Source organism: Schistocerca serialis, chromosome 7 (assembly GCF_023864345.2).
Source record: "Schistocerca serialis cubense isolate TAMUIC-IGC-003099 chromosome 7, iqSchSeri2.2, whole genome shotgun sequence".
Lineage (NCBI taxonomy): Eukaryota > Metazoa > Arthropoda > Insecta > Orthoptera > Acrididae > Schistocerca > Schistocerca serialis.
The window spans coordinates 223256709-223545066 of NC_064644.1; positions in this window are offsets into that span (position 1 = coordinate 223256709).

Genomic DNA, 288358 nt, shown 5'->3' on the forward strand with positions numbered 1-288358 from the left:
GGCGCGAGCCCTCTATGCCGCTCACATAAAGTGCGAGCCAACTGTCATGGCCGCAGCAGTATAACTTGGTAGGAAGAGCAGTATTAATATGCAGACCTGAAACTAAACAACTCATAGGAAATTCGGAAGCGGCAAGCGCAGAGTACAAGACGTTAATTAGCACATAAAATTTTCGTCTCAGCAAATGGGTTTTGGAATTAACTTCTAATAAGACGTAAGAGTGTCATTCGAAGTATCTAACCGCGAGCCCAAGTGCGTCTAGGGCCGATTATGGGGACGATTTTGTGGCCACTCATGATATAAAATAGTTTGTCCTTCTATGAGTTACCTACCATTAATCTGTGACGATCCCCCAGAGCTATTAAAAACTGCAATAATAATTTTGTCGAGAAACTTTATTAGGCGAATTATAATAGCTCCTGTTCTGACTCCAAACGAATTACTTCTAGCAAATAGCGTCCCACAGATCTACCACAAAATCTGAAAAATTTATAGTCATACATAAAGACTGTTAGTGACACACAGGATAGTGTACCGACGATAATGAAGGTTATGTGAATTGACGCTGATAGTAACAAAGCAACAACAGAAATATTTATAGCCATTTTCTTGTGTTTCCGAAAGAAAGTCCACGATTTTTCCTGTAATTTAATTCTGGTACCGCTGCTAAGATGAGTAAAATAGATATTACTATAAATGGTGTTCAGAAATATCTGCAGTTGTTAAAACTGAACGATGTTCAAAGGCCCGATAAATCGCTGTCAGGCTCTATACCGAATCTATGGTTTACTTTGCTCATTCTTAACAATAAATTATCGTATATCCTTCAAGCGAAATAATGTGCGCAGTGGTTGGAAGAAATCACAACTAACACCAGTCTACTAGAAGGGCAACAGAAATTATCCACAAAACTATCGTCCAGTATACGTGAAATTCATTTGTTGTGGAATTTTATATCACATTGTGACGCCTTGAAAACAACGACCTCTTCTGCGCCAACGGCCGGGTTTCCGAAAACCTTCTTCCTATAAAACCCGACATGCGCTATTCCCACATGACATCCTGAAGGCTGTGGATGAAGGCAGTCAGGCAGGTATGTCTCGATTTTTGAAAAGTATTCGACTCAGTACACAAACACTAATTATGGAAATATCGATTGTGTGGGGTATGAGGCCAAACTTGTGATTAAATTCCCGATTTCTTGGAAGGGAGGATGCAGCATGTTATCTTGATTGAGGTCCATCGACAGATGTAGAATTAACTTCATATGTTTGGGTTTGGGTGTGTGGGTTCTTGCTGCTCATATTGCATATTAATAACTTGCAAAATTGTTCATAGTTACCCCAGACTGCAGTCGTGCCTAAAGATGACAGATTCTGGTTCATGGGTTTTATGCTAGGGAAGTGCGATCAGACTGCAAACGAAAGCACTTTCAAATACTGTTGCAACCCATTCTAGGATCTTGCTCAAGTGTGAGAGTGAGTGCTAACGAGGGATAGTGAACGCATACAACGAAGGGCAGTACTATAATCATAGGTTTCTTTGTCCAGTGGGAGAGAGTTACTGAGATGATAAACATGAACTGGCAGAGTCTTGAAGATGAGGGAAACTATGGAAGCCTATTTACTAAGCTTAACGAAGCGGCTTTAAGATATGAATCTAGGAATATACTACAACTCTCTACAGTACCGCTCCCGTAAGGCTCGCGAGAAACATATTAGACAAATTAAAGTTCATGCAGCGGTATTTTAGCAACCATTCTTCCCGCACACTACAAGTGAATGTAACTAATAAGTTGAACATTTGGAAGTACTCTCTGCCATACATTTCACAGTGGTTTGCGGAGTACTGGCGTAGATTGTATTGTACCACTATCAAATCTTATAAACAACTTTTATTATTGTTACTTGTTTGGGTTGTCACAGGTAATCATTACACACAGCAAGTTTTTCATAGTATTCGTGTGAATAAACACAAGACCAAAATCTTCAACTACTCTATGAAACGTCAAAAACGCAAATTCGGGGACGGGGGCTGAAAGCTATTGCTCAGACGTGGTCTCATCAACACTTCCGTTCCGGAGTAAAGTTTGATAGGAACGTGCGAAGCTATGGGAAACGCTACGTCAGTAGAATTGTGAAACGTAAAACCTCAGTTTCAGCGGTTCTAAATCCTCCACTCATTTATTCAGTGACCATACTGTCACCGAAATGGAAGATAACAAAGAGAAGGCGGAAATGATAATTTCGGTCTTTCGAAATCATTTGGTTGCGGAATTTCGTACCATGATCCCTCTTTCAGTCATCGTACGAACTTGGAAATGGCAGATACTGAGATAACCGATCGCTGAAGAGAAAAAGAAGTACAATCGCTTAGTAGTAGGAAAGCATCAGGACTAGATGAAAATAAATAAATGTCATGCGGCACCACGGCCTGGTGCAGGTGTTTTACTTGGGTTCCACTTCCGCAACTTGAGTGATCAGGACCAGATGAGATACCAATAATATTCTACAAAGATTATGCGAAGTAAGTAGCTCTTTAAAGAGCATTTTATCGTAGATCAGTGGAGCAACGAAGGGTACCTACCGACAAGGTACAGAGAGTAGATCATTTCTGTTTTCAAGAAGCGTTGTAGGACAGAGGCACATAGTTATTAGGCCTAATTCGTTGACGTCAGTCTGTTGTAGAATTGCGGAACATGTTTCATGCTAAAGAATGATGAATTTTTGGGGAACGGAAACCTCATCTATAAAAATCAACGTGGATTCCGCAAACAAAGGTCTTGCAAAACTCAGCTCGCTCTTTTTTTAAAGGACACGACATTCGCAGTTGACTGTAGAAATAACTTATTTCACAGTTATAGTTTCGACCTTTGAACAATTTTCAAGTGGTACTGCAAAAGTTTTCTTTCAGCACATGTCAGACTTTAAAATATTCTGACGCGTATACACATCGTTATCAAAAACAGGCCTTTCGACTGTGATAATCTGTGGCGATCACATGTATACATGTGGAGGACCTTAAAATCTGACGTATGCTGAAGCAAAATGTTTTGCAGTACCACTTGGTAATGGCTCAAAGGTTGAAACTGAAATTGGGAAGTAATCAATTTCTACAGTCAACGGCAAATATGACGTCGTTTAAGAATTACTACAAGGCTGTGAAACCAGACGATAAGAAGTTAATCAGTTCGCTCTGCTCTTCCATGAGTTCTGTAGAGCTATAGATAACGGCGGTTAGGTTGACACCGTGTTCAAAAAAAAAAATGGTTCAAAGGGCTCTGAGCACTATGGGACTTAACTTATAAGGTTATCAGTCCCCTAGAACTTAGAACTACTTAAACCTAACTAACCTAAGGACATCACACACATCCATGCCCGAGGCAGGAATCGAACCTGCAACCGTAGCGGACGCGCGGTTCCAGACTGTAGCGCCTTTAACCGCTTGGCCACCCCGGTCGGCGACACCGTATTCCTTGACTTCAAGAAGCCATCTATCCCCGCCCCGCCCTTTAGTGAAAACAACACCAGCTTACCGAGTAACGGGCCGGATTTGCGACTGGGTTCAAGACTTCCTTGCAGAAGGAGCTCAGCACGTGGGTTTTAATTGAACCAAATCAACAGATATAAAGGTGATTTCCGGAATACCGCAAGGAAGTGGGACAGAAGAGTTACTGTTTACAAAGCATGTAAATGACGTAGTAGAAACTGTCAGAAACTTTTTAAGAGTGTTTGCAGGTAATGCGGTTGTCTACACAAAAGTAGCAACGCTAGAAGACAGTGTTGATTTCCAGAAGGATCTGCAGAGGACTGTTGAATGGTACAGGATCTGGCAGTTGACACTGAGTGTAAACAATTATAACACATTGCTCTTTTATGGGAAAATAAATCACTAAATTCAGTACGAGGCCATTCACTAAAAGGTCATGCTTCCGCTTTACGGAATCACTCCAAACGCAGTCGTTTATGTTGTGCAGTTAATGGCAGCCTGCATAGGGGACAGTGGTGATACATTTGTAAACCCTCGTTGCCACTTTCGTAAGCACTCGTCGCCAGTTTCGTAAAGGCTTCGTCGCTGCTGCTGTGGAGACCGAGTTTGTGAGTTCGTGAAATGGCTCCTGGTGTAGTACACCGCTAAGACAATTTCTCCCTGCCTCTATTACGCAGCTGTGCCCCAGCATAGGAGAACGATGGTTCTACAAAACTCCAACAAATTAGTGACAAAGCCACACAAAAGAGTTAAAAAGGTTTACTTATCTTTGAGATTAGTTGAAGAAGGAAGTTTGCAACACAAATCAAAGAGAAGACCTCAATGGCTAATTGCAAGTAATCGTAGGCCCACTTCACAGTACGTAAAAAAATTCAATTTACTTCTAAGAGTTCAGTAAACGACATTCCCTGTCTACGTCAGCCTTGGCCGATGATCTATAACCAAGTAGGCAAGAGCTGCTCTTCCGTCTTCCGAGTAGGCTTCTACCCTTGTCGTCCGCTCATTGGCAGATTGTTCTCCGACGGCAATTGACCGAGGCGAAGTCGATGTCTTCATCCTCAGCGCCGCCCATGGCAATGGTGGCAGGTGCCTCTTACGCGAGGAAGACATTTTACCAGTTGTAATAAATTATTGTCTCTTATTGATGTATTCACTATAGTTACGAAGTGCTGTAGTCCGTAGCCGGCCATGAATCGGAGAGCATTTCCCACGCTGGCCCGCTAGGTGACGAAACGAACGACTATATGTCGCGCATAGTGGGGGAGGGACTCGGCGCTGGACCGTAGCAACAAGCGTTAGCCTTGTAAATATACATGACGGGAAGTACCACCATCTTGGCGCCAAAGTCACCGATTTTGTCTATTTATATTTAATAATTAAAGTCATTTATGACAACATGAATTCTAGGAGGAGCCTCTGGATGTTTAAAACTATTTATCATAATTTTGCCCCGTTAAAATTCACAACCGTTCGTTAACTAATGGGTATCTTAGTACGTACGAACTTGATCGCAAATCCACGAACTATGACGAAACTAGTTAGAGATACGGACTGCACGCCGAAGTCGGCAGTCGGCGTTGAGAGATCTTCCTGTCTTGTTCGATGGTAGCCATGTTCTCGGTTGTGACACGAGTGTTTCATTAATGATCTAATAGGAATAAAAGTGATATTACGGCATTCTGAATGTTAATTTCGAGTAAATAAATACCCCAAAGTTGATCGACAGCAATTTCAGATAATTAGCTTACACCGACAGAGACATCCAATGCGCCAATGAAGAATCTGCAAGGGAGGACATTTACGAGAGCTGCACCGCGCACAGATAGGAGGAAATCCGACGACACGACCCACCAAGGCGGATCAAGGAAGGTCCGACTTACATTCGCAAATTCCGGGTGGAAATGCTGACCAGTCATACCGCACGTCACATATACCACCCTCTACGGACACGCGGCTAAGCTGAGTAATAACAGCATCAGTTTAGAAGCGGGGGGATCTTGCACACTGGCACCAGCTCGCAACTTTGCGCCTGTGGTGGCTTTGCCCTGGGTGTGTGTGTCTTGTTCGGATGACGCAGCAGATACCGCAGATTCCAATACTCGTGACAGGTGGACGACAAGCTTAGTGTACAGTCCCTCCTTTGTGGTGTACGATCCTTCTTTGTAGTGGTCAGACGTGGTCGACGGAAACCTTGTCGTCGAGTATGACTGCCGTCGTCCTCGCATAGAGTACATCACGCCACTGTCGCATCTGAATGTCCTACAAATGTGGATATTGCGCGATTCGACCAGCTAGACAATGAGCGACATTTCAAACTCATGTCACTTGCTGATAAAGCGGTCCCAGACGAATGCGTGGCGTCTCCTTCACAGTGATCACTCAACATCTCACTGTTTTCACGCCTCTTATACGGGGTGTTCAAAAAGTCTCTCCACAACTCCATATATTTGTCAGCTGCGCATGCCGTATGCCGCAGTGAATATATCAAAATGAATCTCAGCGAAATACAAGTTATTAATTTATTGAATTTTCATTTTTACTTACAAATTTTCACATTAAATGTTGAAAGTGTCCCCCCTGTTGTTGAATACACAATTCAATTCGTCTAATCATGTTTCCAAACACAAGCTGTAACATTTCTTCTGTAACAGAAGCAGTGGAAGTGGATATTGCAGTTTTCAATTGATCGATGGACTTTGGACGGTGTTTAGAGACAGTTGAAGTCAGGTGGTGTTAGGTCAGGCCATCGTGGAGGCAAAATTCCCTGTGAAATTATGCGATCACCAAAAACATCAGCAAGCAGTGACATTGAAACGCGAGCTGTATGCGAGATCCCACCTTCTTGTTGAAAATAACTGTTCAGTATTTCACTTAACACAAGTTCTCGTATGATTGGGTACAGAATATCACTGCAGTATCGTTGTGCGTTTATTGTTCCGTTGAAAAATATGGGACCCACCATCCGACGTCTAGAAATTGCAATCCAAACTCCTATTTTCACAGAATGAAGTGATTCCTCATGAATACACACTGGATTTGCAGTACTCCACATACGAGTATTTTGTGAGTTCCTGTACCCGGAAAAATGAAACCATTCCTCATCAGTGAAAAACGTTTCATTAAGAATATCCCTTCCAGTTCGTTGAACGAAATTTTTGACCATTGACAATAGTGCATTCTCTTTCCACGATTAGTATTTTTCATTTCTTGCATGACTGTCGCTTTGTACGGGAAAAGTTCTAATTCTTTCTTACAGTGTGTGGGCTGTTCCGACACTAACATCGATTTCCTGGGTGAGTTTTCTTACTGACTTGTTCCGACTCATGGACGTTTTATAGGAAATATCGAGTAGTTTATCCTCAGACAAAACTCTAGGAGATTCACTTCCTGGTGCATCTGTCACTGAACCAGTACTTCGAAATTTGTTAGTCAAATCTCGCACAGTATGGCGATGTTGGAGTGTTGCCTCCAGGAAAAATGAATTAAATGTTTGACGAACTGAAACTGTGTATTTACCGCCAGCTTTGAACACTTGTTGGACTAGAAACACACGTTCTTCAATGGTTAGCATTTTAACAGTGACAAAAACGACACAAACGAACAAAGGAACTAAACTTAAACGTTCACGTCAACACGTAACGACGTACACCAATGATACTACTGACGCTGGCTGATATAAACGAAACAGTGGAATGTTGTGAGAGTCCACTTGAAGGGTAGTAACCCAGGCAGGTGAACAATCATACGGCACGTGCGGCCAGGGCCGGCGCAAGGCACGTTCGGAACGTGCGACCGCAAGGGGCGGCACTTTCCGAGGGGCGGCAAGGCGGCAAATCTGCGGCCCATCGCACCTTTTTTATTTTATTTTTTTTTTATTAGGGGAATGAGCGGCTTCGGGAACTGTGGCATGGCGCCTCGACTACCTGCCGGCCGCCCCTATTGAACATGGGGAGGGAGGAGGACTAATTTGTTCCTTGCCACTGTCGCAGCACCGTCGTGTTTACGCCGGAGGATCAGACAGGGAGAAGCAGTCTGGCGCCAGTATACTTATGAGTGGAGCGCTGCCTGCCTATTAACGTGCCGCGCGTTTACTCACAACTAATTTTGCAGAAGACTAAATCTAATTTGGAAATTCGAATGCAATGTTCGATACTGGGGTTTCATGTTTAGCCTGAAGCAATTTTCTAAGCCCTTCAATGGAAGTTTCCGAGTGTTTTATTATTACCGCATTATGGAAAAAAATGGTTGAACATTACTATAGTCAAACATGTCCAACACCTACAATGGCTAGAAGTATTCCGAATGGGTAAATACGCTGCGAGTAATTACAAGGGATAAAGACAGCCGCGCGGGTTAGCCGAGCGGTGTAGGGCGCTGCAGTCATGGACTGTGCGGCTGGTTCCGGCGGAGGTTCGAGTCCTCCCTCGGGTATGGGTATGTGTGTTTGTCCATAGGATAATTTAGGTTCAGTAGTGTGTAAGCTTAGGGACTGATGACCTTAGCAGTTAACTCCCATAAGATTTCATACACATTTGAACATTTTTGGATAAAGACATTGCTAATAAGCCTTGCATAAGTTGGGTTTCGACGTATTTTGAAAATTTTGCTATCCGTTTCTGAATGATAGTCGGACGTTTTGGTATTTGAGCCATGAAACACCTATCCCCGCCCGCATAAACAACAACTAAACTCTGACGGGCACTTTTGTTTGACAATGCTACTCGCACACTAGATGTAAGCACATATTAAAACCTTTGAGACTGGCCACTCAGTGGCCGAAACCTAGGTAGTTCTGAAAAGTAAAAACAAAAATTGCGATTGATTACTGACATTTCCTACCCCGTATACCCTACTAGTCCTTGTAACAACAATAAACACGAACAATACTAATGCACTTTTATGTCCGTTTCACTTGTCACATATTTGCAACTGTAATCATTTACACACACGACGATGGTGAGTACATTTACTAGGTTACATAGATATCTGACCTTACCTTATAGGTGCTTCAGCTTTTTGTGAGGCAGTCTTGCTTTGTGAAGCCCCTCTCTAACTATCCAGTTCGCACGACTCTTGACCGCTAACAGAATAGGCCATTCCCGCTGTAGGCCCTACGCTGGAACTGCATGCAGGTGGCGACCTCTTAATTAGGTCTGGCGTCCAGACTGGCAGCCCATTTGACTATGGTAAACTGCTCCACGTTGCCGGCTATTCGCACGTGCAGTATTGCCAGACCGTCGTGCCGGCACGACTGCTGATCGAGATTGTAACTGACGGCGGCCGTCCAGAATAACGAGCCGGAAATTACATTCCGGCGTGGCGTGCGTTCGCCACGCTGCCTCTGGCGCTTCTCCGGAAACGGCCGACGCTCGACAAGGCAGAACGGGGTGGCTGCTGTCTGCTCCGCGTTTACAGCCGCCTCGTAGCTGATTCACTCATCCACAGACGGACGAGCCTGGGTGACTTCACCGCTCCTGTGGAGATTGTTTTTCTTTCTTTCTCCAAATGCCAGGTCCTGAAGACAAAAATTCCTTGCTTGGTTTCTAGCGTGCACTATACCGCAGCCTGTTTCTGAGGTTGCAACATCCTCCTCAAGCTTAAACCCTAAAGGCACGTTAACAAGCCTTAGGAATTGTATACTGCCGGCAGCATGGCCCAGTGATATAGCCGCACATGGCGCACCAACACTGGACAACCTTACCGACAACTGGCTGACCGGAAATGTTCACAGAAATTCTATTCGGTGCCGGAAGTGTTTTCAAGAGCAACAGTATGGACAGTGGAATGGATGAAACTGAGTTGGTGGAAAAGTGTGGATCTGTGACTTCTGCATCACTCAAGGAAAAAAGTCAGCAAGCGAGAAGGACACCCGACTTGGTGGATAATTTATTAACGATTTTTTAAAAAAATAAATCGCTTTTAATGCCTAGAGCGCTGTTTTCCTATTATAACTAATGCACGATAATTAGTGTCGGTTGCTATCTACAAACATTTTCTAGTCGTTCGACGGTCTAAGGCGATGCAGTCCTGGAGTGAGCGACTGGTCCCGGCGGAGGTTCGAGTCCTCCCTCGGGCATGGGTGTGTGTGTTTGTCCTTAGGATAATTTAGGTTAAGTAGTGTGTAAGCTTAGGGACTAATGACCTTAGCAATTAAGTCCCATAAGATTTCACAAGCATTTTCTGATCGTTCGAAATGGCTTGGTGTTTACAAATGCATGTCATTGCATCACTACAGCTAATGATCCTTTCCAGCGCATATTCAGCGCTTTTTTATATTTTGAACGATCTGAATATGGCTGTAGATATCAACCGAATCTAGTTGTCGTACTTAAATTGTTACCGGAAAACTGCAGTGTAGGCTTCAAAAGTTCATTACTTTAAACTTTTTTTATGTAATAAACTACATTAAGACCGCCGTCTCCTTCGCGACAATGTCAGGCTTCACTTTATGGATAAATTCGTTATTAACTAAGTTTCCGAAATATCAAGTTGTAATCTGTTACATATTTCAGACTGTTGAAATACGGTTTTGAACATCCATATACGAGAAAAGAAATTCGTCAAAGAATGGAAATACTAATACATTAAGAAAGAGTGTATAACAATTAAACCGTTATCATGTTCGATTTCCTGGGCATGATGGTTGCCCATGACCACGATGTAATCCAGGACAGAAAGAAGGTCAACATTTGCCATAATGTCCTCTGTCTTTTTTATTCTATTCCAGGTCTACATTTCAGCTGACAGTGCAGCTATCATCAGTGCGTTGTAAGTCATCATGTAATGACACACATTCCAATTTAACTCAAGCATGTATACGTATTAGCATGGGAATAATCCTTTACATGCCTCTATTACATTGGACTGTCATTATAGTTACTTTCAATCTAAGTGACTACTTATAACGCACTGATGATAACTGCATTTTGAGTTGAAATCTAAATCTGCAGTGCAATAAAAAGCGATTCTGACCTTTCTGTCCTAAATTACAACCAGTTTTTGGCTAATGATGATGCATAACGAAGTTTCAAGTAGTTGCGCTTGTCACTGATTTGTCTCTTTATACCAGACGATGGCAACGAATTGCTGGAAAGACTCGACAAATTCATGAACGTAATTTGACGTAACAATCAAATGTTTATGTTAATATGTTATTGTTGTTCACTATGAATTTCATAACATGGATGCTACACATCTAGGCCAAAGTTAAGAGAAGTGAAAAGTAAAGCGAAAAACGACAGTAATAAAAAAAGGAAAGTTGATAAGTAGCTGCCCGTGAAGACGGAAACACACGTGCTGAAGCTTACAAAATGTTTGAGAAGTCCTTAAACCTCTGTAGAATCTATTATGGCTCATTAATACATGCCTTCAACTATGACGGTAGCAAACAGAATAGGCTCTTTCAGATCCCACAGCTTTGGTCGTGGATGTACGTGTCACATTTACGGAATTCATGGTTCTCCAGTTTGCCCGCTTCTACATTCTAGTAACCACCAAACAAATCGTGTACCTCTGGGTACGTGCGCCATCTTTCGAACGGAAGCGAAATAATATTGTTAAGCTGATCAGATCACGTGACGATACTGCAGCGCTGTCGACGAGAGGAAGAGGAAACAAGGTTGTTGTGAGGGATCACTGTTTACAGACAAGGACATCTACATCTACACGACTACTTTGCAGTTCACACTTAAGTGCCTTGCAGATGGTTCATCGAAACATCTTCAGACTATTTCTCTACCGTTCCAATCTCGAGCAGCCTAGGGGAAGAATGAAGACTTAAAGCATTCCGTATGAGCTCCGATTTCTCTTAATTTTGTATGATAATCATTTCTTCCTATATAGGTTGGCACCGATAAAATATTTTCGCTTTCAGGTGTAGACATGGCCCGACCATACGTAATATTCTGCACTCTTGGTGGTCAACACTGGCAGTACCTCAACCATACCTCGATAACTATCCCGTAACAGCTTGCTTCCTCAACAAATATTGACCGGTTATACCGTGGTATTCCTGTGTTTGAAGTGTTATTGAAGCAATGTAGACAGCAAAGTTGTTGCAGCCACATATTGCAGTAAAATGTGGTCGTAACTTAACATAACTAACGAGAAGTGGACGCTTTGCCAATTAGCTGAATACAAGCACCAGGGAAACCTCGAAGTTAACTTCATTGTAATGATGATATGATTACAGCCAATGAGTTATCAACTTCCTCTATCAGGTATGGGTTATTGTTATTAACATACGTAATTAAAGATATAGTGTTTGGCAGCCATTGCACGGTTCTGTAGATCCATAAACTACTCCACGGGAAAATACCGTAATGCATGAATCACTATAATATTTATAATGTAATTAAATATAATATATAGGGCACGCATATGACAAGGTACGTCGGAAGGTGTTCATCCTCTATTATTTCGTCAACACCCATAAAAAAAAAAGGAAGAGTGTCGCGTTGCTTCAGGTGAAACGAAAATTCTTTCCTTTCAGGCCTGTTACAAATAACGGAGCGGCGGTTTCAGTCTCCACTAGGTTTCGGTGGACTTAGTTTACACACGTTGCGAAAGAATGCTGACCGTGCGTGCATGGGGCGAAGTGGTGGATGTCGTTGGCTGAACTACGCTGTTTTGGGGCATCCTAACTTTCTCGACATGAAACCATCATGAACATGTGTTTGTAGGTTAGGGGGTATTCCAATCAGGGTGTCGTGAAGCGGAGGACGGAGAAAATTTTGTTTGCGGGTGACAAGGTTACGTTTAATCTGTACGTCGAAGAAGTGAAGACGGCAGAAATTAATAGGCTCAGGAGTGGGATTATAATTAGGATGAAACGATTATAATCCTCGCTGAACTGGGGTCTGTTGCCTGGAATGAACAGACGGGTGACCAGAATAGTATATGACTAACAGTCTAACATTTCTTGCTGAAAGAAGACTATTAGTAATAAACATAAGCCTTAATTTGAGTAAGGAATTTGTGGAATACATCTCTAGGTCACAAAATTATGTGGGACTGGACAACGTCCTGTGGAAAAACGTAAGAAGTCGAAGCGCGTGAGATGTGGTTTTAGAGAAAGATACAGATGGACTAATGAGAAATGAGGTTCTCTGGAGAATCTGCGAGCAGGGGAATTTGCGGAACCATTCACTTGAGAAAGGGACCACATATTGGGATATTAGCGAATCGCTTCCATGGTACTAGTGAACGAAAAATGTAAGGAAGACGGTGATTGGAATATATCGTACGAATAATCGATGACATTTGTCGTATTTGCTACTCTGAAATGAAGTTGCTGGTACAGGAGATGAATTTATTACGGCACGCATCAAACCAGCCTGAACGGCGGGGAGAAAAGCTTTACGCGCAAGGGGGACAGTTATTACAAGAACGAAGTGCAACGCAATGGTGTGCTTGAACAGTTCTTTGCGACATGGACAACGAGGCATTAGTAGTGACCGATTAGTAAGCACCCCTTTCTTCCAGTACATGCTCTTAGCATAAAATGAAGATGTCGTGAAGACATTCAGTATATAGCCAGCTTCCTGAAAAGCACAGCCGCACAAAGAATACAACGTGGATTTAGAGGTGAAAATGCTTATAAACACTGACGGCGGAAAGTCGTATACAACGAAACTCTCGGAATATATGTTACCACAAACATCTGGAACAAGTTTGGCAGTTCTCGACTCTTGTATTCTATGTAAATACTGTAGAAGCGAATATGTCCCCATTTACAAAATCATTATGTTTCTGGTTTCAATTTCAATTAAAGTTCCTAACGCTTTACGGTAAGTTTCCCCATACCGCATCTTATATTGAGTTAAGATGTTAAACTCATATCAAATGATCATGGACATCTGTGCTCCGCTAAGGGTAAAAAAATCTCATCAGTCATCATGTTAGTTCCTTACTAAGTTCACAGGGCTAAAAAATTAGTCATCCCTAGAGAAATCATTACAAGCATCATTTAATTCCGTGTAATTTCGCACCTAGATTTGGTAACCGCCTGGATTCGGTTACGAACGGAGTCTACAAGGATGTGCAAGTACGCCACATCCAGATTAAGCCACTCGCAGAGGAGTTGCTCCCGGAATTCCAGCAAATTGCGGGGATGCTGATGTCGGCGTTTTAGCCGCTGTGCAAAAATATTCCACAAATTTTCTTTGGGCTCAAGTCAAGTCGCATGCAGGCCGGTTAAGATGTAATGGGTGGGGGAGTGTTGAGAAAACCATTCACATATTCTTTCAACCAGATGAACTTTGCTGTTGGGTCTTGATGTGCGTGCGTGAGCAATGGCTTCTTGCGAGGTGACAAACACCAAATGTTAGTTTCACGCTGCTCCGGACTCAATGTTTTCTCACTAATACGTTGCGTTGGGCCTTCATTCACGGCACGCTGCAATTCCTGTCGGGCTTGGAAGCGAATTTGACTGAAAAACCGCGAAACAAGTCTCCGGTCCCTCTGAGACACGGTTTTTCTTCGACCACAGTTCTGATGATGTGTTTGTAGACACGTTGAACAGTCTGCCGCGAAACACCAACAAATCTAACTGCACTCTCCCTATGGCCTTGGGCACACCGAATACGATTGTCCTTTCTTACCACTCTGTCAGTTCCGAGCATTTACCGATGTTTACGTACAATATCCGCTTGAAACATAAATTTCTCACTGTCGCTACTGCATACATAAGAGGCACACGGTTGAGCACGTGACTCGCCATGTGTGAAAGTTCAACGATTCATCAGTGCGTGCGCACTGCTTTGATGAATTTGTTGCCCACTGGGCATACCAGTCAAGCAGTGTACATATGTAACATGCTGAAAACGCAAGGTATTTAGGTTTCCACTGCAGAAGTGCCTCTTTTATCCTCGTAATGTTGGAACGTAGGTAACCTGGATGATCGGAAATTCTCATAATCCGGGAACTGAGAAGACAGTAGAACAGCGTAGGTTAAAGAAACACAAAGATGAAATTTTCAAGTAAATATATACATTAAACATTAATTTGCATATATTTCGACTAGATATTGGAAAAAAACACAAGGATTTTAAACACTGAAATAATCAGATTCGTAAGTCGCTTATGTGCAACACGATCAAGTAGACGTTTGGCCAATGTTGCTTCCGTCTGACTTTCCAGATAAACTGTTTTGTTTAGTCCATTTACGTTGTTGCCTCTGTGCGCTTTATAATGCCTTTAAAATGAATGTCAACACATAATCAATACAACCGTTATTCCTTCAGATGAAAAGTCGGCCGTAATTTCGTTAGCAAGAATCATCAGTTTGAAACAAAAGTTTCCCGTTTCCTTACCTAATTCTTCTAAAGTAACATCTAAGAATCTCCAACATCTCATTTAACAAAAAAATATTTCAACAGTTGTCCTTTATCCCTTCAATGAAAAGCATTAAAGTTTTTTCCCATGAACACTACCAACGCCTTTCTTCTTTATGTCATTTTGCACTCACAATGAACTGGCTAATACGCCACTGCACAATTCAGCGTTAACGTATAAAAGGACACCCTGTCGGGATCCATGTACTTCTGAATTTTAATGTAACAGTTATCACCGCCTAGTTCTGTCAGCTATTATCTCCGGAGTTTCAAATACCGTACGCTTACTGCACTTAAAATAATCGATTCAGAATAAGTTTGCTTTCTTTCATCTTCACCTGCCTTTTTTGGTTTCTCGATTGAGTTGGCATTTTTATCAGGGTGGGGAGAAACAATCCAAAAATCTTTTAACGGTGTTGCAGAATAGATTGTGCTGAGAAAAAATTCGATACGTAGCAACGTTCCCAAGTTAATTATCATTGAAATTAATCAATCTGGCTTTTCCTCGCACAAATTCTTGCGGCTCACAATATACAACTACCGCCAGTTGTTGTCACAGCGTAGATGATAGTGGACGAGACTGGTGAGCCTTTGGATCACCGCACGTCCATTTTTCTGTATCGTTCCCTTGTTCGGTGCTAGTAAACCAAACGACGGGGCCCTTAGCGACGCGGTTGTCAGTCGTACAAATTCCCAATCGTTACACTATTCAGTCTCGTCATTTTCCAGAATAATGATGAAATCATGAGGACAACACAAACATAACAGAAACACCCAGTCCTAGGGCGGAGAAAATCTCAGACCCGGCCGGGATCGAAACCGGTATCCCGTGATTCAGAGGCAGCTACGCTAACCACTAGGCCACGTATGAAACGTCCCCTTAGAAAAATTATAAATGACTGTGCTTAAACTGACACACAATATATTTAGCGCAACGCAATCTGACTTTCAATAATCCCTACAAAAGAATGGCCCTGACTAACATTAAACTATACCTTTCACAAATCACTTACCTCACAAAAATCTTCGTTACTCGAAATACAGCGAGCGCCACTGCTGCCAGCTAAATAAAACATTCAAACTACTGAAGGCACTAACGACTGATAGGCATAGTTAGCAAATGAAAGATTTTAATAGAAAACAATCAATGTATTTCCCTTAATAGTCGTAATATATATAGCAGTTCATGACATCCATTCTTACAAATGTACCGTTTCTGATGGACACACCTCCAGATTATCCATTCTCAAAAATCCGCCATCTCACTTCCCCACATCCACCACTGCTGGCGGCTCACCTCCAACTGCGCAACGCTACGCGCTGTTAACAGCCAACTGTCCAACACTACAATGACCAACAACAATGCAAACAAGTCACAGACTGCTCACAGCACAGCCAGTGATTTTCATACAGAGCGCTACGTGGCGTTACCAATAAGAAAACCTAAACAGCCTACTTACACACGAGCTGCGAACGAAACCAAACGAAGAACACGTTCGGCGCCTCCGTTTCTGACGGGCAGCTTGAATTGGCGCCTGCAACAGCCTGACTGTCTAACTTCAAAGCTAATTAACGGAATGTTCGAATTTTTCTCTTAACAGTTGTACCTCAGCACAACCTACCCTGCAACACTCTTACATGCTTTCCAGACTGTTTCTGACCGCCCAGTACATCGTTTTTAGTACTGTTAGCGGCATTTTGTGGCTGGATTCTTTTCCTGACGCCACCATTCCCTCTTTGGAAGAGATCTATTCGCCAAACACGTCTGTGCCTTGGGTGAATCTCATGTTCAAGTGTGATAATGTTTCTACATCTACATACATATTGGAGGTAGTAGGAGCGTAGGCCTAATGCTGTCATCTTCAAATGCCGGTTGTCTAAATTTTCTCAATAGCATTCCCTGAAAAGAACGTCGCCTTCCCTCCTGTATTTCTCATATGAGTTCCCGAAGCACCTCCGTAACGCTTCCTTGTTATTCGAACCTATAACAACTCTAGCAGCCCGCCCCTGAAATCCTTCTATGTCTCAATTTAATTTGATCTGGTATGAATCTCAAACACTCAGGCACTACTTAGAAAAGATCGCAGTAGTGTCTTATATGCGGTCTCCTTCGCGGATGAGCCACACTTCCATAAAATCCTCCCAAAAAATCGACTACGCGCCTTTTCTGCCTGATCTTAACATGCCCATTAAACTACACGTCCCTTTGCACCGTTACGCCCAGATATTTACACATGACTTTGTCAAGCAGGACAGTTCTAATGCTGTATACGAAATTTACAGGTTTGCTTTTCCTACTCATCCGCATTAACTTACTGCTTTTTACATTTAGAGCCAGTTGCCATTTATCCGCTAGAAATTCTGTCGAAGTCGTCTTGTATCATCCTACAATCTCCTATCTTCGACCCCTTCCCGTACACCACAGCATCATAAGCAAACGCAGACAGCTGCTCACACTGTGCACCAGATCGTTTATGGGTATAGAAAATAATAACGGTCATACCTCCCAGGGGCACCCTGACGATACCCTTGTTTCTGGGTTCTCTTACTTAAGAAGTCTTCGACCACTCACATATCTGAGAACATATTCCTAATGCTCCTACCTTTGTCAACAATCAGCAGTAGGATAGTTTGTCAAATGCTTTTTGAAATACGGGAATATGAAAACTGCGTGTTGCCCTCCATCCATAGTTCGCAGTATATCATGAAAGAAAATGACAACCTCAACTTCACACGAGCGATGTTTTCAAAAACCGTGCAGATTCGTGGGCATAAGCTTTTCGGTATCTAGGAAATATTTTATATTCGAACTGAGAATAAGTTGTAGATTTCTGCAGAAAACAGATGTTAAAAATATTGGTTTGTAATTCTTTGGGTCTGTTCTTTCACCCTTATTATAATCAGGAGTCACATATGCTTTTCTCTAGTAGCTTGGAACATTGGCCGGCCGCTGTGGTCGAGTGGTTCTAGGCGCTTCAGTCCGGAACCGCGCGACTGCTACGGTCGCAGGTTCGAATCCTGCCTCGGGCATGGATGTGTGTGATGTCCTTAGGTTAGTTAGGTTTAAGTAGTTCAAAGTTCTAGGGGACTGATGACCACAGCTGTTAAGTCCCATAGTACTCAGAGCCATTTGAACCATCCATTATGTCCATCATACTGGAAGTAAATAAATGAATTTCATTACCTAAGTGAAATGCCAACTACTGCTTATCTGCTCTTTCTAGCAGAATCACTCTTCTAGACTTCCCGACTAATTTATTGAATTTCGTAACCACAGTCGCTATGATGACCTCATGATCACTAAACTCCACCTATACACTCACACCATAGATAAGGCCCGGCCTCTTAGTAGCTACTGAACAAGTTGCAAAGATTTTGGTAATTGTTTGAGTAGCCTGTATCTGATGGTTCAAATGGCTCTGAGACCTATGGGACTTCACATCTATGATCATCAGTCCCCTAGAACGTAGAACTACTTAAACCTAACTAACCTAAGGACATCACATAACACCCAGTCATCACGAAGCAGAGAAAATCCCTGACCCCGCCGGGAATCGAACCCGGGAACCCGGGCGTGGGAAGCGGAAACGCTACCGCACGACCACGAGCTGCGGACGCCTGTATCTGAGCCGGGTCGTGGGTACGAGCCAGCTACCGAGCGAGGTGGCGCAGTGGTTAGACACTGGACTCGCATTCGGGAGGACGACGGTTCAATCCCGCGTCCGGCCATCCTGATTTAGGTTTTCCGTGATTTCCCTAAATCACTCCAGGCAAATGCCGGGATGGTTCCTCTGAAAGGGCACGGCCGACTTCCTTCCCCATTCTTCCCTAATTCGATGAGAACGATGACCACGCTGTCTGGTCTCCTTCCCCAAAACCAACCAACCAACGAGCCAGCTGTTCCATGGTTGGATGTGGGAAACCGCCTAAAAAACACATCCAAGCTAGCCTGCTGCCAACCCCCCCTCCCCCCCCCCCCACCGCCCCACACCCCACCACCACGGTAATCCGTGAGGTTTAGGCGACACGGGGCCGGCTGGTCTTCCCGTGTCGCGAAAAGTAGGAGCTTCAGCGCTCCCGCCTACCAGGCGGATGAACTGGTGATCATGATAAATAAGGGTCGGATAAATGAAGCTGCACCGTACATCAGATTTCGCTTTCGAAACTGAACCGTGTCACATTGCCGATTACAGAAAGTTGTTGCTTTTGCCGGCCGAGGTGTCCGAGCGGTTCTAGGCGCTTCAGTCTGGAGCCACGCAACTGCTACGGACGCAGGTTCGAATCCTGCCTCGGGCATGGATGTGTGTGATGTCCTTAGGTTAGTTAGGTTTAAGTAGTTCTTAGTTCTAGGGCCTAATGACCTCAGATGTTAAGTCCCATGGTGCTCAGATCCATTTGAACCATTTGATTTTTTTTAGCTTTCATCGCGTGCAATCTTTCACTTTCACTGCGAAGTAAGTATAAATGGCACAAAAGCAGAAGAAATCCGATTGCACTGGGGGTTGGCGGTGTGAGTGGAATAACAAGATTTCCTATGTGAAGAAATGGCACACCGGTAGTATGCTAGTGTGCTATTTCTTCACTTCAGCATTCTTCAGTAATAGTTCCTGAAAATGATGAACAGAAATCTAAATGAGAAGATTGGTCTTTATGGGCGGAGGCGTGTGAGGAGGAAATGCTGACGTAATCGGCGATCTGCGCTACCAACAGAAACTGAAACGCTTAGCTTTGACAATACAACAGCTAGGTCACTGGCATCGGCAGAAACGAGGCAATAGGGACAGCGACATTAAATGTTCCGGATAAGTCCGACATAGACGAAACCGATCGACGGATCCATTGGACATCTACTGTTGTGTCATATGCATTACCAATGTTAGCAAAGTAGTTATCGCCAAGCGTGAACGTGCATCGTTTTCCTTTCAGCTCTTGCTCTAAGGGGATAGGCAGGTTGCTAGTTTCTTAATGTACAGAATACCTAATAATAAATCAGTATTTAAATATACAGCTCTAAAATTGGTAGTACATCTACAATGCTTTTATAGGCCGGTAAGTCGATATATTTTCCTTAGATACATCGATACATAAGTACTTTATCTCGTTATATTGGTCTCACGATATTTTAAAAATATCAACAGTAAGACGTGAAACTCTCGAAGTAATTGCGGTCACCGACAGAGAGCGTTGCCTCTGGGAGACAAGCTGTACCCCTGCGTACACAGAGGGAACTTCGGCGACTGGAGGCGAGGCAGCAAATACGGAGATGGGAAGTCTTGTCGGTTGGTAACAGCGCCATTAGTCTAGATTACGGTGCATGGATTTGGACTGCATCCACCATGAATGTTGAACATTGGAACAGATTATCAAGTTCGTGGCGTAAACAAATGCTATGTTAACTTTGGGGATCTTCAAAAGGCAAAGAGAAGTACAACAAGTGTATCGATATTATGTCACACCGGTAGGAAGTGTTTATGTCAGTGAACATAAATGAATAGGCTTACTTACCAACGTGTTTCCGTACAAATGTAATCTATAAGCCAAAGAAATAATGCTCTCGGCTAATAAAAAGTAAAACTGGTAGCAAGACGAGCTGCTCCGAACTTTGGGTTTTATTCACTAGTACATCTCGTTAACGTTAAGACTAGAGACAGATGATACTAGAATTGCCGGGAATCTGATCGATCATAAAGGGAAGGTAAGTATTAAGAAGTCATCTTAACTTTTCCATTGTATACGTTAAAGCCAAAGGAGAATGTCTTTTTGCATAAAAATTATCTTTGACATAAGCCTGTTAATAACAAAAGGTCTTATTGAGCATTCTGAACTACAGTGACAATAAATGTTTTTCTTTTTAGCTTGCTTGCATTTGTTCAAAAACGGTCCAAATGGCTCTGAGCACTATGGGACTTAACATCTGAGATCATCAGTCCCCTAGACTTCGAACTACTTAAACCTAACTAACCTAAGACATCACACACATCGTACCCGAAGCAGGATTCGAACCTGCGACTGTAACAGCAGCGCGGTTCCGGACTGAAGCGCCTAGAACCACTCGGCCACAACGGCCGGCGTTTGCATTTGTGCTTCTAAAAGGTTCCATAAAGTAATTTCATACATTTTTAATTATGAAAAGGTTTTCCTGCTTGTGGAGGTTGGTAGTGTAATGTGATTGCATTTATGTACACGCAATTTGAAGTGTGTTTTATTAGTTCCGTATACAGTCTGCCCAGTCAAATGTTTGTGCACTTTGTAATATATAAAATTAAATTCATTAAGAGTGATGAGCACTAATAGTGATGTGGTAGAGCAAGGTGTTACTGTAGCGCAAAACTATATTCACGAAGGGCTGCTGAGTGTCAACTAAAGTGTTTAAAGTATTTTTTTTTCACAAAAGGTAACTATCCCGTACATTTAGCAATATCCACGGCTACTCCCATGTGGGAAAGAGTGAAAATAATTGTAATTGCAGCGGAAACACGAGTAACGTATGCAGCTACGAATCAAAAGAGATGGGCAGCTGCACAGTTACGTTAAAAAAATTCGGAAATAAAATTTAAAAAAAACTCCTAAGGCAGGTCTTCTGGCAACGGTATTGAAACTGTTCGCGCGGATGGATATAGTAGCCCTACAAGTGAAGCAATTAATGTATATTAATTTGCGAAGATGAAATGGTTGTTTTCACACGTGTTTGTCCGTATTACGTGAATACAATGCCGTTTGTGAAAACTGCAACTCAATGAAGAGGAGGGCGCAAACAGTATGAAAATCACAGGTCATTCAAAGCACGGCGCGGCGTGTAAACGGTTATAGTGACAGAGCGTCAGCGCATACGGACCTGCCTCTGTGGCGAGCCCCGGACCGCAGTACAATGCAGTTAGGCTGGGCACACACACTGCGCCAAGGCCTGCGTGGGGGCGGTGTCGCTGCCAGTCACAGATAAAACGCCATGTCGGCGCCAAATGGTGCGCTCCATGTCACGGGATTTTTACAGCGGCTAATACTTGCTATACAAGAACGTGGTTTGCCTCATCACGAAATTACTGCTCACACATGGTATAATGTGACTAGCGTGAAACACACCTATGTAGCAGGGTCAGGCAACCACCCGCAGGCGATGTGGTAGCGACAAGGTCTTATCTCCTGGTTTTCTTTCAATGTCATGGGTTAATTTTGAGTTCTCTCCACAGCGTCTCATGGATCGTTGGTGTTCTATCCACCTAACAGAGACAGTTTTGTAGATTCTCGCTGAAGATGGTTATAATCTCGCACCGGGGTATATTCTGATGCTTCTCTCCCATAGTGATCAACGCTGAAGGTTCAACCCTTAACCCGCATGTGCAATCGTCACAGCCACCTATACTGCATAGATACAACTAGACACATACTCCACATTTCGTGCGAGACATGCAGTATGGAGAAAACTACTCCAAGTAGCAGACAGTGGTGCCGTTTACCGAGCAAAAAAAGTCATCACTAGACCAAAACGAATTGTAAAATTTAGACAAGATATTTATAATGCTAGTTCCGTCTAGTGTAAATGGAAAGGGAGTGCAGCTGGCAAAAGACGTGAAGAAAATAAATACCGTCCTCATTTTTTATTTTATTTGGCTACCAGTTCCCGTGCCTCATTGGCATCATCTTCAGGCCCCTACAAAGGTAGCTAGATAAGTCATCTAAGGGTCCAAGCTATTATAGGCATCACTAGTTTCAGGTGGCTTCCGTAGAATTATAAAAAAAATCTCTGTACACTTGGACTCTCCACACCTTTAACGTAGTTAGATATGTAGAACTCTACAGGAGTCGGTGGAAATCAATGATGCCTGTAATAGATCAGACGTTTAGGTGACTTGCTACGCTTATAGGGGCCTGAAGACGGAGCCAATGAGGCACCGAAACGGGTAGCCAAATAAAATAATTAATAAAATTACAGCTGTAGATAATTATTTGCTCAAGATTCAAAAAATGGTTCAAATGGCTCTAAGCACTATGCGACAACATCTAAGCTCATCAGTCCCCTAGACTTAGAACTACTTAAACCTGACTAACCTAAGGACATCACACACATCCACGTTCGAGGCAGGACTAGAAGCTGCGACCGTAGCAGCAGCGCGGTTCCGGGCTGAAGCACCTAGAACCGCTCGGGCACAACGGTCGGCCTGTTTCAAAATACCCGTAAACAACAAAAGGAGTGAGGTCCTCCACGTGAGTAAGGGAGGCAGGGGCATATTTAAGGTGCGTTTAAACCTATGCTACTTTACGTGCGCACTAGTCGCATGCAGCCGTTGCACACTCCATATCAGACACGGAGACACCAGCGTCTACTTGCTTGTGGGGCAAGCACAGCCACACGCCAGCTAGCCACAAGGCGGACACGTGTAAACGCACTTCAGCACACAGGGTACGTTTACTCAGAGCACTTTTCTCGGGTACCATTCTTGCAAGAGCGCTACCGACAATGGACTACTGTTATTGCCATCTATTGAGATATCTCACAAAGTTCACGGCACCAGCAGGGCGAACGTGTTTGCGTGAAGAACTTACTTGTGCTTTAGTGCAAGGTGAGTAAATTTTGTTGTTCTAATGTCGAAGCTCTTAGGGAGATTACCTATCAGAACTGAGAAAAGATAAACATATGTCGGTTTACAGATGATTATTCTACGTTAAAAGGTACACTGTTATAGGCTAATCTGAAAGCCAGGAAGTCACAATTCTGATATCAAAACAAATGCAAACATTGTGACGAGGAATATTTGCACTTGTCCCTTGGGGCGCGTTGACGCACTGTTTTGCATAGCCACTCTAACTGGTACTCCAGTCAAAGAAACTTTAGGGCAACACCTGCTGGCAGTGCAATCTTTCTTTCAAAATGGCTCTGAGCACTATGGGACTTAACATCAGTGGTCATCAGTCCCCTAGAACTTAGAACTACTTAAACCTAACTAACCTAAGGACATCACACAACACCCAGTCATCACGAGGCAAAGAAAATCCCTGATTCCGCCGGGAATCGAACCCGGGAACCCAATCTTTCTTTGTTTTATTTTTTTTTTTTAAGTTAAGGCACAGAAGAGTAAAAGGTAGAAACTGCAAAAAGTAAGGCTATTTGAAGCTAACGAATCTCATTCAGATAGAATTAATTCCATACGAATAAAATGTACAAATGTGTATGAATTACTAAGGGTCCAAACTGCTGAGGTCATCGGTCCCTAGCCTTACACACTACTTAAACTAACTTCATGCTAAGAACAACAAACACACCCATGCCCGAGGGAGGACCCGAATCTCCGGCGAGAGGGGCCTCGCTCTATGCGAATAATAGCTGATAAGGGCAAGAAATTTATAAATGAAAGATTAAGGATAAATGTGGATAGGCCTACTTACGGTTTTGTCGTTAGTGTTGAGTCCAAAGAAAGATTTTCAGATGGTAACTCTCCATGCTATCCTGTCTTCTACCAACCTCTTCAGGCGACGTAATTTCCGCTTCCCTTTATGTCGTCTGTCGTAATTTCCTCCTTCCTCTTAATCCTCCCTCATAAACTACTACTTCCGGAGAGTCTGTTAGCAAGCACGCCCGTCTTAAACAGTGTTCACTGCAGTTCTTCTTCCTTTCTCTTATAACCTACAGCAGTCTGATGAAAAGGATGAACACTGCCTTCCTATTTACTACTTCAAACGATACAACCATTCAAAACGAAATCAAGAATGGGTCCAGTGTCCTAGACGGAAAGATAGGCTCACAAAGATTGTGTCACAGAAAACACACTACTTTTTGCATGCATAAACTGCAACTCGGACAACGATGATGAATAGGCCTTTAAGTAATATTCAGACTTCTATGTAGGCCTTATTATGCTAACAGGTGGAATATTGTAATAAATTTTTATCGGCAGTAAAACTGTTGTGTTTTACAGTATTAATTGTGTAAGTTTTTTGAGCATCATACCGCGTCCTAATGTAAGTTGGAGAAACCGCTATGACTTTGTATGATATTCAGAAAACTTTTGTGTCAACTAGCTCTGGCCCTGAAAACTATCTTGTTTATTCATTACTCTGTTCCATAATATGCGTAAATGTGCTCCCACAGGAAAACAAACCTGCCCCATACCGGGCAAGTTCACGCACTCGACTTGAGCATTTCCTAAACTCACATGATCTGATGCAGACTGCATCTTTTCCAATCAGGATGCAGGGAAACAGTAGCACAAACATAGACAATATTTTTATTCATTATTAATTACTAAACGGCCTTTAGACCATGACGCACAAATTCTAACACTAAAAAGTTTATATGCTTAAACAAATTTCTGTATAATTACAAACTATGTAGTAAATCTAATCCAATGGCAATAGAGAGTTCATTAAACCACTTAAGGAACAAAAGTGGCAGGACGTTTATGGAGCTGATAACATAATGACAAATATAATGCTTTCCTTAACACATTTATCATGCTCCTTGAAACTTGCTATCCTTTAGAACGTTGAAAACAGGGTACTGGCTGTAAAAGGCAGCCTGAGTGGCTGACTCGTGTAATAAGGATACCATGTAGAACAAAATGTTAGAAGCAGTCATAATCAAGCTACTGTAGCCCATTGCAAACAGTATTGTAATGTGCTTAAAAATGTTAGTAAGAAAGTTTATGGTACGCAAATAGAAAAGCTAATTCACAGGATAAAATTAAAACCGTATGGTCAGCTGTGACGGAAGTGTCTGGTCAGCAGTACGAGATCGAAGATATAAAGTCAGTTAGTAGTAAAAATATTTCTGTTACGTCAGATATGTACAGAATTTAACAATAATTTTCTGAGCATTGATGCTGAAATAAATAAAAACTTAGTTTCTACAGGGAATAATATAACGCTCTGGAAAAATGTCTTTTCGAGATTGACGTCTGAAGTACCTCTCTGTGATACTGAGAAGAGGGAGATTGAGTTAATATTTAAATCAGTGAAGACTAAGGGCTCTCATGGATATGATGGAGTTCCTAGTAGAATATTAAAGTACTGTGCTGCACATGTTAACCCTGTACTTCACCATACCTGTAATGTTTCCTTTATTAATGATCAGTTTCCTGAACGATTAAATTATGCAGTAGTAAAGCCGCTTTCCAGAAAGGGACAAAGGGATAATGTAGAAAACTTTAGATCTATTTCTACGCCATCAGTATCTGCTAAGTTATTGAAAAGGCTTTGTATGTAAGCATAATTGATCATTTTATTTCACATAATTTGCCATCAAATATACAGTTCCGTTTTAGAAGTCGTTTAACAATTGAAATTGCTATATTCTCTTTTCTCTGTGAGGTATTCGATCGGAAAAACAAATGATTTCGACTGCTAGGTGTCTTTATTGATTTAACTAAGGCATTTGATTGTGTTGATCACAAAATATTGCTACAGAAGTTGGATCATTATGTAATACGTGGAGTAGCTCACAATAGGTTCACATCTTACATTAACAACAGACAACGAAAAGTCATTATCCACAGTGCTGAGAGTGGCTGTGATGTTGGGTCTAAGTGGGGCCTGGTCAAATAAGGGGTGCCCCAGGGATCAGTGCTGGGGCCACTCCTGTTCCTCATTTATATAAATGACATGCCATCTAGTATTACACGTAGTTCTAAAAAATTTCTTTTTGCTGATAACACTACCTTGGTAGTAAAGGACATTGTGGTCAACATTGGTCTGTATCAAATAATGTAGTTCACGACGTAAGTTCATGGACATAAAATTCAAAATAACATGGGAAATAGGGCTATTCTTGGCCAAAACAAGTATCAAATATACGCCATAATTTCAGGTAGAACTTTCTGAGAGTTTACATTTGGAGCACAGCATTCTATGGTTGTGATTCATATTGGGAAAATCGGAAGAGAAAAAAATCGAAGAATGTGAAGCGTGGTGCCGCAGAAGACTGTTGAAAATTATGTGGGCTGATGTGATAATAAATGCGGAGATTCTCTGAAGGATCGGTGAAGGAAGTAACATATGGGAAACACTGACAAGAAGGGGCAAGATGATGAGACGATGGACATGTGTTAAGACTCCCGGTAATAATCGCCACAATACTAAAGGAAGCAGTAAGGGTAAAAGCCGTAGTGGAGAAAGGAAATTAGAATACATCCGACAAACAATAGAGGGCATAGGGTGCTAGTGCTACTCTGAAAGAGCGGGGGAGAGGAATTCTTTGCGGGCCGCTGTGTCTGAAGGACATTTGCATTTAACTGTACAGACATTGTCAAATACAGACACTGCATTAGCCGAATCATTAAGTCTTACCACACATTAAGTGTCCCTCCACTGATGACACTCGTAATAATTCGTTCCAATGGACGAAAGAATATAATGACGAAACTGTTTACTTTTCATGTTACTGGTTCTTGGTTACATAGGACTCCGAGGAAACGACTATTCGGCAGTTTTTTAGCGTCGTTAAGTGTGGAGTGTCAAAATTATAGATCGAGACAAAGTATGAATACAGTAAGCATGTGTCGGTTAGAGTACATCTACATCTACATCCATACTCCGCAAGCCACCTGACTGTGTGTGGCGGAGGGTACCCTGAGTACCTCCATCGGTTCTCCATTCTATTCCAGTCTCGTATTGTTCGTGGAAAGAAGGATTGTCGGTATGCTTCTGTGTGGGCTCTAATCTCTCTGACTTTATCCTCATGGTCTCTTCGCGAGATATACGTAGGAGGGAGCAATATACTGATTGACTCTTCGGTGAAGGTATGTTCTCGAAACTATAACAAAAGCCCGTACCGAGCTACTGAGCGTCTCACCTGCAGAGTCTTCCACTGGAGTTTATCTATCATCTCCGTAATGCTTTCTCGATTACTAAATGATCCTGTAACGAAGCGCGCTGCTCTCCGTTGGATCTTCTCTATCTCTTCTATCAACCCTATCTGGTACGGATCCCACACTGTTGAGCAGTATTCAAGCAGTGGGCGAACAAGCGTACTGTAACCTACTTCCTTTGTTTTCGGAATGCATTTCCTTAGGATTCTTCCAATGAATCTCAGTCTGGCATCTGCTTTACCGACGATCAACTTTATATGATCATTCCATTTTAAATCACTCCTAATGACCGCGCGGGATTAGCCGAGCGGTCTCAGGCGCTGTAGTCATGGACTGTGCGGCTGGTCCCGGCGGAGGTTCGAGTCCTCCCTCGGGCGTGTGTGTGTGTGTTTGTCCTTAGGATAATTTAGGTTAAGTAGTGTGTAAGATTAGGGACTGAAGACCTTAGCATGGTTAGCATTTCTGCCTGGCAAGCAAGAAGAAGAAGTTAAGTCCCATAAGATTTCACGCACATTTGAACATTGAACTCCTAATGCGTACTCCGAGATAATTTATGGAATTAACTGCTTCCAGTTGCTGACCTGCTATTTTGTAGCTAAATGATAAGGGAACTATCTTTCTATGTATTCGCAGCACATTACACTTGTCTACATTGAGATTCAATTGCCCTTCCCTGCACCATGCGTCTATTCGCTGCAGATCCTCCTGCATTTCAGTACAATAGTTAACCAGAGTGGCACAGGCATGCGAAGAATAGCCTATCTTGGGGCGTGGCTAAGGACCAGCAACCCCTACGAGGCGTACTGGTGTGTTACCAAATGAATTTGGCATTTCTCGTTCTTTTCTGTGTGTTATCGTCATTATACTTAACTGTAGACTTTCACGGTTGGAAATATCATGTCCATTATAATTATCCGAGCTGTTATGCCGTGGTCGGTTGATGACTTTTGTCTCAATTCCCAACGTTTCGTCTCCGACTGTGGGAGACATCTTCAAGGAAGTCCGTAGGTCGATGGAAGGTCCATCACACCCACTGGCTCGCTACTGACTGACTGTAGCTAGCCAGTGGGTGTGTTGGACCTTCCATCGACCTACGGACCCCCTTGAAGATGTCTCCCGCAGTCTGAGACGAAACGTTGGGAATTGAGACAAAATTCATCAACCGACCACTGCATACCAGCCCGGATAATTATAATGGACATGTTATCGTCACTGTCTGACGTTTTCCCCATTTTAGATTAGATCTGGAGAGAAAGTCTATCTAGCCTCAGGTTTTTCGTCTTTGACGACATACTTGGAGTGCGCGTGACCGTTCCATTTAGTGTGATGTGGTGCAGATCACTTCAACCCACAGGACCTTAGTCAGACGCAGTGTGATAATTTTTGGTTTTGTAGTCGGTTCAGGGCTTTCTTATGCTTTTTAGGGTTGTATCCGTTTCGAATAATGTTTGTACTTGTTAGGAACTGTGTAAGACTTTTGCCGGTGAGATAAGCGAAATATCTTTAGTCTTACTCTTGTGATCACGTGAAGTTGTTATTTTTTTGTGATCAGTACAGTGCAATCTTTTTTTGCATTTAGGTAAGCATTATTATAACCATTGGGGCAGAGATTTAATTGCGAGGTGTAGGGAAGTTTGATATAGCAGGGAATTTCTGTACTCTGTCATTTCCTGTGCCAGTAAGCTTCTGAGCGTTATTGCACTCTTTCGGTTGTTGATAAAATTCGCTTGTTGGGTTGAGTAAGCCATCACTTGTTGCTGAGTCAATACAGGGAAATTTTATTTACTCGAGTCAGAAACTGTACAAAATTCTATGTCACCGTACAATTTCAAAAGATGCTGTTTCAACAATTTACAATTAAAACAATTTCCAATTAAAACTATTTACACAATTTGCATAACGAACTTATGATCTTCACCCAGAACTGAGCAACTTCATCGCCTTCAGCCTTCATCGCTCCATGACTCTTGACAGCGTCGTCGGTGGTGCAGGTGATACACTGTCTGTTCTCCTCCGCTTTCACATTGTGTCGGCCCGTTTTGGAAAATCACAATTTGACAAAGTTGTCCCCGGATTTACCAGCACCTGATCTCAGCCTGTTCTGTCATCTCCATCTACTTCATGATGTATATCAGATCAAACAATAGTCTGGCAGCAATAAATCTAGTCTATAGGTGTCTGCTTCAACATCTAGAGTGCAGCGGTGCAGTTTCATTCAGTGTTCTTTTCATGAGCAGAAACGTACCATGCAGGGTACCCATAAACCCCTGCAGAGAAACAGAGGGCCATGGCGGAGGTTTTGCTGACTTGAGGATGGGCTCCACCGCTACTGCCAGTGGTTTTAGAATGATGTTATTTCTGGCTGACGCTCTTACCTCAGAGTTGACACAGTGTTTACGCTATGTTAAAAACATGTCTAACCGTAAGCCAAGATATTTAGACGTATAACAATGTTCCAGTTGGGTACCTGTCCAATTAGCTTTTAGTTTTATATTTGCCTGTCTATTTCGGAGGTAGAAGACGAAGACCTGTGTTTTCTGAGGTTTAGGACTCACATTGTGCTTACCATAATACTCATTGTAAATTCTCAATGCTATTGTAAAAATATGTTCAGTCTATTCAAATATCATGCTAGGGTTTCTAAAGCAATATCGTCAGCATATAAGAAGCTTTTGCACGTGTTTGGACTTGGTTTAGACTGATATATTCATTAAAAGGTGCAGGTACAAAATTCTTCCTTGAGGCAAACCATTCTTTTGGCTGTGCAGATTGTTTGAGATACGGTGACTGCATGTTCTGATATTAACAGAATATCAATCACAGGGATCGAACGGTTCAAACTGAGCATTTCATAAATCGTATAAAGATGATATAGGGGTAAAATACGTTGTTAACTTTTGCGGTTGGCTAGTTCTATCCCAGGGTTCAAGATGGCAACTACTTTGCATTTTACCCATACTTTGAGGGATCTCCTTCTCTCGCAAGCAGTTGTTAAATAATTTGATAAGACATTCCATGGTCACTTGTCCAAATTGTTTTATTTGCCCCAACCGTATATCACCCAGGACAGCTACATTATGGTTCTTGCATTTTCGAATGGATTCTTGCAATTCTGCTTCACGAAATTCGTGAGAGGGTTCATTAGTTTCCAGTTCAGTTTGTCGATCTTAGATCCAGGATTACATCTGCCCGTTTCCCCATTCATCAGAAGGTGTGAGTTATTTTCTGAATAGCATCGTTATTCAGCCTACGTAGTATTCTCCTGCCATCTGACTGCTTTTTGTGATGTCCATACTTTATAACATTGCTACGAGAGTGTTTGCTATAGGAAAATGATACACATTTCCTGACCGTTTCTCGTATCTTGTTCTGTAAAGTGTAAGAGATAAGACCAAGTGCGTAACTTATTATCAAATGTGCATATAACAGGAACAATCTTCATACCTTTCTACAGCTACTGATAGAGCTTTTAATAGATTGCATTAGGATAGGGTTAGCAAAATGATTTCACCTATTTAACATTAACTTATTTATAATCGGATTCGGAATTGTTGTATAATCCGACAGTGCTACACGTTTATTTTTTATTATAAATATACGATTCCATACATAATGGCAGATGTATAAACGCAATCAGAGAAAAAGCAACACTTCACAATTTCTACAATTACGCCATACAAAGTAGTGCTGAAAGTTAAAGATGAGTATCGGAAGATGAAAGAAGACGCGCGGAAGATCAAAGAAAACGCAAAGAAGAGAAAACAACAAAATCTAAGAAGAAGAAATTATGAGAGATAACTTGAATTTTCATTATTCTTTACTGAATCAGACTTGATCATTCATCTTGATGGTATGAATGCTGGTTCGCAACAAGAAGTTTGTTTAGTGAGATAAACTGGACAAAGACAGAAAAATATGGAAGTGAGAAAAACTTGCTCCTATTGGAGCCATTCAGAATGCAGTGGATGGGACAGTTCATATAATTATTTGTCGGATATATGTCTAGGCAAACAGTAAATGACTCAAGCTCCAATTGAGCTTGTTCGTTTACTTAATATTTGGTTCTATAGTTGACAGTTACTTGTAATGTTTTTAAATGTATCCTAATTCGATTCATTTAACACTATAATAAATGAAATTGTAAAACTAACCGTATAAAGCATAAAATTAAACATCCTACTAGCCCTATTTTAACACCACTTGATGCGTCTTTTTCACATGATGTTCATGTAAAATGACGTAATGGAAAAAATAGGATAGATATGTATCATATAAAAAATAAGTATCGAAATACCGTATTCTCTTTGCAGTGACTCAAGGACAAATAGATGAAAGTTTCTGATAAAATTCCGTGATTTTAAAAATAAAATCTTATGAATAACAATAAAACTCCCTTAAGTGAATGTCATCCTTAATACACGCAGTTGAAAGCCGTGACCGTTCTTCTATAGGGTAAGAATAATAACCGGTAACAGCCACGATAGAGCGTTATTGTATTTGACTCACGATTGGCTCCAGGCTTGTGCACACCTTCTGGTAGTTTACGTTCGAATGGAAACGAAATGGTTACTCCATTTATATGCAAGTACACTAATACTCGTCTTTTCAACACGTGTTAGTTAACCACTTCATTTGTGTCCAGTCATCATCACATGATCTACTTCTTATTTAAACAGTGAATTCCAATAAAGATTGTGAAAAAACGTAGAAGTATGTAACTACCTGAAGAAGGGCACAAACTCGAAATCGGTCATGTGTTAAATAACATCGCCTTCTATTGTGACTGGCAGCAGTCATTACTCTATATCCTAAAATTCCCTTCAGGTGTCAGAAACTTCACCGTCCTCCTCATTGTGAATGAAGAGTGTAGCCTATCGAGTAAACAACCTAGTTTAAAAAAAATAAAATTGCTGGGTACTTTGAAAGACATCGAAAATGACGGTTCCGTGTTTTGTACGTTATCCACATTTCGTTGAAAATTATATACCGAGATATGTAAACCGAATTAATTTGATTTGCAATGTTCTACACATTTATTTCTACTTAGGATTACCCAAGTACTCTTTTCATTTGTCTTACCGACAATGATTGCTAATAGCTCAAGTAATTATAGTAGTTTTATTTTTCGAGAATTCCATTTGGCTGGGCTGGCAATGTTACAGACAGTCAGCATAGTGAAATGGGCGGGAGTGCACAATTAACGCAAGTTGTAAAAAAAGGTTACTTCAGGTATGAGGGCATTCGCCGATGGCTATTGTGTGTAGGGGTGAGGCTAGGGGGATGCCTGTGGAGAGGCACGGCAAGACGCTGCTGGCGGCAACGCAACTTCCTTGTGTAGGAAGGCAGGAGACGTAGGCAGTTTGACCGTTGCTCCCACATCCCAAAAATTGTGGAAAGAAAAGGTACGTATCTCTGCTGGTGGACACTCACAGGCTTCGTGTAGTGACGGAGAGGGAGCGGGGCGTCAGTCTGTCAATAGAAAGACAAGGCACCTCTATGCGCCACGGTATCTGTGAAAGGAACAGGAAGAGATGGAAAAGCATTTACGACCATACGCTCACGGCAGAAAGGAGTAGGGATTTCATAAAGTAAGACCGTAGATTTCTCGCCTCAAAATACTTATAACTGCGCCCTCGTGGAAAAAGCAGATAGGAATCTTACCAGGTTTGCATAAACCTGCTCAAACAACTTGCTTGTTATAGCTGAGGTCATGTACCCCTACGGGTGCGAAAATATAGGGATTCGTTGGACAAAGTGCTCGGACGCAGTACTTTATGGAAAATTGTTGAGAAGCTCTTCAGCCGGAGTCATGGGAATTTTTATTCTTATCGTGTGGGAGGACGCTCCAGAAAATTTGATTCTTGTTACCGAATAACTGTTAATAGTACAGGGTGTCCGAAAAGACTTTCCCTGATTACATAAATTGATAACTCAGCCTAGATGTAAGATACAAATATGAAACTTGTGTCGAATTGTCTACAACTATCAAAGTTTTTTTCTGTTTTAGGTTCGCAGTACGTAAGTAGTGGATGAGGTTCAGTGCCCAAGAAGCCATGTTAACCAATCAGGAGAAGGCACAGTGTGTCCTGTGGTACCATGAGACACGATCACCAACCACAGTGCAGAGACACTTCCAGACAACAGTTGGAATGAATCCACCTGATGTCAAGAGCATTAAAGCATGGTATGAGAAGTTCAAGAACACAGGATCGGTTGCTGACCTTCCGAGGTCTGGTCGACCAAGAACCTCAGCAGACAGGGTGGAAGCTGTAAGGCAGTCTTTTCTGTGAAGTCCGAAGAAATCGTTGCGCAGAGCCTCACGTGGATTATAGAGGCCTAAAAGAGCTCTCCATGACATTTTAACAAACGTATATTGTTTCGTGCACACAACGTGCAAATCGTTCAAGCCTTGTTGCCCAATGACAGTACACGTCGATATGACTTTGCGGTCGAAATGCTATCACGTATTGAAGACGGTGATGGTTATTTTAGACGAATTGCCTTTTCCGACGAAGCGACCTTTTTTGTCAGTGGAGTAGTGAATCGCCATAATGTGCGCATTTGAGGTTCACAACCCCCTGGCGAGATAAGGAGTGCACCAGAGGCAGTTCAAAGGTGAATGTTTGGTGCACGCTATTGCACGATCGAATTATCGGGCCATTCTTCATCGCTGAGGCTACCATCACATCTGCAGTGTATCTGGACCGTATGCTGTTCCTCAGCTGCTTCAGTATCACCCCGATGTCTTTTTTCAGAAAGACGGTGCACTGCCTCATTGGGGTTTGGACGTCCGTTCCTATCTCGATATGACATTTCATGGGCGATGGATTGGTCGTGATGGGCCCACGGTTTGGCCTCCAAGCTCTCCTGAAATAATCCCATTAGACTTCTTTTTATGGGGTTATGTCAAGGACGAGGTCCACCGAACACGTGTACCAGATCTTGAAACCCTGCGGCAACGGATAACCACAGTCGTTGAATCGATCCCTCCAGTGATGTTGGCTAATTTGTGGACGGAAACTGAATACCGCCTAGATGGGCTACGTGCTACCAAGGGTGCTCATGCGGAAGTTTACTGATGTGTGAAAAAAGCTTTGATAGTTTGTAAACAATTAGACACCAGTTTCATATTTGTATCTTACTTCTAGCCTGAGTTATCAATTTATGTAATCAGGGAAAAACTTTTCGGACATCTTGTATTATTTTCGATTGCTTTGCCGATGAGTGGCGGACGCTACGAGCGAGGATAGGAGGGGCTGAAAAGACACTTCGGTCTCCGCTTGCTCGAGAAACACTACGAATACTGCTCGCAGACTACGGTTTCAGAGGTAGCTCAGCGTGTTTAGTAATAGCGCCGGCTGCCCTCTGTAATTAAAAAAAAATACAACTGAGGGAAGGAATCAATGATGAAGAGCAACCGGGTGTTGTGTGATATCCGCCCAGACCAAATGCTACGTACAAAAATGAACAAAATGAAGAGAGCGAGAAAAAAAGTGGTAGCATCTTTGATTAGTAATCAAAACGTCATCCGTCCCGAGTTCGAACCTTGCTACTGCTTAAATTTTGCATAAAATTGTCAGCAATGGCGGCCAAAGACTTCCTGCATAAGAAGTCACCCTCGTTCTGCCAGGGGCCTTGTAATCGATGGTGGAGGAGCGGACATAGGTTCGGCCGACTCTCTTTTGAGCTTGATGTGGGAAACCATTAAACACGTTATTATATGAATAAAATTCACTAATTTCAAAGCGATTGTTCACTTACTACAATGGTCACAAATAAAATACAGTATACTTTCTTGGTCTACACAACCATCTACACAATCAACCTGTACCCACTCGTTACATTTAGTGCACTGTACCCATTCTTCTTCACAGCATATTGCACAATCTATGCTCTCGTCCGTTGTTAGTCTCCACCAAATTCCAGCTTTTTTTTGTCGCTTCCTATTTGTTGCATAAATATTTGATCTGTTTAGTTGTTTGCTTCTGTTACATGGATCTGACGTGTCTCTATTGAGCGCCTGACCATACTTCAGGTCTCTTTCTGACTTCCTTTTCTCTGCTCTTTGTGTTTTATTTTCGATTAATTTCTTTTTTTCTTCCTCCAACTGCCGGCCGGTGTGGCCGAGCGGTTCTAGGCGCTACAGTCTGGAACCGCGCGACCGCTGCGGTCGCAGGTTCAAATCCTGCCTCGGACATGGGTGTGTGTGATGTCCTTAGGTTAGTTAGGCTTAAGTAGTTCTAAGTTCTAGGTGACTGATGACCTCAAAAATTAAGTCCCATAGTGCTCAGTGCCATTTGAACCATTTGAACCATCTTCCTCCAACTGTTTCTTGTAGAACGAGGACTTACGAACTTCACTCCTGTGTCCGTTTGTTTCTTTCTTGGACTTCGACAATTGAGTGTTTTGCTGCAGGAGAGATTTTCTAAAACTACATTCATGAAATGAGATGATACTGAACTAGAACGACTACGGGTGTTCACAGTTGACAGGGAAGCGATTGGTAGATGAGAGATTCTCTGCCGTTAGACTCTGAAACGTGAAGAGGAAGATTTATTATTATTTTTCCCGTAATGTTCTGAGTGGTCGGTACAGTACGAAGATCAGGCAATAAAAACGACACCGATTTCGTATTGTTTAATACATGATGTCTTGAAAGTTTTACGGGTATAGTAGCCATAAACAATACAATTGAAACAAATATGAAAAATTCAATTACTCACCTCATAAATGTGTACCACAGTCTTTAAACTAACTACTTGCATACTCCTCTCACGCAAACGTCATTAAACGTTTACAAATCACAAATCACAGGCCTAAATACCCGACGTATCGTGACTGGGATCATGGTGAAATTCAATTCACACTTGTGTCTGGTGCCACCTGGTACCCGAAACGAGAAGTAGTTACGATACTATACTTTAAGACGGTCGTTTACTTTATATAGGTACACTTTGATCTTGCAGTAAAAGCTTAACTGGTCTGATTTTTGTGAGAAAAAACGAAAATAACCGTATCTTTCTTCAGGGCAAATTTATTTGCGTATAATCCGGGAGGCCTGTTTTGCATTGGATCTCATGTAGTGAATTTCACGAGCATGTGTTGCAACCATTCACATTTCGTATTTCGACGGCAAGTGGTAGCAGCTGAGCAGGTGCACTTGGCCACGTGGGCCTGATACGGTATCTACACAGCACAGCCTGGTGCTGGTGCTGCCGCTGCTGCGGTGTCCGCCGTCAGCCCCTCGTGGAATTTACAGTAACGGCGCCTCGCTGATTAGGCCGCAGGCAGAAACGGGAGCAGCCGTTTGCGCAATTGCTGCTTACGACAAACGCGCGCGGCACACAGGCCGACCGCTGATCGCCTCTGATTGAGTCTGTCGGCCGGCGCCCCGTGCTAATAGAGGCGCAGTCGTGCGCGTCTCCTCTCATCTCTCTCTCTCTCTCTCTCTCTCTCTCTCTCTCTCTCTCTCTATTTCTCTCTTTCTCTGAGTGTGTGTGTGTGTGTGTGTGTGTGTGTTTTGTATGCGCGGCCGGGTCACGAAGTCAACGACCGCGTCAAGGACAACTAGAAACAGCCTACTGTACTGCCGAACATTGCTAATTATGGCATTCGATCCTTACATCTTGGCTTCGATCTGGGCAAAACTGTAGTCTTTCTGTCAAACTCAACATACATGATGGTTACAATTAAAGTGCAGCTAGCCACGGAGGTGCTGTGTGGGCTGTAAGTATGGTAAGGCAGCGAGACCTGGTAGACATGCCAACGCATTAATGCGGAACCGATTTACGCTGCAGAAAAATAATAGTTCCAGTTTTGGCCACCAGGTGCAAATCTGCCGCTGTACACTGTATGTCGGTATGGCAGCCACGCTATCATTTGACAGGCCATAATGTGAATTAACATCTGTCGATGAGACAGACCGTATGCTGTTAGTGTAACTGTTTTATGTGAACGGCAACAATTATAGTGTTGCACTGAGAGAGAATTGCTTTGAGAGTCTGAGGAGAGGCTCGACGTCAAATGATTTAAACAAGATGATAATGACACGGGGAGCTTGGAGACGAATCTATCCACCTGTAAGAGGAAGACATCGTATCCCGGTGGAAATTATTGACGAGGTTGTTGTTGTTGTAACCCTGGATAGTGGTAGTGCTCCTGCAGTGTTACGAGAATTATTCATCCCATGGTCGACAGTACTGAAAGTTTTGCGGTCTGTTTTATACTGATATCTGCACAAAATCCAGACGATACAGCATCTAAATCCTCATCACCCACAGCAATGTTCCAAATTTGCTCTTCCCTTTCTGGCACGTATCGAAGTTGGTGACATGTGACCAGGCAATTTTCTATACAGTGACGAGGTATATTTTACACTACCAGATGCAGTGAATACACCGAACAGCTGAATCTTGGGTTACTGTTAAACCACGAGCTGTGCACGAAAAGTCGTTGTACCCGCCGCATGTGACTGTATGCTGTGAAATCACTACAGTCGTTAGTATGTTCGTTCTTCTTTGAAGAGATTTATACCCAGAGAGTCTGTACCGTGAAGTATGGACGTTATCGATATCTTCATACGCAGCCTATGCTTCCTGCTTTGGAGGAACACAACTGTATGCAAACCACAGGTAGCTTGCAACATGGGCATGTTGCTCGACCACTGGAAGATCTACTCAATACAATCTTCCGCAAACATCTTACCTCCAGAGGTTTTCCATGTGCAAGGCCTGCAAGATCGCCAGATCTGAATACGTGTTACTTTTGACTCTGGCGATATGGGAAAGGAAGTTTTTACCAGGGACACCTGATTTGAACGTAACCATACAACAACACTTTGCTTATATCCCACCGGAACCACAGCGAGCAACAGTTGTTCACGCCGTTTTACGAATGCCGTACCTCGTCGACGTCTCCGGCGCTCATATTGAATGAATTCTGTAAGCTGCGGTTGGTAATACAATCAACATGTCGCCGTTCTCACTTGTTTGACCTTTTTTGCTCACCTCTCGTTCGTAATTGTATGGAGGAACTTCTGTACGTCAGTCTTATATTCAAAGAGACAGATTTGCAGTTGGTGTCCAAAAATGGAAATAATTTTTCCTGTGTATATCGGTTCCGCATTAGAGCATCAGAACAATTACCAAGCTACGTGGCCGTGCTGTAATTACAGCCCACACTGTATCTCTGTGAGTAGCTGCACGTTAATTACAGCCAACCGGTATCTTCACATACGACTATGCTAATATAAGTTTTTCCACTTAAATGCCTGAAAACTTTCGCGTAATTCTCGTGTGCCTGCTCAACAACGGAGATTATACCGCAGTTGCTAACTACTGTGGTGTCTCACTGCTAGATGGAAGATACCATCTTTTAACCAGAATAATAGGTTAGTCCCGGTCCGAATTACTGACAATCGAAATTACAGAAATGTTTTACAGTGTAAGCTGAGATGATGAAAATACATCACGAATTGCAATTTCTTCTCCGGTATGGGAATCATCTTGAGGCAGGTTCTACAACTGAACTAATGATCGTGAATAAAATGCCAGAAGCATTTGTACTTTTCTTCCTATTTTAAAGTCACGATCGGCTTCTGTTTTTAATAGAAAAAACTGCATCTGATGTTAGCATTTTATTCAGAAGAATTTGAAAGAATCTACAGCATAATTTAAAGCAACTAATGTGATGATATGCAAATAACGAGCAATCAGATTTCACAAATTAAAGTTACAAAGCATATCCAAAAGGTACATTAAACAAGTCTGATATAGCATACTGGACATATACATTAAATTTTCTTTTATTTTCGTTTTTCCCTTCTCTCGTTTCAGTACAGGGTCGGCTTGTCAGTGTTAGTGTGTTTTGACTGGCGCATGCCCTCCCTTTTGTCATCATCCCCCGCGAGACGTAATCTGTGTATCCGATCTGTCTGCATTTAGCGTAGATCTCATGGTTAAGTGTGATACCTCTTCTCTTAGGGTTTCCGTATTGTATATCAACGGCAGGACGTGTATACCAGCCTAGAATATACTCATTTGGGTGAGAGAAACCGCCTAAAAATCACATCCTTCGTCGGTAATTCACGAGGAGGTTTCGGTACGGTTTCCTGTGTTCCGGAACGACGTACATTAGCGTCCCCGGTTGTGCGGGCAGATCTGCATATATGGTATACATTACTGTATGTATTCAAAACTAAAAGTCCGCACTCTACTGGATATTTGTATGTTGTATTAACTGTATCTTCCCATTTATTTGCTACTGTCATCGGTGTTGGCAATGATTTGATCCACATCAGTCAAAGGGGCACAGCGTCTATTCTGAAGCCATTATCAGTATTGTATCAGATGTTGTTGCTGTGACAGTACTAATAATGGTTTAAAGAAGGGACATATTTGCAGTAGAGATTATTCTGTGCACTGTTCTTTTGCAGTGATTGTCACATCTTTTTTAATGTATGATAATACTTTTGGTAATCCTATTCAACGTCAATAAAGTTGCGAAGTGTGTCCAAAGACAAGTCCCCTTTTCAAAAATAGTCTTTAATTCTTTGCTAAATGCGACGTCTGCACTTAAACACACATTTTTCTGAACAGGTATCCAGTGATAGCCTTGAAATCTTTTAGTCTAATTTATGCGTAAATATTTCCACTGCAGCTTGTAGCGCGAACCTTCTTGCTGGAAATCTGACAGTGCGCTATTATTTATACCAATTGTACAGAGAATCATGAGTGGAGGTCAGTTTTGGTACAGTTGTCCGTTTTTGGTTTCCGACAGTTCATCTTGTTTCAACGTAAAATACAAAATTTTATTGAGACTTTAAAAATTAATCTTACCGATGTCAAAGTGTGTCACGACACTTTAAGCAGAAGCTCCTACTTTGACTTTACCAATCGCTGTCATTTTATCTTCTAAATTTACCGATTTGTATTTATTCCTTACACTCATCTACGTAAGTTACTGTAATGTCATGCACGACACTTAAATACGCTGGGTTTTAACACAGCCCGCTATATGGGTACAGCAAGCGAAATGAACAGACTTTGACTCCGTTGCTTGCTTGTGACCGACAATGATGCACAGTTACCCACCCACTATAGGCTACAAGTGAAGCGAATCGAAAGGGAGGGGAGGTGATCTTCATTTTATAGTCAGTGAGGCTCTCTTGAATGAGGTCCGCTAAAGTAAGATGACGTTTCACTTCGCGGTATACATTAGCATGGATTTACTGTATGTGATTCTATGTATGTGATTATTTCTTAAGACCTTTTCTTAGTCACGATATATGTATAATTCTTCGACTATACGGCTGTACATTGAAATCAAACAAGATAAAACCCTTCGTCGTTCTTCTGATGTTACCTTAAGCCGAAACGAGTTGAGATGTAAGGTATACAGAATTTAAAAAACGGAGAAAACGTAAATTCGGAAAATTATGTTTGCATAACTAGTGTCGGCCTGTATTGCTCTTTCAAGATATAACCTACATAATTAATAAGCACGTTGTAAACAACAAGTGGTTTGTCTGTAATATCTAGCTGCTGTGTAACTATACCATTACTACCTTACGTCCGCACTATTGTGTTCCAGTACCGTTCGGATGTCTCGTTTTATATACGTTCGCCATTATGAGTTACTTCATGATACTGCTGAAGGAGCTGAACTTGTCGTCCGTGTTTTTTGACATCTACTTATACCGTATAATTTATAGGTATAGGCATAAAATTTTAGCATTTCATTAACCAACCCATTAGTCAAACCCATAGAACGGCAAGTAAATGGCCCAGTTAAAAGCCTAAATGACAGCTTCTAACTTACGGCGTGTGTATTGACGTTTCTGTTAAACGTTGACAACAGCCATATAAGTCGAACTAGTGTCATTCCAATTTAAGTTTTTTTCATGAACTAATGAAATTAAATAGACCATGTAGATCTTTAACAATCTGTAGATTTAGAAATCTCCATAACTGTCTCAATAATAATGCTCTCGTTTGTGATGTTAAATGAACAAACACCGTCTGGATCACAATTTCTTTTCCTTAAAGATTATAGATTTCGATCTGCCCTGTTGATCATCATCAGACCTGGCGCAACAAGGAGCATTTTGTCAACAGTGATGTGAATGAGACAAACCTAAGGTAAGAAAGTCTGTAAAGTGCGGACGGGCAAGTATGTAATCCCAGCCTCGGCTCATGGGCTACCCCAGTGATCAGCAGTCCCGATTCATAGCAGATGGCTCATTTGACCAAATCAGTTGTGTTAGCTTCAACATGTCTGCTCGAATCATCTGTGCTTGCTGTCCTAGTCTGTGAGAGATAGCCGAACAGTTCATGGGGACTAGCTCATTGCACCAGCACTCCTGGTTCATCAGAGCTCGCCTATATGACCGGAAATCATGGTACGTGAGGGCTCGTCAATATGACTATACACTTTGTGGATCGGCCATGTGATCATCAAGACCTGGATTAAGGGGGTTGGCGCATTTACATAGATCCATAGAGTTATATTAGAGACATTATCATTGAATCCTGTAAGTATATACTCAAATTACCGCTTTATGGAGCGTAGGTCACTGAACTGACTCCTTGGGGAATCGTCAATTTTGTCATATCCACGCCTTTATCTCCAAGATGTTACTCCGCACTCTAGGAGTGGGTGTCAAGGTCTGTGGCACCAAAAGAGTAACGTTAGTACCTGTACATTCTTGAAGGCCATCCCAATACAATGTCGGGGATAAGGTAAATGAACGCTGATAACACCATATAAATAAATAAACAATGGTATAGCACATTAAAAGCCTTCCACGTCATTGACGATTCCCTATTTTGCTTGTACAAAGTACGTCACACGAAACAGACAACATAAAACATGAGTTACACTCGTTTGGGCGACCATAAATGTGACCCGGTCCCATAAAAATGTACCACGCCCTGCAGGCGGCGTAAAGCCCGTGTCGGAGCGCGGCGGGCCGGCTGTTGACACTAGCGCTCATTGTGTCGCGTTGAAACAGCAGAGCGCTCGTCGGGGGCCTCATATACGTCAAACTCATGGGAGCAATAAGCCCGGCATTGTTCCGGTAATTAATCGCGTTTGATTCGCGCGTAATCTTTCAGGCAGCCGCTCTGGTAATTGACGGGTGCGCCCGCCGCGTTTTACAAGCGCCGCCGCTGGGCGCTTTTCTGATGAGCCACTCATTAATTTTTGTTACCATCCACGTGTGCTCAAAATATCGCGACCGCATGTGGCCATCGCGCCACAGTACGTCTCAGTCCCGTGAGAAACATGGTGACACACTCAGCGTACCTTGACCGTTCCAAAGTCGCAAGCCTTGAGGCTGACAGTGTTGAAACTAGGAGGAATCCTTGTCTCCAGAAAATGATGGTTCATTCAACAGTGCGAAGAACTCAGGTTTTCATCAGTGGTTTAGGATGGATAAAGCCCTCGGTCAGACCTATAGAACGGCTACTATACTGTCCAGTTAAAAGCCTGAGTAACTACATTTTGCAGCGCGGACAGTTGCTAGACAAGCAGGAAGAGAGTCAATGATGTTCTGTAAGAGACCGATAAGGATGTGCAGCCATGCTGACTCTAGTGCTGTGGCCAACTGCGCTTGGTTTCTCGCTTGAGGATCCATGGCGCCAACAGACCGATCGAGAGGGTCCCATAGATTCTCGATCGGTTTTAATTCTCAATTGAGTTTAAATCCGGGCGGTTTGGTAGCCAGGGGAGTACGGTAAACTCAACCTGGTGCTCTTCGAACCACGAACGTACACTTCGAGCAGTGTCACACATTGCATTGTCCTTCTGTTAGATACCATCTTACTGAGGAAAGACAAAATGCGTGTTGGGGTGGACTCGGACCCCAAGGAGAGATGCGCATTTGTGTAAATGTATTGTGTCGTCCAGAATGATTAAGTCACCTAGAGAACGCCCTCCCGGCTGTACAGACGACTGTTGCAGGCTGTGGGATTTTCAGACATTTCACGCCGCACGTGCCAACAGCCACCTATACGACAGAGTATAAAGCGCGATTCGTTCTTCAGTTTCGGAACTGCCATGCGTATTTCAGTCTTCATCGCCGGTGAACAGCAGTCCATGACTGCAGCGCCTCAGATGCATGAACCAGGTGCCTGCTGCGGAAAACCATATCCAGCTACGTTTCCTGAACGGTTGTGGAGGAGACACTGTTGGTAGCCCTTGGTCCAACTTGAAGCAAAAATGTTCAAATGTGTGTGAAATCTTATGGGACTTAAACGCTAAGGTCATCAGTCCCTAAGCTGGCTCAAATCGCTCTGAGCACTATGCGACTTAACTTCTGAGGTCATCAGTCGCCTAGAACTTAGAACTAATTAAACCTAACTAACCAAAGGGCATCACACACATCCATGCCCGAGGCAGGATTCGAACCTGCTCCGTAGCGGTCGCTCGGTTCCAGACTGTAGCGCCTAGAACCACACGGCCACCACGGCCGGCCGTCCCTAAGTTTACACACTACTTAACCTAAATTATGCTAAGGACAACACACACACACCCATGCCCGAGGGAGCACTCGAATCTCCGCCAGGACCAACCGCACAGTCCATGACTGCAGCGCCTCAGACCGCTCAGCTAATCCCGCGCGGCCCAACTTGAAGCAGTTGCTCAACAGTTGCTTCGCCAGTTCTCATCTCCGCAGCCGTTGTTAACGCCGTCATCTACGGCCAATGGTGCACCATAGCTCCCTCGTCGCCGATTTTGCATAGCACCATTTTGCCGTGCTCAGTAAATTTTAACGAGGAACGCACGCCAACAATTTACAGGCTTACCCGTTTCGGATGTGGTTCCACCATTGGTCTCAAAGCCAACGATCATATCTTTCTAGATCCCAAATAAATTCCCCCGTTCCCGCTTTACGACAGCGACTGCACTGTTTTTCACATCCGCACTATATATACCCTCCACTGCTAGTGCTGCAACCTGCCGTTTCTCAATGGTTATTTCCCGTTGACGATGAACATAGAGAGTGGTCGCATGAACGGACTGCACCATGAAAATGAAAGGCTTGAATACTTTTCTTCTGCCTTTGTTTTGCATTGGTGCAGGGTCGAGGAGGTTATTAACAGGTTTGGCATAATTTAGAAGACGGTCGCATGGCCTTCCTGCCGCCATCCCGTTACCCCCGGGAAGGAATATTTGCCTGCGACTAGTGTCTTTCATGTGAAAGTGAGCGGAAAATTTTCTAAATGTGTTCGAGTCGTCTAGGAGAGGTGGGAGTTGGGTACCAGCCCGATATTCATCTACTGGGATGTTGGAAACCACCTCAAAACCACATCCAGGTTGGCCAGTACACCAATCCGCGTCGTTAATCTGCCGGCACGATTCGATCCGGGATTGAAGCACCTCCCAGTCCCATCTTCCGGGAAGTGGTGCTTTAACCCGCGTAGCAGTCCGGGAGGGTCGTGTGTACAGCTCAAATTAACCATCATTATGATACATACAAAATTTGTATGGCAATACTCCTGCTGGCGCCGCCACGTAGCAGCAGTAAACGGATATAGTTTGAGTACTAGAATTAATCATCTAAATGTATTTTCGTGATAGTGACGTAGACGAATTTTTACAATTTTGACTTTACAAGCCGTTTCTGAAAGTAATTGTGTGTAATTTAGCCTTATGTGGAAGTGAAAACTGAACGATGAATCTTTTGAAATGTGCTGCAACAGAAGATTATTGAAAACTAGATGAAAAGTAATCAAGTACTAAATGGAATTGATGGAAAAGATTTTTGTGGCACAAGTTGGCTAAAGGGAGAGGTAGTTCGTCCTGGAACATGGTGGAAAGTGTGTATGTGAAAGGGGTGAGGGAAGGGTGGGGAGGTTGGTCAGAACTGTAGAGGAAGACCAAAACTTGAATACAAAACTAGCCATCGGACTGAACATCAGTCCACCTTTACCACACCACCACCACCACCACCACCACCACCACTACCACCACCACCAGCAACAACAACAACAAAACTAATGCATTTCAAACGATGCTGCTTTGATGACTGCATACATATTACCCACAATTTAAATGCAGAACTGGCCAGTGTTGCAGCACGGGTGTGATTATGATGAGACACAGGGAGATAAAGTAGTTACGGCGAACATACCAGTATCCCTACAAGTGAACGTTGCCACACGTTACACATGCACACCGACGACCAAAACAAGGTGGCTGCAGCCATATGGCAGATTGGGTGCTGGCTCGAGCCGTAAAGGGCAATTTTTACGGCAAAGGAAGTACGTAAGTAGAACCATCCCGAAAATATAGCCACAAATGGGGAAACTCATTGACATATGAAACTCTCACAAAGTGCACATGGAAATTTCATTTAGCACCAGATTATTAATTATCGGATCTACCAATCTAGACTTCAACAAACTTATGTTGCAGCACATTTCGAACAGCGAAGTTGGTCAGCTTTTCGCGTTCTACTGCAGAGAGCATTTACAGCATTTACGGAAGGTGCTGAAGATGTGGGACGACAACACGTTATCACAGAAGGTCGAGATCTGAAGCCTTTTTTTTTTGGTAAGGTAGAGCTGGCAGAGGCCGCAAGTAAGATGGGGCTGGGCGTTTTAGCTGTTAGTGACATTGGGGTATGGGGTGAGAAAGAAGAGGAAGTGGGAGAATACAAGGTCTACCTGTCAGGAGTCAAAGCAGGAATAGCACAATGGGGTGTAGGGCTTTACATCAGGAAAGAAATGGAACCCAGCGTAGTTGCAATAAGGTATGTAAACGAACGACTGATGTGGATAGATTTGACAGTGTCTAGCAAGAAAATTAGGATTGTGTCAGTAAATTCGCATTGTGAAGGGACAGATCAAGATAAGATAGTTAGTTTTTATGAGGCACTCAGTGATGTAGTTGTTAGAGTAAAGGACAAGGACAGTGTTCTGCTCATGGGTGATTTTAACGCCAGGATTAGAAATCGAACAGAAGGGTATGAAAAGGTTATGGGCAAATTTGGAGAGGATATGGAGGCAAACAGGAACGGGATACAATTCTTGGATTTCTGTGCCAGTATGGGCTCAGTAATCACAAACTCCTTTTTGAAACATAAGAACATTCACTGGTATACTTGGGAAGGCAGGGGAACCAGATCTGTCATTGACTATATAATAACAGATCAGGAAGGCTGTGAGGGACACACGTGTATTCAGGGGATTCTTTGATGGCACTGATCATTATTTAATCTGCAGTGAAATTGGAATTGTGAGGCTGAAAGTGCAGGAGGTCAGGTTCATATGTAGGAGGATAAGGAAATCAGGCACAAGTACATAGCAGCGATCTCGGAAAGGTACCATTTAGTTGAATGTAGTCAATTACAGTCATTGGAAAAGGAATAGACAAGGTACAGGGACGCAGTACTAGAAGTGGCTAAAGAATGTCTTGGAACAGTAGTGTGTAAAAGTAGGATGAAGCAAACAGCTTGGTGGAATGACACTGTCAAGGCAGTCTGTAAAAGGAAAAAGAAGGCGTATCAAAAATGGCTACATACTAGAACTCAGGTAGACGAGAAAGTTATGTTGAAGAAAGAAACAAAGCCAAACAGATAATTGCAGCATCCAAGAAGAAATCTTGGGAAGACTTTGGAAACAGGTTGGAGACTATGGGTCAAGCTGCTGGAAAACCATTCTGGAGTGTAATTAGCAGTCTTCGAAAGGGAGGTAAGAAGGAAATGAAAAGTATTTTGGACAGGTCAGGAAAACTGCTGGTGAATCCTGTGGATGCCTTGGGCAGATCGAGGGAATATTTTGAAGAGTTGCTCAATGTAGGTGCAAATACGATCAGTAGAGTTTCAGATTTCGACGTAGAATGGGATAGGAATGATGATGGAAATAGGATCACATTTGAGGAAGCGTAGAAAATGGTCAATAGATTGCAGTGCAATAAAGCAGCTGGGGTGGATGTAATTAAGTCGGAACTCATCAAATACAGTGGAATGTCATGTCTTAAATGGCTACACAGGATAATTGAATTGCCCTGGGAGTCGGGACAGGTTCCATCAGACTGGACAAAAGCAGTAATCACACCAGTCTTTAAAGATGGAAACAGAAAAGATTGTAACAACTACAGAGGTATCTCTTTAATCAGCGTTGTGGGTAAAATCTTCTCAGGTATTGTTGAAAGGAAAGTGCGAGTACTAGTTGAGGACCAATTGGATGAAAATCAGTGTGGGTTTAGGCCTCTTAGAGGTTGTCAGGACCAGATCTTTAGCTTATGGCAAATAATGGAGAAGTGTTATGAGTGGAACAGGGAATTGTATCTATGCTTTATAGATCTAGAAAAGGCATATGACCGGTTTCCTAGGAGTACGTTATTGTCTGTTGTACGAGATTATGGAATAGGAGGCAAACTTTTGCAAGCAATTAAAGGTCTTTACATGGATAGTCAGGCAGCAGTTAGAGTTGACAGTAAATTGAGTTCATGGTTCAGAGTAGTTTCAGAGGTAAGACAAGGCTGCAACCTGTCTCCATTGTTGTTCATATTATTTACGGATCATATGTTGAAAACAATAGACTGGTTGGGTGAGATTAAGATATGTGAACACAAAATAAGCAGTCTTGCATATGCGGATGACTTAGTTGTGATGGCAGATTCGATTGGAAGTTTGCAAAGTAATATTTCAGAGCTAGATCAGAAATACACTCCTGGAAATTGAAATAAGAACACCGTGAATTCATTGTCCCAGGAAGGGGAAACTTTATTGACACATTCCTGGGGTCAGATACATCACATGATCACACTGACAGAACCACAGACACATAGACACAGGCAACAGAGCATGCACAGTGTCGGCACTAGTACAGTGTATATCCACCTTTCGCAGCAATGCAGGCTGCTATTCTCCCATGGAGACGATCGTAGAGATGCTGGATGTAGACCTGAGGAACGGCTTGCCATGCCATTTCCACCTGGCGCCTCAGTTGGACCAGCGTTCGTGCTGGACGTGCAGACCGCGTGAGACGACGCTTCATCCAGTCCCAAACATGCTCAATGGGGGACAGATCCGGAGATCTTGCTGGCCAGGGTAGTTGACTTACACCTTCTAGAGCACGTTAAGTGGCACGGGATACATGCGGACGTGCATTGTCCTGTTGGAACAGCAAGTTCCCTTGCCGGTCTACGAATGGTAGAACGATGGGTTCGATGACGGTTTGGATGTACCGTGCACTATTCAGTGTCCCCTCGACGATCACCAGTGGTGTACGGCCAGTGTACGAGATCGCTCCCCACACCATGATGCCGGGTGTTGGCCCTGTGTGCCTCGGTCGTATGCAGTCCTGATTGTGGCGCTCACCTGCACGGCGCCAAACACGCATACGACCATCATTGGCACCAAGGCAGAAGCGACTCTCATCGCTGAAGACGACACGTCTCCATTCGTCCCTCCATTCACGCCTGTCGCGACACCACTGGAGGCGGGCTGCACGATGTTGGGGCGTGAGCGGAAGACGGCCTAACGGTGTGCGGGACTGTAGCCCAGCTTCATGGAGACGGTTGCGAATGGTCCTCGCCGATACCCCAGGAGCAACAGTGTCCCTAATTTGCTGGGAAGTGGCAGTGCAGTCCCCTACGGCACTGCGTAGGATCCTACGGTCTTGGCGTGCATCCGTGGGTCGCTGCGGTCCGGTCCCAGGTCGACGGGCACGTGCACCTTCCGCCGACCACTGGCGACAACATCGATGTACTGTGGAGACCTCACGCCCCACGTGTTGAGCAATTCGGCGGTACGTCCACCCGGCCTCCCGCATGCCCACTATACGCCCTCGCTCAAAGTCCGTCAACTGCACATACGGTTCACGTCCACGCTGTCGCGGCATGCTACCAGTGTTAAAGACTGTGATGGAGCTCCGTATGCCACGGCAAACTGGCTGACACTGACGGCGGCGGTGCACAAATGCTGCGCAGCTAGCGCCATTCGACGGCCAACACCGCGGTTCCTGGTGTGTCCGCTGTGCCGTGCGTGTGATCATTGCTTGTACAGCCCTCTCGCAGTGTCCGCAGCAAGTATGGTGGGTCTGACACACCGGTGTCAATGTGTTCTTTTTTCCATTTCCAGGAGTGTATAAGGACTATGGTATGAAGATAAGCATCTCCAAAACGAAACTAATATCAGTGGGAAAGAAATATAAACGGATTGAGTGCCAAATAAGTTGAACAAAGTTAGAACAGGTGGACGGTTTCAAGTGCTTATGACGCATGTTCTCACAGGATGGCAACACCGTGAAAGAACTGGAAGCGAGGTGTGGCAAAGCTAATGCAGTGAGCTCTCAGCTACGATCTACTCTCATCTGCAAGAAGGAAGTCAGTACCAAGACTAAGTTATCTGTGAACCGTTCAATCTTTCGACCAACTTTGTTGTATGGGAGCGAAAGCTGGGTGGATTCAGATTACCTTATCAACAAGGTTGAGGTTACGGATATGAAAGTAGCTAGGGTGATTGCAGGTACTAGTAGATGGGAAGAATGGCAGGAGGGTTTCCACAATGAGGAAATCAAAGAAAAACTGGGAATGAACTCTATAGATGTAGCAGTCAGGGCGAACAGGGTAGATGATGGGGTCATGTTACACGCAATGGAGAAGCAAGGCTACCCAAGAGACTCATGGTTTCAGCAGTAGAGGGTAGGAGGAGTCGGGGCAGACCAAGGACAAGGTACCTGGATTCGGTTAAGAATGATTTTGAAGTGATAGGTTTAACATCAGAAGAGGCACCAATGTTAGCACTGAATAGGGGATCATGGAGGAATTTTATAAGGGGGGCTATGCTCCAGACTCAACGCTGAAAGGCATAACCAGTCTTAAATGATGATGATGATGATGATGATGATGAGTCATCAGTTTTCTGACTGATTTGATGCGATCCGCCACGAATTCCTCTGTTGTGCCAACCTATTCATTTTAGAGTAGCACTTGCATCTAAAGTCCTCAATTATTTGCTGTATGTATTCCAATCTCTGACCTCCTCTACAATTTTTGCGCTCTACAGCCACCTCTAGTACTATGGGAGCCATTCCCTTATGTCTTAATAGATGCCTTATTATACCGTCGCTTCTCCTTGTCAGTGTCTTCCTCATATTCCTTTCTCACAGCTTCTGCACAGAAACTCTTCATTCGTTACCTTATCAACGCACCTAATTTTCAACATTCGTTCGAGGCACCAAATCTCAAATGCTTCGATTCTCTTCTGTACCGTTTTTTTTTTCACAGTCGATGTTTCACTGCCATACAGTGCTGTGCTCCAAACGTACATTCTCAGAAATGTCTCCGTCAATTTAAGGCGTTTGTTTGATACTAGTAGACTTCTCCTGACCTGGAATGCCTTTTTTGCCAGTGCTAGTCTACTATTAACGTCCTACCTCCGTCCGTCGTAAGTACTTTGCTGCCTACTTAGCAGAATCACTTATTCCTCCTCATTAAACTGTTCATCCCATTCAAAAAATCATTTAATTCTTCTTCACTTTCACTCAGGATAGCAATGTTCGCAGTTGGTGGTCTAGTGACTAGCGTTGCTGCCTCCGGATCACGGGGCCCCGGGTTTGATACCCGACCGAGTCGGAGATTTTCTCCGCCCGTGGATTGGATGTTTGTGTTGTCCTCATCATCATTCGGGTAGTGACGAGACTTGAAATGGAAAGATTGGAACCTGTACGGGCGCTGACAACCACGATGTTGAACGCCCCACAAAACATCATCATCATCATCATCATCATCATCGTCATCAGCTAATCGAATCATTAATATCCTTTCACCTTGAATTTTAATTCCACTCCTGAACCTTCCGCTTATTTCCATCATTGCCTCTTCTAAGTAGAGATTGAACATTATAGGCGAAAGACTATGTCCCTGTCTTACTCCCTTTTTAATCCGAGCACTTCGTTCCTGGCCCTCCATTATTATTATTCCCTCTTAGCTCTTGTACGTATTGTATATTACCCGTCTCTCCCTATAGCTTACCCCTTCCTCAGAATTTCGAACGTCTTGCACCATTTTACATTGTAGAACGCTTTTTCCAGGTCGACAATTCCAATGAACAGGTCTTGAATTTTCTTTAGTCCTGCTTTCATTCTCAGCCACAACGTCAGAATTGCCTCTCTCGTGCCTCTACCTTTTCTAAGGCCAAACTGATCGTCATCTAGCATATTCTCAGTTTTCTTTTCCATTCTTCTGTACATTATTCTTGTCAGAAACTTCGATGCATGGGCTGTTTAACTGGTTTTGCGATAATTCTCGTATTTGTCAACTATTGTAGTCTTCGGAATTGTGTTGATGATGTTTATACGAAAGTCAGATGGTATGTCGCCAGACTCATATATTCTACAAACCAACGGGGAATAGTCGTTTTGTTGCCACTTCTCCCAGTGATGTTAGAAACTGTGATGCACTGTTATCTACCCTTTCTGCCTTTTTCGATCTTATGTCCTAAAAACTCTCTTAAATTCTGACTCTAATAGTGGACCCCCTACGGTGTCTAAATCGACTCCTGTTTCTTCTTTCATCACACCAGACAAATCTTTCCCCTTATAGAAGCCTTCAGTGTGCTCTCTTCACCTATCCGCCCTCTTCTCTGCTTTTAACAGGGGAATTCCCTTTGTACTCTTAATGTTACCTTGCTTTTAATTTCACATAAAGTTATTTTTACTTTCCTGTATGCTGAGTCAGTCCTTCCAAAAGTCATTTCCTTTTCGATTTCTTCACATTTTTTATGCAGCCATTTCGTCTTAGCTACCCTGCACTTCCTATTTATTTCATAACTCAGCGACTTAAATTTCTGTATTCCTGAATTTCCCTGAACATTTTTGTAATATCTTTCACCGATCATCTAAGGTATTTCTTCTGTAACGCATGGTCTTCGCAGTTACCTTTTTTGTATCTACGTGTTTCTTTCCAGCTTCTGTGATTGCCCTTTTTAGATATGTCCGTTCCTCTTCAAATGATTTTATTTGTTATGGTTGTAGGGCGCAAAACTGCTACGGTCATTAGCGCCCAGTCTGTGACTTAGGAAAAGGTAAAAAAACGAAACTGGAAACCAGCAGCAATGGGAGCGAAACTCAAAAAAGTGGGGAAACCTAAAACAGAAGGAAAGCTTAAAAAAACACTATATAAGGTAGGTTGTTGGTCCCCATAAAGTGCTTCAAATAACTGACGTCATCTCACTGGCACTAATGAACTCGAGAACGCGATCGGCTGAGTGCGTGTCATCTGCTAAAATGGAAGATATTTCAGGCAACAGCTGTAGATGAACGCGTAACGGAGTAAAATAGGGGCACTCAAGTAAAAGGTGTCTAACCGTCCACAGCTGAGAGCAGTGGGGGCATAGTGGGGGAGGATCGCCGCTTAAAAGATGTCGATGGCTAAAAAGACAGTGCCCTATCCGGAGTCTAGTTAAAATTACCTCCTCCCGACGACGCGTTCGGGAGGAAGAGGTCCAAGCACAGGGAAGAGCTTTCACGTCCCGCAATTTATTATGGGGAAGTGTCGACCAATGTGCTTGCCATAAAAGAGTAACACGACGACATAAAACACTCCGTAGGTCGGCGAAGGGAATCGTGCGAATAGCTGGTTGAAGAAGAGAGACTGCAGCCTTGGCCGCTATATCGGCCGCCTCATTTCCACAGATATCAACGTGTCCTGGGATCCAGAGGAACGCCACAGAGACGCCCCCCAAGTGGAGCAAGTGGAGGCAGTCCTGAATCCGGTGGACCAGAGGGTGGACAGGGTACAGAGCTTGGAGACTGAGAAGAGAGCTGAGAGAATCTGAACAGATAACATACTGTATCCGCTGATGGCGACGGATGTATTGGACTGCCTGGAGAACAGCGTAATGCTCCGCAGTATAAACCGAACACTGGTCGGGAAGCCGAAATCGATTTGGGGTGTCGCCAACAATATAGGCACTCGCTACACCTAACGATGTTTTCGAGCCATCAGTGTAAATAAATGTGGTTTCCTTCATTTTTGAACACAGAGCAGCAAATGCCCGACGATAAACAAGTGAATGGGTACCATCCTTGGGAAAATGGCAAAGGTCACGGAGCAGGCAGGTCCGGGGACGGAGCCAAGGCGGTGCTGTACCCCAAGTTGTCAAGAAGGTTTTAGGAAAGCGGAAGGAAAGAGAATGGAGCAGTTGACGGAAGCGGACTCCCGGTGGTAGTAGGGAGGAAGGGCGGCCAGAACACCCTACATCCAAGGATGCGTCGAAAAAAATCTCATGGGCCAGATTAGCAGGCATGGAAGACAGATGGTTAGCATAACGACTCAGAAGGACTGATCGCCGATTGGACAGCGGAGGTTCAGCAGTCTCAGCATAAAGGCTTTCCACAGGGCTGGTGTAAAAGGCTCCAGACACTAAATGTAATCCACGGTGGTGGATAGAGTCGAGACGCCGAAGAATAGATGGCCGAGCAGAGGAGTAAACTATGCTTCCATAATCCAATTTCGAGCGCACTAAGGAGCGATAGAGGCGGAGAAGGACCACTCGGTCCGCTCCCCAGGAGGTACCATTCAGGACACGGAGGGTGTTGAGGGATCGCAGACAGCGAGCCGAAAGATAGGAAACGTGAGAGGACCACCACTGTTTTCTGTCAAACATGTTGTTGTTGTTGTGGTCTTCAGTCCTGAGACTGGTTTGATGCAGCTCTCCATGCTACTCTATCCTGTGCAAGCTTCTTCATCTCCCAGTACCTATTGCAACCTACATCCTTCTGAATCTGCTTAGTGTATTCATCTCTTGGTCTCCCCCTATGATTTTTACCCTACACGCTGCCCTCCAATACTAAATTGGTGATCCCTTGATGCCTCAGAACATGTCCTACTAACCGATCCCTTCTTCTGGTCAAGTTGTGCCACAAACTTCTCTTCTCCCCAATCCTATTCAATACTTCCTCATTAGTTATGTGATCTACCCATCTAATCTTCAGCATTCTTCTGTAGCACCACAATTCAAAAGCTTCTATTCTCTTCTTGTCCAAACTATTTACCGTCCATGTTTCACTTCCATACATGGCTACACTCCATACAAATACTTTCAGAAATAACTTCCTGACACATAAATCTATACTCGATGTTAACAAATTTCTCTTCTTCAGAAACGCTTTCCTTGCCATTGCCAGTCTACATTTTATATCCTCTCTACTTCTTCCATCATCAGTTATTTTGCTCCCCAAATAGCAAAACTCCTTTACTACTTTAAGTGTCTCATTTCCTAATCTAATACCCTCAGCATCACCCGACTTAACTCGACTTCATTCCATTATCCTCGTTTTGCTTTTGTTGATGTTCATATTATATCCTCCCTTCAAGACACCATCCATTCCGTTCAACTGCTCTTCCAAGTCCTTTGCTGTCTCTGACAGAATTACAATGTCATCGGCGAACCTCAAAGTTTTTATTTCTTCTCCATGGATTTTAATACCTACTCCAAATTTTTCTTTTGTTTCCTTTACTGCTTGCTCAATATACAGATTGAATAACATCGGGGAGAGGCTACAACCCTGTCTCATTCCCTTCCCAACCACTACTTCTCTTTCATGTCCCTCAACTCTTATAACTGCCATCTGGTTTCTGTACAAGTTGTAAATAGCCTTTCGCTCCCTGTATTTTACCCTGCCACTTTTATAATTTGAAAGAGAGTATTCCAGTCAACATTGTCAAAAGCTTTCTCTAAGTCTACAAATGCTAGAAACGTAGGTTTGCCTTTCCTTAATCTTTCTTCTAAGATAAGTCGTAAGGTCAGTATTGCCTCACGTGTTCCAGTATTTCTACGGAATCCAAACTGATCTTCCCCGAGGTCAGCTTCTACTAGTTTTTCCATTCGTCTGTAAAGAATTCGTGTTAGTACTTTGCAGCTGTGGCTTATTAAACTGATTGTTCGGTAATTTTCACATCTGTCAACACGTTCTTTCTTTGGGATTGGAATTATTATATTCTTCTTGAAGTCTGAGGGTATTTCGCCCGTTTCATACATCTTGCTCACCAGATGGTAGAGTTTTGTTAGGACTGGCTCTCCCAAGGCCGTCAGTAGTTCCAATGGAATGTTGTCTACTCCGGGGGCCTTGTTTCGACTCAGGTCCTTCAGTGCTCTGTCAAACTCTTCACGCAGTATCGTATCTCCCATTTCATCTTCATCTACATCCTCTTCCATTTCCATAATATTGTCCTCAAGTGCATCGCCCTTGTATAGACTCTCTATATACTCCTTCCACCTTTCTGCTTTCCCTTCTTTGCTTAGAACTGGGTTTCCATCTGAGCTCTTGATGTTCATACATGTGTTTCTCTTATCTCCGAAGGTCTCTTTAATTTTCCTGTAGGGAGTATCTATCTTACCCCTAGTGAGATAAGCCTCTACATCCTTACATTTGTCCTCTAGCCATCCCTGCTTAGCCATTTTGCACTTCCTGTCGATCTCATTTTTGAGACGTTTGTATTCCTTTTTGCCTGCTTCATTAACTGCATTTTTATATTTTCTCCTTTCATCAATTAAATTCAATATTTCTTCTGTTACCCAAGGATTTCTACTAACCCTCTTCTTTTTACCTACTTGATCGTCTGCTGCCTTCACTACTTCATCCCTCAGAGCTACCCATTCTTCTTCTACTGTATTTCTTTCCCCCATTCCTGTCAATTGTTCCTTTATGCTCTCCCTGAAACTCTGTACAACCTCTGGTTCTTTCAGTTTATCCAGGTCCCATCTCCTTAAATTCCCACCTTTTTGCAGTTTCTTCAGTTTTAATCTACAGGTAATAACCAATAGATTGTGGTCAGAGTCCACATCTGCCCCTGGAAATGTCTTACAATTTAAAACCTGGTTCCTAAATCTCTGTCTTACCATTATATAATCTATCTGATACCTTTTAGTATCTCCAGGGTTCTTCCATGTATACAACCTTCTATCATGATTCTTAAACCGTTAGCTATGATTAAGTTGTGTGCTGTGCAATATTCTATCAGGCGGCTTCCTCTTTCATTTCTTAGCCCCAATCCATATTCACCTACTACGTTTCCTGCTCTCCCTTTTCCTACACTCGAATTCCAGTCACCCATGACTATTAAATTTTCGTCTCCCTTCACTATCTGAATAATTTCTTTTATTTCATCATACATTTCTTCAATTTCTTCGTCATCTGCAGAGCTAGTTGGCATATAAACTTGTACTACTGTAGTAGGTGTGGGCTTCGTATCTATCTTGGCCACAATAAACTGTCAAACATAAGACCCAAGAATTTAGCGACGTCCGAAAACGGAAGGTTGACAGGTTCTAGATGTAAGAAGGGTGGAAGAAACTCATTACGACGCCAAAAATTAACACAAATGGTTTTACTGGGAGAAAAGCGGAAGCCTGTTTCGATGCTCCAAGAGTGGAGGCGATCGAGACATCCTTGAAGACGTCGTTCAAGAAGGCTGGTCCGTTGTGAGCTGTAGTAGATCGCAAAATCGTCCACAAAGAGGGAGCCTGAGACATCGGGAAGGAGTCAGTCCATAATGGGATTTATGACAATGGCAAACAGTATAACACTCAGCACGGAGCCCTGGGGTACCCCGTTTTCTTGGGAGAAAGTACGGGAGAGAGTAGTGTTTACCCGCACTCGAAATGTGCGCTCTGCCATAAATTCGTGAAGAAAAAGGGGCAGCCGACCTCGAAAGCCCCAAGAGAACGTGTGCGGAGGATGCCTGTCCTCCAACAAGTATCGTATGCTCTCTCCAGATCAAAAAATATTGCTGCTGTTTGGCATTTCCGGAGAAAATTGTTAATGATATAAGTGGAGAGAGCAACAAGATGGTCAACTGCAGAACGATGCTTTCGGAATCCGCATTGGGCAGGTGTTAAAAGACTGCGGGACTCCAGCCACCAAGCTAAACAGCAATTCACCATACGCTCCAAATCCTTACATACACTACTCGTGAGAGAATTGGCGCGATAGCTAGAGGGGAGATGTTTGTCCTTTCCAGGTTTCGGAACAGGAACGACTGTAGCTTCCCGCCATCGTCTGGGAAAAGTACTGTCGGTCCATATTCGACTATAAAGGCGAAGGAGGTAACGCAGACTATGGTTTGATAAATGCAGCAACATTTGGATGTGGATACCATCCGGTCCTGGGGCGGAGGAGCGAGAAGAATAGAGTGCATGTTGGAGTTCCCGCATGGAGAAAAAAGTATTATAGCTTTCGCGATTTTGAGAGGAGAAAGCAAGAGGTTGCACTTCCGCTGCACGTTTCTTCGGGAGAAACGCTGGCGGGTAATATGTAGAGCTCGAAATCTCAGCAAATTGTTGACCCAATGAGTTAGAAATTGCGACGGGGTCCACTAACGAATCATGCGCGACAGTGAGCCTAGAGACTGGGGAGAAACTAGGCGCGCCAGATAACCATCGAATTCGACTCCAGACTTCCGAGGAGGGAATGAAGGTGTTAAATGAGCTAGTAAAGAAGTTCCAACTTGCCTTCTTGCTATCGCGGAAGACGCGACGGCATCGAGCACGGAACTGCTTATAGCGGATACAGTTGGCCAAAGTAGGATGGTGGCGGAAAACGCGAAGAACACGTCACCGCTCACGTATTGCGTCACAGCATGCCTCGTTCCACCAAGGAACGGGGGGGGGGCGCCGGGGCAATTCGGAGGTGCGTAGTATTGAACGCTCCGCAGCTGTAAGAATAACGTCTGTAATATGTGTGACCTCATCGTCGACACTAAGAAAGTGACGGTCATCGAATGTCGCTAGAGACGAAAAAAGTGTCCAATCGGCTTGGGCAAACTTCCAGCGTCGCGGGCGCATATATGGCAGTTGAGGCTGCAGTCTAAGGACACATGGAAAGTGGTCACTGGAGTGTGTATCATCAAGGGCGAACCATTAGAAGCGCCGAGCTAGCGGAACAGTACCGACCGAAAGGTCTAAATGAGATAAATTTGTCGTGGAAGCAGACAAATATGTAGGGTCCCCAGTGTTGAGGCAAACAAGATCCGCTTGGTGGAAGACGTCTAGCAATAGTGATCCCCAAAGCGGGTGGTGGGCACTGGAGTCCCCAACCAGCAAATAGGGGGGTGGAAGCTGACCAAGAACATGAAGGAGATCAGCTCGTGCCATTGGTGTGGACGATGGAATGTATATAGTACAAAGAGAAAAGGTGTATCCAGCGACAGCTTGGAAGGAAGTGGAGAGTATCATGGAGAAGAATCATGACTCTTCCATGTGCTGGAGTGCCTTCAACAGAGGGGATATCAAATCGGACGGACTGGAAATGGGGGAGAACAAAGTGGTCGTGGGGACGCAGCTTAGTTTCCTGAAGACAGAAGATGACCGGCGAGTCGGATCGTAAGAGAATCGACAATTCATCCCGATTGGCTCGAATGCCGCGGATATTCCAGTGGATAATGGACATAGCGTGAACAGAAAATGGAGGAATGGGACCAAGGTTGCCGTCAACTCAACGACTGCTCAGAGCTTGCGACCGACGGCATGGAACGGCATTCAGCCGAAGGCAGAAGATCCATAGGTTGTTCAGGAGCAGCTCCTGCCACCAGCGATCGGCCGGTTGATCGGCCGCCAGCAGTGCGCCTCGGTGACACACAAGAAGGCCGACGCCAGTTACCGCCAGGTGGTGCTCTAGATGAGACACGCCTTGGTGGAGAAGGAGAGGAACTGGGTTTCTTAGTAGCCTTCTTGGAAACATGATGTTTAGATGAAGGAGGAACCGATGGTTGTGAAGTTGGGGTACGTAAAAAATCTTCACGAGTATGCTCTTTTTTCGATGTATTGGTGTCTCACTTTTGGGCTCGAGATTTAGCAGAACCCGATGAAGGGTGAGCCATAGAGTGAGCAGGCGAAAGTGGGGAGGTTGAATGGGCGATCTTTGCGCTGGCCAATCTGACGACTGTGGCACTAAAGGTGAGATCACAAGTCTGCGTGGCCACCTCCTTTGTTGGCCGAGGAGAGGAAAGGACAGTGCTGTATTTACCTGTCTGAGGCATAGTGGGCTTTCGAATGGCGAATAATTTTCGACCAGCAAAGGTAGACACCTTTTCCTTCACTCTGATTTCCGGAATGAGTTTTTCGTCTTTAAAAATGGGGCAATCTCGAGAGCAAGCGGCGTGGTCACCCATACAGTTGATGCAACGAGGGGATGGAAATGGTCAAGCACCCTCATGGGCATCCTTGCCACACGTAACACTTTTGGCCGGATTGGAACAGGACTGGCTGGTGTGATTGAACCGCTGACACTGATAGAAACGCGTAGGGTTTGGGATGTAAGGGCGAACGGAAATTATCTCATAGCCCGCTTTGATTTTCGATGGGAGTTGAACTTTGTCAAATGTCAAGAAGACAGTATGGGTTGGAATGATGTTCGTGTCAACCCTTTTCATGACTCTATGAATAGCTGTTACGCCCTGGTCAGACAGGTAGTGTTGAATTTCCTCGTCGGACAATCCGTCGAGGGTGCGTGTTTAAACGACCCCACGAGAGGAATTTAAAGTGCGGTGTGCTTAGACCCGGACATGGAATGTGTGTAGCAGTGAAGAACGCAGCAATTTTTGTGCCTGGAGGGCACTGACTGTTTCTAACGACAAGGTGCCATTTCGTAATCTGGAACAAGACTTAACAGGACTTGCAATTGCGTGGACACCTTTCTGAATAATGAAAGGGTTGACTGTGGAGAAGTCGTGACCTTCGTCAGACTGTGAAACAACAAGGAACTGTGGCAACGATGGAAAGACTGTCTGTGGCTGAGACTCATTGAACTTACGCTTGTGAGCAGACATAGTAGAAGATGAGGAAACCATTGCGAAAGTATCCCCCATGATTACCGGCGTCTCCGATGGCGCGCTCCATCCTTGTGGGGGCCCTCTCTGAGGGCACTCCCGCCTTAGGTGATTGTTCACACCTCAGGTCACACCTCCCAAGAAACGGATCGAGAGACCAATCGGCACTTTCGGAAGGTATCAGCTCGGGTAATCACCCCTCCCTGGGCCTGGCCATTACCAGGGGGTACGTACGTGTCCTACCTGTCTACCCGGGGCGGGGAATTACGCGTTACCCCGTCACTGGCTATGCATGGAAATGCGTGGGTCGGCCTTCAGACACGCACAGGGAGGAAAAAAGAGAAAGGGAAAAACAAAGAAAGGGAAAGGAAAGAATAGAGGTCTCAATCGCCGCAGTGGAGAAAAGGGTAGAGAGAAGAGGTAAGAAAAAGAGAAGGACAAAGGAAGGATGAAGACATGCGAGCATAGAAAGCGAAGAATGTGTGACATTTTCGAGCATCCGTCTCCGGACGTAGGCACAAAACATACTCCCAGAGGGGGAGAGAGGGAAGCAAAGAGGTGATGGTGAGAGGAGGGGGGGGGCGAAGATGAGGGATAGGGAAGGATGCGGAAAAGGAAGGTATGCAGCCCGGAAAGGGAGGAGGGCCACATTAACTCGGGGTCCCGTGCTCGCTACGCACGTATCCACAAAAGAGTTGTGGACCCCCTGGGGGGCTCTTCAAATGTATTGCCTACTGAGCTACTCCTTACTGCTGTATCTATAGCCTTATAGAACTTCAAGCGTATCTCGTCATTCCTTAGTACTTCCGTATTTCACTTGTTTGCATATTTATTCTTCGTGAATAATCTCTTAAACTTCAGCCTACTCTTCATCATTACTACATTGTTAACAGAGTCTATATCTGCTCCTGGGTACAAGTTAAAATCCAATATCTCATGTCAGAATGTCCATCTGACCATGATGTAATCTAACTGAAATCTTTCCGTTATATCCGGCCTTTTTTCCAAGTGTACCTCGCCCTCTCGTGATTCTTGAACAGAGTATGAGCTATTATTAGCTGGAATTGATTACAGAACTCAATTAGTCTCTCTCCTCTCTCATTCCTTGTTCCAAGCCCCTATTGTCCTGTAACCTTTTCTGACATCCTGACGAGCGGCTCCTCGAAACATGCATAGCGTCGTTGATGCACGACGATGGGGATGAGAATTACTCTATCCCGGACGTTCAAAAATGGTTCAAATGGCTCTGAGCACTATGGGACTTAACTGCTGTGGTCATCAGTCCCCTAGAACTTAGAACTACTTAAACCTAACTAACCTAAGGACATCACACACATCCATGCCCGAGGCAGGATTCGAACCTGCGACCGTAGCAGTCGTGCAGTTCCGGACTGAGCGCCTGAACCGCTAGACCACCGCGGCCGGCCCCGGACGTTCACCCAGAGTTCCGTACGGCCTATAGTAGTAATCGAAGGCACCATTGCAACTGAGGACTACGTGAACATAATACATGCTTGATATCTTCCTCAAACGAGGAAGGCCAAAATCGCGCTACAGTGGTCTGAGCAGCGCTACAGTGAGCTCGACGTCTTGGTCACGCAATATGCCTGATATTAATCCGATGGAACACATCTGAAACGGTATCGGGCGCCAGCAATGCAGCCACAGAATTAAGGACTCTGGCTTAAAGGAATTATTGACATTTGCCTAGACATGTGGTGCCATATACCAAGGACATCTGGAATCTGAGCCACGTAAAATCGCTGGTGTAATTCATTTATGGGTGTACTGACTGGCTATGAAGCAAGTAGTCACAACGATTTGGTTATTCAGTGTATACAGTGTGATTTTGTGTCGAGGACACCAACTTTAAGGGAGATGGACGAGGGTTATTGTATCTGTTTGATGTAAGGGACCCTCGTTCTTCAACGAATGAGTCGAAAGTTAGCCTACAAGCAAAAGTTGTTCTGATACTTCTGACAATGGAATGCATGTATCAATAGTTTGTTGATAAGCCTGTACGCTAGGTAACTTTCAGAGGTGGTAGTGTGGACCAATGCAAGAAAAAATTGTCTGGTGAATGTGGGCCCTAAAATGCTTCCCTGAGGAACTCCAAAAACTTTTCATCTTTACTAAATTGAAATACATCTCTTTTACTGTAAGCTGTGTGGTTTCCATATTTTTAGAGGAGGTAGTAGGGACCAAAACAAGAAAAAATTTACAGTAAATATGGACTCTGTAATACACACCTTAGGAGTGTACTCAGCAGAAGACATGTGCTTCGAGATGAAAAGACTCACAGCTCTTAAGGTTTGCCTTTTAAATATCATGTTCATTAGACATTTTTTCCTTGTTTTGGTTCGTATGCCCACTTCTGAAGGTTGTCTATGTCACTAACTCAGCAACAACAGTACTGGAACATGGATTCCACTGTCACAGACATCAAAACGATCTTCACTTATGGCTTCCGACTCGCTCAGTTCCGAACCAGAGCCCGTGAACTCAAATTGATACATTTGCCCTTCCCATCGTCCACAAATTTTTGAGCACCATCAGGGAACTGACTTGTACATTAATTCTCCGCATAGAGTTTCTTACATTGACTGATAATTTTGTTTCACGATACTTCTCACACACTGTGGTGAGATATTCGCAGTGTAAAGTGTACGAATCACTGGCCGATTTAATTCCTATTATTCACTTTTCCATTCAAATCTAATGTTCTTTGGAAGTGTCATCTCGTTCGCACAATTGTCGACACATCTGATTCAGTATCTCTTCAAAAATACAATTCTAGCAAAATATTTTTTCTGAGATATTGCTTGCTACGCTCGAATCCGGTTCTGTGCAACAAGAACTGTGATGTTTTTGCAAAATTCTTATTATTTTGTATTGTTCAAATTGGTGCTGAGTAACACATTTCTCCTTATAGTCAATCGAACATTTATAGTTTGACTTGAATCCCACTCTTATCAGCATCGGTCCCATCTGCGGGGAATTCCACGCTACCGATTACACAATTTCAACTATTTGCATCACGTTTACTGTGATTACTGTAATTCCTTTTTCCTCCTAGTCATCCATTAGTTTAATAACGTTAACAGCAAGCATTTCTTTCACTGTTTTCCAAATTTGCACAGCGGGGCAAATTAATCCCCACTATGGTCAGGTGTATGGCTCGCTTTGTCGAGTAATACTAAACCCTACCTTGATGACCGCTTTCTACTAGCCAAACGGGAAGGATGTTGGTTTTAGGCGTGGTATTCTCAGAGACAATAGGGACGAATTCACTTCCTAAGGCCGTCCAGTCTGCCACAGTTTCCCATGGTCTGCATGAGGTAGGTGGGATCAGGCCTAACTGGCATTGTTTTTCCTCTTTCTATTTTTTTTTTTTTTTTTTTTTTGTAACGTTGGAGAGATTCTGGTGAATGCAACGGATAGCGCAGCTTTTTGACTACTTTTGAACCCATCAATTAAGTACCTATTTAGGTAACCCCAAACACACTCTTCCTAAAATTTTGAAACTATGCTACGTAAACCCGTTGGGTGGTTAGTTGGCATACCCTTGGGGGTGAGTTACTATAAACTCATATGGATAGAGAACTTAGATAAAACAGCAATTTTCGAGAACAGCATTTTACTTTATGAAAAACCAGTGCTAACTTATTTTTCAAAGAATTCTTCAATAAATAAAGTCCTTGTGAAGAAATAATACTTGAACAGAAATAAATTCTGCTTACATGTACAAACAACGTGCTGGAACAAACGATTAATTCTTCAAGAAAAAATTCTGCTTATTATTATACCCGCCTGTAGCTGTTGAAATACAATTAATTCAATGTTTTAAATCATAATAAAATTTAGGAACTGTGCGCTCGTTTGTTTGAACAGGTGGGTTCAATTTCCACCAGTGTTACCTCGTTAGTACCAGAGTGAATCATCCTCGTCTGGCCAATTCCGATTTGTCCCCTTTCTTTACTGCACCGGAAATCTCGTTGCCATTTGTCGACAGTCTCCCCAGTGTAGCCACGGGCACGTTACATCACCAAAAACAAAGTCGTTTAAGTGTTTTCATGGTGATCAGGAGACCATTGGTATCGTTGTTAGTTTAGTTGCATTTGAATTTAGTTCCATTTGAACTGTTGCTTTAGAAATGGCAACTGACCCAATAACTATGCCAGTTAGCCCCGAAGAGATATCAAAAACAAAATGTTCGTCACTCAATCCCGTACATCAGAGACAAAATTTTAGAATACATACATGCAACCACAGATAACCACATTTTCGAAGAAGCTCTCAGCAACGGCTGAGTTCCGTCTACAAGTTCACTAGAATAAGAAATTTACTGATTGATCATAAAAGTATGAAGCAAGGCTACTTTCTTCGTGACGCCTACAAGAAAAATGACATTACAGTGGATGGTGCACCTTTACATACACTCCTAGTTACCACCATAATAGCGCTCTGGCTCCATGGTGTCAGCAACAAGAAGAGTGTGCCAAGCAGCCCTTACATCAACCAACCTCGGTCTCCCCTACCAGCCGTACTGGCCGTTAACAAAGGAGAAGGAACCAATTCTGTTGATTATTTTATATTTCATTATTACATTCGACATCCATAAAAGCCATTATTACTATTCATGTAGGTAAGTCGTTCCGTAACATTTAAAAGAAGGGACTGAACAAAAACACTCATGCTATAAGTTACGTTGTCGAGATTGCCAATGCTTCACCCGTATTTGAAGAAGGGTGAGCTAATTCAGGAGAAGTGAGGTTATATTTAGGGTGGTTAGTAGTGGGGGATACGCCAAGAGGAATTTCGTGCTACATGCGAGAGTGAAAATTCCTCCGTCTCCGGCCGCCTCATCCCGTAAGTAAATTACAGCGCAAACTGGCTCTCAAAGCAATAAGTATCTTTAATATTAATTAGACCTTTAATGACTGCAAGAAGTTTTCGGGAGTCGATAGCCCTTTTCAAACGAAATCAGTTTTAATTAATACTGCTTGCAGGAATGCTTGAGCGGTAATTAGGTCGCAGCAGAAGAACCAATGTAGTAATTCAAACAGCCTCATTTGATTTTACAACTACTTCTGAAACGAGTTTCCAAAGCACTTTCACTTATAGGTATTTGTTTTTGTTAAAAGTACGATCTACCGTAATGAATTACAAGAATCCTCCACCTTCAAGCCCAGCATACCGAAAGTAGAAAAATTTGCTTTATTATAATTCCAGTCTTGAATCATTATCTTTAGTTGTAATCAACTTATAAATTTCGGTCGGCAATGACCAGACGTGGAGGTGTATAAGCACATAGAGGTACCCTAATTTACAAAATACTTCTAATTATACGATTGTAAAGCAGAGAAAACTACAGAACAAATATATTTATGTCAGAGTAAAAACGTGTTGCATTGTACATATAGCGGCGTTACGTGTGATGGTGCCGTCAGAATCATTAGCCATTTCGGCTTCAAAATTATGGTATCTAAAGAGCACCACTGAAGCGTACATACGTACTGCGTACGAAGAGAGATTCATTTTTATTAGTCGACCACAATATTATTGCACCTGGCAGTGATGGTGCTTCGGTCAGCTTATCGTGAGGTTTTATCGTGATATTTCAGGAGGACACACTGAACTATTTTATAGTTTATGAACAACCATGCTGAAAGCATTCATGATGCGATGCGTTTTCCTTATCACTGTGCCTGTGTACTGTAACGACACCGCATGTTTCCCATATTCCCATAACGATTACGGGGGGAGGGGGGGGGGGGGGGGGGTACAGCAAGAGCAGTAATATCGCGTAGTGCCTTAGTACTGCCGTGGCAGTGGCATGAAACCCTCCTCCAACCAAGCTCACTGGAAGTCGCTGCTGCACGTTAGAGTATATGGTTTCAAAGAAGTACATTTCTTATGTTCAAGTATATAAAATGTAGTTTATATTTTATAAAGGGAAATGTAGTAGATAAAGCGAAACTCCCTGTGCTTACATGTCATAATAAATGTAATGGGAAAGGAGATTTTATTAAAACGAACGCAGTGTCTTTACTCAATCGAAACAGTTGCATTACAGAAAGAATTACACCTCACTAGTGAAAACATTATCAAATATGGACCAATGCTCTCACGCGAGACCCCCTTCTGACGCAAACTGGCAATAAAACACAGGCACTACAGTACAATGGCATCAAAATGTCGAGGGACGACACAGCATCAAAAAAATGGTTCAAATGGCTCTGAGCACTATGGGACTTAACATCTGTGGTCATCAGTCCCCTAGAACTTAGAACTACTTAAACCTAACTAACTTAAGGACATCACACACATCCATGCCCGAGGCAGGATTCGAACCTGCGACCGTAGCAGTCGCGCGGTTCCGGACTGAGCGCCATAACCGCGAGACCACCGCGGCCGGCGATACAGCATCACTGCCACACGTCATCCGTACAATAAACATACAGTAGCAGTATGTTAAAACAAGAGTTACAAAATTATACAGCCTGAAAATATATAGTAACATATACGCCGCATCAGAAATTCAACTGCACCGTACAGTATAACTGTTCATGACATATCAAAAGTTTGGCGAGTAAATAAAGCAAATTTTTTAGTGCGCAGGCTACGAACGTGCGTTTCACTCTTTAATCAAGAATGGATAAAAGGGCTCACAGAAAAGCAATGGGGCTACGTAAATAAACTACTGCGAAGCAGTATTGTCTACTCCTGTGAACATGAATAGGTTTTTATTACGTAATAAATTGTAAGTTTTGTATCCTATGCACAATATCTTCCTACAATGCAACAGTATTTAAACACACACACACAGAAAAAAGAGAGGAAGAATTAGGGAAAAAGAGAAAAACCCTCCAGCTTGATAAATATAACCAAGGAAATTCAACGATAACACATACTGTGTTCCCTCAATCCGTTCGATAATACGAGAGCCTCCAAGAGCGATATTCCAAATAAATGATTAAATATTAAAATGTCGTAAGAGACAAGAGCCTCACCATGTCTTACCTGCTTATAAAACCCAAAGTGTAACTATGAAAACGTTTATGTTATAGATATCCTAAAGTATTGGCCTGTGATGCATATATTTTCTTTGTATGACAAGTGCTCAACAACGATACATCACAAAGAATTTAATCTGTGGACGTGGAACAAACTCGCAGTAGTAGGAAACAATATATCTCTGGATATGTTATTCACACATCCATGGCGAAGAAGCCATACTTTACATTCTATACACATTATAAATGACATCTATAGATATACGACGATTTCATTTTTTTGTGTCTGAGACATATTGTCGCAGTTTTAAATCAAGAGTACATTGTTCCCCTCTCACGGTTTTGACAGGGGGTTTAGGCCCCTGACGCTCCAGGGGCTCATTACCATAATGTCCTGCTCCACATTCACTTGTAGGGAATGACAACCACGAAAAAGGAAATTCTTGGCTCCACTTATAATAAATATTCAGGTTAGATCGCTGTTTCTTGAACCACTTCACACAGGTAACTCATTTCGACTGATGCCATCATCAGAAACTGTGAATACAAGGAATAATTTACAATGAGCAGCATATATCTACTCACCTTAATGGTTACATTTACAATGAATATCGTAATTACAATAAATAATATTGTCATTACACTAATTATAAATAGATAATAGCGTCAATAAAAACGATATAAAGTAGCTGGTAAGGATTAGTACTTTGGGATAGGATCTATAAGTCTAATTATCAACAATGCGTAATGCTCGTTATAAGGAAAAATGCCAATTCCTTTCCATAAGGAGATAAAAGCAGCATGAATGTACAGTGGGGTGCAAGTGTTCGAAAATAAATAAAATGAAATAAAATAAAAATCAAATGCAGAGCACATGCACTAGCACTTTCACTTCTGTAAAAATGGTAACTTTTGTGTAGTTCTGGTTTGAAATATTCAAAATGTATTTGATAACTGCAGGAAACATTTTATACGAAAAAAAGTAATGCAGTTGGGCAAAATAGGAAAATAAGTGAAAAATATGAAATGAGAGAAAGATAAAAAACACGTGGCATATTTTGTTTGATAGAAGCTTCCGCCATTTGACTGTGAATTACTATTAACTTATTTCATTTGTTTCACAAGGAGGTACACGAAAGGAGCCTCCCCGAAGAGTGCGATTGAGAAAAGCAATCGGGTGTATCCTGGACGTCAAGAAATGATGGCTGATTCTTTCACACCAGAAACATCCATATACAAGCCCTTTTTAAGGCGACAGCTAAGCATTATCTCAATAAATATAGAACGAATAGCATCAGGCAAAGAAGTACTGCTACATGAACTTTGTCGGCAGCACCAATGTCACGTACTGTACATACAGGAAACACACATGTGCTGAGATATGCGTGGACAGAAGAGTAACGGAATGCGCTTTGCCATCGAGAGACCACACGATAAATACGAAAGCGCTATCTTAGTTCATCCAGACTTCCAAATTCTATCCACAACACTCACGGAGGAAACTAACATCGAAATCCTTCCAATAGAAACAGCTAATTACTCCATTTCGTCTCTCTACAAACCACCTGGTGAAGAATACCAACAAATTACCAAAATAAACACGTGAAGACAGTTATTTGCGATTTCAACGGGCATACTAACATTTGGGTTTTTGATAATGAAGATGAAAATCGGGCAGCAGTACTAGAGTGCGCAGAAATGAAAATTCTGATCTGTCAACAATTGTACAAATTGAGTTTTATATATGTTATGTTCGTTTTTGATACGAGAACAATAACAATTTCACACAATCGTGATACCGGCTTTGAAGCCACTCTCACGTGCATATGGATATGTCACGATTTATGTGATGCGTCTGAGAGACATGTCACCGTCGAAAACATATATTACTGGGCTTATAAACCATTGATAGTACTACATGACTCTCGTGAATAGAGAAGAAATGTAATATGGCTGACAATGTCCACAATGAGTAACTGCTAACAAACAGTATGATGTACACTCCTGGAAATTGAAATAAGAACACCGTGAATTCATTGTCTCAGGAAGGGGAAACTTTATTGACACATTCCTGGGGTCAGATACATCACACGATCACACTGACAGAACCACAGGCACATAGACACAGGCAACAGAGCATGCACAATGTCGGCACTAGTACAGTGTATATCCAACTTTCGCAGCAATGCAGGCTGCTATTCTCCCATGGAGACGATCGTAGAGATGCTGGATGTAGTCCTGTGGAACAGCTTGCCATGCCATTTCCACCTGGCGCCTCAGTTGGACCAGCGTTCTAGCTGGACGTGCAGACCGCGTGAGACGACGCTTCATCCAGTCCCAAACATGCTCAATGGGGGACAGATCCGGAGATCTTGCTGGCCAGGGTAGTTGACTTACACCTTCTAGAGCACGTTGGGTGACACGGGATACATGCGGACGTGCATTGTCCTGTTGGAACAGCAAGTTCCCTTGCCGGTCTACGAATGGTAGAACGATGGGTTCGATGACGGTTTGGATGTACCGTGCACTATTCAGTGTCCCCTCGACGATCACCAGTGGTGTACGGCCAGTGTAGGAGATCGCTCGCCACACCATCATGCCGGGTGTTGGCCCTGTGTGCCTCGGTCGTATGCAGTCCTGATTGTGGCGCTCACCTGCACGGCGCCAAACACGCATACGACCATCATTGGCACCAAGGCAGAAGCGACTCTCATCGCTGATGACGACACGTCTCCATTCGTCCCTCCATTCACGCCTGTCGCGACACCACTGGAGGCGGGCTGCACGATGTTGGGGCGTGAGCGGAGGACGGCCTAACGGTGTGCGGGACCGTAGCCCAGCTTCATGGAGACGGTTGCGAATGGTCCTCGCCGATACCCCAGGAGCAACAGTGTCCCTAATTTGCTGGGAAGTGGCGGTGCGGTCCCCTACGGCACTGCGTAGGATCCTACGGTCTTGGCGTGCATCCGTGCGTCGCTGCGGTCCGGTCCCAGGTCGACGGGCACGTGCACCTTCCGCCGACCACTGGCGACAACATCGATGTACTGTGGAGACCTCACGCCCCACGTGTTGAGCAATTAGGCGGTACGTCCACCCGGCCTCCCGCATGCCCACTATACGCCCTCGCTCAAAGTCCGTCAACTGCACATACGGTTCACGTCCACGCTGTCGCGGCATGCTACCAGTGTTAAAGACTGCGATGGAGCTCCGTATGCCACGGCAAACTGGCTGACACTGACGGCGGCGGTGCACAAATGCTGCGCAGCTAGCGCCATTCGACGGCCAACACCGCGGTTCCTGGTGTGTCCGCTGTGCCGTGCGTGTGATCATTGCTTGTACAGCCCTCTCGCAGTGTCCGGAGCAAGAATGGTGGGTCTGACACACCGGTGTCAATGTGTTCTTTTTTCCATTTCCAGGAGTGTATTTAGCAAACAGTACAATGCTGTGACATGGGTGGATGGATGGATGGGTGGATAGATGTGATGCCATGAACGTAGGTGACAGCGACGTATAGATTGTTAAATACGTAATACTGTGTTTTAATGCTTATACACTGCGCGCAATATAAGTCATATCACGTACCTTCGATATGAACCCATATCCTGTAATACAAGTACTGGTTTATAAGACCAGAAACAGGTTTTTGGGACGATCACATGTCACTTTTACAAGTGAGATACATAGATTGTAATATTTCAATATGTACTTTAGAATGGCTATAAAGTCTTTACTATGACTATGTAAAATAAATGAATCGTCATTTAGAATCAAATGCTGGAAATTTCTTTCAAAAAGCTTTACATATCTGTCGTCCGCCGCGAAGGAAAAATCACTAACATTGCGTATTTGTGGAACAAAAATAGAAGTAGTGTAAGAGCATATGATTTTACCGCAAATTATGTGGTCCGTAGTTTTATGTAACTGTGAAGCAGGAAGAAACATGAGATGAGATGTTAACAGATTCTTTCGTGAATCTTTCATAAAATAAAATACATCTACAAGAACCACTTCAGGTGAAGGGTATCAGTTACTGATGGTGATGTTTGCCGAAATGCGTCAATCTTAGCTGTTCATTAAGCTGCGGTCAAGGCTGAACAGTCATTGTATGTCCGAACGTCGTCACTCACCTCTACCGACGGTAGATTCCGGGCGAAAAGTGCAATATTTCGTATCATATCACGTAGAATCTTGCAAGCCGTAGCCATCATTTCAAATCTTCCGTTGCGCTGCCAATACCGCCAATCCGTGGGAAAGCGAACGCGCACTTATTTATGCTTCGTAGTTTTGCTTTTAACCAGTAAAGTGTAGATCGCAATTTTTCCACTATGCTGGTTGGAGTATGAACTTTTTATCGTGTCATCATAAATGAAAAATGAAGTCATTGCGTTGAACCGCTAGCTGATATTGAGGTAATTAAGTAGGAAGCACTTGCTGAGCTGGAAGATGACTGCGGACGAAATCGGCCACAATCCGTTGAAAGTACACTGGTAGCCATTAAAATTGCTACACCACGAAGATGACGTGCTACAGACGCGAAATTTAACCGACAGGAAAAGATGCTGTGATACGCAAATGATTAGCTTTTCAGAGCATTCACACAAGGATAACGCCGGTGGCGACACCTACAACGTGCTGCCATGAGGAAAGTTTCCAACCGATTTCTCATACATAGACAGCAGTTGACCGGCATTGCCTTGTGAAACGTTGTTGTGATGCCTCGCGTAAGTAGGGAATGCGTACCATCACGTTTCCGACTTTGATAAAGGTCAGATTGTAGCCTATCGCGATTGCGGTTTATCGTATCCCGACATTACTGCTCGCGTTGGTCGAGATCCAATGACTGTTGGAAGAATACGGAATTGGCGGGTTCAGGAATGCAGTACGGAACGTCGTGCTGGATCCCAACGTCTCGTATCACTAGCAGTCGAGATGACAAGCATCTTATTTGCATGGCTGTAACGGATCGTGCAGCCACGTCTCGATCCCTTAGTCAACAGATGGGGACATTTGCAAGACAACAACCAACTGCATGAACAGTTCGACGACGTTTGCAGTAACATGGAGTATCAGCTCGGAGACCATGGCTGCAGTTACCCTTGACGCTGCATCACAGACAGGAGAGCCTGCGATGGTGTACTCAACGACGAATCTGGGTGCACGAATAGCAAAACGTCATTTTTTCGGATGAATCCAGGTTCCGTTTACAGCATCATGTTGGTCGCATCCGTGTTTGGCGACATCGCGGTGAACGCACATTGGAAGCGTGTATTCGTCATCGCCATACTGGCGTATCACCTGGCGTGATGGTAGGGGGTGCCATTGGTTACACGTCTCGGTCACCTCTTGTTCGCATTGACGGCACTTTGAACAGTGGACGTTACATTTCAGATGTGTTACGACCCGTGACTCTACCCTTCATTCGGTCCCAGCGAAACCCTACATTTCAGCAGGATAATGCACGACCGCATGTTGCAGGTCCTGTACGGGCCTTTCTGGATACAGAAAATGTTCAACTGCTGCCCTGGCCGCACATTCTCCAGATCTCTCACCAACTGATAACGTCTGGTCAATGGTGGCCGAGCAATCACTACTCTTCATGAAGTGTGGTATCGTGTTGAAGCTGCATGGATAGCTGTACACGCCATTCAAGCTCTGTTTGACTCAATGCTCAGGCGTATCAAGGCCGTTATTACGGCCAGAGGTGGTTGTTCTGAGTACTGATTTCTCAGTACCTATGCATCCCAATTGCGTGAAAATGTAGTCACATGTCAGTTCTAGTATAATATATTTTTCCAATGAATACCCGTTTATAATCAGCATTTCTTCTTGGTGTAGCAATTTTAATGGCCAGTAGTTTTAATTTCACCGGACGAAATAACACACTTCAGGTACTCTTACATGAAACGAGAGATTTTTAGTAATTCTACATTAACGGGAGGGGCTATCGAAGTGGTGGCGATATAGGTCCCCGCCGCGGAAACGGGTACAGGAAAGGTGGAGAAAACTGCCCGAAAAAACTAGAAACGTTGTTCAAAACTGACCAGGAGGGCACGCGAGTTCTTACACTCCTCTGTATGCGAGAAGATGCATCTCCCCTGTCACAGGGTCAATTCATCGCTGTATTATGATAAATAAACGACCAATACGGAACAACCATCTATCACTAACATGGTTTGTGCGGCGTGAGTGTTCCTGGTAAATACGGCAGCTTCCTACGCACCTTCATCATGTTCAACAATGGAGATCCTGCTGCTGGTCCGCGACTGCATTCTATCTCAAAGACTGCAGAGAGATTACTGAAGAATCTACGCTATTTAACTGAAGGCTTCCGAAGATTGCCGATTTCTAACTACTGAGGACTGGAGCGAGACGCGAAAATTGAGGAAGTAAGCCAAAAAACGTTAAGAGAATTTGCAATTTATTCATCCGTCCAGACAGTACTTCTGCTGTTTCCAAGATTCGGTAAGGGCTATCTCAAGAGAAAAGGCTTCAACCCTTGAGTATTTGAGTAATACACACATCAAAAAAAGTTTTGCATCACCTCGCTTCCGAGAGTAGGAACCTGTACAGAAAATTTGAATAGAGATCAACATAAATATCGTTACCGCGCTTTCTATCGCTCATGAAAACCATACACTGCATGTTGTACCACCATACAACGAGACCTTCAGAGGTGGTGGTCCATATTGCTGTACACACCGGTACCTCTAATTCCCAGTAGCAGGTGCTCTTGCATTAATGAATGCCTGTATTCGTCGTGGCATAGTATCCACAAGTTGTGCACCATGGGGGCGCGAATTGTCGTGCATGAAGACGAATGCCCCGCCAATATGTTGCCGATATCGTTGCGCTATCGGCAGGAGGATGGCATTCGCGTATCTTACAGCCGTTACGATGCATTCCATGGCCACCAGCAGCGTACGTCTGCCCCACATAATGCCACCACAAAACAGCAGGGAACCTCCACCTTGCTGCACTCGCTGGAGAGTGTGGCTAAATCGTTCGGCCTGACCGGGTTGCCTCCAGACACGTCTCCGGTCATTGTCTGGTTGACGGCATATGTGACACTCATCGGTAAGCAGAATGTGATGCCAAACCTGAACGGTTAATTCGGCATATTGTTGGGTCCATCTGTACCGTGTTGCATGGTGTCGTGGTTTCAAAGATGGACCTCGCCATGGACGTCGGGAAAGAATTTGCGCGTCATGCAACCTATTGCGCACAGTTTGAGTCGTAATACGACGTCCTGTAGCTGCACGAAAGCATTATTCAACATGGTGGCGTTGCTGTTAGGGGTCTTCCGTGCCATAATCTTTAGGTAGCGGTCATCCACTGCAGTAGTAGCCCCTGGGCGGCCTGATCATGGCATGTCATCGACAGTTCCTGTCTCTCCACCATGTCCGAACAACATCGCTTTGGTTCACTCCGAGACACCTGGACACTTCCCTTGTTGAGAGCCCTGCCTGGCACAAAGCAACAATGGGGACGCGATCGAACTGCGGTATTGTCCGTCTAGGCATGGTTGAACAACAGACAACACGAGCCATGTACCTCCTTGCTGGTGGAATGACTGGAACTGATCGGCTGTCGGACCCCCCTCCGTCCAATAGGCGCTGCTCATGCATGGTTGTATACATCTTTGGGCGGGTTTAGTGACATATCTGAACAGTGAAAGGAACTGTGTCTGTGATACAATATCCACAGTCAACGTCTCTCTTCAGGAGTTCTGGGAACCGGGGTGATGCAAAAATTTATGTGGTGTGTGTAATATTACGAGAGGCGTTTTCCGTAGAGTAAGTCGAACTCTAGTGTAAGCAAACGTATGTCCTGCCTTTGGCTGTTGACTACACTGCTTAAGGATCTCGTAAGACCACTGAAAGTTTGCCTTACATATTAGGTATTCTGTGATACTTTGCTAACCACTGTTCTAAACCTTTAACCGAAGTAGTTCACGTACCAAATCTCAACACACAGTCGGCTTCGCTTTACCAGTCATTCGCGCTTACACGTCTCTTCATTTGACTTTAATTTCCTGTCAGATAATGCATTATGTGTCTCATCTTGAAATATGTGCTGACGATTATGGTGCGGAATTTTGCAAACGTATTGATATAGAGGAGCTAATTAACAAAATGGTAGCTTGCACGTTACAGGAAAGAGGGCTGATGAGGTGGGCTGCCATTGTTTCCCACTCGGATATATATATTATTTTCTGAAAATATAAATTATGAAATGCTTATGTTAACGTCTACATATCAATGAGAATATTTGTGTCAACACTATAAACTACAGAATCCTGTGAGGATGGGTAAAGCAGACTGTTAATTTTAGCTATATTATCGATAGAATACGACACAGCTGCAAAATGTGTCATCAGTGACATATCAATGAGTTTGGTTCACTCAATCAAGGAATGCAAAGGAAATTTGTAATAAAAGCAGAATCAAGGAAACGGGTATTTTGTCAACTCTCGGAGGGTGTTTTGTTTTAATTTGCAGTTAACAATTTATTAACTATTGATAATTTATGAAATACAAGTAATTTCTGTTTTTTTATATAGCATTTCACTCAGTCTTGCTCACAATCTTGCCATGTTCGCACATGTCTATCTACTTAAAAGGCCAATAGTACAATGTTGCCGCGCGAGATTAGCCGTGCGACCTAGGGCGCTGCAGTCATAGAGTGTGCGGCTGGTCCCGGAGGAGGTTCGAGTCCTCCCTCGGTTGGTTGGTTGGTTTGTGGGATTAAAGGGACCAGACTGCTACGGTCATCGGTCCCTTTTTCCAAGTACTAAAAACATCCACAGAGAATAAAAACGATGAACAGAATAGAGCACAGACGACACAGAACAAGAGAAACTGAGACAAAGACTAGACAAAACGAACTAAAATCACACAGAGTGTGACGGTGGTTGGCCGACCATAGAAATAAAAAAAAGGAAAAGCCAACCACTTAAAACACATTAAAAATCAGTTTAAAACCGGAGGCCAGAGGCCAGAATCAACACAAAACAATAAAATAAAACAGAAACACTCAGATTAAAGAATAAAAACCCCCTGCCCTAATAAAACGTAAAACTAAGGCAGCCATAACAGGGTCATCAGATAAAATGGCAGGGAGCGTATCAGACAGCGCAAATGTCTGCCTGACCACAGCTAAAAGGGGGCAGGCCAACAAAATGTGGGCCACTGTCAAAGCCGCCCCGCAGCGACATACAGGAGGGTCCTCCCGGCGCAGTAAGTAACTGTGTGTCAGCCGGGAGTGGCCAATGCGGAGCCGACAAAGGACGACTGAGTCCCTGCGGTTGGCTCGCATGGATGACCGCCACACAGTCGTCGTCTCCTTAATGGCACGGAGTTTATTGGGCGAGATCCGATCGCACCATTCAGCGTCCCAAAGCGCCAAAACATTTCGGCGGAGGACTGCCCGCAAATCAGCCTCTGGGAGGCCAACATCCAGAGACGGTTGTCTCGTGGCCTCTTTCGCTAGGCGGTCAACATGTTCATTGCCCGGGATACCGACATGACCGGGGGTCCACACAAAGACCACAGAGCGGCCGCAACGCGCAAGAGTATGCAGGGACTCATGGATAGGCATCACCAGACGAGAACGAGGAAAACACTGGTCGAGAGCTCGTAAACCGCTCAGGGAATCGCTACAGATAACGAAGGACGCACCTGAGCAGGAACGGATATTCTCTAGTGCTCGAAATATGGCGACCAGCTCAGCAGTATAAACGCTGCAGCCAGCCGCCAAGGACCGTTGTTCGGAATGGTCCCCTAGAGTTAGCGCATACCCGACACGACCAGCAACCATCGAACCGTCGGTGTAAACAATTCCAGAGCCCGGATACGTGGCCAGGATGGAGTAAAAGCGGCGGCGGAAGGTCTCTGGAGGGACCGAGTCCTTCGAGCCCTGTGCCAAGTCGAGCCGAAGGCAAGGGCGAGGAACACACCACGGGGGTGCACGCAGAGGTGCCCGGAAAGGAGGTGGAACAGGGAAAAACCCAAGCCCGCAGAGAAGCTCCTTGACGCGTACGGCGATCGGACAACCCGACCGGGGCCGACGGTCTGGCAGACGGACGACTGACTGCGGGAACAGGACACGGTAATTTGGATGCCCGGGCAAGCTAAAAACATGGGCAGCATAAGCAGTCAGTAATTGTTGACGTCGTAACCGCAGTGGAGGGACACCTGCCTCAACAAGGATGCTGTCCACAGGGCTGGTGCGGAAGGCACCAGTGGCAAGTCGGATCCCGCTGTGTAGTATTGGGTCCAGCACCCGCAACGCAGAGGGGGATGCTGAGCCATAAGCCAGGCCCCCAAAATCCAGACGGGATTGGATTAACGCCTGGTAGAGCCGCAACAGGGTAAATCGGTCGGCGCCCCAGCGGGTGTGGCTCAAGCATCTCAGAGCGTTTAGATGCCGCCAACACGCCAGTTTGAGCTGCCGGATATGAGGCAGACAAGTCAACCGGGCATCGAAAACCACCCCCAAAAACCTGTGTGATTCCACCACTGAAAGAAGTTCGCCGGCAAGATAAAGCCGCGCCTTCGGGTGGACAGTGCGTCGCCGGCAGAAATGCATAACGCAGGTCTTGGCTGCCGAAAACTGGAACCCATGAGCTACAGCCCAAGACTGCGTCTTGCGGATAGCACCCTGTAGCTGACGTTCAACAACTGTAATGCCAGGAGAGCTGTAATAAAGGCAGAAGTCGTCAGCATACAGGGAAGCAGAGACAGAATTTCCCACGGCCGCAGCTAGCCCGTTAATGGCTATTAAAAACAGGCAGACACTTAAAACAGAGCCCTGTGGCACACCGTTCTCCTGGACGTGGGTGGAACTATATGAGGCTGCGACTTGCACGCGGAAGGTACGATACGACAGAAAATTTCTGACAAAGATCGGCAGAGGGCCCCGAAGACCCCATCCATGAAGCGTAGAAAGGATGTGATGACGCCTTGCCGTATCGTACGCCTTCCGCACGTCGAAAAAGACAGCGACCAGGTGCTGACGGCGGGCAAAGGCAGTACGGATGGCTGACTCCAGGCTCACCAGATTGTCGGCGGCGGAGCGGCCTTTACGGAACCCACACTGAGACGGAGCCAGAAGGCCCCGAGACTCCACTACCCAAGTCAAGCGCCGGCTCACCATCCGTTCGAGAAGCTTGCAAAGAACGTTGGTGAGGCTAATGAGGCGGTAACTGTCCACCTCCAAAGGGTTCTTGCCTGGTTTCAGAATGGGGATAACGATACTTGCCCGCCATTGCGACGAAAACTCACCCTCGACCCAAATACGGTTGTAAAGGTCGAGGAGCCGTCGCTGGCAGTCCACTGAGAGGTGTTTCAGCATCTGGCAGTGGATGCTATCTGGTCCAGGAGCGGTATCAGGACAAGCGGCAAGGGCACTGCGGAATTCCCACTCGCTGAATGGAACATTGTACAATTCTGGATGGTGGGTGCGAAACGAAAGGCTCCGACGTTCCATCCGCTCTTTAATGGAGCGAAAGGCCAGGGGGTAGTACGCAGAAGCGGAACTCTTAGCAAAATGCTCTGCCAAGCGGCTTGCAATGACGTCGGAGTCTGTAGAAACTGCTCCATTCAGTGAGAGCACAGGGACGCGGGCAGGGGTCCTATAGCCGTAGACGCGTCGAATCTTCGCCCAGACCTGCGATGGAGTGACATGGAGGCCAATGGTGGACACATACCGCTCCCAGCACTCCTTCTTGCCTTGGCGGATAAGGAGGCGGGCCCGCGTACGCAGCCGTTTGAAGGCGATAAGGTGGTCTACGGAGGGATGTTGCTTGTGACGCTGGAGCGCCCACCGGCGATCTTTAATCGCTTCAGCGATCTCAGGCGACCACCAAGGCACAGCCCTCCGCCGAGGGGACCCATAAGAACGGGGAATGGCAGATTCGGCGGCAGTAACGATGCCGGTGGTGACCGATTTAACCACCGCATCAATGTCATCACGAGAGAGAGGCTCAATAGCGGCAGTGGAGGAAAACAAGTCCCAGTCAGTCTTATTCATAGCCCATCTGCAGGGGCGCCCAGAAGAGTGGCGCCGTGGCAGTGACAGAAAGATTGGAAAATGGTCACTACCACACAGGTCGTCATGCACACCCCATTGGACAGACGGTAAGAGGCTAGGGCTACAGATTGAAGGGTCAATGGCGGACTACATGCCATGCGCCATACTGAAGTGTGTGAAGGCACCATCATTCAAAATCGAGAGATCGAGCTGCGACAATAAATGCTCAACGGTGGCGCCTCGACCTGTTGCCACTGACCCACCCCACAGAGGGTTATGGGCGTTAAAGTCGCCCAGTAACAAGAAAGGTGGCGGCAATTGGGCTAACAGCGCAGCCAGGACATGCTGCGCGACATCACCCTCCGGTGAAAGGTAAAGACTGCAGACGGTAATAGCCTGCGGCGTCCACACCCTAACAGCGACAGCCTCTAAAGCTGTTTGTAGAGGGACAAACTCGCTGTGAAGAGAGTTAAGGACATAGATGCAGACGCCACCAGACACCCTTTCATAAGCTGCTCGGTTCTTATAATAACCCCGATAGTCCTCCCTCGGGCATGGGTGTGTGTGTTTGTCTTTAGGATAATTTCGGTTAAGTAGTGTGTGAGCTTAGGGACTGATGACTTTAGCAGTTAAGTCCCATAAAATTTCACACAGATTTGAACATTTTTTTAGTACAATGCTATCAGTCAACTGGGAGTGGCTAAGTTCCATCAACGTTTAGATTTTTTGTTTTCAGTCTCGTGATCTGAAAAATATTATGTCTGCTTCGAATAGATTTGATTACGCCAAAACTCATATCTGTGGCCCCCTTTCAATTATTTGCCACTATTTAAAAAATCTAAGAGAGGTTATAAATTTCAGTACATTATTACCGAATCAAAGTATCAGTAGCTGCTAGCAATGATTTCTCATAATGTACGAGGGCGTGATGAAAATTAATGCCTCCGAATTTTTTATTCTCTTTTTAGTGTCGGTTGAGGTATTACATGCCATGCATATTACTCGGTCGAATTTCCCGTTTCCCTGACGCAAGTTGCAACGCTCTGCCACTAGAGGTCTCCAAATTGTAGCGTGTAATATGGTGATGTGTAATGTAGCTATGTCGATGAGTGCTTTAATCGATTTTCTAACAGCAGTTAGCAATTTAAATCCATAGAAGAATGAAAATTGTGTACTTCGATGAGTGTATCGACATCAGTAACGTGCGACTTTATGTTGTCCTTGTTCATTATAAAGGAAACAGTGGTGCTAATTTCGACTTGAGTGACAGGGCTTGATGTGGACGACGGCGTACGGCAACAGGCGACTCGTCGGTATCGGTTTCATGATCAGAGAAAATCGTCTGACAGCACTGACACAGGTCTCACTAAAGTATGGCATATCACGAGAGCGTGTACAGCCCATCACTGCATAAACTGCGGCGCAGAAAAATATGACGTCCTCGTCGGGTGTTTCAAGTGCTCGTCTCGTGAAACATCAGTTATTTTGCGTTTGCAGCGTGGGGGTAATGGGTACCTTACACTGTGACAGGTGATGAAAGTTGGGTTCACTATTTTTAACCCAAGAACAAGAGAGCTTCAACGGAATTGCGCCAAAGAATCGGCGAAAACAAAAGGATTCGAGACCATACCAAGAGCAGGAAAATTCAGAGTCATAGTGTTTTGGGATGTTCAAGGTGTGGTGCACTTGGAATTCATGCCTAAAATCATCACAATAAACTCAGCAAGGTGTTGCAAGCCCATAAGAAAACTAAAAGCTCGAATTCGTAGAGTTCGTCCACACATGGAGCAACCTCTTCTTCAGAATGACACTGCCAGATCACACACGACAGCTGAGACATCTGTACAATCCGAGGCCTTGGGTTCAGCGTCATCGAACAACCCCCATGCAGTCCAGACCTTGCCCATCCGATTTTGAGCTGTTTCAAAAACTTAAAAAACCTGTTCGAGAACTTCAGTTTGGTATTAACGAGGCGGTGCCAGCAGAAATGAGTTCGAGCCTCCGTCGAAAAGGTCAACCATTCTAGGTGACGATAACAACACACAGATGTGTCGTCGGCAGAAATGTGTTCGTCGCCAGGGTGACTGTCTTGAGAAAACGTTTGTAGACATGAAAAATAAAAAACGTTGACTATCAATAAAGTATCCTTTATTTCGAAAGCTTTAAAAGTTTTCAAGTAAAATATTCGAAGATATTACTTCTCATCACGCCTTCGTATGAATTCACATTAATTTCATCGAAATTCAGTTTCGTACATTAATTTAAACAATGGAAAGTCCAGGATGGAATAATAATATTGCGAAAATGATAGCCGGCTGCTGTGGTAGAGCGGTTCTAGGCGTTTCATTCCGGAACCGCCCTGCTGCTACGGCCGCAGGTTCGAATCCTGCCTCGGGCATGGATGTGTGTGATGTCCTTAGGTATGTTAGGTTTAATTAGTTCTAAATCTAGGGGACTGATGACCTCAGATGCTAAGTGCCACAGTGCTTAGAGCCAGTTGAACCATTTGAACGAAAATGATAAATTGGTACTTACGATATAGCGGATATGTTGAGTCGCACAAATGCACGACGAAAAGACTGCGAAACTAGCTAGCTTTCGGCGTAAAGGCCTTCTTCTGTATTGTGTAACATATACATACATTTACGCAACTGTAACTCAACACAGATTGGGCTCGGCAACCAGAGACAATGGTCATGTGTGTATGGATTACAGCATCGTGCATTTGTTTGTGTATGTAGACCAAATCGAGCCCCTTTTGACCGAAAGCTTACTTGTTTAGCAGTCATTCTGTTGCGCCTCTCTGCGATTCAGCCTATCCACTGTATGGTAAGTAGTGATCTATGGTTTTAGTAATGTTGATTTTATTTATTTATTACGTGAGAAACTCTCCTGATTATTATCGTATGGGTCTACGTAAATTTGTACATACCTCATCTATTTGATTCGTAAACCAAATGCCATTTTTTGCCAGAGGCATATTCCTTCCTTAGAAGCTTTGTTCTGTAGGTATACAAGAACATAAAAATTATGAAATCCACTCATTTACGTTTAATTTATTGTTCCTTTCGCATCCGGTATAAGGCTATTTTTCATTATTGATTGCCATTTACTTTTTTAAATAATTAAGTCCTGAACCAAAGTTTAGTTCGTGGGAAAACAGGATTTTGGCGCTGAAGTGAAATACACGAGCATTACTTTAGGCGCTATTAAATCGCGCCGCGACGACTTTCCGCTCGTCTCCCTCATTCTTTATGCATTCCCCTTTCATGGCGAGATGTAATATTTCCTGGCAGCTCCTTATAACGAGCTCTTCATGTCTTCGTAACGCGTCTTTCGCTGCTAATCCTCTACTTGAACTCGACCTACTGGAATAAATGTCTCATTTATAACACCAAGTAATTAGTGACACCCAGTAATCATACTTCACGTTACATACTTCACAGTCTTAGTATACTGCCTACAAAGTATCAATAAAAGCAAATCGATCGAGGAATGAATTTAGACCACAGTTATTTTTATAATTACGTTGGGAGCAATTAAGATATTACCTACACCTTAGGGGTAATTGAATATTATGAGCTTTTGCATGCATGTGGTGCATATTTATAAGTAAGTATTGTATTGTATGTAAGTAAGTATTGTATTGTATGTAAACGGGGGCCTAGAAACGACGGAGAGGCTCCGTCCCCGCCGCAGCCGCAGTGGTCCACAACCCCGCAACGACTACCGCAGTCCATTTCACCCCTCCGCCGCCCCACACCGAACCACTCTTTCAGGGTCAAGTAAAAAATGTTGGTCTACCACGATACACTTCACAAGCGATTTTGAGAAATCGGACGTCCTACTCTTAGTAGAGGATCCCTGCGTGCACGAAGCCCATGCGAGTGGTCTGTACGTATGCGAGAGACAGCGTGCAAATAAACTTCGCACAGCTTGGTGGAAACAGGCTAAGATGACCGATGCCGCCTCGTCTAATGTCACAGCCGAGCGCTGTCCGCTGTCGAATGGATGTTGCTGGCTCGCACTCACATGCGCATTCTCTGCGAATTTATAGCGTGTGCGATGCTGTTCGCTTACCACTAGACGTTGCACTTACTTCCTCTTTCCGATCACAGTAATTAAAGTTTTTAGTTCATTTGCTCGAATTACTCGTGAAGGTACAGTGCGTCTATAAATTATCTTTACAATTTAACACTTTAATAAGCTTCAAACTATACTAGGTATTAACGAACAGTTTTCGACATTTGTGCCGCGCATGATTAGCCGAGCGGTCTAAGGCGCTGCAGTCATGGACTGTGTGGCTGGTCCCGTCGGAGGTTCGAGTCCTCCCTCGGGCATGGGTGTGTGTGTTTGTCCTTAGGATATTTTAGGTTTAGTAGTGTGTAAGCTTAGGGACTGATGACCTTAGCAGTTATATCTCATAAGATTTCACAGACATTTGAACATTTTTTTTTTCGACATGTGATAACATAACTAATAACATTTTCTTACCTTCCAGGTGAAATAATTTTGTTCAAAATATTAAAATGTGGACGCCAAAGGAGAAATCTCAGCGTGTGGACTGGTTCATACAGACGGCGTTCAATACCCAAGGGCAAAGAAACTTTCGAGCACTGTGTAGAAGGCAACCACTATCTCGACCAGGCTCCGAATACGTCGTTTAAGGATCAGGTTGTGGTATCCATAAAAGGGGCGAGTCGTCCATCTACTTCAGACGCCAACAAGGCACGGCACTCATTTGCAATGAGTCCGACAAAATCGGAGCGTGCGGCGGCCAGAGGCTTGGAAATGAGGCGATCAACAGTGCACAATATCTTGCATAAGAGGTTACATCTATATCTACATCCTTAATAGGAGCAGCTGTATCTGGCATTAAAGCCTGCGGGAAAACCTAGTGCGGACAGTTTTCAATGGATATGCTAGGCAAGATAAACGCAAGCAATGATTTTTTGGAAAATATTTGTTTCTCCGATGAGGCAACGACTCATGCACCCAGCAGATTGAATCGTCATAATGTTCGTGTATGGGGTTCACAGCATCTTCATATTACACGTGAAATTGAGGTAGACAGTCCCAAGATCAATGTTTGTTGCGGACTGATGAACAATTTAATTGGGTATCCGATCTTTTTCATTGAGTCTTCCGTCAACGGTGTTGTTTACCTGGACATCTTACAAGACTTTGCTGTGCCACAATTGGAACACCTGCAACCCGATGTCATGTTCTAGCAGAATATAGCACCACGCCACTGGTCCCTAAATGTCCGTCAATTTCAAGACGAAAAGATTCCGGATAGGTGGATTGGACGAGATAGTCCAATTCGATGGCTGCCATGATCTCCTGTCTTCACACCACTAAGAGTTCTCCCTGTGGGGTTTTGTAAAGAAGCTGGTGTACCGAAACGAAGTTACAGATCTATAGGACGGCACCTATAGGCACGCATCCGCAATGCCTTTGAACATTTCACCATGGAGATCTCGACTCGTACGTGGACAGAAATGGAATTCCAACTACACATTATCCTTGCCACTAACGGTGCACACGTTCACACATAGTGTAAGACGTGTATATTTCTATTGTCTATTGTCAAACCACAATTTATGAAAGATGTTTATATTTTATTAATAGGATTAAATAGAAATTATTAATATTTGTCATGTTGGAAATAATTGTGGTAGCAGGGAATGTCTGCTCCATAGTATTGTTGACAAGAGAGACCGCAAATTGATATAATTTTAAAAAGGGCGGGAGAGACCGCGTATGGATACATTTTATGAAAAGAGCGGGAAAGACCGCGCATTGACACATTTTGTAATGGTAGCAGGGATTGTCTGCAGGAGAAAGCATTGTTGGCAGGAGAAAGCATTGTTGGCAGGAGAGACCGCACTTGAGCGTTCGTAGGAAGTCAGAAGTAAGCGAGAAGTGAGTCGGTAGCAGGCCTGAAGCGAGAGGTTGAGAGGAGCGGTGTGCCTGCCAGCCACCAGTTATGATTTACAAGAAATTATAAACGGATGTACAGAGACATCAGCTAACTATTATAATAAGAGGAACTAATATTATTGAATTAATTCTTTGAGAAACTCAAGACTACTGAAGGTATGTTTGCGCATTGCTAGTTGTAAGATTATTGTAGAAAGTAAGTCTCACTTGAACGTTTGTAAAATCATTTCATTCAGAATATAATTAACCTTTGCCAGCAATATTGCATTTCTAATTATAATCTATCCCAAAAACCATCAACGTAAAACTTTGCAAAATTTTATTGTTGTCAAGAAAAAGTTTAACTATGAATTACGTAACTTCAGTCAAATTAATTAAAGAATAACGTCAGCTTTGCTAATAAAGAAGAACGTCAACTTTGGTAATAAATACAGCCACTTATTATGACAGCCCACCAGCAGTTAACAGAGTATAGTAAACCAGAGTAAGTATATTAATGCAGTTCCATGTAGTAGTCAGATGACGATCCAGGAACAGTTTTGGGTTATTGCAGATTTATTCTTTATTTTATTTTTTTATTTATTTATTGTTCCGTGGGACCAAATTAAGAAGTCTCCATAGTCATGGAACGAGTCAATACACGAAATTATAACACGATAGTAGAAACAGATAAAATGAAATATAAGAAACGTGTTCATGCGACAATTCGTAAATTTAAATAAAGAAAATCAACAATGTAACACGGGAATTTGCTTAATTTTTCAGCTCTTCCATGAGCTCCTCGACAGAATAGAAGAAGTGAGCCATGAGGAAACCCTTCAGTTTATACTTAAAAAAGTTTGGGCTACTGCTAAGAGTTTTAAGTTCTTGTGGTAGCTTATTGAAAATGGATGCAGCAGAATACTGCACTCCTTTCTGCACAAGAGTCAAGGGAGTGCATTCCACATGCAGATTTGATTTCTGCCCATTATTAACTGAGTGAAAGCTGCTAACTCTTGGGAATAAGCTAATATTGTTAACAACAAACGACATTAAAGAAAATATATACTGTGAGGGCAATGTCATGATTCCCAGACTATTGAATAGGGGTCGACAAGAGGTTCTCGAACTTACACCACAGATAGCTGGAACAGCCCGTTTCTGAGCCAAAAATACCCTTTTTGAATCAGAAGAATTACCCCAAAAAATAATACCATATGACATAAGCGTATGAAAATATGCGCAGTAGACTACTTTTCGTGTTGAACTGTCACTTATTTCAGATACTGCTATAATGGTAAATAAAGCAGCATTTAGTTTCTGAACAAGATCCTGAACATGGGATTTCCACAACAGCTTACTATCTATCCGAACGCCTAGGACTTGAACTGTTCCATCTCGCTTATAATAGGCCCATTCTGTCTGACCAAAATGTCCTTTCTTGTTGAATTGTGAGTTAGAAACTGTAAACACTGAGACTTACTGTGATTTAGCATCAAATTATTTTCCACAAGCCACGAACTTATTTCATGAACTACATTATTTGATAATGTTTCAATATTACACACAAGATCCTTCACTACCAAGCTGGTGTCATCAGCAAACAGAAATATATTGGAATCATCTGTAATACCAGAAGGCATATCATTTATATAAGTAAGAAACAGCAGTGGCCCCACGACTGAGGGCCACACGACGACGACACATTCTATGTTTCGTCGAAATAATCCAAAAATCACTTTTAAAAAGCAGCAATTAAATCTGTATGCGAAGATTGTAAAGAGAATAAATTTCAAAGGGAAGATTTCATTTGTTATTATTAAGCAAGAGATAGAAATCCTTATAGAGGTTATGGTAAAATGGAAGGTTATCATTAACAAAAGAGGTATAGAGGAGACGGGAAGGTTTCAATAGATGTGTATGAATGTGGAAACAGAACTTCATGTGTTATCTTATCACATGTTGAAAACCACTGGCTAATATCTAGTATAGTTCTAAAGGCATTAAAGTCCAAAGTTGTAAGGATAATTAGTGGACATATGTACATCACATAGCTGGGGTGAAGGTATTAGTTGACAAGAAACTAAGTTGGCAGTTATTCTCACTTGCCATGTTCCCCAATGTACATATTTCTCATTTTTCTGTCCAAAAGATGTTGCGTTGTCAGAGCAGTTTTAACTGCAAAGAGACTGCAAGCATTAATTGATCAGCTATTCATTCACACGAATTTACATTCCAAACCTAAATCAGTGGCTTTAAATTGCTTCCCATATTCGTATATTACTTCCATTGTCATTGTACCTAATTACACTCAATTGAAGCCATAAAGTCTGTAAATGAGTCCACAACCGTGTTATGGCACTTTATATCAAAAGGATCATGTTCATAACATAGATTGTAGAACTACCGTTACCAGTTCCGGCCATTGCCATCTTCAGATCTGTTGCAAATAGAAACTCAGTGGCCTAATTAACCCAGTGCAAATGCCTGATGCAATTGATACTACAGGCCTAGTGATACATAATAAAAATAAAAGTATTACCGTCATGAACGGCCATGCATACCAGCCACACGTACCACAAAAATATTCTGATGTAAATAACGCCAGTATCAATAACATAGTAAATGCCAGTAATAGCCTGGATGCGTCCTGTACTTGTATGAATGACTGAGGTTCAGTAGAGGACACCAGCGCTAGGGTACATGACTAACCAGTATCATAAATTCAACAGTTACAAGCAACGTGCATGGTTTTTAATTAAAACTAAACATACGCAAAAAGAGCCTCTATCGTCGAAACATGAAGTGACGTACAACTGTGAAAATAAAATCCACGCTTAAAATCCACATAAAACGCGTCAAGAGTAATAATAGTTTGCTGGCCAAAGAAATGGCATATAATTGTGTGACAGGCAAAATAAAAATTTTAAAACGAGGTCTCCTCCATTAATCTGACAAACAATGATATGCCATTTCCTTTGCCAAGTTAGGAGACTCACACATCATATGATGCTCTTCACACCTTATATGAAGATTTTAAGTATAGACTTTATTTCCAAATATTGTCTGTCAGTTCTTGTTTTATTATCAGACGCTCTTTTTGCAGTACAAAATATCCTGCCAGAAGAAAAATTAGTTCACCTTGTAAGACGACGACGATTTTGATAAGATGACGGCATACGCCACCTGGAGGTTAGTTGATCTACTCATACTTGTTTGAACATAGTCCGTGAACAGAGGGTAGTACCAGAGAGCCATGTGTGCGTAAACTTTAACAGGGAATGCACGCAGCAAGAATGTCCGGTGTGGTGCAAAAGTGTGAAGCAAGCAGGCCACCACGCCACAGAGATGCACTTCTGCTTCCTATTACCAACTGAGCGGGTTTGGAACGGGTCAAATTGCCGTCTTCCGAGTGGCGGGATGGTCCCTTCGGAGGACTGTCATACAAGTTGGACGTGCTGCGTCAGTTGTGGTATGAAGCTGGTATCAGTGATCACGTGAACATTCTCACACCTATTGACGAAGTTCTGGACGTCTATCACCACAATGCCCGAAAGGATTTCCGAATTGTAGGGGAGCTGTTGCAGATCGTACAGCTACCACGGCACAGATAAGAGGGCTTGTGAGCCCAGACGTCTCAGCAGGAACTGTTGCGAACCGGTTATTGGCAGTGGGACTATGGCCACACACACGTCTAGCCTGCCCTCCACTGACTCCACACTATCGACGTACACAGCTCGACTAGTGCCGTCAGAGAATCACAAGAAAGATGGAATGGCGCACGGTCGTCTTCAGCGATGAAAGCGAGCTCTGCCTGCATGCAAGTAATGGTCGCTTGCGCATACGACGTACATCTGGTGAGCACTGCCTCTACAGAGCGCATTCGTCCCGGACACACTAGCCCAATCCCCGGCCTTATATTAAGAATTCAGAATGTTGTTAGACCCGTTCTTTTGCAGTACTTTGCAACAGGAAGGTTGTGTGTTGTTCCAACAGATTCAAGCTCTCCCACACACTGCTCGTGAAACTCAAAGTGCTCTTCAACTTCCCTGGCCAACACGATCTCCCAGTCCGGAACCGCGCGACTGCTACCGCCGCAGGTTCGAATCCTGCCTCGGGCATGGATGTGTGTGATGTCCTTAGGTTAGTTAGGTTTAAGTAGTTCTAAGTCGCAGGTTCTAAGTCGCAGGTTCGAATCCTGCCTCGGGCATGGATGTGTGTGATGTCCTTAGGTTAGTTAGGTTTAAGTAGTTCTAAGTTCTAGGGGACTAATGGCCACAGATGTTAAGTCCCATAGTGCTCAGGGCCATTTTGAACTCGATCTTCGGACTTGTCTCCGATCGAGCTCGTGTGGGATATAACGGGACAAGAAGCGACTCGTTCGACTCCTGAACCAACCACTCTTACAGACAACGTGAAAATGAGGAGCAGGCATGGAATAACGTATCCCACGACAGTATTCGCGATCTGTGCGATCGACTGGATGCCAGAGTCAGCAGCTGCATTGCCGCCCGTCAAGCTACACTACGTACTAATGTAGATGTTTCAGCATGGGTCGATACCTGGTACATCACAACCGCTTGAACTATTGATCTGTAAATGTAATTTCATGTACTCCATATACCCTTTTGAAACAATAAATCTTGAGCGAATTGGAAACCTCTAAAAGGGTGCACAAATTTCCTTTCCAGCCAGTGTAATTGGAATTATTGACTACGCCTATTGTAAATTGCGTACAGAATTTACTGTACTGCTTTCTCATATACCCTAGCACTACTGCCCTCTCTGTCCTCAGTTATTTGTGTAAATGCAGAGTGAACCTAGGACAGTACCAATACTTGCTGTGTCTAGGTATATAGATATTGACGTTAATACTTACAACAGAATATTTTTATGTTATGTATGGATAATATCCATGGCGATTCATCACGATGGTAATTTTATTTTTCTTATGTATCACTGGGCATGTTTTGTAAAATGCTGCAGCTAATTGAAATTAGGTTGCTACTCCTGTTCGTAACAGAACTGAAGATTGCAATTGCCGAAATTGTTATACAGTATTGTAGAGTTTATATGACCAAGACGGACCTGTAGAAACAAGTAATTATACTCGTCTGCTCGGGTAATGATTGGGGCGCATCAGGTATAGTGTGTACAATTTCTCCACAGAAAACGCGGAAAATCGACAGCTAAAATGTAGATCTAATTCTAAATGCATTTAAATGCTTGCCAGGCCTAATAGTACCACTACATTGTGACGAAGCTGCATGGCTTCTAATTATTCTTACAAATGAGTCTGCCCAAAGGATACACATACATTTCGATCGGGTGCAAATATGTTGTAGTGTAGAACAAAATAAGGGACCCATATTTTTTTGTACGTGCCGATAAGGAATTTCAACTAAAAACAAGTCAATGAAATTTGTATGGTTCTTATGTAAGTTACAATGGTGCATCCAGATTTGTTGAAAAAGTAATTTTTTTGACAGCCCTTCAGTATTTCTTTGACCCAGACAATTCTACTCTTTCTCGTTATTGCACAGATTTACAATAATGCTAGAACAATAATGTTCGAATAATTTCAAATAAAACACTATTAAATCTGAAAAGATTACAACTTAAAATAAAAAAAGATATACAAAATGTAAAAATTAAAAGAAAAGCTGTACATAGGACAATGTAGGTAGAATATACATTTTGAATATATTTCACTGAAAAAGACTTATTAAAGAACCCAACATGATAATTGGCATTGAAGCGGACACATACAGCTCTTGTGTACAGCGATTCAGAGATATTTGTAGATTATTTCTGACAAATCCGTCTTTGAAATAACACTTCAGCATATATGATTGAATTTGGTATTAACGATGCTACACGTTTTGCCACTAGTCAAATGAAAAACGAAACTATGTGGGTAAGGGAACTTAGGAAAGAAAATGACTTCTTCTACAAATGTGAGTGCACCATTGTAATGTTCGCTAAAAATCATAGTACCTTTATTTGAAGTGTGTATTTATTATAAATGAAAACATAACTCCGTTATGCCTGTTATGCATTCACGACTAAACCACCGGACCGATTTTGATAAAGTTTCATATGGGATAGCTCGAACGCTGAGGAAGAACATAGGATACCTTAGAAAGTGTGTAGTACAATGTATTTATTGATCTGAAGAACGCAATACGAACTGTGGACCGATAATTACTCTTTGAAAAAGCAGTTTATTCTTTGACCTTCGAACTTCGTCACATCTGTGAAAATGCTTTTATTGTTTGATATGTTCTACATGAAACGATTCGACGTAATGAATACAATCTTTATACAGTCCTGTAGGTGTTTAATCCGGCGCAAGTCACCGAAGTGGCATCAAATAAAAAGACTTGCACCAAGCCCCCGAACATCCCAACCGGGGTCTCTCAGCCTAAGCCGTATGTACATTTAAAATTTCATTTTACTGATAACCGAGCTCAGCCTTGGGTAACAGCTAGAACACATTGCCTGTACAGTCCTCAACGTGTTTAATCTATGATAGTCAATACTTGCATACTAATATTATAAATGCGAAAGAGCTCTGTGTGTTTTGTTCTCGCGGCTAAATCATCGAACCGATATCCACGAAATTCGACGTGAGATAGCTTGCACCCTAATGAGCAAGATATACTGCTTTACAAAGTGTTAAGTACGAGATATTTATTGATTTGAAGAATATTACGCAAATTAAGGAAAAAAATATTTACTCTTTGAAAAAGCTAGTTTCTGTTTCACTTTTGAATTTTATTATATTTGTGAAAGTGATTTTATTATTTTACATGTTCTCTGTAATATAATTCAATGTAATCAGTACAATACTTATTTAGTTCTCGACCAGTTTGATTCATAATTCCATACTAACACCAGTATTATTAATTGCGGAAGTAGTTCAATCTGTTATGTTTTCACAACCCTAGCGCGGAACCGATTCCTGTGATATCTGGTATGGAAATAGCTTGAACCCTGAGGGAGATCAGAGGTTACTTTAGAAAGTTGTATTTTTTTGACTATTATTAGCATTTTGAAATATGGTATACGTGAGTGGCATGCAGAGATGCTGGCGCGATGGTCGGCGACTCTTAGTGTCTAGAGATTATTCTGTGACAGCGGAAGTGCAATGTTACTGTGTGCGTGGTTTATGATATCGAATTCCTATACTATCTGGCAAAGCTGGACAGTTTTGGTCGAGGTACAACAACAAAGTCGGACGTTAAGCCGGAGAACCGTATTTAGAACTATTGCTATAAGTCTCGAGATCGTAAGTATGATTTAGTGCACAGTTATAAGAGAGCTCAAGCTCCGAAAGCTACTCTAATAAAGCAAACGTGGAAGCGATCTCATTTCCGTCGGAACTTGGCTGCAAAGGTCAGCTACAGAGACATTACAACGGTCAAAAGCCCGTCACATCTTAGACGCTGATTGTCACACGTCTCTTACAGCTTCCACGACGCTTAAAGAATCACAGCGACGGCGTTATTTCAAGGCTGTACGACAGACTGGCTGTAGTGTAACCCTATATGTCACGATTTTTTTTTCCTAAAAAAAATCATGGCTTTGCTATCCAGTTCATCGAATTAAATTATGATTTTTCAGATGTATAAACTATTCCGAGGTGTACCCCAAAGGCGGATACAATGAGTCCTCAAATGATGACATTGTTTTCAAGTGAGTGCTGTATAAATCTAAAACTCGTATAATATTTCATTTTATTTCACCAAAATACACAAATTTCACAAAGCTTAGTTAATGATTACATACATAAACTATGGTTTTACAATTGCGAAGAATAATAATCAAAGAAACCGTTTTTCTTTCTATCTAGACATAAGGGAATGTTTCATTTTACACAATAAAATTTGGTTTTGCGTTTTCAATCCGGTTTCTTGCACCTGTCAAATGATTTTTTGTGACTGCCCACTGGAAGATGCCCAACGTTATCCAAACGAGCGTCAGCTTCTGGACGAACTTCCGCACTGACTCGTTTTGAAGTACTTGGAGCTGGCTTTGGACTCTCACTAGTGGCACATCCCCTTTTCCTGTCAGCTGGCTTATCTATTTTTGTCAGTACTTTGACCACATTTGTCCTGAAGTGAAGGAAGTCACGTGTCTTATTCAGATGCGTTTGTCTCGTACTCAGTCCATGCATTTACACATGCAGTATCAACTGCATGAACAAACATGACTGTCGAAAACGTGTTCGGCTTCAAAAGCAGCTAGCTAACTTCGTGTTGTCTTCGGCTGCAAAGCCCGCTAAATGCCCCACAGGCGTGGCTGTCGCCGTGCCATGTCCATACTTAAAACACGTGGACAGACACCAGACCTAAAAATCTTGATATTCAAAGATACCTTTCAGTCTGTTACGATTAGAAATGGATTTATTTTATTCAGTTTTAGGTTGGCTGCGATGTAACAAATTCGTACACAACAATAACATTCTCGCCGAAAATACATTGTCGTTAGGATGGGACGAGTGTTTCGTGATTATCTCACTGTCACTTATCATACTGTTAGCGGGCTTTGCGTCTAGGCTACTCAGCTTACAACATACCGTATGATATAAAACATCTAACGTTACATCCATAATTATCGCCAGGATCATCGGATATATTTCATATGAATTAAGGAACTGTATAACTTCTTCCTCGGTAAGTGGCCTTCGTCTGTAAGACAGACTCGGGCGTTATGAAATCACCGTAAGGTGGCTAAAAGGACAGCGAAATAAAGTCCTAAATTTCTTTGCTATTACAACCTTTCAATCAGAATGTCCTCGTTTGGAGACATATATAGAGTTATAAATATATCACTTACTTTGCATTCTGTAATACAACTTTAGTTTTCACCTTCAAGAATGCACCTTTCTACGCACAGATAATTTTGTTTTACCTGAACTCAGAAGGTATTAACCCGTTGATGGAAGGTTTCGTTTTGTGGTACCACAGATTGACAAGAGATGTCAACACTGTTCTCAAATAAACTCTCTTCTTGTGACAATATGAGGACAACAATCACAAATTTTAAAATTTAAGGAATTTTAATATACAAAGCATTTATTTAGTACGTCCTAATATGAGGACGACATGACCTAAAGGGTTAACATGTGGAGCGTGGGAGGCTGCATTTAATAGTGATCTATTAACTGTCTATGTCAATCACAAATTAATCGTCACAGGGTATGGATAAAAATGTAGACACCATAACGGATTAAAGATGAAGGGAGAATCGGTCGGTACGTATTGCTCCTGTGACAAAATATCACATACAGTGCTAGGTGAGCCAGAGAAAACTATATAAACTACGCGAAAGTAATGAATCGATGCGTCTTTTAAATATTGGAATACAAAACACGCTTTCAGATTCGGTATATAGCAAAATAATGGAAGGACATTCATTACGTTCTTACAAATACTCCGAAGTTGCATTCATTTTACATGCATACCCCTGTACACCACTACATACACAGACATCTCGTAAAATCACAGACATCTAGTAAAATTACTATCATAGTTACTATCAGTCATCACAAAAAATTGCTAATATATGATAGATACAGCGGGTAGCAGCTAGTATATGTACACTAGGTGGTCAAACGTATCCGGACACAACCCAAAACATACACTTTTCATATTAGCTGCATTTTGCTGCCGACCTACTGCCAGGAACTCCAAATCAGCGACCTCAGTAGACATTAGACATCGTAGAAGAGCAGAATGGGGCACTCCGCGGAACTCACGGACATCGAACATGGTCAGGTGATTGGGTGTCACTTGCGTCTTACGTCTGCACGTGAGATTTCCACACTCCTAAACATCCCTAGGTCCCTGTTTCCGATGTGATGGAGAAGTGGGTGAAGTGGAAACGTGAAGGGACGCCTACAGCACAAAAGCGTACAGGTTGCCATCGTCTGTTGACTGACAGAGACCACCGACAGTTGAAGAGTGTCTAATGTGTAACAGGCTGACATCTATCCAGACCATCATACAGGAATTCCAAACTGCGTCAGATCCACTGCAAGTACTATGACAGTTTGGCGGGAGGTGAGAAAACTTGGATTTCATGGTCGAGCGGCTGCTCATAAGCCACACATCACGCTGCTAAATGCCAAACGACTCTTCGTTTCGTGTAAGGAGCATAGACATTGGACGATTGAACAGTGCAAAAAGGTTGTGTGGAGTGACGAATCACGGTACACAATGTGGCGATCCGATGGCAGGTTGTGGGTATGGCAAATGTCCCGTAAACGTCATCTGCCAGCGTGTGTAGTGCGAAAAGTAAAATTCGGAGGCAGCGGTGTTATGGTGTGGTCGTGTTTTTCATGGAGGAGGAGAGCACCCCTTGTTGTTTTGCGATCATTATCACAGCATAGGCCTACATTGATGTTTTAAGCACCTTATTGCTCCCCACAGTTGAAGAGCAATTAGGGGATGGTGATTGCAACTTTCAACACGATCGAGCGCCTGTTCATAACGCACGGCCTGTGGCGGAGTGGTTGTGCGGGAGTAACATCCCAGTAATGGACTGGCCTGCACAGAGTCCTGATCTGAATCCTATAAAACACCTTTGGGATGTTTTGGAACGCCTACTTCCCGTGGTCTAGGGGTAGCGTCTTTGATTCATAATCAAAACGTCTTCGGTCCCGGGTTCGATCCACACCTGCCTAAATTTTGATAAATAGTCAGCATTGGCGGCCGAAGGCTTCCGGCATAAGAAGTCAGCCTCATTCTGCCAACGGCCTTGTCAAAGAGGGCGGAGGAGCGGATAGAGGTTCAGGGCACTCTCTTGTCCTAGGGGTGGGAAATTGCCCCTAAAGGCGGAAGAATCAGCAATGATCAACGACATGAGGATGCAGAAGGCAATGGAAACCACTGCATTAAAGACACGTAACGTGTATCCACAAGACATGTGGCCTGTAATTCAAGAAGTGTCATGATAATCTCTCCATTGGCAAGAGATGCCGGAATAGTCACCCATTCGGATGTCCGGGATGGGACTGCCAAGGGGGAGGTTACCATGAGAAAAAGATTGAATAATCTATGAAAGGATAACGCTCCACGGGTCGGGGCGTGGAATGTCAGAAGCTTGAACGTGGTAGGGAAACTAGAAAATCTGAAAAGGGAAATGCAAAGGCTCAATCTAGATATAGTAGGGGTCAGTGAAGTGAAGTGGAAGGAAGACAAGGATTTCTGGTCAGATGAGTATCAGGTAATATCAACAGCAGCAGAAAATGGTATAACAGGTGTAGGATTCGTTATGAATAGGAAGGTAGGGCAGAGGGTATGCTACCGTGAACAGTTCAGTGACCGGGTTGTTCTAATCAGAATCGACAGCAGACCAACACCGACAACGATAGTTCAGGTATACATGCCGACGTCGCAAGCTGAAGATGAACAGATAGAGAAAGTGTATGAGGATATTGAAAGGGTAATGCAGTATGTAAAGGGGGACGAAAATCTAGTCATGGGCGACTGGAATGCAGTTGTAGGGGAAGGAGTAGAAGAAAAGGTTACAGGAGAATATGGGCTTGGGACAAGGAATGAAAGAGGAGCAAGACTAATTGAGTTCTGTAACAAGTTTCAGCTAGTAATAGCGAATACTCTGTTCAAGAATCACAAGAGGAGGAGGTATACTTGGAAAGGCCAGGAGATACGGGAAGATTTCAATTAGATTACATCATGGTCAGACAGAGATTTCGAAATCAGATACTGGACTGTAAGGCGTACCCAGGAGCAGATATAGACTCAGATCACTATATAGTAGTGATGAAGAGTAGGCTGAAGTTCAAGACATTAGTCAGGAAGAATCAATACGCAAAGAAGTGGGATACGGAAGTACTAAGGAACGACGAGATACGTTTGAAGTTATATAACGCTATAGATACAGCAATAAGGAATAGCGCAGTAGGCAGTACAGTTGAAGATGAATGGACATCTCTTAAAAGAGCCATCACAGAAGTTGGGAAGGAAAACATAGGTACAAAGAAGGTAGCTGCGAAGAAACCATGGGTAACAGAAGAAATACTTCAGTTGATTGATGAAAGGAGGAAGTACAAACATGTTCCGGGAAAATCAGGAATACAGAAATACAAGTCGCTAGGAATGAAATAAATAGGAAGTGCAGGGAAGCTAAGACGAAATGGCTGCAGGAAAAATGTGAAGACATCGAAAAAGATTAGATTGTCGGAAGGACACACTCAGCATACAGGAAAGTCAAAACAACCTTTGGTGGCATTAAAGGCAACGGTGGTAACATTAAGAGTGCAACGGTGGTAACATTAAGAGTGCAACGGGAATTCCACTGTTAAATGCAGAGGAGAGAGCAGATAGGTGGAAAGAATACATTGAAAGCCTCTATGAGGGTGAAGATTTGTCTGATGTGATAGAAGAAGAAACAGGAGTCGATTTAGAAGAGATAGGAGTCCAGTATTAGAATCGGAATTTAAAAGAGCTTTGGATGACTTACGATCAAATAAAGCAGAAGGGATAGATAACATTCCATCCGAATTTCTAAAATCATTGGGGGAAGTGGCAACAAAACGACTATTCACGTTGGTGTGTAGAATGTATGAGTCTGGCGATATACCATCTGACTTTCGGAAAAGCATCATCCACACAATTCCGAAGACGGCAAGAGCTGACAAGTGCGAGAATTATCGATCGCACAATCAGCTTAACAGCTCATACATCGATGTCGCTTACAAGAATAATATACAGAAAAATGGAAAAGAATATTGAGAATGCGCTAGGTGACGATCAGTTTGGTTTTAGGAAAAGTAAAGGGACGAGAGAGGCAATTCTGACGTTACGGCTAATAATGGAAGCAATGCTAAAGAAAAATCAAGACACTTTCACGGGATTTGTCGACTTGGAAAAAGGGTTCGACAATATAAAATGGTGCAAGCTGTTCGAGATTCTGAAAAAAAGTAGGGGTAACCTATAGGGAGAGACGGGTCATATACAGTATGTTCAAGAACCAAGAGGGAATAATAAGAGTGGACGATCAAGAACGAAGAGCTCGAATTAAGAAGGGTGTAAGACAAGGCTGTAGCCTTTCGCCCCTACTCTTCAATCTGTACATCGAGGAAGCAATGATGGAAATAAAAGAAAGGTTCAGGAGTGGAATTAAAATACAAGGTGAAAGGATATCAATGATACGATTCGCTGATGACATTGCTATCCTGAGTGAAAGTGAAGAAGAATTAAATGATCTGCTGAACGGAATGAACAGTCTAATGATTACACAGTATGGTTTGAGAGTAAATCGGAGAAGGACGAAGGTAATGAGAAGTAGTAGAAATGAGAACAGCGAGAAACTTAACATCAGGATTGATGGTCACGAAGTTAAGGAATTCTGCTACCTAGGCAGTAAAATAACCAATGACGGACGGAGCAAGGAGGACTTCAAAAGCAGACTCGCTATGGCAAGAAAGGCATTTCTGGCCAAGAGAAGTCTACTAATATCAAATACCGGCCTTCATTTGAGGAAGAAATTTCTGAGGATGTACGTCTGGAGTACAGCATTGTATGGTAGTGAAACATGGACTGTGGGAAAACCGGAACAGAAGAGAATCGAAGCATTTGAGATGTGGTGCTATAGACGAATGTTGAAAATTAGGTGGACTGATAAGGTAAGGAATGGAGGTTCTACGCAGAATCGGAGAGGAAAGGAATATGTGGAAAACACTGATAAGGAGAAGGGACAGGATGATAGGACATCTGCTAAGACATGAGGGAATGACTTCCATGGTACTAGAGGGAGCTGTAGAGGGCAAAAACTGTAGAGGAAGACAGAGATTGGAATACGTCAAGCAAATAATTGAGGACGTAGGTTGCAAGTACTACTCTGAGATGAAGAGATTAGCACAGGAAAGGAATTCGTGGCGGGCCGCATCAAACCAGTCAGTAGACTGATGACCAAAAAAAAACTTTCTGCCAGGCCTCACGACCGACATCGGTACCTCTCCTCATTGCAGCACTCCGTGAATAATGGTTGTCATTCCCTAAGAAACCTTCCGGCACCTAATTGAACGTATACCTGCCAGAGTGGAAGCTGCCATCGAGGCTAAGAGTGGGCTAACAGCATACTGAATTCCAGCATTACCGATGGAGGGTGCCACCAACTTGTAAGTCATTTTCAGCTAGGTGTCTGGGTACTTTTGATCACGTACAGTACGTATGTGTGTCACCGATTCAACTGTATTCGTTTAGAAACGTTAAACTCCATTTTTTCAAAGGGTAATTTCACCCCCTCAACAGCCATATAGGCAAGTATGAAAAATATGTGCCACTAATTTTGCTCTACACAGCAAAACATTCAAAACGGAGAAAAATTGAAGAATATCCGCTGAGTAATTTTTCTTGTTAGCTAATTGGTAGGACGACTCGCCTGCTGCGCTGTTCTCAGCGAGTGGCCGTTCCCATAGTGGGCAGTGAGGCCAGCATAATTTAAGACAGGAAAAATATTAGCTGCTGATGGATCACAAGGTGTATCAGGAGGGCGACAGAAAATAAGTGTCCGGGAGGGGCAGAGATCAACCACATATGGGATTATGTATTACAGTTTACAAATTGGACATCGACACTCAAGAAACGTTCAAAACAAACCATTCACTTTCACAATAAAAACTGAATGAAAAATGGCCCACGAAAGTGATCAAAGAAATTCAAACCATCAACAGCGAAGGCGAACTCCTTGGGAGCTACAAACCGTGCAGGACGTTCAGCTAGGTATCTACTCTTAAGGAATTCATATAGAATCATATTGGTGTAACGGTGTGATGAGAACTGATAGAATGTGATGGCATGCATCCGAATGCGAAACTGTCTGCCGTGGAGCTTACCGTGAAACTGGCTATCGCAGATAGTGCGATAATATATTTTATAGGCGCGGAAAAAAAAAAAAAAACATCCAGAGGCACAATTTGTCCAGCAATTCCAGGTTGCATGAATTGCGTTGTCACGCAATTTCAGGAGGGATGTTGTTGTGGTCTTCAGTCAAAAAATGATTCAAAAAGCTCTAAGCAATATGGGACTTAAACATCTGAGGTCATCTGTCCTCTAGACTTAGAACTAACCTAAGGACATCACACACATCCATGCCTGAGGCAGGATTTGAAAGTGCGACCGTAGCAGCAGCGCGGTTCCAGACTGAAGCGTATAGAACCGCTCGGCCACAGCGGCGTGCCCCGGTCTTCTGTACAAAGACTGTTTTGATGCAGCTGTTCATGCTAGTCTATCCTGTGCATGCTTCTTCATCTCCGAGTAACTACTGCAATCCACATCCTTCTGAATCTGCTTACTGAATTCATCTTTTGGTCTCCCTGTGCGATTTAACCGTCCACGCTTCCCTCCAGTACGAAATTGGTGGTCCCCTGATGCCTCAGAGTGTGTCCTACCAACCGATCCCTTCTTATAGCCATGTTCTGCCATAAATTTCTCTTCTCCCCAATTCTGGTTAATACTTCCTCTTAATTGCGTGATATACTCATCTAATCTTGAGCATTTCAAAAGCTTCTATTCTCATCTTGTCTGAACTGCTTATCGTTTCCATACATGGCTGCAGTCCTTACAACCACTTTCAGAAAGGGATTCCTGACACTTGAATCAATACTCAATGTTAACAAATTTCTCTTCTTCAGAAAAGCTTTACTTGCAATTACCAGTCTACATTTTATATTCTCTTTTTTATATTCTCCTTACGTCGACCATCATCAATTATTTTGCTTCCCAAATAGCAAATCTCATTTACTGCTTTAAGTGTATCATTTCCTGATCTAATTCTCTCCGCATTTAATTCGACTACATTCCATTATCATTTTTTTTTAATGTTCATCTTATATCTATTTTCAAGACACTGTCCATTCCGTTTAACTGCTCTTTCAAGTCCTTTGCTGTCTCTGACAGAATTGCAAATACCATCGGCGAACCTCAAAACTTTTATTTCTTCTCCCTGGACTTTAATACGTACTCCAGTTTTTTCTTTTGTTTCGTTTACTGCTTGCTCAACATACAGACTGAATAACATCGGGTATAGGCTACAACCTGTCTCACTCCCTTCTCAGCTACTTCTTCCTTTTCGGGCCCCTCGACTCTTATAATTGACATGTTTGCTGTACAAATTGTAAGTATCCTTTCGCTCCCTGTATTTCACTCCTGCCGCCATTAGAAGTTGAAAGCCAGTGTTCCAGTAAACATTGTCGAAAGCTTTCTGTACGTCTAGATCTATCTTCTAAGATAAGTTGTAGGATCAGCATTGCCTAGCGTGATCTTGCGTTTTTCCTTATTTGAAACTGATCTTCCCCGAAGTGGGCTTCTACCATTTTTGCCATTCGTCTGCAAAGAGTACGAGTTGGTATTTTGCAACTGTGACTTACTAAGCTGATAGTAGTTTAACTGACATCTGTCATCACCTGATTTCTTTGGAACTGGAACTATTAAATTCTTCTTGAAGTCTGAGGATATTTCGCCTGTATCGTACATCTTGCTCACAAGACGGAAGAATTTTGTCATGGCTGGCTCTGCCAAGGCTACCAGTAGCTCTAACGGAGAGATAGTTTGCTCTTAAGCATTATTATTTTTATACGCAGATCAAGACTCATGCAAAAGCAGGTTATTATGACGAGCTATTGGCCAAAAGCAGTGCTCATGCCATAGCTGTAGCTCTCTTTACGCCCATTTTCCCATTATTGCTTGTTGTGCGGTTAATATTCCCTACTACTGTTGCAAGACAAACCACACTAGAAAGAATCGTAGGTTAGAGCACTTGCAACCTCTCGGTGCGCAATAAATAACTTTACATCCAATTTACCATCCGGATTCAAGTCGTAGTAATTGTATTCGAACGCCTTTAGACTTATGTTAGCTGATCTTGACAAAACTCTTTCGGTACCTCTAATTTGCAGCGTTCTCTTGATATGCATTCCTCTTAAAATCCCGATTGATCGAAGATGAAAACAAATTCCTTACTTAACAAAGGGATAAGTCCGTTTATCTTATCTACAAATTTTCGGACCGATTCTGCAGTTTGCTGTGCATCGTCATGTTGACTCTTTGCTTGAAATTTCATTATCCTACGTCTTATCATTCTACAGCACTGTCTGTCTTTATGCAACCATCACTGCTTCCCTTGAAATCACTGTAATCTATTTCGAGCGCAGTTTGATGTGCATAATGTAGTAGGTGCATAATGTTTTAGGCATAATGTTGTAGGTCAGTATTACGGACATCCTATAAAATCATCGAGCATCCTTGAAACATGCGAACATAAGTTTTTGTAACAAGTGTGCCTGCCTTATCCTCCCTTGAATGCATTGCACGGTCATATTGCTGTAGACTCATTTTAAATCTGTTCCTAATTGTTTTTTACTATGCCGTGGATGATTTTCCAAGTACGTAATTATATTTAATACTTGCTTCTTGGACAACGATTGTTCTTTACTACGTTTTACTTGAAAAGGGATTTCTGTCTCCCTGTTGCAGAAGGATGATGAACTACGTGGCTCGACACCTGTTTCAGTATCACTTTCGTACGTTAAGCACGTATCGTCATCATTTTACTACTCATGTCTATTGTCCGAACCGTCGAGCATGTACGACACCACACATTCCACTGACTCATTTTTCATAAACGCTCATATTTCATCTCTCCCGTCTTTCTCACTCTGAGAAATTTCTAGAATTCCTTTCCGACGAAATGTCAACTTCAGCAACTGTTGTTATAGATATAATGCAATGTGTCCTTTGTTGCCATTGCTCTGCTTTGTATCAACACTGTAGCACTGTCGTGGATTACTCGTCGACTAAGCAGTTCAAATACACACCGTAGCCTCATACTGTGCTCACCAGTTGATACCTCCACTTCCGCCCACTGTTGCCATTAGCAGCCACTATTGTGGTTGCACGGTGGACAATATGTAGGTTGTCGTATGCTGTAAACATCTTTGGTCATTTGTGATCTTGAACTCAAGGGGTTTCTAATTAGGACCCAAGACATCAACGAGAGACTCTTATTCCTCAAGATACTATAGCAGTACTCTGGCCTTGAGACACGTGAATCATCTGGTTCTAAAATGCCTTGGCCATCGGGGATTATATCAACCATGAAGGGGTGCAGTTGTTCCGTAATAATATTATTATTTATGAGGTTAGCAATTGTCATGGTGCCTTAGAATACTACCACAAATCTTCTGAAATCTCACGTGAATATCCACCACAGCATAAGACTGCTGCCGTCGCCCTGCGTCCGTTGCGCAGTACAAGTTTCGAGCAGCCGTTAACTGGATAACACCGTATCCGGAGACGCTCGTCGAGCCATTGTAACAAGAAGCGTGATTATTCAGACCAGCCGACATCGTTCCATTAGTTCGGTCTCGATGATCCGGCGACCACCGCAAGTTTAACTGAGGATGTCGTGAAATACGCATGGAAAAACGACATCTGCTTCCAAACGCCTGTTCGACAGTATATACTCAAGTCTGTGTCTGCACTAGCAATGCCTTCTGTCGTCAGATTAATCACAGCTCGTCTCCTCCGCAGCTTTGCAGAGTCAGCTAGTCTCAGACCTCAGTGTCCTGTTTCGAGGAGTGAACGTCCAACACCCTACAGCTGGCCTAACCAAAATTTGGGCTCCGGAACGCGCTTGCACTCCGCGAGCGCAGCTTAGTCGGTGCAGGGCTGCGGCTTCCAAAACCACTGGGCTACTCCGAGTAGTTACTAACGTGAGACGGCTGTGCCGGCCGCAGTGGCCGAGCGGTTCTAGGCGCTTCAATCTGGAACCGCGCGACCGCTACGGTCGCAGGTTCGAATTTTGCCTCGGGCATGCACGTGTGTGATGTCCTTAGGTTAGTTAGGTTTAAGTGGTTCTAAATTCTAGGGGACTGATGACCTCAGATGTTAAGTCCCATAGTGCTCAGAGCCATTTGAACCATTTTTTGAGACGGCTGTATGCCGAAGGTTGCTTAGGTGCAAACATAGGAACAACACAAGACGGCTCATTCTAAGAGGCAAATACTGCAGCCTAATTTTACAAAGAGGATTTTATCACTAGCCTTAATTTACAACTTTTTATTTTTCCACCAAGATAATGACTTTACTAATCTAATCAAAAGTACATTAAGCAATACTAAAACGATGAGCAGAAATACAGTAAACCTTACATACAGGCATTTAACCTAAGGCTATGACGTTTATAAATTTACACACGTTTTAGGTTATATAATTCGCATTAGGCGCCAAAGGGATCCACTGACAAACTGCAGGTGGCCACACTAGTAGCGAAGTGTATCGAGGGACGCGGAAAACGGTGCAGTAATGCGGAAACAGAGCGATTCTGGCCACGGGTGGAAACATTTCCGAAACCGCTAAGTCTGTAAACATTTCACATGCCACAATGGTTGAAGTAAACTGTGTATGGAAAAATGGTGCTACCCAACAGCGGCGCTCAGCAACTGCGGTGCGCCACGGGCCAAAAATGACAGTTGTGAATAATAGCTGCGGAGATGTGTACGTGTCAATAGGCGTGCAATTGTTGAGCAACTGACGTTAAGACGAACTTAGGGGCTACCAACAGTGTCTCCTCAACAACCGTTCAGCGAACGTTGGTACGCATGTGCCTCCGCAGCAGACACCTCGTCCATGCGCCCATGCTGACTGCTGTTTATAGGCGACGAAGCCTGGAATTTGCACGCTAGCTCGACTCTGGACGACCACTGAGTGGCGACAGGTGATCCTCCCAGATTAATCACGTTTTATGCTCCAAAAGACATATGGCGGCCGTTGGCGTCTACGGCGTGAAACATCTGATATCCACAATAGTCTGAAGGATTCAGGACGAAGGTCGTTCCGTTGGTTAGATCAGCATTCTGGAAAGCGCAATGGATCAGCACTAATGTGCTTCTATCCTTGGGGACCATGTCCACCCCTATGTGCAGTTTGTTTATCCTCGGCAGAATGACATCTAGCAGCTGGACAATGCAACGAGGCAGACAGCTGGCATTGTACGTGCGTTGCTCGAAGAGCGTGACAGTGAGCTCACTGTACTCCCCTGCGCACCAAACTCCCAGCATCTAAACCCAATCGAGAATCTGATGGATCATCTCCGGCAGGCTGTTCGCGCTATGGATCCTCAACCGAGAAACTTTAGCGCAGCTGGCCATGTCGCTGGAGTCGGCATGGCTCCACATCATGTCGGTACCTTCCAGAACGTCTCGCAGCGCAAGCAGTTGACAGATGTTCACATTAACGTGACTGGACGCTGTACATCTCTAACTATAGTTCCTAACAGTGATAGAAACACATGTTGTTCCGCAGATTAATATCTGCCCAACAAAAACGCTTGAGTGACCTTCTCAGTTTCATAACAGAAAAAGAAGTTCGCGCAGGTACGTTGAGCCAAAGACTGAAATAACGTTAGTGACTTTTCTGTACAGTCGAGGATATTACCCTTGGGATAACATTTTGTAAGACCCTCTATTAATACCAAATTGGACAAACAGCTCAATGAACAAGGGGCTACGCGTACGTCTATAAGCTCAGGATGGATGTAACTAGGTGATACATCAGCAGCCAAAACCGAATACTTAAATAACGGAAATTGCAACCAACAGCTGTATTGTAATTCAAAAGTTGTTAATCAAAACTGCTACCCGTTTCGATGTAAAAATGGGTTACCTTCAGGCCAAAAGCGCCATCTGTCATTAGTGGGATCGTTACTAAATTCTACTGAATCCAGTTAGTTTTGGCTCCGCTTTGTTGGTCACACGTGTTGGCGTAATGTGCTTAATAAGCCGTACCGCTTCCATTTGAAGACTCTCTTGGTCTTTATCATTGTGATTTGTACGCTGATGGCAGATCACGTTTGGGACCTCAAGATGGCGCTTTTACACGTCGAAACTGGTAGCGTGTTTTGAATCAACGACGTTTGAATTACAGTGCAGAAGCTGGTTTCAATTTTTAATTATTCAAATACTTCATGTCTGGCGGCTGTCCCACAGTCCTTCATGGATTACCAGAGTAAACCGAAAACAATCTGACAAATAAATCTAAGCCAGTCGTTAATGTACAATCTTGGAATCTCTTTGAAAATTCATGACGAAAGTTTTGAATTACTGAAACGCAGTCATTCATGACTGGTCCACAAAAGATCGCTTGAGTTGAAGGACATTTTCCATGTCATGAACTTGAAACCAATTTTTTCATGGCATTCATTTTTGGTCCATAGCATGTCTTGTCTGTCATATTCTACCGTTGCACTAAAAGACTTAAAATGAAATAATTGGTGATGTCGACCATAAAAGGTTTTGCCCCAGCTTTATTTAATTTTAACTCAGCTTTTACTCCCTAATGGTTACGTTAAATTCATCCAGCATTTCTCTCGTTCATTAGAAGACAAGTGCATTATCTTGTCTTTGTGACTGGTGTTGTAAGGATGTTTCAATGGATACTTTTCCAGCTGATAGAACGATGACGAACTAAGCACATTGCATTGTCTTTAAATTATACGAAAAGTAGAGCAATGCCAATTTAGTGTTGCGTGATGTGGTTTTTCCACTTTTTCTCCTTTTCGACAAGTACGTAGACGCAATAAAATACCTAATGCAGAGCGTAAATATAATGTCACGCTGTTATCTGACTCGCTTTAGCGGCGGGCGGCTGCAGCCATTATATTCCCCTTCCTCTTCCCCCTCCCTCCTCCCCACCAATTCGGAGCGCTAGTCAGAGCGACACCGGAGCGCTCGCTTTCGCAAAACGCTTTTTGGCCAGATCTGGCCTTTACTACAGGATTTGTTCTGTACTAGGAGGCCTGAGCGATGCACGGTCTTAAAAGATACTGAAAATACCATCGACTAGGAAGTTACAAGAGGTACTGTGATTGACGTAATTGTCAAAGCGCTGTAGCCAGTAAACAGTATATATCCACATCAACAGGTTGCCGTTGTAGACATAATGTTTCGACTCATCAGAACATATTTAAGACACTTACGCATTACGTACATACGTCTCCAAAAACACCTGTGTAAACGGTGTTAATGTTTGGAGGTTTCTCTACTGCAAGTGTCTGTCAATCGGAAATAGTCCTTATATAGAGCTTTATCGTAAATTAATAGCGACGTATAGTTGTTCCAGCGCCAATTGGTCCTTCCACGACGTTATGGGACACGAAGTTATGGGGCACGATTTACAGTAAATGAATAACAGGCCTACTACTCCCTTCGTTATCACTCTATTTTCAGATGTGCAGGGATACTTGCAGTACAGTATCGTGCTTTGTTGTAAATACCGCTGTGCACAATCATTTAAAATGGGTTCCTCTCTTTCAGTTTTAACAAACTTAATTTTAATTGGCAAATTATTTGCTTTTTTTCCACATAAGCCATGTAGGACATAAGCTGTACTATATTTATAAAAATCGCGATGTGCAACATTTCCTCAAAATATTTTACTATAACAGGTATGTACCACAATTAATGTAAGGCCGCTCGATTTGACTCACGAATCGGGCTTTGTATTTGTTGCATAAAAATCAGAAAATTCATGGTCTGAAAGTACACTAATTTCCTCTCCGCAAGCGATGTGTCAATGCTTGGAAAACACCACTAATATTTGAGTATCCTAATCTACTGATAAGCCATTCTTGCAGGCCTGCTTACCTTCACTAGGAATTTGCGGCTATGATCTATGGCCTAGTCTCCAAATACACCCACCTGAAACAGAAAGTATTTAATTAGTCATCTGCTTGCTGTGTATCCCACAAAGGTCTCGGTACAGGTTATACATGTGGCTGGCGACGTTAAGCAACATAGGTTCAGTGTACACATTCTTCAGAAAATAAATTTCTAGTGATAGTATTGTTTAGAGAAATAAAATTAATAGGTAAATGGTGAAAAAGTCACAGCAAATACTTATCACATGACAAATAAATGTATTTCTATGCGTAAAGGTTTTTCTGTCAACGTGCTACATTATGTTCCTCATTAATTTCATTCTGTTATCTGTTGTTGAGCGATAATGTGTTCAGCGTTACATAGTTTACACTGCAACTTTACTCTGGATGTAGATATTTAGTTTAGCCATGAAGTCATTACTCTGCAATCAGGAGAAACGGACATATAGTGTTTCTGAAAATATAACAACCAACCGCGCAAAAAGATCCCTTTCCGCACGAATTTCAGGAAGTAAGTTACCACGTCTGACTCATAGGAAATGTATTTCACTTATCGTTGTTGTTCCAAATTTTCCAAAAATCTGTGGAGCAGATCTGAGAAAATGAAATGAAATGATAGTATGGCATTTACTGGCCGGGCCAATCCCTTCGGGGTTCGGCCGCCGCAATGCAAGTCTTTTTAGTTGACGCCACTTCAGTGACTTGAGTGTCTATGATGATGAAAATGATGATGAAGGACACACAACACCTAGTTCCCTGCCGGGAATCGAACCATGACTGTCGTATTCAACTACTAAAGGCTATTAAGGTGAATAATTTCGTTATGTAAAATTCTGATTCATAATAGATCATTACGAGCTTGAAAAATTTTTTATCATCTTAGATATATGCGTGATTAAACTATTTGTTTCCAAGTATACTCTATGTAATGCCACTGAGTGTGGTTACAAAAATAAAGTAGTTAGTCAGCAAATGAAAACTCAACATGACTGTCAACAAATATTTATATGATGTGAGTCACCACCTATGAAATTTAATATATAATAAAACATCTTGAAGACTAATACATGTTTGCAGTAACCGTTCACAATTTAAGTTGTCAAATCAACTTTACTAGCCTTGACCAAAGTCGAATATGTTCACCTTGGTCTTCAGAAGCTGCATATTTAATTTGGTCATCTTCGTAGATGATTGAGAAAAAGAGTCAAAAGCAGACAAAATTAGATATGTTTGAAAGTTTAAATTGTAGCTCACAATTCAAAAAGTCTTCATTAGTGATAATCATTACACTACTCAACAAAACATTAAGGTGAAATTTATTTAAAATTTTGAAGAATTGCATGACATCGAAATTCATTACAAGTGTTTAACAATTATAAACATTTTATTGGATTGAAGCCCTGAATCTTATCAACAATTATTTAATTAAAATGAGTGAAATGAATTTTTCAAATTGATTAAATTCTATTAATCTTAATCTATTGGTAAATTTCCTTGTTGTGGGGTAGGCAAATGTATTCCACTAGATCTGTCTGTGAACTGGGGTGATTGCGATTGTAGTGTGTGTACCCAGGAGACGCCAAACTTAAGTCCCTGTGGTCGGAAAACAACGAAAAGCTCCCTATTCAAGCACGCAAATTTACTTTTAAAAGTGAATGAACCAGTTCTACAAAAGATAACCTCTTATTAAGTCTGAATTTTGCAGGAGTAGGCAAATCATTAAAAGCTAATAGTCAATACACAGGTTAGTTACCACATGACACCACATTTCATTTAAGGGAGGCGTCTAACTATTAAATAAAAATGCAGCTTTTGTCAAAGGTGCTATTTGTTTCCCTTAACAAGTGATCAAATAGGAAAACTTTCAACAAGAAAGCAATGAATGCATAGGTAGACAACAGTTATGATTAATCCCAATCCTGCGCACGTACTGAATATTGCCAATGGTCAAGCGAAGAGCGTATGAAAAAATGATAATCAAAAATGAAATCGGAAGAACAAAACCGTTCACAGATGCATACTGCATCCTGCAGCTCGTGCAACTAAGTACAGTCATCAGTTACCAAAACGACTAACTCCGCAGAGTTAACAAAAACAGGGCCACCAGAACTATTACACTGAAAGTCAACAGTGGTTGAATCTCACCAAATAAAATACCTGATCTGGCTGCGTGTGCGCCAGCTATGAGGCCCAGTTAATAACAAACAGACACTATCTTCGCATGTGCAGCCTGCGAGGATGCCAGCAAGACCGTCGTTCATGGAGGAAGGAGGCAGAGTGTTCTAAAGAGAAATTCTAACCTCTCTCTTAAGCTCAGGAATAGTTACAAATCATCCACCAGTGATGTAATGAGTCCGAATGCTGTCCAATCTCTAGCCAAGTTTTGGCGAAATCGCGACCACCGCATCGAAATTTCATGATTTCGACACACTGTCAGCAAGAGTGGAACGTAACAGCCTAAAATGTTCATAAGCGTACAATCAAAACACGTAAGATAGCGAACTCACTTTATATAGGCACATCAAAAATAGTATTACATCACCCTGGTTCCCAGTACTCCTGAAGATAGACGTTGACTGTGGGTATTGCATCACACAGTCCCTTTGAATGTTCAGAGACGTCACCAAACCCGCCCAAAGATGTAAATAACCTTGCAAGAGCAGCGCCAATTAGACGGAGGGTGTCCGACAGCCGATCAGTTCCATTCCACCGGGAAGGAGGTACACGGCTAGTGTTGTCTGTAGTTCAACCATGCCTAGACAGCCAATACCGCGGTTCGATCGCGTCCGCAATGTTACTAAGTGCCAGGAAGGGCTCTCAACATGGGAAGTGTCCAAGTCGTCTCGGACTGAACCAAAGCGATGTTGTTCGGACATGGAGAAGTCACAGATAGGAACTGCTGATCACGTACCACGCTCATGCTGACCAAGGGCTACTACTACAGTGGATGACCGCTACCTACGGGTTATGATTCGGGGGAACCCTGACAGGAACGCCATCATGTTGAAAAATGTTTTTAGTGCACCCACAGAACGTCGTGTTACAACTCAAACTGTGCGCAATAGGCTGCATTAAGCGCAACTTCAGTCCCAACGTCCATGGTGGGGTCCCTCTGAACAACCACGACACAATGCAGCGCGGTACAGATGAGCGCAACAACACGCCGAATGGACCGCTCAGAGTTGGCATCATGTTCTCATCACTGATGAGTGTTGCATATGCCTTCAAACAGACAAACATCGGAGACGTGTTTGGAGGCAACCCGGTCAGGCTTAACGCCTTAGACACACAGTCCAGCGAGTGCGCCAAGGTGGAGGTTCCCTGCAGTTTTTGTGGTGGCATTATGTGGGGCCGACGTAAGCCGCTGGTGGTCGTGGAAGGCGCTGTTACGGCTGTACGATACGTGAATGCCATCCTCCGAACGATAGTGCAACCATATCGGCTGCATATTGGCGAGGTATTCATCTTCATGGACGACAATTCGTGCCCCCATCGGGCACATCTTGTGAATGTCTTCCTTCAGGATAACAACGTCGCTGAACTAGAGTGGCCAGCATGTTTTACAGACATGAACTCTATCGAACATGCCTGGCATATCTTCTGGTAAACCTTCCGGGATGTAAGGTCGTGGTCCATGAAACTCTTCAGCTCCTAACGTTTCATCCAGAGCTGCGCTGGACATCTTCAGAGAGGTGTTTCTCATCTATGCCTGGCATAGTTGAAAGGAACTGTTTATGGATGACATGGCCCACCAACCGCTCAGAGAGATCTACGCCTCATCGCCATTGAGGAGTGGGACAATCTGGACCAACAGTGCCCTTATGAACTTGTGGACAGTATGCCTCGACGAATACAGGTATGCATCAATGCAAGAGGACGTGTTACTGGGTATTAGAGATACCGGCGTGTAGAGCAATATAGACCATCACGTCTGAAGGTCTCGCTGTATGGTGGTACAACATACAATGAGCGGTTTTCATGAGCAATAAAAAGGGTGGAAATGTTTATGTTGATCTCTATTCCTATTTGCTGTACAGGTTCCGGAACTCTCGGAACCGAGGTAATGCAAAAATTTTTTTTATGTATGCAGGACGAACATTTATATACATCATTAATCTGTTCAAATGGTTTAAATGGCTCTGAGCATTATGGGACTTAACTTCTGAGGTCATCGGTCCCCTAGTACTTAGAACTACTTAAACCTAACTAACCTAAGGGCATCACACACATCCATGCCCGAGGCAGGATTCGAACCTGCGACCGTAGCGGTCGCGCGGTTCCAGAGTGTAGCGCCTAGAACCGCTCGGCCACCCCGGCCGGCTTTTAATCTGTAAAATTACACCACAACAAGGAGAGCAACGAAATATTATTATTTACAAACATAACCTTCTAAGAAGGTTGGGTATAAAGTACAGGATGGCTATAGTTCCATGTTCACTACTTTAGCCAGCGTGCACGGAAATATTTTTACTCTGTGGTCCAAAACTTTATAGGATTGATGTTTAGACTGTGCGCAGCCGGATTTGCCTTGTTAGTAGTGTTAGTGTCATGACTTGCGTTAGGCACCCGTACTGGTAAGGCTAGGTACGGTTAAAACAGAAGTATCAGTGCGAGTCACAGGTGCACAGTTACAGTCGACAAGGTGGTAGACGAAGTGAGCAGGTCTTCAATCGCAAAGCTGTTCCATCAGAACAATTGCAATGGTCCTGCTACTCTTAAGAGTATCGACTTATTAAATGAATACGGAGAGGTTCCCCTTCCTTACATGGGTTGAAACCATGAATCTGAAGTTCAAATTGACAGGCAGTTTGGGAATTGCTCCTGGGAGAGACCTATAGACAATAGAGCTAGAAATTGCTGAATGAGGAATTGTTGGCATGGCTGAGAACGCTGTATGGAGTGTGCCACTTTCAAGCAGTGCATAAACTGTCACCACAGCTGAACATTCCATACTCCAGCGTCCGAAAAGTGCTGTGAACAATTTTGAAACAGTAAGTTTAGTGCTGCTTCAGGCTATTGTGGATGCAGATGGCCGTCACATAGCCCAACTTTTGTAACCTGGAACGTAAACGTGGTACGGAATAACAAACGTTACCCTCTCATGTGGAAATTAAAATGTTTTAATCTTTGTTCATCTTCCGCAGGTCCTTACAAATGTCTCCAAAATGTTAATTCTCTTGCGATCATTCATGAGATCCCTCACAAGTAGCTGAAGTTTAATTATAACCGCTCTGTACTAAGAGAGATGAACCGTTTACAATATAATCTAAACACAAGTAAGAGTAATAAGAAATAGAAGATCGATAAATACAAGGATGTAAGGTGGGGTTTGTTTTTATCGTCACCCTTGATCAAGTTAAACAGCAGAAAACCACTAAAGAAACAGATCTTCAGAAGTGGAATAAAAGTCCGAGTGGTAAAGGCTGTTGTCAGACAACAAGGCACTTCTGGCATGACGTGAGGAAAGGAGATGATTTGAATGAACAGTGTACTTAGCATAGGACGTGGCGCAAGGATTAACAAAGCGAAAACAAAAGTGACAAGGAAGATTGCATAAGATGACCGAAGCAAGGAACCAGATACACTTTATCATAGAGAATGAACAACTTCTATAAAAACATGTTGTTGCTCGGAGGAGAACGACCGTTGTCAAATTGAATTGATCACCGTCATGAGAGACTAGCCCCTGGAGTGATTTTATAGGGTTCCACTGAAGACACGTCGCGAGCACCTCTGGTTCGCTTAGCCGTTAAGGTGGACAACAGGAACTACATATCTGATGCGTCAGGGCCGGTGGCTCTGCCTTGTCCTCGAAGTCTCCGTGACATTATATTTCACCAAGGTAACGTAAGACAGCACATTAGCCACACATTAGCCTCACCCACCTCGATACAGGAAGCGTTGGACTGGTGGCCTGGACAACGCGTTCTCCAGCTCTTTTGTCGCGGCCTGCATGGAAACTAGTACGATCAGCACAGAGTTCAAGCAGCCTGGAACGATGCTCTCTTATTCGTCGCCCAATAGTACATGGACTCTGTGCCAAACCTGGTTCAAAACTTTCCATTTACTCGAGTTGGCAGAATTTTGTAGTAAATTTCGCACTCTGTGTAGATATAAATCATCAGCAGTTTGGGGGACTGATGACCTTCGCTGTTTAGTCCCCCTTAAACATCCCAACAACCACCACCATCAGCAGTTCAGTAATTTATTCCTTAACTTTGTATGAGATATTAAATTTCGTTATTTTCTGCTCAGGACAGAAGAACGCGCCCACATACCCTCACATGCATAGTCTCGTCGTTAATCCAATTCTGTACGTTCGAGAGGCATTAAATACGTAATGCAACACATTTTTTTATGAAAGCAGATTTATTTTATTCAGGAGTCCATTACACCATATTATTCTCCCTAGTTTTCAACATTATCTCCGTTTATTGCGACGGCCTTACGCCTCCTTGCTAAGAGGGCCCGTATGCCCGCATGGTACTGCTCTATTGGTCGACGTCGGAGACATCTTGCCGCAGTAATAACCCTCCTGTCATCTACGCACTACTTGCTGCGGAGTTCATCTTTCACTGTGTTCAATGGGTCAAACCAATGGTAGTGGAAAATGCGAGATTTTGGCTGTAGGATTGATGAGCAAGAACAGGCCAGAGAAGATCTGTGAGATCCTCTCGATTGCGAAGACTTGTATGATGCCTTGTCTTGTCATGGAGAAGGAGAAATTCGTCTGGATTTTTGTGGCAACGAACACGCTGAAGACGATTCTTCAATTACCTGAGGTATCATATTACACTTTAGAGTTGATCGTTGCACCTTGAGGGAAGACATCAAATTGTGACGTCCAGTTGAGCAGAGAATCGTTTAATTTTAATCTATCGATAACCTCGAATGAGAGTGTCCGCACGTTCCAACATTGAAATAGTTGTATGCAGCCGCCGGCCGGTGTGGCCGTGCGGTTCTAGGCGCTTCAGTCTGGAACCGCGTGACCGCTACGGTCGCAGGTTCGAATCCTGTCTCTGGCATGGATGTGTGTGATGTCCTTAGGTTAGTTAGGATTAAGTAGTTCTAAGTTCTAGGGCACTGATGACCTCAGAAGTGAAGTACCATAGTGCTCAGAGCCATTTTTTGTATGCAGCCGGTCCGTATGCAGGAGACTGGACAGCTTAACACGACCTTCTTGCGATGATGACAGACACCTCGTTCAACGCCTCACCGTGGTATTTTTCGCTGCCAGGTCTCCGTAAACATTCTGAAAGCACCTATGAATTTCTTCTGGTTTCACTCCAAAAAAAAAAACTCATTGATAGCTCTCTGTTTGGAATGCATCTCCGTTACAGACGCCACTTTGGAGGGTAGGTATAGCAGCGCCACCTATCGAAACTTCATGCAACTTTCCGGGCGTATATATACCGAAGCGCGTTTATTCCAACGGAAACTGGCCTAGAGAAATACTGTGCTACATTACTTATTGAATACCCATCGTATATAAGGTGTTCCGCAACCTATTCCAAGCTTACATGGGTTGAAGGGAAACGTTTGAAGGTTTTAATAAGAAAGCGAAGTAAGGAATGTGCTGTTTGCATTTTTAGGAAGATTGAAAATTGGTTCACATTCGATCTTAGTGCCTCATGGTACACGCACAGCTTTGGCCTTTGGGCTCTACAGGACCCCCTGGCATGGACAATGTTTCTCCAAAGTCGAGAATGCGACGCATCTGTGGGTCAAAACTATCATCCATCGTAGTTGAGAACAGACCAGTTTCTAGTAGATCCTTTTCATAGCCATACGAAAATGGTATGTCATAATTACAATATAGACTGAAGAGGAGTCCTGTTTTCTTTTTCTTTGCGTGCAGTGGAAGCGGAAGATTTGAAAGTTGTCCAGTTTCAAAATTATGACATTTCGGAAATGGGATCAACAATAAGATGTTTCACAAAACACACACACACACACACACACACACACACACACACACACACACACACACACACATTCACACACACATATGAAAAAAGTTTTGCATCACCTCGGTTCTGAACTTTCCGGAACCCGTACAGAAAATTGGAATCGGGATCAACATAAACATCATTATATGTTGTACCACCAAACAGTGAGACCTTGAAAGGTGGTAGTCCAAAATGCTGTACACACTGGTAATTCTAATACCCAGTAGCACGTCCTCTTGCATTGATGCATGCCTGTATTCGTCGAGGTATAGTATCCACAAGTTGGCCCAGATTGTCCCACTTCTCAAAGGCGATGAGGCGTAGATCCCTCAGAGTGGTTGGTGGGTAACGTCGTCCATAAACAGCCTTTTTCAATCTATCCCAGGCATGTTCGATAGGGCTCATGCCTTCAAAACGAGCTGGCCACTCTAGTGGAGCGACGTCGTTATCCTGAAGGAAGCCACTCACAAGACGTGCACGATGGGGGTGCGAATTGTCGTTCATGAAGACGAATGCCTCGCCAATACGCTGCCGATATGGTTGCACTATTGGTCGGAGGATGGCATTCACAAATAGTACGCAGGCCGCAGTGGCCGTGCGGTTCTAGGTGCTACAGTCTGGAGCCGAGCGACCACTACGGTCACAGGTTCGAATCCTGCCTCGGGCATGGATGTGTGTGATGTCCTTAGGTTAATTAGTTCTAAGTTCTAGGTGACTGATGACCTCAGCAGTTAAGTAACATAGTGCTCAGAGCCATTTGAACCGTCTGAACCACAAATAGTACAGCCGTTGCGGCGCCTTCCATGACCACCAGCGGTGTACGTCGGCCCCACATAATGCCAACCCGAAACAGCAGGGAACCTCCACCTTGCTGCACTCGCTGGACAGTGCGTCTAAGGCGTTCAGCCTGACTGTGTTGCCTCCAAACACGTCTCCGACGATTGTCTAGTTCAAGGAATATGCGACACCCATAGGTGAAGAGAACGTGTTGCCAATGCTGAGCGGTCCATTCGCCATGATGTTTCACCCATCTGTACCGCGCTTCATGGTGTCGTGGTTGCATAGAGTGACCTCGCCATGGACGTTGGGACTGAAGGTGCGCATCATGCAGCCTATTGCGCACAGTTTGAGTCGTAACACGACTTCCTGTGGCTGCACGAAAAGCATTATTCAACTTGGTGGCGTTGCTGTCTGGGTTTCTCAGAGGGATAATCCGTGGGTAGCTGTCATCCACTGTAGCTGTAGCCCTTGGGCGGCCTGAGCGACTCACGTCATCTGCAGTTCCTATCTCCATATCCGAACAACATATCTTTGGTTCACTCCGAAACTTCTGGACACTTCCCTTCCTGGCACAAAGTAACAATGCGGACACAATTGAACCTTGGTATTGACTGTCTAGGCGTGGATTAACTACAGACAACACGAGCTGTGTACCTTCTTCCCGGTGGAACGACTGGAACTGATCAGCTGTCTGATCCCCTCCCTGTAATAGGCGCTGCTCATGCGTGGTTGCTTACATATTTGGGTGGGTTTGGTGACATCTCTGAACAGCCAAAGGGACTGTGTCTGTGATACAATATCCACAGTCAATGTTTATCTTCAGGAGATCTGAGAACTGGGGTGCTTCAAAATTATTTATGACGTGTGTATATAAACTGAGCTCGCTATTTTACGTGTCTTGATTCTACGCTTATGATCATTTTTGTCTGTTACGTCCCATTCTTGCTGACAGTGAGTGGAAATCATGAAATTTAGTTGGGGTGGTGGTCGGGAATACATCCGTCTCGGCTACAAACTAAAGTGATTCACTTGGGAAGATTATAGGTAAATGTGTGTGAAATAATTCATTGATATATGAAATGCTGGTACATTAATAAGCGACGTAACTGCCAGAACGTTGATGGAAAGCATGTGGACATGCATGCATTGATTTGTATAGGTGACGGGTTTACACTGAAACTGTCACCCTATGATGTCCCATGTATGCTCTGTTGGACATAGAAGATCTAATAGACCAAGGCAACATGTTCCCACTCTGCAGAGCATGTTGGGTTGTAACAGCGGTGTATGGGTGAGCGTTACTCTCTTGGAGATACTCCATGGAATGCTATTCATGAAAGGCAGCGCAATAAGGCGAATCATTAGACTGACGCACAACACTGCAGTCAGTCTGTGTGGGGTAAATACGAAAATTCTCCTGCTGTTATACAAAATCGCACCCCAGACCGTAACTTCAGGTGTACGGCTCGTGTGTCGAGCACACATATAGCTATAGCTTTGGTGCAGGTCCTCACCTGGCCACCATCTAAACAATCTAAACAACACACGGCCCTCACTGACATCGAGGCCAAACAAAATTTTATCAGAAAGCACAGCAGATCTCCACCCTGCCCTCGAATAAGCTCTTGGTTGACAATAACGAAGTCAAAAATGGCAGTTGTTTGACGTCAGTGCAATGTACGCTACGAGGTGTCTAGCTCGGAGCTGTACTTGATTCAGCCAATTTGTAACAGTTCGTGGAGTCACTGTGGTGCCATCTGATGCTTGGATTGCTGCTGCAGATAGAGTACAATGCGACAGAGCCATACTCCGAAAACGTTGGCCTTCCCTCCGGGTAGCACCACTTGCCTGTCTGATGCCCGGTACTCCTGCGACCGTACAGTCTCGCGGCCACCACTGGCACCAGCCATGTACAGTGGCTACATTTCCTACCAATTCTTTGTGCAATATCGTGTAGGGAATATTCATATTCTCGTAGCCATAATATCTCTTTCAGACTCGGTGAGGTGTTGATAATGGCGTCTTTGGCGTCTTAAAAGCATTCTTGAGTAACATCGACTTACCAGGTCCAATCTCAAAAGTAAACGCTCACGACCGCTAAAGTATGTATTTAATGCAAACCTGATTTGCGTCCTCATCGTGGCGTTAATGAGCTACTCTTATGCGACTGGAGACAAATCTGGAACCATGGAGCCGAAAGTTATAGGCAAAGGTGACAGTGGAACACATTTTCTGGTACTGTTGTTGCTAAGACTGCACGGTAGGCAACTTTCAAAGATTGTAGTAAATATTAGCCTGAAAATGCATACCTGTGGATCTACGAGCACTTGTTCAACTTGACTATTGAAGAAGTGCTCATAGTTCTTCAGGAGTAGCGTGATACACGAACAACAACGTAAATGTTATGGTTTTCTGTTCCCATCTGTTTGATATCGGTGAATTCCCTTGCCCTTTGGGTGCTTGATTCCGTTGAGTACCCATGACAGGTGTGCCCACCAGTATGAGTTAATGGACATTTTTACCTTGTTACAATGCTTGTGTTTCCGCCGGTGGCCTCGTAGCGACCAGCGCAAGAGAAATGGCGGTTGGATGAAAATATACAGGGAAATCAGTCACCCTCATGGGGGGATTCGAGGGCGGCCACTGAAATCAGGCACTACGATGGTTTGGTGACTCACCACAATCAATCCCCTAGGGAACTGAAAACTACGTTACCAAACAAGTAGCTTATTTGTCAAAATAATTTGGATGGTAAAGGGATGCGTATGTGCGATATGCATGATGGTGCACCGGCAAAGTCGGCCGCGGTGGCTGAACGGTTGTAGGCGCTTCAGTCCGGAACCGCGCGACTGCCACGGTCTCAAGCTCGTATTGTGCCTCGGGCATGGATGTGTGTGATGTCCTTAGGTTAGTTAGGTTTAAGTTGTTCTAAGTTCTAGGGGACTGATGACCTTAGATGTTAAGTCCCATAGTGCTCAGAGCCATTTGAACAACTTTTGCACCAGCAAACACATTCATATGGCTGTCCGTGAATAGGTAGTAAGAATACTTGACAGCAAGCGTATAGGTCGTGGGTCGTCAATACCTTTGCCTTCCCAGTCTCCCGACTTGAACCCGATGGATGTTTCGCATGAGGATATTTAAAAGTTGTGGAGTGTTCCAGACGGGTCGATGAACTCCGTTAACTTAATCTGTTTGTCCTCGAGTGGCTATTTGACATTTGGATCCTGCAGGACTCTGTTATAAGGTGTTCATCAACTCAGAAGTAATACGCACTACCGAGGAAACCTTTAGTTTCCCGATGTATTATTATGTGGATTGTTTGCATGTTTCATTGACCGCTTCTCATCCCTTTCGTTTATACCTGTGTGTGTCTTATATCCAACTAAAGCACTTGGAATTCAACCGGCGTAAAAGAGAAAAATCCTTTACTTTCGTATGCCAGACTCCTTCATCGTGTGCAAATTGACACTATTGAAGGAAGAGACACTGAGAAAGAGAACCGACAAAGAAGATAGATTCTACAACGGGAGAAAAACTGTTGATTACTTCCGAACAATCCGAAACGCAAATGCGTGCTGCACCTCCGGTCAGACGTTTTTTCGTACAGCCGCACTCGGGCAATCCTCTTGCGGAGCTTTTTCTGACCTACAAAGCGGAAGAACACTCTCCGTTATAACCGGCAGGCAGGCAGGCGGGCAGGCGGGCAGACCCCCGTCGGCTCTCGTTATACAACCAGAGGCGGGGCTGGTAATTACGGTAACAGCAGCAGACAAAGAGAGCGCAGTGGCGGTGCCTGCCGGCCGCCGGCCGGAAATAAAGGAGAACAGAACCACAGCCGCAGCCGGAGATGAAACCTCATAAAGCACGCTTCTTTCATCCTTCCCGATAATGCCACACCTGGAACTGCCCGCTAGGCCTGGTCATCCTTAAAAAAATCACGATATTTGAAATGCGAGCGTTTGTAGCACTGAAGCGAAATCGGGAAATCGGATCCCTAGACGAGCGTTGTTTCAATCTTCGAAAGTAAAAAGAGGAGGAGACAAAGGCATCTTTTATTCTTTCCGCCATTAATCCTCCAGTCAGTTCTACTCAGACGTCTTTGAACTAGTGTAGCATATGTATCAACCAAATGCCTTTGAGTTACTTCAAGAATGGAGCTATCAATTTTGTGAGAGTGCATATATGTGACTCACTCGTACTTGTTTGCGTAGTCTGCGTAAATATAATAAAGGTCTACATGGAGCGAGATACGTACTTTTACGCCGGCCGGAGTGGCCGTGCGGTTCTGGGCGCTACAGTCTGGAGCCGAGCGACCGCTACGGTCGCAGGTTCTAATCCTGCCTCTGGAATGTATGTGTGTGATGTCTTTAGGTTAGTTAGGTTTAATTAGTTCTAAGTTCTAGGCCATCAGTCTCCTAGGACTTAGAACTACTTAAACCTAACTAAACTAGGGACATCACACACAGCCATGCCCGAGGCAGGATTCGAACCTGCGACCGCAGCGGTCACGCGGTTCCAGACTGTAGTGCCTAGAACCGCTCGGCCACTCCGGCCGGCCAAGGTCTGTTGAAGAACATACACTTACCGAAGGCGTTATATACAGCCTCACAAATAATTATGAATATAACCACAACATCTAAAAAAAAGGTACTTTAAGGATCCAAGTTACAAACTTAAATAGAGATGGCTTTAATGTGTGAGACACCTAAACGACGAAAATAAGAAAAAGAAAAAGAATAATAATGTTGCAGTATTCTCTCAAGCTGATTACTGCTTCCTTTATGGGTCATCAAAGATAAATGTGGAGCTAAATTATAACAGCCGTAACCCTCAGATGAAATGGTATACAATTAAGTGTCAAATACCTCAAAGTTTCGACAAGTTAATATAGGATAGCCTTCTTAAACACAATAATTGATCTAAATGCAGATAAAACTCATAATACCTCATATAATACCTTAAAGAACTGAGATATCTTTATGGTAAAGCAAGAAATTCACCGATAAAGCACTCATAAAACCAGTTTTGACATATACACATAAAACTGAAAATTTCTTAAAAAAATTGTGGAGATACTCTCGGAATGTTCAAAAGGAAAACAATACAAAATCTATTTCGAGAAATGGCTCTATGAATGGACAATGGCGACTCCTAAAAAAGAAAGTAATATGAGATCTATTCTAGGGAACTGACACTGTGGCAAAGATAACAGTAAGAAACATTACAGGACTGGTGAAGTAATGAGAAGACAGATTAGTCAAAAATGTTGCAAGATGAACCCCAGAATGAAGAAAGCCTTGAAGCTTGACGGGTGGATTTTAAGGAAAGACGAAAGGGGACTTCTTCTTTATTAATTACCAATTGGGGAGACAATTGCGAAAACGGGCATGTTCGTTAAAATACTATAATAAACATCAAGGGGTACAAATAGCTTGGAACTGGTTTATAATAAGAATAGTTATAACTACATTACAAATGAATCTTAATTATAGTTTACAAAATTTGTAGATTAATTAGATTTACTTGCCTTACAGTTTTCAGTACAACATATTTGAAGAAGATTGTACAACTGCTTTACTCTTTCCCCTGTATATCGCATAGGGACCATGAGAATGAGCTAAGAGTGAGATTAGTGTGCCTTCCTTCATACAATACATGAATCAAAAATGGATAGTGTCCGTTATTGATATATATATGTGTGTGTAGATCTAAATGTGAAAATGGATTTGCTACGGTACTTCCCTGTAACAGCACCATTAACGAACAATTTCAGGCTGCTGTAATCCTTAACTGTTGAATCGGTAACGCTTATTGAAAATGCTATCAGTCGAAATATATTTGGTTAGGGATCTCTTGATACAGCTTCCGTTTCGTTCTATGCCAGCATTACAGATTTTCTGGCCTATTAGATTCGCATATTGAGCGAGGAAAGATTGATTGTGCGCCTCCTTTTAAGCCCAGTTTCCTATCGTCTTCTCATTATTCATACAACTGGTACCCATCCTGGTAACCCCATGGGATTTCATACACTTGGTACCCATCCTGGTAACCCCATGGAATTTTCTGAAAATTACATCATCTTCTACCAAGATTTTTTAAATTTTCGCGACCATCTACTTCCTATATTCATATGGCCTAATACGAGACCTGAGTTCGATCAACGTCTCTTGTCTAGTTCGCTAGATAAGATCTCCAATCACCGGAAATAATAGAACTGTTCCCAGGACGCCTTTTCAAGATAACTGCACTTTCCCACAAACCTCCCATCAAATCTATCATTTACCTTTCCTAATACCGATTTTGAGTTATCCAGTTCTACATCGCGCCTTACCATTACTCTTATAAACTTATCACATGTGACGTCCTCCAGATGTTCATCCCTAGCCCCGACCTGAATACTGTCTGTTCCTTTCTCTCTATTACACAGGATGATTTGGTTCAAAATGGTTCTGAGTACTATGGGACTTAACTTCTAAGGCCATCAGTCCCCTAGAACTTAGAACTACTTAAACCTAACTAACCTAAGTACATCACACATATCCAGGCCCGAGGCAGGATTCGAACCTGCGACAGTAGCGGTCGCGCGGTTCCAGACTGTAGAGCCTAGAAACGTTCGGCCACACCGGCCGGCGATGATTTAGTAACTATATTACATTCAGGTACGATGGAGAAAGGTAAAAGTATCAATCTGGGGTAAAAGAGCATGGTTTGGAAAAGACCGAGTCGAAGGTTAGAAGTGAATATCGTTCTGATACCTCGAACAGCATAATTCTCCCGCTAACAGCTCTTTGCTTTCCATGTTTTGGCAGGGGTTAGTCAGGACCAACACAAGAAGAAAGGTCCAGTAATCATGGAGTTTAAAGTGCATACCTGAAGAGTCATAAACATTTGTACATCTTTTCTGTGGTAAAATACATTTCTACTATTGAACAAGACATCATAGCCCATGTGTTGTTGTGGTCTTCAGTCCTGAGACTGGTTTGATGCAGCTCTCCATGCTACTCTATACTGTGCAAGCTTCTTCATCTCCCAGTACCCACTGCAACCTACATCCTTCTGAATCTGCTTAGTGTATTGATCTCTTGGTCTCCCTCTACGATTTTTACCCTCCACGCTGCCCTCCAATACTAAATTTGTGATCCCTTGATGCCTCAAAACATGTCCTACCAACCGATCCCTTCTTCTAGTCAAGTTGTGCCACAAACTTCTCTTCTCTCCAATCCTATTCAATACCTCCTCATTAGTTACGTGATCTACTCACCTTATCTTCAGCATTCTTCTGTAGAACCACATTTCGAAAGCTTCTATTCTCTTCTTGTCGAAACTGGCTATCGTCCATGTTTCACTTCCATACATGGCTACACTCCATACAAATACTTTCAGAAACGACTTCCTGACACTTAAATCTATACTCGATGTTAACAAATTTCTCTTCTTCAGAAACGATTTCTTTGCCATTGCCAGTCTTCATTTTACATCCTCTCTACTTCGACCATTATCAGTTATTTTGCTCCCTAAATAGCAAAATTCCTATACTACTTTAAGTGTCTCATTTCCTAATCTAATCCCCTCAGCATCACCCGATTTAATTTGACTACATTCCATTATCCTCGTTTTGCTTTTGTTGATGTTCATCTTATATCCTCCTTTCAAGACACTGTACATTCCGTTCAACTGCTCTTCCAAGTCCTTTGCTGTCTCTGACAGAATTACAATGTCATCGGCGAACCTCAAAGTTTTTACTTCTTCTCCATGAATTTTAATACCTACTCCGAATTTTTCTTTTGTTTCCTTTACTGCTTGCTTAATATACAGATTGAATAACATCAGGGAGAGGCTACAACCCTGTCTCACCCCTTTCCCAACCACTGCTTCCCTTTCATGCACCTCGACTCTTATAACTGTCATCTGGTTTCTGTACAAATTGTAAATAGCCGTTCGCTCCCTGTATTTTACCCCTGCCACCTTCAGAATTTGAAAGAGAGTATTCCAGTCAATGTTGTCAAAAGCTTTCTCTAAGTCTACAAATGCTAGAAACGTAGGTTTGCCTTTTCTTAATCTTTCTTCTAAGATAAGTCGTAAGGTTAGTATTGCCTCACATGTTCCAACATTTCTACGGAATCCAAACTGATCTTCCCCGAGGTCCGCTTCTACCAGTTTTTCCATTCGTCTGTAAAGAATTCGCGTTAGTATTTTGCAGCTGTGACTTATTAAACTGATAGTTCGGTAATTTTCACATCTGTCAAAACCTGCTTTCTTTGGGATTGGAACTATTATATTCTTCTTGAAGTCTGTGGTATTTCGCCAGTCTCATACATCTTGCTCACAAGACGGTAGAGTTTTGTCATGACTGGCTCTCCCGAGGCCATCAGTAGTTCTAATGGAATGTTGTCTACTCCCGGGGCCTTGTTTCGACTCAGGTCTTTCAGTGCTCTGTCAAACTCTTCACGCAGTATCTTATCTCCCATTTCATCTTCATCTACATCCTCTTCCATTTCCATAATATTGTCCTCAAGTACATCGCCCTTGTATAAACCCTCTATATACACCTTCCACCTTTCTGCCTTCCCTTCTTTGCTTAGAACTGGGTTGCCATCTGAGCTCTTGATATTCATACAAGTGGTTCTCTTCTCTCCAAAGGTCTCTTTAATTTTCCTGTAGGCAGTATCTATCTTACCCCTAGTGAGACAAGCCTCTACATCCTTACATTTGTCCTCTAGCCATCCCTGCTTAGCCATTTTGCACTTCCTGTCGATCTCATTTTTGAGACGTCTGTATTCCTTTTTGCCTGCTTCATTTACAGCGTTTTTATATTTTCTCCTTTCATCAATTAAATGCAATATTTCTTCTGTTACCCAAGGATTTCTATTAGCCCTCGTCTTTTTACCTACTTGATCCTCTGCTGCCTTCACTACTTCATCCCTCAGAGCTACCCATTCTTCCTCTACTGTATTTCTTTCCCACATTCCTGTCAATTGTTCCCTTATGCTCTCCCTGAAACTCTCTACAACCTCTGGTTCTTTCAGTTTATCCAGGTCCCATCTCCTTAAATTCCCACCTTTTTGCAGTTTCTTCAGTTTCAATCTGCAGTTCATAACCAATAGATTGTGGTCAGAATCCACATCTGCCCCTGGAAATGTCTTACAATTTAAAACCTGGTTCCTAAATCTCATAAGGTATGGATTTTAGAGCCCATGATTGCTAGACAGTTTCTTTTTTTGGTCCAGACAACCGCCTCGTAAAAAATGGAAAGGAAAGAGCTTGGAATCGAAGAGATCGACTATCCGGTATCAGAAAGATTTTCGCTTATAAGTTTCTATTCGATCGTTTCCTCAAATCCATACATTAACCCCTCCCCTTCGTTCAAGAAAGTTTGTAACTTCATCAAGGAATCACCCTGTGCGCATTATCCTGTCATTAAAGAGAGCAGTCATTCGTTGCACCAAGTGGAAACATTCTACAAGGCGTTCTGCATTTCCTTATGGTCGTCCATCGTCCTTACCTGTACACAACAACCCTTCAGCTATGAGTCTGTTAGTGTTGCTGAGAACTAAGCTGAAGGTTGAGTCGGGACGATCTTAAAATTGCAGGTCATGGAAGTTGGGTGCTGTACAAGTATATTACGTACTATGCAAAAAGATGACGCACGGGGGTGAAAGTTTGTTACACAGAGAAGTTTTGAGACTATAGATAATACACTCTAAGAAAAAAGAGCGAAGCTCCACGAAGGATTTATCCGAATGAGACGAAAATAGGTAGATGTGATGTACGAGGGTTATTCGGAAAGTAAGGAACGATCGATCGCGAAATGGAAACCACAGTGAAATCCGATGAAGATTGCACAGTTGTGTTGGGCAGTGTCTCTAGTATGCCTGTCGATCGCGTTACGTCGTTCTTTTTAGTTCTGAGCACACAGGGAGCACATAAAGATACCTAGAACAACAGTGTCTCTCGCCAAGTGCGAGAGCCTGGTGAGAAATTTCGCCTGAAATTATGCAGCTAAAACTACATACTTGTCGTGCGTTTTCTTCAACACAATTCTCAGCCGCATTCTGCAGGGGTAATGAAGATTCTCCTGCATCGTTTTCAATTGGAAATGTTTGATTACCCACAATACAGCCCGTAATTGTCTCCCTCTGAGTTTCATCTCTGCTCACATGAACCGCTGGCTATGAAGACAACATTTTGGCACAGTCAACGAGATGTGGGCCAGCGTAGAGAATTGGCGGTAAGCACTGGCGTCTGCCTTCTATAACGAAGGTATTGGAAAGTTGGTACAACGCTACGACAAACGTCTAAGTCGGATCGGTGACTATGGAGATAAGTAGCTGGAAATTGTAGCAAACTGTTGCAAATAAAACAGTTTTCATTTTCACGGTGGTTTCCATTTCGCGACCTATCGTTCCTTACTTTCCGAATAGCTCTCGTACATGTTCAGATAAAAAAAAGGCGGCAGTTTCAGAAAATTTGGATGACTTATTGAGGAGGAAGAGCTTCACACATTGAGCAAGTCAATAACGAGTTGGTCCATCTCTAGCCCTCATGCAAACAGCTACTTGGCATGGCACTGCCTGACAGAGTTATTGGATGTCCGATTGGCGCGTTAGGTCGTCAAAATCTCGAGATAGTTGCAGGGCCATGCCCATAATGCTAAAAACGTTCTCAATTGGGTAGAGATCCGGTGACCAATCAGGTCAAGTTGTGGTTTGGTTAGCACGAAGACAAGAAGTAAAATCTCTGGCCGTTTCGGGCTAGTGCTATCTTGCCACGAAGGGAAACAAAGCTGGGCGTAGAGTACAGTTAACGTACCTCCGTGACGTAAAGAAGCAGCGCCTCACAGCCAAAGGGGTGCTGCTTCGAAATGAAATGGCATCTCACACCATCAATATTGGCTGTTGGGCCGTATGGCGGGCTACCGCCAGGATAATATCCCAGCGTCGTCTGGAAAGTCTCCAGACACGTCTCCGCTTGTTAATGGGACTCAGTTCGAAGCAGGACTCATCAGGGACCACAATTCTAGTCTAGTCCATGGGGTTCCAGACCCAAAATGACGAAATATGGCTACTTTTTACTTGTAATGAAGAGTGATTTGAAAATGACATGAAATATAGATGCTACAAATCTGCTTGACAATGACGCTTAGTCGAAAGTAGCTAATCGCCCGATTAAATAAACATCGCATTACAGCCTACTGAGGACCATGTTTACTTTTATATATAAAATTCCATACGATACGTTGAAAATGTCGTTTTCTGTATCGCCGTCGTCGTTATCACTCCAACAATGTATTGAAATGGCGATATACACTACTGGCCATTAAAATTGCTACACCACGAAGATGACGTGCTAAAGACTCCAAATTAAACCGACAGGAAGAAGATGCTGTGATATGCAAATGATTAGCTTTTCAGAGCATTCACACAAAGTTGGCGCCCGTGGCCACACCTACAACGTGCTGACACCAGGAAAGTTTCCAACCGATCTCTCATACACAAACAGCAGTTGACCGGTGTTCCCTGGTGAAACGTTGTTGTGATGCCTCGTGTAAGGAGGAAAAATGCGTACCATCACGTTTCCGACTTTGACAAAGGTCGGATTGTAGCCTAACCCTATTGCGGTTTATCGTAACATGACACTGCTGCTCGCATTGGTCGAGATCCAATGACCGTTAGCAGTATATGGAATCAGTGAGTTCAGGAGGGTAATACGGAACGCCGTGCGGGATCCCAACGTTCTCGTATCACTAGCAGTCGAGATGATAGGCATCTTATCCACATGGCTGTAACGGATCGTGCAGCCACGTCTCGATCCCTGAGTCAACAGATGGGGACGTTCGCAAGACAAGAACCATCTGCACGAACAGTTCGACGAGGTTTGCAGCAGTATGGACTATCAGCTCGGAGACCATGGCTGCGGTTACGCTTGACGCTGCATCACAGACAGGAGCGCCTGCGATGGTATACTGAACGACGAACCTATGAGCACGAATAGCAAACCTTCATTTTTTCGGATGAATCCAGGTTATGTTTACAGCATCATGATGGTCGCATCCGTGTTAGGCGACATCGCGGTGAACGCACATTGGAAGGTGTATTCGTCATGGCCATACCGGCGTATTACCCGGCGTGATGGTATGGGGTGCCATTGGTTACACGTATCAGTCACCTCTTGTTCGCATTGACGGCACTTTTAACAGTGGACGTTACATTTCAGATGTGTTACGACCCGTGGATGTACTCTTCATTCGATCCCTGAGAAACCCTACATTTCAGCAGAATAATGCACGACCGCCTGTTGCAGGTCGTATACGGGCCTTACTGGACACAGAAAATGTTCGACTGCTGTCCTGGCCAATACATTCTACAGATCTCTTACCAACTGAAAACGTCTGGTCAATGGTGGCCGACCAACTGGCTCGTCACAATACGCCTGTCACTACTCTTGATGAACTGTGGTATCATGTTGAAGCTGCATGGGCATCTGTACCTGTACACGCCATCCAAGTTCTGTTTCACTCAATGCCCATGTGTACGAAGACCGTTATGACGGCCAGGAGTGTTTGTTCTGGGTACTGATTTCCCAGAATCTATGCACTCAAATTGCGTGAAAATGTAATCACATGTCAGTTATAGTATAATACATTTGTCCAATGAATACCCGTTTATCATCTGCATTTCTTCTTGGTGTAGAATTTTAATGGCCAGTAGTGTATTTATACTTCAGAAAATTTTACCATCACTGTAAGCAGTTAAATGTTGTTGTACAGATGGTGAAACTTGGAGGGCTACATTGACGTCTGATATGGCCAACTTAAAGTTTACGATCAGCCATTTTTTTCTATCTACGATTGTCTTGATCGTAATTGGTTGACTTAAAATATAGACTTGTTAACCGGTCTCGACTCTTGCTAGACGTGAACAGAACCAGTATTTTGCTATGAAAGTAAAACGCGTGAAATCGACATCATTGCACAGGTCAACTGATGGGCATTGGATAACTGTTTGAGGTATTAGTGTCGTAGCAAGATACCTGTTCTGAGGATGGCTCATGAGAGTCAAAACCGGTAAACTGTTGTAAGTCAATCAAATACGATAAAGAAAGCAGTGAGAAGAAGGAAGAAAAAAGAAAATGAGTGGTGGCCAACACAAAACTAGAAATTTCCTTTGAATAGGAAGTTAGGGAGGACTGGAGAACAGGGGGAAAGGTGAACTTCTACACGCAGAGGCAGTGGATTCTGGCGGTGGCTCCAGAGACGCCAGAACTCTGCGATGTCCGGCTCCACACAGCCCTGACAGCTGGGGTGTACTGTGTGCGGCTGAGTGGCGGCTGCAGCTGTGGCTGACCTGTCAAGGGCCCGACTTAGCGGCCCGACATCGCTAAGCTGCCGTCACAGCAATTGCCACCTGTCGCCTGCCGGGGGACACGCGCCCCCCTGCCACTTGAGGCTGAGCCGCCACTCCCCGACCCGACCCGGCGCGGCGCGCAACCGCTCTGTGCCGCTGCTGCCCGCCTGTCCGGCGCCAGTCACTTACTTCTGCAAACACCGTCACAGATTGCCCCACAGGGGGAGCTCTTGTCACCGATTTTAGCGCGCTACGAGGAACTAGACCAGTGGTCGTCAGACTGCGGCCTGTGGTCCGCATGCGGTCCAGATCAAGTGTCGGTGCGGTCCGCGGTTTTCTGCTACATCTACACGGATACTCTGCAAATCACACTTCAGTGCGTGGCAGAGGAATCATCGAACCACCTTCACAATAATTCCCTACTATTCCAATCTCGAACAACGCTCGAAAAAGCGAAAATTTCTTTCCGTGCGAGCTCTGATTTCCCTTACTTTATTATGATGACAGTTTCTCCCTACGTAAGACGGCGTCAACAAAATATTTTCGCATTCGGAGGGAAATGTTGGTGATTGAAATTTCGTGAGAAGATTCCACCGCAACGAAGAACGCCTTGGTTTCAATGATGTCCACCCCGAATCACGTATCCTGTCGGTGACACTCTCTCCCCTACTTCTCGACAATATAAAACGTGCTCCTCTTCTCTGAACTTTCTCGTTGCATTCGGTTAATCCTGTCTGGTAAGGATCCCAGACCGGGCAGCATTGCTCCCAAAGAAGACGGACAAGCGAAGTGTAGGCAGTCTCTTTAGTAGATCTGTTACATTGTCTAAGAGTTCTGCCAATAAAATGCGGTCTTTGTTTTGCCTTCCCCCTACATTTTGTAGGTGTTCTTTCCAATTTAAGTTACCCTTAATTGTAATTTCTAAGTATTTAGTTGAATTTACGGCCGTTAGATTTGAGTGATTTGTCGTGTAACCGAAGTTTATCGGATTTCGTTTAGCACTCTTGTTGATGACCTTAGACTTTTCTTATTTAGTGTCAACTGCCAATTTTCGCGCCATATAGATTTCTTTCCTAAATCGTTTTGCCTTTTTGTTTGCCCTTCTGATGACTTTACTAGACGATAAACGACAGCGGCATCTCAAAAAACCTAAGATGGCTGCTCAGAGTGTATCCTAAACAGTTGATATAGGTAAGGAACAGCAAAGGGCATATAACACTACTTCGGAGAACGCCAGAAATAACTTCTGTTTTGCTACAAGACTTCTACGAACTGTTACCTCTCTGACAGAAAATCACGAATCCCGTCACCTAACTGAGACGATATTCCATAAGCACGCAATTTTTGCACCCTATTTTATAATAAGAACAATCTCACATCAGAATCCAAAAACGTATGCTGACGTTAAGTGTTTCTTTAAAGATTCTTATGGAGGCAGTAATATTTTAGGACGTGCTTACTTTTAACTGTCGTTGGTGAATTCGGCCTTGAGCTAAGAAAAGTTTACCACTTACATCAGGAGCAGAGTGGTCTGTAATGTGGCCACTGCGGCTTTAATAGAAGTGAGAGGGAGAATATTTTATTTCTCTTCCTGTGCCGACAATTCCTGAACGTTATCAACTCCCGTCGATCAGCTGTTACGGTGTAAATGTAAAACGGAAGTAACACGGATACGTGAAAGCGCGTTACAGAGATGGTCATCTTCAAAAGTGGTGTTTGTTCGTAGTAAATAATACAAAATCGAAATATGGTTAAGATAAATGACACGCGAAAGACTTAGTTAAAATCTATCTTTGTGTTTAATGTTGCAATCATTTAACAGTGCTGCTGCCTGCCAAGAAATGGTCACTCTTGTTCTGATATACATCGCCATTGTTGTCAATGAGATTGACAGAGGAAACTTGTTTCACTATATTTTCGTAAACTTTTATTTTTTTATTTTGAGTTGCTGATGAAACGTAAGTCGTTCGTATTATTATTGTTAATTTTTTACAGTATCAATGTTTAAACAACATCTTTGCACCTACAAATATAATTCCTTGTAATTTCTTTTAATCTGATCGTTTCTTCTGTGGATCATTGATGCCGGGAAAATTGCCACACCACTTATTGAGAAAGTGGCCAAGGTGTTTATTCCAGTAACAGTTAGTTACTTGCAAAAAACAGCCGTAATATAACAGATGAACTAACTTCTAAACTTTATTATATATAAAGCTTTCATCCCCCATTCTGTCTCTTTGTGATAATTTTGAGTTAATAAACGTATATTATTTAAAACCACCCCTGTTCATTTATACTTGGCTAATACAAAAGTCTCGTTAAAAACGGTCTCCGGCAGCCGTTTCATATTCTTTCAGATACCAGGACATGAAGAAGCCTAGAAAATGTAGCGCAGATAATATATGGAAACCTTCGTAATTTTTCAGCGACGCCAAAGGCTTTTAGGATCAGTTGAATTTATTGAATAATGTCATCAAAAGAAATAGAAGATAAACATAAACCAAAGTGAACCTAATATTCTGGTATGTAGGTGAATTCTGATGCGATGGTGAGGAGAAAGGGTCATCAAATGCAGTAGAAGAATTCTGTTATTTTTGCAGGAAAGTAAGTGACGATGGACGCAGAAGAGAAGATAATAAATGTTGACCTGCAATAGCAATGAAAGCGCATCAGAAGTAGGAAAATTTGTTATCATCGAAGATAAATTTCGGAAGCCCTTTCTGAAGTTATTTCCTTGGAATGTGATCTTGTATAGAAGAGCAACGTTGACGATAAGGATTTCAGACTAGAACATAATGGAAGTTTTAAAAATGGGGTGTTACAGAAGTATGCCGAAGATTAGATGGGTTAGTTGAAATAACTAATGGAGCGGTTCTGAATCTAGGAGGGAAAAAATGGTTTTGAGGTATAGCTTGACTAAAAGAAGTGACAGGCTGATAGGACACCTACTGCAGCGTCGAGGTAATATCAGTTTGGTAATGAGTGCAACTGTAGCATCAATAACTGCAGAGCGAGACAACGGTTTAAGTATAGGAAGTAGGTTCAGATGGATGTAACTTATGGAGATTGTGAAATTTGCATAGTATACTCGTCGAAAGTGGTAGTAACAACTGGACTGAGACGAGACGGTTGCCCACCTGCCCACCTCCAACTCTTCTGTCAGATGACCGAGGAGCTATAGAAAAGTTTTGAGGCTACGCTGGAACAAGGTCTTGAGGATCATGGTGTATGGAGAAATACCAGGCTTTGTTCAAAGCTTTGTGTACGCGGGAAACAGACTGTAAATTGGGTGGAAGTGCATTGTGCAAATTAAAGCCAGGATAGCAATGGAGAAAGCGGTATTTTATTTGAAAATGAGAGTTTTCTGCAGCAAAGGACAACGCGTTGAGGGAATGGCAGATAAAGTGTTTTCTACTGACAGACCCCCTTTACGCCACTAATATATGGACAAGACGAAGTGAGGGAGACTTCTGAGATGTGAACGTGGTGGAGAATGGAATAGAAGTTGGATGGGTAGGGTGAAAGCTGAAAAGGTACGGCACGAGTGGAAATCTACACTTACGACTCGTAGAATTTTAGATGTTCACACTACAAATTCTGTCCTTTCATAGGAACCCTGTACGACTCAGCATCGCCAGTGCGACACGATGCCGTTAATACCGGCCAGCAGGAAACGAAATTGGCGCTAGCACAGGGCGAAACCAACAAGGAACCAACTCGCGTCCGCACGCCACATGACAGGTAAATAGTTCTAACACTATTCCACCACAGAGAGTTATGTAAGCTAGTGAAAGGACAGCATGAGTCAGATAAGTTTTCGCGAGCCTTTCCTGGCCCAGGCAACGGTGCTACTCACCCCATAAAGCAGGATTCCTCTCAAAGTCCATAGTTAGCGACAAACTGTAAATAATTTTAAGGTATCCCGCTATCATTTCGGTTATGATACGCTGTTCACTGAGCACCAGTGCTTTCACGTCACTTGTTATTGTCGGTTCATTACAGAATTAATGTCTGACACTTCGTCATTCAGACGCTTTATACTACACGGAAAGCGTCTGTACTACCTTATCTCTGAAATGGAGGATTGTTGCATATTCTTTCCCCTTCAGATTCAGAAACATCAATATTGCAAGATACTCCACTTCCTATAGAGGACCGCGCCATTTTGTTTCGGTTTTGATAACGGCATTCTACGGTTGCATGTTGCAATATCAACGTATGCTACGACCGTAGGCAGGTACCTGCATCAAAAAGTAACTCATTTATGCGACGCTACTTTTCCGAGGTGATAACTGTAATTTTTTGACTACTTCATGTACATTTTTAAGAGGATCGTGATGAATGGAAACACCGCCAACAGCTGGTAAAACTTGGTTCCAACAGACCACACTGTGGCTCTCAGGGCTTACAGTCGCATCTTCAAGTGTAATATAAATTATTACATTAATACACCATACATAAATTCAACGTTCTTATCCAAGGCAATATTGAAAAAAAACTAGACGAACGAAGGGTAATTGAAAAGGTGGTCCAAGTAATAATCTCTAATAATGCTGTCGGCTGTTCATTGCACTTGCAAGTGTATAACTCAAACTGCACACAGAAAGTGCAGCTTGTAAAAAGAGGCACTGCCTTCACCCGTCACCAGCATAAAATCACTGGTTGCCAGTGAAGACTTCGCTTACTTTTGCAAGTTTGACATTCCAGTCCGATTTCACATATATACCTGCAAATGCAATGATTTGAAAGTATATCGATACGATCCTACACGACAACATTACGAGAGGATATTACTTAGATCAGCTTGTCTATTATCCTTCACTCGTCTAGTTTTTTAAATACTGACAATGTTCTCAGAATGGAAATATCTTGCCTAGGAACTTTGGGTTCTCCCATGATGGATGAATGTAATGATTTTTGATACACCTGAAGATGCGGCTGTAGGCCGTGAAACAGGTAGTGTGGCAATTTGAAAGCAAATTTTACCAGCTGTCAGCGGTGTTTTCTTTCATCAGGACCTCCAGCAGCTGTAGATGCCCTGCACACAGAATATTTTGTGCTTTTGAAGAAGAATAGGAGACGTAATTCTTCATTTTATGCAAAAATGTCTGATCAGTCTGCAGATATAAATAACACAGCATTACCGAATAAATATCCTCACATTAGAACCAGTAATGTTGCAGTGAGCAAACTTTGTTGCAAGTTACAGAGATGCATTGCTTATTGAAAAAAAAAAAAATCAGGTTTACTTTATACGAGATAATATCGTGCTTGCATGTGTTACCAGCTAATATATGAGACTGTGTGTCGTTTTTTACGCTCTGTTTAAAGAGATGCACTCGCGTCCTATATTTCGGCAGCATTGCTCTCATTCTTTCCGCTCCATTTCAGACGCCGCCCTTCGGTCCCGCTGCCAGGGAGAGAGAGAGAGAGGCAGCGAGAGACTAGCAGCAGTATAATTCCCGGCCGCAGGGCAGCTTAGACGGTGTAATGACGGCCGTGGCCGCCATTGAGACTGCGCCAAATCCCCGGCCGCAGTTGGCGGCTCCGGCGGGTCAGCTTAGCGCTGCTCCACGGCGTGCAGACAGTCTGCCCGCGCGGGCTTGTGAGCACAGTGGTGGCCCCTGACAGGTCGGCTGCCCACAACACTCCGCTGCCAAGCGTACTGGCTGAAGGGGCTGCCGGGTGCGGCGAACCAGTTGGCCCGGGAGGCTTCTGCCACTGCAAAAACCTGCAGCCGCTGGGCGTTGGCTCTGGACCCCAGACAAGTGCGGCGGACATGGGAGTGATATGAGGTGTTACCCAACGGTTATAACGGAAGACGCTACGGAAGGGATCACAGTACCTCAGACCTAGGTTGAAAATTCGACAAACATTTACGAACTTAACTGAAGTAGGAACTCAGTTGACCTCGCAAGGCTTAGTGTACCCCGATCTATTACTCCCAACAAGGAAAAATCCATGGTAATGTTGTAAATTAAACCCGAAGTATTCGAATGGCGGTCAGACACGCTGACAGCTCAGCTGTACAGGTGCACATAGCTGTAGCCATAACTATTTCAAATACAACACAAACTGAAATACTAAAACTAGACAAGCAGATATTATTTTTGGTTTTTCTGAACTACACTACCCGGAAAAAAAGAAAATCATACAGATAGGTTGGGTGAAACGGAACGAATCTTCACAGGTTGAGAGTGTTTGTGTGTCGTCATTTCAGTTTTATCTCGAGTCAAATGTACTCGAACTTGGCTTTATGAGCCCCCTTATCAGTGTGAGTTGCTTTTACTTCTGTTTTTATCCACTTTTTCTTTCATACGCCTAATTTTCAACTTGTTTCGAATATTTTCATTTCGTACTTTATCTGTTCTTTAACATCTCTTCACTGCTCCACTATACCTAATTTCTGATCCTTCTATTTGTTTTACTTGCCTTTCATTAAGCACTTACAATACACTTACATGCAATACGGTTGACAATTCGACACTTTTTGAAATTCCAGTCATGTTTCTTCCTGTGTTTATGCATTTAACTTAATGGGCAGTGTCTTCTTCCTGTTCGTACGATACTGGTCTATTGTTTCTTTCATCAACTACTGCCTTTTGTTCTCACTGAGTATTCTCCACACAATACATGACTTTTCCGTGCTATACAGGGTGAGACAGCTTAAACAAATATATATTCAGAATGAACAAATATAACGAGGTGAGGTTTTTCCACAAGTTTTAGGTGGCATTATGGCGAATTTCCTGAAGTTAATAAGTAATTTTTATCATTTACAGTCGACGAATCATGACCACGATTTTCTCTTCATGGTAATTTTTTCTGTGGTACTCGAAAGAACTTTCTAAGAATTCAAAGACACAACATGAATGGGACTTTATCAAACAGAATGAAGTTAATAGCGCCGCTAACCGATGTCCCCCAGTCAGCAGAAGAGGTTCTACAAACGTCTATCCTATTATATCAAATGTAAGCTGACATTTTACTCAGGTATGATTCACATGTTCCCCTGTGCACATGAAGTCCAACGTCTTTGTTCTGCTGTTGTACCAATCAGACAGTTTGCTCATAAATATAATGAGATATTTCCAATGTATTCGACAGTCGAAAAAATGAATGTCGTTTATGGTGAATGTCGCCAAATTATTTGGCATCGGTGCGTTTGTATGCTGTAAAGGATCCAGATCGTGCTAAGCATTCACAATCTATCTTTACAAATACGATAAAGAAGTTCTAGGAAGTGGAAGTGAGGAGAATAAAATACACCAAAAAAGAAAGAGAGAAAATGTTAGAAGTGAAACCATCATATCACCAACAGTACCACCCGTGGACTAGGGCAGCATCTTTGATCGATAACCAAAACGACCTCGGTTCCTGATTGGAAATGCGCCACCGCTTTGGCGGTGTAAGAAACATCATCACCAGTGGCTGTCAAAGACTTCCAGCGTAAGAAGCCACCCCTCATTCAGCCAACGGACTTGTCAAAGAGGGCTGAGGATCGCACATAAGTTCAGCGCACACTTTTACAATTGGGGTGGGAAACTGCTCCTCAAGGCGAAAGAATCAGCAGTTACTAACGGCGTAAGAATGCAGGAAGCAATGGAAACTACTGCATTAAACACACATAATACATCTCAATAGGACATGTGGCTGGAATTGAAAAAGTGTTAAGATTATCTCTCAGCACTGGCAAAAGTTTCCGGACTAGTACCCCATTCGGGTGTCCGGTGGGGGACCACCAAGGAGCAGGTGATCGTGAGAAAAATGCTGAATAACTAGCGATATGGTAACGATCTCAAGTGGGGGTGGGGAATGTCAGAAGTTAGAACGTGGTAGAGAAGGTAGAACATCTGCAAAGGGATTTGCTAAGCCTCAATCTAGATACAGTAGGCATCAGTTAAATAAAAAGGAAAGATGACAAGGATTCGTGGAAAGATCCATATAGGATAATATCAACAGCAGCAGAAAATCGTATAACGGGAGTATGATTCGTTAATAAGAAGCTAGGGCAGAGAGTGAGTCACTGACAAAAGTTTTGTGATAAGGCTGTTCTCAATAGAACCGACAAAAAAACTAACACCTACAACGATAGTTCAGGTATACATGTCAACGTCGTAAGCTGAAGATGAGGAGATAAAGTGTATGACTATACTGAACGGGTAATTCACTACATAAAGGGAGATGACAATCTAGTAGCCGTGGTGGACTGGAATGCGGTTGTAGGGAAGGAGTAGAAGAAAAGATTACGAGAGAATACGGGCTTGGTAACAGGAACGAGGCACGAGAAAGGTTAATTGAGTTCTGCAACAAATTTATGCTAGGAAAAGCGAATACTCTGTTCAAGAATCACAAGAGGAGGAGATGTACCCAAGTATACCTCCTGCTCTTGTGATTCACGTCAGGAGATCGGGGAGACTGCAGTTAGGCTACATCATGGTCAGGCAGAGATTTCGAAATCAGATACTGGATAGTAAGACATACCCAGAAGCAGATAGATAGCAATTTAGAAGTGGTGAAGAGTGGGCTGAAGTTTAAGAGACTAGTCGGGAAATATCAGTGCACAAGCAAGTGTGATATGGAAGTACTAAGGAATGAAGACATGCTGCTGAAGTTCTCTGAGGCTGTAGCTACTACAGTAAGGAATAGCTCAGTAGGCAGCACAATTGAAGAAGAAGGTATATCTCTAAAAACGTCAATTACAGAAGCTCGAAAGAAAGACAGAGGAACAAAGAAAGTAATTGCGTAGAAACCATGTGCAACAGCAGAAATCCTTCAACTCATCGATGAAAGGAGGAAGTACAAAAATGTTCAGGGACATTCAGGAACATAGAAATACAAGTCACTTAGAATAAAGTAAATAGGATGTGCAGAGAAGCAAAGGGTAAATAGCTGAAAAGAAAAAATTGAAGAAATGCAAAAAGAAATTGTCGAAAGCACTCACTCAGAGTATAGAAAAGTCAGAGCAACCTTTTGTCAAATGAAAAACAAGCATGATATCACTAAGAGTGCAATTGGAATTCCAGTGTAAAATGCAGAGGAGAGAATGGATAGGTTGGGAGAGTACATCTAAGGCCTCTATGAGGGGAATGACTCGTCCGAAGACGTGATAGAAAAAGGAACAATGGTTTATGTAGAAGAGACAGGGGATCCTATAAGAATCAGAATTTAAAAGAGCTTTGGAAGACTTAAGATCGAATAAGGTAGAAGGGATAGATAAAATTCCTTCAAAATTTCTAAAATTATTGAGGGAAGTGGCAAGAAAACGACTATTCACGTTGATGTGTAGAATGTATGGGTCTGGCGGTATACCATGTGACTTTTGGAGCAACATCACCCTCGCAATTACGCAGATTGAAAGAGTCGACAACTGCGAGACTTATCGAACAGCCAGGTAAACTGTCCATGCAGTCAAGTTGCCAGAAGAATAAAAAAAATAAAGAAGAATGGTAAAGAAAATTGAGGATGTGTTAGATAACTATCAATCTGGCTTTAGAAAAGGTAATAGCACCAGAGAGGCAATTCAGACGCTGTGACTGATAATGGAAGAGAGTCTGAAGAAAGATCAAGATACTTTTTTAGAATTTATCGTCCAGGAGAAAGTAATTGACATTGTTAAATATCGCAAGATCTTCGAAATTCTGAGGAAAATAAGAGTAAACTACAGGTACCGACGGGTAATGTAGGGTATGTACAAGGGTCAAGAGGGAGCGATACGATTTGAAGACCAAGAAGAAAGAGCTCGGATTAAACAGGATAAGGCAGCAATGTATTCTTTCACCCTTGCTGTTCAATGTGTACATCGAAAAGACAGAGACATAAATAAATGGGATTTAAAATTAATTGTGAGAGAATGACAATAATAAGATTCGGTGATGACACTCGTATCCTGAGTGAATGTGAAGAAGAACTGAAGGATACGTTGAATGCAACGGACTGATGAGTACAGAATATGGACTGAGAGTAAATCGAAGGAAGACGAAAGTAATGAGACGTAGCAAAAATGGGAATAGCTATGAACTTCATAATCGCGAAGCAGATGAATTTCACGAATTCCGATACCTGCGCAGCAATATAAGCCATGACGGACGGAGCAAGAATGAGATAAAATGCAGACTAGCATTGGCAAAAAGGACAGTCTACTAGTATTAAAACATAGGCCTTAAATTGAAGAAGAATTTTCTGGCAATGTACATTTGGAGCAGAGCATTGTATGGTATGAAATATGGACTGTGGCAGAAACGGAAAAAAGGAAAATCGAAGCATTTAAGATGTGGTGCAACAGAAGAACACTTAAAATTAGGTGGGCTGATGAAGAATGAGGCAGTCCTCCGGAGAACTGGCTGGGTAACGAGTATCCAGAAAACACTGATAACAAGAAGGGGTAGGATGATAGGACATCTTCTAAGACATCACGAAATAACTTCCATGGTGCTAGAAAGATCTGTGGAGAGTAAAAACTGTAAACAGAGATTGGCATACATACAGCAAATAATTGAGGATGTAGGTTCCAGGTGCTACTCTTAGACGACGAGTTTTTCACAGGATAGGAAATAGTGGCGTGTTGTATCTAGCCAGACAGAACACCGATGACTCAAAAAAAAGTCACGCTGTGCAAATGTCACTAAGAGGCATCTCGGCAATACGAGAGGCATATGAACCAAAGGAGTGTGCTCAAACATTCTATTTCATCGCTTTTCACAGTCTTCACATTTCACTGCATCAAAAGCTTCATGGCAATGAGTTACAAAATTGGTAACAATTCCCCGTCTCTTATGTCTGAAAAGTGGGAAGTTATGCGACATATCTGTGCAAAATTTTGTTTAATTAGCAGTGTCATTTAAAAACCAAGAGCAAGTCAGTCTTTGCAATATCGTCAGTTGAAAATACACACCGACTCAAAGAAGTGGATAGAAACAACTCTCTTGGTCTGTCAACCTCCGTGCATAATTTTCAAGACCCTCTTCATTGGTCTCTGTTTTATTTATGGGTACCTAAATACATTCAAGTGTCTCCTGTTCCTAAGATATGTTGCTCCCGTCAGTTTTTGGTAGACGTCCTATTAGACATCTGGCAGTGTGGCACAAATATGACAGATGTCCCCTCGTACCTCCCCCCCCCCCCTTCCCCCGTCATCACCAACTTCCGCACATGTAATGAAAGGCCATGTATGTGAACATGAAGAGAATTCGAACAGTTGTTAAGGAAAAGTGAAATGGTCTGCACACTCACAAAATCTAATGCTTCTATACTTTTGTCTGTGGCAGAAATTGAGACAAGAGGTCTGTTAGGAAAAACCGACAACGCTAAAAGGCATGACATGTATTATAAAACATGCCAGTGCTGCCGTTAACTCCGGATGAAATCAGCGTGCAGTATTGTTTCTCCAGTGTCACTTTACATATATATATGGCTCTGAACACTATGGGACTTAACCTCTGAGGTCATCAGTCCCCTAGAACTTAGAACTGCTTAAACCTAACTAACCTAACGACATCACACACATCCACGCTCGAGGCAGGATTCGAACCTGTGACCGTAGTGGTCGTGCGGATCCAGACTGTAGCGCCTAGAACCGCTCGGCCACCCCGGCCGGCGTCACTTTACAGCGTGTAGCAATGCTCCAGGTCAACGTTTTGTGTATTTGGTATGATAATCGTGATAATATACACACGAACAATACCAGCGTTACGTTTCTGCTTACGTCTGGTATAATAAGGCAGACGATTGTGAACCACTTCTGCTGATAGCAGTAGAGAAAAGTACGTACTTGCATTAGAAGCAAGCAAAGTCGGTGTCGAAACTTGATGACTATAATATATTACAATTACTTACGAATGTCAGAGATTCACCATATTTTTCGCTATAACTTGGCGAAACCCGAACCTCGATATATTTATTCATTCTGGATATATTTTGGGAGGTGTGACCCAGCTGCCTCACCCTGTACTTTATTTAGTTCATAAATTCACTTGAAACAAAACCTGTAATGTCATCAACATATAGGAGTGAATTTAGCACTACCAAATTGTTTAATTGAACGACGTGTTTATCCTAGAGTTTCATCTGCGAACGACACCATCAATGTATATATTGAATGGCATGACTATAAGTTAAAGCCTTGTCTCACTCCTTTATTTATTGCTATCGGATCCATATATATCCCTTCTATACCTAAGCTTATTGATGTTCCTTTATACATACCTTTAATTACTGACATTAGCTGTAAAGTGTTCTCTAGTATTCTCCAAATCTTTCCTTTAACAATATTATCCAGAGGTATCTCAAAATACGTCGAATTATTGAAACATTTATCAGGAACTATTTCTTTATCTATGCGGCAATGGAAAGAGAATTTCAAGATAAATGCACCGCTATAACGTGCGTTGCTTGATTAAATAGTTAAACTGCGGCGTAAATCATTGACCTGCCGTTTGGCCAAATGTATCAAATGTAAGCAAACCTTTAACTAGAGTACAGAACGTATGTTACCCGCATACTTTAAATCCATCAGTTTAGGCTCTGCTGCCGTATCGGTGAGACAACTTGTATATGTCTGTATTCAGATTTGCGTAATGTATACAATGGTTGAAAAAGTGGACATGGTCTCCGTTCATGGAGATGTCGCCAGAAGGTTACATCAGCATTGTTGTCGGTTGCTGAGTAGTGTTCTTATTGGGTAAGGCCTGAATTTTTCGTCTACACACACTTGTTTTTAAGTAAAGCGACTCGAAGGGGGGTGAGGAATAAAATGTGCTAAAAAGTGGAAAGTGTTGACAGAAGTTCAACTGACATTTTAGCAGTGACTGCACATAATCCACGAGGAGGCTTGAATGTAGGGGTTGCAAATGCTACTTGTCAATGCTATTCATACTTTCCATAATTTGTTACATCAATAGTTTCGCAGTTATTACTTCATCATTTTTAATTTTTGGTAAAAAGTACAAAATTATCCATTTCGTCAGTACGGAATTCGCACTCCACTCACGAGCATGTAACATGAATATAGCCAGATCTTTGGTGTGACGACATAAGGGCGTGACTGCGTGTGAGATAGCTCTGTAAGTTTTTATGTATTTTTACGTTTCAGATACATATTTTAACGGTTTTTGTGATAATATCTACTATATAAGTGACTTATTAGAGGTTTCTTCATTCACCTCTGCCTTTCTTGTGTTGTGGCCTGATATTTGTGAGTGTTTCGTATCGAGCAACTTAACCTCTTACCCGTGTTTACATTCCGCGCTGACCAGTTGCAGCTGTAGTACTAATTAATTATTTGTGTATAGTGGTTTATTTAGGAAATTTAGCAGTCTTCAACCGGTGTTCTTGGTGTTTTCTGGTGAAATAATTTCAGAAGAACTTTTTGGGAACCGTTTACACTTTCGTTTATGTGTCATTAGACGTTTCATTTTCTTTCTGTGTTAGTCTTTTGTTATATTCTCATTTGTTGTTGATTAATACTGTTAATAATAGTAATTACTTTCCTTTTGGAGCAAGTTTGTGATTATTGTAGTCAGTTTTTTAACATCTTATTGTAGAAGCGGAACTTAGATAAAGTTTTTTCTTGTTTCAATAACTGTTAAATTTTACCATGAGTGAGAAGTGTGGGCTTTGCCGTAGGTTCGTGAGCAGTGGATTGCGGTGTGAGACTTGTTCGAAGTATTTTCACCGGGGGGAATGCAGTGGGGAAGTCCTTGGGCATTCTGGTGAGATCCTCTCCTAGAACTGCAGGTTATGTAGCAAGAGTCAGTTGATAGAGGAGCAGGAGCGTAAGATCTGTGCCCTTCAGGTGCAGTTGAAAAACGCACAGGAGGAGCTAGATAGGATGAGGAGGGAAAAGGGTGTTGGGGAATTGGAGCTGGCTGTTGGCAAGAGATCTGCTAGAAGAAGGAGATTTTAAGATAGTTTTACTATTGGTATTTGCAATAGATATGACCAACTGTCAGAGTCTAGTGGAGAGGAATCCCTAGTAGGTGTAGGAAGTATGCAGTGCAGCAGACCTCAGCAGTTATGGTGGCTAGGACAGTTGCAAAGTCGAAGGGAAAGAAGAAGGTTCTGCTGTTAGGTAGTTCTCATGGCAGAGGTGTAGGCCAGCAGTTGCAGGAAGTGTTGGGGAGTGAGTACCAGGTATCCAGCATTGTGAAGCCTAATGCAGGATTGGCTCAGGTGACTGTTAACATAGTGGGGTTATGTAGGGATTTTACAAAAGAGGATCAGGTAGTGATTGCGGGTGGGGCTGGTAATAGTATTGATAGGGATGGGGAGTGTGACATAGATGGTGACCTGGAAAAGATAGCCACTCAGACTGGCAACACGAACGTGTATTTCGTGTGACTGTTTCAGCGTCACGATCGGCCTCAACTAAATACAGCCGTCAGGCGTAATAACATGAGACTTGGGGGTGCGCTGATGACAGAAGGCATGAGTCACATTTCAGTGGTGTCGATGGAGTCTATCAGTAGGAAGGGTTTCACTAGACATGGCCTGTACCTCAACAGGTATGGGAAGGGGAGGTTGGCAAAACTTATAGGTGACAGCATTTGGGGGGGGGGGGGGATCACTCATGGGAAAATTCCGGTAGTAGTGGGTGTTAGAGCTGCATCTTTCTTAGATTGAAGTCAGCTGATAGGTATTCCTGCTTAAGGTAAGTCTCTCTAACAAAGGAACCACTTTCGACAAAGCTTAGGTATCCGAGTTATGAGGGAAGGTATTAGAGATAAAGTTAGTGAACTGCTTATAGAGGTTGACTCTGTTATTATTGGTGTATCTGAACACTTCTTAAATACGGAGCTAATTCAGAGGCTTCCTTTACGAGGATACAGGTTGGCTGGCAGCTTTACTAGGAGCTCTTTGAGGTGTGGGGGAGTAGCCATGTATGGGAAAAACGGCATCCCATTTGAGTCAATTGATGTTTCAAAGTACTGCACTGAAAAGGTATCTGAATGTTGTGCAGGTGTGATTAAATTTAGTGGAGCTAAACTTCTGACTGTTGTTATTTATAGATCCCCAGACTCCGATTTCACAATATTTTTGCTAAAGCTAGGGGAGGTTCTTGGTTCACTTTATAGGAAATACAAAAAGTTAGTTATATGTGGCGACTTCAATATTAATTGTATAAGTGATTGAGCAAGGAAAAGGATTCTGGTAGACCTCCTTAATTCATAGAATCTTATGCAAACCATATTCTTTCCAACTGGAGTGCATGGGAACAGTAGAACAACCATAGACAACATTTTTGTTCATTCCTCATTAGGTAGAAGGGCATTCTGTTAGCAAAAAGGGTGAATGGCTTTTCAGATCAAGATGCACAAATTTTGACTCTAAGAGATTTTTGTGCTGCAACACATGTTAACTATAGTTATCAACTGTTTAGGAAAGCTGATCCAGTTGCTGTACACACCTTTGTAAACCTTATCAAGGAACAAGAGTGGCAAGATGTTTATAGTGCTGATACAGTAGACAATAAATATAATGCTTTCCTCAAGAATTTTCTCGTGCTCTTTGAAAGTTTCTTTCCGTTAGAACGTTCAAAACAGGGTACTAGGACAAACAGATAGATTGGGTGACTAACTGGAGGGATAAGAATATCTTGTAGAACAAAGCGGCAATTATATCAAAACGTTAGAAACAGTCAAAATCTAAACGCAGCAGCCCATTACAAACAGTATTTTAAGGTGCTTAAAAATGTTATTAGGAAAGCAGAATGTATGGAGTATGCAGATAGAATAGCTAAGTCTCAGCATAAAATTAAAACTACATGGTCAGTCGTAAAGGAAGTGGCTGGTCTGCAGAGACAGGTGGAGGATATAGAATCAGTGTGTAGTGGGAATGTCCGTGTTACTGATAAATCGCATATATGTAAAGTATTTAATAATTACTTTCTGAATATAGCAGGTGAACTAAATAGAAACCTAGTCCCAACAGGGAATCATACAGCGCTCTTAGAAAAATGTGTTCCGAGACTGTTATCTGAAATGCTCCTCCATGATACTAACAAGAGGGAGATTGAGTTAATAATTAAATCACTAAAGACCAAGAACTCTCACTGATATGACGCGGCATCTAGCAGAATACTGGAGTATTGTTCTATGTATGTTAGTCTAGTACTTAGCCATATCTGTAACTTTTCCTTTAGGAATGGTCGGTTTCCTGGCCGATTAAAGTGCTCGGTAGTGAAGCCACTTTATAAAAAGGGAGACAGGGATAATGTTGATAATTTTAGACCTATTTCTATGCAATCGGTGTTGGCTAAAGTTATCAATAAGGTTGTATATACAAGGTTACTGGAGCATTTAAATTCAAATGATTTGCATGTGGAATGCACTTCCTTGACTCTTGTGCAGAAAGGAATGCAGTATTCTACTGCATCCATTTTGAATAAGCTACCACAAGAACTCAATAATCTTAGCAGTAGCCCAAACACTTTTAAGTCCACACTGAAAAGTTTCCTCATGGCTCACTCATTCTATTCTGTCGAGGAGCTCCTGGAAGAGCTGAAAAATTAAGCAAATTCCAGTGCTACATTGTTGATTTTCTGTATTTAAACTTACGACTTGTCGCCTGAATATGTTTCTTATATTTCGTTTTATCTGTTTCTACTATCGTGTATTGACTCGTTCCATGACCATGGAGACTTCTTAATTTGGTCCCACGGAACAATAAATAAATAAATAAATAACAGTTTACTAACTCTATTAACGCATCTACCTGTGGGGCCCACTCGTCTTTTATAGGGTGCCTAAACGGTGCTGCTTTCTCCGGTAGCCAAACAACAATTCAAGCAAATCACATGAATGGTTTTTATTACAATAAGGTAATTTGGCAATATTTAACTTTGGTTTACAATGGCGTCGTAAGCGATACTAGACATGGAAATAATCAAAGTCCTTCGCTACATGCAATGTCCGTATAAGCAATTGATATGAGGCACAATTCTCATTATAACAGTTAGGATGGCGGCTCTTCTACTCCGGGTCTGCTAGTGCCGGTTTTCTACTGTCCTCCTTCTGCTGTCCTGCCGAGGCTGACAGGAGCGGTGCTTATATTCTCTTCTGCTAGAGACCGCTGCTGTCGTGGTGACGTCCTAGTCAGAGTGCTATTGGCTGACGTCGTCTCATAGCCTTCTCTGCTCTTGCATTCTTCATCTTCAAGCTGGCGCTTTTCATTACGCCGAAACACTTTCTGCTGGCAGTTTCAGTTAAGTAGGATGGCTGTTACTTTATTTTTTGATGTGCCGGTAAGGACGAAGCCATACAGGCTGATGGGAATACTTTTATATTACATGACGGCGACCGGTTGATCGTTAAGGGTGGTGAATGAAGGTTTATTTCATCAGCAGCTCGCATTTGTTCAAAGACAACAATTTTATGAAATATTTATGGACTGTGGACCTGCGAAAAAATAAGCTGAATAATTTGTAATGATGAATCAATGGTTTGAAATTTGTATCAAAAGCTGTGACATGGTCGCAGATAGAGTAGAATAATTTTTTTTATTTCCATCTGTGATCACAAAATATTATCTCCTGAGACTACCGGTTCCGGTCAGTGGTGACCATCTTCAGATCTGTTTTAAAAACCTTTCCTATTATAATGGAGCCATACTCACGATGCTATGCGGATGACCCGGGTTCGATGCATGGTTCGGCCAGGGATTTTCCCTTGATGTCGGGAATGAAACGTGTGGCACTACTGAATCCTCTGTGATGTTTTATACATGTTGCAGTTTTTGTCTACTAGAACTATTTCTCTGGTATAGTGATCAGCGTCTAGATATTCCTGAATGGCACAACGGCTGGCCCAGTAATCTGTCCCCTATACTGAGTCTTCCTAATTTTTTTCAGTCATCGGTTTTCTGAGTAACCAATACGAATTTTTTTTTTCCTGCGCCAACCTCTCCATATCACAACAGAATATGCTAGCCCTCAATTATTTGCTGGATGTGTTCCAGCCTCTGTCTTTCCCTACGTATTTGAGCCTATATAGCTCCCTCTTGTGCCATGGAGGCTACTCCCTGGTGTCTTAACACATGTCGTGTCATCCTGTCCATACTTCTTGTCATCGGTTTCCCTGTATTCCTTTCTTCACCGATTCTGTAGAGAAGCTCCATTTTTCACTAATCTATCAGTCCACCTAAATTTCAACACTCTCCTGTTGCACTACATTTCAAACACTTCAATTCTCTTTCGTTTCCGTTTTACCACTGCTCATGATCAACTACCATACATGACTGTGCATCAAACGGAGCTCCTCAGAAATTTCTTCCTTAAATTAAGGCCTAAGTTCGATACAAGTAGAATTCTCCTGTCGTCCTTGGTTCGTCGATTATGGGTCATTTTGTTTCCAAGGTAGTGAAATTGCTGCTTTGTGTTCAACAACTTTAATGCTAAGTTTCTCGTTATTCTTATTTCTGCTACTTCTTATGACATTTGTCCTTTCCCGGTTTACTCTAAGTTCATATACTGCACTCACTAGACCGTCCACCCCATGCAACAGATACTATAATTCTTCTTTACTTTCTCTGAATACAGCAACACAGCCAGCAAATTTATCATTCACAACCTTTTACTCTGAAGTTTAATCTCACTCTTGAAATCTGCTTTTATTTCCGGCATTGCTTCTTCGATGTGCAAAGTGAATAGTAGAGGGGAAAGACTGTACTCCTCTCTTACACAGTTTCTTAATCCGAGCTCATTTTTCTCGGGGGTGGTCTTCGCGTCTTATTGTTACCGCTTTGTTCTTGTACAAATACATTACGTATCTTTCCCTAAACTTATGCCTATTTCTCTTAGAAACTCGGACATCTTATCCCATCTTCCACAGTTCAACGCTTTTTTGTGTTTCGACAAGTCCTATGACTGTGTCTTGAATTTTTTTCAGTCTTGCTTCCAAAATCAAGCTCAACGTCAGAAATGCGTCTCTGGTGTCTTTATCTTTCCTGAATGGATCAAGCAGATCACAGTTTTCTTTTCAGTCTCCTGAATATATTCCCGGTAAGCAGCTTGGGTGCATGAGCTATTAAGCTGACTCTCCCATAATTTTTTTACTTATTCGCCTTTGCTGTTCTCGGAATTGTGTGTATAATACTTGATGGTACGGCAGCAGTCTCTTATAAAGAAAGTGATTGAGTCTCATTGATTGTATATACCAGCTCGCATAGTTGTTTGGATGCCACTTCTCCCACTGATTTCAGAACTTCTGATGGATTTTTATGTCTTCTGCCTTATTTGATGCCGGGCGGAGTGGCCGAGCGGTTCTAGGCGCTACAGTCTGGAAACGCGCGACCGCTACAGTCGCAGGTTCGAATCCTGCCTCGGGCATGGATGTGTGTGATGTCCTTAGGTAGGTTTGAGTAGTTCTAAGTTCTATGGGACTGATGACCTTAGAAATTAAGTCCTACCGTGCTCAGAACCATTTGAACCTTATTTGATCTCAGGTCTTCGGGACATCTTTGAAATTCTGACTGATACTAGATCCGTTATGTCTTCGGTATTGCCTCCATTTACTTCTTTTATGATCAAATAATTCTTGCCCCTCATAGAGGCCTGTAATGTATTATTACCACCCATACGCCCTCTTCTCTGCATTTAACAATGGAATTTCCATGACACTCTTAATGATACCGCCCTTGCTCTTACGTCGTTCTGACGTTTCTATGTGCTGAGTTGTTCCTTTCGACAATCATTTGTTTTTCAATTTCTTCAAATTCACGTCGCTGTTTTCAGTTTGGGTGCACAGTGAGCGCGTAAACATGCCTAGAAAAGTGTTTTTCCCGCCAAGTATGGGTGTCTGTTAAGGATTTATTCTGATTTACTGCAGCCTACACAACGTGATTAATATACACCTTCTTCATGACAATTCTCTGACGCACACTGGAGGGGAAATGAGGACGCTTTCCATGGGAAGTGTTTGGTCATCCACCATACAGCTCGCACTTAGCTCCCTCGTATTTTGATGTCAATGGCTCTAAGAACAAGCTTCAGATCAATGTAGAGAATCGGCAGAAAGTACAATCGCTCGGCTTTGGAGTGTATTTTTCCGTCTTTTCCTGCTGTTGTTTATTTTTTAAGATTTGTGGTTTGTCTTGTATCAGCACTAGCGGGAAGTTGCGTGCTTGGGCCGGCCGGCGTGGCCGAGCGGTTCTAGGGGCTTCAGTCTAGAAGCGCGCAACCGCTATGGTAGCAGGTTCGAATCCTACCTCGGGCATGGATGTGTGTGATGTCCTTAGGTTAGTTAGGTGTAAGTAGTTCTAAGTTCTAGGGGACTGATGACCTCAGGTGTTAAGTCGCATAGTGCTCAGAGAAATTTGAACCATTTTTGTGTCCCTGGCCGATATAACAGGGCTACATTTTGCCGACCCTAATACACCACCAGATGAAAGTAGTATTACCTGTATCCTCTCTTTTCAGAGTAATGTTTTGGAGGTCCGGATCTTTCCATGCCACCTCGCTGTCGATCCTACTGTGGTGAAGATTTTTGGAATGATTCCGCAAGTTCTTTCTACTGCGATACTAAATACATAACCACACTTCTCACAACCTGGGGTATATTTCACCCAACATTTTCGCTATACATTTTACAACACAACTAACAATTGATACGGTAATACCACACTCTCGATTACGTTCAAAAAGTCCGTAAAAGTGTACTGTAGGTATCTGAGGGACAAACACAGATAAACAACTACCGCTCTTGCATTCTTCATTACACTATTGTTGGTGCGTCGTTTACTCCATGACTCTCGGATTCAGGTACTTGCTGCACCATGACACAAATGACTCCCAGACGACCAGTGGTTGTAATACAATTTTTGCTAGTCGCCTTTCGCCGGCTCCACCACTGCTCCACATTCACTGCATGCAAGAAAGGAAAACACACAGTTACCTTTTCCCACTACATTTATCCTTATTCAAATTACTCAAGAACATCTCTTGTCGACGGCTTTCCAATGGTGTTTTGGGATGTTTACAAATATCCCGAAACACTACAACATCTATGACAAGGGTACTGGAAAGTTGGTACAATGCTGCCACAAATATTGGAGAACGAGTGGTGACCATGTAGATATGTTGCTGGAAGGGCAGCTAACTGTTGAAAATAAAACATTTTTTATTTTCACTGTGGTTTCCATTTCGCGACCTATCGGATCATCTTCCGAATTGCCCTCGTAGTAAAACTTTAAATGACAATATCATTTTCGTTATTCATTTATGATGAAATAAAATCTGTACGGTGTTGCAAGCAAACAAACAATAATCACGTAACTTAATTTTACATATTTATTACTTAACCTATTTTAAGTAACTATAGGTATATCTGTTGCAAAAATCAGCAACTAGTTGTTCAAAAGTAATTTTATTTCCTTACGGGTTTCAGACACGTAATGCCCTTCTTTAGAAAGTTAGAATTATCACATTACTAACGAGCCTCGACAACAGCATTGTAAGCACGCGGAGAATGAAGTACGTAAATTAAATTTTTTTCTGTAACTGATTACTGATTTTACTGACTTAAGTTACTTTATCGAGATTATAATTAAAACTGTATCACTACCTATAGATGGCACAGGACACAAAACCGAAATGTATGAGAAAAAGAATTAACAATAAAAAATTAATACTGTAATGAATGGTGAAGACAGCGAGTTTCCGCACGTGGGTAGCATTAGCATTTGCAATTGTCTCTAAGTTTCCCTGGCCACGCCGAAATTCCTCGGAGGTCACCACCCTCAATTTGTTATGCCGAGTGGTAACACACGCAGGATTACACATTTTGGGACAGGCATTGAGTTCCCCATGATCACGCTTTAATGTGATAGAAAAAAACAGCACTGTGCAACATGCAGGGAGAAAGATGAATTGGTCCCTGTACATTTCGTTAGGCTGCTGACTGGGAATAGGGGAAGAGTACGTATGCTAGTGTTAAAATACTGAGAATGGGAGACACTCTTAAAACACGTTGGCAACGGAAACCAAGAGGAAAATTTATGGAAGAAGAGGGAAAGAAGGGGAGAGACATTCTTGTAACAGTGCCGGGGATTGGCGGGCAGAAATTGGGAACTCGGCCAGTCTTTATAATGGTAACCATAGTACTGGTCTTACGCTAGGAGTAGAAGGGGGGCGAAATTTCTGTATGGACATGGAAAATGATATTCAGAGACGTCCACGGTAAATCGTGGGCTGGAACAGTCTTTCATCTGCTACATCTACAGCTACATATATACTCCACAAATCACTTTAAGGTGCTTGGCCGAAGGAACCTTGTACCATTACTAGTCTTTTCCTTTCTGTTCCACTCGGAAAACAGTCCGAGGGAAAAACGACAGTCTAAAAGCCTCCACACGAGCCCCAGTTTCTCACATCTTATCTTCATGATACTTGTGCGAAATGTACTTTTGCGTGAGTAGAATCGCTCTGCAGTCGGACTCAAATGCCTGTTCTCTAAAATTCCGCAATAGTACCTAGCGAAAAGTAATTCTTCTTCCCTCGAGGGTTTCAAATTTGAGTTCGCCAAGCATCTTCTTAATAGACGTTCTCATTCCATCTGATATTGCTTCGGAACTTTAGAGAAGGAGACTTCTATGAACCGAACAGCGACGCAGACGCTTACCAGCAGCTGAGTGTGGGTATTAGTTTTGTTTATCTGACGTCTGATAGACGTACTGAGCTGTACAAAAGACCCCCTCAGGTATCCACAGTCATAGCAGCATTTCATACACACGCCAAGCTACGTGATGCACTCCACAAATTTAGATCTAGTTCAATCGAACTCGAGAGCAACCAGCACTCTTATACATTCTATAAAACTTCCACAATTTTTGTGTAATATTTTCAGGTAACTATAGTCGTGCGACGCTGAAATCCCAGCCTCACGGTGCTGCAGCATGCCGCTAAAAAATTGAAAACAAATAGCTGTAGCTCGTTGAATTTGCGAGAGACTGCCACTTTTTTTTCGGCCATCCTAGCTTGGCACTACCTTACTGTGATACGAGGATTTCCATTTGTACCAGGATTCCATTTGTACCAGACCAAAGACGAAAAGTTACTTGCGTAATTTTACATTTTTCTATACGATATTGAAAACTTTATTACTAACCATCGTATTTAAACCGTAGAATTACGTGTTATATCCTTCCTCTGTCGTTTGTTAATAGACTTCGAAATAATGCGACAGTTTTCGGAAGCACGTAAGTTACATAATTAGATGACAATAGATACATGGTGCACTTACTCAAGCGGAGACTTCTTGTACGAATAGGTACGACACTAACGCCGTGTTTGGCAGCGTTTTCGCTTTCGTAGTGGGGTCGCCTCCACTGTGCCCTATTCCGCTAAATATCATTTAATGTGGCATTTTTTCATTTGCGAATGTACATTTAATTACGTCAGTATAATACGCTCACGCCCTCCCCCTTCCCTTTGTCACTGAAATACCCACGCCGTCGGCGATATAAAATTCCCGGTGGAAAAGCTTTTGTTTTTACCGGCACACGCCACACCGGGGCCTTATTTATCACAGCATCATATTTATTCATTTGCCTTCCCGAGGGCATTAGCAACAAAGAGACGCAAAGTGCCATCGGCAACTGAAATATAAAAGTCACATGTCCGTGTGTTCACCTCACTTGTGAACGCTGCCAGGAGGCTTGACCCCCCCCCCCCCCCCCCCCACCCTCTTTGTTTACGTTAACTGTGATTTAGCTGCAGGCGAAATTCTACTTCCACGGAAGTGATGCGGAATTTTACGAATTTATTGTACAGAATTAACCTGACCAGTAAAGGCTTTCGACTGAATATAAGTTATCAAAAAATCAAAAGCCATGATAATCATCAAGAAGAGGACGAACCATGGAATTACCAACCCAGATGGCAATCTACCTGAAAAGATAACCAAACTGATTTACGATAGTGCCTGAGAGAGAGTATGGATCAACATGAAGAGATGAATGCTATGACAGGCATACGTGAGAATACGCTTGAATATTTAGTATATTCTATCGTGTCCGCGGCTCGTGGTCTTGCGGTATCGTTCTCGCTTCCCGCGCACGGGGGTCCTGGGTTCGATTCCCCCCGGGGTCAGGGATTTTCTCTGCCTCCAGATGACTGGGTGGTGTGCGTCTTTTATCATCATTTCATCCTCATTCACTCGCAAGTCGCCGCAGTGGCGTTAAAGAACTTGTGGAGCGGCGGCCGACCCGCCCCGCGAGGGGTCTCCCGGCCACCAATGCCATACGCTCATTATTATTATTATTATATCCTATCATAGTAAGAATATCTGGACACGGAGACCTATACATTGAACAGGTCACTTCCCATAAAAAAAAACCTGTGGAAATATTAAGACAGTTACGTAGCAGAAGCTGTAGAAGACCTTAATTTAAACAGTGGTACCAAATATGGGTGCCGTAGCAAACATAGATACAATGAGAAAGTACGATATTGCAGTACCTGTATTATTCCGAATTACGAAGCAAAGTTCCTTAGGGCATGGATTCATGTCCGAAGGACCTTTGCATCGTAATTCGGAATAACGCAGGCAGTGCAATATCGCATTTATCCGCCGATACCGAGCAAGCGACTTTCAGGTACAAAATTTCTTTTGACGGGAATATACACCGCGTGATCAAAAGTATCTGGACATCTGGCTGAAAATGACTTACAAAATCGTGGCGCCCTCCATCGGTAATGCTGGAATTCAATATGGTATTGGCCCGCCCTTAGCCTTGATGACAGCTTCCACTCTCGCAGGCATACGTTCAGTCAGGTGCTGGAAGATTTCTTGGGGAGTGGCAGCCAGTTCTTCACGGAGAGCTGCACTGAGGAGAGGTATCGACGTCAGTCCGTGAGGCCTGGCACGAATTCGGTGTTCCTAAACAACCCAAAGGTGTTCTATAGGATGCAAGTTAGGACTGTGTGCGGGCCAGTCCAATACAGGGATGTTATTGTCGTGTAACCACTCCGCCACAGGCCGTGCATTATGAACAGGTGCTCGATCGTCTTGAAAGATGCATTTACCATCCCCGAATAGCTCTTAAACAGTGGGAAGCAAGAAGGTGCTTAAAACATCAATTTAGGCCTGTGATAGTGCCACGCAAAACAACAAGGGGTGCAATCCCTCAACCATGAAAAACACAACCACGGCATAACACCACCGCCTCCGAATTTTACAGTTGGCACTACACACGCTGGCAGATGACGTTCACCGGGCATTGGCCATACCTACAACCTGCCATCGGATCGCCACATTGTGTACCGTGATTCGTCACTCCACACAACGTCTTTCCACTGTTGAATCGTCCAATGTTTACACTCCTTACACCAAGCGATTAGTCGTTTGGTATTTACCGGAGTGATGTGTGGCTTATGAGCAGCCGCTCGACGATGAAATCTAAGTTTCCTTACCTCCCGCCAAACTTTCATAGTGCTTGCAGTGGATCTGACGCAGTTTGGAGTTCCTGTATGATGATCTGGATAGATGTCAGCGTATTATACATTACGACCCTCTTCAACTGTCGACGGTCTCTGTCAGTTAACAGACGATGTCTGCCTGTACGCTTTTGTGCTGTACGTGTGTCTTCACGCTTCCACTTCACTATCACATCCGAAACAGTGGTCCTAGGGATGTTTATGAGTGTGGAAATCTCGTGTACAGACGTAGGACACAAGTGACACACAAGCACCTGGCCACGTTTGATGTCCGTGAGTTCCGCTGTGCGCCCCATTCTGCTCTCTCTCAATGTCTAATGACTACTGAGGTCGCTGATGTGGAGTACCTGGCAGTAGGTGGCAGCACAATGCACCCAATATAAAAAAAAACGTATGGTTTTGGGTGTATCCGGATAGTTTTCATCACATAGCGTACATAATGGATATACGGTTACATATTGTAAACAAATGGTTGATGTCCTATGGAGGTTTGGGTCTCTCCGTGAGTCGTGCCCAAATAGCTGAATGGTAAATCGACAGTTCGCGATAAGCTGGAGATCCGGGTTCGAGTCCCGGTCTGACACAAATTTTCATTATCGTCGGTCAGTTATGCAGCTGATGGTTATGTACAGTTACAAAGGGTTTCATCAAACAACGTAATTAGACTAATGGCCACAATAAAATCCTGTTAATGACATAGATGCATTATGTTGTTGACAGTTACTGAATGGGCAATACATATAATTGTAATGTGCACAAAGTTTCAAATGAATCATTAAACACACGTGACATATTTTGGCACAGATTTATGGAATTGGAAATAATGATACAATCAACTGTGTCCAAGTAAACTGCTTTGATTGGTCATTAGCCCATAGATAGGAGGAAAGTCCCAGAAAAGTACATGTGAGTACCAGTTCCCTTGCCCAAGCACATTTTAAGTTAAACTAGTTGACTGCGTGAATTAATTCATAAAAGCAAAACTTTAGCTCGAGACAAATGACTTTGAGGTCTCCTCACCACGTCAAATCCAAACACAGCTAAAGCTGGGAGTTATAATTCAACGCCAGCAACTGTGATCAGCTATAGGCTGAAGTCCTCCCTCTCTGCACTTCCAAGGCAACGACATCTCTCCCTCTGACGATCCAAGGCGAAGTGTCTATCCGCTCGCATCTCAGAATATTGCTAGTTCTGCCAGCACTATATTCCCATTAACCAACCACTGTACACCTTCTGAGAGCTAAGCAATGAAAAATGGATAACAATAGCACCTACCTCCCTTATCTTGAAGAATTTGCTTTGATAATCCAGTAATTCACAAAATGGTTCAAATGGCTCTGAGCACTATGCGACTTAACTTCTGAGGTCATCAGTTGCCTAGAGCTTAGAACTAACTAAACCTAACTAACCTAAGGACATCACACACATCCATGCCCGAGGCAGGATTCGAACCAGCGACCGTAGCGGTGGCTCGGTTCCAGACTGTAGCGCCTAGAACCGCACGGCCACTCCGGCCGGCCAGTAATTCACACGTCTGTCTTAGAGTGGAGCAGAAAACGCTGTAAGAATAGTTTCACGTTTTAGTTAATGACATTTTCTTCACGTATGCTCTTTGAGTCTTCATCCTTGCTACAAAAATAATTTTGGTGAGCGAAACCAAGACTCCTTTACACAAATTTTAATATCGATTAGGACTGGCCTCCGTTAGGTCCAACAGATTCTGCTCCTTCTGAGTGCCACATGTTTACCCATCCGCATGCAGATCTCAGTACTTTTAGACAGTATTCTTTATACTGCTTCTCACAACGTAAGTTCACAGCCTGCCAAATGCCGCCTCCTAATCTCTATGAAGCTTTTATAGGGACGTGGGATGGTATCTCTGACAGCGCCCGTTCATTCAGTGTGTACCTGGTGGGGACTCTGCCTTTCAGAAAGGAACAGTTGTGCGACTCATTTGCAGTTGTTCCCCTGCGTTCCTCACTCTCCCACAGTCAGACAGAGGACCCGGCGCACAGAAAAACGTTGCACATTTCCTTCACTGTATTGAAGTGCATGAAGAATTAATTTTTAGATTCGTAATCACTGATTTTTATTTCACTTACATGCGTACTTTCATGTGCCACTAGTAATTTCAAGTTACTTGGTAGTCTCATTTGAATGCTGGGTTATTAATTAGGTTTCGGAGCAATTTTGAGAAAACTGTGACATAACACATAGCACAGAGGACAAAATTTAAACAACTGGTATACTGTCGTTGTTTAAAATTTACCTTTTGTGACCAAGTTGTGTAGGTCTATGTTTTATTGATATTTATGTGTGGAAGAGACGCATGGACAATAAAAAATTAACGAAGAAGGGACTGAAGGCGCCTGAAATGTATCTTAAGAATTTCGTGGTCAGACGCAGTGATTGACGATGAAGAACGTCACCGAACTGGCTTAAGCCTTGAAAGTCAATAAAATGCAGAAAAGCAGAGTGTTTTGGACACATTTTTCGAAGCTAAGTGTACAGCTTCATACAGTTTATCACTGTAAGAAAGGCAGAGGGGAAACGTGTGCATGGACAGGGAACAGTTTCACTTTCGCAGTGTCTTCGAGAAAGGCTCGACTTCTCCAACACAGTCATGTTGGTTAAATCGCTGAGAAGATAAGCCGTGTTGCGTGATGAGAATCCTTGGAAGAATTACGACTAGTTCCCACAGAACCCTATTGGATATATTCATAGCGAAGGTAACATGTATAGGATGAAATGAAATGAAATGTCGTGTGGCTAGAGCCTCCCGTCGGGTAGACCGTATGCCTGGTGCAGGTCTTCCGATTCGGCGACCTGCGCTTCGATGGGGATGAAATGATTATGATTAGGACAACACAACACCCAGTCCCTGAGCGGAGAAAATCTCCGACCCAGCCGGGAATCGAACCCGGGCCCTCAGGATTGACAGTCCGTCACGCTGACCACGCAGCTACCGGGGGCGGACTACATGTATAGGATAAGAATATTAATACACGTACAGAGACTTATACAGGGTAATTAAGGAGGAAAAGTAAATGCTTTGATGGGTGATAGCATCAGTGATTCTGAGTCTAAAACTCCGTATGGACGTGTACCCTACGCCTAATGGTTCCCGAGATACGTAGAAGAAATTCATTGTTATTTATTTCCGGTATTATTTAAACACTATCATTGTTTGCAGCTCACCCTAGTAGTACAGTGGTACACATCACTTATGGCCTACAAAGTAGGGAAACTACCTCAAACTAGCCTATAAAAACTATATAAGTTACAGCGCTAGCCAAGTTATAGCACATGCGCTGTGCGTCGCTCAAGGTTTCAATATCCTGGCGCCCTCTTTGCGCAAACTTTTAGTTGTATAAAAAAGGTCCTAGTACCTCTTTTATAGGACACTTTTTCGCTGGATGGTGTAGTTTTCGAGTCATTCAAGAAAAATGTACAAAAGTGATATTAAATGTTTACCGTCTCGGAAACTATTCAGAAAAGGCCTTACGTCCACATGAAGTATTTTATTCAGACTCACTAATACTATCATCCCCCAAGGCTTGTACTTTTCCCCCTGACACACTGTAAACTGTAACTTTTTCATCGCTCAATATGGAAGTGGAAGAGGATGGAAAATCAATAAAGTTGGTATGAATTGCCCTCCACTTGGAAATGTAAAGTGGCTTGCGAAGTCAGTTTATAACTTAAGGTAAACGAGTGGTAATACAGTTTTAACTGTCGCTTCGTAAACAATAACGTTACGCAATCAACTTTTTGTTTGCACGTACATCATACACGGCTGCAGTCCCTATTCACACTGAAATACCCGTACTACAGTACCGTAGCACTCTGCAGGAAGTGCCAAAACAAAATTACGGAGTCCACTGACAAAGAGGAGGTGGTCAGCGTCGTTTTGTTTTGGCCTCTAAAGCGACTTGTGGTACTGTGGAACGGCGAATAATTCGAACTCACGTTTTCCTTCCACATTTCATAAGCAGTTACGAAAACCGCAAATATTGCAGCACTCATCCGCTGTTTTCCTGAGTTCATCGACGTCTGGAACTTTCATTTTTGACAAACTGACCATTTTCCGAAGTAACTCCTTAGGATTTTCGAAGTAGGTGGAATTCATGCTGCAATTGAATTAATAAGCTTCTAAATGTCCAACCAGTAGCTAGATCTTTTAACATAGACCGGAAATCAGTAGAGTACATGCATTTTATCACTTTTTCCTTTTTTATAGCTAAACACTATGATTGTCAAGAATAGTGTTAATTATATTTAGTTGTTTCGCAGCAAATGCGGAGCGGAATAAAACGGAAAGCGTAGTTGGTAGACTTAGGACTATATAGCAGTGCCAACGCTGCACAGTTCTCAGCTTCACGTGGTCATCAGGAATCAGTAATGAACGACTCGTAAATGCTGGGCCACGCCTTGGTTTACTTGTCTTACTCTGACTTGATTATTTTCTTCTTTTTACATTCCACTCCTCTTCTACCGTCACGCTTTCGGCACTTTTTTCAGGCATTTGGTTACTTCCTCTGAGAGATTCCACTTCGTCTCATTCCCTCCCACGTCTTAAAAATTCCGTTTCATATTACTCTGCTTCTTCCTTAAGTTATTGAATTTCAGCTTTCTGTCCATCATTATTGTGTTATGGCCTATGTCAGTAGCTGCGTAATCTTTTTATTCTTACGAGCAACGTTAAAGACGAAAAATAAGCTTCTCCAGGCGTATCGAATGTTCACATAACTTACGGGAATGTAACCGAGTAACGTCGGCTACAACCGCCAATATTTCTGACAGATGCAGGTCGCATCATTACCAAGGCAGAAATGAAATGAGAGACTGCTGTGCATGATAATTCAAACCCACGTTGTGCGGGAATACCACGAAACTATTAACATCTGGCATTGTTTTCCTTTCGTTGAGTGCTGGCGCTCGCTGTTAACGGCGTGTACTGCCTTTTTGAATATGCCGTCTTTTGTTTCCTGGTTAACGTAACAGGGTCTGTCCCGACGTCGGCTCTTCCTGGAACTCGGTCACCAACAACGTCGCAGGTCGATAACATGTTGGCTGAAATTGATACGAGGATAATTTCCTCCCCAATAGCCTGAGGACAACTCAACTTCACATCAACAGAAGCCGATCTTGCTGCGATAATAATTTTCTCCACAGACGCTTGACGACAAGCATCTCCACATCATCTGAAGACAATCCAGCAAGTCGGATACTCATACAACCACATAGAGAGGTCTGCAGGAATCACATTTTGCCAATCCTGCACACATGCCGAGCAAGGAACGCTCGGCGATTAAGCGACTAAAGACTAGCCGTCTTTTTTGTCTGATTGACGTAGCAGCGACCAGCGAGAGTTGAAGTTGTGTGGCGCAGCTGTCTCACGTCTCCTACGCCAATGTAACTCGATATCCACTCCATCTAAGTTCTATCACTTTCTCTAAACCCTGCTCCATGGACTAAGTATTCCTCTGCGCATCCGTGCACGTTCGGCAACGTGGATACTCTGCCGTATCATAAAATACCCACCAGTCCCCACCAGCAGTGACCACACCCCCATATACTACAAATTTCGCAAAGCTGATTCCAATATCCCATTTTCGCCCTCTGATCTCCAACTCTTGTTCGCTGTCACGCTTTTCCTAACACAGTTAATCGTCTCTACACCTAAACACACACACACACACACACACACACACACACACACACACACAAACAAACAAACAAACAAACAAACAAACAAAAATCATACTCTACACCAACTCAACTTCAACCGTGTCCCGCTCCCAGAGAATCGAATCCGCCCCAGTACTCATCCATCCTACTAATTCTTCCCCAAGCGCCCCACAATATTTCAATGCTCCCCCTTCCAGTTTTCAGCTTTTCCGATCCTATCACCTCTTGATGTTGTGGCAATGCCCACACAATACGCTCTCTCTTACTTTCTGTCATCCTACCATTCACCCAAATGCTTACTTTCATCTCCGTAAATGCCAACCAAAGGATCCCTATGTGTACACCAAAATACTTAAACCTATCTGAACACCTTTTCCCCTACGAAAATCCTTTTCTTTTTCCCAGTAGAGGTCCTTCAAGCTTTTAGTGAAACTGTAGTGCTTCTTTTTAAAATAACGTCGTCGTTTCTACAATATGTTTTAAATGTATGTTTTTGTTTTCGATTTTGACATTTCAGTCTACTGATTTAAATTAAAGAGCGCAGAAAATCAGTGCTTTTAACATTACGTAAACACGAACCAAATTCACCTTTTTATGGATGTTGTGAACATTTCAAGTTTTAATTATTTTCTTTCGTCTTTATATTTTAAAGCCTTTGGCCGAAGAGCGGAATGTGTAACCGCTGGCAGCCCACCCTCCACACATACGGGCGCCGGGGTCGAAATAATACAAAGGAAGACAGTCATTTCATTTGTGCCTTCAGAATCACAAGCTCTTCTCTTGTCGAAACATCGAGGTCGGTCGACGACATTTTCCTGTTCCATTCCTGTGCGTTGTGTCAAAATTAGAGGAGACATATATCTAATTGCATGGGCTTCCGCGGACGGAGTCAGTCGACATAAAAGTTTTCTAGGTATAGCACCGCGTCTTAATGTATAAAACTACTGCTGCTGGACAAAAACGAACGTTTCAGCCACGGTTGTAGCGGACTTCTTCTGGGTCTACTTTTGTCCAGAAGAAAGGATGGTAAAGGCTAGAAAACAGAAGGGGAAGCATTGAAATGGAGTGGGATACTTGGGGAAGGGTTAGTAGGATGGATGAGTACTGGGGCGGATTTGATTCTCCGGGAGCGGGAGTCGGTTGAAATTGAGTTGGGATAGAATATGCTGTTTGTGTGTGTGTGTGTGTGTGTGTGTGTGTGTGTGTGTGTGTGTGTGTGTGTGTGTGTGTATGTATGTTTGGGTCTATTTTTACCCAGAAGAAGGCCACTGCAGCCGTGGCCGAAACGTTGGTTTTTCTCAAAAATGTCTCTGAGCACTATGGGACTTAACATCTATGGTCATCAGTCCCCTAGAACTTAGAACTACTTAAACCTAACTAACCTAAGGACAGCACACAACACCCAGTCATCACGAGGCAGAGAAATGGCTTTTCTCCATCAGCAGTAGTTTTATACATTATGACGCTGTACCATACCCAGGAAACTTTTATGTCGAGACACATATCGTTCAGCGCTTTGCTTTAAAATCTGTTGTGCCGCGATCAGATCGATGATAAAGGCAAGCTCTGCTGTGGAGCAGCTCTTGGACGGTCTGAGCAGCGGCGGTCTGACGTAGCGGCGCGGCGCGGCGGTAATGGCCGATGCGGCTGGTGGGGCTGCTGCTGGAACTGGAACTGACGCCAGCGACCGCTGATCAGCCACTCCGACCGCCGCCACCGCAAGCCATCCCTCAGCGCCGGAATTAACGTCCGGCCTGGCCGCCGAGCTCTGCGTTAGCTTCGGCCGCCATTGAATCAGCGGCCGTTAAAACGGGGCAGAATAACATTTGCAGCATTTCGAACTGGAAACGTCTACACTCTGTGATGAGTCCATCGCTGTTTGTTAAAAGAGGTGTACCTAATATCTCCAGAATGAACTTTTCACTCTACCGTGGGGTGTGCGCTGATTTAATCTGCAAGGAAATTTGAAATCATTTGAAATCTGCTCCCTTTGGGAATGATATATTCACGGGGAGACAAATCCCCTAGATGCTTGTCGCGGAAAGCATGCAAGAGGACTATTGTTAAGTGTAGATGATATATGAAGTGCTGACTGAAGTAATCCTGTGAGGGCGGTTCGCGAGTGGTGCTTAGCTATCACTGCTAACTGAGAACCTTACCGCGAAAGGCAAACGTTCCAGGTCTAGCACACAGCGTTAATCTGAAATGATGTTTCATATCGAATATCTCATTATGAACGCATATTCCAGTATGTGTGTAGAATGTGTGCGTCTGGAAACCCACCATGAGACTTATGACAAATTGTCATCAAAAGAATTTCAGAGAAAGCAAGGCCAGGTAAGTGTGAAAGCTATCCTATAATCAGCATAAAAGTTAATGTATCCAAATATTGCATACAAGAATAACATATACAACATAGAGAAAGGGAACAGGATCTCAGAGATGACGATTTGTTTGATTTTAAGAAAATAAAGGTATTTCTCAAGTTGCGCTTGATAACTTAAGCGATGCTCGATAAAATCGAGACACGTCATAGGAATTGTAGACCTAGACAAAATATTCTACAATGTAAAATAATGCAATGTTCGAATTTTCAGGAAACTACGTTTGTCCGTAGAGTAGGACTCGCAGTATCCAATATGCATAAGAACCAAATGGAAAACTGAAATCGAAATAATCAGATTAATAAGTGTGTAAGACAGGACCCTTACTATTTAGTCTGTTCTGGAGTGGGATTAAAATTCAGAGTGAAACGATATCAAGCGTAAGATTCACTGAGGACATTGCTATCGTCAGTGAAAGCTAGGAAGAATTACAGGAAATTCAGGATGACTTAATTGTTAGCCAAAGACGCTACTCCTAACCCAAGGTGACGAGACTCTTGTTGATAATGGGTTTTGTTTAGTTCAACTGCTCTTTCAAGTCCTTTTCCTTCATCCGACAAACTTGGAAAATTTATTCCTTCTCCCTAAATTTCCTTTCCATATTCTTTCACAAATATGTATTCCTATACTGTCTTTCGATTCTGTACGACTTTTAGATGACTTTCGCTGCCTGTATTTCACTTTTGTTACTTTCAGAATTTTCAAAGCTTGTGTTCCAGTCAACATTGTCAAACCTAAATGTAAATCTACAAATTTTATAAATGTGGGATTTCTGTGCTTCTGTTCCTCCCGTAGAGTGTGTCGTAGGGTCAAGCCTGCCCCGTTTATTGCTACATTACTTCAGAATTTTTCCCGAGGTTGACTTCTATCAATTTTTCTAGTCTACTGTGAAAAATTAATGGCATTATTTTACAACCATTACTTAATATTTTCCACGTAGATTATTGCATATAAGAAAAAAACAGCAACCAGTCGCTGTGAATAAAGCTATTCCTTTATTTCAAATAGCCTTGTAGAGGGTATGATAAATGACCGTTTTCTCCATTTTTGTTTCCAAATGCAGTTTCCATTTGCGCCCATAGTTCTCTCTTTCGTCGATAATACTGTTCTTTCTCTTCTTGTGTTCACTTTCTCACAGCTACTTATTTACAATAATTGCGCTGCTGCTAGTTTCGAGCCTGTTCACGTTTAGATTACACTTGTTGCTTACGTCGGTCTTTAGCTGTTTTCTCGCCCCCTTGCCGGAGTTGCTGGGGTTTGCACAGACGTCAAAACTTACGCGTCATTGTATTGCACTGTCAACCGAATGTCTTTACGAATCAGTAATGTTGTGGCGTAGCAAGTCAGTCACGCCACGGAAGTAGCCGAAAGGCACGCGTTTAGTTCACGCAGGCAAGAGATAGGTCTGTAACAGGATACGTAATGAATGCTATATAGAAAAGTACGTAGCTTCTGGAATACTTAACTTTAATCCATCCCTGTTGTATACATCGCTCTTGACGATACTAGTGAGACTCTTTAGATACAAGCTATGTAAGGCTAATGGCGCCTTGCTAGGTCGTAGCCATGGACTTAGCTGAAGGCTATTCTAACTATCTGCTCGGCAAAGGAGCGAGGCTTCGTCAGTGTAGTCGCTAGCTACGTCGTCCGTACAACTGGGGAGAGTGCTAGTCAGTCTCTCGAGACCTGCCTTGTGGTGGCGCTCGGTCTGCGATCCCTGACAGTGGCGACACGCGGGTCCGACATGTACTAACGGACCGCGGCCGATTTAAAGCTACCACCTAGCAAGTGTGGTGTCTGGCGGTGACACCACAAGTAACATCTCCACGAAATAGTAACAAGTCTATAAACAATTTTTGGATGTATGAATATGCATAGCGTGTAGAGAACCAACACACACCTATGCTCGTACGCGCGCGCGCACACACTCTCTCTCTCTCTCTCTCTCTCTCTCTCTCTCTCTCTCTCTCTCACACACACACACACACACACACACACACACACACACACACACACACACACACACACACACACACGTCCATAGAATACCAGGTACAAACAAAATCATTTTGCCACAAATGTAATCTGACTGTGAACAATCAAATGTTCAAATGTATGTCAATTCCGAAGGGACCAAACTGCTTACATCATCGGTCCCTAGACTTACACACATACTTCAACTAACGTATGTTAAGAACAACACACACGCCCATGCCCGAGGGAGGACTGGAACCTCCGGCGGGGCGGGCCGCTGTGACCGAGCGGTTCTAGGCGCTTCAGTCCGAAACCGCGCTGCTTCTACGGTCGCAGGTTCGAATCCTGCCTCGGGCAAGGATGAGTGTGAAATCCTTAGGCTAGATAGGTTTAAGTAGTTCTACGTCTAGGGGACTGATGACCTCAAATGTTTAGTCCCATAGTGCTTGGAGCCATTTTTGAACTTGCGGCTGGTGGGCCCGCGCAGTCCGTGACACGACGCCTCAAACCACGTGGCCACTCCGCGCGGCCGTGGACAATCGTCTGAAAATTATTCTGCCGGTCTCAAACCAATAACAGAGGTATTTATTTAACAGTGACTGATCGCTGATTCCTTCTTTGCATAAATCAAGTTGTATTTTGTGCTCAGCCACCGTTATAAAATACCTTTTTTGACAAAGTATCATTAAGCATTATCATTTTCCTCTTGCGCTACCTTGTCCATTTTTATTTCTACGATCAAAGCCAATATTCAGCATATAAAAACATAAAGAATTTAACTGTAGGAAATACTGCAATAAAACACAAGATTAGAAATATGATTGTGTTTGACCGCTACTACTCTCGGGTTTGAGCCCACTGTCATATGGTCGCGATGATTTCTTCGCAAGTTTTACATTTGTGTCCCGAAATATAACGTTTCTGTGATACATAGTTTACAACACTTTTTGTGTGGTATTTAAGCTCTGTAAATTCTCGTACTTAACGAAAAGTTCTCATTTAGATACTATAAGAGAGAGGCTAGAGACTCTTTCTCTCGATCTATGTTGATCCACTAGCTAAACTAAATAAAAGATGGCCGCTACAATTGTTACACCGACTCTTGATTTGATGTGCCAAAGAACATGATGTGTGCACAGATGTGGCATACTTCTGAAGCTATTGCAAAGATACTTTTTGGCATTATTTAGGTTTGAAAGCTGCTGATAATGGTCAATAAATAATAGTTTCTCTGATAAAAGATCTCTCTGACAAAGATAAAAAGTGCTTGTAATTACAGCAGAGAAAGGAAGCTCTATAGTAACAATCTCTGAAATTACAGACTACAGTTAAAAAAGTGTTAAAAGAGTATAACTTCCTCCTATACTCAACACGTGAGGCAATACTAACCTTACGACTTATCTTAGAAGAAAGATTAAGAAAAGGCAAACCTACGTTTCTAGCATTTGTAGACTTAGAGAAAGCTTTTGACAATGTTAACCGGAATACTCTCTTTCAAATTCTGAAGGTGGCAAGGGTAAAATACAGGGAGCGAAAGGCTATTTACAATTTGTACAGAAACCAGATGGCAGTTATAAGAGTCGAGGGGCATGAAAGGGAAGCAGTGGTTGGGAAAGGAGTGAGACAGGGTTGTAGATTCTCCCCGATGTTATTCAATCTGTATATTGAGCAAGCAGTAAAGGAAACAAAAGAAAAATTCGGAGTAGGTTTTAAAATTCATGGAGAAGAAATAAAAACTTTGAGGTTCGCCGATGACATTTTAATTCTGTCAGAGACAGCAAAGGACTTGGAAGAGCAGTTGAACGGAATGGACAGTGTCTTGAAAGGAGGATATAAGATGAACATCAACAAAAGCAAAACGAGGATAATGGAATGTAGTCAAATTAATTCGGGTGATGCTGAGGGAATTAGATTAGGAAATGAGACACTTAAAGTAGTATAGGAGTTTTGCTATTTAGGGAGTAAAATAACTGATGATGGTCGAAGTAGAGAGGATATAAAATGTAGACTGGCAATGGCAAGGAAAGCGTTTCTCAAGAAGAGAAATTTGTTAACATCGAGTATAGATTTAAGTGTCAGGAAGTCGTTTCTGAAAGTATTTGTATGGAGTGTAGCCATGTATGGAAGTGAAACATGGACGATAACTAGTTTGGACAAGAAGAGAATAGAAGCTTTCGAAATGTGGTGCTATAGAAGAATGCTGAAGATAAGGTGGGTAGATCACGTAACTAATGAGGAGGTATTGAGTAGGATTGGGGAGAAGAGAAGTTTGTGGCACAACTTGACTAGAAGAAGGGATCGGTTGGTAGGACATGTTTTGAGGCATCAAGGGATCACAAATTTAGCATTGGAGGGCACCGTGGAAGGTAAAAATCGTAGAGGGAGACCAAGAGATGAATACACTACGCAGATTCAGAATGATGTAGGTTGCAGTAGGTACTGGGAGATGAAGAAGCTTGCACAGGATAGAGTAGCATGGAGAGCTGCATCAAACCAGTCTCAGGACTGAAGACCACAACAACAACAACAACAACCTCAACTGAAAAGGCTGAATGTACAGTGATGAACCCTTCAGTTCGAAAACTTCAATCGTAGCTATGCGATTGTAGAAAGAATGAAAGACATTCTCGTACTAAACACAATAAGGTTCGCGTCCTTTGATAAAGTTCACTTCTATACAAATACACCAGTAATAGAAGCACCCCCAATTATTGTAAATAACTTGCTCAAATATAAAAAGATCAGTCTACCTGAAATGTAAGAGCTTATGAAACTCTAACCATAGTTATAACATATAACTACTTCAGCATTAATAATCAATTTTACGAACAGGAAGATGGCCTTGAAAAGGGAGTTACCTGGCTACCCTGCTAGCTAAAATTCACGTAAATTATTAGAATCATCCTTTTCCAAAGCAAACATGACATTTCAGGAAAAAATTATATATTGCAAACACTATCAAGAACTACATATATCTTGTTTGATGTAATAGTAGAAGATATTGATCAATTTGTAATAGAGCTTAAGAAACTGCACCAAAACATAAAATCTGTTTGAGCATAAAACTGATTATACCATATATTCCTTGGACTTAAAAATTGTACAATACAGTCGTAAACGTAAATTTAAAATTTAGGGAAAACCCACTACAAGTGATGTCACAACTAACGGTTCATCATATCACCTGAGCATACTCTAGGGTAATGGTCAACCAAATGGAAAAATCCTGCTGTACACAAGAACTAAAGCAATCAAATTAATGGTCCGCAGTAATTGTTACAGCGTTGATACCATCAATAAGCTTCACATCACAACTAAAAACATGAACAGTTACAAAGACAGCTATATATCCACACTGAACACCACTTTAGCACAAATAGGTTCTCAGAACTCCGTGAAATATGTAAACATACTATTCACTGGTAAAGTGTAATATGAGATTCCATCCTTTTTTTGTGTCAAAGACCTCGACGCAAGTTTCCCCACAAATAATAAAATGAAAAACAAAATCGTTCATAATTTAAAAATAAACCATGAAGTACTAGTTCGGCATTTAAAGGCTAAATTGTTCTATGCGCCTTGTATTTTACGGCGATCGAAGAGGTACGAACTTCAGTGTATGATATCGAGAACACATGGACGTTGTCAGGTTCAAAAACCTAAATAAATTAACTTCTGCTGCTCAACTGTCCCAACACAGAAACATTAATAAATGAATTCGTTAGAAGTATTAAAACATACAACCACATTCACATAAAGTCACAGAATCCAGAATGATCAACTAGAATTAAGAAACCACATGTTGTTGTTGTGGTCTTCAGTCCTGAGACTGGTTTGATGCAGCTCTCCATGCTACTCTATCCTGTGCAAGCTTTTTCATCTCCCAGTACCTACTGCAACCTACATCCTTCTGAATCTGCTTAGTGTATTCATCTCCTGGTCTCCCTCTACGATTTTTACCCTCCACGCTGCCCTCCAATACTAAATTGGTGATCCCTTGATGCCTCAGAACATGTCTTACCAACCGATCCCTTCTTCTGGTCAAGTTGTGCCACAAACTTCTCTTCTCCCCAATCCTATTCAATACTTCCTCATTAGTTATGTGATCTACCCATCTAATCTTCAGCATTCTTCTGTAGCACCACATTTCGAAAGGGATTGGAATTATTATATTCTTCTTGAAGTCTGAGGGTATTTCGCCTGTTTCATACATCTTGCTCACCAGATGGTAGAGTTTGGTCAGGACTGGCTCTCCCACATATACTTCCAAAATTTCATACAAATAATTAATTGATTGAGAGAATATTCTTCACTGGCCATTGCCAGGAGCTCTCAAATCTAAATAAGTCAATGTATGCGTTTAAAATGATGTGTACTATGAATAAGTATATTTCCAGTAGCTCCAGAAGTATGCCATGCCTGTACAAATATGTTTTTTGGCACATGAAATCAGCAATCGATGTAAACAAATGTTTTAGTCACCTTGCATTAATTTAGCTCATAGATCACTATGGATCGAAGAAAGTATCAATTTTCTCTCATATACTATGTAAGAAAGAGCTTTTCATTAAGTAAGTACAATTTATAGAGCTTATATACAATATACAACCTTTCGTGAACTATGTAATCACAAAAACTTTGTTATATATTATGACCAAATGTAAAACTTGCTAAGAAATCTGCGCTTCTGTCTGACGATGGGTTGAGGCCTGAAACTGGTAACGGAACAATAAAATCATTTATAAAAACATTTGTCACTGCTTGCAGTATTTGCTACTGTGTAATTTACGAAAAAAGTCGCGGTATTCTCTACCCATATGGATAAAGGAAGTAATCTCCTACAAAGATTCTTTCAAAGAAATGTTGAAAAGAATGTGATCCCTATATTATACACTTACAGGATTTATGGAATTCAGAGGAATACTTAAACGAGGATGGTCAAACAGGAATTCGATTTACAGTTCTCTCGACTGGGACTGCAGTGTCTTAACCAGTGTGTCAGCCCTCTCAGTACGCACGCAGTCAGAGAACTTGTGGGTGTGGGAGGCGTGACTCGTGGTGCTGGCAGAGCGAGGGGGGCAGAGAGAGGGCGCGGCCTGCCGCCGTCGGGTACACGGCTGCGGCAAACAAAGTTATCTCCGCAGCTCCGGGCTGCGCCGGGCTGCGTTCACGTATGCGACACCTGCGGCGCCAACCTCATCCCCTCCTCCCCCTCTCGTCCACCGCCCACTCCCTCCCCACCCCTCTCCGTATTGATTCAGCACCGCGGCATAGCCCCGTGGCGTCCCAGCGTCACGTCACTCTGACCGGTAGCCTATAGGCTGCACATAACGCCCGGGACGTATTGCCAGCACTCTGCTATAAGCAGCCAGCGAGGATGGAATGAGAAGATTGTTCAAAAATATGACAAACAGGGGCGACCGGGTCAAAATGATGAGCTTGGTATGACACCTCATCAGCTAGTCAGAGCTTACACGTTTAGGTAACATGATCATATGGATGATGCATAAAAATCTAGCATATTGAAACGGCAGCGGTCAGTACAACGTGTGTAAGGTAACTGTGGTGTACTACGATTAACCTTTTCAAAGTTCAAGACATTTAGTACATGGATTGTGGCATAAATGCTGAGATATTTGTATTATCTTTGTTGTAGATGACCTCTAAGATAATATTCATGACTTGTTTTTCTTAATCCTACTTCAAAGATGAAACATTTTTAAAACATCTTAACTTCGGTAAGCTGACTAGGCAAGTTCATTGACATCGTCATCTATTGAGCAACAGTAACTAATGCGATTAATACTTTCAAAAAATGTGATATCGATCCTTACGATCTCCTTCTTAATGAGTATCGGTTTGCTACTGCGGCGGCGGGAGCCACATACTGTTTTGTTACTAAGGATCGTGCAGAAACTGAAAATGTAGCTGCTCAGGCTGGGGCACCTAAGGACTAATTCACAGGAACTCCTGATTAAACTTCTAATGAAGAAGAGGTACGTTCAACAAATGCTGCTTTCCTGAATCTGGTATTTTCGATTTCATACAAATGCCCACAGAAGAGCCACATCTGCATAAAAAAAGGAATACAAGCGTCACAGAACCAAAATTACAAGTAGTTTAATAGTAACAATATTATGAAAAAGAAAGTATTTTAATAGTTTCACTTATAAAACTGATTTTTCTTCATAAGGAAGCACGTGTGGTGGAACACGTAAGGTGAAATAGTAAAGAACATCTTCGAAATAAAATACAGCATTTTCTGCATATGATGAGGTATACTTTGACCCTCGGCAAGAAGACTGCGTAGTGTTGCGAGTTCAACACCTTGATGAAATGATGATATTTTAGATCTTGGGGGAGGACAATGTATGCATGAGTTTTGTCGGTCAGAAACACTCGTTTAGAACAAATTTTCAACACAAAGTTCATTCACTAAACACTGTTCAACAAGTAAAACTCCTTTATGTTTAATTAATTGATAAACTGCTCTTTACATTCCATACATGAAAACATATTCCGTTTTTATCTGTACTACCTCGTCACCTCTAGTTTGTTGTTACTAATTGCAGTGATTATTCGTTTACCGTGCAAATAACCTCGTCTTTACGAGAACATTTCTTTTAAATGTTTCTTAAGTCGTAAGGATAAGAATACTGAAAAGAGCTACTTGTGGGGAAAAGAGTTAGCGCTCTTTCAAACACAACTTCACGCACATTTGGCGTATGAACGGTGAATGTGTGAGCAAGCAAATTACATTGGTGCAACAACACATTCGGAATGCCAATTTGGGTTGCTTCTGCTTAACTTCTGTAACTGCACCTTCTATTGAAAATGTTCGTGTTCCGACCAGCTAGCGGTAGAATGTCTGGACTGATAAGGAACGTTGCAAATGAAGTCTGTCCTGTTGCACTATATTCACGTCGAGTGCGCATTAATTGTACCGGCCAGCTCAAATAATCATATGCTCCCCGGCCTGTACGAGCATAGCTACACGTAGATGCCAACAAACTGCTATTATTGCACTAATCGTGATTACGTTCTACATACAGCAATAGTTTCTCCACTAAAGTTTTTAGTTAAGGTAAATAGTCTGAATCAGTACGATAAGTTTTTAGAGCAACAAAGTATATATATATATATATATATAGTGTTACAAAAAGGTACGGCCAAACTTTCAGGAAACATTCCTCACACACAAAGAAAGAAAATATGTTATGTGGACAACATGTGTCTGGAAAAGCTTACTTTCCATGTTAGAGCTCATTTTATTACTTCTCTTCGAATCACATTAATCATGGAATGGAAACACACAGCAACAGAACTTACCAGCGTGACTTCAAACACTTTGTTACAAGAAATGTTCAAAATGTCCTCCGTTAGCGAGGATACATGCATCCACCCTCCATCGCATGGAATCCCTGATGCGCTGATGCAGTCCTGGAGAAAGACGTATTGTATTACACACACCCGTCCACAATACGAGCACGAAGAGTCTCTACATCTGGTACAAGGGTTGCGTAGACAAGAGTTTTCTAATGCCCCCATAAATGAAAGTCAAGAGAGTTGACGTCAGGAGAGCGTGGAGGCCATGGAACTGGTCCGCCTCTACCAATCCATCGGTCACCGAATCTGTTGTTGAGAAGCGTACGAACACTTCAACTGAAATGTGCAGGAGCTCCATCGCGCATGAACCACATGTTGTGTCGTACTTGTAAAGGCACATGTTCTAGAAGCACAGGTAGAGTATCCCGTATGAAATCATGATAACGTGCTCCATTGAGCGTAGGTGGACGAAACTAAAATGAGCGCTAACATGGAAATTAAACGTTTCCGGACACATGTCCACATAACATCTTTTCTTTATTTGTGTGAGAGGAATGTTTCCTGAAAGTTTAGCCGTACCTTTTTGTAACACCCAGTATATATATATATATATATATATATATATATATATATATATATATATATATATATATATATATACGTGTGTGTGTGTGTGTGTGTGTGTGTGTGTGTGTGTGCACCGCTCTTTTGTTAATACGTATCGTTGCACTGATAAATTTTTTCGTACGCACGTAATATTATTTGGTTTGAAATAAATGTCAAACACTGTAAATTCACGTTATGCTGGTTTATTATAGTCTAAGCACATTCTATCATTGTCTTAAAGAAGTAACCTTTCCCCATGCTGGGTGGAATTAGTTACGTAAATTTCGGTCAAAGAGTTTGAAATAAGATCCAGATTTCACCAGTTGCTTTAACGAAATCTAGGCATTTTCCTACAATTCGATACTAATATTAACTTCCTTTTTCGTTAAATTTCTAACAGTCTATCACTTTGGGGCAAAGTTTTGTTTTCCGTTGATAGTAATCAATTTAAGACAAATTTCAGTTCTTTTCCTATCTAGACTTTACCTAATGATATACTCAAAGTTGCTGATCTACCTATTTCAAGCTTAATGATTTCTAGCAGATCGCAAATCTACAAAATGTAAAAACAGTCTCGTATCTCCTACGTACAAGAGCACACGTTAAGTTACGACACGATCAAGCAACCTCTAGAAGCACATTAACAGTGTATAGCTTTATCTTCTGTATTCTTGGTGTCCTCAAAGAGTACTCACAAGGACTATTTTTGGGCTCACTTGTTCTACTCCATGATCGATACACTACTTTGCATCTACTTTTACTCTAATTTGATACAAAAGGGATTCTATTTTACTTTCTTTTGCAAAAATACTAAGTTACTTTGTACTGGATCTCTTTTCTATTTCTTTTTACATTGTTTCTCTTCAGTACAATTGCTACTATTCAAGTGATGCTATCACAGTGGGACTCTGTTTTCTTTTTTTTTTATGAAATCTGGATCTAGTGTTTGGGACTTGTATTGGGTTTTGGTTACTATTTTTATATGTTCATCTTTGCGTCCAAAGGAAGCAGCGTTACACTTCGCAATGTAAACGGCCGCATACAGTTGTACAACAGTCGCTGTCATAGGAACCTGCCGATAAATGATAATGAAGATAAACCTCCACAGCAGAGGTCGCCAATGGTTTGCTGTTGTGGCGGTCCTCGAATCGGAAATAGCCAGCTGCATTCCTGAAGGTGAAATAAATTTTACTGCAGGTATTAGCGCACTAGGAAGGCTGGGGTAGAAGTAGTAGAGTAGCATTATTTGCAACCGGATTCTTCATCCATCTTAGTGATAAAGATCTGTATCAACCACAGCCTGTCATGCAGTGAGGACTGATGACAATCCGTTCGCAGATGCGGCGTATTCGAAGGGAATAATCTATGTGTAGGTACGCCATTTGGTTCTATTCCGTCTCCTTCTCCTCCTACTCCTCCTTTTCGTCATATTCATTATCATCATCAATAACAACAACAACTACAAAACAAGCACAACATTCCACTATAGACGTAACAACAAAAAGCCATCAAAACTGCAAACACGACACAAAATTAAACATTCATACAATACGTCACCTACACTAGACACTTACACTTATTGAAAGAAACGTTCTATTGAGGGAAGGAGAGAGAATATTCACCATCAGGTGGTTAAAAGTGTCCCTGTGGGTCTCCTATTCAACAATTCCTTAAAATCCATCCAACATCAGTATTTTCATCATTACTAAGATTGCCAAATATACTGACATCACGTTTTACAACCAGTTGACATATCAAAATAATTATGAATCATTATATACAGCGGATGTTGTGTATGACTTTATACACAATGGTAAGGAGATGAGGAACAAATAATACAGTAAGAAACAGAGTCCAGCTACTTCATCAGCAACAACGGTGGAATCGGAGCATCGACTGGGTGGCTTCTGTGTAGCGTCATGTATTGAAGTGGCTCCAAGCGTGAGTGGACAGAATCGTTGCCGCCAGCCTTCATATATCGCAGCGACAGAGGGCACTCAAGCTACTGAGCTGCTAAAGGCGTGACTCAGCGTACATGCTCCATTGGTTGCACTAGATCCACCACGATCGCTAACGGCGCTGGATAGAAACTTTAAGTTCCTTTTCCAACTGTGATATGCCACTAGGGTTGTATCGGTATGTGATACCACAGACGATACTCAAGGATTAACAAACAACACATTAGGTTTTTAGAGCAATATACACAAGTAGCAAATACACCTTACACGTCCTGCGTGCACTAAATGATTAGTGCAATGTTTTAATTTAATTTTGAAATTTAACAAGACGTTGCATGTATCGGTGTTAGCAGCATTATTTAAATTGCTTCTTACTTTTAAGTTAATTGCCCTATATCTTTTACACAATTTATGTGTTACATATTAAAGCCGCACAGAATCTATGCTTTCCCTTCCCCATGCCACTTTCTTCCCTTCCCCACCCTTACCCATGATAAGCGGGTCTGTATGACGCACAGTGGGCTTTGTAAAATGCTTGTTGCCATGGAATGTGATCACAAATATACTGTTGTGCTAGTCGTTTTGCGTTACAGCTGATGACTAAGGAATTTTTCTCACAACTCAGGTACAATTTTAAGGATCTTAAATTTTAAATACTATCAATCGGTAGCATCACTTGTTAAGGTAAAATTTTAAGAATTATTAAAGCTTACATAATGTAAATATATGTGATGTACAGACGTAATTTCTCTTATTGTTTTTATTAAATTTTATTTCTAGATCTGAAAATGATCATGAAATATGATCGAAACTAATTATGAAGTGCGGCTATTTACAAAAGAGACTGTTACATTAAATATTAAAAAAAAATTACACAGTCGTGCCTTCTCCCTTGAACAATGTGCCATGCGGTCTGAAAATGTACGCTGCATTCGGTATGTACTTCATTCACTATTTTCAGAGTTTCTTCTCTATTCATTCCATATGATACTTCAGTAAGCTATCTCGTGGGAAAGCTAGTGATCCTGAAAACAAAGCAAACAACTTATCATTAAATAATGGAAAACTGCACTAATTAATCTTTTTTTCATGATTAGCACATCGCGTTTATAGAATTAATCACATTTTCAAATGTTGTGTACATAAATATTTTTGTAGTGTTTTTATGTGCGATTTTCTGCCTATTTGCACTCTAGTTGTCTTTTTGATGTTATTCTGCAATTGAAAACCTGGATAAATTAATATTGGTACGTTTTTCATATGTTAAAGTTAGTGTCTTTTTCTAATTACAAGTATTGGCCTCTTCCATTACACAAAATACGAGACATAAAATTGATTTGTGCGTATAAAAACCTAAATAACTTGTGCAGTTTTTCATTATTTAAATCATGATAGAGAAAGTTACAGCCTTTCCAAAAATATCGATCGTGGTGGAAGAAATAAAGTCAAACTGCTACTCGAAAACTTACTCCATGAAATAATCCACGTAAAATATGTGCTGACACAAACAAATTAAGACTATCATGGGGAAATAAAGGTACATGATCGTCAACATCATTAGCTCTCAACGTTAGACTTTACCTGAAAATATCCCGTTTTACCCAGAAGCAACTGTCTTTCACTTCTTCTACACTGTCGTACATTTAGCTTTCAGTATACTCCTATTATTGATATCAATGCGTTGCATTTTCCTTTGAGTTGGATTCATTTCTAACGCCAGTAATAGCATTGTACACCACTCTGGGAATTCCATTCCCTGGTTGAAATAAATTTACAGGCCTGTCATTGCTTCTTCGATATTAAAATCAGTCCACTTTGGCACTTTTCTACTATTTCTGGTAACATTATTCTTAACAGGATATTGTACAATACAATACTTATATAAAAGTCCAGTACATCCATTAATATGACAAACAGTTTCCATAGTGATTACTTCGAACTGATATGAAGTGTAGTAACCCTTTTGAAAGCTACCTCTAACATACACTGAAAGATTTTAATCCAACTTCAAATCGAGACTGCAAAGTAAGAATACTTTTTACCAGATTTACATCTCCACTTAAGAGACTACTGTTTGATTTCATAAAAAATAAAACTATTTTCATTGAAATAAAGAAACAGATCTATGTACATGAGAAACTGTGTACCATATTTCATTTTTGCAGACAAAGAGATGACACTGAAATAACTAAGCAGCACCCTTAGATGATTTTGAAAGGGACGCTTATCCAGGTATAGCGTAAGCAATAGGGTAAGAATAGCCCTTTTGTCTATAAAACACTTACAGAGAATTCGTCAAATAATTTGATAACTTTAACAGGATGACGTTCGTTCAGCCTATTTCAGAAAATGATGTCCTGCAATATGATTTTAGATGGAACTACATTACAAAACATTAGAACAACCTCAACGGCAGAAGCTGAATTTTTGTGATACCTTGGAAGAGCGTCAAGCCAGTCTCAGATTTTTATTATCAACCAGTTAAAACAAAACTACAACAAATTATGTCCAGCTTGTGTCGTTGAATACATATCAAATTATTATATCAGTAGACAACCATAGGATGCACATTACTGAAGATGGAAAGATTTAGAGGTATCAAACAAGAACTAAAAAGTTTAGAGTGAATCGTAAAAAAATGTAAAAATTAATACCAAGTGTAAGGAGAATACGTCAGGTTTTCAAAAATGAAACATGCTATTGCACTACAAGTTAAATATAGAACAAACAAGTCCGCACAATCAATACTTTTCAAGGTGACACAAAACCAGAACTGATCCAGCTCTCCATATTTTTTTCCCACACAACTTTTACAACGTTTAATATTTAATCGAACCAGGATAGGTTTAACATTTGATGGCAGCGGGACGATGAAATACCGGAATCCGCCCCAGGGGCGCCAGCGTCGGCGCTACAACGTGCCTGAGACCTGCAGATTCCGCTCCGGCTGCAGCTGCGGCCACGCGCCGCCGGAGACGCTAAATATTTGACGCGTATGTATGTTTGATCGCTTCCCGTCCGCAGGAGTGCCCTTTTAATACGCCAGCCGCTTTCATGCCGTGGAAACGCGGCCGCCGTTTCCGCACCTTTACGCTTGCAGTGAAAAGCGCTTTTCCTGTCATTTAATCCTCCTCCACCCTCCCCCCTTCAGCGCCATACTGCTGAATGCCACCACAGGATGGCTGCCGAAAATCCTCCTCCTCCACTGCCGAGCTCAGGGCTAAGGATTTTCGTAGCACTACCACCTCCAGTATTTAACCGATGCTCTTACACAATTCGCAGCAGGAATGACTGTAAAGAGAGTAACAACGAGGACTTTTTGTGACTCTCCTGATGAAATTCACCATTTAATGATCCGCAGAGTTTACTAATAATGCGTTTACGCTGTCCTCAACAGAATACATCTTACTGGCATTTTGTGTCATCTTCATCTCTGTTACAACCTCTGGATTCCCAAACCCTTAGCCAACGTCACAAACACTCTTACCTTTAGATGAGCGTCGTTCAATAATTAATGGAACCCTATTTTTTCGTCGACAATGTTGTTTGAAAAAATGCGACATTTTTTGTGGAGCATCGTAGATTATTCCCCGTTAGGTTACCATACGTCCATTAAGTTCCCATTTGTGGCAGCGTAGCTTTCAAAATGACGTCTGTAACGGAAGTGCGTTCCAAGCAGACTTGTTACTGGGTTCCTTTTGGCGGATAACCAGAGCATTTTAGATATTTATGGGCGCCTGCAGAATGTTTACGGCGGAGATCTGGCAGTGAACAAAAACACGGTGAGTAGTAGGGCGAGGCCTCTGTGATCACAGCGACAAAACCTGTCCGATATCCCGCGTGCCGGCCGGCCTACTGTGAAAACTGCAGTGCTGCAATGTGTGGCCACTCTCATTTGAGGTGATCGACGGATTACGATTAAATTCTTCGCTGCGCAACTGAACGTCCCTAGAAGACCACAAAGAGCAGCGATGGACTATCTTTGAGGAATTGCTCGCGTATTACGAGACTGATTGTGACAGCTTTGTCAGACAAGGTCACAGGCGATGAAAGATTGGTTCATCACTTTGAACTGGAAACAAAACAGTAATACATGGAGTGACATCACACTACCTCTCCTCCGAAGAAAAAGTTCAGAGCCGCTCCCTCAACCGATAAGGCCTTGGCGACTTTCTTTTGAGTGTTTGAAGTTGTTTATTCTGTTTCATGTCCTCTCTTGTGGTGCATTGATCAATTGTGAAGTGTAATTTGCTATGCTCGGGAAACTGAAGAAACGACTTCAGCGTGTTCATCGCCAAAAAACGAAAACGAATTTCTCCTTCTCCATGACAACGCAAATCCGTACAAGAGAGTAGCTCGCAAAACTTCTTTGGAGTGTTCTTCCTCGTACATCCTACCGCCTGTATCTCGCACCTTCCGACTTCCATGTGTTGGGTCCAAATAATGACGCCCTCCACGAGAAACAGTACGTAGATGGTGGAGATACTACTGATGCAGCATGATGTTGGAACCGACATCGACCAGTACATTGGTACCACGTGAGCATATAAGCCTTTACACTAAGATGTCGTTAGGTTGTAGCACTGAACGGAGATTATGTTGAAAAATAGTATTTTGAAAGCGCAAGATGGGAGAATAATGTGTTGTACAGGGAGCCTGAAGAGAACCATCCTGCTTTCAGAAACAAAATGTGTTGCGTTACCTATTGAAGGCCCCTCGTAATTTCTATGGCACTTGTCGTATCCTTCTCCAATGGGTCATTCGTTTCTCCTCCTTACAGGTGATATATTTAATAATATTAATGTATAGCCCGTCTACAAAGACATTTTTGCTAAGCATTCTCCATCTGCATGATGAAAAGAACTGGAAACAAAAACTGATGGAATATACCTGTAAAGCTATCCGGTTTCGTGTCAGGAAAGTATAGGAAATCGACAACCAAACTAACAAAGTGGTGGTAAAACGAATGGGTGAAAGGAAATCAATTTTGATAAATACCTTTGTGGGGTTTTATAGGCCAGAAAGCATTTAGCACACAGATGGATTAACGTTCATCACATCAGAGGTGGAGATTGACATACGAAAATACTGATTTTTTTAACATTACAGTTGGAAGGAGAAAATAGTGGATGTGAGGAAGGCATCCTGTCTGGGAAGCAAGATTACACGGGATGGCAGAAGCAAGGAATGTATCAGAAATATAATGACACAGTTTAAAAGAGCATTACTGAATAAAACAGCTTTGCTGAGGAGGAAATTTCTGAAAGTGCAAGTCTGTAGCAGAGAATAGCAAGGAAGAATGTTAAAAAGATGGCCTTTAAAGTATGAAATAAAGCAGAATGAAACAGAGTAACTGGGGCTAGATGTCTACGGAAGATATTAAACAAACAAAGCATATGTTTATCAGTAAACACTTCCGGGCTAAGTTGCCGTGGTCGATCTGTAGAACTTCTTCTCCCTGACGTTTCGTTCTCAACTACGGAGAACATCTTCCGAGGTGAATCGACGACTGGCTGCTAGGAGCTGGGGCCGCCGCTTGTATAGAGATCGTAGGGGGCGCCACCACACGTCACGTGGCGTCGATGTGCAGCTATCTCTGGCTATCGTCTGTTCTCTCGATTGCAGGCAATCGATTGTCACGTGATTGATGCAACGTCGACCGCCATATCTTATCCAATTTTAATCCTTCTTTTTTACGATTAAAATTGTATTGATGTTTGTGGATTTCAATTGCCTCTCTATACATACGTCTACAATAGTGCGACGTCCTCGCTAGCACGCTTGTTTCACCAAATTTTATTTCGTGATCTCCATCCTTAAAAACATGTTCCGCTACTGCCGATTTGTCGATATGTCCCAAGCGACAGTTTCTTTTGTGCTCCGTCAACCGTGTATTGATGCTTCTTTTTGTAGTTCCTATGTAAACCCTGCCACAACTACACGGAATTTTATATACCCCTGGGGTGGCTAGGGGGTGAAGAGCACCTTTTGTTGATCTTAGGCCCTCACTAATTTTCTTAGTAGGTTTAAAAATGGTCTCTACCTGAAACTTGGCTAGTACTTTTCCAATTCTATCCGTGATATTATGGATGAACGAAAGAAATACTTTTCCAGCTGATGGTTGTTGCTGTCTCCTATTTTTAGGCATTTTTCTATTTGAGTGAAGTGCTCGGTTAATCTCGTTTTTCGTATAACCAATTTTCGCAAAGGCCATTCGTAAATAATTTAGTTCTTCTTGTAAGTAGCCTGGTTCACAAATATTATTGGCCCTATCCACTAGTGTTTTTATGACCCCCCTCTTTTGCCTAGGGTGGTGGTTTGAGTTCCTATGGAGGTAGCGATCAGTATGTGTACCTTTCCTGTAGACCTTATGGCCTAAGGTCCCATCCGCCCGTTTGATAACTGATACATCCAAGAAGTTAAGTTGTCCATTCTTCTCCTTCTCCATAGTAAATTTAATCTTTGGGTTGATGCTATTTAAGTGTACCAGGAAATCATTCAAGTCTTCTTCCTCATGATTCCATATTACAAAGGTATCAACCACATACCGATACCACTTCGAGGGGCTTTTTTTGACCGACTGCAGTGCTTGATGTTCAAAATATTCCATGAATAAATTCGCGATTGCGGGAATTAGGGGGATTCCCATGGCTACCCCATCGATCTGTTCATAAAATTCACCATTGTACTGAAAATATGTTGAGGATAGACAGTGTTGGAACAAAGCTACTATATCAGTAGGGAACATATCGGCTATATGGGAGAGAGCTTCATAGACTGGAACCATCGTGAACAAAGACACTATATCAAAACTGACAAGTATGTCATTAGGACCGACAGTAATTTCCCTCAATTTCTCAATGAAGTGTAGAGAGTTTTTAATATGACTCTCATTTTGCCAATGTAAGATTGTAACAAAGAGGCAAGGTGTCTGGCTAGTTCTTGGGTAGGAGCTCCAATTGCGCTGACTATTGGCCTCAAAGGAACATCAGGTTTATGTATCTTTGGTACTCCATGTAATCTCGGAGGATAAGCCTCCGTTTTACAAAGATACTTTTTAACTTCTGTAGGAATGGAAGACTGTTTTATCAGACGATTGGTGGCATTCAGCACATTCGTTGTGGGATCCTTTTTCAACTTCTTGTATGTGCTGGATTCCAGGTGATCACTGATCTTCTTGTGATAATCCTCAGTATTCATTAAAACAGTAACATTTCCCTTGTCAGCGGCAACTATAATAACATACTTGTCTGCATTGATCTCCCACAATGCCTTCCTTTCCCCTTGAGACAGATTGCTGCTGGGTGGCTTAGCTTTGCGTAATATCCTGGAGGTTTCCATTCTAATTTCATCAGCAGAATATGATGGTAACTGACGAATTCCTGCCTCTGTATTAGCAATAATGTCCTCCACAGGAATCTTGGATGGAGTTATCGCAAAATTCCCTCCTTTACACAGAAGAGAAAGTTCTTCCTTAGACAATTCTTTTTCCGATAAATTAATAACCGTTTGGGAATTGTTTGGAATCGGTGTTTCCTGTCGTCCCTCTTGTAGACGATCAAACTTCTCCTTCTGCCTATTGGAAGACACTTCTGCACTAATCTCCATGTATAGAGAGGCAATTGAAATCCACAAACATCAATACAATTTTAATCGTAAAAAAGAAGGATTAAAATTGGATAAGATATGGCGGTCGACGTTGCATCAATCACGTGACAATCGATTGCCTGCAATCGAGAGAACAGACGATAGCCAGAAATAGCTGCACATCGACGCCACGTGACGTGTGGTGGCGCCTTCTACGATCTCTATACAAGCGGCGGCCCCAGCTCCTAGCAGCCAGTCGTCGATTCACCTCGGAAGATGTTCTGCGTAGTTGAGAACGAAACGTCAGGGAGAAGAAGTTCTACAGATCGACCACGGCAACTTAGCCGGGAAGTGTTTACTGATAAAGACGCCGGCCGTGAAAGCCTACATGGAAAGCATATGTTCATAACTACCACGGCATCCCTTGATCCTCGGAAATGACATTTGTTGTAATATTTATGTAGAGATAGTAAGATTAGCTCATGACAATACGAACTGATAGAAAGTGGAAAGAAGGACCACACAACAGAACAGAGGGAGAATAGACCACATCACCTGACCATCTATGAACATCTGAGATGGTAGAACATTACTGACCTGATGGTGGTGGTGGTGATGATGATGATGACGATGACGATGTTAATGATGACGGCATTGTTGTCTTATAATAGAAGCGCAATTCTAACCTACACGTGCGCCGGCCACGGAGGCCGTACGGTTCTAGGCGCTACAGTCTGGAACCGTGGGACTGCTACGGTCGCAGGTTCGAATCCTGCCTCGGGCATGGATGTGTGTTTTGTCCTTAGGTTACTTAGGTTTAAGTAGTTCTAAGTTCTAGGGGACTGATGACCTAAAATGTTAAGTCCCATAGTGCTCAGAGCCAAGCCAACCTACACGTGCAATTCTCGATGTTCTAAAGAGTAACAGTTTCACTTCTTCATTCGAGTGAAAGTGTTTTCCAGCCGCAAATTTTAAGATATGACCATGAATCACATGAAACACGGTGACACTGTCAGTCCTCCTCCACGTATTCACCCTTCAATGCGACTTTATTTTCCCAATGGTGGACGTTTTGGCGCAGACCTTCATTCCAGCCGTCTGTAATTTGGCTCTTCGGGAAAAGTACTGCCTCAGATATCACCTTGTCCTGATTCTGGAAATGCCTACCGCACGTTAGTTTCTTCATTCGAATAGAAAGGAAGTCATTATTAGATGTTGGGAGAATATAACGAGTGTGGTACAATTTGGTAGCGGACCGAAACCAGAAAAAGCAACCAACTTGAGTACCTGCTCACGACGCCTCGTCCCGTGAGCCTCCCGTAACCTTGTCAGGATATTTCAATAGTTTGCTAAATTCATGCGTGGCTCCATAAGAGCGTAGATCTTTGGAAACCACACTGTGGTAGTCCCAATGCACTTAGTATTACATGGCCCAATAGTCAAGCCCACGGAGGAAAATTACGAGAAAACATTTGTAACATAGCTGGAACGAGTCCTACGGACAACACAAAATATACAGTTCGGTGGCGTGTTAGTCTGTTTTATGTTTTTCTTGAACAACACGAAAACCACGGCTCCTAGCGAAAATACTTACTAATACTAAAGTAAACAACATGAAAATTACTACGAAGTAGTTTGCTTAGGGCTAATAGTTTACAAGTACCAGGGGATGGAAAAGTCAGGTATGCTAAAAATGGCGTTTTATTGCTTAAAATTAATGTTTAATGTTAAATTATGTGGGTTAAGAAGAAATGTCAAATTCACCACCTCTACGTACAGCAGATTCGTATTAACTAATCAGTTGTAATCTAGGGTTGTAAAAGGGTGGTGGCTGTGGGAGAGGGTGGAAGCTAGAAGTGTGAGGGAAGGTAGTTCGCCGGATCCCTGCAAACTGAAGAGACATTAGCCAATTCCAGACACTATCTACACCACGATGTCGCCAGTAGAAATTGAGGGATATTTCACCGACTCGTTTTCAGAGTGCCTTATGAATCACTGGCGGCATACTGCACCGACGTGCCTGGGGTCTTTATATTCCACAAGTCGGTTAACACTAAACGGAATATAGGAATGGGTTATTATTAATACTAACGCAAAAGACGAATATGGGCGGAATCCGCGGAAATACGACTGCTTCAGAGAAGGCGTTGCGGCGCGCTCTTCAAAACAGCAATTTTTACCACGGCTCACCTATACTCTTTTGAAGCGAAAATGAAAACGTTATGACTACCCTCAGTACATTCTTTGACACCATAGTAAACTTCTCCAACGGCTGAGCCAGGTCTCGCGGATTGTCTTCTATCTCACCACGGCTGCTTCCAACGAAGATTTCTAATATTTGTGCAAAGACAGCGAGCGCGACTTGTGTTGCACCCCCTCCATGCTCAGGAGGAGGCACGTCTTTAATGGTCGGCCAGGACGCTCTTTGGGAACGCCGTGAATCACGCCGGCCAAAGTTCGCGCGCGCCAGACCGCCAAGTTGGCCCATTCACGCTACATTGAACCTCGCGGCCCGCGCACCTCCCCGAAAAGAGTCTCACCGCAGCTTCCGGAATCCCGCCGTGCGACGCTGCAAGTAGCGCGAGAGGCCCTCCGAATACCGCGAGCTGGACACCGCGGAGGAAGGAGGCAGTAACTCGTCCCGCTGCACTCCGGGCACCGAGCTACGTGAGCGGAGTGGCCCCAAGTTCTGCGGGAGGGACTTCAGGGCTCCGGCAACATTCTTCACGGTGATATATCGGACTCAGAACAACGTTTTTCGCATAACTCTTCTGAACAATTCTTTTTTATTACTTCATCTCCTAGCCATTCCACAAGGAACTCCTTAGCCGTCATCAAGGTGTACACTCAGCAAAGAAGTCCTCACGATGTTTATTATAATTAACCAGTAACACCACCATCATTCACCGATTCTCTAAAGTGTAAAATCGCTTCAGGAAAAGTAGTTTTTCGAGCATTTCAGTGTTGATGTCGACGTATCTCCTGAACTACGCGCCTGAAAATGCTATAATACTGCAGGTACATCCAGTGGTTTGTGTGGAGACTGTACGATAAATGTGTCGCGATTACACTTAGTGGAAAAGCAGTAATAAATGCTTAAGTTTTACTGCATGAGCAGCGAAAATGTACTCTAACTTTCTCATTACTTTGTTGGGGTATCGGCGAGAAAAATTTCCAAAAGCTATGAACTTTTTGAATGGTGGTTGAGTGACCTTTTCAGTGTCCCCTTCCCCCACCCTCTACGATTACATAAAAATTGTGAAATATTGATTGAATAAGTCTGGATAATTTGCGCTTAGTGAGTTAGGTGCCGCGTGGAATATACAGCGTGGGGCATATAACGTGGCCTGGACAAGTGAATACGATTGGACGTGAATTTGTGACAGTATTAACGGAGGAGGGAAAGACCTATAGTTACTTCCAACAGGATGGAGCAACTGCCCATACTGCTGGCCGAACCTTGGAGCGTATTTACACAATCTTCGCGTCTGACAGAGTTGTTAGCAGGGATCAGTGTGGTCGCCGCCGTTGCTGGCTGTCCAGGTCGTTACTTTGTGTGGGAAGCCCTCAAGTCTAAAGTGTATTGCAACAACCATCATACGCTTGAAAAACTGCATAAGAACATTTCGGATGATACTGCAGCAATTTCAGCAGTGTATTTTCGACCTGTCTTCAGAAACTTGCAGAACGGGGCCAAAAAGCGCCAAGAGATAAGTCGCGGTCACTTTCAACACCTGCTACAATCAGGTTTGAACTGTATTTCTTTCCCTCTGCTGTTTCTTTGTAAAAAATGGCTCAAATGGCTCTGAGCACTATGGGACTTAACATCTATGGTCATGAGTCCCCTAGAACTTAGAACTACTTAAACCTAACTAACCTAAGGACATCACACAACACCCAGTCATCACGAGGCAGAGAAAATACTTGACCCCGCCGGGAATCGAACCCGGGAACCCGGGCGTGGGAAGCGAGAACGCTACCACACGACCTCGAGCTGCGGACTGTTTCTTTGTACCTTAGAACTCTGTTCTCCTTAGCACTGTAAATTTTCCCTACCCTGTACAAAGTGTCCAACATTAATAAGAGGGATGTTCAGTAACTAATGCAAAACATTTTTTTTTTCTTGAAAGTAGGACGGTTTTATTCAAGATTCAAATACCCCGTATCATTTCCCGCTCTTTCGGCTACAAAATTCTAGTTTTCAACATAATCTCCTTTCAATACGACGGCCTTACGCCACCCTACCGGAAGAGTCTCCATACCCGCATGGTACCATTCTATCGGCAGACGTCGGAGCCAAAGTCTCGTTGCACCAATTCCGCGAAGTGCATCCTCCATTGGGCCAAATGGTGGAAGCCAGAAGGTTCGAGATCAGGAAGACCAATCCAGTGCTGTTGCGATAATGACAGAGGCCTCACCCGACGAATGACCGTGCTTGTGTTCACCACCACGTCTACACAGACATCATGCAAAGCCTATGAATATCTCGGATGCTCTGGTTTTCCGTCAAAAAGAAGCTCAGTGGTAGCTTCCTGCCTGGGACGCACATCAGAGACGACAGTTTGAAGGCTGAGTATAGCGCTGCCACGTATCGGAACTTCATGAAACTGTAGGGTCCGAAGCGAAAATATTCCAGATCTCCCTCAGCAAATTCCGCATTCTTTCAACCGACGTTGGCCGTGAAAAATATGTTGCATTACTTATTGAACGCTCGTCGTACCTGACTTATTGTGTTAAGCATTTAACGTAAGATTACACATGTTGTGAGTAGGTTATCAGAGAATTTTAAATTTTTAAATTTGGTCAGTATTAGGTTATATGGAATACTGAAAATCAAACATTTTGTTGCCCTAGAGGCGGTTAGGTAGGCAAACTGCTACTGATGGTTCAAATGGCTCTGAGCACTATGGGACTTAACATCTATGGTCATCAGTCCCCTAGAACTTAGAACTACTTAAACCTAACCAACCTAAGGACAGCACACAACACCCAGCCATCACGAGGCAGAGAAAATCCCTGACCCCGCCGGGAATCGAACCCGGGAACCCGGGCGTGGGAAGCGAGAACGCTACCGCACGACCACGAGATGCGGGACCGAGCGAGGTGGCGCAGTGGTTAGACACTGGACTCGCATTCGGGAGGACGATGGTTCAATCCCGCGTCCGGCCATCCTGATTTAGCTTTTCCGTGATTTCCCTAAATCGCTCCAGGCAAATGCCGGGATGGTTCCTTTGAAAGGGCACGGCCGACTTCCTTCCCCGTCCTTCCCTAATCCGATGAGACCGATGACTTCGCTGTCAGGTCTCCTTCCCCGAAAATAACCAACCAACCACGAGATGCGGGCACTGCTACTGAAAACCTGTTTGACCAGATGAATGGGTAACGGTTTGAGGACGTCCCTCCCATCTTCTCCGTGCCATAAAAATCCGAACTGTCATGTATAAATCAGCTTCAAATCTGGGTAATTTGCTAGCTAGTTTTCCACGTATGTCAATGTTTATGACGTCATATCTCTTGAACTATGTGTCGTACAATGACACAGTTTTCTAGTTACATTCAGGTGTTTATTTAGATACTCTCTGCAAAATGTGTTCCAAAAAGGGTTAGAACTAAAGAAGTAATAAATGGAAACGTTATGTCTGAAGGTGTGATAAGCATGAACAACGATTAAAAACTATATAAAATACAGAAATTGTAATTTTTATTGGCACTGAAAACCGTTAGGAAGGCGACAGGGGCTGGATGACTAGGTGACCGGATGGGCGGTTTCACTTTTTTGTAAGATACATTTTATTAAAAATGAGTCAAGAGCTTTCTCAAAATTTATGAATTCCATGTAAAATGTTAATCTGTATTAATTCCTCCGTCACAATATTTCGTCCACGACTTGCAGATGTTTTGCTATGCAGTGTACGCTTATGAGGCTAGTTTATTGCTACTCCTGAAAAAATACCAGTGTTTTCATATGATCGGTGACAAAGTAACAAGTGTTTGCTTCAAGTACCGTGCACCGTATTAATCTCATGAAATTCCAACAGTCTGTATCAGAGTGAAGCAGATCTAGTCCTTCTCAAAAGACGTGGTTCATATGTCTCTCGTTTTTTGAGTGTTCGCTACATGCTACATACAGAGTGTACTGCTGCTCCCATTTCAGGTATACCTAATTTCTCTTGAAAGGTGTAAGTACTCGTAACACAAAAGCTGTATAAGGAAAATCTTCTCCTCTTTCACGCTGTATTTTGCTCGTCCATCTATTACACCGCTTTGCCAAATGCCTGAGTGTCCCTTTAACCATATTAAGTTATCAGCTCCAACTATATACTATCATACTAGCTAGTGGACTTCGAAAGATGATCTGTTCCATAAAGCACAACAAACGAAAATACGTCGCGTAAGCTATAACAGAATACAAATACAAGAAAGACACTTGCGGATTGAAGAAGGCATTTATACTGTACTTTAGCAAAGGGAACCCCGAAAATGTTATTAGTTTTCGAAACAGAAACATTCGCACGGAATAATAGACTGTCCAATTCCGGCCCTCACGACGATGACGATAACAATGAAGGAGATGATGATGATGATCATCAGGCTCAATAGGTTTGTGTGTGTGTGTGTGTGTGTGTGTGTGTGTGTGTGTGTGTGTGTGTGTCTGCGCGTCCGTGCGTGCGTGGTGCGATACCACTGATTGCCGTTATTTATTTGGCTTAAGATGTGCATTTGGTTAACAAGGTGTCACTGCTCTATACAAAACCACCGTGGAAATATCGTGTTCATACCGTCACAAAAGAGACGTCGAACTTGGTGGTGTTAACAGTTGACAGATTTCTTTCAACACAGATATACCTGGCAAGATCTACGGAAATGCTGCGTCCTGCTGACGGCAGAGGATATGGCAGTCAATAACCGTTAAAGAACTTTTATTCCATTTACATTATATAGCCCAGGAATTCCGTACCTTGGTTTGTGAAACATAGATTCTAACAAGCTATACTGAAAAGTGCAGTACTCCATACTTTCTGGCAAATACCACAGTGGCGTGAATAAAAAGGGCATTTCTGGATGCTAAGAAGCAAATATTCCGCAGTATGACATTAGTATGGCACTTACTTTCAATGAAAAAAATACATTTTTTCTGGATTTATTTGAAGTACGATGTGCAATGTCACAGAATTGGAAGGAACTCTCGGAACGGTTTCCAGCGCCTGCGTTTGAGGCATATGAAAGAGTTACTTTACGTAACAACTCTGTGAAAATCAGGCCTTATTTTTTTATATGACAAATATTTTGGTTGCAATGAGGTCCACAGTAGAAACAAATGTTTTAAATGGCAGTACTCAGTCGCACCTGATGCACTTAGTTGGATTACACCACCTTGTTATCATTTTTCGTTCAGCCAGTTTCGAGTGTACGGTGTAACCGGCGATACTGACGTTCTCTGAGGTGCCAACACATTATGACCATTGCACACCGAGACATTCAGTTGTGGGCACGTGCCGTTGTAAGGAAAGTATTTAAGCTGAGAAGACCCGAAAGGGGAACTATTATAGAGACGAAACGAACCTCAAATGGGGAAAACCTCTAACATAAACGAGTCTCACAATGGGCAGTATGGTGTCGTTCGAAGATAGAGGTCCAAAGCCCATGCCAAAATTGGCACCCCACGACGGAAGCACAGTTAAAGACAGTCGCTTCCTGACGCAACAGCGAATGAGAGACGACGGCGTGGACGCAACGTCAACAGGTTCCTTACGCCGCCACTGCTGAAAGGGTCCTAACGGCAGAGTACAGAGCCCACTGTGCAGTCATCGCTTACGACGACAGAATCGTTTTAGTCAGATCCAGTAGCGAGAGTTGTATGAGATGGCAGAACTGTACATCGAAGACTGTAGTCAACTGTTCGTTGAGTAAAGACTATCACTCTGTATTGTATGAAGTGATACGTTGTAGCGAGTATCGTCAGTAACGAATAGACATTTCTGCGGGCGCGAATTGTTTGATACAGCTCAAAGTTTAATGAAGTGATCCAGAAGTAAAGCTAGGCTTGCTACGAGCACCTACATTGCCGGCGCCAATGTCTCGAGCGCTATTCTCGTGGCTCTACATTCAGACTGGTATGAGTTCCTCGCAAACGGCGAAGCTGGTCTGTTGTTTGCTTGCTGATGACGTGAGTATCTGTGGAAAGTGGCTGAAGGACGGTAAAACCACGAGTAGGCGAGAAGGTGTTGGTCACACTCGATCATAAAACGTGAATGCCGGGTGCTTGTTCACTCTGTAAAACAGGATAGGCGGCCGATATGACGACAGAGCACAAAGCTTGTGCAGTTACAAACGTTCCGGAGCACATCGTTCAACCGATGTTGTTGAACACACAGACCTGCAGCAGATGATCCTACGTATTCCCTCGTTGGCCCAACGATATGGCCAATTACGATTTCTGTAGGCATGGCATAGTCAACACTGGAGCTAAAATTAATGGAAATCTGTCGTCTGGTAGGATGATTGGCGTATCTTGTTACGACATGTTGATAGTCGTGTCTGGATACTTCATCATCCCACCATTGCTCGAAAAATCCAGCGCGCCACGGACGCAGTTCAGTACAATGCAAGTAGGACATCTTTTACATCTAGAAACTCTGGTGGTATTCTGAGGTAGTTAGCTGTGTACGAGGTGAAAACGTTTCTAGAACACCTGCATCTTTTTATGGTCAACGGCGGACCACCTGTACCCTCAACAGGGACGGCATCTTCCACTGTGGTAACTGTTAGTGTCACAAGGTCAGCACTGTGGTACAGTGGTTTCAGTAACACGATAGCGAAATCAAGTTGATGTCTTGGCCACCAGATTCAGCTGATCCATACTTAGAATGTTATCGGACACCGGCTCCGCTCCCTCAAATAACCCGCTCAAAATATACGGGAACTTACGTGACCTGTGCGTAGACACCTATTGCCATGTACCTCCGGGAACGTAACAACGATTTGTCGAAGGCGTGTCATGAAGAATCGCTGTTTTGTTCCTTTATAAAGGTCGATCAACACACGCTATTTAGCGGGTGGTCGTCATGTTTTGGTTCACCAATATACTGCAGTTAAAGCAAAAGATTACGTTGAACATACGTTGTTAAAATGAAGCGGGCGGTGTTCAAAACAGGCAACATAAAGAGGCTCTTGAATAACTGTGACTTAACATACCAATTCACGTGTAACAACGCACTTAAACAAACAACGTCACAAAAATTTATGAGGCCCCTGGTTCATAGCCTCTACACCGCAGTACAACACAAGACACAAACGTAGGTTTCGACTTTAACCCAAATATGCCTGTTTCAGGGCTCTACGAGATACTTGAAAATGGCTAAATGTCCTAAAATATGTCTTATTTGAGGAAAGAAAAAAAATTAATGCAAGAATCAGTCAGCGCGGGAGGATATTTTCAGATTCATATGAGCATTTATTATACTTTCTCTCTAATGCATTCGTGTCTCATGACGATATAGGAGAAAAATTGAGAAGGTATCATGGGTTGTTTTTGGGTAAACATTAGCCCAATTTTACTGAACAACCCGAAACCTCCAGAGAAAGAATTGGCTACCACTTACAACAAGACTACACGGCAATCGGAGTTCTGCAAGTTTTTTGTATATGTGTTAGATGACGTTCAGAATTCAATCACCAAAACAAGTCGGTGTAGCTCTGAAAAACTCTCGAGAAAATCACGTTCCGGGAGTCCATAATATCCTAAAATAAGGTCGATTATGTCGAAGGGTCCGGGATTTGATTCCAAGCCGACGCCAATTTTCAAACAAATGTGCAGGTTGTACGAGCATTTTTGTGAGGCGTAAAATAAATAAATATCGAAACCATTAGTAGCGCTCTAGACTGATAATAATTGATGGGTTACTGGTTCGAGTCTCGTTTCGGTCATTTATTGTTTTATTTTTTTCCATTAATTTCAAATACCTACAACATTTAAATATAAAATTCATCAAATATAGGGTAATTAACATATAACTGCCATTTTTAAGGAACAAGCACGTCTCCTTATTTTTAATTATTCAACACAGACAAAAAGATCTTGGTTTAATTATAAATATAAATTTTTAACTAGCGGTCTTTTACGAAAGACTTAATAAAGTTTCCTTAAATTTAAAAAAATCATGACAAATTAATTTGTTTTCATCCTTATGTGTTTTAAGATTCACGGACATGCTCACGGCATCCATAGCTTTGCTTAAAATTCTACCACGACCAATCGAATTCATGCTGCCCACATTGCTGGCGAACTCTGTCACAGAGTATCACGGCATCGTGAAGAACGTACGTTGCTTTACGGCATTAAAGACGCTCAGAAACCTTCAAATTAGATTTAATCAATACTTTTTCACAGTTGAATATAATTGTGGAGGATTGATATTTATTTTATGAACTTAGTTTTAAATTTAAAAGTTTACAACAAATCCTTGTTAGTGTACAAAGTACTTTCTTGTAAGAATAAAACAAATACATAGAAAAACTTTAAGTGTTTTAAAGTTATTGAAATTTCAGACAACATCTATAACATAATTTAAAAAAAAACGGTGCACAATCCTACATTCTTACCAGTAGAGCCTGGGAACGGGGGAAGTTGAACATTACTGGGGAGACAGAGTACAAAAATAAAACCGCTACATTTAGTTTCCACAAAGGTACAGTAAATGAAATCTCGTCTACTGCATAATAACCGCGCAAAAACTTTTATTTGAGTTCCGGCCTGTAACATCGCTATGTGTACGTCAGTTTGTTTTAGGCCGAACACCCGTCTGCAATTAAGCGAGGAGATGAAATTCAGCTCGCAAAATTTAATTTAGGGCGGCGGGCCTGTTTCCACGCCAATAAACGACCGCGGCGCCGACTCTGTTACACGATACCTTTAATTTATTATACACGTGCGATCATTCGGTTTAGCAAATCGGTTTAACTAATACGGGCGCAGAGCTGCAACTCTGCAGTTGTTGCAGAACGCAAGCGGAAGCTGTGTGGACTGTTCTCGGCACTAACAATATCTCAGTTTAGTCCTGGCTTGCTGCTGTTGCACGTTCTGTTGGCAGCAGAGGGTGTTTAAACTGAGTGGCGGTAACTGAGGACCTACATTGTTATATGTGTGGTAATTCTAGTAATATGTGGTCTAAGTGCTAGGTCTACCTTAGAAGTTTACGGTAATTAAGAGTTGAGGGCCACCTCGAAAAGAGGTCAATATTTTTTTCACTAAAACTTTTATTGAACTGAAGCACTTTAACTACAAAGTCTTACAAATGATGATGCTATACTTCACCATTATCAGTATATCACTCAAATTACTGACACTAAACAATGAATTAATATTAACGTAATAGGATGATAGAAATGTCGATTATTACAGCAGTGAATTTTGTATTTACGGGAACTCGCTTTTTTTAGGTAACAAACAGTTCTCGTTCATCTTGAGCAAAATTTTCTTAATACTATGTTTTACCGGGTGATCAAAAAGTCAGTATAAATTTGAAAACTGAATAAATCACGGAATAATGTAGATAGAGAGGTACAAATTGACACACATGCTTGGAATGACATCGGGTTTTATTAGAACCAAAAAATGAAAAAGTTCACAATATGTCCGACAGATGGCACTTCATCTGATCAGAATAGCAAAATTAGCATAACAAAGTAAGACAAAGCAAAGATGATGTCCCTTATAGGAAATGACCAATATGTTCACCACCATTCCTCAGCAATAGCTGTACTCGAAGAATAATGTTGTGAACAGCACTGTAAAGTATGTCCGGCGTTATGGTGAGGCACTGGCGTCGGATGTTGTCTTTCAGGATCCCTAGAGATGTCTGTCGATCACGATACACTTTCGACTTCAGGTAACCCCAAAGCCAATAAACTCACGGACTGAGGTCTGGGGACCTGGGAGGCCAAGCATGAGGAAAGTGGCGGCTGAGCAAACGATCATCACCAAGCGACGCGCGCAAGAGGTCTTTTAAACGTCTAGCAATATGGGATGGAGTGCCATCCTGCATAAACATCGTACGTTGCAGCAGGTGCTTATCAGCCAGGCTGGGGATGATGCGATTCTGTAACATATCGGCGTACCTCTCACCCGTCACGGTAGCAGTTACAAAACCATAACCACGATTTCCTGGAAGAAAAAAAGTCCGATAACGGTAGATGTGGTAAATCCAACACATACTGCGACTTTCTCGTCGTGCAATGAGGTTTCCACGACAGGTCTAGGATTTTCGGTAGCCCAAATTCTGCAGTTGTGGGCGTTGACAGACCCTCGGAGCGTGAAATGAACTTCGTCGGTCCACAACACGTTACTCAACCAATCGTCATCTTCCACCATCTTTTGAAACACCCAGACGGAAAATGCCCTCCGCTTCACTAAATCGCCAGGTACCAGTTCATGATGCCGATGGATTTTGTACGGATAGCATCGGAGGATACGCTTAAGTGCCAACCAAACAGTAGTGTATGGAATGCCGGTGCGACGTGTGACTTCACGAGCGCTGACTTCCCCGTGCATAGACGAACCCGCTACAATCTCCATTTATTCCTGGACTGTCTCAGCAGCATTACGCCTTGTACTCGGTCGGCCACTACGGGGTCTATCGTCCAAACAACCCGTGGCTTCGAACTTCGAAATCATTCTCGCCACAGCTGCATTTGTCAACGGTACTTTACCCCTTCGAATCCCCTTCCTATGGCGATAGGATCGTAACGCTGAACAAGCATATTCCCAATTCTGATAATTCACCTTCACTAAAAGCGCCTTTTTATGTAACGTCAACATGCTGCGACTACTGGCGCATCTGATTCTCTCTCTCATTACAGCTCCTTTTATGCACGATTGTCATGAGCAGTCACGGACATTTTGCTGTCCAGCGCCATCTGTCGGACATTTTGTGAACTTTGTCTTTTTTTGTTTTGTTTTAATAAAACCTCATGTCATTCCAAGCATATGTGTCAATTTTACCTCTCTATCTACATTATTCCGTGGTTTATTAAGTTTTCAAATTTATACTGACTTTTTGATCACCCGGTATGTTGTTTAAGCTACTTTAAAATATTTAAACTGAAGAAATTAAACATCAGAATTGTAAAAATTTCTGTCCTAGAATAAGAATTTCACTTGTATTACCACAGAATGAAAGTTATACATCCAGTATTTGTTAACTGAACTGTATGGATTTGGAATTAGGCGTGAGATGTAAAACATATCATTTCCTTCTCTTTCTCATACACTTGTAATAATAATATAATAATAATAATAATAATACCACGCGGAGGTCCGGGAAAAGAATAGGCCTCCGGTATGTTCTGCCAGTCGTAAAAGGCGACGAAAAGAACAAACCACTAATAGGGCTAACCCCCCCCCCCCTTTTAGTGTGATTAGTTGGTTCACGACAGAACTAAAGAAGCCTCGGACAAGCGCCTTCATGGTCGGGGACGACGCTTGATCCCTATGCCCGCCCACAATGGTAACGACACTGCTAGCCAACTGGAAAATGATTTAAATCCAAATAGAGGTGTTTTGCTGGATATGCTTCCTGCAACCACCCTGGAAGGGAAACAAAGACAGAGGATGAGATGGTCAGATGAAGTTAACCGACACCTCATGTTCTGTTATTACCAAGCAACAAACCTAGGAACCAAAACAACTGGATACAGATCACAAGTATCCACAACATTTATTACCAGATACCCAGAATTAAAATTTTTAACAGAACAACGACTAGCTAATCAGATCCGTGTAATAATCAAACATAACAGGATACCCGAGTCAGAATTAGAAAACATCAAACAACAAGTACAACAAATACTGGAACAAAATAATGTGCAATCAGAAGAAGAAGAAGAAAATACAGTAATGGACTCAAACATCCCAGAGCAAACAAACAAAGAACAACACGCATCAATTAAACAATCAGAGGAAAACGAAATCTTAAGACAGCCACCAGAACAAGCACAAACAGAACACGAAGTGATGGTTCAAATGGTTCAAATGGCTCTGAGCACTATGGGACTCAACTTCTGAGGTCATTAGTCCCCTAGAACTTAGAACTAGTTAAACCTAACGAACCTAAGGACAGCACAAACATCCATGCCCGAGGCAGGATTCGAACCTGCGACCGTAGCGGTCCTGCGGTTCCAGACTGCAGCGCCTTTAACCGCACGGCCACTTCGGCCGGCCTAAGAACACGAAGTGACACACATGTTAGATATCGATGAAAAATTTCAGTTGACATATATAGAATACAAAGCCTAATAACCCACAAGTCGAAACAACAATAAAAACTATCAACACAATCATACACAACAAAATAGATGAAAACACAACTATGGAAGAGTTACAACTGCTGGTTTATATAGGAGCACTCACTACACTAAATATACACCATAGACAGAGATCAGAACCAACCAACACACAGAAGAAACCCACCAAACCAGCATGGCAACACAGGCTACAGATCAGAATAGAAAAACTGAGAAAAGACATCGGAAAGTTAACACAATTTATAAGAAATGAAATGTCAGAGAAAAAATGAAAAAGGTTAGGTAAAATCTCACAACAAGAAGCGATAGAGCAATTAGATGAAAAGAAGCAGAAGTTACAAGCATTGGCCAAACGACTTAGAAGATACAAAAAAAAGTGAAAATAGAAGGAAACAAAACAAAACATTCAACACAAACCAAAAGAAATTTTACCAGACAATAGATAACACACACATTAAAATAGACAATCCACCAAACATAACAGACATGGAACACTTCTGGAGCAACATATGGTCAAACCCGGTACAACATAACAGGCATGCACGGTGGATACAAGCAGAAACAGACACATACAAGATGATACCACAAATGCCTGAAGTGTTAATTTTGCAACATGAAGTCACCCAAGCAATTGATTCTACTCGCAATTGGAAAGCCCCTGGAAAAGATAAAATAGCAAATTTCTGGCAAAAGAAATTCACCTCAACACATTTACATCTAACTAAATTATTTAACAGTTACATTGCAGACCCATACACATTCCCTGATACACCTACACATGGAATAACTTATCTGAAACCTTAAGATCAAGCAGACACAGCAAACCCAGCTAAATATCGCCCCATAACATGCCTACCAACAATATACAAAATATTAACTTCAGTCATTACACAGAAATTAATGACACATACAACACAGAACAAAATTATAAATGAAGAAGAAAAGGCCGTTCAAAGGAGCACGAGGATGTAAAGAGCAACTGATAATAGATGCAGAGGTGACATATCAAGCTAAAATTAAACAAAGGTCGCTACACTATGCATACTTTGATTACCAAAAAGCTTTTGATAGTGTACCCCACTCATGGTTACTAAAAATATTGGAAATATACAAAGTAGATCCTAAATTGATACAGTTCCTAAACATAGTAATGAAAAATTGGAAAACCACACTTAATATCCAAACAAAATCAAATAATATCGCATCACAGCCAATACAGATTAAGCATGGAATATATTTACTGGAACATACCCACACAAAATCACACATCTGCTATACATGGATGATCTAAAACTACTGGCAGCAACAAATCAACAACTCAACCAATTACTAAAGATAACAGAAGTATTCAGCAACGATATAAATATGGCTTTTGGAAGAGACAAATGTAAGAAAAATAGCATAGTCAAGGGAAAACACACTAAACAAGAAGATTACATATTGGATAACCACAGCGACTGCATGGAAGCGATGGAAAAAACAGATGCCTATAAATAGGAATAGATAATACAAATATTAAAGAAGAACTAAAAGAAAAATATAGACAAAGACTAACAAAAATACTGAAAACAGAACTGACAGCAAGAAACAAGACAAAAGCTATAAATACTTATGCTATACCAATATTGACCTACTCATTTGGAGTAGTGAAATGGAGTAACACAGACCTAGAAGCACTCAATACACTTACACGATCACAACGCCACAAATATAGAATACACCACATACATTCAGCAACTGAAAGATTCACATTAAGCAGAAAGGAAGGAGGAAGGGGATTTATCAACATAAAAAACCTACATTATGGACAGGTGGACAATTTAAGAAAATTCTTTATAGAACTAGCAGAAACTAGCAAAATACACAAAGCAATCACTCATATAAATACGTCGGCTACACCCCAGCAATTTCATAACCACATTTACAACCCTTTAGATCACATAACATCAACAGATACGAAGAAAGTAAATTGGAAAAAGAAAAAACTACATGGCAAGCACCCGTATCATCTAACACAGCCACACATCGACCAAGACGCATCTAACACATGGCTAAGAAAAGGCAATATATACAGTGAGACGGATGGATTCATGATTGCAATACAGGAACAAACAATAAACACCAGATATTACAGCAAGCATATTATTAAAGATCCGAAAACCACAATATATAAATGCAGACTTTGCAAACAACAAATAGAAACAGTAGATCACATCACAAGCGGATGAACAATACTAGCAAATACAGAATACCCCAGAAGACATGACAATGTAGCAAAAATAATACATCAACAGCTTGCCTTACAACATAAACTTATAACACAACACGTTCCCACATACAAGTATGGACCACAAAATGTACTGGAGAATGATGAATACAAATTATACTGGAACAGAACCATCATAACAGATAAAACAACACCACATAACAAACCTGACGTCATATTCACCAATAAAAAGAAGAAATTAACACAACTAATCGAAATATCCATACCCAATACAACAAATATACAAAAGAAAACAGGAGAAAAAATTGAAAAATACATCCAACTGGCTGATGAAGTCAAGAACATGTGGCATCAAGATAAAGTTGACATTATACCAATTATACTATCAACTAGAGGAGTCATACCACACAATATCCACCAGTACATCAATGCAATACAGCTACATCCAAACTTACATATACAAATACAGAAATCCGTAATTATTGATACATGTTCAATTACCCGAAAGTTCCTAAATGCAATGTAACATATACCGTACAGTTAAAAGGAAGTCGCGCTTGATCAAGGTCCGCGTCACTTTCCATTTTTGACCAGACATAACGTCTGAGAAAAGAAAGAAAGAATAATAACAATAATATTCGATATAAAGACAATCAATCACACACACACACACACACACACACACACAGACAGAGAGTGATGGGGGGGGCGAGGGGGGGGGGGGAGGAGTTACATAGAACAATGATTGGTCTCTGTGGCATTCTCAAATGTGGTTACAAAATAGTTGATAAATTCATCAGTGTCAGTGCCCTATAGCTTGAAGAGACAAAATGCCGTTGATCCAACTAGCCAGAAAAATGCACTGTGCTTAGCATCCAATTTGGTCGCAAAATTTGTTCGACATCTTTTGAATTTGTGGTGGGTTACGGACTGAAATTCTTCCCAACGAGGCTATACATCGTTCTAGTAACTCGCGCTTTACACATTGTATCGAATTTTACAAAGTATTTCAAAGAAATGCATTGGATTTTACCAGCCTATATCTTACAGATGAATGGAGAGAGAAACTGGGTGTGAATTTTATTTTACAAATACGACTACAAAGTTTTCATTTTCAGACGACCCACTCCATCTTACAATGGTGTACGTCTTAGACGCTTGCACATACAACACTCAGGTTAGTTTACGAAAAAAAATATTTTAATTTATGTTTCACAATTATTCAATGTGTCCTCCACCGAAAGCAGAAGGAACTTCCAGATGACTGTCAAACTCTAGCAATATTTCCGTGAACGTGTCTGGAGTTACTGTACCTGCTGCAACTGCTACGCGGTGTCGCGATTAGAAATGGTTCAAATGGTTCTGACCAGTATGCGACTTAACTTCTGAGGTTATCAGTCGCCTAGAACTTAAAACTAATTAAACCTAACTAACCTAAGGACATCACACACATTCTTGCCCGAGGCAGGATTCGAACCTGCGACCGTAGCGGTCGCTCGGTTCCAGACTGCAGCGCCTAGAACCACACGGGCACTCCGGCCGGCGTCGCGATCAGAAAATGGATCAAATGGCTCTGAGCACTATGGGACTAAACATCTGAGGTCATCAGTCCCCTAGAACTTAGAACTACTTAAACCTAACTAACCTAAGGACATCACACACATCCATGCCCGAGACAGGATTCAAACCTGCGACCGTAGCGGTCGCTCGGTCCCAGACTGTAGCGCCTAGAACCACTCGGCCACTAGGGCCGGCGTCGCGATTAGAAACTGATACTTTGTTAAGGGAAGAAAAACATAGACAGGGAGTTTAACAAACCCCTGAAGAATTAAAAGTTCTTATAGTGGGATATGGCGGCCTTGAAGGCCAGTGGTGTAATGCGAAATCCAGCACCCCTTTACGCTGTGCCATTCTCTCCAAGGAAGTCTCGCCCCACAGTTGTAAGAGAAGCGGAACAGAGAACTCAGACGCCTTTCACTGTTTTTTTTAAACGTTGTTTATAAAAACAACAGCAGTCGAAAAGCATCACTAAAATTTTTTATTAAGTAACAGTCTCGACCGCATAAAATAATGTATTTTATTTCATCTTCAACTATTGTAGCCATCTGGTCCTCAGCTGCGTATAATATTAAGCTGTGTTGGCACATATTGCTTCTAGACTGTCTAACCGCAACTGAAAAAATATGCCTTACGTATTTTGCCTTTTTTTGTTTGCAAGTCATCTTCAGTGGCTTGGAATATGTGCATATTTTTGTACTATTTAGTTTGCCTCGTGAACGTTTTATACAGGCCGTTACAGGCATAGGTACAGATACTAGGATAATTGGTACCCTTATATGTACCCACTTCAGAGTGTTAGATTTTTTTTCTCTGTGTCTAACCGTCTTACGCAAACACATCACATAATTTGCTATTTTGTGTTTTGTGCACTATTGTGCACCTGTCAGTGTAGACTTTCCGATTTGGACCTACATGTCCACCCTTCATTACCTAACCAGCTGCCAAGGGGAAAATAAATAATAGGGGCTTGCTCGCCCCACGCAACAGTCAGGTACTACTCGTAATAGCTACAATAGTGGTCTGTAAATGAAGTAAATGCTGATGTAGTGTTGTTCAGTACATTGTCCTTAGCCAGCAACAGAAATACATGCAACTATACCCTTAACACCCTGTATATAAATTATAAACACTGCTGGCATTTTTCGCTTTTCTTTGATGCAGTTATAAGTCGAAGTTGAACTTACAAGATACGAGCAAGTAGAACTTTAAATTATTACTGCAGCATAGAAAAGCAAAAGGCCCTATAACAGCTTTAACATACATACGCGCACACACACACACACACACATATATATATATATATATATATATATATATATATATATATATATATATATATATATATATAAGAAGAAAGGCGAAATGAATAAGGCAAAAAAAAATTTTATTCAGTTGTAATTAGGCGGTCCTCAAGTACTTATTAGCAACATACTGCAATTTATTTTTATTTTAAAAGTTCAGACCACTTATTCCATGATGATTCTTGGTGCCGGTGGAATGGAGCAGGAACCGCTCCGACAAGGCCTGAATCAAACCGGGCGCCTTTTAAAATTAAAATAAATTACTTTATGTAGTCAAGACTGCTCTTCAATTAAAATTTGCAAAAGCCTTTTGTTGCCATGTTGGAACACGTTTGATAATTAACGAGCTAGCTACAACCTCTTCCGAAAACCGCATGACCTGTTAATTTACAAAAGGCATCAAGGTAAACTTTTAGATTCCATACTAAATTTGATATTCACCCTAAGATAATGTCTTCAGTTGAAGTTTTATCCACTGTTGATTAGGTTACAAAAATAATTATGCTCTGTGCTGTTCAGAAGTGACTTATCGTCGCACTTCAGGCCCTGCCCATCATCAGTTATATCTATCAAGGAAGAATGCAATCATAACCAGAACTGTATTGAACAACACCTCACTTAGTATAAAAGCTACACATGATGTTAGATGAAATACAGGGGCAGATATACTCGGTGGTTATAACAAAAGCGCAACTATACACAATGGTCCGTGAAGGCTGTAATTATTCTACGGCAGCGAAACTTCGGGTGATATTCTAATACGTTAATGTGGAACTGATTTATGGTGAAAACAAATTCGTTCAAATTCTGGCTACCAGGTGCAAACCTGTAACTGTGAATGCAAGAAAGGTGTGAAGGGTTTTTCCGTAATGCATTAAGAATGGGACGTGGGCAGAAAATGTCAAACAAGTGAGAAATGCGTAATGTAGAATTTATTATCGGGCGCCGCTTACACTGTATGTTCAATACGAGCATCGGAGACGTTGACGGACTTTTGTACAGCGCAGACTTGCACCTGGTGGCCAAAATGGAACTAATTTTTTTTCCAGCGTAAATCGCTTCATAAATAAAAGTGTCATGTTACATAACATGTAGACAAAACAATACAAGCAGTCCACATGTCTACGTATCTTGATAAAATCCCAGTTGGCATAATGCAGACACTAGATGAAATGAACACAGTTGCCAAAATTCTCGTACCATCCATGCACGTTCGCTGCCGACATGCATGGAGTACTCAGGTAAAAGTGTAATTCTCGCCTTAAGGCTATCGTCGGCAGAACTTCCACCTTCTGTATCTTATCTGAAGCAGCCCTAATGGCAGAAGCAGCATAAATCCACTAGTGTCACACGTACTCCAAAGTGGGGCGATATCATGAAACTGGATTTCAACTAACATTTCGAGAAAGGACCAGTACATTCTTCTCTGTAAAGTTGGTCAAATTTTCAGTCATTACTGTTAAAGTTTCGTAGAACGCACCTAATAATTCTATTCTACAGTTACATTGCGTAATAATTCACTGCTTCAGTGAAATTGACGTTGAATCTTGTGCTAGTGATTCAAAAACGCAAAATGTGGGAAATGTTATCCGCATGAAATTTTTAATGGCAGGAAATCATTTAATTGCAATAATAGGGTTTACGACGAGACCAATAGAAAATAATTTAAATGGCGGGGAGACACAAAATCTGGGAACGTAAAAAGTGGTTTTTCTATAATTGAGCCGTTAGCTCGTTTATAACACTGACCTGGTACTAAAAGTACACTATAGAAACAAATAGGAGAAAATGATAACTACCTACAGAGATTCTGAATCACGCGTATGGGAAAAATGTTTGCCCCTACTGATCTGAAAACCTGTGGGCGCCCCTGACAGACCTATACCATTATTATGACTATATCATTATAATGACTATATCTTTATAATAACTATATCTTTATTATGACTATATCTTTATTATGACTATATCATTATTATGACTATATCTTTATTATGACTATATCTTTATTATGACTATATCTTTATTATGACTATTTCATTATTATTTTTTTACTTATCTGTATCTGTAATTTTGTCCGGTTCGCTAGTATCACCTTCACCATTCAATAGCTTACTTTATGTAATCACGTTTCGGCTGACTAGAAAGGGACATCACATTGCAGACTGTTCTATAAAAGCACGTGTCAGCATACTACGTAATAAAATAGCTGACGGACTTGTTAAGAAAGTCATTTACGGTGAAAATAAGAGGACAAGTCTAGTATTGTCGGGACACTTTACCCACAAGATAGATCATGATGTTAGAAAAGAATGGGCAACGAGTGGAGGGCCTGAAAGGCGACCAAAGGACCAATTCTGACTACAATTTGGATTGGTGCGATAACATGCGGGCGGAAATTCTTAATCATTTCGTCCTGCGCGATGTTTAATGATAGTCGATTGAAACAAGAACATCACATCTATATCATACCCTATTCTCAGAACGATCGTGTTGAACGGAAACCCATGCCAGCACCAATAATACGTCCGTTTCACGCTGTACTACATATACAAGATGAAGTTACGTCACATAGTCGATCGGCTGCTTCATTTCATCTGATTGTAACTTATCAATAATTAATAAAGTTTGTTGTCATGTATTCTCTTTCTACATATTGTTCACAGGTACTGAAACATTAAATATTCTGACGGGAAAAGCTCAATTTAATTTTACAGTTTTTGTCATCTAGGTGCCGTACTGTATTTAATTTTTAAAGGCTGAGCTCATTTTAGGATTCTATTGTATTTTCTATTTGTTTGCGTTTAATCCATTTTTGACACAACTATACACTGTTCCAATGTTCTTAAGAACGAACAATGCATGTGGTCCTAGGAAACATGCATGAACGCTACTCAGGAATATTGCGATAGCTCTAAGATTTTCGCAAATCTTGAAAGAACGAGATTTCTTAAGGGAAAACATGGTGGCTTTAAACGAATTACCTGTCTTTTCTGTAATTTCCATTCCAACCGCCGACAAAGTTTTTCATTACTGTAGTTAATTTTATAATTCAGTTAATAAATATGTTATATCATTTTTTCGTCATTTTATCGATATTTACAAGTCATTTTAGTATTAAATTTCGAAGTGTTTTTATGTCATAATAATCCTGGCGCTGCAGTTAAAGGTCCCTTTTGATATTCTTTAACTAAGTAAACTCGCACTAGGGGCAGCTACCCCCACTGGCACCCCATACGGACGTCCCTGAGGCCAATGAATATAAACTACACCAAATATCAAAATAGCTTCTTCGTTTAACGTTTCGCGGCCTCACAGCTCGACCCTAATTTACCGCTGGCACAGTGTGATAGACAGCTTGGGCTTATACACCGGCACCTGGCTTCTCCCATCCTGAGTTCCCCGCGGCTTTGTAAGTTACTGCCGTGGAGAGACTGTCGGTCCTTATCACTGGCTCCTCAAAGACACTCCTCACGTCCTAAATTGTGGCCGGAGGCGCTGTTGCGGGCAGTCTTTTCCTCCGTATTTATCCGAGTGTAATATCTTTCCGCACTGGCGCTCAACACACTCTTAGTGCGGCCGGCCGACAAAAGAGCAGAAGAGAGAAAGGTGCGTCCACCCCCGCCCCTCTCCATCCACACACACACACACACACCGCAAGGCACGGGGTCAGGGACGGAGAGCGGAGGAGAGTGAATGAGGGTGTCTGTGGGTGCGGCGGGAGGGTCGTTCACACCGAGACAAGAAAAATAAGGCGGTGAGGGAAGGGCAGTATAAAAGTGCGAGGTTGAGAGAGAAGCAGATGAAAAGGGGCGTAGCTGCCCCTTGCAGGTGTAGGGCACGGACGTGAAGGGCGGTGGCCCTGCAACAGAAAAGCGCGGACTCGTGAAGAGCGTGTCGTTCCGCAGAAACGATCTGTCGCGCTGGGGACGAGGCGCGGGGCGTCGCAGATTGGCAAACTTATAATCGGCTTCGCACGCCGATGGCACGTGCCCCGACACCTCTGTATCTCACTGCGGCAAAAATTTATGGAATCTTGCCGGGCACGAGGGAATGTACCGCCTACGTGTCTCGCCGCATACAGACACGACTGCTGGCGGTCAAGTGAGAGGGACGGCCTAGGAAGCAGTCTTTCTTGCACACATCTTACTGCTCATACGAAGTATTTAGGCTGATTACAAGACACTGAAGTACAATAAAAGAACAACACTAGGCTCGGTGATCATTACGAGCACACAATACACTAGTAGCCATTAAAATTTGTACACCAAGAAGAAATACAGATGATAAACGGCTAATCATTGGACAAATATATTATAGAAGAACTGCCATGTGATTACATTTTCACGCAATTTGAGTACTGAGAAATCAGTACCCAGAACAACCACCTCTGGGCGTAATAACGGCCTTGATATTTTTGCCATTGAGTCAAACAGAGCTTGGATGGCGTGTACAGGTACAGCTGTCCGTGCAGCTTCAACACGATACCACAGTTCATCAAGAGTAGTGACTGGCGTATTGTGACGAACCAGTTGCTCGGTCGCCATTGACCAGGCGTTTTCAGTTGGTGAGAGATCTGGAGAATGTGCTGGTCAGGGCAGCAGCCGAACATTTCCTGTATCCAGAAAGGCCCGTACAGGACCTATAACAGGCGGTCGTGCATTATCCTGCTTGTGACGTATAAAAATTTTCAGTGCCTACAGTGACACGTCTTTCATTGTCACACAAAAGTTTATTTTAAAAGGGGATCACTTAAGACTATTTCCATGGGTTCTCCCCTCAAATTTCTCCCCCATATCACAAAATTGTCGTCTGATGTAGTACCAACTGAAAAAATAAATTCCTTTTAAAGCACAGTTTCGTATACAATTTATACTCAAAACCTTGCACCTGTGTCACAGAATAAATTCTACATCGACAATACTTTACACAAGTTTAAGGGAAGTAATGCTTCCGATAATTATTACAATATTTAAAAAACATCAAAATGTGAACAGGCTGAAATGAACTAACAGTACATGAGACTATGTTCACCAATTCAACTATAAAAAGCTAAGGAGCATATTATTAGCGAAATGAGAAATATCCAAAAGTGAAATGCCTAAATGAGCACTTCTCTATTGGGAGTAAATCAAAACAATCAGAATGGCTGAAAGACAGCACAATAACATGATCCATGAACGAATAAAAGCTAAGCAACTAAGCAAATAAGAGAATAGACAAGAATGAGATGCCAACAAAATGAGAGCTGGCTGAACTCATTCGGCACTTATATACGGTTGCGCTCGTGGCGGCACCTCGCGGCCCGTGCGCAACACGCGCGCCTGCGATCAGAAGGCACTCTTAGCGATCGCTGCGGCGTCTAGCGGCCGGTACGCAAGTTGTGCGATTGCTCTCTCAGGTCGATCCTTAATCTATGATGTTACATGCTGAAATGTAGGGATCCGCAGGGATCGAATGAAGGGTACAGCCACGGGTCGTAACACATCTGAAATGTAACGTCAACCGTTCAAAGTGCCGTCAATGCGAACAAAGTGCCATACCATCACGCCGGGTGATACGCCAGTATGGCCATGACGAATAGACGCTTCCAATGTGCGTTCACCGCGATGTCGCCAGACACGGATGCGACCATCGTGATGTTGTAAACAGAACCTGGATTCATCCGAAAAAATGACGTTTTGCCATTCGTGCACCCAGGTTCGTCGTTAAGTACACCATCGCAGGCGCTCCTGTCTGTGATGCAGCGTCAAGGCTAACTGCTGCCATGGTCTCCGAGCTGATAGTCCACGCTGCTGCAAACGTCGTCGAACTGTTCGTGCAGATCCTTGTTGTCTTGCAAACGTCCCCATCTGGTGACGCAGGGATCGTGACGTGGCTGCACGATCCGTTACAGCCATGCGGATAAGATGCCTGTCATCTTCACTGCTAGTGATACGAAGCCGTTGGGATCCAGTACTGCGTTCCGTATTACCCTCCTGATCCCACCGATTCCATATTCTGCTAACAGTCATTGAATCTCGACCAAGGTGAGCAGCAATGTCGCGATACGATAAACCGTAATCGCCATAGGCTACAATCAGACCTTTATCGAAGTGCCATTTCTACGGTGTCGTTTCGTCCTTTGCAGCATTATTTAAAAATGACTGGAGTCACACATACTCCTACCCCTTAAACAGTTTAAATGGGAACAAAGCGATTCGTTTTTAAAGCCACCACGCACACAGTCGTTCATGTCCAAAGTAGAGTTTTTGCTGTTACTTCGCTGTAGTACTGTAGGATCTCAAAGGAAGGCGAGCGGATGTGGAACCAAACATGCCATCTGACCGAACGCTTCTAATCTTTGTCGATTTCTGCCAACTGAAGACTGGAACGAGAAAGTACGGTGGATGAAACCACCAAAAAATATGTGATTTACATGGCAAAACAGCCAGTATTTTTGCTTCCCCCAAATGTCGGTTAGTGCGATCTGCTGCGTAAATAAAACCAGGAATTAAAATTAAGCAATCTATGATACTAAATCGATACGATGGAACCCGGAACCAGTTCAGCGTAGAGACAAAAAAAATTACTTTTCAATATTTCGCTCAATGCTGTCATAATCTTTGCAAAAACAGACATAATGTCTGATGGGATAGCAGCAATCAGTGATTTTATAATGTTACTTATAATCCGTCTTGATTGCAAATTTTTTTTATTCATATGACCGGTTTCGGTTCATTCAGAACCATCTTCAGATCTGATATTTCAGTTACAGGAGAAACCCGTCCAAATCAAGCAACTTTCACATGCTGCGTCACATCATGTCACCGCATGTGAAAGTTGCTGGATTTGGACTGGTTACTCCTGTAACTGAAATATCAGATCTGAAGATGGTTCTGAATGAACCGAAACCGGTCATATGAATAAAAAAATTTGCAATCAAGACGGATTATAAGTAACATTATAGCTGTCATAATCAACTCATTAAGAGGTGCAAGACAAGCGTTATAAACAGCGTATACGTCTTGAGGCAGCATAAGTGACGGCGCCGTAATGACCTTACTGTAGTCATCTCGTATTTGAGAATGAGAGCACTTGGTGGCTTTTAACAAATTATACACATACTTTCAAACCTTTAAGAAATCTTCCTGGCTGAAACCTCCCACAAAATAATGAAAGTAAAAAATGTTTATCGTTTTTTATATGTTCATGCAGTAAAACTGCCACCTCAGGTATGAAATTTTAATATTTTACTTCATTACTACTAATTCTATTCGTAAAAAAACCAAGAAAAAAGTATCTACGTGTATCACTGAAAGTATCTGCAAAATTATATCATAGTTCGACATATAAATCAGGGGAAATTATGTCATGTACATTTAGAATCGCAAAAAAAATTTGCTTTTGGATTAAAATCGAGTGCAAATTACCCACTTCATATTTATCGAGTGCTTCATAATAAGAGCACTTAGCCACTGTGAACAAGCTTTAAGAATAACCTCAAACTTTTCCTAAACTTTTTGCTCACTTACTTCTTTAAAGGTAAATATTTAACACCCGAGCTTATTTGTAAGATAAGAGGGTTCAAAAACAGAAGTGGGATTCACTGGTTATAGACAGCTACATACTGTTCATCTAAACTGAACCTTCGGGTAACCAATCATACCGGTATGCTGTGTCACTGGTCATCTGCTGCGCTGATCATACAGAGTGATAATTATGGAACTATACGAAAAGAAACGTATATTAGTTGCAAACTACGGCATGCACACACTACAGATGTTCGGATGTAGGTCGTGACATGTTCGATATGCCTGCCTTCATTAGCGATGATATGGAGCAGACGAATAGCGAAAATCTGCATGACCTGCTGAATTGTCGGAACATCTATGCTATCAGTGACTCCTAGATGGATGTTTTCAGCTCAGTAATGGTTTTGGGGCTATTGCTGTACACCTTGTCTTTACTACAACCCCACAAAAAGGATTCGCATGTGTCCAAACCCGGAGAATACGGTGGCCAATCGAGGACAGTGCTAGTAACCTCTGGGTACCCTAGAGCCAGCACTCATTCAAGACATGAAACACTCTCTTCCTTCGATAGGGTGGAGCTCCGCCTTGCACGAAGCACATCTTTTCGAAATCATGGGCACTTTGGATAATGGGGATAAAATCATCTTCCAAAACATTCAAGTATCGTTCGGTAGTCACCCTGCCATTAAGGAATATGGCACCTATTATTCGGTCACTGGACACTGTACATCACACAGCTACCACTTGAGGGTGAAGAGACTTCTCGATAGCGAAAGTCGGATTCTCAGCCCCCAAAATGCACCTATTTTGATTATTGATGAAAACATCCAAATGAAAGTGGGCTTCGTCGCTAAACCAACCAATACTGCGCATACTAATTCCCATCATGACCACGGCCAACCGCGCAATTTGAACACCCTAACGCAAACCGTTCAGTGGTTATGACGATTTTATTTCATATGGTTCAATAACTGTCACCGCCACACGACATTTATTTATTTATTGTCGCCATGTATATCTGGTGTCATACCACCACTATCTCTTAAGTGCGTTTCTTACATTTAATTTCTTGTTTGCTATATTTTTCATAAATATTGTTCCTTTAGGCCCATGTAATTTTTCGATGGTTCTTCACTGTTATTCAAGCTACCTACAAAACTGCAGAACGATAGTGAAGACGGGGAAGAGGGGCACAGCTTTGGCACTTTTGCCAAGAGTCTGGGATCGACTCGCCACTGCTTGGCTGACACACACTGGAATCCGCGAGTCACAATTCCGTAGCACGCCAACTGATTTGGTAGAGCGTCACGCGGTGTTTGTTTTCTGCATTTGGAGGGGAACGCTTCAACAATACATGCTGATTCGAACCGTGTGGGTAAATACGCAGTGTTTAGGTGTCCCAGATGCTACCATGCAGAAAAACGAGTGCGAACGACGGCGAGTGAGGTGGATTACCATCTCTCTGTTAAGGAACAGCAGTCACAAATCAGTGTAGGCCCTGGCGCTAAATACGTGCTTATCACAATCGAGGCGGAAACTACCAATGTGAAAACTAGTCATGAATCATTTCGTCATGCACAACATTTTGAACGGGACGAATGTTACGGTTCGCTGGACTACCTCGCATCCCAGAAGCAAGTTGCTCTCAACATTCGATATTCGCATGCATTTTGCATCAGTGACCGTAAGACCTTGCGATCAAAGATCGATTTCCTTAGGGAAACACTGGTGGCGAACGGTTATGATGGCTTTTTCTTGATCTGCGTCATCATTCGGAGCGGTAATATTAATCATAAGAATAATAATAACAGTAATAATGACAATAACAATAATGTAAAAAAGGAAGAACTGGGAACCTCCAATGCATTCCATAAGATTACCGTTTGTGTCTAGTGTAACCGACCACATAGAAGAAATACTACGGAAGAATTAATAACTACGGTTTTCAATCAGTGCAGGACAAAAGACTGTCTTTCGACCTACGATGACCGTGCTTCACCGCTCCCTACTGTCGCAGCATTCAGGGTGTAACAAAAATGTACGGTACAAATTGCAGGACACAATGCTCACTCGTAGAAGAATAAATAGTGTCGTATGAACATGGGTCTGGCACCGCTTAGTTTCCTTGCTACAACTCATTTTCTCCAACTCATTAATCATGGGAAACACTCACGAACACTTAGCACCAGCGTATCATGTGCAACTCTTTGTCACAGAAGATGTTCAATATGCCCTCCGTGGGCATTGATACGTGCACCAACCCGCCGTCGTAGCGAATCTCGCATGCGCTGATGTGCCCTGGAGTACTGCGTATAGATTCACGGCCTTCCGTAATACGGGCTGAATGACTCTGAACATCTTGTTCAGGGGTTTCATACACGAAAGCTTCAAAATGCCCCACAAATAAAAGTCCAGTCGTTTTATGACCGGAAAGCGTGGAGGCAAGGCGATTCCCATCTCCACCTATCCATCTGTCACTGAATCTGCTATTTAAATGCCGACGGACATTAGCTCTAAAATGAAGAGTTGCTCCATCGTGCAAGATGTATGCTACTAAAATGCACCAAGTTCCATAAGGCAACGATAAATGTTTTCTAACGTGTTCCTGTCGGGACACTTTCCTCCTGGGAATCTCTCCCGGTAAAAACGTTAAACGCGTGCACCATTGCAGTCCACACATCAAATGGCAATCGGCCATCTCTGTATTTTTGTACACTGATATTGCACGAGAGGTTTGCGATTAATTGTATGTACTATCCCGTGTGATCGCAACGGACGTACTGATGGCTGGAACAGTTTATGTTATCTGTAAACAAGCAATGACGTTCGTCGCATGGCAACAAGAACATGTAAATCAAAATACTGGCGATGTACAACGTAACCAGACGTCACCTAGAGTGCATGTTCCCCATGGTTCTAACGTTCTGTCCTTGTGTGTTTCCCGTGAGTAACGAGTTGGATAAAATGAGTTTTAACACGGAAACAAAGAGTTTCCAGATCCCTGTTCATATAACATAATTTCTTCGTCTCCGTGTGAGGAATATATCCTGAAATTTGTGACGTATACTTTTGTTATACTCTGTAATAAATGATACGCGGTTGTGGCGACGCATATAGACGCGAAATTGGAAGAAGAATAAGGGAACGAGTCAGAAAGCAAGAACGTCAAACACGTTCAATACAAAAAAAACGATAGCGATATTACCAGGTTATGGATTATAAGAGGATACTCGTGTAGAACGGAAGTCCGTGAGGCAGTCTAAATAACGAAGAATCAAATACAGTTTCAGTAGAGATGACCGCTACAGGCATCCGCCTCATAGCTACATCTTATCCCGGAAGTAAACATGCAGGCACGGTAAAGTTTGGAGGCGGAAAAACGTTTTCGATTCCCCTCTCTGTCAGTACATGCCTTCAGTATTTACCCTACGGACGCCGGTCCAGCAATCGCATACGGAAAATTTTGTCACCCAGTAGTGGAGGAATACAGGCCTTAAAAGTGAACGCGGCACTGCCTTTCGACAGTGTTCAGCCATTCAGGGACTCCAGTGTTATCCTGAAGAACATTCCAGCAAAGGCATCGGAACGTCGAGCAGTAAATAAATCTGAAGAGGATTACGACGCCGCCTAAGGGTCAGACGATTTTATCATCAGTGACAACGGTCACGAAAACCACCCAACACGTATGACATCATATTGCCATGTCTTACACAGAAGAAATGTAGTAGGCCGGTCGAGTTGAGATGGGGATGCTTGAGCGTTCGTCAAACCAGAACCGTAGGTGCACCGCTCTTTCGGCAGAGCTGTTGCCATATTGGAAGGTAAGTATCCACGTCGTATTCTTCAGGAAAATATAGGATGAAAGGTCACACTTCGTCATCGAGAACGTTGAAATAACCATCCTGGTTCACGATCACGGTAACATGATTGAATTACCCCCAGGGAAGGTGCGGAAAACGCCCCACAGCATAGTAAAACCAACTCCTCCCAAATCTGCACTCAGAACACTGTGCGTTTTAAACGCCTGGGGAGCCCATCGTTGGATCACTGGAAAAGCAGACCACACGCCTCTGCTGTTAACTGACAATATTGTTTTGCAGCTGCAGGAAGCGCAGCCTTATGTAGGCCGTTAACAGTGGCCTGTAGCAAGATATTCGTTTCTAAATGTCCACTAAATGCAAATGCCTGCGCTATGTTTGACGGAAGCTGACTAACATCGATCTGCATTCACTTTCAGCAGCTATTCGTATCTAGAATTAAATTTCATTCTAGAAACATCCCCCAGGTTGTGGCTAAGCCATGTCTCCGCATATCCTTTCTCCCAGGTGTGCTAGTTCTGCAAGGTTCGCAGGAGAGCTTCTGTGAAGTTTGGAAGGTAGGAGACGAGGTACTGGCGGAATTAAAGCTGTGAGGACGGGGCGTGAGTCGTGCTTGGGTAGCTCAGTCGGTAGTGCACTTGCCCGCGAAAGGCAAAGGTCCCGAGTTCGAGTCTCGGTCCGGCACACAGTTTTAATCTGCCAGGAAGTTTCAGCTATTCGTATGATTTGAAACCGACAGCCGTAGATACCATTTGAACTCGCCTTCGGTCTCTGTCGGCTCTTGTTACGACCACTTCTCTCACACCGAGATATATGACTGGATGGTCCTGCCATTTCTTGTAAACACTCTAGACCAGTGATTCCCAGTCTGGGGATGATTATCCCCCTGAGAGTTAATATGAAACATAATGAATGAAAAAAGTAAAAAGGATTTAGTGTCCACTCTATTTTTTTATAAAATAAACCATGCCACGAAAGACTTTGATATATGTAGTGGAAGTAAATCGTCTGTATAATCAGCCGTTTTTTAGCCATTGATGAATAGAAGCCTCCACGAGATATTTCTGTGCACTGTGTTCTTCAGGCATACGACTCCCTGTAGCTCTCGCATATTTTGTAATGGCATCTACCTACATTGTATTAATTTGCATTCTCAGTGTTCTGTAATTTCTTGGAATCCAGAAAATAATTTCCTCTGGCCATTTACCACCCACCTTCCTGACTACTGTCAAGTGCAACTCCATTTTTTTTGTCACTATCATAATTACCTCTACCATTCCAGTCTGCCCATGGTGCACCACAGTTGCCTCAGCGCCGGTTTTGGATGGCACCATTTTCCATGCACGGTATACTTCAAGCGCGGCGGCAAGCTAACAACTTACAAACTTACAAGGGGAGGCCGCCAATTGTGAAATTCAGATTCGATTCATACTGCGCATAATAAAAGCTCATGGCCAGAGGTGTAATGTGGCAAAGCACCAAGATGCACTTTTCTGCCGTTGTCGAGAAAATCGACAGTTAAAAGAAACCGTTGCGGTGAAATACTCTACGATTAATAATTTTCCACAGCGTCGGGGCGCAGCGGTAAGCGCTCGGGTTCGTAATCCGAAGGTCGCCGGATCGAATCTCGCGCCATGCAACCTTTTTTTTAGTATTTGTTTTTTGTAATTCAAATATATATATATTCAAATATATATATATATATATATATATATATATTCAAATATATATGTATATATATATATATATCGTGGGGTCTCTATTCTAATTCGAACATTTGACTTACACTATAGGTATTCGTTTCGGAATATCGTTTCTACGTCTTCCGTTAACTATACGTGGTAAACATTATGAAGACAATAAGACAATAACATTTGTGTAATACAACTTTGTGGAAAACGTAATCATGTTCGAAGTCGCCAGTTTTTCCACGACAGACGACTTTCAACAACTTAATATATGCATAATTGTTGCAACTGATTGCCGGGAATTTTATATATATAATAATGTATATATATATATATATATATATATATATATATATATATATATTTAATTACTAAAAACAAATACTAGTAAAAAAATATTGCTTGGCGCGAGATTCGATCCGGCGACCTTCGGATTACGAACCCGAGCCCTTACCGCTGTGCCACGACGCTGTGGAAAACTACTCATCGTAGAGCGTATTTCACCGCAACGGTTTCTTTTAACTGTCGATTTTCTCGACAACGGCTGAGAAGTGCATCTTGGTGCTTTGCCACATTACACCTCTGGCCATGAGCTTTTATTATGCGCACTATGAATCGAATCTGAATTTCACAATTGGCGGAATCCCCTTGTTAGACATTTCGAAAATGCTTCCACATCTGGCCAGAAAGTAAAAGATTTTGCCCTTTTGGACGTTAGATAAATAGTTACGTTTCTGCATTACGACAACGACTGCACTGTTTGCAGCATCCCCAACACCTCTCCGGACACACTCTATATACGCTCCACTGCTAGTGTTGCCAACTGCCCTGCGTGGTTATTTGTGGTTATTGCACGCTGACGTCGATCGGAGACGGTGGTCGCATTAATGTTACTTGACCGCATACTATGTGATTTATTAGTTCAAGATGATGATTGGAGGGTGATAGATACTACTAGAAAACAAAATCGAAATTCAATGGGACGGTGATAGCTAATTCGAGGAAACAAGGGGGGGGGGGGGGGAAATGAATACGATTATCGAATGATCACAATGCGTGGAAAAATCTGGATGAATCGTCTCACAAGCAGTAATAATTAGAGAAACTAATACGTTTGTTGCGTGGAAAAATCTGCAGGAATCGTTAAGCAAGCAGCAGTTGTCGAATAGCTCATAATTAACGAAGCTAATTTGTATGTTAACACTTGCTAGGATGCTGGTTCTCAAAATTTTGAGAGTGAAGCTCTCCATGATACACATTTCCCTCCATGTAACATCTCACAATAGAATTTTAGCTAGCGAGCTGATGATGCGGGACACAGTTCTTTGAATTTTCCGCTCCCCTTAAGGCTAGTTTGTAGCGGGCTCAAGACTGACAATCGTCATTCAAGAATTTCTCGAACGAAGGTTTTGTAAGCGGCAATATCCGCGGTTGCATTGGGATTTCTCAGGACTGGTTCGATAAGCATGTTTATGGCATCTACGTTTTCCATTGCTAGCTTTATCTAGTTCCACCATACATCGGTCCGCACTGTTACTCATAACTGAAAAATGTGGGTTGCCAAAAAGACATCGAATGAAATTAGTCCAAATTAATGTTATGCAGCCTTTTCTTAGAAAAGCTTCCCACGCTCTTACTCTTTCAAATTTCCTTTTCTCTTCAGAAATATGTTAAAAGTTATAGCTGGCGTTTATCACACAAATCTGTAAGACAGAAATCATAGGAACATGGTTATTGTCAATTAGCAGAAGTGGTTCGCCGCTGTCCTCTGCCCATCTGATATGAAGCGTTTGACTATGTGGTGTGATACATTTAGATGCCTGCCAGAAAAAAACGTTGAAACGTTTAAACATAAAACATGATGTGATATACCAGATAGTCTCTCGTAAATTGCAGCTGGTCTGCACAATCCCTGGGCAAAATATTAATAGTGTCTTGCTTCAGTCACGGGATCAGTTATAGGATCCTACGTATCATGATACACTTGGCATTACGCGGATAGCTAATTATCCGATCACCTGACGCCGTCTCACGTGTCGGTTCCTCCAAGACGTGTCACCGTACACTCCACCCACTTCAGTCGAACGATCGCTTCAACACAGCAGCTGCAGTTAGCTACTAACACAGACTGGAGAATGAATCACAGACTTACATTTCCGTTAAGCATTGTCCGTATTTTGTGATTACATTTTCTAACAGTGTACTTCTGATAGTACAGTTTAAACTTTTCGTCTTTTGTTAACATCGATACTTTCAGTTAACTGATTTCGCAGTACTAGCATATCGACAGAATCTTTTTGCCTCTCCCTAAAACACTCCCATAGCTTGCAGGGAATGCGATGAACTTTAGAAATTAAGGTGCAGGGAAGAATCACCAAATTGACACCTAGGCAGTGAATAGTAGAAGACGCTGGCATCTAGAGAGCAAATCAAGTAATAAACAATACGTCATATTCGGTGGTTTATCCGTACTTTAAATACTTATAACTATTGACTGTTGCTGTAGAATACTTCTTTGCCCCTTTAAATAGCGTTTTGTGTGCATAACGTCTCAGAAAAGCGTTGCTAGCTTTGACTTATTTTTAACACTTGTAACTACTAACAAAATCATACTTCACTGTACTTTATTCAGACCTCTTATAACTCATCGTCAACGCTAATAAATGTTGGGATCTCATGTCCAGAGTGTCAACTTTAACGATTGTGTAAGGCAATGACCTTACCGTATGGTAACAAGGTGTCCACATAAATGTATAAATAATCCTACCGGGGCTAAATGCATGAAACATATGTCCTACAAATTAGTTCCAAGCCAAAGTCAGTAACCCATTTTAAGTACTGGTGTGCTATTCCTGCTATTTGTTAGGCATCTTGTGTCCTGCAGTACCTTTATCCTTTTAAAAAATGCGACAACTCCTTCTGTATGGTAGCGTTGGTTTCGTCTTGTTTCCACCAGGTTTGATGAGAACAGAATGTACGGTATGGAAACTGACTTCACCTTATACGACGGTTCCAACCTGCTAGTCTACTGCAACCGGTAGCTGTGACGTAGGGCGTGTTATTACAATATGACAAAGTAAGTTGTGCAAGTAGCTTGTCTCACAGGGCCAGAAAGCACTGATACGGCTCTTGCAGAGTCACATACCTTACCCCATTCCTTTAATCACAGACAAGGTGATAATGTATAATCAGTGGTGCTTCTTATGAGTCCGCTGATAAGCCACTAATTGTCAATTCTGCTGCATCTGCTTCCGCAGTCAAATTGTACCCTTGCTGGATAACAATTCAGAGTTTTTCTTCATACGTTATATACAACTAAAATATAGTGCAGAATTTTTTTCTCTGAATTTCAATTTTCTATGTATGTCTCTGATAACGGAAATGAAAGCGGTAACTTGGAGCCTTGAGAAGCATTGATGATAGGATTAAGAACTTTTAATTACAAACCTGGATGCCTATATCAGTAACTGAAGTTTAGTCCAGTGTAAATCCTGCATGCTATTAACGATCGGAACTTGCGGAGGAATGCCTGTATGTGCGTGTCTACATCTCTATGCGGTGCTTATTTGTAAATACGGCCTACGTCAAACGAAACAGCGAAACTGTAGTAAGAGAAAAAAAATGTTATCTGTGGAGTACCTTTTAACTGTTCTCGTTGCAACAGTCATGTGGAACAAAACATATAGAGTATTTTTAATACACACTTCATCGCAGTGAATAGAATCCTGCTAAAATTAACAGGAAAATGTGTCAAACCTCACTGCATAAAGTGGTTATTGAGGCAACTGGTTGCGCAGAAGGTTTAATAATGAAACATCATTTGCATCTACTAGCACCCCCTCAATAGTAAATCTATTATGCGCTTAGGAATGTCTGCGTGCCATTATCAATCAATTAGTGTGCAATTTGTTAATGTCACGCAGTCGAAGTCGTTCTTTCCCCATCTGTGTGATAGAATTCCCTTTTTGTTTACAACAATTCACAACCCGCTCTCTCTCAGTTTGCTGATTATGAGATTTTCAGATGACAGCGGGGCCCCGAGCATCATTTTATCATTTTACTATTAATTATACAACACTAATTATTAGTAATACGCAGCCTATCATCCATTTCTATCCTTTTCCAACCACTAGTCACCGAATTAAAACACCAACTTTGTTTACTTCTAATCAAACTATACAATTTTTTGGGGTTTTAAAAGAAGAGAACATCAGCGAAATATAATGTAATAGTATCAAATTAACAGCGCCGCACACCACTGTCTCGCCGTCAGGAGAGAAGGTTGCACAAGCATCTACCCTTTTGTACCAAATATAAGAAAAAACGTAACTCAGGGGTGGTTATTGCGTTTAGGTGAGGGCGTTCAACAGATCTACATCTACATCTACATTTATACTCCGCAAGCCACCCAACGGGGTGTGGTGGAGGGCACTTTACGTGCCACTGTCATTACCGTCCTCTCCTATCCCAGTCGCGTATGGTTCGCGGGAAGAACGACAGCCGGAAAGCCTCCGTGCGCGCTCGAATCTCTCTAATTTTACATTCGTGATCTCCTCGAGAGGTATAAGTAGGGGGAAGCAATATATTCGATACCTCATCCAGAAACGCACCCTCTCGAAACCTGGCGAGCAAGCTACACCGCGATGCAGAGCGCCTCTCTTGCAGAGTCTGCCACTTGAGTTTGCTAAACTTCTCCGTAACGCTATCACGCTTACCAAGTAACCCTATGACGAAACGTGCGGCTCTTCTTTGGATCTTCTCTATCTCCTCTGTCAACCCGACCTGGTACGAATCCCACACTGATGAGCAATACTCAAGAATAGGTCGAACGAGTGTTTTGTAAGCCACCTTCTTTGTTGATGGACTACATTTTCTAAGGACTCCCCCAATGAATCTCAACCTGGCACCCGCCTTACCAACAATTAATTTTATATGATCATTCCACTTCAAATCGTTCCGCACGCATACTCCCAGATATTTTACAGAAGTAACTGCTACCAGTGTTTCTTCCGCTATCATATAATCATACAATAAAGGATCCTTCTTTCTATGTATACGCAATACACTACATTTGTCTATGTTAACGGTCAGTTGCCACTCCCTGCACCAAGTGCCTATCCGCTGCAGATCTTCCTGCATTTCGCTACAATTTTCTAATGCTGCAACTTCTCTGTATACTACAGCATCATCCGCGAAAAGCCGCATGGAACTTCCGACACTATAGTACAACACATATTTTTTCTGAATGCAGTTTGGTTTTGTTCATGATTTCAATACACAATATTATTTCCCACTCCTTTGGCTACCAAATCCTATTTTTCAACATGTTGTCGTCAATGCGACGGCCTTACGCTGCCTTACTTTTTGGGGGGGGGGGGGGGGGGGGTAGCACTCTACCAATCGACGGCGGAGCTGCATCAGTAAACTTCCTGTCACCCATGAACTGCTTCCCGGGGGATACATCCTTCATTTAGCTAGGCAGATGGAAGTTGGAATGAACGAGATCCGGACTGCAGGCATGATGAGGAAGATAAGTCCAATGCAGTTCTGTTTCCTGTTCGAAGTGATGAACCAATGATTCGCCTGTGGCGTCGTTCGAGAAAATATTGTAACTTTCAGCCTCGTGACGTGCAAGAAATTACGTACGGATGGTCCTTCGTTGCTCTTTATGGTCTTCTGTCAGGCGTCGAGTAACCCAGCGACCCCACACCCTTGAGAACCTCAACTGGCGAACGAGACTCTCAGCACTACCTATAGAGACGCCTAATTGTGCAACGAGATGTCTGACTGTGATCCGTCGACCCAACATTGTAGCAGTCACAACTGTGTGTGGCCGGTTGCCACGCGGGAGATCTAACACGTTTAGTTGGTTGGCTGAGCTTGGGGAGGGGACGAAACAGCCAAGTCATCGGTCCCATCGGATTAAGGAAGGATGGGGAAGGTAATCTGCCGTGCCCTTTCAAAGGAACCATTGCGGCATTTGCCTGAAGCGATTTAGGGTAATCACAGGAAACCTAGATCAGTATGGCCGAACGCAGCTTTGAACAGTCGTCCTCCGACTGCAGGTTCAGTGCTTTTACAGGTTTGGGCGATCTTTCTGTGATGATGACAGACATATCGTCCAACGACCCACCTTGCTTTTGTTCACTGCCAGGTGTCCACATGCGTTTTGCAAGCGCCTAAAGATATCTGTGATGCTCTGGTTTTCCACCGAAACATGTTCAATGATAGTTCTCTGTGATACAGACGCCATTTTGAAGGCCTCATACAGCGCTCCACCTATCGGAACTTCATGAAACTATAGGGGCTAATGCGGGAATATTCCACGATGTTCTGCAAAAAATTTCACATTTCCTCAACCGATATTGGCCGAGAAGAGAAAAAAGTATTGCATTACTCATTGAACGCTCCTCATGTGAGCGCATGTAGCCCATCAGTCCGTGTTCTGGTGTCATAGGAGTCAGCTAACTTGTTGTAAAGCTATTGAGACATTCGCAACGTACACTACAGTCGAAAAAGTGAATATTGTTTATGGCGAAAGTAGCTTAACTATTAGATCAATGGCGTTGTTGTATGGTAAAGAATATCACGATCGTACCAACTACTCACGGTCTGTCTTTGAAAAAGATTAGAAAGGAAGGTCCACAATGTGGAAGCGTGGAGAATAAAATAAGCCAAGAAAATTGATTAGCAACTGATGAAAGTAATTAAATTCATATTTTAGCAGCAGTCGCCCATAATGCAGTTATCACTAAGATGCACCTCTGCAGTACGAGAGGCATTAACTAAACTATTGTTCTATGAACATTCCATTCAATAGCATTTTGCTGCATTTACAGCTTCATCGCAGTGAGTTCCAAAACTGGTTACAGTTGTCCGAACGTTATCTGCATAATGTGGAAAGAATTGCGGCCCGTCTATGCATAAATTTGTTTAAGGAAGAAGTGTAATTTACAATCCATGAGCAAGTGTATCTTTATAGTCTGCATTAATTGTCAGCTGCTCACTCAGAGTAGTGCATAGTGGCAGCGTCCTCGGTTCATTAATATATGGCGCTTGTTTATCACGACCCGCGTCGTTGTTTTATTCATGGAAATCTAAATACACTCAAGTACCTCGATTACCTATGAAATGCTAATGGCGAAGCTGTTGGAAGACATCACACTGGTCACAAGGCGATCAGTGTGGTATCAATAAGACGGATGCCCGTTTACCATACGGAATGGCAGACACTCTAAAGAGAACATTGGAACGGTCATTCAGGCAACGCAAAGTGATTTGTACACTCACCAAGCTTAACAGTTTCCTGATTTTATCTGTGGTGATAATTAAAACAAGTGTCGCATTAGGAAATACCGACGACTTCGGAGGGCATCAAACGCATTGTAACACGGGCCTGTGCCGCCGTAACATCAAATGGTTCAAATGGCTCTGAGAACTATGCGACTTAACTTCTGAGGTCATCAGTCGCCTAGAAATTAGAACTAATTAAACCTAACTAACCTAAGGACATCACACACATTCATGCCCGAGGCAGGATTCGAACCTGCGACCGTAGCAGTCCCGCGGTTCCGGACTGCAGCGCCTAGAACCGCACGGCCACCACGGCTTGCTGTGTGAAATTTACACAGTGGAACTATGGTGTTAACATGTGTGCGGCTGTATTCGAATTTGTTCCTGTATTGCATCTAGAAGTGAAGACGATCTCTCGGTGACCCAACTCTGGATCAGCTACAATAACCTCAAGTTCCGTCAGACTGCTGTATCTCCTTTCACCAGTTGATCAAATTATCCGAAAACATGAGCGCAGAGAAATAAACTTATTTACGTTTGAAAGCTCACCTTGCACATTTTCTCTTAAATTTACGTGTTTTCATTATGTCCATTTTTAATCGAACAAACCAAATATTTCTATAAATACCTTATTCTACCCTGCTATGTCTCCTCTGTCAACAGTGTCCATCGCTGTCACCCTTTCCATACCTAGTAGAAACCTTTCGTTCGGAGCCATTTACAGGGTAATAACATGGAGAGAGCAACGAACGGTGACCGGAAGCAGTGGACTGCGAAGCGTGCCTGGAATGCCACGCTGCCCAATATAGATGTCAGCCGGCTACAGCCAGGGCTACCATCCGCGTCCAGCACGATGTGCAGCTGAGTGGGAAAACCAGCTGACGGCTCTACACTTCAGTAAGGCCATCACACTTCACTAATATTTGGTTTCACCGGTGGCGTACCTTTTTTGAGCACTGTAGCTAATGCTTTTGCACTAGGCGAGTCCAAACAGTTTCGAGTGACAGATGTTCAAGTCCCGCATCACATTCGCACTTTCTTCAGTCTCAACGGACCACCCACCACCCATCTGTCACTTTGTGATAGGGTCGTATTCGTCACCACGATAATTCTTTTCACAAAAGAATCCGCCGAGTTTTTAACTGCAGTTATCTCGCTGTAGGCGTCCACACACTATTTTTTCCCCTTGTTCACTAGTCAATGTGAGCAAGTTAAACTTTGCATGCACTTTTCCCTGTTTCAAAACATTCTGGGGGATGCCTTGAACAGTTGATTTACAGATGTCCATTTCAGTAGTCTATTGTGATTTGTTACACAACTACGCATACACTCTACGGTCACACATCAACTACTTAATAATGCTTGCCTACCACTGACTAACAGAGTGTACATCTCTTATTTACAGCTGCTGTTCAAGTTAAGGCGCTGACGTCGCTTTTACGCCAGGAATACCATCAGTCTCGGGACTGTTTGGGTGGACGGTGCACACGGATCGAGTTGCATACCGAAAAGAAACTATCATTACATCAGTTACATTGGGTAGGAAAGAAATTATGCAGTACAAAGTTTTTTTATTTCCATCTCTGTTAATAAAGCTACTACACCAGACAACTCCTCTAGATGCTATGATTTAGGAAAGAAAACATCTTTGTCATTTGTTTCCATTGAATCAGTGCCTCAATGGACTTAAGTTTCACGATAATTGTTGTCAGTGAGGTCTCTGATATATTTATAAACTACCTTAACGGGATTCTGAATATCATTAATTCATTGCGTCAAGTCCAGTTAACTAAGCATCCGCAGTTGTCGAAAATAAAAACAACGGTGCGGTATGCATTACAATCTTATTTTCATCGAAAGTTAGCAGCAATAATTTGGGGGCTTACGAACAGTGTTGTTTTTGTTCGTTCCGTTTAATTAGTCGTAAACACTGTTGGTAAAAAGTTCGTTCATTCATAAAATGTACACACAGTCATAGCATATAAAATTCTATTGTATCATGTCATACGCAACCGTCTACTAAGGAAAGCACGGTGCAAGCAAGATATTATTCCTTTAATAAGTGCCTGCAGATGTGTTTTCTGAGTCTTAAGGAGTTATTGTAAACAGTCCCTAACAGGACCATACACACAAATCGTGTAATCATGGGTTGCATTTCCCCTCTAGCATTAAAGCGAGTGCAGTATGCAGGAATATGAAAACATAGTTTTTTAGTAAATTACTGAAAACATTCATTGAGGATCCTAAAAATAAAGTCGAAAACTAAACATGTTAGAATGTTACAACTCATAGCCAGATTAGTGATCAATCTCGATCTTTCGTTTTGAGAAACGCTGGCTAATCCTCCGCTATGCTGATCTAGTTCCCTATACGCGAGAGACATTGTAGACATAATCAGAAATGAGCTGTGCATTCGGTAGTAAACAGCGTGCCTCTCACGTTGCGAACTGTTGAACACGGAGAAGGGCTGCGCCTGGTACATTTTTAATAACAACGATATAATTTATTTTACTATTTGACAACAGTGGCGAAATATGTATTTTACAGTTTTTGACGTCGCTCTTTTCACACTAAAGATCCAAAGAAACTGATACACATGCCTAATATCGTGTAGGGCCCCCGGGAGCACGCAGAGGTGTCGCAACACGACGTAGCATCGACTCGGCTAATGTCTGAAAAAGTGCTGGAGGAAATTGCCACCATGAATCCTGCAGGGCTGTCCATAAATCAGTAAGAGTACTAGCGGATGGAGATCTCTTCTGAACAGCACATTGCAAGGCACCCCAGACATGCTCAACAAATGTTCATAGCTGGGGAGCCTAGAGGCCAGCGGAAGTCTTTAAACTCAGAAGAGTGTTCCTGGAGCAACTCTGTAGCAATTCTGGATGTGTGGGGTGTCGCAATGTCCGTGGGAGTACACAATGCACATGATCGATGCAGGTGATCAGACAGGATGCTTACAAATGTTTCACCTGTCAGAGTCTTATCTAGACTCATCAGGGGTCCGATATCACTCCATTTGCACACACTCCACACCATTAAAGAGCCTCCACCAGCATGAACAGTCCCGTACTGATATGTAAGGTTCACGGATTCTTTAAGTAGTATCCATACCTGTACATGTCCATCCGCCCGATACAATTTGAAATGAGCCTCGTCCGACCAGGAAACATGTTTCCAGTGATCAACAGTCCTATGTCTGTTATTGATGGGCCCAGGCGAGGAGTAAAGTTTTGTGTCGTGCAGTCATCAATGATTGACGAGAGGACCTTCGGCTCCGAAAGTCCATATCGATGATGTTTCGTTGAATGTTTCGCACGGTGACACTTGTTGATGGCCCAGTATTGATATCTGTAGCAACTTGCGAAACGGTTGCTCTTGTGTCACGATGAACGATTCTCTTCAACGCTATCTCCGAGATGCTGTGTCCCATCGCTCGTGGGCTGAATGTAACACTACGTTCAAACTCACTTAAAACTCGATAACCTGCCATTGTAGCAGCAACAACCAATCTAACAAATGCGCCAGACACTTGTAGTCTTATATAGGAGTTGCCTACCGCAGCGCTGTCTTTTTCCTGTTTGCATATCTCTGTATTTGAATACACATGCCTATGGCAGTTCCTTTGGTGTTTCAGTGTTTATCACCCTACAAATATTTTATAATATCTCATGACTTTTTGTCTCCCTCACTGATTTTCTTTTCCGCATCTTTGTTGCTGTGAAACTTTTGCAGGAATTTCATTGATTATTTTAATCTGTGTGTGGAGTTACGTACTTATGCATGTAACCAAGTATGAGGACAGGATTTCTTCAATGTTTATTCTTTTGCTGGACACCTATTTTAACTGGTAGATTCATTGTTGAATCTTAAGTGAGAATACGAAGATGAGTAGCTTTGAGTTGTAATTATTTGCGTGAAAATAGTTTGAACATTAACTAAACGAATTCCAAGAACAAGGAAGGATACGTGGAAGTGTAAAGAAAGGCGATGTTCGACGTCAGTCAGGACGACCGATTAGAAGTTCACAGTAACAAATGAGAAGACGAAACAGATGTTCCTTTTGGTGACGATCCACTATGTCACGTTACACTGGGTCATTTGGTGCACTATTTGCAAAACGTAATCAGAGATTCGATATTCAATGACAAAAGCAGATACAAAGAGTCGAAAAATTCAGCAAAGCACAAGAGAAGAGTCAGAGGAATAAAAGGGCTGTTAGATAAACAAGAATGCACCTGTAACGAATGCAAAAAGTAAATCGCGGGCAATTTCGAATAGCTACTAGAATCTATAAACCTGCGAGGTAGACAAACACGTGACGGATCAGCGTACAGCGAGAGTCGAGGTGATCTTGGAGAAGAAGTAACGATGAATGTCGAAAATCCGAAACAGATATCGAATGTGGACTAGAGCCGATGTACTGATAACTCAGACTCACATAGGGTGTGTCAGGAGGAGGAATGCCCCCTGATACGGATGCATATGCACGCATGGCAAGCTGCAGACGGTTGCTTTTTAAAGCTATTCGAAGAAGTGGGGTCAAAACACTGCGACGTACGGAAAAATATGGGTTTTTTTATCGGTCGGCTGGACGAAGAAGCTTTATAACTGGCATTGTGAGTGACAAAATTCTGTAAATCTTACCGCAAATTCGAGCAGCATTTCTTAGACAAGTTTTGGTCGAGTATAAATCTCAGTGGATCAAGGAATAAAATATGCTGAGTCTACCGTTTTACTGATCAGACGCGACGTTCCCTGGAACGTTTCTTCCAACGATTCTGAGACCTTAATGTGTGTTTGTAACGTCATATAAAGACGGAGGATATAGTGACATTAACACTAATGGTTGGTTCAAATGGCTCTGAGCACTAAAGGACTTATGAGATCATCAGTCCCCTAGAACTTAGAACTACTTAAACCTAACTAACCTAAGGGCATCACACACATCCATGCGCGGGGCAGGATTCGAACCCGCGACCGTAGCAGTCGATTGGTTCCAGACTGTAGTGTCTAGAACCGCTCGGCCACCCCGGCTGGCGCGGAGTTATCCATTTATGAGATAGTAAAGCATCACGTTTAGCGTTAGACCCGACAGTAAGGAGTTTGCCGCAGTTATGGATTCTGGGGCGGCCGCGGTGGTCTCGCGGTTCTAGGCGCACAGTCCTGAACCGTGCGATTGCTACGGTCGCAGGTTCGAATCCTGCCTCGAGCATGGACGTGTGTGTTGTCCTTAGGTTAGTTAGGTTTAAGTAGTTCTAAGTTCTAGGGGACTGATGACCACAGCAGTTGAGTCCCATAGTGCTCAGAGCCATTTGAACCATTTTTTTTATGGATTCTGGGAGGGAGCTGTAGGCAATTGTGGAAGACCCGTGTGCAGAGTTAGGGGTGAAAAATCAATGAGAAAGTGGCTGGTGAAATAAAATTGTTTAGTGGTTGGCGTTCAGGCTAATATCACCTCCTTTATGAAGCAAGTGCTGTCGGAATTTGCAATAGATGGACGGAGGTTCAAACAGAATACGCTAGTAGTATCTTCATTATGCATCCAGGTCATTCCAGGATTATACTGGCTGACGAGCAGCGATGTGTATCGATTTGACCCAAGGAACAGTGTCGGTCAGAGTCAATGAGTAGAACACACCAGTCCACTTTAATGGCTGGGCAAAATGCAACAAAGCGATCAAGCGTCATATGTTCATACTCAAACCGTATGAAAGAAGTAGGTATTTTGTTGTTTATCTGATTCTCGAAAAATTATCAATTAATCGATGAGAGAATAACTATTCGGAACTCTCAGTAATCTAAAATTTATTGGCAGAGATCGCTGAAGTGTCATCAACTTGTAGAGTCCATTTGTGACAGTAACCGGCCCGCGATGAAGAGGTACAATTTTTCATTGAAAAATACCGACAACATGATAACCATTTACAGTATATCTTAATAAATGTTTTTAACATGCATACAGAGATTTTTTCTTAACTATATTGAATCTCCTATTTTTCTTAAACACACGCACACACTGGTGGTTGAAGATCTATCTGTGCAGAATTAAACCACATGGGTAAGATTAACCAAACTGTCATGGAAACTGCGTGGTGAATCTTAGACCATTTGGCTAATAAACAGATTAGTTCTCATTTTAGAAGGGTTCTCATACTAATCGAGGTTAACTCTCAAACGTGTCCTAGAAATGCAACATGCAAGAGATTAAAACATGAAAACAGACAAATAACGTGCATTTGCTGTAAGGTTTCGAATAAATGCCCATTTTTATTTCTTGTGATGAAGTGTTCCGAAAACGGTCGTGTGTAATAAAAGATTGCTGTTTCAGCAACTGTTGGCGGTTTACTCATTTTACAAAATGAACTTGTACAGTTGCGAATGCTAGAAGAATCCTTTGTAGTGACCGCTTTAGGTGCACTCACGGATACATCTTAATGCCTTACCCTAACTTATTATATTTCTCTCTCTCTTTATCGCACACGCACTCACACATACATACATACTGTTAATGCGGCCAACCATGAATCCCTCTCCTGTGACAACATTTTCATGACAGAATTTCTCTTGCACCCTACGTCCTCAGTTATTTGCTGGATATATTTCAATCTTTGTCTTCCTCTATACTTTTTATCCTCCACTGCTCCCTCCAGTACCACGAAATTGATTCCGTAATATCTTAGCAGATGTCCTACCATCCAATCCCTATTCTTGTTATTGTCTTCCATATATTCCGTTCCCCGGCAATTCTCCGGACAAACTCCTCATTCCCTACCTTATGAGTCCATCTAATTTTCAACATTGTTCTGTGGCATCACATCTCAAATCCTTCGATTATCTCCTCTTCCGGCTTTCCCACAGTCCACGTTTCACTGCGATACATTGCTGTACTCCAGACGTACAGTCTCAGAAATTTATTCCCAAATTGAAGCCTATGGTTAATACTAGTAACATTCTCATGGCCAGAAATGCCCTTCTTGCCAATGCCAGTCTGTTTTTGTACACTCCTTGCTCCACCCGTCATGGGTTATTTGAGGGTCTAGGTAACAGAGTTCCTTAACTTCATCTGCGTCATGATCACCAGTCTTGATGCTAGGTTTCTCACTGTTCTCATTTCTGCTACTTTTCAGTGCTTTCGATTTACTCTCAACAGATATTCTGTACTCTTCAGATTGATCATTCCTTTCAACAGATCTTGTAATTCTTCTTCCCTTTCACCGAGGATAGCAATGTCATCAGCGAATCTTATGACTGATTTCCTTTGACCTTGCGTTTTCATTCCACTCTAGAAACTTTGTTTTATTTCTGTCAATGCTTCTTCGATGTACAGATTGAACAGTAGAGCAGAAAAGCTGCATTCCTGTCGTACACTCTTTTTAATCAGAGCACATCATTCTTGTTGTTCCACTCTTATTGTTTTCTCTTGGCTCTTTCCTTATAGCCTACGCCAGTTTCTGTCAGAATTTCGGACATCTTGCACCATTTTACATTGTCGAACGCTTTTTCTAGGTCCACAACTCCTGTAAGTGTGTCTTGATTTTTCTTTAGTCTTGCATTCATTACAATTGCAAAATCAGGAGTGGCTCTTTGGTGCCCTTACCTTTTCTAATGCCGAACTGATGGTCATCTAAAACATCCTCAATTTTCTATTCTTCTGTATATTATTCTTGTCATAACCATGGATGCACAACCTATCAGCTGATTCTGGGATGATTCTCGCGCTTGGCTTGACTGTGTGGATGATGTTTTTCGGGAAGTCAGATGATACACTACTGGCCACAAAGATGACGTGCTACAGACGCGAAATTTAACCGACAGGAAGAAGATCCTGTGATATGAAAATGATTAGCTTTTCAGAGCATTCACACAAGGTTGGCGCCGGTGTCGACACCTACAACGTGCTGACATGAGGAAAGTTTCCGACCAAATTCTCATACACAAACAGCAATTGACCAGCTTTGCCTAGTGAAACGTTCTTGTAATGTCTCGTGTAAGGAGGAGAAATGCGTCCCATCACGTTTCCGACTTTGATAAAGGTCGGATTGTAGCCTATCGCGATTGCGGTTTATCGTATCGCGACATTGCTAATCGCATTGGTCGAGATCCAATGACAGTTAGCAGAATATGGAATCGGTGGCTTCAGGAGGGTAATACGGAACGCCGTGCTGGATGCCAACGGCCTCGTATTACTAGCAGTCTAGAACATAGGTATCTTATCGACATGGCTATAACGGATCGTGCAGCCTCGTCTCGATCCCTGAGTCAACAGATGGGGACATCTGAAAGACAACAACCATCTGCACGAACAGTTCGACGACGTTTGCAGCGGCATGGACTATCAGCTCGGAGACTATGGCTGCGGTTACAATTGACGCTGCATCACAGACAGGAGGGCCTGGGATGGTGTACTCAACGACGAACCTAGATGCACGAATGGCAAAACGTCATTTTTTCGGATGAATCCAGGTTCTGTTTACAGCATCATAATGGTCGCATCCGTGTTTGGCGACATCGCGGTGAACGCACATTTGAAGCGTGTATTCGTCATCGCCATACTGGCGTAACACCCGGCGTGATGGTATGGGGTGCCATTGGTTACACGACTCTGTCACCTCTTGTTCGCATTGACGGCACTTTGAAAAGTGGACGTTATATTTCAGATGTGTTACGACTTACAACCCGTGGCTCTAATCTTCATTCGATCCCGGCGAAACAGTACATTTCAGAAGGATTATGCACGACCGCATGTTGCAGGTCTTGTACGGGCATTTCTGGACACAGAAAATGTTGGACTGCTGCCGTGGCCAGCACAGTCTCCAGATCTCTCACCAACTGAAAACGTCTGGTCAATGGTGGCCGAGCAACTGGCTCGTCTCAATACGCCAGTCACTACTCTTGATGAACTGTGGTATCATGTTGAAGCTGCATGGGCAGCTGTACCCTGTACACACCATCCCAGCTCTGTTTTACTCAATGCCCAGGCGTATCAAGGCTGTTATTACGGCCAGAGGTGGTTGTTCTGGGTACTGATTTCTCAGGATCTATGCACCCAAATTGCGTGAAAATGTAATCTCATGTCAGTTCTAGTATAATATATTTGTCCAATGAACGCCCCTTTATCATCTGCATTTCTTCTTGGTGTAGCACTTTTAATGGCTAGTAGTGTATATCGCCAATCATGTACATTCTACCCTGAAATGTGAATAGTCATTTTGTTGCAACCTCTTCCGATGGTTTTAGAGGTTTCGATGGAATGTTATCAATCCCTTCTATGTTATTTGATCCCAAGTCTTCAAAACCTCTTTTATATCCTAATTTTAATACTGAATTTCCTATCCCTTCTATATCGACTTCTGTTTCTTCTTCCGTCACGTTATCAGAAAAGTCTTCCCCCTCATAGAGACCATCAACAAACTCTTCCCGTCTATCCACTCTTTCCTCTGCATTTAACAGTGGAATTCCCATTTCACTCTTAGTGTTACCTTGCTTTTAATTTCATCGAAGGCTGATTTGTGTTTTCTATACGTCGAGTCAGTCCTTCAGACAATCATTTCTTTTTTTAAAATAATTTTTTCTGCAAATTTTTCATGCAACCATTTCGCCTTAGCTTCCTGCACTTCCAGCTTATTTCATTCCCAAGTGACTTATACCTCTCTAAATCTGATTTTCCCTGAACATTTTTGTAGTTTCTTATGTCATCGGTTAACCGAAGTCTTTCTTCTGTTACCCATGGTTTCTTCGCAGTTAACTTCTTCGTATCTATGTTTTCCTTTCCTACTTCCTCGATTGATCTTTTTAGAGATGTTCATTCCTCTTCAATTGAAATAAACTTCCTTATCGTGGTATCTATAGCCTCAGGGAACTTCAAGAGTATCTCTTCACTCCTGTCCATACACACTGTACATTCCAAACCATTCATCAAAAATGGTTCAAATGGCTATGAGCACTGTGGGACTTAACTTCTAAGGTCATCAGTCCCCTAGAACTTAGAGCTACTTAAACCTAACTAACCTAAGGACATCACACACATCCATGCCCGAGGCAGGATTCGAACCTGCGACCGTAGCGGTCGCGCAGTTCCAGACTGTTGCGCTTAGAACCGCTCGGCAACCCCGGCCGGCTCAACGTTTCATCCTCGTACCAAAATCATCCCCTATTTCTCTCTCTGACACGCTTCGTTATGCACTGGTAACCGATCGAACATAGACCTTTCTTATTCAGTTTAGGAAGCGGTCGAACTGGAATTTCTTTTTCCATATTCTCTTTTCGTTGAATCTGACCCTATCATTCCATAGCCCTGACCGTCACCCCCAACTCAAGTTCCATTTCCGACTCCCATCATCTTCTTTTCCTTCGCCCCTTTCTTCCTTCCCAGCTCTTTCTCTCGATCTTTCATTACACCCTGGTAGTAATTACATGTCCATACACAAGAACGAGGCACCAGAATTTGCGAGCTAAATTTTGCGTGGAATGAAATGCCTAAGTGGAAACGTAAGGTCGTTGTCAGTGGGGTATTGGATCGATCACAGTGGTAGTGACGTGTGTACGGTAAGTATTATGCCGGAAACTGTGAGCATGTAGAACCCGAACAGTAGCTGCGGTACTCCCATTGCTGATTTAATCAAGGCTTACAAGGGCAACCACTGTCGAGCGGTGGCGATTGCTGTAGCCACTCTGTCGCGGCAGCTGCCGCAGTCTGAATGCATTGCAAGAGCACTTGTTTCGAGAGCTGTTCCGTGTTCAGTCCTCGGTTACGTTGCACGTAACTAGTACGTTCCAGACTTCCTTTGCCACTAGAGTTATTCACCAGTGGAATACAGGAGAGAACCACCAGACAAAACAAAACCGTGAAAAAGCTTAAATTTTATAATACTTTACACAGGTAAATAAAGCTGCAGACGAGTTCATTACAGAATGAAATTTTCATCATGCAGTAGAGCGTGTGCTTATAAGAAACATCCTGGCAGATTAAAACCGTGTGTCAGAGCGGGAAAGTGCTTCATATCAACGCACAATCCGCTGCAGAATCAAAGTTCGTTCCGGAAGTAAACCCGCGCAATTATCTTCTTCCAAGAGTGCTGGTCTTGCAAGTTTCGCAGGAGGGTTTCTGTGTAGTTTGGAAGGTACGAGATGAAGTACTGGTGGAGATAAAGCTATTAGGAGGGGTCGTGAGTCGAGCTCGGGGAGCTCCGTTGGTAGAGCCCTTCCCCACGAAAGCCAAAGGTCCCGAATTCTAGTCTCGGTCCGGCACACAGTTTCAATCAGCCAGGAAGTTTCAACGAGCTCATTAGTTGCTCAGCAAAAGCTCGGGTTGCAGAATTACGCGGAAGGATACTGGAAGCGCCATTTGCAAAGGAATCAACGCGGCATTTGCCTTAAAGGATTTGAGGAAGCCATTTAAGACACCCTAGAAAAAATAAGTGCAAATGTAATGAATGGACAAATGATCGAACAAATAAGTGAAATATCTATGATATCACCTGAAGTATAGTACATAAAATCAATGTTGAAATGAAGCTTGGAATATTTAGACATTTCTGTGACAGAATCCTCCGAATATGGAAAAGCAACGTTCGAAAAGGAACCTTCTAGACCTATATCATTAGTAATCTTCCCATAATGTGGAAGCAGAGTAATATACTACTCTTTAAAGGAAAGTGATCAAGCTAAATTTGCAGAGTTATCGGTGCTGTAGGATCTACCACGAATTTGTGGCGTACGTGTCGGTAGGTGATAGGAAAATAAAAAGGGGTAATAGATACTTAGAGTTTGAACTTGTTGTTGATGAGGTGGACGACAAACTGTCGGATATAGATGATAAGTGTTAGTTTCTAAGGCACCTTATGGTCTTCTTCGGGTTGGCAGCTTTCCCATTCAGTCGCTGACCGTTGAGTATAATTAGCAAACAAAGCTATCTTTTTCGCATCTAGTAGCAAACAAAGCCACCCGGTTTCATATGACGCGCTGTCGGCTCCTGTAACTTGATCCAGGCACAGCTGTGACCATCTTATGCTAATGCTTCACTTCGTCTTGGTATAGCCGCTATCTAATCATCATCGGCTAGGTTGTTTGAGGTGCGTTGTGCATGCATGATTAGCGAAAGCTCGCGAGCGGATTCCAAACAAACAAGAGGCAGTCGAGATACTGCATTACTGTCGGTCTATTGAAGAGACTGTAAGAGGTAAATGTAATAGGTAAATTTATGTCAAGGTGTTTAAAGGAAAATATTAATAAGGAAGACAAGTGTTAGGATTTTTCACCTGAAAATCACACCTAGATGAAGAAAAATTGCCTTCTCTCGTTAAACAGGGACCTGCATGTTTCTCGCAATAATTTTCACTGCAGAAAATACTTGTCCACAATACAAAGTACAATCTCAAATAGAGGCATGCTCTCGGCTTCATGTTTTGTGTAGCTTGTTCCATAAGTACAAGTCATTATGCTGTATTTCCTGTTTTTCAGTACAGTATAATGTTGTTTTAAATGAACATACAAAAATCTCAGAGTCAGAGACAACGGATTGCCGAATAATATAATTTTGTTTGCTATACAATGGGAAGGGCAAACATAATGGCATGTAAACATATACTATTTGTGATATGCGTTACAGCTTAGAGTAATCACAAGGTGGGTTATAACGCAACATCTATGGTGGCATTCAGGAATGGTTAAGAAATCGAGGGAACGAGAAGTAGGGAATAAATATAGCAATAACACACAGAACATTAACAGACGTAAGAGACTTTGGAGGATGTATTAGCTAACAATGGAAGAAATGTTTAGCCCGATAGAGGAAACGGTGGAGGATACCATCAAAACAGTTGGAGAGATGGTAACTAAAAAGAATATATGCTATAGAAATGGACTAAACTATCAATGACGAATAATAGCTTACCACATAGTTTGCAGTAGTACAGTTAATTTTTTCTTATTTTGATTTGATTCTGTGACAAAATATCATGAAACAAGCTGCCCAACTTTTTATAACAAGTAGTCATGTTTTATTCAACAAACAGGAGTTGGTATTTCAAAACAGTGAATGTAACATGTCTTATGAGACGGAATTCTGGTATTCTTTTTCTAACGCCGTAGAATGACTGTCATTATAACTGCATCCGAAGGAATCTAATGCCTCCACTCATGTAGTTGTCTGTGCGAAATTAAGCGCAGAGTGGTGCTCTGAGACGACCTATTACATCTACATCTATAGTTTGCAAACCTCCGTGAGATGCATGGCAGAGGGTACGTTCCATTTTACTAGTTATTAGAGCTACTTCCTGTTCCATTCACGTATGGAGCGTCAGAAGAATGACTGAATACGTCTGTGGGTGCAGTAATTATTATAATCTTATCCTCACGATCCCAACGTGAGCGATACGACGGGGATTATAGTACATTCCTAATCATTCGTGGTACTCGAGAATATTCGCAATTTCACAATACATCACAGTACAAACGGGTGTTGATACGATCAATGAAAGATTAAGCACAAGCGATGCGAACAGTAAGCGGTCTCACACAAGGGAAAAATTCCTAGGTCGGCTGTTGGTAAATAAATAAACGTGTGTATTGGACGGCTAGTTCACTTACCTGATTCTATGCATACTTCTATACTGGCGAACCGAAGAAGAGCGACAGTGCCACAAATGCTGCTTATTGATCACTAAAAGTAAAACGGCAAGGAGCACAGGGACAAAGAAATTTGAGCAGGTTCGGCACGTGGACCCACTCCGACATACACGACTGCCAATTAAAGATAGTTGCAATAGCAAGCTGCGCCTTTTATATCACATCTACATCTGCATCTATAGCCTACTCTGCAAAACATTAATAAGTGAGTGGCAAAGCGTAGATTCCATTGCACCATTATTAGGACCTTTCCGCTTTCCATTCAGGAAATGAGAGCGAAAAAATTGTTTCCTAAACACCTGTATGCGTGCTGTAGTTATTCTAAGCTTGTCTTCATGAGCTACACTTAAGAGGTTATATATCCCTAGGTTCGTCGCTCTGATTCTTGAAACTTTCTACCTAGCTTTTTCACCGGGGAGGTGCGTGAATTTCCTTAAATATGTGCCATTTCATACGATATTATATTGCCTGTGTTAATGTGATTACGATGCAAAGTTTCCTTGGACATGCAAGCGATAAGCGGGAGATTCGGGTTCGAGTCCCAGTCCGGCACAAATTTTCATTGCCGTCATTCCATTCTGCAGCTGATGGTTGTCCATATTCGCAACTGCGAATTCGTTTAATGTATCTGCCATTTTAGTGCTTTCAACGTTTTCTTGACACTCTCCTATGGTTCGAAAGAACCTGTGACTGCTCGCGCTGCAGTTCTTTATATCCGTTCAGTATCTACTGTTAAACCTATTTTCATGAATCGCACACTGGAGCAGTATTCGAAAAACTTTTATCTACCGTTCATCACCATGCGGAAATGCTCCCAGATATGACATTTTGGCCTTGATGTGACTGTGGGGTTTATAACAGAACCTTCTTTACGACAACATTCAGCCTCTATTTTAATCTTAGGGACTTTAGATGAGACCTTCAAACATTACAATTGCCCAATTTACAACTACACAATTGTGATACGTTAAAAGGAACCAAACGTAACACCCTCTGATGTCTTCTGGTGTCATAAGAAGTAACTCTACTATCACAACGTCTACTGAAATGTGCAGTTACGATTACCTGATATCGTAAGTGGAAACAAAAGGTGATCTTCCATATTTTAAAGTGTAATATCATATTAGAACACTTTACTTCCTAGATCGCAAGTTTTGTTATATACAGAACCAGTTTCAACCAGTTCAGTGGGAATCTTCAGATCCTAAATTTAATATGTTGCAATTTCTGTGATGTGGGTCTGATGCGGCCATCGAACTGGCTGAAACTGGTTATCTATGTAATAAAACTTGCTATCTAGTCAATAAAGTGTTCTAAGGATTACAGACTGTCAAATGTGCAGAATTACTATCTACTGTTATGGCTTTGTTAGCACCTAATGATATGGCATTGTAGAAACACAGTTTGAACACTATTGGCCTCTGTATCGATGACCATTTAATTTTTAGACTACTGTTCCACTGAGTTAAGATTTCCAAACACACTTTGTATGTGCGCGTACATGCAGAATTTACAGTGAATGAAATTAATATCCGTAAGATATTTCGATCACTGTGTATTACACCAGTTAAATACCGTATTTAAGCCGCTAACTTTAAATAAAGTTTCCCACTTCTTTGTTTGGTTTCTGTATTTTGTTCTGCCTTCAATCACCTACTTATTTATGGTATATTATTTTAGTTCGTCATTCATTTCCCAAACCCAGTTCCAAAGTGTGTCTTTTAGTTTTGAAAACATTGACTCAGTTCTCTTGTCACTCTGCATTGTTTCTTCCTCCATTAGCGCCCATGTGATATTAATCTTGTTATCCTATTTTCATCTGTGATATTTTCTAACATATTTGTACGTTTCTGTACTACTTTTTGATTTAAATGTTTCTAGGTTTTATTTTGATTACCTTCCTCAAAATCATTATTTCGTGAAGTCTTCTCCCTTTTATCGGTAATGAAGTTACTGTTTCTGATGCAGTTTCAGCGTAAAGCCGTGACATGATGGAAACTTAAAACATATTAAAAATTAGTAGGGGTATAGCCTAAGCCAAAGTAGTGGTGCCATACGTTCGTCTCCATAACAGTGTTGTTATAATAGTTTAGATAATCGTCACTAATCTCTACTATGGTGGTCTTGAGCGCATGTCTCTGAACTCTAGCGAAGACGCAGAATATTTTAATTGGCATCCAGGAAAGACATGACCATAAGTATTACAGGGGTGACAGGCATTCAAAATGAGCTAAGTTTAATGTAAACTTGCTTTTAAATTACATGCAGGCTCTTAATGCGTTATGGACCATTTATGTGAATTGTAGTTTTGACCATCAGCGTAAAAACCATGGTTAACAGTTATATTCTGTGTATGTACTTACAAGTTTTAGGAAAATTGGGAGCTTCCACTCCATTTACACCTCTGTGTAATTTTTATTTATCAGTCAACCATAAATGTTAATACATTAGACACGTGTTGCTGTATGGCTATAACATAATTCCTTTGTTATACCTTCAAGGAACTAAATGTAAAATTTGTTTCGTCTCTTTCATTGAATTGCCCAGTTGTCACTTGTGCATAAATTAATGCATGCGCCGAATACGTTGACAAGCATACTGGTAAGTTTCGGCCGCTGTGTGCATTATGTGCAGTGCAGTTGCATTGAAGAATGGAAATAATGTTCGAACATTAATTAGCTCGTCGGGAATAATTAATGTTTGCTGACGCAAAATGGCCTTTGGTTTTGGTGAAACATTTTATTTTGAATTTTGTCGCAAACAGCAATCAATTTTCATTCCGCATCAGTGATAACAGAAAATCTGACAAACATTATCGTCCGAATGTTAAAAGTTATTCCCTTTTATTTTTGTGTATGATTCACATTACAGCTGGTTGTTAATCACCGTAACACAACTCAATATTTCCTTACATTTATCTGAGGAAGGTATGATGTCAGAATCCAAAACTGCAGACCCTTCGATAATGGGTCAGTTCTCCATGTCCACTATCTTAAATACTGATGTTCTATGGCCGGGGAAATCTAACAACTATGCAGACTGTGCTAGTACACCAGGGTCTGTTTTGAATTTTCAACGAACGGGATAAATGCACATGTTAGACTGTTCACTTTACAGCCAAATGGATTGTGAGCAGGGAAAACTTGGGTGGGATTTCGCGGCTGCGAAATGTACTTCACAATCGGGAAAGCTCACAGAAAGGCATGGTCGAAACCTATCAGCGGAATTGTTTCAAGCTATTGTGATGACAACCGTCCGCAGGAATTTGTCCTGGGGGGGGGGGGGGGGGGAGCGGGGGGAGGAGACATTGTGGCACAATTCCGTCATTTTATATATATAGCGCAATTTGTCTTTGTCAGAGAGTTTGGGGAAAAACCGATAACAATAAAAGATTCATCAGTGACGTCATAGGGACAAGAGGTAAATCGGGCAATTACACAGGAAGACTGTACCGATGTACCAATTGCCCCTTCCCTCATAGTGCCGAATGCTGCGTATCTTGCCCCTATATCATACCAGCATATCTCTGCTAGTGGCGTTACCTTTAACATTGTCTCATGATGGCTTACTACCGAAACTGTTAAAGACCTTTACATTATCATTTTACAGTCAATAAATAAAGACATGAAGTGCTCATCGCTGTTATCCAGAAAAGAAGCCGGAATTCAGTACATCAGCAGCATTGGACAAGCCATTGACTTTAATCACTAATACACCTGAACAGCTACAAGTGCACAGATTAGGTTACCACTACTTTTCACTGGGATTGTGTTGTCTCCACTGGTGTCCGCAAAGTGGGAGCAGGCGAGGGCTCTTGCCTCTCCCTGGAATCTGGATTGCAGAGCTTTTATTCAACATAGAAAAAATCTCACACACTTCTAGAAGCGATTTATCACGATTCTCTTTTAGCCAAGGCTGCATTACGAGGCTGCTCGCAGTGAAACAGTTCCATGGCCTTACTAATTGAGCAGCAGCTGCTACATAACTTATAATTTCGTCACATTTCAAGGACAAATTCCTGCGGGCGCCCATGAAAACAGTTTCACTAAAAGGTTTCGACCACGCTTTTCTGTAGGCTTTACCCGATTGTGAAGTACATTTCACAGCCACGAAATCCCACTCAGAAGTTTCCGTTTCGTAAACCATTTGGCAGCTCACGAAAGTTCTGTATTTCTAGCAATGCTAGAAACTACATAGTTTGGGTCCGCAGCTCGTGGTCGTGCGGTAGCGTTCTCGCTTCCAACGCCCGGGTTCCCGGGTTCGATTCCCGGCGGGGTCAGGGATTTTCTCTGCCTCGTGATGACTGGATGTTGTGTGCTGTCCTTAGGTTAGTTAGGTTTAAGTTGTTCTAAGTTCTAGGGGACTGATGACCATAGTAGTTAAGTCCCGTAGTGCTCAGAGCCATTTTTTTACATAGTTTGGAAATGTTTACTCTTGTGGTGTTTTTCGCTTGCCATGACGAACCCTACATAACGTACAGCATGTGAGGACAGTAGAAGAGTGCGACGTTGTCGAGGACTGTTGCGTGTGGCATCATAACGATGACAGCGAAAAGGGGAGCGTGACAGACAAGGAAGTCAATCAAATTCCAATCAGTGCTGCTCACTGCACTAACCTCTGTCGGTATGATACGCTGCTCGTCTTCGTATATATTTAAGCAATTTATACGCTAAATTACGCTTTAAGACTCAGATAAATAGCAATGGAAAAACAGTTAGATCCGATTTCACATAAATATGTACACAAGACTTCTCTTTCATCCTTCATTGAAAAGATGGTAGGTAGGTAATTTTGTACGACATGCAGCCACTTCTAATACCAGCCCAACTAACGACGACAACCAGGAGTTGTGTCAATTGCTAATGTCTGTCGTCTTCTTGTCCCATGAACCTGTTTCATTGAACACTACACGAACTTTAGAACCATAAAATTTTTAAATAGTACGGAGTTTCACGGAAAATCATTGCTCCATTCAGAGACGCTGGTCGAGGAAGTGGAAGGAGAAGACAGCAGTGCATTAACTCCATATGTCACCCACCGTAGGGTTGCTTGCAGAGCACAGATGCGGAACTGTTTTCTCTGGGCAAATATTCACCTGATACTGAATGGCACTGAGATTGTTAGGGTCGTCTAGCAGCCGTGTACTGTAAATCGCTGGAAGGAGCGGAGTGTGTCTAGTGAGTCGAAAGAAAGCGCAGGTCATTCCTGTTTTCTAGCAGGGTAGTCGAGGCAGACACAAAAAAATTATGCTCTCATTAATTTGGAACATGTTTCACATTCGCATATTACGAAGTTTCTGGATACAGAAGAATAAAACATTCTCTAGGAATCAAAATTGATTCCTCATACAAAGACCGAGTGAAATCCACCTATTTCTGTTCTTCTCTGCGAACCGGGTGACCAGGTTGATGCCGCATTCCTCGACTTGCAAAAGACTTCTGTTAAGGTCTCGCAATGTAGTTCAGTGGGAAAAAAGAGCATGTGGAACTTCAGAACAAATGCGTCACTGGACTGAAGCGTTCCTGGGAAGCAAAATTATTATTCTTAATAGTACCTTAATAGAGAGAAATCTTCAGGCATAAAAGAAACTTCGGGAATACACCAAGAGAGCGTTTTAGGACCTATTTTTTTCAAAGTGTATATAAATGACCTAGTATATAACGTTGGAAATCCTATGAGGCTTTTACACGGAGTATCTGAAGGCTACAGAATCGTAGTGAAGTGGAGGAAGGGGAAGGTCTGTAGAAGTTGCACGCTTGGTGCAAGAGTTGTCAGTTAATCCTCCTCATAAAGAAATCTAACGTATTGTGGAAAAATAGGCAGAATGACCCATTAGTGTGATAATACACGATTGAAGAACGACAACAGGGGGCGGTAATATGCATTAAATACAATCAAAGGTAAGGCAGATGGCCTTGCTGTGCTGGTACTGCGAACGGCTGAAAGCAAGGGGAAACTACAGCCGTAATTTTTCCCGAGGGCATGCAGCTTTACTGTATGGTTAAATGATGATGGCGTCCTCTTGGGTAAAATATTCCGGAGGTAAAATAGTCCCCCATTCGGATCTCCGGGCGGGGACTACTCAAGAGGATGTCGTTATCAGGAGAAAGAAAACTGGTGTTCTACGGATCGGAGCGTGGAATGTCAGATCCCTTAATCGGGCAGGTAGGTTAGAAAATTTAAAAAGGGAAATGGATAGGTTGAAGTTAGATATAGTGGGAATTAGTGAAGTTCGGTGGCAGGAGGAACAAGACTTCTGGTCAGGTGACTACAGGGTTATAAACACAAAATCAAATAGGGGAAATGCAGGAGTAGGTTTAATAATGAATAGGAAAATAGGAATGCGGGTAAGCTACTACAAACAGCATAGTGAACGCATTATTGTGGCCAAGATAGATACGAAGCCCACACCTACAACAGTAGTACAAGTTTATATGCCAACTAGCTCTGCAGATGACGAAGAAATTGAAGAAATGTATGATGAAATAAAAGAAATTATTCAGATTGTGAAGGGAGACGAAAATTTAATAGTCATGGGTGACTGGAATTCGAGTGTAGGAAAAGGGAGAGAAGGAAACATAGTAGGTGAATATGGATTGGGGGACAGAAATGAAAGAGGAAGCCGCCTGGTAGAATTTTGCACAGAGCACAACATAATCATAACTAACACTTGGTTTAAGAATCATGAAAGAAGGTTGTATACATGGAAGAACCCTGGAGATACTAAAAGGTATCAGATAGATTATATAATGGTAAGACAGAGATTTAGGAACCAGGTTTTAAATTGTAAGACATTTCCAGGGGCAGATGTGGACTCTGACCACAATCTATTGGTTATGACCTGTAGATTAAAACTGAAGAAACTGCAAAAAGCTGGGAATTTAAGGAGATGGGACCTGGATAAACTAAAAGAACCAGAGGTTGTACAGAGATTCAGGGAGAGCATAAGGGAGCAATTGACAGGAATGGGGGAAATAAATACAGTAGAAGAAGAATGGGTAGCTTTGAGGGATGAAGTAGTGAAGGCAGCAGAGGATCAAGTAGGTAAAAAGACGAGGGCTAGTAGAAATCCTTGGGTAACAGAAGAAATATTGAATTTAATTGATGAAAGAAGAAAATATAAAAATGCAGTAAGTGAAACAGGCAAAAAGGAATACAAACGTCTCAAAAATGAGATCGACAGGAAGTGCAAAATGGCTAAGCAGGGATGGCTAGAGGACAAATGTAAGGATGTAGAGGCCTATCTCACTAGGGGTAAGATAGATACCGCCTACAGGAAAATTAAAGAGACCTTTGGAGATAAGAGAACGACTTGTATGAATATCAAGAGCTCAGATGGAAACCCAGTGCTAAGCAAAGAAGGGAAAGCAGAAAGGTGGAAGGAGTATATAGAGGGTCTATACAAGGGCGATGTACTTGAGGACAATATTATGGAAATGGAAGAGGATGTAGATGAAGATGAAATGGGAGATACGATACTGCGTGAAGAGTTTGACAGAGCACTGAAAGACCTGAGTCGAAACAAGGCCCCCGGAGTAGACAATATTCCATTGGAACTACTGACGGCCGTGGGAGAGCCAGTCCTGACAAAACTCTACCATCTGGTGAGCAAGATGTATGAAACAGGCGAAATACCCTCAGACTTCAAGAAGAATATAATAATTCCAATCCCAAAGAAAGCAGGTGTTGACAGATGTGAAAATTACCGAACTATCAGCTTAATAAGTCACAGCTGCAAAATACTAACACGAATTCTTTACAGACGAATGGAAAAACTAGTAGAAGCCAACCTCGGGGAAGATCAGTTTGGATTCCGTAGAAACACTGGAACACGTGAGGCAATACTGACCTTACGACTTATCTTAGAAGAAAGATTAAGGAAAGGCAAACCTACGTTTCTAGCATTTGTAGACTTAGAGAAAGCTTTTGACAATGTTGACTGGAATACTCTCTTTCAAATTTTAAAGGTGGCAGGGGTAAAATACAGGGAGCGAAAGGCTATTTACAATTTGTACAGAAACCAGATGGCAGTTATAAGAGTCGAGGGACATGAAAGGGAAGCAGTGGTTGGGAAGGGAGTAAGACAGGGTTGTAGCCTCTCCCCGATGTTGTTCAATCTGTATATTGAGCAAGCAGTAAAGGAAACAAAAGAAAAATTCGGAGTAGGTATTAAAGTCCATGGAGAAGAAATAAAAACTTTGAGGTTCGCCGATGACATTGTAATTCTGTCAGAGACAGCAAAGGACTTGGAAGAGCAGTTGAATGGAATGGACAGTGTCTTGAAAGGAGGATATAAGATGAACATCAACAAAAGCAAAACAAGGATAATGGAATGTAGTCTAATTAAGTCGGGTGATGCTGAGGGAATTAGATTAGGAAATGAGGCACTTAAAGTAGTAAAGGAGTTTTGCTATTTGGGGAGCAAAATAACTGATGATGGTCGAAGTAGAGAGGATATAAAATGTAGACTGGCAATGGCAAGGAAAGCGTTTCTGAAGAAGAGAAATTTGTTAACATCCAGTATTGATTTAAGTGTCAGGAAGTCATTTCTGAAAGTATTCGTATGGAGTGTAGCCATGTATGGAAGTGAAACATGGACGATAAACAGTTTAGACAAGAAGAGAATAGAAGCTTTCGAAATGTGGTGCTACAGAAGGATGCTGAAGATTAGATGGGTAGATCATGTAACTAATGAGGAAGTATTGAATAGGATTGGGGAGAAGAGAAGTTTGTGGCACAACTTGACCAGAAGAAGGGATCGGTTGGTAGGGCATGTTCTGAGGCATCAAGGGATCACCAATTTAGTATTGGAGGGCAGCGTGGAGGGTAAAAATCGTAGAGGGAGACCACGAGATGAATACACTAAGCAGATTCAGAAGGATGTAGGTTGCAGTAGGTACTGGGAGATGAAAGGGCTTGCACAGGATAGAGTAGCATGGAGAGCTGCATCAAACCAGTCTCAGGACTGAAGACCACAACAACAACAACTCTCCTGGCGTTGTTTCGTGTGTCAAAGATGACGCAATCAGCTGCTTCCCTGGGTCAATATTTTACTAGCAGTGTGGTCCGTAGTATATTTCAGTTGGTCGTCAACAATGAATTTCACAGGTCTGGATCCAGGTCGTAAAAGGGGGTGATAGTAATCACAAATTAGCTATAAGAAAATGTAGGAGAGTGTTTCGCTTTTATTGAGTGGCATATATCCTGCTCGCAATGGAGCTACGAAACATACCCGTCACGTCCGGTAACCATAGAGCGCTATATTTTTTATGAAAGTTATAGTGAGATGGTAATTTCGTATAACTTCAAGGAGATCTTCATTAATCCGGGTTTCTTTATCGTAAAATACTTTAAAGGTACTTGTGTTAGTGATACGGCCAGGGGGTCTTTATGGAAGATGCAGCTTAGGACCTGACCTGGGGGGGAAATAAAATCATAAAAAAATGTTTGAAAGGTGAAAATATATTCAGTATATGGTTCTGCCGAGACATGATTTGCTGCTTCTTCCACCAAATGGTAGGTCAAGCATTCCTGCACTGCTGCTCCCGCTCTTACTACTACTACTACTACTACTACTACTACTAATCTTCTGACTTTACATACGTTTCTCTCGCCTTTCTTCTGTCCAAGGGGCTCCAGTATTCTGATTTGGTTTTTCATGGAAAAAATTGGAGTGTTATAATTTCTATCTGTGTGGAGAAATTTTGAGTTTATCCAGATACCTTCCACTCCGCTCCTAGTTTACCAAAGCAACTGCACAGTCTTCTTGACAGTGTTGGGATTCATCCTTCGAATGGTGCTGTAGAGGGTTATTGTTATTTTCCTAATCATTCCTGTTTTTTTCCCAATATGTGTACGAAGCTTACTATTATGACGTATTCTACACTGCTGGAAATTGAAATAAGAACACCGTGAATTCATTGTCCCAGGAAGGGGAAACTTTATTGACACATTCCTGGGGTCAGATACATCACATGATCACACTGACAGAACCACAGGCACATAGACACAGGCAACAGAGCATGCACAATGTCGGCACTAGTACAGTGTATATCCACCTTTCGCAGCAATGCAGGCTGCTATTCTCCCATGGAGACGATCGTAGAGATGCTGGATGTAGTCCTGTGGAACGGCTTGCCATGCCATTTCCACCTGGCGCCTCAGTTGGACCAGCGTTCGTGCTGGACGTGCAGACCGCGTGAGACGACGCTTCATCCAGTCCCAAACATGCTCAATGGGGGACAGATCCGGAGATCTTGCTGGCCAGGGTAGTTGACTTACACCTTCTAGAGCACGTTGGGTGGCACGGGATACATGCGGACGTGCATTGTCCTGTTGGAACAGCAAGTTCCCTTGCCGGTCTAGGAATGCTAGAACGATGGGTTCGATGACGGTTTGGATGTACCGTGCACTATTCAGTGTCCCCTCGACGATCACCAGTGGTGTACGCCAGTGTAGGAGATCGCTCCCCATACCATGATGCCGGGTGTTGGCCCTGTGTGCCTCGGTCGTATGCAGTCCTGATTGTGGCGCTCACCTGCACGGCGCCAAACACGCATACGACCATCATTGGCACCAAGACAGAAGCGACTCTCATCGCTGAAGACGACACGTCTCCATTCGTCCCTCCATTCACGCCTGTCGCGACACCACTGGAGGCGGGTTGCACGATGTTGGGGCGTGAGCGGAAGACGGCCTAACGGTGTGCGGGACCGTAGCCCAGCTTCATGGAGACGGTTGCGAATGGTCCTCGCCGATACCCCAGGAGCAACAGTGTCCCTAATTTGCTGGGAACTGGCGGTGCGGTCCCCTACGGCACTGCGTAGGATCCTACGGTCTTGGCGTGCATCCGTGGGTCACTGCGGTCCGGTCCCAGGTCGACGGGCACGTGCACCTTCCGCCGACCACTGGCGACAACATCGATGTACTGTGGAGACCTCACGCCCCACGTGTTGAGCAATTTGGCGGTACGTCCACCCGGCCTCCCGCATGCCCACTATACGCCCTCGCTCAAAGTCCGTCAACTGCACATACGGTTCACGTCCACGCTGTCGCGGTATGCTACCAGTGTTAAAGACTGCGATGGAGATCCGTATGCCACGGCAAACTGGCTGACACTGACGGCGGCGGTGCACAAATGCTGCGCAGCTAGCGCCATTCGACGGCCAACACCGCGGTTCCTGGTGTGTCCGCTGTGCCGTGCGTGTGATCATTACTTGTACAGCCCTCTCGCAGTGTCCGGAGCAAGTATGGTGGGTCTGACACACCGGTGTCAATGTGTTCTTTTTTCCATTTCCAGGAGTGTATATTGTGTTTGCTCTTTAACTGGCCCGAAAACGTTCGTTAATATTTTTCTTTCTGTCATTTCCAGTGCTGCCATCATCGTCTTTTTCTTCAGAGCTTAAATTCTGTAGCACAAAATGCTTTCAGGTGAATTATTGTTGATTTTTGTGTAATTTTCGCTGTATGGATATTAATTTTTTATTAAATGCGTTCTTGGAAAGATAAAATAACAGCAATAATAATAACTATTATTATTATCATTATTTTTTCTTTTCTCAGACGTTATGTCTGGTCAAAAATGGAAAGTGACGCGGACCTTGATCAAGCGTGACTTCCTTTTAACTGTACGGTATATGTTATTTTGCATTTAGGAACTTTCGGGTGATTGAACATTTATCAATAATTACGGATTTCTGTAGTTGTATATATAAGTTTGGATGTAGCTGTATTGCATTGATGTACTGGTGGATATTGTGTGGTATGACTCCTGTAGTTGATAGTACAATTATTATTATTATTATTATTATTACACAAGGTAAAGCAAACGTCTGTATGCAATACGCTCCTTTTTTCTGTTATTCTTAGCGTTCAGGCTTCGGATATGATAAAGTGCCCATGAGCCGCATCTCACTTGTTCGTCATTTAATGAGTTGTCAGTTACGCAATCAATATTCGCAAAGAAATTACATCAAAAATCAGCGAATTTATTGTTCATTTTTGCGGAAGCTATATGTAACTGCAGTATTTGGGACAGAAAATATTGAAAATTGTAATACATTGCTTAGTCTCCTTGCCGAAGTGACAAAGAATGTTAATAAACACCAGCAGGTAACCAACTTTAAGAGACGTCTAATTTCTCTTACTATCTCCGAGCACCACATTGTGACCAAGTAACACAAGACAGCTTGATGTATTGAGTGACGGAAAGTCTACACCCTTACACGCTTTTACTGTTAATCAGCATAGTGCAGCTACTTTTAAACAATTATTGTAATGCAGACGAAAAATACGAACAGGGCTTGCATTTGTTACCGACTGAAGTATCAAATAAATATAAATTTCTGTCGTATTTGCTTAGCCTGTATCATTGATGAAAATTGCATTAATTGGTGCTCAAAACAATGAAAGTGTAAGCGCCATTCGATATTTTGCGTCAGTTCAACAAGACTGCTACAGAACAAGAGAGAACATGTTCATCTTTTCTTTGTTTGCGTGCTAAGAATACACTGAAAAAATAAAAGTCTTTCTGACCATCTCATGGAACACTTGTTGGACTAAACAATAAAAACCTATTAACTGTCAACGATTATAGGACAAACAAGTAATACTTCGACGCAAATCTTGATAACAATGAAAAGTATTTCTTTATTTGAATGGTTATTAAATTGTAAAGACTGTTGGCATTCTTTGTGGTAATCCGGTTCAGTTGTTAAACTTGTACCAATTTAATTAAGTCTGTAGAAAGAATACATTGTACAGAGTTCGTTGGGACCGGTAACATAATAGAACTTTCTAATTAAGGCCCCTGAGAAGTTTACTTCACAGTTAATTGCCTGCATAAAACATCGGCGTGAACACAATAGCGATGAAGCTACGACAATGGACAAGATAATTAATAAAATGACATTTAGTTGTTGAATACTTAAATGCGAAGTGATCATACCACATGAAGAACCTTTTCCCAGTGTATACATAATAATTGTACTATAACTAACAAAGTAGAAATACGGTACCGGTATTATGTGCCGTACACTAAATCAAAAACCAAGAGTAAATGGACTACAACAGATGTTATTCAGCGTATCGAAAATAGGCTGTACAAAAACGCAACTGACGAACAGTGAGAAGTTGAATATAGAGGGCTAAGCAAAGTCGTCAACAAAAAACTACGAAACGAAAAGAAAGTTCTCTTGACGAAATATGCAGAGAAGTGGAAGAAAATATGAGAAACGAAACAACTGACATGTCATACAAAAAAAATTTATTGTTTTCATAAGCGCAAACCAACACACTCGGCTACAGTGGAAGACAAAGGGTAACAGATTCTGTGAAGACATAGTGAAGAGATGGAAAAAATAGGATGAGGAACTGTATGACGGAACAACTTTATAGGAGAATTGCACAAGAAAAAGAGGAAACAGATAGTGATGAAAAAGGAGACGAAATTCTGCCAGAAGAATTCCAGAAAGTTCTTAAAAATCTAACGGGGAATAAAGCAACGGGTGCTGTTGGAATTTCTGCAGAACTAATCAAGAATTTTGCGGACTGCATGAAAATGATACTACTGAAACTGTTTACTTCCGTCTATGGCGCATCAGAAATCAGCTTACAGAATATTCATGTTTCTTATACCAAAGAAGGCGGCAGCTACAAAATGTGAACAGCATCAGCCTTAAGCCTCATATCGAATGCATAAAAAATTCTTCCGAAGATAATTCTGAGGTGAACTGGAGAGAATGTGCAGGATACGCTGAGTGAATATCATTTTGGTTTCAGGAAAGGGATTGGGAACAACGCCGAAGATTCTGACGCTGAGGATTTTTGTCGAATAACAAATATATAAACATACACTGACATACTTTGCCTTAGTAAAATTGAAAAAGGCGTTTAATAATGTTATCAAGCAAGACAAGTTCACAGTTCTGAAGAAAAAAGGTCTAAAACAAAAAAGACACTGAACTTTTATAAGAACGAAGTGTCTATGATTAGAAATTTTCGACACTAACAAGAAGCAAAAATTAGGAGAGACCTGAGACAAAGATATGCTCTCCGCTATACCATTTCTGACAGGAAGCTATAGAACAAGTCCGCAAAACTACTGAAGTGGGGATTAAAATTAATGGGCAGAAGAAAGACACGATGCGTTAAGCAGATGATATTTCTGTGGTCACGCAGGCGAAGGAATGCTTAGATAATGTCCTCGACACATTGGAAAGGATGTTCTATAATCAGAATAATATAATAATAAGCAAGCGAAGTAGTAAAGCGATGGGCTGCAGTACTAAAGAATAGTATGAATGTTTAAGGACGAGATTTGGAAGACAAGAACTAGAAGTGATATAGGAATTTACCTATTCGGGAAGGTATGGTAGAAGGTAGAAAGCAATTGTTTAAAGTGTGGCCTTAAACGGGTGTTAAATTAGGACAATGGAAAAAATAAGAGGGAAAACGGCTGGAGATTCTGTGCTACAGAAGGATGGTAAAACTCAACTGGAGAGAAAGAGTTAATAATGAAGAGGTGGTGAAAAGAGTATAGAAAACCAGATCTCTCCTGAGTTCTTTCCTAGCTTGCATGTGATGCATTCTCTAATTCTACAGGTAGATTACATGTAAGCCCAAACTTCAACTTTAGTGTTTATTGGAAGTTCATTATCAGAAAGTCACCAACCTAAGGAACCACAGATAGTCCGCGAGTAGCACGACACGTAGTCGATAGGTGATGGAGCGATAATCAATTGCTTTTCAGCAATCGTTATTATTTTTTGCTGTACGTGTGAAACGTCCCCTTTGAACAATTATACACGACTGTCCTTAAACTGACACACAATATTTTGTTAGCGCAACGCAATCTGACTTTCAAAATTCCCTACAAAAGAATGGCCCTGACTAACATTAAACTATACCTTTCACAAATCACTTACCTCACAAAAATCTTCGCTGCTCGAGCTACTGCAATACAGCTAGCGCCACTACTGCTAGCTAAATAAAAGATGCAAACTACTGAAGGCACTAACTACTGATAGGGATAGTTAGCAAATGAAAGATATTAATAGAGAACAAACAATGTATTTACCTTGATATCATCATATATAAATATAGCAGTTCATGACAAATTTCAAAACTCCGCCATCTCTCTCCCCACATCCACCACTGCTGGCGGCTCTCCTCCAACTGCGCAACGCTACGCGCTGTTCACATCCAGCTGCCGCTGCCCAACACTACAATGGCAGACAACAATGCAAACTATCCACAGACTGCACACAGCACAGCCATTGATTTTCATATTGAGCGCTACGTAACGTTGCCAATAAGAAAACATAAACAGCCTACTTACATAGAGAAAACATAAACAGCCTACTTACATAGCCCCCATCTATGTAAGTAGGCTGTTTATGTTTTCTCTAGGTAAGTAGGCTGTTTATGTTTTCTTATTGGCAACGTTACGTAGCGCTCAATATGAAAATCACTGGCTGTGCTGTGTGCAGTCTGTGGCTAGTTTGCATTGTTGTCTGCCATTGTAGTGTTGGGCAGCGGCAGCTGGATGTGAACAGCGCGTAGCGTTGCGAAGTTGGAGGTGAGCCGCCAGCAGTGGTGGATGTGGGGAGAGAGATGGTGAGTTTTGAAATTTGTCATGAACTGCTATATTTATATATGATGATATCAAGGTAAATACATTGTTTGTTCTTTATTAATATCTTTCATTTGCTAACTATCCCTATCAGTAGTTAGTGCCTTCAGTAGTTTGCATCTTTTATTTAGCTGGCAGTAGTGGCGCTCGCTGTATTGCAGTAGCTCGAGCAGCGAAGATTTTTGTGAGGTAAGTGATTTGTGAAAGGTATAGTTTAATGTTAGTCAGGGCCATTCTTTTGTAGGGAATTTTGAAAGTCAGATTGCGTTGCGCTAACAAAATATTGTGTGTCAGTTTAAGGACAGTCGTGTATAATTGTTCAAAGGGGACGTTTCATAAGTGTGAAGTTACTCAACTGTGTATTGCGTAAACTTGTGTCACTGATGTAGTAAAAAAATGTTTATCTCTCAGTTAAATGATCAGATAGCTGTGTAATTTGTGTGATAGAGAAATATGGTACCGATGTGTAAAGTTGTATAAGCAAATACCATATTAGCCAGGGTTCCTTGTGGTTGCCACACACATGGTACACAAAGTAAGCGTGTACCCCCCTGAGGATTAATGTAATTATACCCTCAGGTGTTACAGATTACAGCAATGGAATGAAATGTATCACGGAAAACTTTCTTTGTAATTCAAAAATCTTTAAAAATAAATGTTTTAAGTACAAAATTAATCACTCAAATACGTGTACTGTAGCGCTAAATGTGCGTCTTGTTGCAACATAATCTGTGTGGAAGTGTCTTAGTTATCGTCCTCCGAAAGCTAAGTTCTCCAGAAGTCAATGTACTTACCTCATAATACACAAAAGTGAAATGCTTTGCGTATAGATATCTTAGTTATTACGCTTATTGCCATGATGAAGAAAGTACTGTTGTGCTACGGGAAAGGCAGTCTCATTGTAGCTATACCACAAAAGTTACTACTAAAACATGTTTTTCTTTCCAGAAGAATTCAGAAAACTGTGCAAATATAAAACAGATACACCGCAAAAGCAACATTGTAAATTGTCACTCATTAGTAGCGTCGTGTTAAAATCGTGTAGCTGTCACATAAACTAACCACTGTGTCATCTGGTATCTCACTGAAAGTATTTTAAATCCCAAATGTATTTTCAAGTAAACCAAAATGTTGCATTAAAGTCCCATTAGCAGTACTGGTAAATGTTCTAATCGTGCAACTAACAAGCCAGAATGTACACACACAATAACACTGTGACGTCTGTTCACTATAACAATGCATTCGTCATTTCTGTTTCAATAAGTTCTCTTGGTTCTTGACTGGATATTTAACTTCAAACATTGTTGCATGTTAACAGATTCTAAGTCTGACAAGCATACTAGTAATGTAAAGTGAAAAGTTTTATAGCAATGACAAAGTTAAAAAGCAGATTATCTTTCAATAAACAGTTTTACATGTGAAATGTGGTGTAAACCTTTGCTCTTCTCAGTACGCAGAGTTTCAACTTGAATGCAATTATCATGCGGTATTCGTCCGTAAAGAATACTGGAATTTTGCTCAAGGTTAGCGTCAATGTTATTTTTCCCTGAGCCAGCGGGCGCACGCGGCTGCCTGCTGTGCGAGTCATTGTCTGTCTCTTTGTTGGCGCGCGTCGTTATTGGGATTTGGAGACCTAACTTCTACAAATTCACCTCCTCGAGAGGGCCCTGCTCTGTTTGAATCCTGCCAGTTCTGATGCAATTCAGGTCTGTCGTTACGATCATATCGTCTGTCGTCATGTCGGTAGATTCCATAATTTCTTTCTTGTCGGTCACATGGTGGAGAATTTCTCCCTGAATCGTAACTGCACGCTGGTCCGTTGCGTCTAAACTTATTCTGTCTCCCTTGATAATAATAGTTCTGGTTACCATATTGTCTGTTTCTCTTATTGTCTCTGTGATAGTCATCACCACGGAGAGGTGATCTTTCCCTGTAGTTATTACTACTCTGCCAACGGTTGTCATACGGGTGGTGTCTGTTTTGGTCACGATTTGTGTTGTGAGAATAGCCTTGTCGTGTCAAGTTATTACTTCTTTCATCGCGGAATTGCGACGGATGTGACCTGTAATTGTTGTGTTCCTGGTTTCGCATTCCGCGATTGTCAGTGTCAATTTCTAATTCTTGTAAGGGTCCCTGAAATACTTCAATGTCGTCTTTGCAACGTCCTGCCAAAATAATATGTCGTAAATGTTCAGGCAGTTTGATTAAGCAAATGCGGATGAGGTCTGAGGGGCTGTATGGGTTTGAAAGATACTGATTCTTATGCAACATGTCTTCAAAATATTTCACAAGACTGGAAAATTCAGATTGTTCGAAACGTTTCATCATTATGATGCTATGTTTTACTCGGTCTTGTGTGGCTTGAGACCAATATGCTGAGAGGAAGGCATGGTAAAACTCTCCTTCACTGTGGCAATCGTGAATTACCGATCGCATTCTTACAGATGGTTCATTTTCCAAGTAGCCACACATAAATTCTAATCTGTGTTCTAACGACCAGTTGGGAGGAAAACAATGCGAGAATTGATGGAGCCATGCTTGTGGATGAATGTCGTTGCCAGAATTCTTAAATGTTTTGAATTTACTTGTAGTAATGAACAGCTTATAGTCAAAATCATCATGTCGGCGAGTCGCATATCGGTCATTGTTACGTCGTGTCGGCTGTTCAATCTCAAAATCCAATGCGCCTTGCCAATTTCTTTCATAATTTCCGAAATGCCCTGTGTTATTATTTTGCGGCTTTTCCGTATTTCTAAGTCCCTCTTCCCGTGTTGGAGCGAGAGTGTCCTCTGAAATACGTAATTCTTGTATTACCTGTGTCAGCTGATCTTGTACTTCCCGGATTTCTCTTTGGTGTTTTGTATTAATTTGATTCTGATTTTGTTTGAATTTTCTAATTTGTTCGTACTCTTCTGTGTCAGTGAAGGCTACGGGTCTTGTGTCATTCAGATCATCATCTACCTTTGTAGAAAAATTAGTGAACTGATCAGAAAGTTCGGCTACTTTCTCCGATAATGAACTAATTTCCTGCATGTGTCTTTCTGAACCAATTTTCAGAGTATCTACTGTGTCCTTTAAGTTTTCCTGAGTTTTTGCAAGTTGCATAACCGAATCGGTAGATGCAACTGAGTCAATTTTAGCTTGCAGGGTCTCATGATTTTCATGAACAATAATTTGCAGTTCTTTTATGGCTGCTTCGTGATTCTGTAATGCATTTTCATGCCGCGAAAAAATAGGTTGAAAATGCTCACAAATTTGAGTTTTTACGTCATTACAGACTTTTTGACATTTCGATTCAATGTTATGTAACTCAGTAGTTAAATCTTCACGTGTTTGTTCAAGCGTGGTGTGAAGTTTTTGTTCCATTGTGTCTAACTTTTTAAGATTTTGTTCCACTGTGTGTAACTGTTACTGTGTTTGTCTCTGATTTTGTTCCATTTGTTGCATTAATTGCAATAATAATGTATTAGTGTCTGGAATCTGTTTCTCTATGCATTTTGGCAGTGAATTTTCACCGGCAACATTCACATTTTGACAAGCAGAATATGTGTCTTGACTCATTTGAGAAAACGGTGAGGACCCAAAACCTGAATCTACAGTATTTGTGAGATTGTTTCCTGTCATTTCGGATTCCTGAGGCGAGCTGTTGCCGACCGATCGATCGATAATGCTTCCCTGTTCACTACCTGTTTCACTGTCTACACCATTGTTTGCCGCCCGCTCCATTTCCCTATGCGCAATTACCAAATTACTACTTTGAACATTAGTTAATTCATTACTCTGCGGCGCTAACACACTGCCTTCGTCTTCACTGTCATTTCTCAGTTTACTTTGGAGCCTAGTATTACGTTTTTCACACGCCATAATTGTCACAATACTTCACACGATAACACAGAAAAGCACAATTTGAAGAGCAGAAATAAGAGAACACATTAACATAGCACTGAAAATAATATCTAGTTAATTGCAGCTGCGAAATACTTGGTGCAAATCTACATGCATGCCACAACTGTTTTACTGTACAACAATGAAAGACTGCAACTACAAAGCAGATTTTCTCTACAATTACGCGCTAGCAATAAACAAAATCTACACTAATTACACAAACTACAAGAAAAAAATCAAAAGATTTCAGTGAGGTATCCTCGGCTAAGGGTCGACATATGAAACTTCCCTTTGAACAATTTATACACGACTGTGCTTAAACTGACACACAATATTTTGTTAGCGCAACGCAATCTGACTTTCAAAATTCCCTACAAAAGAATGGCCCTGACTAACATTAAACTATACCTTTCACAAATCACTTACCTCACAAAAATCTTCGCTGCTCGTGCTACTGCAATACAGCGAGCGCCACTACTGCCAGCTAAATAAAAGATGCAAACTACTGAAGGCACTAACTACTGATAGGGATAGTTAGCAAATGAAAGATATTAATAGAGAACAAACAATGTATTTACCTTGATATCATCATATATAAATATAGCAGTTCATGACAATTTTCAAAACTCCGCCATCTCTCTCCCCACATCCACCACTGCTGGCGGCTCACCTCCAACTGCGCAACGCTACGCGCTGTTAACAGCCCAGCTGCCGCTGCCCAACACTACAATGGCAGACAACAATGCAAACTAGCCACAGACTGCACACAGCACAGCCAGTGATTTTCATATTGAGCGCTACGTAACGTTGCCAATAAGAAAACATAAACAGCCTACTTACATAGAGAAAACATAAACAGCCTATTTACACGTGGACATTTTTTTTTTTTCCTTGTGCGTAGTTCCAAAGTGCGAGGGAAGAGTATAGTTGCTTATGGACTCTGATTACCTTCATTTAGCGCTAGCTCTTGTGAGTAAATGAAGTTAAAAGAACACTAGTCGTTCGATTCAAACAATGGTTTTGGGGAGGCTCCACATACCTATGAGGGAAATGCCGAAACATTCCCAAACATCTTTGCTTTCCTCCTATAACGATAGGATTTTGACGACGGGTACCTGTAGAGCTACAAAAGACTGAGTAGGGGCAGACTGGTTGCTTAACGAGTGGAAGGTGCAGACAGCAGTCAGAGGAAAAGAGGGAGGACCATATTATTGATTAACCATGCCGACCTTGCACGATAAGTACACCGAAAGTTAACATGTGCAATTAGTTATTTATGATTCCACTTTCCTGTCGTGTTACCGGTGGCCAGACTCCGCTCTTCATACCGAACTTAAGGAACAAATTAAATTTAATGATGAGAAGCTGGTATTGTCTGTTACTTCCTTCTGTTACTGAGATGACGATGGTTACTTATCTGGCATTACTTCTCGCGGAGAGTGGAGAGTTGTATATTGTTGTGGAATTTAGGAGTATGGGAATGATCTGGTTGTATGCAGGAAGAGACTGAAATATATTATGAGGGCTTTTGGAGTAGAGTTTCGCAGCCTGGCGGGAAAAATGGGGTTTCATTCAATTTACAATTTCATGGGCTACAGCGAATAACCGTACAGTTTTAATAGTCACTTTGATGAATTTGAAGAAAATTTGATAGCCAAGATAGCATTCATTAAAATTAATTTCTGATCCCTGGTTAAAACAGTTAAGACTGTCATCCTCTGATCTTTAAAAGACTCGTTATACGTCGTGTTTTATTATGACTGTATTATATATGGCAGTTGATGTTTTAGTGGACAGTATGAAGCACATTCCACACAGGTTTCCTAAAAATAAAAGCAGTTTTGTCACAAATATTAACAGTACAGTTAAAAAACAGCTGAATGCATCACCGGTTCACATTCGTAGAAGTATACAATTCCACTGGTTGATAAGAAGGCAAAAATAAGGCATGAAAATAACAGCAGCCAGTAGGTGGCTTTAACATAGGTTTCATGTTGAAAAGTATCGATTTAATTTTTCTACTTGGGTAATGCCCAGTGAGGCGCGATTTGATTGAAATTTCTTATAAATAGAACTAAGAAGAAGCGATCTGTAATTTCTTGAAAGAAAATGGAGTAGGTGAGATCTCTTTCAATATTATTTATCACTGATGACCAGTTTTAAGAGAAAAAGAAAATCAAGAAATGTATCCCGAACATCATTTTTAATAATTCTCCTACTTAAAATCCATCCAGTGGCTGCAAATATTTGCATGCCTTATCTGTGCCTTAACTGTAAGTTCAGCTGTGTACTTCAAATAATATGCATCCATTATGTAATGAACTCGTCATATGTACGTAAACCAGTACACCAACGTGCACTACCAAGTAATTCAACACGGAACAAGTATTACTGGAATGTTATGTTTGTGGATATACCTTATTACAAAATGTGCATTGTAACTATATTGGTTTTTATTTGTGACAAACTTGCTTTTAATTTTAATAGATCTACGTGGAATGGTGTATTTGACTCGTCTAAGCAGCATCGCTGAATGATATGCTTGTGTATATTCCCAATTCCGCAAGTTGCTTTTTAACTCTAATGGTTTTATTAGTGAGAAACCTGTTTTTATTTTAATAAACCTATGTGGAATGTACTACATACTATCCGCTAAAGTGTTAGCATGTGTGTGATACAGTCGTAATGAAGCAGGATATATAACAAGTTTTTAAAGATCAGAGGATGACACTCTTAACTATTGAAACAGGTCATCACGAATAAATATTATTGAATACGATCTTGGCTTTTAAATTTTTTTCAGAGGAATTAGAGATCACGTTTTCTTATTCCTAATTATGAGAAATTTCAACACTGAAAAATGTATGTTTGTAGATACATGTCTGTAGTCCTGGCTGCGATATGAAATCCCCAAGGCACAGTACTTTACGACACAGCTTGAGGAGCCTAAATACAACGGCACACTTCAGTAACAAAGTGGAGCACTGTGCAATATTTCCTTTCTTGCATCTGATGTCCACAACACTGCAAGAATTCATGCTGAAATTGTGGAAGCGTATGGCGATAGAGCACAAGTTTTTTTGATAGTCAATAGGCAGTACAGAGCCCCTAATATAATGAGACAAGTATAAACGACGAAGAAGTAAGTGGCAGACCTCTTCTGTATGAAGAATCACGAAATTTTGACGTAACAAAGGTTTCCTCCCACTGGGACCCGCGATTACTAACAACCTATCAAAAACTCGAAAAAAGTATCAATGGTTGTAATTATCCCTGCAAGTTTAATCATTTAAGCAATCAGTTTCGACGCTTCATTACTTCTTCAGGCCCCTATGTGCAAAACGAGTGGAGACGTTTAAGCATTGGTACGACGTACAAGTACAGCAGGGTCTGTATACAGGGTGTAACGGGTATAAATGTAGATTTTTTATATATGGTATTTTCATATGTACACACAACAGAGTGTTGTTTATTCTCTGCTTCGAACACTATTCACATGAACACTTCACAAACTTAAGGACCTGATGTTTTCTGCACTGTCGTAACTACACCACAAAGTGGGCTACGCCTATCAGTACAAACTAGTCGTTTTGCGTCCACACTTGAACGCCTGACCCGCTGCGCATAAGAAGATAAGCATTAATGGCTTGCTCTTGCCACATATACTTGAAGGTACTAAATGATACCGGTAGTGCCCTCAGAATGGGCGTGCGGTCTAACGCTTCCCGAGCGGGAAGACGTGCCGGATTAGTGTCCAGGTCCTGTGTGCCGGCCAGCCTGTGGCTTATTTTTAAGGCGGTTTACCATCTGCCTCGGCGAATGCGGGCTGGTTCCCCTTATTCCGCCTCAGTTACACTATGTCGGCGATTTATGCGCGAACACTGTCTCCAAGTTTACGTACACCATAATTACTTTACGACGCAAACACTGGGTTTACACTCGTGTGGAATGAGTCTCTCTCTTAAGGAGTGGAGTCCACTGGGGGCCGAACAGCAGAATAACCCTGGGTTCGGTGTGGGGAGGCGGTGGGGTGAGTGGACTACTGTAGCCTGTTGTGGGGTTATGTACCACTGAGGGCTACGGCCGAGAGGAAGCCTTTCCGTCGTTTCTAGGTCCCCAATTCAATACATACATACCTCGACGTATCATATAACGCCCAAAGGACTAAGTGCAAGGGCTGGACCTTATGGCAGGGGAGCATTCACCTTTTATTGTTCACAATATTTATTGAAGTCAATCGACAGAAAAAAAACAACTACCATAAACTTCAAGTGAGAGAACATTTGTACATGAAGTCCACAATTGGCTTTAAATACCAAAGAAAGTATAACAACTTTTCAAATTAGAAGGATAAAATGCTTTTATAAAAAATAAAATATGTCTACAAGGCTACCACGGGTTCACTAACAGACAGTTTTAAAAACTCGCCCAAATATTCGAGTTAAAAAAAAAAAGGGTTAACCATACACATGAACTGTGAATAACTATGTTTTGTATTAAAATAGTGAAGAAATAACATTTATAATATTAAACTCCCAGTGAGAGAACATTTATACATTAAGCCAATGAGTTGGATTTAAGTGACAATGAATGTAAGACAACTTTTCAAATGAGGAAGGTAATACCTTTTGTATAGAAAACACTGCACGCCCAAAGGGCTATCGTAATTTCACTTACAGACAGTTTTAAAACCTTGCCCAAATATTTTCGTTTAAAAGAAACTGTAATCTTACATATGGATTCCCAAGCAGACAGGAAATACTATACATAAGACACTTTTCTTACAGTTCCCAGCTCACGGCGTCGGCCAATTGCGGACATCAACGTCCTGCAGAGCAGCCAACACGGGCCACACCTGGTTGTGCCTTTCGGGCCCGATATATCGGCCCGACCGAGGGCGCGAAGTACAGTAGGCGCGTCCGACTTCACTTCCCTGGGGCCCCTTAATCCCCGAACCGTTAACTCAGAGGACTGTCATTGGATGCACCTGGGCCTCAAAGGAACGTTTAATTGCATCAGATGCAAGAACAAGCGAGAATCCGAAGGTGTAGCCTAGACCCACCACCTAGGGACAGGTGTAGAATAAAATGTCAACAACATCGTCAAACAAATCGCGTGTGCTGACGAAGCAACAACAATCTACAACGAAAAGTCTCCAACAGTGCTACGTTAATAAAACCAAACTCAATTATAGTCCAACAAATCGCTTGTGCTGACGCAGCAACGGCACGCTACAATCAAATGTCTCAAACACTGCTATGTTAATAAAACCAAAATCAACTACTTAAAACAACTTTAAATAAAAAAGCAGAGTAGCAGTATCGCAAGAGGTATAACCGATTGAGCTCACTTCCACACGTCGTGGTCCCCCCCCCCCCACCCGCAAAAAAAAAAAGCACAAGTGTCTCAAGGAGTTAGCATACTTTGGTACATCATACAGTTCAAGATCCACAATATTGTCTGAAACAAACTAAACAGCTTTAAAACATTATACACAATATTCCCGACGGCTTGGATGCTAAGGCAGAATGCCGACGCTACTAGACACCAAGCAACAACAGTTTGATCGGAATGATGCAACAAATTGCGTAGCGTCCGATCACAACATGGATTATTAACAGATTTCCGTAACTGAGCACTCGCTAATAGATTGTCTCAGGTGAAGCACACTTACAACAGAGAGGGGAGAAAGTGCATGGTGAGTGAGAGACATAAATAGAGTGATGTCATCTTAACAGATCAGTGAAATAATCGTCCATCAGCATGAGAGAAGTAGGTTACCACAACAATCTCCCAATAAAATGTAATCGATAAAAGGCCACCAACTGCTTGGCTGCGCAGACCATCTCAAGACACAGCCGTTACACTTTTACCTGTACAGTGCCTTTCAGAACACCTCTTCACCTACCGGGCTACCTCCACTCCCCGGGCAATCGTACCGTCTCCTGCCCACCTCCAATAACATCTCGCGCTCGCTCGTCGATCCGCTCACAACCGCGCCACCTTCAACCGACCCACAACCGCCGAAAGGTTAGCATCTCTGAACGAATTTAGATAGCTGCAACACCGGCATGGCTCACTAAACAACCTAAATACGTATGACTTCTAATTACTATATATGCCACTGACAGCAACACCACATTTTCGACTGCTGTACGTCTTGCGATGAATATATGGGCTATTATCAAGTGTGCACATCATCTACAGGGAAAACAGAAACCGTTAGAAATGAAAACTGTAGATCAGCCACAAGTCACATACATTTTTTTTATTCTCATTTTTCATTGGACGGGTGCGAGAATTTTCAGAGAATTGGTAACCAAGCGCCACAAGTTACATGTTTCTTGCAGTGTATAGCACCGCCGTCACACGTTTTATACGTATATATATACTTGGAAGTGTAAGTACGACTCGCGCTCTGAGGGATTAGTATAAACTCAATTATGTATATAGATAATTATAATTTCGTGTGGCTCAATGTCGTGGTGCAAGTCTTTCCATTATAAGCTACTTCGACGAGTTGCGCGTCCATAAGCTGCGCCGGTTATCCAATCTGAGAGAGAGGAATTCGACTTTTACTCGGAATCCGAGTCACATGTTGTTTCTGGGAACTCCTCAAGAGGTGAAGGCTAGTTTGAAACCAAGATTGAAAGATCCGTGGATTGACCGAGATTTGATCCCACGAACTCCCTATTTCTGGGCACGCTCTTTACTACTAAACTGTCAGACGGTGACAGATATATCCGCTTTGTAAATAAAAATGCCTTTTCGTTCCTACAATATATTTTATTTTGTTCCAGACACGTTTCGTCTTTTAATTTAATGCAGCTTCAGTGGAATAGTCATTCGAGTTTTTGGCTGGCATCTGCGTATCCTCTCGTTTGGTCACATGCTGGAGGTCGCACTATGATTTGACTTACGAAACACAAGCACAATTTCCCGTCCCCCCTTTATTCTAAACAATTTTAATGTTTTATGCGACAATAGCTGTAGAGTAGTATTATTCTTCTGCAGACGTTTTATCCAAAACTGTGAAAGCACTAAGTGAACACACAGTGTGGTGTCACCGCCAGACACCACACTTGCTAGGTGGTAGCTTAAATCGGCCGCGGTCCATTTAGTACATGGCGGACCCGCGTGTCGCCACTGTGTGATCGCAGACCGAGCGCCACCACAATGCAGGTCTCGAGATACGGAACAGCACTCGCCCCAGTTGTACGACGACTTTGCTAGCGACTACACTGACGAAGCCTTTCTCTCATTTGCCGCGAGACAGTTAGAATAGCCTTCAGCTAAGTCCATGGCTACGACCTAGCAAGGCGCCATTAGCCTTACATAGTTTGATAGTTATCGTATGAAATGTCTCATCAAGAATGCTGTATTCACATGAAGGAATAAAAGTTAAGTATTCGAGGAGCTGCATACTTTTCTTATTAGCATTCACTACTTATCCTGTTCCAGAATTCACGCCCGTCTGCGTTAGATAGCGTGCATTTTGGCCTCCTCTATCTACAAGGTGTTGGCACATTTGCCAACACATCATTGGCGACGAGGGAAACGTGTTCTTTCTAATTGCTTACATTTACTTGTGTCATGGCTTCGCCAGATGTACTGTCCGAATTTTATCGCTTGCAGAATCAGGAGACGCAGGCGTTATTGGATGCCCTTGGACAGCTCGTCCAGGGTCAGCGTGCACTGCACACCGATGCGGCAGCCGCCGCTTCACCGCTACCGCAGCCACAACATGCAGTTGCACCACCGTTTCGCAATTTTGATGCAGAGCAAGAGACCTGGACTGAGTGGTCACGCCAGTTTGGATTTCATCTCGCCGCCCACAGAATTCAAGGTAACGAGCGGCAGCCTCACTTATTGTCTTGTGTCGGCGTGCAAACGTACCGTGTGATAGTGAAATTGTTTCCCCGACGCGACATAGCAACTCTGTCCTACGAAGAAATTTTGTTGGCATTGGACGCCTATTTCAAAGAAACGGTTAATGTCGTTGCAAAAAGGTATACTTTCTTTCGTACAAAATGTACGGCCAGTCAAAGTAATAGGGAGTGGGTTGCAACATTGCAAGGCCTTACAAGGGATTGTGCTTTTGAGTGTGAATGTGGCCTCCCTTATTCAGATACAATGGTACGTGATACAATTGCACAGAACGTTTCTGATGTTCGTATACGGGAGCAAATTTTGAAACTAGTTATTCCCTCCCTTCAACAAGTGATAGACATATTGGATAGACAAGACACGCTTGACTTTGCCCAGGAATCATTTGTAACTTCGCCAGCCGTGTGTAACATTAACCGGCCCGCCGGGTGCACTGCGCAGCCTGGTACATTGCCCTCGCGCACGTCCACGCAGCTGCCGCCACGCCCTAAACCAGGTGTGCCGCGCCAGAACACAAATGCAGTGAAATCATGCCCGCGGTGTGCAACTAGACATTCGCGTGACAATTGCCCATCACGCCAAGCTATTTGCTTCTTCTGTAATAAGAAAGGACATGTTCAAAGTGTTTGCCAGAAAAAGCTCAGATCAGACAATCAAAACCATTCCAGGCCTTTTGCTTCGCGCCGGAATCGAACCAAGAATACTCAGGCTCGTGAACCTTCGCCCATGGACATTCATGTAGTTAATTCCACTTCGTCCAGTGCCACTTTCTCTAACAGTGACTGTGTTCCTCCCACAAAAAGTGTGCGTCGACGTCGCCGGAAATCACGTCAATTAGCAAGTGATACTGTGCCTGTATCAGTTCAAATTGCACGATACAGTCGCTCTTGTCGTCAGCAGGACAATAAACTTTTTGTAGATTTGGACTTTAATGGCAAGGTTATAACATTCCAGCTCGATACCGGAGCTGCAGTTTCATTGCTCAATCACGACACGTACAAACAACTGGGCAAACCTCCGTTGCGTGCCGCAAATGTTCAGTTAAAAAGTTATTCAGGACAGCTTATCCCTGTGTTACGACAGTGCACCCTTCTTGCAACATATAAGGGACAAACAAAACTTGTGTCAGTTTACGTTCTTCGTTCTTCTACTGCAGTGAACTTGTTTGGTTTAGATTTATTTCAGTTGTTTAACATGTCTATAGTAAATCAGGTCCTATCAGTGCATCAGTCTGTGCCTTCCGACAGTGTTTCTCATCTGTGTGAAGAATTTGCACACATTTTTGCACCGGGCCTGGGTTGCGCTAAAAACTATGCAGCACATTTGGAACTGAAAGTAAACGCACAACCGAAATTTTTCAGAGCGCGCAATGTTCCTCACGCATTGCGTGATGAGGTCGCAAGAACATTACCCGATTTAGAATCACAATGTGTGAGTGAATGTGCGCAATGCCTCTTCCCTTTCAGCTCCGCTTCATCGCTTACGCTGTACAGGTGTTCCGTTTCTCTGGACGACGGAATGGGAACGCGCTGTTCGCCAGTTGAAATCGGCGTTGCTTTCTAATACTTGCCTTACGCCATTCGATCCCCAGAAACCCCTTTTGTTGATGGTAGATGCATCGGATTTCTGGATCGGTGCTGTGCTTGCGCACAAAGTTGGCTCGCATGATCGCCCTATTGCTTTTGCGTCCAAATTGCTCTCGTCTGTGCAACGAAATTATTCCCAGATAGAGAAAGAAGCTTTGGCTCTCGTCTTTGGTGTTACTAAGTTCCATGATTTCTTGTATGGTCGTCACTTTACCATCATCACAGACCACAAACCTTTGACGTCGCTTTTTCAACCGAACAAGCCTGTACCTCCGCGTACAGCGCAGAAATTCATTCGCTGGTCTATTTTCCTCTCGCAGTACCGCTACGATATCTTGTATCGGTCCACTGATAAGCACGGAAACGCCGATGCGTTGTCCAGTTTGCTTGTTGCTGAGGATAAAGCATTCGATTCTTCCGAACTTGCTTGCATGTTCATTGATTCGGAAACCGATGAAGTGGTAGAATCGTTTCCGATTGATTTTCGTCGTGTAGCTACAGCCACAGCTGCTGACCCTGTCCTTGCTACCGTTTTGCGTTTTGTTGCTACGCAATGGCCTTTGTCAAAGTCTCGGATCAAGGATCCGTTGGTTCGCCGATTTTTTGCTCACAAGGAGACTTTTTGTTCGACGTGGTGTTTTGCTGTTGCGTTCTGATAATGATCAGTCCAGAGTCGTGGTCCCACGTTCGTTACAGTCCTCTGTTTTACGGCTTCTTCACCAAGGACATTGGGGTATAGTGCGAACGAAACAACTTGCTCGTCAGCACTGTATTGGTTCAGAATCGATGCTGCGATTACGAATATGTGTTCTTCTTGCATGGCGTGTGCCGAACAACAATCCGCACCGCCGCGGAAAGTCTTTGCATGGCCAAAAGCCACTTCCCCTTGGCAACGCTTGCACATAGATTTTGCTGGTCCATTCTGGAATGCTCGATGGTTGGTTCTGGTAGATGCCTTCAGTAATTTTCCTTTTGTTGTCCGGATGTCTTCCACGACGTCAACTGCCACCATCCAAGCGTTGTCTGCTATCTTTTGCATTGAAGGTCTTCCGCAGACTATTGTTTCCGACAATGGCCCACAATTCATGTCTGCAGAATTTCAGTCATTCTGCTAGGCCAATGGTATTCAACATCTGACATCCGCGCCGTTTTCGCCTCAGTCAAACGGTGCCGTTGAACGATTGGTCCAGACTTTCAAGTCACAGATGTTGAAGTTGAAAGAGTCGCATTCTCGGGAGGACGCGTTGTTGCTCTTTTTGTCATCGTATCGCTCTCAGCCCCGACATGGTCGCTCGCCGGCTGAGTTGCTCCACGGTCGTCCTCATCGAACCTTGATGTCTTTGCTGCATCCGCTGCATCAGGTTCCTGAGCAGCGGCAGACTTCTGGTTTTGCTCCAGGCGACGTTGTATTCTATCGCAACTATCGAGGTTCACGGCATTGGCTCGCAGGGCGCATTCTTCGCTGCCTCGGCCGCGCGATGTATTTGGTTTTGGGGGCCTCTGGTGAGGTGCGTCGGCATCTCAATCAGCTGCGCCTCTGTCGTCGCACGGGTTCTGCCGCTCCCCGTCTGCTTTCAGCGACGGTGCCGTCCGGTCAGCGCCCTGGGGACCCATCTACTGGCTCGCCTCATCTCCAGGTGTTACCGACGATGCTTTCCATTTTGCCCCATGGCGACGCGCCGCTGCCGCCTCCGCCGCCGCCGCCGCCTGTTCTCCCGCCGGCGCCGCCCGCATTCGACGCTTCGCTGCAGCCGCCAAGCGCCTGCCTGGGTCACGCGCCGCCGATCGCTTCCCGTGATCAGCTGTCCTCCGCCATGGAACTCTTGCCCGCTCCGGACCACATGGCGTCTTCGCGCGTCGGATACCCCGACGCAATGGAGGTCGACCCTTCGGCCCCTCCTGTCTCTTTACGGGCGCATACGCCGCGTGTTGACGTGCACCCTGGACTAGGTTTTCAGGCGTTTCCTAGCTCCCCTCGGACCGAATGGCCGGGTGCGGGTGGCACAGCCTCGCCTGTTGTTAGGCTCCCCACCTCATCGCATACGTCAACATGGGGTCCTCCCCACGGCGGGCGGAAGCCTTATCACACGGCCGTTCGCCGATTTGCGGGGAAGGAATGTGGTGTCACCGCCAGACACCACACTTGCTAGGTGGTAGCTTAAATCGGCCGCGGTCCATTTAGTACATGGCGGACCCGCGTGTCGCCACTGTGTGATCGCAGACCGAGCGCCACCACAAGGCAGGTCTCGAGATACGGAACAGCACTCGCCCCAGTTGTACGACGACTTTGCTAGCGACTACACTGACGAAGCCTTTCTCTCATTTGCCGAGAGACAGTTAGAATAGCCTTCAGCTAAGTCCATGGCTACGACCTAGCAAGGCGCCATTAGCCTTACATGGTTTGATAGTTATTGTATGAAATGTCTCATCAAGAATGCTGTATTCACATGAAGGAATAAAAGTTAAGTATTCGAGGAGCTGCATACTTTTCTTATTAGCATTCACCACTTATCCTGTTCCAGAATTCACGCCCGTCTGCGTTAGATAGCATGCATTTCGGCCTCCTCTATCTACAAGGTGTTGGCACATTTGCCAACACATCACACAGTATTTACGACTTTAAATCACAGTTTCCGATAAAATATGTACAACTAGTGACAGAAAAATAATAGTGATCTACAGCAATTGGTACAAGAAACCGGAAAATTGAGAAGAAAAAAGGCTCATAATATGAAAATTTGATTATGTTTAATAAATGAATTTATATTTCGACCTCCGGCTTGTGACCAGATCTGAGGAACCTCAGATGCCAGCGAAAATTCTGTTACCTGTTCCACCGAAGATACCTTAAAGTAAAAGGTGGGACGCATCTGGAACAAATAAAATTCGTTGCAACAAGAACTAGGCGTTTTTTGTTTAGAAAGCTATTATTTTAGGACCCGATGCAGATGATAGCCACGCAGGTAGTTCATCTACTGGTTGTGATGAGAAAGTCTGCAAATAATAAGACTTGTGATATCTTTTGATTGTATGGACTTACGAGTTTAAATTATTGACACAGCTAAGGGACCATAGACCTTAGTATTTGACATAAATTTGAATTTGACTACTGTAACCATCCTTGACAAAAAAGGATCTAATCAGACGGACGGACAGACAGACAACAATTCACTAAGAAATTTACTTTATATGCTCTATTTTCTTTACTTGTCCTGTGAAATCTTGCTTTTTGTCAAAAGTCATGATTTTAAGTCAGTGGAGAGTGCCGTACAGACTCTGATTGATGAGTTTGCGGGTATTGAATTATACTATATAAATTGTCGTATCTTTCGACTGCGTTAGTTTATAAGCATAAAGTTTCATTACGCTCATGGATCGTAGGTCTTGATATGTGACATAAATTTCATCTTGATACCGCTACCTGTTCCTGAAGGAAAAAGGGGATTCAACAATCAGACGGACAGACAGGCAACAGAATGTTTCTATAAAGTTCAGAGTTAACCAGTTGAGGTACGAAACCCTAGGAATGATGACGTCCCTATAGACAGTAACTTGTAGCCCTTGGCTACAAAATTTCTGAAAATGCTCGAGCCTATCGAATAAAATATGAAAAAAAAACAACTGAGTAATACGCGACTTGTGGCTGCTCTACAATTTTAATTTGAAATTGACTTTTGTTTTTTCTTAACTTATATTACTTTACTGTCAGCCGCCAAGCATACTGCATCGTCATTGCGATCTGCAACGAGGGTAATAAACACTCAGGCCGTCCTGGTCCGACAGCAACTTGCATGACGCCCATGATCTCGTACATATATCAAATGGGCCCCTTATATGTTGTTCAGGCCCTAGTACTTGAATCACATGGTGCCCTTAAATGATGTCCAGGCTCTCATTCACTCATCAGATGGGACTCCTGCTTAACGTCGGACCCCTCACAGATTTATTGCATATGGTCCAGAAATTTGTGCATATTTCAAATGGGGCCATTGTATGTTATCACGAGGGTAGAAGCCCGTATGTCTACCAATCACTCCCGTCCGCTATCTCATAGCGCCTGCTCCCACTAACGAGGCCCAGGACACTGTCCAGGTGCGTCGGTACTCGTGGGCGCCTGCAGACTCGCCGCCGCCACACAGTTAAGTGAGCGGCCAGAACCGCTAATGCCACCTCCGCCGCTGACGGCCAGCGGAACTACCGCCGCACCAATTTCGCCACCGTCCCCCCCCCCCCCCCCCCTCTCACGTCACCACTCCTCTTCCCTTTTCCGCCACCAGAGGGTATTATTTTTCCATCTGACGTGCCAGCCGGCCCCGCCGCGTGGCAAACAAACAGAATCGTAAAGTGGCGGCGTGATGGCCGTCCGGCTATTTCGGGTCGGCAGACTGGCGCTCCGACCTCGCCGTGCTGCGACGCCTTCGTCCCTCCTAGTGCCTGTCTACGGGCGGTGCTTTTACGACGTCGCTACAAATTCTCGTCCCGCTTGGGACGACACGGCGATTACCCGCCGTTGGTACTGTGTTCTGCCCTTTCCAAACGTCTCACATATGGTGCAGAATGCCCTAACCTCAGATAGTGAAACCTCTCCGAACTGCCTCTCTCCCTTGCGACTCTGAAACAGTCCAAGGAACTTTTTATCACATGCTTTACCGCTCCCAAAAATAAGATTCTGCAATACCTGATTTCGGTTGCTTGATCTTATCGGTGGGGCGGGCGGGGGAGGGCAAGTTTTGGCAGAGGACCTCAGAGCCTGTCCAAGGTACGGATGCCTGGATGGGATAAGACGCCGAGTTCCGTCCACGATATCTGGCGAAGGGTCAGAACTTGAAGGCCGAAGATTCAAATAAATTCTGTTAACAAAACCTACCACCCATTCCACGAAGACATGAGTCGCGTGCCCCAACGAATGGTGTCCCATAAATCTGCTTTACGCAGCTAAGAAGACAATGAAAGGCGAGGCTCTTGGGCCTTTAAATAACAAGAACAAAAAAAGTGGCATAAATGGATGAACGGCTTCAATGGCAGTAGAATCTCAGTGGTCGAGTGGGTAGAGGAGTTTAGGAGTCAGCGCTTGGAACGATCCCTTAGCCTAGAAAGGACGTCGGTCTACTGGAAGAAAGCCATGAACAAACATTACCCGGTAGTTGGGGCACCGGCCTGCATGATTAACACTAGAAAAGCTATTTGAAGGCTGATGTTTATTTATATGAACTAACAAGATATACTGCTACTGTAGATTTTTATCGTGTAGGTACCCTTTCTTGAATGTGAAGCCGTGGGATTTGAAACAATGACAAAAAATACCCTTTTTTTTAATGCATTAATAAGAAACAGTGTGAAAGACACTCATCTCTTATATGCACCACTGCATAAAACTACAGGAATGCGTTTTTTAGCTCCCGACATGCTTTCCAACGAGAAACAAGGAAACCGCAGGGAACACGAGAGGAAAGAATTTCATTACGCAAGAAAACACAATCTAGCAAATTAACCGAAAAGTTTCAGAGTATATGGTACTGGGATAAAGAACACTTACATTTCAGAGCGCCATGTATTTAAACGTAATGTACAATGGGAAACCGTAATTCGATAGTTCAACTTTCTCTGGATACCTGTACGATACGTTCGTACTGACAGTTTGATTAGAAGCACAATTTTACAATAACATTTTTCGTATTTTTCTGTAAAAAAATGCGATTATTTTCTGTTTCTGAAGACATTTCTACATTTAATTAAACGCTGTAAACAAAGAGTGTACTGATATTATAGAACTGATCAGGTTTGGGTCAGATGGTTCATGCAGTCCGATAATGGTCCTATTTCCAAATGTAGCGATACATAATGAAGTCCTGCTGAAGTACGCTAGATTAAGAAAGAACGTTTAGCATGTAGCACGTGTGCACAACAAATGATTGCTACACATTTCACTTGGTACTGACAAGGAGCCACGTGAGATCTAGTACTTAGATTGTTGGTAAAACATTCATGAACGACGAGGTTATGAACCTAATGCAGTTAAAAATAGGGCTACATATGTATGAAAGGGATTCAATAACATCTATTCTCACACTTATGCACCCGCCCTATCACTATGAAGGTACCTTTTACAGCTACCCATAAATGAGTCTCAAATAAATTTCAAGCAAACATGAATTCGTCCATTCCTCTCCCAATTAGCATGCAAATTTCTGGATGAAGTAATAAATTTAGGAAAAATCGCATTCATATTACGATAAAAACAAAGCCGATGCGCCGTGCGTGTAATGATGATGAATTTTTAATTGCCATTTTTGTATTAAATTGGGTGATATATCACACAACGTAGCAGAGGCGTCCTGTTATTATAATTCAATTAGCATAAAAAACTAATGCAAATGTTAGAAATAACGCAGGCTGTTTTGCTTGTTTGCTTAACTGGAGTAGGTAATTATTTTATTCGACGTTACAAATCAGAAGAAGAAAATTGTTGTCAATCCTGAAGATCACAAATACGCTAAATCAAGTGCCTAATTGCAATGAGAACGAAAATTAAAATAAGAATACTTGATTGCTTGAATCGATCAAAAGTTCATATTCTTTTCTGCAAAATAAATGCCACAAAGAATAATTAAAGACTGCTGTATACATTATCAAATATAACACTTGATAATAATGATGAAAGTACAAAATTTAACGGAGTTGATTAGTTACAGATACGTCTCACCCATCTGTGCAATGAGCACTGCCCATGCCAAACAACACGATCATGGTCCAAAATATGCAGTTTACGATTAACTACTTACAGAACCATTTTGTTCCAGAAGTGTGATGTTTCGGCTGGACTCTAGTTACGACGAGAGTCATTGTGAAGATAAAGAATGTTTTGATCTCAATTACGCAATTCTCTCCAAACACATCTCCCCCCCTCTTCACCACTACCCGCTCTCTCCCTGTCAGCCGCCGCCTGTTTGTGATCTTGTTAATTCGTTAGTTGACGCTGCTTGAGCTGAAGGAGAAGAAGAACTTCTTAGCCGAGATCGCTAAAAGAATAATATTGTAGATAACCGGTTTCCGTAAAAGTAACATCATCTTCAGAGTTTCATGAATGTTATTACAAGGATTTAGTGCCAGTTATACACAACATCTTTTCATTGAATTTCCAGGTACATAAAACATGATATGAGCGAGGCGTTGACAAGCTCAAATTAAAATCACTATCCATCACAATTCGCAAAAACATCGTTCCCATAACATAACACGTCATACCTACAAGACTTGTGCCGCCCTAACAGGCATTATGTTTAATGGGGGATGAGTGAATTTTCACGGTGGAGAACAATCAGGCTGACCTTCAATTGTAAGTGATGATACCAAATCAAGGACTGAGAGAAAAAATACGACAGGACAGACGTTTCGCTTTTGATATACTGACTTCTTTTGCTCTCCTGCATGTCACGATCAGTTCTTTATCAAATTTTGAGTGGTGGTTTAGAGTACGGAAAAGTGTCTGACATACAGTTTTCTCGATATGTGACTGGTAAACACAAAAAATAACGAATGGGTGCCCTATCTGACGCAATAGAGGGATGGCGAGGAGCTTTTTCAACCACATGCTTATTCGAGACGAGACCTGGGTTTCTCCAGAAAAAATGCGCCAGTCAGTGGAAAGGCATCATTCACGAACCCTAATAAAGGTAAAAAAGCCAGTCAACTTCTTAGCACCAAAAAGAATATGACGGCAGTGTTACAAGGTTAGAAGAGCACCTTCCTCGTGAACTTGATGCCTAGGGGAGAGACCATAAATGCGGCAGTCTACTGTCTGACCCTTCATCCATTATGTCGCCGTGCTCAAACCAAACTGTGTAGATCGTTGACCAGCGGCGTTGTGCTACTTCACGACAATGGTAATTGGCTTCGGCAAGTTTACATGAGAAGATTCCAAACATCCTCTTTTTAACACGGACTCGACCCCTAGTAATTAGCGTCATTTCCCCAAATCCAAGGATCTTTCGGGCTGAGAGCACTATGAAAAGAACAAGAAACTGAAACAGGTTATTAGTGACGGGTTTAAAACCTTAGTGGCAACTGAGTATGTGGAAGGCGTAGAGAAGCTTGTAGAGAGCAACGAAAAACATCTAAATCAGAATAGTGGCTACTTAAAAAAATTCAGTCTACAAGAAAAAAAAGAAGAAAAAGAAAAACGCATCACGAAGGAATTATATGAATGCGACGGAAATAAGTAAATTTAATTTACATGTGGGGACAAACAAATGACTACAATTTTAGAAAAGAAATGGTCATGGGGTTCCTTTCGAAGCGGGACCCATCACTCTAGACAATTTTACTCGTCCATGAGGTTCCAGGCCAAAGATGTGTCTGAGACGCCCTGGATAGCGGGGGGGGGGGGGGGGGGGGGGGGTGAGGGGGGGTTACTATTACTCAGTGGGGCGCTGTGAATGACAGCATTTATGTTCGTTCCCGAAATTATTGTATCCGATGGAACAAGCTACGCTACAGTTAACGTCATCGTCATCTTATCCTTCATCATCAGTCACTCGACCTATGATAACAGTCTCCAAGCATACACCTGTCTAGACTAAGGTGTGTGTTTTATTCGCCATTGTGACAGCTTGAGCCGTGCTGGGAACACTGAATGTGTATGAATTCCAAAGGGACCAAACTGCTGAATCACCGGTCCCTAGACTTACACATTACTTAAACTAAACTGACTTATGCTAAGAACAACACACACCCATGCACGAGGGAGGACTCCAACCTGCGGCGGGAGTGGCGGCGCAATCCATGACAAGGCGCTTCAAACCGCGCGGCCACTCCGCGCGGCGGGTCATTGACAGTAAGGTGTATGTGGTGAAAGAGCAGCTCATTCTGCCTCAAGGGGCAAAACCAGAGAGGGTAGTGTTGTTAACGCTAGGAGATCTACTATGGGTTCTCGTAGGGTAAGCAGGTCAGTTCGCTTCAGCAATGTTATTGTCCACATACCATTGCCTCACAGACGATGCTGAATAAGAGAAGGCGTTGTCATTATAAAACAATTACTGTTTTCGAACTATCCCATTACTTTGCGAAGTAGACAATTCTGCAAAATGTGTTTATGTACCTCTGCATTTAGTGTTAAGAAAAACAAGGGGACCACACCGTAACCACGAAAAATATCTCCATATAGTAACACCACCTTCTCCGTGCTTCGCAGTTGGCATTACACATCGCTGCAAGAACTCCTTAAGACTTTAAGAACTTTCAGCACTGCAGCGCGTCAGCAGTCGTAAGTATCGAAATAATTATGAAAAATCTGCCTCGATTGCACAAACTACCTGGTGTTTACCTAGGTATCAGCTTGAATAACCATGCCTTCTTCAGAACTAATATAAAACAGCTGGCCTTGACTATGCCACGCACCGTATGGTGGATTGCGGAGTATGTATGTAGATGTAGATGTAGATCCACCGTGCAGGGGCGTTGCTCTTTTTACCACCTCAAGCGCCTTGTAGCGTTGACTGTAGAAACGTGTGGGTTAAAAGGAGTTGCTCGACCATTGTTCCACATTCTTTTGAACTACTTACGCACAGTCAATGTGATAGTTGAGCAGCTTTTAGCACATTGAACTCATGAGAGATTCTCTTCTTCTGTATTCTTGCAAATTTTTTCAACCATCGCCTGTAACGCTCTACGTTCCCTGTCCAACAGTACCTGAGGTGTGGCTGGGTTTGGCTCAGCTGTGGTCTTTCCTTCACGTTCCCTCTTCACTGTCGCATCAACAACCGTGTGCTCCGTCGCTTTGTCTGAAATGCCCTAGATCGTTTTTTTACTCAGGTAATAGACGATGTCTAGTCCACGTTCGAAGACAATGAGTTCTCTTGACTAATACATTCGGCAGTTACTGCTTCTGTACTGACAACACAGTACTGAGCGCCTTTTGTTACATGTTGAGTCCGCCTCTCAAGACATTTAGCGGTCAGTTTCGCTTTACATAAGGGTGCCTGGATAATTATGATAAGACTGCATACATAACTGGCTCAGCTGCATGTTTTAAGTGCCATCTACCCACCATCCATTAGCTAACCTTTTCGGTCTGTTGTTATCTCTTGGGATGCAGTGAAGAATTTTCTTCTTTCTTGTCCTTAGACTGCCCATTAACTGAATGTATCTGCATTTCATTTTCATTAGAACCGTAATTACGTCTTCCACTTCGGTCTACTCCGTAGTGAAATTTACCATTTTCCAGTGCCCCTAGGTAAAACCCATTATGGATACCTCTATTACTATTTAAAAGTTGCCGCCAATTTTTCAAGTCTTTCGTCTAACAAACGCATATAATACTGCCGTAAGTCGTACCTAGCAACCTACACAGATTGTACACTATTTCAGAAACATGATTGTAATATATACACACATCAAAAAAAATTTTTTGCTACACTCCGGTTCCCAGAATTCCTGAAGATACATGTTGCCTGTGGATATTGTATCAGACACAGGCCCTTTGACTGCTCAGAGACGTCACTAAACCCGACCAAAGATGTAACCAACTATGTATGAACGGTGTCTACTAGAGAGGGTCCGACATACGATATGCTTACAGTCATTCCACCAGAAAGGAGGTACACGGCTCGTGTTGTCCGTAGTTCAACCATCCCTAAGACGGTCAATACCGCGGTTGGATCGCGTCCGCATTGTTACTTTATGCCAGGAACGGCTCTCAACAAGGTAAGTGCCCAGGCGTCTCGAAGTGAACCAAAGCGATGTTGTTCAGACATGGAGGAGATACAGAGAGACAGGAACTCAGGCCGCCCAATGGCTACTACTGCATTGGATGACCACTACCTACAGATTATGGCTCGGAGGAACCCTGACAACAACGCTACCATGTTGACTAATGGTTTTCGTCTACACACAGGACGTCGTGCCACGACTAAAACTGTGCGCAGTAGGCTCAATGACGCGCAACTTCCGACGACCATGGCGAGGTTCATCTATGCAACCAAGACTCCAAGCAGCGCGGTACAAATGGGCCCAACAACATGCCGAATTCACCGTTCAGGATTGGCACCACGTTCTCTTCTTCGATGAGTGTCACATATGCCTTCAACCAGGCAGTCGTCGGAGACGTGTTTGGAGGCAACCAGGTCAGGCTGAACGCCTTAGACACACTGTCCAGCGACTGCAGGAAGGTGTAGTTTCCCTGCTGTTTTGGGGTGACATTATGTGGGGCCGACGTACGCCACTGGTGGTCATGGAAGAAGCCGTAACGGCTGTACGATACGTGAATGCCATCCTCTGACCGATAGTGCAACCATAGAGGCAGCATATTGGCAACGCATTCGTCTCCATGGACAACACTACACAGACGCCGCTACTCTTGATCTTTCAGTGAAGGTTGTTGGTTATTGCACCGTCCATGATAAGAGTTAATGCCTGAATTTGCTATTTTCGCCACACTCTTGACACTGTAAGCTTCAGAACATGGAATTCCCAAGCGATTTTCGAAATGGAATATCCTATGCTTCTAGCTCCAACCACCATTCCACGTTCAAAGTGTGGTGTCACCGCCAGACACCACACTTGCTAGGTGGTAGCTTAAATCGGCCGCGGTCCATTAGTACATGTCGGACCCGCGTGTCGCCACTGTCAGGATCGCAGACCGAGCGCCACCACAAGGCAGGTCTCGAGATACAGACTAGCACTCGCCCCAGTTGTACGACGACTTTGCTAGCGACTACACTGACGAAGCCTTTCTCTCATTTGCCGAGAGACAGTTAGAATAGCCTTCAGCTAAGTCAATGGCTACGACCTAGCAAGGCGCCATTAACCATTTTAAGATAGAGTCTCACTTGTATCATCAAGGAATGCTGTACACAAATAATGGATTAAAAGTTAAGTATTATAGCAGCTACGTACTTTTCTTGTTACCATTTATTACGTATCCTGTTTCAGACCTCTCTCTAGCCTAAGTGAGACTACGCGTGCCTTTCGGCTACTTCAGTGTGGCGTAGCTGTCTTGTTACGCCACAACACAAAGTCTGTTAATTTCCTTAGTACGGCCATTATCACGGTGGAAACCTTTTCTCATGAGTCACCTGAGTGCAAATGACATCTCCGCCCATGCTTTGTCCTTTTTTATCTTGTACAGGCGGTACTACCATCTCCATCCCACGACTTTTGTCATCGCAATGCATATTTACGAATGTGCATAAAACTTTTTCGGAGACTGCCATACATTTATTTTAATATGGAAACTATATCCAAAAAATATCTGAGATTAGGCAGAATTACACACACTTTCGATGCGAGTTACGTAAATAAACGATAATCTATATATCTTACTACAAGCCCATAAACTCAAGTTCCTGTAACGAAGAGAAGATACAAATAGTTCGCTTTTTGGCTGCAGGAGCCTAATACTATCGTTTCTCTGTGCTCTGTTTTCGTTTGACGCATCACATACGTTTATCCAAGGTGAAGGTGGTGGTGGAATAAACAAAATTACAACTATTTTGATTGCATTGGGCGAAATTTATATGTTTTTGTATGAGGCGTGGACTATAGCATAGAACTTCTTCCAATTATCATTCTTTCTCTTATGGAGTGCTTTTTAAAATTGTACACGCTGCATCACTTAATTTTTGTCTAATATTCTCCACAGTCTCTCAACAAGCCTTCTCTAGATGACACCAAATCCCGACAGTCAGTCATTTTCGTCCTATCAGCACTACTTGACAACAGTAAGATAATGCATTCAAACTCCGTACAAAGTTAAGACTAACATTACCCTCCTACACGCTTCTGTGAGAGAGAAAGAATCGAAGGGTACGAAATAAGTGCAGCACTACCAATATGAGGCTCGTCATACTCGCGAAACTGCACCCGGAAGAAGGAAACTATCACAGCACTGACGTAAAAATTGTATCGTATTGTATTTATATTCGTCTTATAACATACACCTGATCCTATTGTACAGTAGACAAGTCAATTTTTGGGTTATGATACACATAGTTACATAATGTCTTACCAATAATACGTTAATGTACAGTATTTAGTATCTAAATTTTGAGGCATTTTATATGTATAGTATTATCCACAACACTATGTGATACGCGGTACTTACTGGAATTCAGGACAACGTGGAAGGGAGGTCCCACCAATATAACTTTCTTTTCACACAATCTGTTTATTTAACAATATATAAACTTTGTTCTACAGATAATCGAAGGTTTTAACCATAAAATTTTCTTTAACGAAAATTGCAAAATTATTTTGATCTTAAATCTTAAGTCGAATAAGCTTTTAATCTTTGCAAAGGAAATCTGAACTGCTGTATTGCAAAACAGCAAACAATATGACAATTCTTAAAAGACGGACGGACCTGCCGCCCGTTATCGGGTGAAACAACGGTGTTTAGTACTGCTCTGGGCACAGTCTGTCTTATCAAATGCACTTCTGCAACACATGAAAACTATATAAGCTCCATTGATGACAGGAGTGATTCAATTACTCGACACAGATGACTTAACTTTTAATTTGCCGGCTGTATGTCAAAAGATTCTGGTTGAAGATGGGCACCTGTGCTTAAAGGTTAAACAGATTAGCAAACAATATGAAAATATGACATTACTTCCAAACAAACAAACTCTTATTAATTTTAATCGGCAACCAAGGTGCGACTGGATCACAACCCGTTCCTTGTGACAATTTTATTTTGACTAAAGCCCTGGTGATAGTTGGCAGTTAACATTTTCAAAGTTAAACTGATAGTTAGTTATTATTACAAGAGAGCTCTCTCGACGGAACCACAAAATCAAGCTAAAATACACCAATAATGACCTGGCATTTCAAACACAGAAACGAACAGCTTAGTACAACAGGTTGCTCAGATTATAACTAATGACTGAGGAATGCAATTACAATCAAAGAATTGAACCGGTTAACAGCTAAATCCAAACAAAAGGTCCCTCTTTTGCTTAACGGCAACCTGTGCCTCAGTACAATTGTTCGGCAGTATTTACGACCAAGAGATGATTAATTAGAACATTAGTGATCAGGTAGAAACCAGAAAGGAAAGGTAATATAATAGCGGGGCAAATTTTGAAACAACTAGTGTGTAGTATTAGTACAATACTACTGCCTATATTTACGACCAAAGAGCCGATCGAGGAAAATACTGAGGGTCGGGTACGACCAGAAAATAATAAGGAGGGCAGGTAGACAATGAAAGAAATTGCCACGAGGATTACAGAACGTTACTCCCCTTTATCAGCAAATAGTTCCATGGATCCACAGTGCGTCGCAGCGGTTACTGAGTGGTGACAATGAAAGCCAGGTAGATGAGGGTACCAGGCCATGAGCGGTCGTCCGACACGAATGTTGCCAACCAACCGGCCGGATGTCGGCCTGCTGCTTGTAGTCGTCGTTGATCCCCGTGAAGTATTGCGTTATCTTCGCTCTACGCAGGCCCTCCTTGCGCAGCTTGGACCTCGTGACCAGTTTTGTCGCGACGCTACCGCCTATCTCCCTCTCGAGCCAGCGAACCCCGTATATATATATATATATATATATATATATATATATATATATATATATATATATCGGCAAGCAAAGAACTTCTAAGGACACAACCCACATACATCAACTGTTCCTCATAGATATTGGCAATTGGATCGCAAGAGGAATAGTCGAATCTACACCTCAGCCAGTGGCACCAGACAGAACAGTCTACTTATTCAATGGCGCCACGGCTAACTATAAGTACTCACACTGTTCAAATGATCATCTCATCTTTCATAAGTTACTCAACTGAACAGTAGAATTTTTCAGCCACGGGATCATATAGATTTCGTTTCAGTGAACTGTCTCCATACTCAGTACATCTCTACCCTTGAGTGTCTGCTGTTTTAGGTGATGTGTTGGAAGCATGAAATCTTTTCTGTGTATAGTGTTGTACGTATGTTTGAAATGGTTTTCTCCCGTTACCTCAGGATTAAAAAATGGTTCAAATGGCTCTGAGCACTATGGGACTCAACTGCTGTGGTCATAAGTCCCCTAGAACTTAGAACTACTTAAACCTAACTAACCTAAGGACTGCACACAACACCCAGCCATCACGAGGCAGAGAAAATCCCTGACCCCGCCGGGAATCGAACCCGGGAACCCGGGCGTGGGAAGCGAGAACGCTACCGCACGACCACGAGATGCGGGCACCTCAGGATTAGAGTGTAGAAAGATGATAATATGAAATATGTATAATGCAGTGGTAGGTTCTTGAAGAGTGGGCGACAGGATGTTGTCGAAGAGGCAGGAAACTTTTCTGACAATTCTTTTCTCTGAAACAGTAGTTTTCGTGACATGTGACTTGAGTTCCCGAAATATATTAAACCATATCTAATTACGGATTCAAAGCAACTGTGGTACACCACCTTCCTGCTGTTTATGTCTGTTACACCAGTTGGCATGCCCATTGCAAAAGCAAGGTTGTTTAAAATGGTTCAAATGGCTCTGAGCGCTATGGGACTTAATATCTGAGGTCATCAGTCCCCTAGAACTTAAAACTACTTCAACGTAACCAACCTAAGGACATCACACACATCCAAGCCCGAGGCAGGATTCGAACCTGTGACCGTAGCAGTCGCGCAGTTCCAGACTGAAGCGTCTAGAACTGCTCGGCCACATCGGCCGGCAAGGTTGTTTAATTTAGTAACTATATATATATATATATATATATATATATATATATATATATACTTTCCATCTTAGATTTTTGTCCAAGTTTAGTCTCAAGAATTAATATGGACTGAGCTTCTTCCATAACTTGATTTTTATGCATGACACTGATGTCACTGATTTTTGGTTGTTTGGTTTTAAATTGAGTAAAGAGGATCTTTGAAGTATTAAGTTTAACACCATTTTCTTCAAAACAAGTGTCTTGGTTGTTTAGTGTGTTTGTTACAGCATCCGGAATGCCCCTCACAATTTCTTTTTCAATGGGTACTGAAGTATTGTCGGCAAACATGACTGGTTGGCGTGTTGATTTCTAATGTAAGCAATCCTCAACGAATTCTATCAGTCGTACTCACTCCGTTTCTGAGCTTCACCTCCTGTATGGTAACGACCTCCCCGTCTCTCTAGGTTACTAACGCTGGCTCTGCCAACGCTGTTATGTACACATGACCGGTACGCTCCACCTGTAGCGTGCTGAGCCGCGTCCACAGAGGAAGCCGATAATGAGGGAGCACGGGGGCTCACCATCCTCGTGCATGACCAGTACACTCACAGATGCGATCAACCGGCTTGAGCTCTCACGTATCTGATCTTCGGTTGCATCTGTGTGCGTCGTACCCCGTGTTTCACACATACGACATGATGTCCCGCTCTATGTCAAGTACCTCCATTGAAGTTGCTTCAGCCAGCATACACCATCAGCCATGGCCAGTTATACAGTATCACCTGCACAGTGAGTGACATTGCTATTATTGTGACCAGGTGCCTACCTATAATGGTTGACGCTACTGCCTGTACTAATGTAATATGAAAATGGCAGTTCCAATTTGTCGAAACTAGTCATTATTGCGATCGTGGCAAGTAAACTATTAGTATAACAAGACTTAGATTTACGATTACAGGTCGCCTCCTGCGAGTCTGACATGTCAGGTCATCGAAAAATTACACATGGTGATGTAAACTGAGCTGACGAAATATTTATCAGTTGGTGGCTTCTGTAGCGCTGCAAATGATAGGATTCGTCGTGAAAGAAGTTACCCATTACGACGGTACATCAAGGCTGAATGTCCAAGACGTCTACAAGTAATTGTGTACAGCTCACAGCCAACAAGACGACTGAGGAGCAGTGGTCGCAAAAAGAACCTAGCCAATAGTGACTGGAGAAGGGTGTAACGCATTTTCACTGACAATCAGTTTCAAAGCGAACAGAAATTTGTGCTATTAGTGAAATCAGTCCATCAAGACCAGTTTCCTGAAGCTCACTACGAAGAGAGCTGCCGCGCGGGATTAGCCGAGTGGTCTTAGGCGCTGTAGTCATGGACTGTGCGGCTGATCCCGGCGGAGGTTCGAGTTCCTCCCTCGGGCATGGGTGTGTGTGTTTGTCCTTAGGATAATGTAGGTTAAGTAGTGTGTCAGCTTAGGGACTGATGACCTTAGCAGGTAAGTCCCATAAGATTTCACACACATTTGAACTTTTTTTTTCTTTTTTTTTTTGAAGAGAGCTGTATACAGTTAACAACTGGGTCAGATACTTCAACAACCATTACTCGTAGTAGGACACAAAACGTAAGACTTCATGAACCAAACAACAAAGAAAATAGATAGTATCTGATTGAAGGTGTGTACAGGTGGTTGGACAGTCGCGATATTTTCCTCTTTTGCAATGATACAATGCATCGAATGCACCCATGCCACAATGAGATGTATAACTCACAGTGTATGAAGGATGGCGCTCTGGCCGGAACTGGTTTCTCGTACCACGCACACTCAAGAAAGTTACCGCGAACACAATCAACGCTGTTTATTTCAACATTACCAGCAATTAAGTGTTCCCCTTTAGTCTCTAACTTGATGATGTGTCTGGGTTTGGACATTCTCGTCTTTTTAAGCAGCAGTTGTGTTCGGAAGGCTGAACTCCTTCTTTCCTAGTTTGACGAACAGTCAGGCGCCTTGTTGCACGTCGAGTGACTTGCTGTATCATCCCCATCTTACTCTCACAAAAAATGTCGGAGACTGCCTCCAACAGCTGGTGAAATGTGGTAGTCAACATTCGTGCGGACTGAAAGGTTTGTGGGACATAATCATGAATGAGTGACTTCAGCTGACTGCAGCGTACCCGAAGAGACTTGTTCCCTCCTTGTCGAATGAAGTCCTATATAAAGGCTAAGGGTGGTGTCTCCTGACTGAAACTAATCATTCGTCCACTGTGATCACTTACTTATTGTGTCATTCTGCTGCGCCACCGTGCATTTTAGCGTAGATTATCCATTTTTAAGGAATCCATTTGATTTTTAAGGCTGCTTAGGACTGGAAATGTTACATTTATTATACGAGTAGTTTTCCCAAATTACGTAGCGGCACTAACAAACTACACAGGTATTATAGTTCTATAACTCTTGATATCTTACTGGAACGACAGCGATCGTATATCGAATTATAACACAAACAATCAGTCCAGATCGCAACAATTATTTATTTATTCATTGTTGTGACGGATTCTAGTATAAGCTACCCTGTTTTAGACAAATAGTGAGCGGAACCGGATCATTGAGCTGCTGTGGGTACCAACAACCATTCGATAACTACTAGTTGCGATGTGGACTCATTGTTTCTGTTACACTATTATGATTATCTGTACCATAGCAACTACATACAGAAATTACAAATGTTATTGGAGTTGCACTATGAAGAACTAAGAATGGGCAACTGACTTCCGTTCAGAAAGTGGCACTCAACTGAGATAACCCCGACTGTAGTCACTTACTGCCTTATCAGGAGACCACTGAGCTGGGAATTTAACACAAGAAGGTTCTTCTCAAAACGTGATAAATAGGGAAACCATTTGGAAACTCATCATGAAACGCCAAACTTTGCAAATTTGTGCTAAAACTGCGAGTCTTGCAGTTTATAATCACGGCCTAAAAGCAGCGAAAGAACTCATAAAAGTAACGTTAGCCAAAGATACAGCGTTTGTCAAGAAATGGATACAAATTGAATCGAACGAGAAGAATTAGTTCTGTTATTACGGGATTCTAGCTCTAAACCAAAATAATTACAGAGCAAATCAGAAATATACAGAAAACTCTCATGTGTATTTCGCAACGGTCGTACACTTGTTGACGCGTTCTGCAAGAAACACATATTTGATGAACAGCGACAAAAATTTGGATAGACTTACTACATTCACTAACAAAAGAAATCCGTTCCAAAGAGATGTTTCCAGAGAGATATAGAAGAAATCTTGAGAAAATACTATCTGGTAACTGTCTTATAATTAACACGGCAGATTTTAGAATCTGTGTTGTGATGCACAGCTCTTTCAATAAACAGCAATGTTAACACGTTTCACATTAACATACTAATACATCAATGTCTTAGACAAGACCGTAGTATGTCACAAGTATTGATACCCTTATACACTGATGATGGAATTGCAAATCTGCCCCCTGGGACACTGCTAAGTCAACGGAAAACAGTGAATGACTTCTTATTCGATTGATAAGGAGATTTCCTGAAAAATATATGAATAACGTTAAAATTTCGACGGTAGAATCTAATCTAATACTGATACGATGGAGGAACTGTATTCGTTCAAAAACCGGTATCTATAGGTATTGGCAGCACACCACAGTATCACTAATGAAATCTTACGTACTATTATGGCCAAATAATTAAAAATACGGTAGCGGTTTCAGTTTAACAGTTTGATCTGAATATTTCAGCTCCACGTCCCAGACGAAACATGGATCTGTGTGATCAGAACTACTCTCATTAGTCGATAAGGGTCTGAAATATGTGGCGGAATACATAGGAATGCGATGGAGAACATAAACATAAATAAATCTCTACAAAACAATGCATGCCACAGATTTGTTAATTGTGAGTGAGACGTACAGTAGGTGTTAAATTCAATGAATGTCAGATCTGAATTGTAGGAACTAGATATCTAGGTGCAGTTGAACACTGTTACAAAAGGGAGAACATAAGAAATGGCCACAGGAGAGAAGGACAAAAGAAACAAAGAGTCAAAATTAATGAAAATATAATGAAATGGTTCAGGCATCCGTGGTGTTGGAAATGGATAAAAATCGTACATCAGAATTAGGTATACGTACACTGTGCTCAAGAAAAAGCATTTTGGGACGTTTCCGAAAGAGACAGAGTGTCAAAACTGAGCAGGCAATGTGGGAAACTGTAAGAACAGGATATGTTCACGTTACTGATTCCCCTATTATGTGCCGGCCGGGTGACCGAGCGGTTCTAGGCGCTACAGTCTGGAACCGCGAGACCGCCACGGTCGCAGGTTCGAATCCTGCCTCGGGCATGGATGTGTGTGATGTCCTTAGGTTAGTTAGGTTTAAGTAGTTCTAAGTTCTAGGGGACTGATGACCTCAGAAGTTAAGTCCCATAGTGCTCAGAGCCATTTGACCCGTTTTTGAACCCTATTATGTGAATTTTGTTTCTAAAGCCTTATATCTCTTCATACAATGTAGACGCTTCATAGAAGGTGTACCAAACAGGTAAAAATGTTACTAAGCTGACGAATACATGGATTTCATGCAGCTGTTTTATATGTACTCATCAGTGACATGAGACACACAACTCTAAAAATATTTGACCTAAGTAAGTGCCTTGTAGGTTTAACTACCATTGATACTGCCCGAAACACTGGGTACTATGAAAATGCTTGTCTGGTGGTCATCGTCAAATATGTAGTACACAAAATTCGTAACTCGAAAGCAACAACTGCATTACGACAAGTTACAGCTTTTCCATATGTTGATTCTGGTGTCATTTAAACTTATTTGCACAGAATGAAAGCTCTAATGGGAAGTCACCCAATGAAGATTATAAAAAAGGGCGAATTTTGTTTCAAAAGCCTTATATATCTTCATATAAGGTGAACCGAACAGCTAAAAATGTTACTAAGCTGTCGAATATATGGATTTCATGCAGCTATTCTGTGTGTACTCATCAATGACATGAGATACACAACTCTAAAAATATTTGACCTAAATAGTAGGTGCCTTGTACGTTTTACTGATGATAAAACGTTATACCTCATGGAAATTTGAAAATTCGTCTTGAGTGCACGTGCAAAGAACGATCAAATTTTCCGATTCAGTTGGTAAGATATGTTCAATCTTAACCCTTCTTTGATTCTTACCGCAAGGCTGGGTACTATGAAAATACTTGTCTGGTCGTCATTTTTAAATATTAGTACTTCTCCTTCGTAACTCGGAAGCAACAACTGTATATTGACTAAGTACATCTTTTCCTTATTTTGAGCTTGGTGTCAGTTGTACTTATTTTTCACAGAGTGAAGGCTCTAGAGGAATGTCAGCTAATTAATATATCAGTAATAGCACAGAGAGTAGAGGCCCAATACCGCCAAGAGATTTATAGAAATTCCAGCGAAATATCGATTATATGCAGCGTAACTCTCTCGGACGTGTCCGCAGCTCGTGGTCGTGCGGTAGCGTTCTCACTTCCCACGCCCAGGTTCCCGGGTTCGATTACCGGCGGGGTTAGGGATTTTCTCTGCCTCGTGATGACTGGGTGTTGTGTGATGTCCTTAGGTTAGTTAGGTTTAAGTAGTTCTAAGTTCTAGGGGACTGATGACCATAGCTGTTGAGTCCCATAGTGCTCAGAGCCATTTATTTTTTCTCTCAGACGTGTTTTGTCCTTCGGGATCGTTGCCATGTACAGCTTAACTGAACTGTGGCGGCAAAGTAAGTTGATTATAATTTGATCAATGGACACAGCAGACCGGAGAAGGAACAGCCCCGGCTGCAGTACGATCTTTTGACAGCGGCCGGTATGAGGCAATAAGCAGGCACAGCTAGGCTGAAACCCTACACACTGCTATCGCATCGCTCACAGGCGGGCGATAGAGTGACAGCGAGGGCTTCGTCCCTTCCCCACGTCGCCTCAACATCCCCCCCCCCCCCCCCACACACACACACACTTTTTGTTCCGCGCATCCTGCGCTGGCTCGGCAGTCGCAAAAGCTTTGTAGATCGGACGCCGCCGCCTCCGGTGTCAGAGCGTCCCGGTCGGTCAGTTTGACGCGGACTCATTCCGGATTCAGCGCGACTCGCAAACCTGCCGGTTGTTCGCATCACACGCCGGCCGAGCTGTTTCACATGAAACGTTTACGCTGTTAGAAGACCCCGGTTCTGCAGATAACATCAATGCGTTTAACACGCGATTTCCATATCCCTGTGATCCTGATACAGACATGCTCTGGGCTCATTTAGACTACAGTTAACGGTGACACCTAACTTCCATCTCACTTTCGCTTTTCACGAAAGCTACGCTATATGAAACATCAGAACAACACCATTCATCTGGAACGTTTTAGATACAAAACACGTTGTCCAGCAAGCCATGTCGCTTAATTCTCTACACAACCAGCATTTCGAATGTAATACGCCATTGTCGTCAATATTCTCACCTACATTCGCAAATTGTTACAATTTTTGACATTCTTATTTCCTTCTATTTTCTCTTCAATTAATGGGAGGTGTCTTACCACCTGTTGCAACAACCAATTCTCCCTATAAACAGAAGTTCCGACAGGCTTCTTCGTTCCAAAATTCTGACTAACGCTACTTCATTCTTAAGATATTAGTCAACTGGATAGACGACTGATACAGAATCTATATTTACACCAGAAAATAAGGAAAAGGATTGGAAATGAAATGTCAGAAGGAAGCAGCATTGGCCCAGGTGGTAGACAAGGTTGTTGCCTTGCCCCACTGCTGTTTAACGCATACCTTGAAGAGATTATTGCGAAAAGCTTAGATGGGAAAGGAGGAATATGTATGGTTGGAAAGAGAATAGAATGTTTAAGATTAGCTGATGACATGGTATTAGTGGCAGAAAGTGAGCGGACAGTGAATAACATGCTCAAAGATCTGAATGAAGCTTGTGTGCAGTATGGGATGCAAATAAACACAGCAAAAACAACGAGTATGGTCATCAGTACAAGACGCAGACTGTCCAATATAAAAGTAGGACAATCTACCATTAGCCAGGTAAGTGAATTTAAATATCTCGGAAGCACAATAACTGATGACTTGAGATGTCACCAGGAGGTGAAAACTCGAACTGCTTTAGCGAAAGAGGCATTCAACAGAAAGAGGAGACTCTTATGTGGAAAATTACACAAAGGACTGAGGAAAAGGCTTGGCAAATGTTTTGTCTGGAGTGTGGCACTATATGGGGCAGAAACATGGACACTGAGACG